At 37.1% G+C, this 245,000-nt stretch overlaps 4 protein-coding genes and 1 non-coding gene across 5 annotated transcripts in view; 3 read left to right on the top strand and 2 right to left on the bottom strand.

Annotated features, from left to right (window-relative positions):
* Positions 1-44,505: 44,505 nt before the first annotated feature.
* On the top strand, positions 44,506-188,372 carry LOC139729288 (rap guanine nucleotide exchange factor 4-like). The gene is made up of 25 exons (XM_071640215.1): positions 44,506-44,621; positions 65,662-65,804; positions 82,073-82,161; positions 96,157-96,303; positions 121,747-121,834; positions 135,487-135,560; positions 142,160-142,225; positions 159,270-159,504; positions 160,127-160,310; positions 165,011-165,037; positions 171,601-171,746; positions 173,511-173,734; positions 174,676-174,794; positions 175,768-175,929; positions 177,523-177,676; positions 178,887-179,033; positions 179,512-179,581; positions 180,209-180,355; positions 181,104-181,201; positions 181,812-181,937; positions 182,504-182,682; positions 183,714-183,804; positions 185,785-185,988; positions 186,680-186,789; positions 188,254-188,372. Exons 1-25 carry the CDS (start codon positions 44,506-44,508, stop codon positions 188,324-188,326), a joined length of 3,219 nt encoding a protein of 1,072 aa, XP_071496316.1. The 3' UTR covers positions 188,327-188,372.
* A 7,008-nt stretch (positions 188,373-195,380) lies between these two features.
* On the top strand, positions 195,381-209,366 carry LOC139729286 (angiotensin-converting enzyme-like). Its single transcript, XM_071640214.1, has 12 exons — positions 195,381-195,638; positions 198,395-198,556; positions 199,054-199,147; positions 200,346-200,489; positions 201,243-201,428; positions 202,225-202,322; positions 203,310-203,482; positions 204,124-204,350; positions 205,268-205,412; positions 205,836-205,934; positions 207,811-207,933; positions 209,174-209,366. Exons 1-12 carry the CDS (start codon positions 195,381-195,383, stop codon positions 209,364-209,366), a joined length of 1,902 nt encoding a protein of 633 aa, XP_071496315.1.
* On the bottom strand, positions 206,456-206,527 carry Trnag-ucc (transfer RNA glycine (anticodon UCC)). The gene has a single exon. It is a non-coding gene; the product is annotated as a tRNA-Gly (tRNA).
* Positions 209,367-215,337: 5,971 nt separating the features above from the next.
* LOC139729285 (angiotensin-converting enzyme-like) lies at positions 215,338-238,067 on the bottom strand. Its single transcript, XM_071640213.1, has 13 exons — positions 237,825-238,067; positions 225,305-225,466; positions 224,846-224,939; positions 224,016-224,159; positions 222,053-222,238; positions 220,655-220,752; positions 219,632-219,804; positions 218,866-219,092; positions 218,301-218,445; positions 217,741-217,839; positions 217,003-217,125; positions 216,020-216,212; positions 215,338-215,379 (listed from the first exon to the last, which is right to left on the bottom strand). The coding sequence occupies exons 1-13, from the start codon at positions 238,065-238,067 to the stop codon at positions 215,338-215,340; spliced, it is 1,929 nt and encodes a 642-aa protein (XP_071496314.1).
* Positions 238,068-243,967: 5,900 nt separating this feature from the next.
* LOC139729284 (allatostatin-A receptor-like) overlaps positions 243,968-245,000 on the top strand; it is a 1,245-nt gene continuing 212 nt past the window's right edge. Inside the window, exon 1 of the mRNA XM_071640212.1 lies at positions 243,968-245,000. This exon is cut by the window's right edge and continues 212 nt beyond it. Coding sequence (XP_071496313.1) covers positions 243,968-245,000 — 1,033 coding nt within the window.

Raw genomic sequence — 245,000 nt, 5'->3', positions numbered from 1 at the left:
ACCTCTACTTTATATTCTCTTGCAATATACAATGTTATAGTCATAATGGTAACTGGTCAATATAAATATCACGCTTCAGGTTGTACAAATAATTGTTACCATTGTTACCATCGTTGACAAGATGAATGTAATAGCAACAAAAGCATGAACTCTATGGTCGGCATTATCATCAATACTTTGGGTCCATGTAAGAGATTGTAAAGGTTGGAAAGTCACACATACTGCTTCTCTTTCATTACTGTTAGAAAATCAGAGATAATTATGACAGAAGTGAGGTAAGCTATCAACCAATTTCCTCTAAAACTGGATAGTTGACCAAAAAAAAAAAATAAAACTAGAAATGTCGCTATGGCGACTGGTATGCCTCCGCCATAATGCATGATTCTCCTAATGGGTCTATAGTACATGTGGACAATGTGTGATTACATTTTCACAAAATTGGCAAAATATCAAAATGACATGTTTGTCACAAATGTATTGAATGTTTACCTTCCTTGACCTAAACGTGTATGTTTAATTGGATGAATTGGAGGAGAGCATGTATTTGGGGATTTAAGAACTTTAACTTGACTTTGACCCTCTCATAAGTTTATGCACCGAGTAATTTTCAAGGTATGGAGAAAAAGTGCAATTTCTGTATTGAACAGTAAATTGTTATCATTTTCATCTGGCCTTTGATTTATAAGAGAATCACTGTCAGGCAGAACATACATAAATATGTACTAAGTTTCAAGATAACTTGAGCCACTTCCGAGATATGGAGAAAGAAGTAAGTTCAGCACTTTCACTTTGACCTTTTGACCTTTGACCTTCTTGGCAAAAAAAAAAAATCCCAGATAATTTCTATTGGGTTATACCCCTGTACATGCATACATCAAGTTAAACAAAATAATCCTGCTGGCAAAGCATAAATATAAGGAAAATAGTAAAATTTTGAAGTATTGCCTTGACCTTTGACCCCTGACCTTTGACCCAATGAACCCTGAATTCCCTAGATAACCACTGCCAGTCAGTACATGCATATATACTATGTTTCATGAAGATACCTTGAACAATTTCCAAGATACAGAGAAAAAAGTAAAATTTCAACACTTTACTTGACCTTTGACCTTTGACCTTTTGACCTCATGACCCCAAACTTTCACCAGAGAATCTTAATTGGGTAATACATGTATACACTAAGTTTCAAGAAAATATCTTTAGGCATTGCATAGATATGGGGGAAATAGTGAAATTGTAATCATTTGACCTTGACCTTTTGACCTTTGACCTTGAGCATGTGCACCCAAAAGTTGATAGGCACAACTTCACCCCCTAATACACATACATGCCAAGTTTCATTAGGATACCTCAAAAGGTTTTGGTAGTTACCCTGTCCACAAAATTCATTACGGACGGACGGAAGGACGGACGGACGGACGGACGGACGGACGGAAGGACGGACGGACGGACGGACGGACGGACGGACAACCCGAAAACATAATGCCTCCGGCACCACTTCGTGGCGGAGGCATAAAAAATCAAACATTAAAGATGATACAGGCTGCATTCATTTCTCAAGGCCAAGGAATCTTTATGAGTAATTTGTTTTGTGTGTGTGTGCTTTCCATAGACTACCAATATTGTACAGGTGTGTCATTTATCTGATACATTGTGTAACACACCTGCCACACAGTATGATGTTTCTGCGTTTTTTTGTTTTTGTTTGTCTTATTCTGACAATTGTTTGTTATACATTGCATGAAGATGAGTGGTACATATAACTGTATGAGCATGCCCCCTTTGACAAGGGGCCTATAGATGCAGACAAGTATGAACACTTGAATTCAATGACTTCTCTCATGTTACACTGTAGTACATGTACAGTTGTAGATTCACCCATGTCAACCTGCATGAAGACCAGTCTTTGACAGACTGTTAATTGAAATGATAATGCTCCATTACAAAAGAGCATTTAAAATGGAAGTTTGTGGCTTCATGATTCTTGGCAGGCTTCTCTTTGTTTGTTTTCTGGACATGATGATCAGCATTCATCCAATTTCCCCTCTCTCACACACCAACACACACACATAAGGCGCACCTGGTAAACTAGGGACGGCGAGCGACGCGGTGCGACGCTTCTGCAAATTTCTTTCAATTTCCGACGTCAAAGGACACCCAGCGACGGTTAGCGACGGCATACAACCAGTAGTTTAGACTGCGTGTCGGCGGGCGCCGCCGAGCGTCGCAAAGCGTCGGCTAACTCCCAAGTATACTTGTAAAAGACGAGCCCTCACAAATGGACCGTTGCATGTACGAAAAGGAGCTTACCTGGTGGCCGTCTCGCTGCGTCCGCAAAATAAGCTCCTTGCCTCTACCCTCCCGATGCGTCCCGATGCGTCTCGAGGCGTCCCTCGTTGAATGGCGACTTTTGTTTCGTAATGAATAGAAAGCTTATACTACTAGTGCTAAGCGGAGAAGCCATCGGCAATCCAGGATTTAGGGCCACGCACTATTTTGACATGAAAATTACACTTACTGATACATGTGCAAATGTATTTTAGGTTACAGAAATGAATTGTGACATGATTCAACTCCTCAGCAATGCAACTGCGAACCAAATTCGGCAATTAGTATTAAGGAAGAAATGCCATGAATATACTATTGCTTGATGCTTAAAAAAAATCGCGAGTTTACCGTTTAATTCGCGCTACTCGCGCGCTCGCTACTCATCAATGATCCGAATCCCCGATACGCGTGCGTGTGTACGTAGTGCAGCGTCCGAGTATACTTGGGCACACAATCTGCGCCCTGGGCTTGAGATGAAATTTTATGAAGCATAGCTGTGACTTGTGAGAGCTAAAACATCAAATGCAAGTCCCCGCACCGTACGTAAATTTTCATTTAAACGCAAGGAAGTTCATTGCTAAAAGGAAGCGTGATTCCGTAGGCAAATATCGAACGCAACCTTCACTAATCAAATGGAATAGAATGTGCTACATATTACTAGCAGACAAAGCGAAGCCATCGGCAATAGGAGGGTTTGGGGCCAAGCACTGTTTTGACCTGAAAATTACACTTAACTGATTTTCTAGGTTACAGAAATTAATTCTGACATGATTCAGCTCCTCAGCAGTGCAGTATCGAACCCGAATTCGGCATTAAGTATGAAGGTAGAATTGCTGCCCGATGCTTACAAAAATCGCGAATTTACCATTTCGCGCTACTCGTTCGCTACAACTCCCGATATCGATCCGAAAATCCCCGATACGCATAAAGTATTATGTGTTATAGCGTGTGGTATAGTGCACATAATCTAAGCACCGAGCCTGGGAAAATTCAGTAGTTGCGAGAGGTAAAGCATCAACAAATGCAAGTTCCCGCCCGAGAGCGAGCCGTACGCAAATTTGCATTTTATTGCAAGCAAGTTCATTGCTATTTATAAGCGGACGCACGATTTCGTAGGGAAAATATCGAAGGCAACCTTGACTAATCCAATGCCAATTTGCGTTTGTTTCTAATTCAACGCAAAGTTTCAGGCAAAACTGTATTACTTTATTCGCAGTTGCAAGTCAAATCTCTCACAGGGCCAGCGAGCCCTGTCAGTCCTAACAACTTTTTAGGCACGACGGACATCCACTCGTTGGTATCTATTCCAGAATGCGTTCGGAATACAATGTACTTAGTACCTTTTATCTCAGTGGCATGCACTCGAGAATGCGCGCATTCTATACCCATTCCGGCCGTCGCCTGGCCTAGAAATAAGCCGGGCATTCCGGAATGAAACTGAGAATGCATCAACAATGAGGGTGACTTTGTCTAATCTCTCTATTGTCTGTTAAAACCTAACGGTAACACTACCAACAGGATTAATTTGCCAGGGTTCACAGCCTTTGTCTTCTAGAATGCATTCGATCAGCCCCACGCTTTCACCAATGAGGTGCATTTTGTATACGTACGTACATGCCGCTACTAGCTCACCATTTTGCTTCCTTCGCGAGCTCTCAACGATCGAACATGTGGCTCTGGCTGGCCTGGTACAAATTGCGAAGGTACCAAGGTAGTCTTTATCCAGGCATGCTAGATTTCGAATTTTCTATCAAAGGACATTTAATTCAGTTTTCGCCTAGAAGGGATAAATCAATCCTTTTGCATGGCTACATGACCATTTGTGATATCAGGGAGGTGAGGTCTGTTCGCTATATGCTTTTTTTTTAGGCGAAAAGAAAGACAAAACAGTATCATATGACGTTTACAGGAACTCAAAAGGGGCTTTTACTCAAGACTAGTGCTAGAGACATGTCCCTGGCTCACTCCCACTCCCAGGCCAGACTGTCTAATTGATATCTACACGTGGTTTACAACACGGGTGGGGTGTGAAGGAATGCATACGCGCATTCCTTTGCTGGCAGGCAACACTAACTTATTGATTGATCCACTCTGCTTTCATGGAAATTTTCACAAGCTTGGCCTGGCTGGGGCATAGGTATCATTCCCATTTATTCTGCCAGCACATGTTCCTTGTTTTGTTTTAGTTTTAGTTTAGTTTTGTTTTTGTTTTTGTATTGTACCGAACTTCTTCTTTGTCGGGTGGGCTGGGGAGAGGAAAGATCAAAGTGAGCTGAGAGGGAATGAGACAGGGAGAGGGGAATCAAAAGGAGGAATCGTCCGCTAAGCATGTTGTCTCCTATACTTTTGCACAGTTCCATTATTATTGTCATCAAACGCCGATCATGTGAAATTAACCGGATTTTGATCAAATAGAATTGAACTGATACGAATAATAATATGAAAATCAGTGCTGTTGCTACAATACAAACGCATTCTACGTCACTACGAATGATTACAAGTTACTGATCTTATACTGCAGGACCTATAATGTATTACAAAGCGTTTTTAAAGCGACAGGGCTGTGTATGAAATTACAGACCAGCGTGGCTAAGAGCTACCCTCACAACCATGAAGCACACGGGCAAATTACAGATAGGAAAATTATTCGACATGTATTCTAGCATGTTCCGGAGCTGCATGTTATTGCTATTTACTTTCGAACGTAAAAGCAAACATGTGACATTTATTTTATCATCGTACGGAGTTGAATATTATCGTTATTCATTTCTGAACGTTAAAGCAAACATTCGACATTTGTTTTAGCATCTTCCGGAGCCGAATGTTATTGCTATTTACTTTCGAACATAAAAGCAAACATCAAACATCTTAATATCATCGTACGGAGTTGAATATTATCGTTATTAATTTCCGAAAGTTAAAGGAAACATTCCACATTTATTTTAGCATCTTCCGGGGCCGAATGTTATTGCTATTTACTTTCGAACATAAAAGCAAACATCCGGCATTTATTTTACCATCGTAAGGAGTTGAATATCATTATTATTCATTTCCCAACGTCAAAGCAAACGTGCGATATTTATTTTAGCATCTTACACAGCCGAATGATATCCTTATTCATTTCCCAATGCAAAATCAAATACTCGACATTAATTTTAGCACCGTACGGAGCTGAATCTTACCGTTCTTCTTTTCCTAAAGTATAAGAAAACATCTGACATTTATTTTAGTATCATACAAAGTCGAATATTACCGTTATTCATTTCCGCACGTTAAAGGAAACATTCGACATTTATTTTAGCATCTGCCGGGGCCGAATGTTATTGCTATTTACTTTCGAACATAAAAGCAAACATCCGGCATCTACTTTAGCCGAATGTTATCTTCATTCATTTCCGAACGCAAAATCAAATATCTGACATAAATTTTAGCACCTTACGAAGCTAAATCTTACTGTATTCATTTCCAAAAGTATAAGCAAACACCCGACATTAATTTTAGTATCATACAAAGCCGGATATTATACCGTTATTCATTTCTCGAAAATAAAAACAAATATCCGACATTTATTTTAGCATACGGAGTCGACTGTTAGCGCTGTTCATTTCCAAAAGTATAAAGGCAAACATCCGACTTTTCTTGGTGGCCCGATCGGTCCACCAAAATCTTCATAAAAATATATGAAATTTTGGTGCCCGACGTGCGTTTTTTGATGGCCCCGGGCCACCGCTAGTGTCGAGACCTGACGGTATACCTGGTAGGTACCTCTTAGCAACGGGGTTGGCGTCTCAATCTGGCAAGAAAAAATACGAATGTATCGAACTGCGGTACGAAACGCAACTTTAGGCGACGAGTATTATGTCGTAAAAAACAAACTAACCAACATACAGAAAAATCGAACAAAAACAAAATCTCTGTGTTAGAAATCCGTTTCCAGAGACACTTTTACTCATTTTTTTTTTTTTTATTTCACACTGAAACTGAAATACAACGTGTATAATATGGCGCGACTTTTCTTTCTCACAACGCAACAGGGCGGCGTGTCGTTCTTTTGAAGGTCAAAGACAATCGTAGAGGTGCACGAGGCCGCTATCATTCTTCGTGAATGAATGGTTTCAGTAATGCGTCTGCATTCTCGGACGCATTCCGGACGCCTTGAATAGAGGATTTTATAATCCCCATTCTCGGAATACGACGGAATGCCTCTATTCAGAAGGCTGAGGGGAGTAACAATAGGGCATTCTCAGTGCAGGCAGAATGCGTGGACCGGGAATGAAGTAGAGAATGCCTGCATGCCGGACGCATTCTGGATTACCAGCGACTGGATGTCCGTCGCCACAGCATATAGGCCTACAATTCATCACATTTTATTTTGCTTTCTGCAGAATGTGCGTCATCATGCGTCCCGAGGCGTCCCTCTCTGAATGGCGACTGCTGTTTTTTAATGAATAGAAAACGCTAAACTGTACTGGCAAACAAAGAAGAGAAGATTAATCATTATCTTATAATGTCTTAATGAAGTGTAAAGTTACTCTAAATACTACGGATTTGGAAGTAAAACGTGATTCGTTTTCTTCTCTTAAATGCGTTCTTTGAGACCTTCAGCAAATTGTGATAGTCCCTTACGTGCTACTAAGTAGGTTATAGCTCGTTATTCCGAAGGTTCGTTATTCCCGAATTTCATTTTCGGACTAACGAATCTCCGGAATAACGCCACAAAATGTTCGGATTAACGAACCTCTATAAGGTATAGGGAATTTGCGTGTTTCGGATCAACGAACCTTCGGAATAACGAACCTTCAGAATAGCGAACCTTCTGAATTTTGAATTGATTTGATTTGATTTATTTCATTCTCATTTTCATTTTCATTTTTTTCTTTCATTCCACAAAACATAACACAAGGTAAATCTCAAATTCAATCATAAGCATATATACATTGCAAAATATAACGATCAATGGTAATCAACAAACTTACAAAGATATGCACACATACTGGAATTACAAAGTTATGTTTGAAGGATTAAAAAAATGAGAACTGGGGGGTCCACTAAAAAGCATTGCTTGTAGATTGTGGACCACTCTAAAAAAATCTTCAAAAATACTTATTATGATTACAAGTATATACATGTACATAATACATAATACAGAAAAAAAAGACAAAATGAAACAAAGAACAGAGACACAACAACATGACATGACTAAACTGAGGGGGATACGATTGAAAGGAATATGGCAAAAAAAAAACAAATTTAAGGGAAGAAGGAAAACAAAGAGATAAAGAGAATGCCTATACACGCTGGACAGAGACACGGAAAAGGGGATTGTGGAAGTATTTCGGACAGCTGGTGACTGCACACAGCTGTGGAAAAGTTAAGGATATAAACTGCCGAATTTCTTTACTTTATAATGCCATTCTTTACTTTATAATGAATAACGAACTGCACCCACTAAGAACAGTTGTATTTAGTGGCAAGTATAGATACGAGGCCGATTGTAGTCATCATCATGAAGCATACTAACGTAGTATTTAATCTTCCAGCGCGCGTTGGTGCGTTGTTTGTAATTCTTGGTAAAACCACATTGTTTTCAAAGAGAGAACATTATCTTGCTGATATAGATCTGCTCTACATAGCTGTCACATTCATGACAGCAGTTTTAAATTCTGTATAAACCTATGTCATTAAACTTTTCGTCTAAATTTCGTCTTTATATACCCACTGATTAAATACGAAAAGATTTTAAAAAGTGGTGTTCATCAAAGAAGGGGGTCTGGACATTCACATGTTGGCATCAGTGACTGTTCATTCATCACGATTTATTTTTCTCTGTCCATTCACGAATCAACAGTATCATCATTCATCTAGTATTAAGACAAAAAGGTAATGTATATAGATAGGGAACATAACTGCATCACCAATAAAATGTTATTATCGATGTGTATCACAATATACCTTGGTACCTGCTCACACTCGTGTTCATTCATTTGTTTTTGTTTTCATAAAATTCATTCTTTCCTATCTTGGTGGTACCTTATAAGCAGCCGTTGAGTTTGCAATTCCCTCGTCGATTGAACGTCGACGGACTCTTCGATGATTTTCAGCGTCGATTATAACTTACCTGAACACCCACAGACACGCACGACAGCTTTCAAAGTCCCTTGACGGTATAAACTTGGAGAGGTGCTCACATGGACTGTTATCTCGGTGTCGTATAACATGCCGAAACACACAAATTCCCTATGCCTAGAGGTTCGTTAATCCGAAAATGAAAAAGGGTCTGTTAATCCGAACATTTTGTGGCGTTATTCCACATTACAAAAAGTCTACACACGTCGGCGGACAAACTCTTAATGAGGTATGATGTCATATTTTCATTAACATACAACCAATTGAAACCCGTTGCTGGTAGTGTATAATGAATATTCATTAATTGATCACGCGTTGACCTCATTTGCATACAAACACAGGTCAAAGATATTAGCCAATCACGAGCTAGCGCTGGACGGCTGGCTAGCGTGGTCGCGCTCCGCGAAATACCAGCATGCGATGCGCGCAGCTAGCTGTATTATGCATGCACTGAGGGGATAGCTAGCTAGCTATACTAGTAATATAGCTAATGACAAGTAATGTGACTAGATGTAGTTGTATACGTAATATTACGTATGCATGCAACACAAGAAAGTGTTAGAACTTATTTCATATTTGGACTTCATCGAGTAGGGCTCTAGACCTCTATTCTACAAGTACGAGACTACTTCATTCTGGAACCAATGAATGAACACCCAACCCAAAGACCAAGGAGAAGATGTGCTTCATATTGCATCGGACATTTCAAAAAACTTCAAGAACTTCCAGAATTAGGCCTACCGCGGAGACCCAGGAGAAAACAACTGCAGTGCCAGTGGAACAAAAAGTCAGCATTTGATGTCGAGGTAGGCCTAACGTTAAACTCTACTAAACATCATTCTAATATTTTGAAGCATGTTTAAGTATTGTCTCATGTAACTGTTAGCGCCGATGTAGAATATAACGAATCAAACTAGTGTAATTTATAGAGGGGATTAAACTAGTAAAAGTCAAAACTATTTATGCATTCATCAAACAGTCACTAGTAAAAACAGTCAGTAACACTAACAGTAAGGTATACTGTAAGGTATACACTTACACTTACTGTAAGGTAACACTTACTGTAAGGTATACACTCTAGTCTGTAGTGTACTAGCTATAGTAACTAGTAGTACGTAGTAACAACACCAACCGTAACCCGGTCCACCAGGGTCAGTGAGCGGTAATTAACACGAATGAGCCTTTTTCTTGCGTATTCAGCGGCAGTTAAATAACGTCCCTCAATTGTTCTAGCCAAGTTACAGTCTCGGGAGCAGGCCTCAGGCTTAGGGTGTAAATTAGGTCCCCCAACATGGACCATGTTGTCAGGAAGGCGGGTGATATGAGCGCCCATCTGGGGGGCGTTTCATCAACAAGTTCGTCGGAGGTTTTCACCGACAAATTTGCTATCAGCCAATCAGACGCAAGGATTTCAGTAGCTTTCAACAGTTGTCAGTGTATATCACTGACAAAAAGTTTACCGTTTCATGAAACGCATCACGTCCTCGACCACGTAATCGTAACACCATGATTACTTCCTGTCTCCCCCCCCCCCCCCCTCCCCCGACCCGGGGGAAAAAATGGAAAAAATTGGATTAATTTTTTTTTTTCATCATTTCATTTTCATTTTCATCGACTGTAAATCTGACGTTAGTGTTTAATAACTGTCAACCATATTAAAGCACTGAAGCACAGCAGTATTTAATAAAAGTCCCAGTAAAAAAATAATATCGAACACTTTAGAGACAGTAGTGCGTGGGTAGCTTTTTTCTTATTTCCGTGAGTATTATACTATACTTATAGCACAAGGTGATAGCTTATTAAGTATATTGTCTAGATTGTTCATCTCATTCTAGAAAATCGTTTTCATCATTTCATTTGATAACTTATCATAGAAACTCTAGTTCTTACAATTAATTATTGATGCTCTGTTTATTTTTACATGAAAGATTCTGGAGGAAGATGATCACACTCACAGGGTTTTAGTTCACTATACCGGATGGGGGGATCAGTGGGATCAGTGGCTGGAAAAGGTAAGATGTATTTTCCAAAATTTAAACTATGGTCAATGGAAAGCCAAATGCCTGTTGACTCCTGCTGATGTGCATGGATGCTGCATATATCTCATTTTATTGTGCTACTTATTCATCTTCACATGTACTTGAATAGATTTTCAAACATTTTTTTCATTTTCTCAAACCTAAGCTCAAATAAAGATAAAAAATACTCCAGAGCACAGTCTGGAGAGGACATCATTTGCCAAACACAAATCAGTTCAACTAACAGGAACGTACAATAGATACTGCAATGTTGTCTTCCCAGAGCTGATCACTTCTTCATAATTATATACAATACCAGCATAGAAAAGAATTCCTATGTCAGAAATGCTGTCCATCTCTTGGAAAATGAAGGCACTGTGAATGTGTTGTACAAAGTCCCTAAAAAAGTCCTATGCTCCAAAAGCTCTTGGGAAGTTAAATTCCACTGTCAATTGTAGAATTTAGTTTAGCTGACTTGCGTTTGACAAATGATGTCACCTTAAAGAGTGTGATCTGGAGGGTTGTTTATATTTATATTTTTGTTTTTAGGGGGAAGCTTAGATTTGAGGAAATGATATGATTGACAAAAATGTTAGAAAATTTGTCATACATTGTATACAATGTGAAGATGAACAAGTAACGCAATAAAATGAGATGTATGCGGTATTGCACGTCACCAGGAATCAACATGTATAATTGGTAGAGATGCTTGTTCTTAATTGTGTAACATAATTCAAATAATCTATCAGGAATCTTCAGTCACGTGTCTTTTCGTGCTTACTTGAATGCCCTATGGTGTATGGAATCTAAATAATGTTTTTACTCTGTAGATTGCTCTAATGTGAAACTGAATGCCCATTATGAATTTTTTTGTTGTTGCCCTATATCGAAATTGAATGACTCTCTATACTCTTCCATGCACTAATACGAAATTGAACAGGAAAACGTATATTCCTAATCATGTAACCCATGTTTAACATTAAACTGCCGAAGGGATAAAGCCATTTAGTGGGGTGGCTTAGTGACAAATATACTGACAATCGTGACACGCCGGACAAAAGTGTCATATTTTCCTCAGACATTTGTATATATATGAGGATCAAAATTAGGGGGTGCTCCAAGAAATCCGCTAACAGAAAAAATGAGAAAATGCCCTTAATTTGTACATAACAATAATGTCTGAATTCAAAGACTATACACAGGGCATTCGCCAGGTTTCTGTACAATGCAATGTAATGTACATGGTTGCTAGTCTTAAAATTCAGACCCATAATACGACATATTATGTGCATGTTTACAGTAATACACCATTTTTACTGGTTTTCCTATGGTAACAGGTGGTTAGTCTGTGTTGCAGACCTGAGGGAGGTGTGTTGGAATAGTCCAGTTTTCTTAAGCACCTTTTCATTAAATAATTTGATATAATTTCTGGTAAAGGATTTTTTTTAGTACTGTCTACCTCCTGTTGAGAAATGGCAAAGAGTGACATGTGACTCTGGCTCAGATACTTTAAATCTTGGGCAATGACTTAGCCAGGTGTAGGACTATGTCACAGCTCATTTTTTCTCCCAGAACTACTAGTTTACCAGTAGAAGAGCTGCATATTCCATTGAGAACTTAAGGTTTTGGGTATTGCCCTACATATTTCCTAACAAATTTAACCCGTTTCCTCCAAGATTGTGTGAATTCCATAGGTTTAGCGCAGGGATTACCTGATTCCCGTTAGCAATTTTTATTGTCCGCACTTCCCCTCTCTATATGTTTCTTATTTCTTTATGGGGGTTATTCAAATGTTTAAAAAGGTTAAAAGTTTGTTTTCATAGATGAAGTTGAATTTAGACAATTTGAATATTTTTAAAAATATATTGATATTTGTAATTTCACTCAAAAAGACTTAAAGCGGTTTGAATATTTTTGGTCTGATAGCTATGTATATTAAAAAGTTATTAAAATATGTTATTAAAAAGTAAAAGCAATGTTAGATTGGTTCACATTATCCAAAGAGGGTGGGATGTAGTTGGCTAGTGAACAAAGTCTATGGGAGAGTTTAAAAAGTTGATAGAAATAAAACAAAATTGGCATAGAGCAGAATCTAAATCACAATATAATATGACAAAATTCCCGACCCCAAAGGCGGTTGATTCTATGATGCTTTATGTCAAAATACATTCCACCCAAAATACATGTGATTGATAGGAGGAAAAAGTATAGTATATTAAAAACAATATAGTTCAACTAACCCCATTAGTCCAGCAGCATAATGAAATTATTGTTAAGTTTTATCGCCTTGTCAATTGAAGATGATGTTACATAATGACAATTATCAAAGTCAGCTAGATCTACTAGTATATCAAGAAACCAAAAAGAAGGGGTAGGGTGGGGTGGGGAGAGAAGAATGAAGTAAGTTATTAGTATCTGTAGTTTTGGTTTTCAGTATATTCATTTTAATTTCCTTAATTTCCGTTAGGTCATCATGGATTGGAGCATTTCTGTACTAGTAATCTGCCAGGAACAAACACAAGAAAAACTTAAAGGTCCTATATATACACTTTTGGGAGAGTGACTTGAAAAAAATGTTCAGGATATCACATTTTATGCATAATATGTGTAGGTCTGGGGGCATTTCATGAAGCATTTTGTCCGACAAGTTGTCGGACAAATTTGCTCTCTGCCAATCAGATGCAAGGATTTCTGTAGTTTGTAACAGTTTGTCAGAAAAATATCTGACCAAACTGCTTCATGAAATGCCCCCCCCCCCCTGTTGTATCACAAGACATCCTACCATATACAGTTTTTGCAATCAAAGCAAACATATAAAGAGATATCAGTATTTTTCTCATTAAAGCATAAATGCGGACGGTTTAGTCTGGAAACATGTTATCATAGAAATATTGTTCACATTTTGTGTTATTAACAATACTTAACATTGATTATACAGATTCATTTTTACAGAGGTTCTTTCTATCCGTAACTCACACTTAAGAATAATTTTCAAGCACTAATTTTGGGTTTTTGCCTTTAATTATCCACAAAAAGGAGGACTCAATGCATAAAAGGTGTATGCTTTATTTTTGGAAAATGTTGAGGAGATCGGGAAAATTATATATATTGATGTAGATTTTGGACCTGAAGGAGCAGTTGAAGCATTTTTAAGAAACAATGCCTTGTGGCATCGTTCTTATCATCAAAAATTAATAATTACAAACTCAAATGAAAATTGGAGGGGGGGGGGGAGAAAAGACGAACATATTGACATGAGACAGCTTGGTAAAGATTAAAAATAGACAATGCAGCCTCTTTTCTCAGTTCATACTTATCCAGAGTGTGTGCTTTCTTTCCAGTACCGGTATTATTATTTAGATAGGTTAGGGGAATCCCTTTGAATTGTGTGATACATCATTTTAAAGCTTACAGTCTGCTCTTTCAGAATCTGTCCTTAAAGGACAAGTCAACCTTCATGCACACATGGATTCAGTGAATACAACAATATCAGTAGGACACATCACAGAAAGCTTGGAAAAAATCGTACAATCCGTTCAAAAGTTATGATTTTTTAAGGTATCTGCACAGTCGCGGCTGGATGAAAAGACTACCACAGTGTATGATGTCACATGCGCACATTCTAAGGAAAATAAAATGAGAATTTCACAAAACCCTACTTTTTGAATGAAGTTCACATAGTTTCTTTGACTTGCTACTGACGTATGTCATGGGTAATATTATTCCCCCTGCCTTCTGAAAGAGAAGTCGAGTATCCTTTTGTAAGCGAAAATAATTTATGTTGAATTTTTTTTATTCATTCTTTATATCGTTGTACACATGTGACATTACAAGGTATAGTAGTCTTCTCATCCAGCCTCGACTGCATGAGCAGAAACTTCAAAAATTCATAACTTTAGAACGGATTGTCCAATTTTCCTCAAACTCTCACTGATGTGTTCTATTATTGTTGCTGCATTCACTCAACCCACATGCTATAAAGGTGACAAATCTTTGGCGACTTTTTTGTTGATCAATTATACCAACCCTGATGGAAATCTCTTCAAATTCATAAGTTCTGAAGTCTCCTTTAAGTGTAACCAAAATCTATATATGTAGTTGCCATGGCAACATACCACTTAACACTAATGAAAAGTATTTCAAACCTCTATACATCCCGTCGATCAGTTGTACCTATTCAAATGGAATCTCTTCCAAACTGGAAAATAGCCTCCTGTAACTAACTTCAATTAAAAACCCTAGTTTTGGGTTGCCATGGCAACGCACAAATCAACAATTATATTTGACCCCTGGTTTATACTCTTGGTACCTTCTATACAACGTTCATATCAAATTTTGTGAAAATTGAATCTTCCTACCTGGAGAAATAAACAAAAACATGATTTTTAGGAAAAGTTCATCGACCTTTGACCTTTGACCTTTGGAAAATTCACTCCAAATTCGATCAAAATATTTTACTTGTTCTCAATATTCTTCCTGCCAAGTTTTATCCAGATTGGATATTCCTGACCTGAGAAATATCCAAAAAACCTATTTCACAAATAAAGGTCATTGACCTTTGACCTCTGACCTCCTTCCCAGCATCAATTTTCTTGGAGCACCCTATTTTTTGAGAAGGTACATCATGAAGTACCTTTGGTGAAAAAATCATGCTTTTGTCCGCCGTGTCACGATAATTTCACTAAGCCACCCCACTAATTGTTATAATTCAGTTATACATTGTACATGATTCCTTTCTACCTACTTATCCTTCGTGTGTATACTTACCACTTCTCTAATAAATGATGGGTGCTTAGTATTATCATCTTTGATTTACAGAGAGATTGTATGAACTTGACTTTTAATTTCAGGCGGATCTCATCACCAAAGAAGATTTTTCAGGCAGCTGCGGAACAGCAAGTGATGTCAAGACTGCGCTCAGGCTTGCCATAAAGGAAAAACTTACAATCAGCATAAACCAGAATCCGGAGTGCGTGGCACGTGTCCCTGTAGATCCACTGGTGTTCGAGGAAGTATTTGCACTTTGTAAAAATACTCAAGACCGTAACCTAATGAATGAGCTGAATGCCATCCTCGGACCCGACTGGAACGTAAGAATAACCAATATGGCAGGGGATTTCGCATACGTGAAAGAAAAGGGCCTTTACCTAAAGCTCAGGAAAATGAGACCAATTACCGAATTTGTGGAACGTAGTGGTACCCTGCAAGAACATCACCTGGAGAGAGGGCACTATCTGATGTTGAGGTTCATAAGGTCGTATGGAACTCGAGAAGAGTGGAAACAACAGAAATGAAGTCAAGACACAACAACGTTTTGTTTCAGGGTTGTTTAAGAGTTTTACAGTTTCTTAGTTTCAAAGTTATTGAGACATTTTACACTCACACGTCATTTCCATATTTTTTATGCAGTTTGATTCATTCATGAACTATGGCATACTTTTTTTTAAATGTAGATTTGGCTTTTGTTACTGAAGTTACAAAGTTACATATGCATAAGGGTCCACAACAGGTTTCAAACATTGTGTTTTCTTCTATATGTCAACATTATTCTATGAATATTTCTTCAACTCCTCGTCTACTGAATGCAATAAAATCGTATCTAATCAGACCTAAAGGACTTTTTTCTCGAATAAAGCAGTCACGACGTGGAGGGAAGCAGCGAGCTCTGTTCAGTAAGTGGCTTAAAAAGACAAAGACATGGCAGCTTAAAATTTTGCAGTCAGAATGTCCGCAAAAAAGTCTGCTTGATACCATAAAGAAACTGAAAAGAAAAAATGAGAAGTTGACAGACATAAAACAGAAGCTTGAAAAAGCTTTGAAAAAGAATGAACGCCTTGAATTGATCAGGAAAAAGTACAAGAAACGTGCTCTGCATCTCTCTATGTTACTGAGAAATAGACAATCAGGCAAGCGATCAGCATGGATGAGAAAAGAACATTACTCAAGGAGACATGCCAGGAGACTCTCAATGCATCTCAAAGAAGAGTGTCGGGCCAGGTTGCAATTTCTTGATTCGTGGGGAGTTCGTGTCATACATATCACTGTAACAGACACAAACAGTGGAGAACTGAAGGATATTTCTCTGATTGAAGATACAGAAGAGTTGTGTAGCATGACAGGATGTAATGAAGAGGACATTTTACAAAGGGTAAATCTCGCCGTGCTAGTAAAGGATGCTCATGGCATCTCAGATGAGTCTTGGAATGCACTTGCGTGTATCAGCAATATCCCGAATCTCAAAAAAGTAAAAAGCCACATGACAATCACTGAATGCGAAATGGATATCCCTTTGTCCAAAACCAAGTCGTCTAACCCAGGAGTTCAAAGAGATATAAAGGTACTTTTGAAAAAAGAAATTGAATGTCTTGTAGACAAGGGCATACTTGGAAAAGGTAAGCAGAACGTAGATGTGAAGATAACTGGAGATGGCACAGTGGTAGGCCATTGGCATTACGTGAATGTCACATGTACAATTCTAAACGATGAAGCCAATGCAACTTCCGCAAGTGTACATCATCCCATAGCGATACTTTGCGATGAAGAGAAATACAGTCAGTTGAAAGAACACTTGGTGGATATAGTGCAGGATGTAGCTTCCTTCACAAGTGTTGTCATTGACGAGTTGGAGTACACTATTCGATATCATTTATCAGGAGATTACAAGTTTCTTCTAACCATCTGTGGAATGGGAGCGGCCAATTCCAAATATCCGTGTATCTACTGCCTGATTGATAGTCAACATTTGCATGTTACAGCTCCAAAACAGCCCAGGAGAATCGGTGAAAAGGGATATTCCTGTGTACGAGATCCTATATTCAAGTCGATCGGAACGGAGAACGTAGTTTTTGATACGTTGCACATGTATCTTAGAATCACAGACAGGTTACTGAAGAAGATTATTCAGATGATCAACGAGCTTGACTTGCAAGAAATTGGATCAGTGAGTAGGTGTTATGCTCCTGAAAAAATGAAAAGATGCGCTAAGATGGAAGACATCTTGAAGAAAGCAGGTGTGCGTGGTGCTCCTCTGGCTTATGACAAAGATGCCAAAATGGTCAAATGCCGGGATCTGAGAGGACCAGAAAAACAAAAAGTTGAGAAAGTCTTGGATGACATAGAAAAGCTTGTTGACTCTCATGCACACGGACATGTAGTGGTAAATGCATGGCGCAGGTTTAGGGTTCTGTATGACGATGTTCGATCATTCAAGAAGGCTGAGGCCATGTCTCCTGACAGGCCTGCCAAATTGACAAAGTTGAGAAATGACTTGGTTGAGTGGTATGACAACCTGGTAGATGCTTGCACTTCGAAGATAGCAACCCCCTACATGCATCTCTTTGTAGTACATGCCGCTGATATCATAGAAAGGCTAGGTTCTATCCACATATTCAATGCTCAGGGACTAGAAAAATTAAATGACATGACAACAACGGAGTACTTTAGAGGTACTAATCATCGAAGAGGAGTTGAGTCACTAGTCCAGATCATGCGAAGGAGCAATAGACGCCTCTACCGTGCACACAAAGGCATAAAACTTCCACGAAAATCCTACAAGTGTGGAAAGTGTGGCAAATATGCTGGCCATAATAGTGCTACTTGTCAAATGTAGAATTATGTCACAATGAATCATAAATGGTTCATGCACATCCAGTCACCCAGACCATACAGAAGCAATGAAAAATTAATATGGATCTTTATGTTCATCGTTTTGTATAATAGTACAGAGATGTTGTTGATGTTCAAGATAGTATGCATGTCCAAAAAAAAAAAAAAGGAGAAAAACGCAGGTGTTTAAACTTTGGGGTACTCTGCCCTACTTTGGGTAAAGGAAGCAATTGACAAAACTGACAGTTATTGTAAAAAAAAAAAGATAAATGTTTCTGTCATTCTTTATTGACGCCAATGTAATGTCATGATGTCTTGCCCAGCACATCACTTGGTAGGATGAGTGTCCATGCACAAGAATTGACTACTAAGAGCGCACTAGATAGAGTATGAAAATATCACTAACTCAGATTGGATGGTATGTCATTTGCTTCCAATTGCCAAAGTAGAGCAGTACTGTTCTGATGGAAGTCAACTTTTTGAAACTTAAAAATTACCCTTTGAAGAACATTGCATAATTGTGTATCTTTCCTGAGAATATAAGGGTATAAAGTTCTATTTTCAAATGTCACCGTTTCATGTTTAATAATGTTACTATGATGGATGTACATGGCAAACTTTTTATGCTTCCGCCAGAAGAGGTCCGAGAAGTTTTCGGGTTGTCCGTCCGTCCGTGGATCAATCAAAATGCTACCAATTGTATATGATTTAAAGAATACAATGCCATCTAAAAAGCCCGTAAAAGAATCGTTGATGTAATATGCATTAGCTTCTATGATCGCAGGTCTCAATTACTGGTATGTCTTGAACATTATGTGCACTTCATTGAGCCGTAAGTCTTTACGCAATAATCATGATAATGACAACGGCTTGCAACTATGCAAACTACTAGTATTTCTTCAACTTTATTTTGAAATAATTTTTAAAATGTTTATATTTGATTTTTTTCAAACATATCTCACGTTTATAGAGTACAGCTTTGGGTCAAATTCTACTTTTTATAAGGTGTTCTGAATTTTTGCAAATGATAGTGCAGTATCATTGTTAGGACCTATTGTATTCCTTCACAGTACATGCTAAAGTGCTGTGTCGTGCACACTTAAAAAAGTGTTCATAATCATATCCATGTATATCAGTTAAACGACTTAGAAGCAATGAACACATGGCCCAGTTGTTCTGAAATAGAAATGAGTTTTGGATATGGATTCCTAAATGGTAGTTCTGAATACATGCACTCTGATACAATGATGATACAAACAGGTAATACATTGTACTATATTAGCAACTGAAATTTTCATGATGTTCCTTGTTATCGTTGCAGATTATGAAATTTATATAAGGTTATTTTTTTTTTTTGGGAATGTGGTGAATTATAATGTAATTCATTTTAAATCTTTCCAAACCTCCGTGAAATGTATAAATTGACTCTCTCATAATCGACATATCCTAAAGATAAAGTCATCAAAAATATAATTGTATTGGCTGGAATAGTTTAGCTTATGAGTCATGCAGCCTGCTTCACCCGAAAGCTCATCAGCACTGACCAGTATTTTTGCATTCAAAAGAGAAGACGATACAACCCTTCGTGCCGTCTTCTTCCCTCATAAATGAAAGAAGCAAAACAAAACAAACAAATGGTCAGTCACTGATGAGCCTTATGGTGAAACATCCTGTACGTCTCATTAGCTAAACCATTCAAGCCAATGCAATTATACACACAGCTCCCCTAGTTCAGCGCTTTTCCAAACTTCAGTGTATTATGTACATACATTACACTATATTCGTATAAGCAAAAATATACCCCTGTTTTTTTGTTACAAGTTTTACGCGCAAAGGTACAATCCTGCCATGAAATTAATCCGTACATTGTTGACACAATGACTTGTTATTCAATTTCACACGCGCTGGATTCTTTTCTAAACCGTCACATAGTTTTGCAGATATCTACTACCTTGTAGGACTAAATATTTAATTGATAAAGACAATAGATGATTTGTACCAATTCTGTCTCTTGTTAGAGCATTTGTACCAGTTCTGTATCTTGTTAGAGAATTTGCACGTATTGTAATTTTGCAGATGACTAAAAAAAAAAAAGACTGAATAAAAGCAAATGGCTGTTGGTCTACCTTCATATATACACTGTTTTGTGTTTATGTCCAAAAGGTTTTGTCAGTGTATGACATGTGTATACAGCATGTGCTTGTGTCGATTTTGCTGGGTAGAGGTGTGCCTGTGTGTGTGTGTGTGTGTGTGTGTGTGTGTGTGTGTGCGTGTGTGTGTGTGTGTGTGTGTAAGAGAGAGAGAGAGAGAGTGGGGGGGGGGGTGGCGGGGGATCGAACTCAACGGAATCAAAAAGTAATTACGACAGTGCAGAGCGCAGTGACATACAAGTACATTATGCAATTCAGCCACACAACGACATTGAAAAGTGATTAATAGTTCGAAGTTTATTCATAGCCGTACACAAAAATCTAATCCGAATGATTAAGTGTCAATTCTGTAATGATCAAATTGATATTTTTTTTTATATTACTGATGTAATACTTTTCTAGCCGTGCGAGCTGTCTTTAATATTCAATGGGCATATATACCGTATTTTGATTTTGTCATACTCTACTAGTACGAGTAGTAGTACGAGTAGTAGTAGTAGTAGTAGGAGGAGGAGGAGGAGGAGGAGTCGTAGTAGTAGTAGTAGTAGTAGTACGTCCAAAAAAAAGTGTATGGAAGGGATTATAGAAGGCAGGAGATGCAGAGCACGCCAGTGCAGTGTGTGGTGTAAATGAGTGGACAGGAAAGAGTGTCGATGTAGTAAGGCGGCCATGAACAGTACAGAGTGTGGAGGTCACAAAGTACACTGTATCCGATCGCGATGCAGCGAGATCATTATTTTTGAATCTGAGGTTCATTTACATGAAGCCAATCACAGCGATCCAGTGGCGTGAGTAGTGATGAATATTAATGAAATGATCACGCGGTGACCGATTGCCCGAAAACCTATTAGCCAATCAGAATGCGGTATCCTAAAGTGCGGCACGCGTTAAATACAGTGTATCAGAGGCAGATTCCGTCAGCAGCTAAGGAATATGAATATTGCAGAGGTACCTATGGGAAAGTTTTTCCAATTGGCTAGATATTTTACATGAATATTCATTAGAATATGATTATTCATTTTAAGGAGTTACTTTTTGGTTGTGCGACAGGAATAGTGGTTCTTTTACGTCTCGAAGTAGGTCATTCTGATGGGACCTCTCCCTGCCTGTTCGCGCGCACCGCGCCGTTCATATAACGCGCGAAAATGTGTGTCCTTATGCGGAGTACTGAATCCTAAGGTGAAAAACAGCTAATTTTCAACTCAAAAGGTACCTATGTAAAATGTGTACAGAAATGTAAAATTTCTGCATCTACTCCTTGTGTACGACCTACATTTCCATTTTGATGAGTTACTTTTACTTCCCGAGATATTACTGCGCAGCTTTGGGCTCATGAACTAGACTTTGCGTGTATTAGCCCTATACCTGTCTATGCACTCAGATGAGTGCTTTTTCAAAACGCGCTCTGCGTATGGAAGATGTCACTTTAGAAATTGTAATGAAAGGTTCGTTATTTCGAAGGTTCGTTAATTCGAAAATTAAATAGGGTTCGCTATTCCAAAGGCTCCTTTATCCGAAAATGAAATAGGGTTCGTTATTCGGAAGGATCGTTAATCCGAAATTAAATACGGTTCGTTATTCCGGAGGTTCGTTCATCCGAAATGAAAGAGGGTCCAGAACGAACCTTTGGAATAACGAGCCTTATTTTATTTTCGGATTAACGAACCTTCGGAATAACGAGCCTTTTTTTTCATTTTTGGAATAACGAACCTTCGGACTATTTAAAGATCCTTCGGAATGACGAACCTTCGGAATAATGAACTGTAACCCTGCCTTACGGGGGACGGGGAATGCTTTCATCTTCTCAAGAGACCTCTTTGTGTGAGAGAATGCAAAACTTTCTAAGGATGTTTTCAATTATTGTTTACTAGAAAACATAGACATGTGTTGTTTTCAGGCTTTTTCATTTTTCAATTTATTGGATTTTAAACATCATTTTCCGAAGTACGTGAATCCATTTTCTTTTCCTCTGTCATGACTGAAATCAGAAAGTCTGCGATAACAATAATTATCGCTAAATGCCACGCTGTGTTTGGACGTGCCAGTGTGCGAAACACATGGTTTTACTTTCAAGTTCAAAGGAAGGCTCTATGTGCTTCTGGCTTCTTTGAGGTTTGTATACTGCAAGTTCGGATCCATGGATCGAATGCGCCGTAGTAGCTGTGCTTAATAACGGTAAACAGTTTACGTTCGATACGAAAAAATATTTTTGAATCCAGTGATTAGCAAATCCCTTTTTATATTTCAGTGAAGATTTGAAATGCCTGATTTAATACGCTATACAGACAACTGTTCGATATTTCTGCTATGGGCCAAAAAGAAAGGCTATAGAACCATGGTGTGTAGCGTAGAATCATGAGATCACAAGCTAGTTCTTCCATCGATTTAACTTCCAGGCTATTTACACGTTGTTTACAACCAGAATTCCAGTGCGCGCATTCTTTCGTCTGGCCAGCACCTGGGGTCTGGTGCATGCTTCTTTGGAAATTTCCCACAACGGGGGCCGGGGGGGGGGGGGGGGGGGGGTGGTGTCGACCGCATACAATCCGTTCGTGTTTTTCCCCTTATTTTTTCCCCTTTGCTGGTAATGAACATTTAGTTTTAACTTAACGAAGGTGAGGTGTATGTATTTTTTCCATCATTCATGGGAAGAGAAGAAGAGTGAAAGAGGGAGAAATGAAATCAGACGGAGGACACGTAGCTCAACAAGCTGTCTTTTACACCAGCATCAGTAATTATCATTACCATCACTCAGATCATTTGGCCCTTTTCGTATCAAAATTAAGGAACACGACCACCATCATCACTCGAGATAACACATAAGCAAACTAATCACAAAGTACCAACAACCTCTCAGACAACAACACAAACACTATACAAAATATCACACAGCACACCGAAGAGGCTGGGAGCGAACTTCCTTCGAAATACTACACTACAGCAAATTGGAGAAATCGCCGTTACGAAAATGCATGTGCAGTAACCAGAGAGACACCTGAAAGAATTTTTACATACTGGTACTTCGAAACAAAGGGAACGAATAAAGTGACATTAAACGAAAGAAATCGTACCAAACGAGGTATGAGAAACAGCGGAAATAAAACAATGAGTAAAGGCCCTCGCCGAAGTTTGCAGCACCGAACACCACGCGAAAATCATACAAAGTCAGCACGTGGCAACTCGCTATGACGAGATCTTTGAGACAGACATATTTTGTTCTTTGTAATCTTTATCAGTAGGCAATAAACAATACAAAACAGAAAATGAATTCGTTGGGACCGGAGAAATTAGTTTGTTATATCGGGTATTATTTTGTTACATCAGGATCTCCAATGCCTACATCGAGTTTCCACGGTACACTGGAATCAAAGTTCGAACGCTTTTTCACATGCACAAAATACATGCAAGAACAATTATCGCAGGAGCAAATGTGTCATCATCCAGTTCATTCTCAAAATTGTTGTTTTTGTTTTTTCAGTCACAAATTATCTTAAATTGTTGTGAAAATTGTCCCGAAACGGGAGAGTGCCATAGAACTTCTTTAGAGTTCTGTGGAGAGTGCCCGTCACCTTCTTCTGAGGGAATTGCTAGTAAGCCCGACCAGACGCAGTGCAATTCTATGCAGCGACAGGGCTGGGTAGTTAGTGAATGAGTTGCCTCCTAATCCGTCTTTTGTTCGCACGAGGCGTGGCGTGGACATTCTGTTTTGAAATCGACAAGCCTTAATTGTCTTTGATCAAAGTTACTCTGTACAATGTACTTGAAAGTCTGTGGTGTAGGGGTCATTGAGACACCTTCCTTGCAAGACACAGTGCGATGCGTGAAAAAAAAAAAGAAGCTTAGTGCTTGTTCATTAATTTTCTCTGCCACCACGCCAATGTGCTGAATACGCATTGTATCACGATGTGCATCATCTTGTTGATGAACCCTATGAATTTGTTTAATCAAATCGTTGCTGACCGTAAAAGAGAGGAGGAGATTATAAGTCACGAACTGCCAGCCGCATGACAGAAATGTACCAAGCAAGCAAACAAGCAAGCACCAGTGAATGCCGTTTACAAACGCAAAAACTTGAACTGTTGATAGCAAAATCGACTGAAATCGTGTTTAGACTAAGTAAGAAGCTAAAGGGCCTACTCGTACATTAATATTGCAGAGATCAGTTACATGATTTCTAACAGAAAGAAAACTCGCCTTTTAAAATGCAAGGTAAATCTCGCTCCACATCACAATAAGGCAGCGAGTAAGTTCAGATTGTCTTTATTCACTTACTGTTGTCAAATCACTACCCTGATTCAATTTTGGCTAGTCCGCAAAAAAATTGACTAAACAAACATTACGACATATTAGTATGCCTTAGTTAGTATCGTCCAGCTTGTGTACCAGCAGCACGATTATAAAGATTCTCGAGTACTACGTGTTTATGTACTGAGCTACTGTACGCGATGTATACATGTTTGCGGATTTACAGATCAGCAGTTGCGATCTTAACAAATTTAATTTGTGAGGGAGACAAAGTGAAGAAACTCGCATCTGAACCTTCACCCCTCTGAATAATATCTTTCTTTCAATGCAAACTTTTTTTTGGGTATATTCAGTTATTGTTTACTATAAAACATAGTCATGTGTTATTTTTCAGGCTTTTTAATGTTATTTATTGGATTCTAAACATCTTAACTATTCGAGTTTCTTTTCCCCTGACTGATATCTGAAAGTCTGCCATAACGATGTTCGCTAAACAGTTTACGTTCCATACGAAGAAATCATGTCTTTTAAACGAGGAAAAACAAAAACAAAAACAAGACAAAAAACAAAAACGAACGAATGTTGACAGCCAAATAACTTCACAGTTCGTAGGTGAAGTTCCTTCAAACTTTCCAAAGTAATACGTAGTTGTGAGCGTGAAATTGCCAGGATTTTGCTGTCTAACCGGTTAGTGGCTGCATCACATACTCGTAGTGAATTTGTGAATATTTGTGAATATTTCTGTGAGTAATCAATCCCTTCCTATACAATTTTTTAGTTCAGTAAACATTTGAAATACTCAAGTAAGTACACGATAATAAACTGTTCGATATTTCTACTAATGGTCAAAAGAAAGGCTATAATTAGAATCATGATCTTTGCGATGACAACTCATGAGCTATAGTTCTTCGATCGATATTTCCAGGCTATTTACACGCGGTTTATTCCCCAGTGCGCGCATTCTTTCGTCTGGCACCTTGGGTCTGGCACCTGGTTTTGTGGAAATTTTCCACAAGAGGGGAGAGGGGTGGGGTGTCAAGTTTCTCGTAATGCCAGAGAGTGCATACACAATCCCTTTGCTTCAGTTACTGTTGTTTTTTTCCCTTTGCTGGTAATGAACGTCTAGATTTAACTTTACGAAGGTTGCTAGCACGTGGTTCTTTTTGTTGTGAGGTGTATGTATTTTTTTTTTCATCATTCATGGGCCGGAAGGGAAAGAAGTATGTTCAGCAAGCTGTCTTTTACACTCGCATTAGTAATAACTTATCATCACCATCACTCAGATCACTCAGCCTTTTTCTATAAACATTCAGAAACATGACCAACATCATCATCAATCAAAGATTACTGTAGTATTCCTCCCGTCTATATTTCTTTTCTGAATTATCCTCCACTGCTCGCTTTAATGATTAACAAAAGATCGTAACTGTTCGTTACTTTGAAAGTTTGCAATTTCCGAAGTCTCGTTATTCGAAAAAAAAAATAAAAGCAACAACAAAATTGTGTTGCTGTTTTGAAGATTCGTCAATTCAAAAACGAAGGAAGGTTTGGTTTTCTAAATGCTGCTAATCCGAAAACAAAACAAATTTTTGACCACGTTATTCGTTTTCAGATTAACGAACCGTATTTCCCATTTTCAGATTAACGAACCTTCGGAATGTCACAAAATGTTCGGATTAACAAACCCTAGTACACTTTCAGATTACTATAGTAACAAACATGGAATTTGCGTTTTTCGGATACTGAAGAACGAACCATCGGAATATAAGTACACCTAGTATCATCATACCTGACTCTTTTTGGAATAATAACCACCACGCAAAGAAATTAACAATGTCAAACTGAGAAACTGATTTCATGCCTCAAAATTTTCCCTGATGCCGTCTATATATTTCTTTTCTGAATTACCCTTCCCCCTCCACTGCTCGACTGAAAAACAAACAAACAAAACAAAACATAAAGTTACAGTTCGTTACTTAAAGTTCGTTACGAAGGCTAAGATTCGGAGGAACGAACCAATGGAATAAGTACATGACTCTATCCAGAATACAAACATCACGCAAAAAAAATTAACGATATCAAACTGAGAATTTCACTTACTTGTATTTCTTGCCTCAAGAATTTCACTCCCTTCTATATTCATTTTCTGAATTACCCCCCCCCCCATCCCCTAATCGACAGAAAAAAAAAAACAAAAACATAAGTTACAGTCATTCCGAAGGCTCGTAAATCCCAAATTGACGAAGGGGGAAAAGAAAGTTTCGTTTTTTGAAGAATCGTCGACTCGAAAACGAAACGGGGGTCGATATTCTCAACGTTGTTAAACTCAAAAGATAAATGAATAAATAAACAAATAGGTATAGATAGATAGATAAATAAATAAATAAATACATTTTCGTGCCGGATTAAGAGTTTTCAGACTAAGGCACCTTCGGAATAATCCCACACACTGTTAGTTAGTTAAAAGTTGATGCCTATTCAGGTGGTCACAACTTACGTTTGAAATGAGAAAGTGCATGGGAGCATTTGCAGACATTTAAAACATCCGACATTAACGTTTTAGCACTATAAAGAGCCGAAAGTTACCGTTATTCATTTTCGATTGTAAGAGCAATCATGCAACATTTACTAGTATTTTAGCACCTTACGGAGACGAATGTTACCGTTAATCATTTTCAAATGTAAAAGCAAACTACCGACATTCATTTTAGCATCTTAGGGAGCTGAATGTTATCCTTATTCATTTCCGAACATGAAAGCAAACATCCGCTATCTATTTTAGCATCTTACTGAGCCGATTGATACCGTTAATCATTTCCAAATGTAAAAGCAACAATCTCTTATTATTTTAGCATCGTACGGAGCAGAATATTACTGGTATTCATTTCCAAATTTAAAAGCAAACATCCGACATTTATTTCATTATCATACGGAGCCGAATGCTGCTGTCCACTTCCGAAAGTGAAATGAATCATCTGACAATATTATTTTAGCATCGTACGGAGCCGAATAGTAGGGCCTACTGTTGTTAATTTTCAACGTCAATGCAGATATCAGACATTTACTTTCCCATCAAACGCAGCTGAATGTTACTGTTATTCATTTCGAAATGTAAAAGCAAATATCCAACATTTATTTTAGCATCGTATGGAGCAGAATGTTACTTCTATTCACTTCCGAACGTAAAATCAATCATCTGACATTTATATCAGCATCTTCCGGAGCCGAATGTCATTAATATTTACTTTCGAAAGTAAAAGCAAACATCCGACATTCATTTGATCATAGTACGGAATTGAATATTATTGTTATTCATTTCCGAACGTCAAAGGGATCATTCGACATTTATTTTAGCATCTTCCGGAGCTGAATGTTATTGATATTTACTTTCGAACATTAAAGCAAACATCCGGCATTTATTTCACCATCACACGGAGATGAATATTATTGGTATTCATTTCCAAACGTCAAAGGGATCATTCAACATTTACTTTAGCATCTTACAGAGCTAAATGTTATCGCTAATTTACTTTCGAACGTTAAAGTAAACATCCGGCATTTATAGCATCTTCCGGAGCTGAATGTTATTGCTATTTACTTTCAAACATAAAAGCAAACATCAGACAGTTATTTTATCATCGTATACGGAGTTGAATATGATTGTTATTCATTTCCGAACGTCAAAGCAAACATCAAACATCAATTTTAATGAATCAATGTTACTGTTATACATTTCGAAATTTAAAAAGCAGACATCCGACAATATTTTAGCATCGTATGGAGCAGAATATTACTGCTATTCGCTTCCGAACGTAAAAGCAATCATGTGATAGTTATTTTAGCATCTTCTGGAGCCGAATGTTGCTATTTACTTTCGAAAGTAAAAGCAAACATGCGGCGTTTATTTTATCATCGTACGGAGTTGAATATTATTGTTAATCATTTCCGAAAGTCAAAGCAAACATTCGACATTTATTTCAGCATCTTCCGGAGCCAAATGTTATCCTTATGCATTTCCGATCGCAAAATCAAATATCTGACATCAATTTTAGCACCGTATGGAGCTGAATCTTACCGTTATTCATTTCCAAAAGTATAAACAAACATCCGACGTTTTAGTATCATACGAATATTACCATTATTCATTTCCAAAATTAAAATGAAACATCTGACATTAATTTTAGCATCTTGAGGAGCCGATTGTTGCCGCTGTTCATTTCCAAAAGTAACGACAAACATCTGACTTTTTCCTACGGGAGAAATAGGACGACTTCGTAATACACTGTATTTAGTTCTTGAGTCACTTGACAGATAAAAAAAGATCTAACCTCATGCATGCAAAATTTTACATGTATGGAGCTGCCTAATTAAGGCATACATTCGCGTATGAGTGTAGACCTACATGTGTTTTCATAAACCCTCTTCGATCGCTACTTTCAAAGTGTTCCCCGTTCAGTGAGATCACACCCCATAATATACGTTTTCTTTTCACCATCTTATAGCCAAACGAAACGCAAATCAACTCATAACCAATGTTGAGACAAAGGAAAGCGTCGGGACACGTCGTTCATCGTCGGGCTATCACAAGCATCATTTGTAATCAGGAGAGGTGCGTCTGGACACGTCGCTCGCTATTCAATTTAAGCACTGGCCGTGACCATTCAGAAATCTCGCTATATCTCAAGCGCCATGTCCCGAAACGTCGGCACTATCAAAACGAACGCTTGCGTGAGCGGAGGTCACGCAACATAGAAATAATCAACAGCTTCTTTTGAGGGTGTCGGCAAGTGTCAGCAAGCGTCGGCAAGCGTCGCGGTATCATCAAAATGATGGCGCGTAGTGCTTTGACCGACGCTTAGCGACGGAGTAAAAACATACTGCGACGCACTTCATTGTTCTCGCAATATGTCCCCGTCGCTGAGTGTCGCTCTCCGTCGCTCGCAGTCCCTAGTTTACCAGGTGCGCCTAAGTGTACTGTGCACTGTACACACCTTCTCAAAGATTACAATCTTACACAAGAATGCTAACACTAATTTTTTGTCTAAAATTTTTTTAATACTAGCGGCAATACTGCATTGTCTCTGATAGCATACCCCCAATATAACGTTGAGAGAGAGAAAAGAAAAATGAGCAAAATCAAACTGACTGAATGATACAGTGCAGTCTGATCTCTTTACTTGACTGTTTCATCCAACAAGTGGGCTGAATCTCTGCATTTTTAGCATAATTTGCATAGTGCGTACTGTAGAATACCGCTCACATACAACTTTGTCCCACATGCAGAAACAAATTACTGTAGTGTCAGCTTTCTTCATCCTGTGTTTAATAGGTAGCCACATGGTGTGTTATCATTTGTGTTTTTTTCTCCCTTTAATTTTCTGGACTACCACAATACTTTAATATGACTGCTAACCGCCAACCTGCACACATGTTGTCTCCATTGCTCAAGCCATCAGACCAAGATGCATCACGAAGTACCCTGGATGCTATACAGGTACACGTATATATGGTATGCCACTTTTTCATCCTCCAAAAAGCATCCACTCTATTCCATCTTTTTAATGACTCTACCTTATTCTGGATGTATAATGTCTACACAAACTCAGACTCATGTTTTTAAAGCAGGATGATTGATTTCCAAGGCACTACTGTATTTCACTTGAAAACGACTTTTTCTTTGTGAAGTATTGTTCTCCTCAATGTCGGCTGTGAGATGGCAAAACAACACTCTCACATGAAACTTCTTTTAGTAAATCAAGTTTAAAGTTTTGCAAACGTACAACTCTTTTTCTGTGTTTGTTTAATACTTCATATCTAACCCTGAAGGGACCAATAGTATCAATGATCCTGAATGCAAATTGATTTTCTAGACCCCTTATTTCTACAATAATTTGCATTTATCAAAACATACATTGTTTTACCGCATCAACCAAACCAAGCTATTGCTACAGCAAAACAACGTAAGTCTTGATCAATGGTGCACGTACAGGTTATACAATGCCATTTTGCGCGTGGTTCTGTTGGCCATGCATGGTGCGCAGCCTATCACTCACTACGTAAACGATGGCAACAAAATACATTGCATGCACAAGAGTAGATACATTGTTTTGCCAAGTTCATGACGGATGAGTGTTGAGAAGGGGGCCAGCGTATCGCCGCTAATGTTATTTTGCCAACAAAATTATAACAATTCCCACTGCGAGGTGAAATACTGACATCAACAATATACATTGTACAAATGAGTGAGCCGATGATGTTATAAAGTGACAATTTCCCATTGATCATTTACCAAATAAAAATAAAAATAACATTCTTTTATCATAAAAGTGCAAAAATAATGTAATTCCTGGTTGAATAGCTTCAAGATACAGTAATGATCAGTTATGTCTATAGCAATTTTAGACGGGGATGGGGGGGGGGGGGGTGGGATTGCATTTGAACCAAATTTATACTACAGTCACCCATGAACATGCTACTCACAGCCCTATTAATAAATACAATGTAAGCTCTATCAGTTCTAGTTCCGGTAAGAAGATTTTCACAGATTTCTTAATATGGGGAACTTGGGCCCCCCTGGTGCCCATTTTAAGAAAAAAGTTACTGTAGATCCTATCCAAGATTAGTAAAAATCTGTCACAAGGTTTTTAAGATAAAGCTGAAAATGTAAAAAGTTATGCTCGCACACGGGATGATAATGATCGCAAGTTCAATTGAGCCTTTCGCTCAGGTGAGCCAAAAATGTTTTAAACTAACCTAGAGCTGCAAGAATAGAATAGTACAATCACTTTGAACATTGTTTCCAAACTGCAGACAGTACCCCCTTTCTTTGCAAACACTATGTTTCAGCATTGGAGTATCCAGTATACACAAATGAACATCTTCAGTTCAAAATGAAAAGAAGGAAAAAAAAACAACAACCGAATGATACTTGGTCTAGAGGAGACAAATACATCACTAATAAGAAAATTAAAACAAAAAACCAAGAAAAAAAAATGCATAAACAAGAAAAACACTGCACTGATGTGATTGTACAATAAAGCATATCGGGTAAGTTTTACAAAGAAATCAAATACATTCTTCTTCGTTTTCTTTATTTATGATGGTAGCTGTGAAATGTGCCTGGGATGCACTTTGTTGACTATCTTGTATAATTATACCACTTTCCTGCAGCCTGCTACATTGTATGTCAGAGTCACAAAAATTGTTATTTTGTATCACATTAGCCACGGCACTGTACTATCACCGCAGGTTTTGAGGAGATGACTATACTGCTGATATGATTTTTAAAGCTCCCAAGGCTTCCTATTATGGCAATGAAAGCACATGGTACTGCAGTGTGTCTAAAGCTATAAATACATGACCTCAACTGCACTCAGGAAGACTCACATTTTATGTACACTGTACCTGCACTAATATAATGACAATGATCTTGTGGTTTTTTTCATGCATTATGCACCTTTAGTGAATTGTGCAGGTTGATTAATACACGGGTACAAGCAATATTTGATACCAGTAGTCTGATTTAAATTCTTATCATTCACAGATGTACGTACATTTCATGATAGTCCAACTAAAACAGGACATTTGTACATGGGATAGGAACTAAAAATTTGCCAGGCTGTTTTATCTTTTTCAATTATGTTTACTACATGTGTACCTTTTCTCTGTATCCTTAATGTTGGTGTACCACAAAATGGGTGGAGATACATTGTTACATATGTATTTGCGGTGCTTTCAATGCAAGAATATTTTGCTGCACATAAGTGATCTTAATACACCAATAAATGAATGCTGATCACATGCAATAATATAAGAAAAGATCAGTGAACCCCTTTGTTATTATGGATCTTGTGTCTTCTCATGTAAATTGGAAACCAAATTTTGTTCATTATAAAAAAAAAATACTTGTCTATTTCTAAAATAAGTCAATTTTTTTCCCCTTATAAAAGGACAAGTTCACTTCAACTTATACAAATGTACTGCATGTGGATTGAATGAATGCAGCTGCTTAGTACAGCACAATCAGTGAAGTTTGAGAGAAATCAACCAATCTGTTCAGAAGTTATGAAATGTTAAAGTTTCAGTGACACCACTGCTGGATAAGAAGACTACAATAGTTTGTGACATCACTGCATGACAGCAATAATTATAGAGAATATATAACAGAGAAGTCCACAAAATTTCACTGTCTTTTTCTTTTAATGAAAAGTAAACATTTCACAGCATGTAACTCACACATGTAAAGGGTAATATTCCCCCCCCCCCCTGCTTTCTGAAAGCGGCCTGGGCCCTGTTTTATGAAGAGTTAAAATTGATTATATAGTTGATTTCAACTACAAGTCTATGGCAGCCTGTGTAGCAAGGAAATTTAAAATTGATTTTATCTTTTGATAAAACGGGGCCCAGCAGTACAATTATCAAGAGCTCTTTCATTTTGCTAGAAATATAAAAATACAGTGTATGGTGAATTCGGTTTATACTTACAGTACACGTAAGTATAAATTTTCTTTTTGTCGTTGTCCTCGAGCGATGTGACGTGCAATGTGTTGATAGTGTGGGACATCACCTTAACTAGTTCCCTAAAGAGAATCTGAAATTGCCATCTTTTTACCCACAAGGTTCCTATAGGTAATTAGTTACTGGTATGTGCCCTTCTCTGTCAAGTGTCACACAACAACATGTTTTGCAAAGCTCTAATGACTCCCACACACGCAACTTATCCCAAAGGTCCTGCTTTATCAGGGTAACAAGGTATTTCACGTTTGTTTTTGATTGTTGGTAATTAATATACAACATGTACATTGCTACAGAGAATATCCACATTCTAGATCATGTAAATGTACACATTCACAGCAAATATCACTAACTAAATACACAACTGCAGCTCCGCAAAAGAAATCCTGCTATAGAATGAAACCAAAGCATAAAAACATGTAGGCCAGATAAACCCATGCCAGTTTTACAACCTGTCAAATTACCTACATAAGAATACAGTGTATCAGTACTTCACGTCAGCTATGCTTGATACTCTACCTAGGCTGCAGAATAAAACCTATTTAGCCTTTTAATAACATTCTCTGTGACTAAGCACCATATACATCATTTGTACGTCATTTGGACAATATTGCAGGAAACCTCCGAGTTTCCTCTTACTAATACCAAACAAACAAAAACACTGAATATGTATAGTACAAAGTCGCTTCATCATCTATTCTAAGCCCTGTAAACCTGCAAGTTTCTATTCACAGCACACCAACAGATTTACATGATAAAACATTAAATCATGAGTTTTGAAAAATAGCTGTTGTTCAACTTTGAAGCAAATGAGATATTTTATCTACTGTACATTGTATAGTGTGTTCATAATGATTAACAAAAATTATTGTGTTGAGTGCATGTATGAGCATGGTCTTCTTTCAAAATGTATCAACGTGGAGAATGTGTGATGCAGTCTTGACAAGCAGCAAGCTACAGTGAACATGAATCATCAAGTAAAATCAGTTGGGACAATGATGATATAAATCTTCAATACATACATTGTAGGTAGAGTTCTTAGAGCTTCTATAATACTATCATGTATGGCAGTGAATAGTTTGCACTACTGTTCAAGGTATGGAAGCTTACAAAAGAAATAAAATATCAGTATGTATGTGTGTAGAAGTTTGTGTTGAATCCTTCTTTCCCCCTCAAGTAGTACTTTGTACTCAAATACAATGTGTACATATAGTATGCATCCATGTGCAGAGTTGCATGCAGGATGTACGTGATTAGTATAAATGCAAATTTTCATACATCTCCAGCATTATTCAAATAATTCATGTACTTACAATGTAATTTACCAGAGAACACAGGAGCTGAAGATAATCTGCCCCTTCTACATGTATCCACACAAGTAGCCCTCCATGTTTTGACTAGTTATTTAAGTAAGGCAGTCCTCAGCGTAATACTGTAAAACGAGGAATTTTCGCGTGCATTTTAATTTCGCGAATTTCGCGAGTGCCAAGATTCGCGAAATGAAAATGCACGCGAAAGTTCTTGTCTACACTATATGCATTGAATGCCAGTGGCAGTTCGCGAAAATTTCATGCCGCAAAAAGGCCGTCGGCTATAATTCGCGAAAAATTCATGCCGCGAATATATCATGTTTTACAGTAACACTGTGTTCTGCTCATTGTGCATATATACAATCATTGTATAAGCTCACTAGTGAGATTTTGTTTTCTTTTTTTTTGTCCATCTCAGATCCATCTTGTGAAAGGTGGGTTGTATGGTTGAGAAACCTCAGTACAACCAAGCTGAACATAAAAACTTTCATACCAACATTCTCCAAATCATGTTGTATGCGCTGTGCATATTAGTTCCGTGATACACATACTAGTACATGGTACAATTCCTAAACAATGTCTCTGTCATTGGCTGACTGACATTTTTTGCACTCTCTCAACATTGGAATAATGCTCCAACATAAGCAGCTACACCACTGTCCTATTGACATAGAAGAGTGAGCAATTATGTACAATACAACAATTTTCTTTGATGAAATCAAATCTCCTCTGCCGAAAAAACTGCACAGCTGACTCCATACAGGGTATTAGTAATAACATGAATGCGCGTGTGCGTGGTTTGTACGCAACATACAACTTGTACCGCAACAAGAACGTCAGCTCGAAAAGGACCATGCCGATTTGATGTCTAATGCATGGTATTTTTAGGTTTTTAAAAAAATCATCTCAATACATTTTTTAATCAGTTTTCATATTTGTTGTATATAAGCTTAAAACAATTTATCTAAAAATAATGAAACCGCATAATAATAAATTATCACATTTTATGACAAATCATGTACGACCATTTTGAAACACTTAAATTGGTTTTCTAAGGCACTACCTCCTACCAATGAGTTGGGCATCGCCTACAGTATGTCGCACCATTTTGCAGGCTCTTGCACGATCGCTTGCAGGAATTTTTTTTTTTTTTAAATTGTGTATGGAGACAGTGGTGGATTTCCTTGCGTAAGAACTGGTGAAAGATTTTATTGTTTACTATTCTTAATTATCAGTATAGTAAAAATCCTCAGGATTGCCTCCCTTTAAAGAGACTGTACAGGGGTCGCACTTAACTTTTTTTTTAACTAGCCAGGCGGACTACTTAGAATCAATTTTGACACTGAAGCAATATTTTGGCTAGCCAGACGGACTAGTTACTTCAGAATTTTATGATTTTTAGCTAGTCCGACATGATTTTGGGTGGCCAATGGCCAGCGGACCACCGCCAATTTCGAACCCTGCTGTACAGTACTGGTTAAGGTGAGGATTTAGGTTTAATTTTTTTTTTTTTTTTTGCGAGATGAGAAAAATATGAAAAATGAAAGAGCATGTAATTTCAAGAAGGATTCAACATTTGATGATAATTGGCCTTGAAATGGTTGAGTATATCCAAAAAAGCGATCATAAAAAAATTGATATGCCACGACTTTTATCAAGATCTCTTTGTTTTACCTTGTTTTTGTATAGATATCTCAGCCATTTCAAAACTGATTTTCATCAAATAAACTTTTGATTCCCCTTAGAATTGTAAGCTTTTTAACATTTCATAGAGTGGTTTCTAAATCTCGCAAAATGTTACAAATTGAATTCTCACCTCGATCAGTACTGTACAGTCCCTTTAAGGACCAAATGTAGGAATAACTCAATGCAACAGCAACACTCTAATGGCAAACGTTTTGCTTTTGTGAGTTATGCACTAGGATACAGCACACGGTTGCAGATGCACTACTGGTAGGGTTGTGCAGTACTCATCTCTACAGCGCACATACAGTACAAATGTAGTACGTATTAATAATGGACATTCAAGAGTGGTAAATTGTTCAAGCAGTGGGATGGTCAAGAAGAGGTTAATTCAAATTGTAAAGATCAATTAGTAGACTATTCTCTATGATTTGGGTGTGTTTTATTTGTTATTTCGCCAGATCAAATGCAAGCTTTGTGTTCATTAATAGAGGATAGATACAACCACATCAAATAGTGGATTAAAAATGACAAACACATGTGAACTAAAAACTTGACATACTTGAATGGTTAGCATTTAATAGACTACATTGTACAGTGTTTAATGGACTGAAGAGGGGTTGATCTACAGCTGCATGGAGTCACTACTCAGGCTAAGTGTTTCCTGGTTGTCTAGTATTTCCCTTTGAGAAACACAACTAGAATGTATTACAATGTATTATGAATCTACCTCAACCGCAGTCTAATTGTACAAGCCAAATACTCTATACTTAAAGACAATAAGGTCAAACTATGAAAGCCAGGGTGCACCAGGTGGGTTGGGGAGGATGGCCCGAGGGCCCAAGTCATTTAGTTGGCTCTTTCCAGACCCAGGCTGCCCAACCTGGTGTACCCAAATAACTCTCCATTGTATGTTCTGATTTGGAATACTGGTAATGTAATATTATATTGATAAGTTTGTGACTGAAAGCCGAATAAATAAATAAATAAATAAATAAATGAATAAATAAAGATAATAATTAACAATAATAATAATAATAATAACAACAATAATAATAATAATAATAATGATAATGATAATAATAATAATAATCATAAAGCCATGAACCAATGTCATGAAGGTGACATAAAGTGATAATACACCATAATGACATGATGCAGAGTCACCATATCAACACTGCTTCCTAATCCTACATGAATGCAAAAAGCTGAGAACACATCCTTATTTGATGAGGTGAAAATATTTGGCAGCCCTTACATGTATGTGCAGTGACAAAACAAAGCAACTAAAATTAAAATCAAAACCTTTCTCCTTCCTCAAAATATATGGAATCCATTTGTTAGATGACCTCAGACTACAGGCTGAATGGATGAGTCTGCAAATATTCAGAATATTACTTTTCTATTGTAGTCTATCAATTTTCCTGTATAAAGCTGTTTTCATAATGGTGTTACAAGGAGATAATATACACGTATGCCGACGAGAGATATAATTCAATTTGTTTCTGTGGTGTTACACTGGACTGTACGAGGATGAGGTTTGAAGCAAAATCACCATCAAAGATACTGAGGTCTTTTAAAGTCACACAAGAAATAAACTATGAACAAAGTATAGTACAATGTACTAGTACTACAGCTTCTGTCTCCTTTGACTACTTTTTGTGGAAGCATCATCAACATGAAAAAGGTCTTCAGGAAATGCTGTCGACAAAAATTTCATTTCATCTTCATTTCACTTTTCACTTGTTGAAAATGACACATGACATTCAATATTTTTGCCACTTATCCTTGTAATGCCCCTGGAACTTGAAGACTTCTCGAATTTGTGCAGCTTCACCGTTGACTCCAGCTAGAGTCGTAGCTGAGCATGCAGCCACATGCTGCAGCACTTTCTGCTGTCCTTACAGTTTTAATGGCCACCATACACTGTCAGTCAATTTTTCCATGAACAGCCTGAAGAGAGGTTAGAGTCTCAGTGGAGTTAGTTTATAAATCCTTTATCTTTCTTAGAGCTGCTGCAGCTAGACATGTGCAGCGATGAGTGTGTCAAGTGTATACATGTATTAAAAGTGGTTTGTAGTTTGAGTAGTGTGCAGTGCTAGTGGAAGGGTTTATATACATGTACATACACCACGCATGATATGCAAGTCTACTCTGCACAAGCTTTGTAGTGATAGGATCAATTGATAATACACTGCACATTCAATGCGTCACAAAGGTGAAACTGAGCAATCCATCTCGCCTCACAGCATGCACTTCAGAATTTCTTAAATCTATCTTTTTAGCCTGGTCTACACCCACTTTCATTTTGGGAGGAAACTGACATAGACCAGGTTTGCCTGGAAAGTTTCTGATAATTAAAGCCAAAATGCCTGTATCGGGTGAAGCAGAAATCTACACTGTATATTAACAATATTATGCACCAGATCTACAAGTAGAAGCCAAACCAGATGCCACACAAAAGTATCAATAAGTACCTACAAGGCTACATACTATCATAGAGAGACCCCTTGTAGCACAGCTCTACAAAATATCAAAAATTTCTATATTCTACACCAAATTTTATGTCTTGCTCACATGAAATCAATTTCTTGGACTTTATCAAATGTGAAATTACAATCCATAGCGAGCTACTACCCAACGTCCATGTCGCAAAATCTATGTTTTACTTAGACTGCAAAACCGTGTTCATTGCTGCATCAATTCAAGTTGCTTTGTAGTGAGTGCAGCATGTGTATTACCTTTGGTCTCCTGCTATGTCAGCAATCGTTTGTGTTTGTGTGCTGCTTGAGTGTACCGCCACACGAAAGACAGTGTGACTTTTTTAAGTGCAGCAATTACACTGTATAATTCTGGTAACTTCTCCCTTTACTACAGTTGTAGGCGGATAATCATGTGGAGACTATGTTACTGTAGAACGAGGAATGTTAGTGTGCATTTTAATTTCGCAAATTTCGCGAGAGCCAAGTTTCACGAAACAAAAATGCATGCTAAAGATCTTGTCTACACTATATGCATTGAATGTTAGAGGCAACTCACAAAAATTTCATGATGCAAATAAGGCTGCCGGCTCCCAATTGTGAAAAATTTCATGCCGCGTACAATGTAAATATTGTGTTATAGTATTCATCGTTAATTGCTTTCCTCAACTCTGCCAACTTTGCCGCGCCACCCAAAATCAATTCCAGACAGACATTTAGTATCATTATTATACATGTAAACATTAGATTGGATAGACCATTAGACTACATAGAAGAAGTATAAAGCTTATAATGTACGTACAGCTTTTTGACTACAATATCAACACCCCAAGGACAAGGTTCAACGTCTCGTGCCAACGTTCGACCACGCGCAAAAGCGTATCGGTTTCTAAATATAGCAGGCGGTCAAATTTTGGACCTTATTGTAGTCGAATTATGGGCCATTTGCGTTAGTGACAGTTTGAGTTGGACTTGAATATCAAAGCAAGCCGCCCATGATTTCCAACCATAACGGCGTCCAAAATTCGACTGCCTGCTAAAACCTTGCGTGTGGTCAAAATTTGGCACGGGAGGTCTAACCTTACACTTTTGTTTGAATTGTTTGTAAAACTTCATGCCACTTGCCATGCCAATCACATCGTCATTGGAAAAGCCTCATAACAAAGAGTCATAGCCTGTCTATAATGAACAGGTCTAGTCTCTGTCGTCTACAGTACACACCTGGATCAGTTCGGGAAACCCACTCACAAGGGGGGCCCCTCCTTATAAGTAACCCGTCCCCCTTATAAGTAACCCCGTCCCCCTTATAAGTAACCCCCGGGGCACCCCTTATAAGGAGTCTCCACGCTTTTTTGCAATGCAACGCGAAAATGAAAGGACTGCGGCAATTCGCTTGATTATGTCCATAAAGCTTCACAAGTTTCCTAGTTACTCACGAAATTTGAGCAAAATCGGTTCGAGGCATCATATCTAAAATCATGGATTTAAATGCGATGTCAAACGACCCATGCGAATGCTGAAATGCGAGCGATTACTGGCGTGAGTGTCGCCAGGCGCGGCGGCGCGGCAATGCTTGAGTGCAGACGTGGCGACTGAGTACCGTACTCAGTCGACACGTCTGCACTCAAGCATTGCCGCGCCGCCGCGCCTGGCGACACTCACGCCAGTAATCGCTCGCATTTCAGCATTCGCATGGGTCGTTTGACATCGCATTTAAATCCATGATTTTAGATATGATGCCTCGAACCGATTTTGCTCAAATTTCGTGAGTAACTAGGAAACTTGTGAAGCTTTATGGACATAATCAAGCGAATTGCCGCAGTCCTTTCATTTTCGCGTTGCATTGCAAAAAAGCATGGAGACTCCTTATAAGGGGTGCCCCGGGGGTTACTTATAAGGGGGACGGGGTTACTTATAAGGGGGACGGGTTACTTATAAGGATGGGCCCCCCTTGTGAGTGGGTTTCCCGAACTGGGATTGGAATCAGCATACAGTATTCTAAAACTAAAACTAAAAGACATTTAGCACAACAACATTTGGGTAACATCAAGTCAATATCTTGCTCTTAGTTTCAGACGATTGAAATGTTTACCAGTGTTTACTATTATTGTCACCGGCGCACGAAATAGATTCTTGAGATCTACTACTTTTACATAGACTTCATTCGTCGCACTCTCGACCTCTGCACTGTACTGTACACTCCCACTTGCACAGACCGTATTTACTATACGGGGTAACATACTACGCTACGGGACTGATCGTCCAGACCAGACGGCGTATTCCAGCTTTCGGCTGAACTAGAATTGAATTCACTCACCATTTTACGGCTCTTGCTGACAAGTGATACTTCTAGAAACCATTCTACCAGCAGGAGCGTTCATATGATGAAAACTAGCTGCATTTTGGATAGACGCGAAATATTTTTAGGGAAACCACCCACTTCAGGTTGTCGCCTCACCTCTGCTCGTAAACTCGTAGTCTCACAATTACAACACATGAATGCTGTGCTAGCTGCTCTGCTGGGCTACCGCGCTGGGAGACATACAGTGGTGGTATACAGTACATGGTACGTAAATACCACTACGTATCTTATGGGGAGAGAGATGGAGAGAGCGCGCACTCGTAGGTTTGATCCACAGCAAAGAAATGGTCATACTACTGTAGTCTACTTCTCGGGCTTTTGAAAAGCAATCTCACTTTTGTAATTATATATACATTTTTATGTACTCGATAGGTAAGATTATTTGTGTGGTGTCATACTAATGAAAATTTTGATGCAGAAATTATTCTAGTTATCAATTATTGTAAAAAGAAATATTTCAGTAGTGTCTAGAGATACAATCGCACGAAGGGGCAACAGATGGCGACATTCAAGTAATTGCGATAGCTTTCATTGACTACATTGTTGCACGTCCACTACCAGAAAATAGGAAGCGCAGGTTTGTGCTGGCAGGGGCCGATAAACTCACATTTCGTTTTCTTCTGTGCTAAAGCAGACCAAAATGTTATATTCAAATTATGAGAAGAGTGAACTATAAAAGTGAAATGGTTTGATGTTAATTTTTGGCGACACAGCATTTGCTCTAGCGACAATGTATTGTTCCTGTCCTATTTTCTCCAAGGCATCAGGATTATTAGGGTTTAATGTTTGTAGGAAGGTTTTATGTTGGCTATCACAGCGTGCAGATATTTCATGGAAGCAACTGCCGCAGGAGTAAATGTCATGAAACCTAATTTTTACCTTGTTATACAGGAATTTAAGTGTGCAGTCATTATATATGCGCCTAAATTTCTTAACCTGAGGGTTAGGAAGATGCGATGTTTCATACAAGTCGCTGATATTCTGGACATTCGTTTTATATATTCATCTATTTTAATTAGTTATTTTGTCTTTCCACTCACCAGAGACTTTTCTTGTTTGTCAAACTAAAAAAGAAACAAAATAAAAATGAAGTTAATACGATACTTACCAACATATCTCATTAAATATATACGTACTAGACTGAGTCAGATGAATTAAAATGATATGCAATTTATATCCGTACTCGAAAAAGAAACGGGGATATCAAAAAACACCAAAGAAAGGGATGGATACCATGTTTGTATTTTCCTGTAATATCTGTCGTAGAGCTAACAGAGTATAATTTTACACGTCCATAACACACAATTTCTAATTGGATAAAACATTTTGCAAGCACAAATCTCTCTAGTTACGACAAAATCCTGATTCCTGTTTGTGACTGAAGTCTCCTAGATATTATGGTATAACTCCTCACTGCAGGAAATCTTCTTCAATATCCCAATATCAATTTCGAGCGGATTAGCCCTGAAGCAATAACTCATGATGAACTACAAGATAACCATCTACGTATCTACGCGTTTATAATGTGCATCAATATTCATTGTGTTTTTTTCCATTACATTCTTTGTATAATCTGAATCCGTGGAATGGAAATGAACGATGGTAAGTAAACGGTTCTCTTTGATGTTCCTGCTTCGACTGATAATTACTACCCCATCTGTCTGTGCATATGAAGATAAGCGTTTCCATTCAGGGCAGTAAATGGCTATTATGGGAATTCTGATCGAAGAGCGTATACAAGATGTTTCATTAAGGAACTCTTGATGGTGTGGTATTCCTGTTATTTATTTGTTTGTCTATTTATTCACTTGGTTATTTATCTATGTATTTGTTTATCATTATAGTTTCCTTAGTGCCAGTATCTGTATACGGGGTTTCTTCAACAGAAAGTCACTTTATGATCTCCCTCTCTCTTTTTAAAGATATATTTTAGCCAGCTTGTTGGCTTTTTGGCAAGGACAATGTTACTGTATAGCTCGTCTCTATCCTCGATCAGTGCCAATATCTTCACTTTTTAAGTTCAACTCTATTTTCATATTTCCACTTTCTGAATGAAATTTAAAAATGATTGACAATAATACAAGTAAGAATACAATATATAGGCCTATACAACCATGTCTTTTGATTGAATATAAAAAAACACATACTAAACACAAATGTACATGGTCATATCGTGACTAATAACGAAGGTGCCACAAGGAAATAACAGAAATATGATGGGGCCTACACAAAAGCTGTAACGCTTGTAAAACTGTATGGATTCCCAAATTCATAGGCGTGGAATTATACGGAGAACGGATATGTTTATCTTGACCAACTAAAAATTTTACCAGTACAAAAGTCTATATTGCTCAAACTAGACTGTACGGATCTCGCCATGTTTGAAAAAGAATGCTGTATCTAATATATCGTTACCATTAAATAACTTAATGCTGCGAATGAATACAAAAGACTTTAACCTGTGAGATTGTTACAAGTCACACCCCGCTAGCTTTTTAATTTGTCGGTATTCCCCGTGAGAGTGCGTTGAGTTCAATTTGGCCTTGAGATATAGGCCCTATATGATAATTGCTGTCTGCTGCAGTGATATTAATCCAAGCTGCAACGATCATACATATCGAAGCGATATAATATGGAATTTTGATACGGTGACACTATATCACATCATCTGATTGGTTTTATTTGTCATTTTTCTGTGACCTTTTCTGTGACCAAAGTGTGAAAACCATAAAACCTCGCAAATATGTCTGATTTTTGTTAAAATTTCGATTTTCCCCTATTATTTTGAACATGAAGTGGTCCACCCTATGCCCTTCAATTTCTAGCGCCTGTAAGAGAAGACAATAATTATTATATACACGCATACCATCTAATATATGTTTTCATATTATCATGCTAAGATGATTATAGAATTCTCATGGTTAGGCGGCGGTCGGTAACCTATACAGCCAAATGTGAAATATGAAACACAAAGTAGAAATGAAGAAGAATGGATTGCGAGGGTAAAACTGAGAGGAAAGAGAAAATCGCCTATAAAATAAGGTGAAAAAGGAAAGGAGTATGTGAGTAAAATGTGAGAAAGATAGTAAGAAAATAATGGAAACGGGGAAATAAACTCTAGATTATTTTTTACGATTTTTATAAAAAGAGAAATAACAACAGAACAGAAAAGCTGAAATGAAAGGGAAAAGGAAAAAGAATAATGGATAATCATCGGTCCAATGCAAACACATGCTTGACGCGCTCTATCCAGCGGCGAACCTTTACGTACCTCCCCCCACTGGTTCAATTCATCATTTTCAAGATTCTCTTCTCCCCTCCATCTCCGGTGTGAAACCCATGAAGGAGAAACGGTTGCACGAGGTTATGCATGCATGTACGAATGGGTGTACGCGCTCTTGCCGAAAAGCAAGAGAGCTATTGGGCAGACAGCAGCCTGATGCGCTACGCTGCAATACAACCTGCCGAGCGGGAATCAAGTTTCATCATTAAATGGGCGGACAGACGATCGAAACGAGCGATCCTCCGCGCTTTGCTGTAGGTGGCATATCATCCATAAGGTGTTTTCTAGCAGCGAATTATTGCTGGATTTTCGTTTCAGCACGAATGTCAGTGAGAAGTGGTGAAAGTGTTGGATATTTAGTTCGCAATTTTTAAGTTTCACTCATTCTTTGGAGTTGGGCAATGGCGAGTCAGCCTCACCAGGCCCAGTCCTTATCACCGGCGGGATGCAGACGGGCTGCTTCACCGCACCGCCCGCTCAAGATGTCCTCGGATTGGGCTCTTAGGCTGGACAAAAAGTAAGTTTTTTTCCACAAGAACTCATAAATCATTGATCACAATTTCTTTGGGACAGCTCTATCAGTACACAAGGCATTTTTGACCCAGACTCCCAGTTGTTTCCCAAGTTTGAGATGTTTCAACTATTTTCCCCATCCTTTCCCACATCCCTCACACAGCACAGCCACATCTCTATTTCTGGCATCTCACAATATCTTCCATCTCACAATCTCTTCCTCTCTCTGTCCTCATCACTTCCTCCTTTTCTTCCTCACTTCACTTCACTTTGTCTACTCCTCAGTCTAATCACCCCTCTCTCTTCTTCCCTTACCTCTTTCTATACCAAATACTCTCCATCCCCTTTACTTCTGAGGCCATTGTCCTCATCAAGCATTTATTTGCTATACCTATGGTCTCCTGTACCTGGTTCTGTTATTATTTACAGTTGTTTAATTTGTCTTTTGATTGGCAGTTATATGTGATTCTTAAGTTTACTTACACATGAAACAACAATTGATAAATGTGTTCATCTTCATTTTGTATTATCAGGGAGTAATAAAGTATACCGGTACTTGAATTGATCATTTACCTGTTTCAGCTGTATTCGATTAGTTTGTTCAATTGACTTTGTGTTACATTTGAAGAGTTTGTTCGCAAAAACCGATAAGTCCATTTTTGTAGATTTTGAAGTACGGTCTCTGTCATAAGTACAAAATAAAACCTTTTAAATGATATATTGGTCACTATGTATAAAGGTACATTTTTGAAGTTATGGTCAAAAGAAGCGAAAAAGTTCTTATTATTCTCTTTATTTTTCTTGACCTTTAATCGCAAATATCTCCATTTGGCAAATATGGACTTATCGTTTTTTTTTTAACAAACTCTTCATTTATGTATGAAAAGAAATGCAGAAATAAAATCAGTTTATCAAAACCTTGTTTTCTTTATTCCACCCCTCTGTCTAATCCCCCTCTTTCTCCTTCCAGCATCTCCTTCTGCCATTCTCCATCACCTTACCATTCTTATCCCATACCTCTGTCTAATCCCCCCCATTCTCCTTCCCTCATCTTTTCTTACCATTCTACATCACCTTGTCTATCCCACTCATCTGTCTAATCCCCATCTTTCTTCCTCTATTATCTCTTGCTATCATTCTCCACCTTCTTACCTTCTTTATCCCATTTTTCTGTCTAATCCCCACTTTTATCCTTCTCTCATCACCTCCTACCATTTTCCATCACCTTACCTTTCCTACCCCGCTCCTCTGTCTAATCCCCCTCTCTCCTTCCAATCTTTCTCCAATTCTCCGTCATCTTATTTTTCTATCCTACTCCTCTGTCTAATCCCCCTTTCCTTCCCTCGTCTCCTCATACCATTCTCCATCACCTAACCTTCTCTCTAATCCACTCCTCTTCCTAATTCCCCTCTCCTTCTGTCATCTCCTCCTTTCATTCTCCATCATCTTTATACCTTCTCTACCCCTCTTCTCTCTCTAGTCTCCCTCTCCCCTTCTCTTATCTCTTCCCACCATTCTCCATCACCATTATTTCTGAGGCCAATACCCTCATTAATCGTTTGCTTATGATGGTGGTCTCCTATATTTCTGTCATATTTAGAGTTATTTACTTTGTATTTTAAATGGCAGGTGCCCTATCCCTTCTATCTAGTTCCCCTCTCTCCTTTCCTTGCTTCTCCCCCTTTTTTCTATCATCTCACATTCTCCGTCACCCACTATTCACTAGTCCCTCTCTCTCCTTCTCTCTTCTCTTTCTGCAATCCTCCATCACCTTACCTTCCTTATCCCACTCCTCTGTCTAATCTCCTTCTTTCCTTCCCTCATCTCCTACCTCTTTCCATCACCTAACCTTCTTTATCCACCCCTCTGTCTAATCCCCTCCCTCCTTCCCTCATCTCCTACCTCTTTTCATCACTACCTTCTTTATCTGACTCCTCTGTCTAATTTCCCTCCCTTTCTTTAATCATCTCTTCCAACATTTAGCATCACCTCCTCTGTACCATCCCATTCCTCTGTCTAATCTCCCTCTTTCCTTCCCTCATTTCTTGCCATTCTCCATCACCTTACCTTCTTTACCCTTCTCCTCTGTCTAATCCCCTCTCTCCTTCCCTTATCTCCTGCCACTTTCCATCACCTTACCTTCTTTATCCCACTCCTCTGTCTAATCCCCTCCCTCTCTTTCCTTCATCCCTTCACCCATTTGGCATCTCCTCTTCTATACCCCACTCCTCTGCCTAACCTTTCTCCTTTTCTCTTCTCCTACAAATCTCTATCACCTAACCTCCTTTACCTTTCTCCTCTGTCTAATCCCCCTCTTTCCTTCCATCATATTATCCTCCTACCATTCTCCATCACCTTACCATCTCTATGTCCCACTCCTGTCTAACCCCCCTCTTTCCTTCCCTCATACCCTCCTCTATACCATTCTCCATCACCTTACCTTCTTTACCCTTCTCCTCTGTCTAATCTCCTACTTTCCTTGCCTTATCTTGTACCATTCTCAGTCACCTTACCTTCTCTACCCCACTCTTCCTTCTAATTTCCCTTCTCTCTCCTCTCATCTCTTTGCTACCATTCTCCATCACATTATCTTCTCCACTCCTCCATCTGTCTAATCCCATTCCCCTTACCCTTCTCACTTCTACCTCCTGTTCTATCCATACCCTCTCCATTCTTCTTTCTTATTCCTTTCTTCCATTTAACCTTACTCCATTGATGTCCCTTTATGAAATATAAACGTAAATGTATCTCTCACTTTCCTAATGTTGTTGCATTCATTGTAAAGTCATGTTAACTTGTCAATATGACCACAGGTGTATCTGCAAATCTAACCACAACAACAACAACAACAACAAACAACTTTCAAAACAATGAGAAATTCAATTTTTTGACTACTCCTGTTGTCAATGGGTGTTCGTCACATGTACATATCTCTCTCTATGCGCTCAATGTCTTATAAAAAAACAAAGTGCCCATCAACCATGTTTTGTTGGGTGAAGTTACCATCTACTGTAGATTTTCCCTCTATGAGTTTTACTTTTCTTTAGTAGGCCTACACAGAAATAGATTCTGTCTTATTTCAAGCAGATGAATTGATGTTATAGTTGGATGAAACATTTTGTTGATTTACAAATCAATTGAAATTGTACTCTGTGTTAGGAAAACAAAATGTGATGCAGAGATTGTGCATGGGTAACAAAAAAGGGCCCTTTGGGTGTATCGTAACTTTGTAAAAAAGATACCCAGTATGGTTCATACTGTGAAACAGTCTTCATTCGAGTATAGTTAGTTCAGAGATAATTCAGTGCAGTTCAGGTTATTTTGTTTTAGCACAGAACCTGCTTCAGACAGTGGCTGTTCTTCAGCTGGTCCATGCCCGATAAAAATGCATGTACATCATTATACGTTATACAATAACAGAAATAACAATACAAATAACCTCCCCCCCAAAAAAATACATTCATTATCTAGACTGCAGATATCAGTTACATTTTTCATGTTACATCATTTTCAAAGACAGGAAGAGAGCATTGACATCAATAGTTTGTGATGGAAATAAACTGGCTTTAATAGTATACTACGTTTTTAGTTATTATACCTGCTTCTTCAGCTTTTCTTTCTTTTCCTTCAGTAAAGTCTTTTATGTACCCTCTGGTCCATCTTATGATATGTAATTAATTGATACTTGCCATAAAACAATCTTATTTGTTTAGACCTCATAACATTTCTCATTTCCTCTGGTATTCCAACATGACATTTCCATTAATGATCAGGAAGTAAAGTAGTCAACTGTGTTAAACTTTTCATTTTTTTGTGTATCTTCACTCAGGATATATGAAAATGAATAGAATGATATGAAATGAAATATTGTCCACAGCTGTGTCAGTGACTTTGTGCCAACAAAACAGTAGCAGAATTGTTTTAAATAGCTTTAACAATCACTGTTTGATAGATTTTACTGCACCTAGTGTGATGGTTATCAAACAGTCTGACACTGAATTATCTGACACCTGAATCTGTGATACCAGAATACTATTTCATTCTTCACAGATACTCAATACAGCTGCCAGCAAATTCTGCCAACAAATGATCATGAGCATATGGAGCAACGGCCTAACTTGATGTAGAATGGGTATACTCAGATCTCCCAGTATGGATAGGATGTCTCGCTTTGGAGTTAATTGCGTTGTGATTTCATTAGTGAGCATACTGGCTGCACCAATGATGACCCAGTCTTTCCATGTAATCACTTTTTAATGAATTCTCCAAGGAGACAAAATCTGTATGAGTGAAATAGTTTTCTCCCACCCCCCTCGATTTTTTGCTGTAGACGTGAATGACTCATATCTGGTAAATGATAGCACAGAGAAGATATTTTGGACGAGTTTAACAAACCATAGGCCTACATGACTAGACAGTGTACCACCACTGACATACATGCATGACCTATTTTACTAATAATGAGAAGACATTCAATTCTCCAATTTAAGACATACGTTTACGGAGTATAATCTAGTATCAAGTATACCACAGAATATAAACATTGTCCTTCAGTCAATCTTTTAAGTGCCATGGTGCAACCCAAACTTTGGAATACCATAGTCTAAATTGTCAATTCTCCCTATCGCATATATGGCTCTCTGAGTCTGAACGTGTGTGGCACTCCAATTTTTTTCACCTTTAATTCTTGGGATATAAACTTCTGGTTAGGGAACGTGCGATGTGTAATATCTACACTTTTATGCACATTGAACGCTGAAGTACTAACAAGTATTCATAGATCATATCAAAATCTGTCTTATAATCTTGTGAATAAGAGTTTATCTAATCTGTAACTCTACATTTGATAAATGGGATTCTTCTGCAAAGCAGCCCAATGCTGGGCCGATGATTCGAAATGATGAAATTATGGAAAATATCTATGGATGAAGGATGTGATGTGGGTGAAGTTCCCAACAGACAAAGTTTAGTCGCAACACAGACATTCTTTGAAATTGGTTATGAGGTCGATCCATGTTTGCTTGTGCATGACGACTTCTGTGCGTTTTGAATGTACGATCAAAGATCCTACACTCTTATTTCTGCGGCGTCAAAAATAACTCGGAAAGTGTGAATGTATGTGACTCGGAAATGGTGCCAGCTGGGAGTCAACTCTTTCCGAGTGAAAGCTACTCAGACTTCCGAGTCAAATGATTTCACTCGGATTCCGAGTCACTTTCCGAGTCATTTCTGTGGCGTCAAATTAACTTGGAAACTGTCAAATTTGACTCGGAAATGGGGTCAGTGAGGTGCAATCTATTCCAGCAAAACGTCACGGATTTCCGAATCAAAAGATCACAATTTCACTCTGGTACGGTGTTGTTTCCCGCATTGTAAGTAACCCATTTTGGTGTAGTGATAACTCGATTTGGTGTGCACTTTTCTAGAGGAATGCGGAATGGAGGAATACATAGGAGTTTTCATCGGTGAGTACCCACCTCATTCACAACACTCATATAAATAATTGCCTGAAATATGGTCTAAACAGTCAGTTTTATTTAGGGTAAAATGCCGGAACTTTCGACACGGACACATTGACTGGTAATGGCATAGCCGTAGGTGGCCGTACGGTAGCTCGAATTAGCAATCAAGATCGTATGTGTATTTTATGCATGTACAGTGGAGGTGTAGCTAGGTAGGTTCACATCTATTGTAGATTGGTTCTAACGTATAGCATATAGCCCAGGGCTACGTACAAAAGGTACGAGCTACCGTACGGCCGCCTACAGCTACGCCATTACCAGTCAATGTGTCGATCCGTGTTGAAAGTTCAATTTGCCCTAATAAAACTGACTGTTTAGACCATGTTTCAGGCAATTATTTATATGAGTGTTGTGAATGAGGTGGGTACTCACCGATGAAAACTCCTATGTATTCCTCCATTCCGCATTCCTCTAGAAAAGTGCACACAAAATTGTCCATCTTGAAGACAAAAAGTTGCAAGACATCTCGCGGCCGCGGTGGATCGTCGAGAAATGACGCCTTTTTTTTTCGCGGGGGTACTACGTCACATAGGACACATGACATGTTTTGTCCAATTGTAGCGCGCGTATGTCATGTACACCGCACTGGGTATTTCTGATGTGACTCTGCGCAGGTGTAAAAAGTCCGATAACCAAAATGATAACTCGGATTTGAGTCAGAAGTACACGGTTGGTGTTAAATTTACACGGATCGGAGTGAAAATTTTTTGACTCTGATTCAGAGTTGAAATTTTGACTCGGCAGAAATAAGAGTGTACACTATGTCCAGGTTCTTTGGTATGATTTTCGCAAAACCGGAAGTATACGTCCGAAAAGCGATCGATCAGATATCGGTATCACGAGGTGATATCGCTTGATATCAGCTATATGCGACAGAGAGAATTACAGAGTGACTCAGCTACTAACTGCCAGCACCATATGATACAAAATGGATCACAGAAATGAAATTCAAAGGGAATTCATTAAGTCTATTTCTCTTTTTCTCCATATGTATTATCCAAGGGTATTGCCAGCTTCAATTGGTCTCAAGACATTATAGGAATATCAGCAGTGAAATAAATGCAGACAAGGCCATGTTCTTTGTCGATATCTCCCTCAGGGAATGTGAAATTCATTCTTCTCTAAATGAGGCAGATAGGTATTGGTTTTCCTAGCTTATGTACAAAATCTTACTTGATATCTTTTTGCGGATATCCTAGACAGTGGACTATTTAGTCCCATTAATGTATGCATAAGTAAATAGAAACCTAACACTGCTAGACAACAGAACAGGGTCTTTAATGAGTCTGCAGGGGCAATGTAAACATGAATGTGTTACTGTGCTACTAGGCAGGCAGAAAGATTACATAATGTACTGGAGCTGTTAATAATTGCCAGGGAACATGGATGACATTGCTATGCACTGAAATTTTTCAATTAATGCTTTGTGACTACAGGATTGCAATAGAATTGGTATCTATCTTCATTGGCCAAATTTCTTACTAGATTTAAAAGAAGTATCTAATCATATTTGTATCACACTTGTGACCAATAACAGTATCAAATATATACCAATAAGGAGTCAATCTTATGAAACAAATGGTTGGAATGTACACTGGCAGTTTTCAAAGAGATAGCAAAGCAAGCTGTTTGTCTTGGAAATGACAGATAAAAACTAAAGCGAGAAAAAAAAATATGCTGATGTCAAAGCTGAAGGAGAAAATATTGGATAGTGTAAATTTGCTAAATCAAATGTAAACTGTCTCACGTTCAAATCAGTAATTCAATAAATATTTGTGTTTGTGTGTGTGTGTATGTGTGTGTGTGTGTGTGTGTGAAAAATCTTGCAATGTTGATATGTGACCATGTGTCACAAAACCAACATGAAGCTTTGCAAGACCTGATTCTTATGTGAAGCCTCAAAGTAGGTGAAATTGATCAACCTAGTCAATATGATGTATTTTTATATTTTCTGAAAGAGCAGTTCTGTATAATGCTTAAGTTCAGAATCTCAAAACAAAGGGGGAAATGTCTTCTACTTTTTTTTTGCAACTCTTCCAGAACACTTTGCTTTATATGCCAGTAGGCTTTCTTGGATTTACAAATTTGGAGCATTTTCAAAAAAATACTGTACATGCTTTTTACTTTCAACTCAAATGATAATTGAGATAATGATGCTTATGCATTGAAAGATGGTGTTAGGCATGAACAGAATGCATCCAATGAATGTACAAAATAAATTGTTGCTTGATTTGATAATCTCTTCATAGTGATTGCTATAAGTTTTATATTCTGTTATTTGTCCTGTTTATTGCACAGAGCACCACTTGAAAGGCCTCTTTTCTCAGTAAACACTTTTCCAGGGGTGTACACTATTTCCAATAACTTGATAGATGAAGACAGTCAATTTGTAGTGCATTATATGCCATTTTAAAGTATAGAGTCTGCTCTTTCAGAATCTGTCCTTTTAACCAAAAATTCATGTGTGATGAGTTTTTGCTGGTTTTGAGATGCAGGGTCACGTAAATACAAGGGGAATATGGAGCCAAGGGTCATGAGCAGATTACATACATTATAGATTTAAAAAAAACCAACCATACATCAAGCATAACTTTAAAAATGAAAAATAAAACAGAATGCTTATGATGTCAGAGCTGCAACTGGGCATGTTTGATCTATCCATCTACTATTTTGATGATATTGAATTCAGTTCATTCCTTCAACATTGATTATTAATTAATTGTGGGGGTGCTGTGGCTTAGCGGATACAACTCCCGACTCCCATTTGGAGGACCAGATTTTGATTCCCGCCCAGTGCTTACATCCTTGGACAAGATGTTTTTACCCACAAAGTCCCTCTCAACCCAGGTATATAAATGGGTATCTGGCAATGCTAGGGTAATAATAATGGCAGGGCCCTCTGGTAGAGCAGTGGCAACACTGAAGAGGCTACCGTTGGATAAATAGGACGTTGTTGTTGTTGTTGTTGTCTGGTAGAGCAGTACTTAGTAACACTGAAGAGGTTACCCTGGATAAATAAGATGTTATGCTGTTGTTGTTATTATTATCATCATTATTGTTATTATCAGTATTATTGTAGTCATCAAATGCAAACTTGAAAACATGTACATGGAGTATAAAGAAAATATTAACAGAAGTGATATGATGGTGGGAATATCTCAAGTGTGTAATCTCAGGGATACAGTGAGTGATGAGCACTCTCAGGATACCAACCTGTGTACTTGTAATTAATATTCAAAGTTCATGTGTTCCTGTTACAACCCTGACAATTAGATTTCTGCTAACATAAGCTGGTAGACTATAGAAGTACCGGTACATGTAGGTAATTTAGACCTTTCCCCAGAATAATAAAACTGAAAATTTCTTTCTAATGGAACGGGAAATAATGTTAGATTTCCAGTAAATTTTTGAGACCCCCCATAATTGTGTTATAATTGTAATTGTATGTGATATTCCTCTGTACTGTAAGGGAGCCTATTCTTGATCAACATGGGGTTAGTTTCTTATTTCTTTTGTAAAACTCTGAGGTGTGGGTAAGATTTCATACATGCTGTTGGGAGAGATTATTCTTCGACCATGCAAAATGATAATGTAAAAGGAATTACTGTAAAAGTGGAAATTTTTCGCAGTGTTGAAATTTTCGTGCATTTCGCGCAACCCGAAACTAGCGCGAAAATAAAAGCAAGCGAACATTTTTGCTTGCCATATGTTCCAGTAGTCGATGTCTTGATTCCGCGGAATTAAAAACACGTGAAACTCTTCTCAGCTCGCCCAGCGCGAAAAATTAGTCATGCGAAAATATCCACTTTTACAGTATACGACCTTTAAGGTTTGTCTGGCCAGCATAATATCTATGTATTCAGTGGGAGCGTTCCCTCCAGAAGTCATTCTTCTTTAGAATTTATCTACCATAAAAAGTCTGTGGCAACCAAGTTATGACAAGGAGCAATGACCATGAAAGTAATCTCTGACCGACCCCAGTATTCACAGCAGAGGGGATGCCACATGGTTATTGAGACTTACAAATTTCAGTTAAGTTTTCACGATTAGATGGATTCTGTTTAGAAAAGATTGTTCTGGCTGTCAATCTTTGTTTTACAACCAGATTTATGAATGAGATGTGAAAAAGTATGGTTATCAGAAGTTTCTTTGTGGTTTCTATCAACATTGTTAGCTCTTTCAGTCAGATATGCATATAATGATGACCAATATATTTACTTGCATAAATGAATCAAGATTATCATCATTATGGTGGTAATAAACAATTAGTACGGTACAACATTTACCTATTGTCACAAGTGGAAAAGTACGTCGTCATTTATCTTTTTTTCCTAACAATTGTCATTTCAATATTACAATTCTTTTAATGTGTGTATTTGCATAGAGGAAACATTCATGACTGGCTCAGTAAGCCACTGGTATTTACCACACATAGTGCACTTGCAAGTTTGTGTACATCTTCAAATACCAAGTTTTTTTAAGAGCAGAAGAGCCATAAAGTATGATTTACTGGTGAGTGCCAAAGAATGTCTACCAGCAACAATGTTACTTTTTCATGAGGAAATATAGGAAAGATAACATGAAAAGTTACAAATTGGATATTGTACCCAAAAGCTGCTTCCACATGCTATTTTATTGCCCATGAGACACCTGTAAAAAGAGCTTCTGTTTTCCCTTGGAAATGAAATCTCGACAGTGGACTGGTATCCCCTGGTTGTAACTCTAATGGCACAGGCTGCCGTGCCTCATGGATGTCATGAATAAACTTTCATTATGCACCATTAGGCAGAAGAACTATGCCCTAAGACATGCAGAGAGAAAATGATGAGAGATGAACATGGGAGGATCTTTAGCTGATTGAAATGACACATCGGGACAGTGAGATGATTTTTCTGCTCCGGAGACATGCAGATCGAATCTCAAGTCAACACAAGGCTTATCCAGACAAGCCCTGTAGTGTGTCAGATTCTGATTGAATTTGCCTACAACCACTTTTGTAAAATGGAATCATGAGTACACAGATCTCTTGGTGACAAATCAGTACTGGAGGATAGATGAACAAACACATATCACCTGTAAGGCACTTTGTGTAAATATTCTCTTATGGATCTATGTAGAATACAACCGGGGATTGGAGCAGAAAATGAAGAAAAGCAATTCAACCACAAAGCTTCAACAAAAGAAGATCATTTCAACAACTTAGTTTCTTTCATCCAATCGATAGCAATCTGGAATATATGATATTTTGATGCTTCATGTCCTAAAGCAGGAACTGTAAGAGAAAGTGACATCTTTTATGCAATCATAGGCACTGTTATGGACTAGCAGTGATTGTTGTTGTTATTCACAGTAATGTCACTGCTGAGAATGAAAACAAAAACAAGAACAGTAACAAGAACAACAAAAAACAACAACATGAACAATGTCAATGACAAAAACAACAGGAAAAAAGATACATGCTATAATAAGCTGTCCTTATTGCTGCTACAAGCTAATATGGCTCCCCTGTAGTTTACTGTAATTTGCTGTCTTTATTGTTGTACGAAAAGATTCTGCCTTACTCGCCTTTTGCTACAGGTACAGTCATTATCATTTATTTGTAATGCAAATGATCCTTATGTAGTGGCAGAGCTACACACCAACCATTAACACACTTTGCCTCATTCCTTGAGTAGCTGGACAACCATCAGAGTCTCTAAGTCTTCATAAAGACTGGAAGGTCAAGCCCTAATAATCCCTTAGCAAACATGAAGCTGATTTATGCTGTCATGGTAACCAGCCAAGGGTACTCCACAATGATAAACACATGTAGCATTCCCTTTGCACATTGGAGAACAAGTGTTTGTTCTCTCTATAGAACTGTGTCAAAGATGTCAGCATTCAACAGAAGATGTAACACAGAGTGTTGGTTTGGAACAGGAACAGCAAGATAAGCTCTTGATATTGATTGCTGCACAAACAATGGTTTTAAACTTTTTATTAGCCATTATGAAGGATTTATGGGATTGTTCTCAAATTGTGCACATTTTCTTTAATACATGTGTTCTGCTAAATCAATATGGGGTTATATGTATATTTTACAATACATTTTACAATAAAATACTTTTGTGAGAGAAGATGAAAAAATGTCAAATTTCCATTGTTTCAGAGACAGTTATGGGTATTTTGTTTCTCCCCCCTCCCCCAAAAAAGAAGCTTTCATTGTGCGGAAGAGATATTCAAGATGAAATTAGATTAAAACATCCACAATTTTCTTTGCTTGAAATAATACATTTTAAGGAAAAATGGCCTGATTTTGGACACCAAATTGTGACTTGACCTTGAAGCATACAGGAAGAACTTGGTGTGTGCTGCACTTATTTTTGATAAATACATTCACTGTAGGTTTCTTTATCTGTAAATAAATGTACTTTGCAGTAGATAAAAAAAACCCCACACACCTTGGTACTGAACATGCAAGTGCCTTGAATAGCTACAAATGGTTTCCCATGAATGTAATGCTCATTAGTCTTGGTGTCCAAATTGTTATGATTATTAGTATTACTGTGGATGCCGAATATTTTGCGAGATTTTTATTTTCGCGAATTTTGCGAGACGGGTGCTATTCGCAAAATTAAAGACACGCGAAAATATTGACTCTGATCCCGATGTGGATGTGACGTACGTGTGTACATTTCTCTGTTGAGTACTAAGACTCCACGATCGCAAATTCAACCACTCGCGAAATCGTTGGTAATTCCTGATTCACGAAAATTTAGACTTGCGAAATATATGGCGTATAGGCCTGCAGTATTATGATCATTGATATCTTTTTTTCTAGTAATAAGCATCATACCATGGGGTTAGATTAAGGCCTTGTATTTGAAAGAGAGGTATAAAAATGCTGTGGTTTGAAAAACTCTTTGATGATGACACATAAAAGGTAGCCCAAACAATGGCAGTGTTGCACTGCTGCTGGATTATGACATTAGTATATGGTTTGGTTTTTTTTTCATAGTAATGCACATTACAGCTGATTTTTATTTTTGACAAGCAATTCTACCTTTATCTGCATCTTTAAATTTTGCACCTAAAATAACTCATGGAGATGTATCTAAAACATGCAACATATTTGATCCAAAACACATTAGATTTTGACATTTTGCAGATACTGTTTCATGCATTACAGAGATATAGCTGACATCAGAGATTATCCTCAAAACTATGCTAAAGCAACATTTCCAGAAAGAAAATGAATATGCAAGACTGAATCCAAAACAAGAAAGAAACAAACTCTAATTTCAACATCTTTGTTGGATATGAAAGCCTCTAGTAAAAGGAAAAGATGCCCAGAGTAATAAATTCTCCCATTTTTGCCTTCCATTACATTTTCTATGAGCCACAGTGTTTACATCAGGTAGCCATTCTGCTATATCAAGCAGGCACAATGGTATTATTATGGAGGGATAAACTTTGAAAATTGGAGCAAATTCACCTCACTTCCCTTGTGGGTGTAAACCACATTGTTAGCGATGTTGATGCACTCGTTTTGTGACAGGCCTAATTTGATGAAGTGTGCAGCCATGCTCAGCTTCATCCTATTAGCCCTAAAATGGTGCATGGGTTATAAGTAGCCTGGGTATGGCTGACCAGTTTTTTTTTTTTTTTTTTTTTTTTCTGCACACCTGATGTTGTGGCATACCAAGCACTAAGGCCAGCCGCATTTGTGTTTTATCCCGATATCTCACTCTGTATAATATGACTACTTGCATTTGAGGGTATGAGCTGACTTGCTACCACACCAAAATGTAATGAGCTTTGATAGTCATATGGGTATTTTGTAAGATACAGCTGAAAAAAAAAATGAATGAGACAGTTAGGCCTATTAAACAAATTCAGAGTGTTTGACTGAATTTGTTCTGCATTGGGCGACAGTGCATCAAATATTGTAAATTAAAGAACTGTCTGATGTTGAAGTCAGTGCAGAAGTATGATGATATTAGTATTTACAGTTGAACATTAATCTCCAACATAACTTTCTCTGCTGCATTTGCAGTACATGCAGAGGCTAAAGACACCAATACTCAAATCTCCTTGTGTGCTGCTACTTTTTCAAAAGACTACATGTAATTGTATTTCCAAAATTGTATGTCTTTATTGTTATGTGAAATAGAAAAAAAAATAACAGGAATTAAATTACCAAAATCAATCTTACAATACTTAAGCTATAGATTTCAGAGTCAATATACCAGAAATGTCTATCTAAAATATCTTAAAAACAGCCAATCCCTTTTGCATGCAATTTTTTGAAAAATTGGTAAGAACACTTAGGTATTGAAGAAAACACTATTTGGAAACCTGTAAATTTTGAACTCAAGAGGGTCTTTATTTGTGTAGTTAAATTGACCGTTAAGATTTGAATAATTTTTGCGAACATCGCAAAAATTACAAATCTAAATACTAGTCTAGTTTTACAGACCTGTGTGATGCACTTAGTTGTACATGTAGTTCATGTAAGTGGTGTGTTATTATTTGCCATTGATAACAAAGTAAGAGAAGCTAGTGAATTCTTCTTTTCTGACAGCTTTAACATGCACATCTGTTGTTCTAAGTATAAGTATCATATTAAACCACAGGAGGATTAATGTATGCAGCTGTGCCTATAGTACACAGAATACGTTATGGTGAGCGTTTGGTGCATTATTTGAATTTTAACGGCTAACAACCTTCAAATATCACAGAAATGTTATAGATTTACAATAGTCTTGTCATTCTGGTGGAATATATCATGTTCTGAGCTATTTGGGAAGGAATGCAAAAGGGAAGGGCCATACATCTTTAAAGGACACCATATACTCATCATGAACATGCTGATCATCAGCTGCAAACATCAGTAAAGCATGTTTTGATCTCAATTTTTGGTTTGGAGATCACAGATCAGTGATACCATGAGGAGAGCAGGGAATAACATTAAATGTTGCTCCCACACTGCCCTTACATTACATGTTTCTCCGGCCTTAATGTCATAGTCAATTTCCAATTGGTTACCATGCATGTATGAAACAGGACATGGTCAGTATCGTACTGGCCTTGAATCCGTAAGCCCAGTATGTAGGAAACATGGTGATTTCACATCATGCAAGACACTTGCCAGATGACAGCTGGTGGGTGTGTAATGAAAGCCTTGAGAGAACATCTTGCTGCCATGGCAACAGTAAATGCAATGACTAGAGGCAAAGTTCAATGGAAATCGACTACAACACAGAATGACATGGAGAGTGCAGAGTGACTAGGCTCTCCTCTTAGCTGAACCTTTCCTCTGGCTAATGTCTCCAGTGGGTCATGTCTCACCCGACCCGTCGTGCACATTGCCTGTGGTTATTGTGGTTTCAAGATTTAGCAGGTTTTATCGTAATTCCTGGACAGGCATTGCCTTATTGTAGGTAATGAATCCCAAGGAAGGATTAAGCTTTGTGTGTGTGTGTAACATGTGTTAAGAAACACTAACTTCAAGAGAAGATTCAACCCTGTATTCTCGTTTGACACTAATTTCATTTTAAATAGGGATTGCCACTTTGTCTTTTTGCTTTTTGTTGTTGTTGTTGTTGTTTTTTTTGGGGGTTGCAGAGGCTCTATAAACAATCACTTACACAAAGGAAAGACTGTTTTACACGATTGACATTAGAGACATTGGCCCTTAACAAATAAAATGAAACAAAAGAAATGTTTTAATGAATATGTGCAAATGAAGAGAGGAGATGTGAGAGAGAGGGAGAGAGTGAGTGAGAGAGAGTGTAACAGACAACAGAGGCTTGCAGATTTGATAGACTGTTGAATATGTAATGCCTATTTCGTTTTCAATCATGAAATGTGAAGCGTGACCCAATTTCAATCTCTTCATCGGTAATGGTTCATGATATTGAATTAAATGCCTTGGTTTGCCCACCAATTGAAACTGGACAGTCTTGGGTGGAATTAGGCTCCTAGCTTACTATCTGACGTGGACAATTCAAGTCAATTAGGAATTCTTTAGAAACCTGAGCACACCGACATCACTTGATATGAGCAAGAATGTCAGGAGGAAGAAAAGACGGCAACAATCAACTTTAAATAGTGAGAGCTGGGAAGATATAAAGAAAAAAAGTGAAGTATACATTGGCTTGTCAATTTCCTGGATAGTTGGTGGCATACCTAATTTTCATCACTTACTGTCAGATAAATATCAGTTAAAAGATTTTTTTTTTCTCCAAAGGAGGGTGATTTATCAAGATGGATGTATAGAATGCATTTATAAGAGGAAAGAAGAGCAATACAGCAATGGAAACTTGAATGGATTAGTGTTTTGATCATCAGATTGCCATGATGTCTGAGGTGTTTCAAAGTGTGCGTTCAGTAGATATATACATTGCGCAAAATATTTTATCCATCCGATACATGTAATGTTACTTCAAGTGCAGAAATCTTTGTCCTGCACATTGGAGGTATGAAGGTGATAGCTAGAGATCTAGCTTGACATTTGAGTCTGCAAAGGGTTCAGCCTAGAGGAGCACAACAACTCCTGGCTATGCAACCATTAGCAGTTTACCAATCATTGCTTCCTCGTTATACTGCTGTATATGTGATCTCATTCAAATGTTCAGCATTATAGATGGAGATGGAGTTTGGATACTCTGGTAAAATTACAAAACAAAAAAGTAGCTATATTGAAGGATTTAGGAAAAATATCCTGTAGGGCTTCTAATATAGAAGGATACTTTGTCTTGATTTACTTTGTGTATCTTTCAGAAGCCAAGCTGTAGGTTGATATGATTTTATCTGACTTAGATGGGAGTTCCTAGGCAAAGTGTATTTCCATTTAATGTACTTCATCCAGCTGATATTTATAGAAATATTTTGAATCTTTTGATTCATCGAGTGGAAAAAAGAAAGAAGTCCTAGAAATGAGAAAGGAAATGGGAAATTCAAATTAATGGGTCATACCTAATCATGCATGGTGATTGAAATTCATGGATTGTTAAGACTTCATCAATCTTTCCATCTGATGGAATATTTTTCATCAGAGTCTTTACAATTGGCCATGAAGGTGTAGAGAATGATAACATTTATTGTACATTTCATCTGTCTTTGCAAAACAAATCTTTGCATATAACCATTGAAAAATCAACATTAATTCCATTGTTGATTTAAGTACATCATTGCTCATGATAGCATGATGGTCATCAGACTAATTTGGTCACCTACAATGACATTGTTCTTTTGTGTGCTAACTTAAGAAATTAACAAAAGACTATTTTGTTGCAGAATCAACATTGTATGTGTTTATTAGGCCTATAAATGTATTTTTGTCGATGCTAAATTTGTTTTATATGGAATGGGAATGTGTAATCACCCAGCTATAATGTCTGTGTGTGCAAAAATTCCATTGTGCCATTAATGCAGTATAAACACTTGCCCAACTTGGCATATGGTCAATGACAGATATTTCCTTGTAGATGATGCAGTTAGCTATGACAATAAGCCAACCTGATGCTAAATTTGGTTGTCCTTGACAAGTGGTCTTGAGGGTTTATGATACCAAGACTGGTCTAACTGATCATTGTCTGAATGAGATGTCAGGAATTCAGGTAAGGAGTAACATTGCACACCACAAACTACTGTATCTCTATTCTGTCACGACCTACACATCAATGGTGTCCAGACACCAGTCTTTACTTTATGACTTCAGTACAAGGTTGCCGATTCATTGGATTCTGCTGATCTCCAATAACATGGATAGGCTCCAGTGATTTAAGCTCCATGTTGATTCTTGAAGGTCCTTGGATATATCACATGAATTGGTTTTTTGTTCATAATTAAGGGCATAAGAATGTTGTACAACAGGAATGACTTTCCGAGAGAGCAAACTTACTATCTGTTTCAAGTTGAAGTAAGTGTTAAAATGTTCCCTGTCTGAAAGGAAAATTAGAAACAGATGCTTGTCTTTTAGCTCTCTGTATGTTTCCAGATAGTCTCCATCCCTTTGTTAATGTCTTGTTACAAACCCTTTACATCCAAAGAGGTGCTAGGCTGGCATAGTAACTCCTTGCTCCAACTCAGCTGGTTATGTCACAGAGTCGATAGAGTGGAATGTCCTTGTCTATGTGTTTATTGCAGACTGTAGCTTAAAATTTGCCGCAATCCCTCTGTTTATCATAAGCATGGAGTCTCAAAATGAACACAAAATGCTTTGCCAGAAAAATGAGAGACTGTTTCTTATCACACATCTCATCATTTTTTGTGATCAATATTGGCAGTTAGATTGCTTCATACACGAGCTTTCTGGATTGCAAATGACAATTATAGTTCCATTGTTAGTGCTATATAACTATTCTACATAAGACAGATAATAAAGAGAAAATTACTATCAATAATGATGCTGATTTTAACATATTCTATGTGTGATCTGATCTATAGATTGCCATTTTCATAATTGATACAGGTTTGGAAATAGGTCATATATATATGCCATAAATGTGCTATTTGGCTTGATAATGAAAAAAAGGACAAAAACAAACACAAAGAAATCCTTGAATCTACCATCCTTCCATTGATTTTGAAGTACATAAAGCCCCCGTTTCGCTATCATGATCTGGACCCCGATCTGTCCCAATCTAGCAGATCGGGAGAGAGCGGCAAAAGCGTACGGGGATCGGAAGAATCGTAGCAGCAGCGTTTGGAGGTCGGGGTTGGAGCGGGCATTTTTTCAGATTGGGAAGAAATTTTGAACCTGTTCAAAATTTCTTACCGATCTCCCTGATCAAAACTGACCTATTTTGAATCGTACAGCAAGCGGGGAGAGCGTAGTGACAGCGTAAACACCGCGGGATGAACGTAACAAGGTCTTTTTGAGCGTGGTAACATCGGCACAAGAACGGGAAGTAAACTCAGACTCCACCGTGGTCCCGCTGCTGCGCTGCTCTTCCCTGATCAAAAGACGATCTTCCCGCTTTAACGCCGCTCTCACTACGTTCTCTACTCTCGTAGAATCAAGGCTCGTTCCTACGATGCTCTCAGTACGCTTCATTCCCACTTTAGTTACACTGTTTCCGCTTTAGCTACACTGTTTCTGCTTTAGCTACGCTGTTAATTCCTACGCCTTCCCAGACTCAATTACGCACGTCTTCTGCTCTCGCTGCTCTAAAAGGGATGCAGCCGATACGCTGGAAAAAATCGCAGCCAAAATGTCTGCCAGAAGATCAAAGAGATCGAGAGGCAAAACTTTTGATGAGGAGGAGGACATTGTCGCTGCACCTGTCGACGCAGAATATGAAGAAGGAGCTCAAATTTTCGAAGAAGAAGAAAAGATGAAGAAAAAGAATAGAAGAAAGCAGCGGAGCAGCTACCCAAAAGGCGAAGAAAGAGAGACTGCATGTGATGCTAAAAGAGGAGGAAGAAGAGGACATAGTAGAATTTTGAAGAATATGAAATCATCTACAACTGGAGGAAAACGTACGGACTATAAAGGCAAGGACATCAAGAAAAAGCCTTGGAAAGATCAGCACGTCTTTGATTAACAATACATTGCTGTAAAGGTACCGTGAATTGAGGAGCCTCTTCGAGGTCCACAGTATATTTCTTTGATTGTGCATGCTAATAAGTTGACTGACTGAGGATCGGCAGTCAAATTGGGGTACATCGGGCACATCAGGCACTTTTCAGCTCTCTGGACGGGGTAACAGCGTGATAAGATTGCATAGATCGTTCAGAGCGTAAATACAGTGTGCATCGATCGGATAACATCGGCAACATCGCACTGACAGCGTAGCTACATCGTTCTAAAGCGTAACTGCAGCGGCAGAGATTGTAATGTCTCATTCCTGATCCTCATAGTAAGAGCGTAGCAAGCACGTGGTAGTTGTAACTGTAGCCGGTTCTCAGAGAGTTCTAACATCGTACTGTACGTGTCCGATCGACTCAGGTTTTACCTGATCCTTCCTGATCTGAGAAAATTGTCAAATCGTAGTGAGAACAGCATAGTGGAACAGGGGCTTATGCTGCATCAAACAGCATTCATATATCAAGTATATATACAGCCATAAACAAGCAATTTAATGCTTCTTATTATGAAACCATATTAACCCCATGAGGACGGACTGAATTTGCTACAACAGGCATTTCCCATAGGCACTTGGCCGAGTATACTCGGGACTAGTCCTCAACGGGTTAAGTGAAACTTAATATGGTTAATCAAAATTAATTGACGGAAACTGCAACATGCAAAATGTAATCTTTATTATTTATAAACAACCTTTGTCTCCAAGTTTTGTTGTGAAGCAGAATTGATAGAGGGATTTCACACTTGGAGAATTCATTTCATTCATGTTTAGAATGAAAAGCTGTCCGACATACAAGTTAGTCTTTTCAACCACTCATTGCAGATAATTCCTTCCATACAACACCTGAGTCACTATAACACTATGACCCGCAATTTGACATGCAATCTGCTCATGTGCTCTCTGGCAAAGGGGGCAAGATAAAGAGAGATAGATAGATGGGGAGAGATGAAACAAAGGTCTTAATCGAGCAGATAAAAACTTATGCTATTTTACCCTGTTATAAAATCAAATCTATTAATTAGCACAGTAATGACCTTTGCTCATTTTTCCTCTGTCTTCTTAAGACAAGCTGAAAGAAAGATAGCCATTTTTTTTTGTCATCAAGATAAACTGTAACATTTCATTCTGACTTGATGTTGCAATCTTTTCTGAATAATTTTCTGGAATATTCCAAATGACAATAATAACATCAAAATATTTATTTACATGTATAACCAGAGAAAACATCAAATAAAATCAAATAAAGTATTTAGAAGCTTAAACAAGGATCTGCCAAAACACAATTTGTTTACCTCACGTTCTCATAGACACATACATAACTCAATCTACATTTTTTGTGACCAATACCTAGGCCTACATAAAAGTGTAGTACAACTGTAAAAGTGGAAATTTTCGCGGTGTTGAAATTTTCGTGCATTTCGCGCAACCAGAAACTAGCGCAAAAATAAAAGCACGCTGATATTTTTGCTTGCCATATGTTCCAATAGTCGATGTCTTGATTTCGCGGAATTGAAAACACGTGAAACTCTTCTCAGCTCGCCCAGCGCGAAAAATTAGTCAAGCGAAATATCCACTTTTACAGTATATCAATTCATGAATGTACCAAAAAGCTATTATTCATAAAATTGTAGAAGTAATTCTTTCAATTTGATATCTTTTACTTTTTAAATCAAGTTATATATAAAACAGTAATTCCATGTTACACTTGTATCTTCATCCCATGTACCCTTTGATGAATTGTCTCATGATGTTTCAGTGTGTGTCATGATGTCTCATTATGTCTATCATAGGCGGAGTCAAGACTCTCATGTGGAATATTAAGTGGTACATTTTGTGATTGTGATCCCGAAGGGGTTAAAAGGTTCTACGAGGAAGGAATTATTGAAATCTTGCTCTCCAGGTTACTATGCGTGAATGTTTACACTCTCTGTTTACTCTCCAAAATCAGGCCGCTGGATCGGACACCAGAAGACGTGGACATCATCTATTCCCGGCTGAGCAATCTGAAAGTGTTCACCCGCCTCCCTCCTCTGCTCATTCAACAGATCTGTCGCTTCTCCCAATACGAGGATTTGGACCAGGAAGTCACACGTGAGTGACAATGCCTGATTTAAACCGTGGAGTGCTCAAGCAGTCTATTGTCTGTCCCACAGGCCTCTTACATACATTATCTTCTTCAGTCTCTTTTTAGTCTTCCTGTCTGGAATTTAGTCTGACATTATAAGAGGGTTCACCAATGTGAAAAATGCAGAGCTTAGTGGAGGTATACCTGTACCTCAGAGAATAGCTTGTCCTAATAGAGGTCGAATGTGTGAGTCAAACACATAATAAGTCCATCAGGTTGTGCCTATAGACCTAGTCAACTAATTGCTATATAGTATGACAGTGTTTTCTAATGATTAAAGGTACCCTCATATGCAGACTCTTACAGCATCATGCTGTTATGGCATTGGGGAGAACAAGTTTTATCTGCAGTGTGTCCATCTCTGGACATACAAATTTTGAGGAAAATGAACGCGGTAATACTTCATAATTTGAATAGTGGTGGTATTCAATCCAGTTATTGCACTGTGTACAGGTGTCTCGCTCCGTCCAGAAGGTCATCATGCACAAAGTTACTCCAGACACTGATTAGTTGATAGAGCTGTGTTTGTGAAACCCTTTAATGGATATAATGAAATTGCATCTGTTTGCCAATCTTCAGTAAGGTTCCACTGACATTATAATGACAGGATATTTCATAAGGTTGCTGATGTTGAGGGACGTGGACTGCTTAGTAAAGCATTTAAGGTCTCTGAGTCCATGTTTTGGGGGAATTTCCTTTTACATCAAAGCAAAGTCATACAAAACAATTCTTGCAGTCCTTGATGTCAGGCCTACAATGTTGTTCCAAAGAAAACATTTCAAAGTCTGTTATTCAGCAGCCAATTTATATACCGGTAAGATTTCTTGAGGGAGATTTGATCGAGTAACCAGCTTCCAAGAAAAGAAATGGAAAAAAAAAGTTGGACAGTCACTCAAATAGAAAACAACATTATGCTTTTATGTTGTAACTTTATGCTTTCTTTGTGATTACTGTGGCATATGGGGATTTTTCAATTGGTTTGTCAGTGGTTGTGTGTGTTTGAGCAAAACAACTGAAATTGGCAAGCCATCAGCTGAGTTGACCTTGCACTCATGAAACACGATTTAAAGGGATCGTATAGTTTTGGTTGAGCCCTAGCTTCAGGTTTCTAACACTTTTGGGTGAGATAATGAGAAACGTAGCTCTCATGAAGTATGAAACAGCATGTAATTCCAAGAGGAAATCAATAATAATAATGATAAAGGACATTTATATTATGCAGCTACTATAATAATATACTCTACTGCGCATAAAAAAATAAGTCCTGCAGAATCTCTGAGCTTAGTTTTTCAGGATGGTACAACTTAAAAACAAAGACCAGGGGTGGTATTCTGAAAATCTTCCTAAGTTTCTTCCTAAGTCAGAAACTTAGGAAGTGCCTAGGAAAGACAAAATTGGTATTCTGAAATTTCTTCCTAGGCACTTCTTAATGCAAATTAAGCCATCCTTATCCCCACCCACGTCCTTTCCTAAGCCAATACGAAATGCCGTATCATAAGGAACTAACCAATGTCTGCCAATGACAATCGCATATTACTGTGACGTAGGGTCAAATACACGAGTGCGCGGCATGTCCCCTTTCTCACGCTCATTTCGCGCATCAAAGTACGTATGTGCGCGCAATGACTGTCAAGCGCGCCTATCACGATGCTTGCAGTTTGCTATTCTTAACAACGTACTTAGGACAGGGGTGGAGCTTTCCTAAATATTTTCCTAAAATTCTTTCCTAAGTGCATTCTAGAATACCAACTTCTTCCTAAGTCAGAAATTTGCATATTCCCGCCCCCTTCCTAAGTTTCTTCCTAAGTCTACTTAGGAAGAAACTTAGGAAGATTTTCAGAATACCACTTAGGAAAAAATCCTGACTTAGGAAGAAATTCTTCCTAGGAAGGATTTCAGAATACCACCCCAGGTCAATAAATCACTCAAGATCAATGCTGAATGAAGAGCACAGAGGAGAGCTGCATCATGTGCTCGATCCATGATCCAATGTTTATTTGATAATTTTTAAATTAGTTTTGAAATGACTGAGATACCCAAAACAGAGCAATCCTAATAAAAGGTGGGACCCACCTTTTATTACGATCGCTTTGTTTTACTTTGTTTTTGGATATCTCAGCCATTCCAAAACTGATTTATTCATCAAATAAACTTTCAATTCCTCTTAGAATGGTATGCTCTAGCTGTACTATTTCACTAGTGTTTTCTTGATATCTCGCAAAAAGTTAAAAGCCCAATCCTCATCTCCACCAATACTATACCATCCCTTTAACATGTTCTTTGTATTTAAAATCTGTCTTTCAACTCATATGCATTGATTAGCAAAATACAGACAACTAAAACAAACTGTGTCCAAACTTTAATGCTAGAGTCACACACGGCCAAGTCACAAAACGGATTTGATCTGGGTAAAAATGAGCCGGATTAGTCCCGGAATGGAGGGCAATTTATGTTACAGTCACACACGGCCGGATTTCGAACCAGGTCCATAAGGAATTAAACCGTATCGTCACGGTTCGAGCCGTAGAGACCCGTATTGACCCATATCGAACCGTATAAAAATCTGCTTTAAAATCCTTAACTGAATCCTTTTCGACCCCTATCGACCCTTACCGGCCCAGATGTAAACCGTGTCATCATCCGTTGCATGAAGGCAATGCGGTATACGGCAAGGGTCCATATGGTTTTACGCTGCGGGTTGCAGCTAGTCGATGCGAGTCAATGCGGGTCAATTCGGATATCAATACGGAATTGAAATCTAGAAAATTTTGAACATGACCAAAAATTTTTCACCGCCGTATCGTAGTCCCCGGAATCCATCAGGAATTGACACGGGTTACGATGTATGTGGGTCAATGCGGGTCTCTACGGCTGGAACCGAGTCGATACGGTTTTAATTCCTTATGGACCCGGTACGAAATCCGGCCGTGTGTGACTCTAGCATTCAGACATCAGTTAAGATCAGCTAAGACTTCATGTGCAGTATTTTATTTTAGCAATTTCCTAAATCAGAAAAACATGCTTGTTGAGAATTATCAAGAGTTGATTAAAACTGAAATGGTTTGTGTTTACTGCAAGAAAAATGTTGAAAATGTTTTTCTAACTCTGCAAAAAAAAGTCAATGGTAGTTGGATGGATTGAGTACACTCAGTGCTACAGCATCGTCTACCAGAATTGCTCAGAACTGGGGGTGAAAATGTCTGTGTAGCACTATCATATCAGGTAAATTTTTTATTTAAAAACCAAGCCTAACTTTGTCACAATGTCAAGGCTGTACTCTGATATATTTTTATCACAGTCGACCAGCAGACCATGGAGGTCATGTACCTGTAAATGTCATAAATGGGTTCTCAGAATTTCTATTTACTGGGAATAGATATTGCTTTCAAAGCAGAAGATATCAGCCTCCATGAATGAGATAATCTTATCATCACAGTTGGCCGTCATCGTAGTGTATACAGTAAGGTGCATGGTCTGTGATACCCCTTTCTCCTTGGTCTTTATCTCATTATCTTTGCCTTCAGTCATTGAGGGAGACCTCTCCATCCAGCCATATATCACTGGTAACCGCTCTGATTTACAATGTTTGATTGCCTGACTGAGGTCAGCCACTCTAAATTCACACTGCCTTTAAATAAACCTTGATCCAGGGACTGCCATGTTAGCTTCAGCTTAGAGACGCTGTTTAACCCTGACATTGCCTCTGGCATATGGTGTCAGTGATAACTTATAACAGTAGCTTACAGGGGGTTAGTCACATTTGATCATTATAAATAGCCAGCGGGGCAGTAACTCTTCTTCTTGCCGGTAATCTGCTGCATTCAATCCTGAAGATTCTTACAAATATCAGCTTTTTTTTTTTTCATGTTTGACCACTTCACCAGGATTTCACCCTGCTCTTTGCAAGATAATTGAAGTGGGCTCTTTTATGTGTGAATGCTGTAGCTCTCCTATGGACACATGGGACTGATGGATTTAAATCTCCTCCAAAAGACTTCACAGCAAGGAGAAGGTGCCTTGCCAAAGGGCACTATACTACCAGGATGGGACTTGAACTTCATATTTGCAAGGAAGCTAGTGGTCTTAGCTATATGGTCTGAACCACTCAGCCATGACAACTCCATAGCAACTCAGTCTTCATGGTTTTTTTCTTAAATTTTGTATTTTCATAAATCCACAAAGTGTATTTCCCTCCCAGTCATGGTGCATATTGCCAAATTGTTTATTTTGTCTTTGCTTCTTTGTTTGTTTGTTTTAAACCAGTATCAGATGTTCTTGCAAGATTGTGTCATAAGGTATATTGTGAATTGCTTTAATTCTATCAATTCAATTCAATTCAATTCAATTTATTTTCCTACTTCTCAATGAAGGAATGTACATCAAATATAACAAAAACATAGTGAATCATAATATCCGGCTTGGATGTACAGTAAATTAAAGGGACTGTACAGTACTGGTTAAGGTGGGGATTCAGGTTTACAACATTAATAAGTGAGATAAGAAGAAACCTCTTGTGAAATATGAAAGAGCATGTAATTCTATGAGGAATTCAACATTTATTTGATGAAAATTGGTTTTAAAATGGCTGAGATATTAAAAAAAAACAATTATCATAAAGTGTGGGACCCACACTTTGTTACGATGGCTTTGTTGTACTTTGTTTTTGGACGTTACAGTCATTCCAAACCCAATTTTCATCAAATAAACTTTGAATTCCTCTTAAAATGGTATGCTCTGTACTATATCATAAGTGTTTTCTTGGTATCTCGCAAAAATTTAAAAGCCCAATTTTCATCTCCACCAATACTGTACTATCCCTTTAATGTAAGCATGTAAAACATATAGCGGTCAATCATCGTACGTTTGGTTCTATGTATAACACTAAAGAAATATGATGGAACCTACTTAAAAGCGAGCTTGTTAAGCGTAGGTCACAAATTCTGAACAGAGTGTAAAGATGAGGAGCACGGATGCAACATAGGCCTATAGGACCAAAATAAAGAGAAACAAAAATGAAAGGCAAAAATACCTGGGGCACTAACAGAATCTTCTCAATACATCAATAGTGATATACAGACAACCACATTCTGCAGATGTAAGAACAGTTGATTTAACAATGTTGACAATAGTGTAATAATATGATTTGAATAATGGTGAAAAGAGAACAGAAAGATCAGAAAGATATGATCAGAAAGATATGAGAAATCTATATGACACTAAATCATAATTGTTTTGTCTGCAAATGTTTAGGATGTAGAGGGTACTGTAAAACGAGGAATGTTCGCGTGCATTTTAATTTTGTAAATATCGCGAGCGCCAAAATTCGCGAAATTAAAATGCACGTGAAAGTTCTTGTGTATGTACACTATATGCATTGAATATACCAGTGGCAATTCGCGAATCTTTCATGCTGCTAAAAAGGCCGTCGGCTCCAATTTGCTAAAATTTTATGCCGTGAGTATATCATGTTTTACAGTACCCAGAATTCAAACACTGATTTCTCTCTGAATGTGTGTTAAGTATATATAATATATGCAACCAAGATTTTACAGTACACATGGTATGTAGTTGAAATATATGCTAATTGTACGTACGTTAGGCATTGGAAAGCAAATATTTATTTCACAGTCAGAGAGAAAAACAGTTATTCTGCATCAATTCCCTGCTGGTTCTTAGTTGAGGATGAATGATTGTCAGTTGTCATGGCAACCGTCTCACCTTTGGTGTAAAAACTAGTTGTGCCCAGAATTTACAGAGTGACATCCGATCCTTCCTCAATATTAGAGTGTTGCCTCATCCTCAAACATGAGACAGTCAGGAGCAAAGGATTTTAGCCTTTTAAATTGAGACCTGATATTTCCTTGGATACTTTTTGTAAAGAGATTACTGGCTGCTTTTGTCAATCTAAATGGAAAAAGAGCTTCCAAGGTGCAAAATAAGGAAATGTCTCACAGTATGTAACTGTATCCAGGATTTGTATATCCTAGGTAAATGTTGAGGTATCACCTGATTGTTGGACATGGCATGATGTGGAAGCCTTTCATGAAAAAAAAAGGTCATCACAATGTAAACTGGTTTTCTGAATCAGTGACATAAAATCAAGGATATCAAATAGATTTGGTATGTTTGTGCATAAATACATCTCTTTCTCTCATTGTCATATCTATCTGCCTATATATCTATCTGTGCATTTATCTATACATATATATTTATGTATTTATACATCTGTATGATATTCATACAGAGAGAAAAGGAAGGAATGACAGAAAGAGAGAAGATGCAGCAGTGAGAAAAAAAATCATTCAAACAGTTTTTCATAGCATCGTGTTTATGACATGCTGTGCTCAAATAAAGAAGTACGACACAGATCATCTGCCATCATAGACCTTGATATCAGTATTGAGCAAACAGACAGTCAGGAATGTATGAATTATCTTTACATTTCATGAGAATAAGAATGAATTAAAAGAAAAATGCACTAACTATTCTTACAGATCTTTCATTGATACCCAATAGTGCAGGGGGGTCAACCAGCAAATGATTATTGGAAATATTGCTGCTACTCTTTCTCGCACAAAGAGTGTATGTACTAATAGTTTCAATCATGCAGCAAAACACAAAGTGGGAGAAAATAACCAAGGGAGGCCATGATGTGATTAGGACAGTAGTGATAGTTGTCTACAATAGAAGTAAGGTATTTGAAGTCAATTTCATCCGTCATATTTTCTTCATGGAATGGACATGTTTTCCATTCTATAAGCTTACTCACTGTTGAAATTTACCATTAACCATTATGTTGACATTTTAAGTGACTAAAAATTCACCTGATAATGCATTTGAACCTATAATGCACTTTTAATGATCTGTTTTGTAGAAAATAACGGGCCATGATTGTTGTTAAGGTAGAACTTTGAGTTATTAATTTCATATTGGCTTTAGAAATGTTTTTTCTCTCTCACATTTTCAAATTTGTGCAGTCTCTTAAGAGTTTTTGATTTGTGCAGGAGGGCAGTATCAATATTTGTTGACCATGATATGATGTGTTTTAGGCTGTCTTGATTGGAGATAAGATGTAACAGTAAAACTATGAATTGAAGAGAGACGTTTCCTGCTATGTAAGGTGATTTCCCAGGAGCTAAAGGGAAAGCAGTCACCCAACTATGCTCTGCTGACCAATGCTGGCATAAAGACTTCCATGAAACAGGAAATTGTATTTTGTCAAGCCCCCCCCCCCCCTCCCCCCAAAGGACTGGCTGATGACTTGCCGTCCCAAATTACTTTTCCTGAAAGTTGGCAATACATTGAAAGCAGACATCTTTTCCCCATCCTCCACAAAATTAAGAAAGGTATGAAACCACCACCTGCCCCACCACAGATCATTGAGAGAGAAGGGGAAGGGACATAAAGAATGAAAGTGTTGACACCAAGTCCCCCAACCTCAGTCATTGCAGGCTTGATTCCTCCATTCCTCTTACCTTTTAAACACTGTGGCATCTTGTTTCTAAGTGAAAAAAGCTTCACCCATTGAGGACGGACTGATTTTGCTAAAACACATATTTTCCATAGACACCTGCCCGGGTATACTCCAGACTCGTCGTTAATGGGTTAATAGCTATCCAGCATTTTACCTCTATGAACCTTTAAGTCCCTTTAATAATATACAACTCAGCAAATTCTTGATGGAGCTGATAACTTGACTGATGTGTTTCTTCATATGAAAGTCAAATGTGATTTCCTTTCCAATGAAAAATGTATCTCTTTTAATGTAGCAATATAGGAAAGAAGATTATCTCTGTCGGTATGATAACATCGATCTTGTCAAATCAGTTATATGTTTGGAAGATAAAAATTTAAATCAGATACCAAAATGATGCATTGAAACTAGTGCTATAAGTATTAAGGGAAATGATGAATTGTTCTAAAGTGATATTTTTTTGATAGTTTTATTGAATCCTTCCCTCTTGTTACATAGTACTCCAAAATGGATTGGGTCCGTTACCATGGCAGTCATTTTTATTTGAAAGCTGATGACTTTATGCCAGGCTGCACACTAACCCATTTTTTTTTTCTACTGGTATGACCTGTTCCTGTCAGACCAGCAGATACCCAAGTTTGTACATTTTTCAATGGTCTGAACCTGAACCTGAAACTGGTTCTGTTCTTGTTTTCAACTGGCCCCAACAATGTCATTTTAATTGTTTTGATTTTATTTATTTATTTATTTTTTATTTGTTTTTTACCGGTCATGTTGGCAATTCCTGAAACATTACTGGCCCGACAGTGATTCTTTCTGGTCTGGAACTGTCAGACTGGCGGCAGTGTTACATGTTGCTTTATGGATAGTTGAAATTAACTCAGACATAGAAAAGTGGCTGGGAATACATACTGTGGAGTGGTAATGATTGATGAATAGTGATTGGTGTACTCATAACCAAGGTTTAATTAGTATGCTCAAGATCGAGAATTGACATTTCTTTAAAAGAGATTAAATTTTGTGATGTTTTTCTGTTCTTTTGACTGCTTCAGGGATTTTGGTTCCTAGAAAATAATGTAATTATGTCTGTAGCAAGTATATGTGCATCTGTGTTCAAATACGGTAGATTTCACCTTCAGACACTACTATAGACACCAATATACACAGATGAAAACATGTGCCATATTTAAGTACACAGGAAATGATTGTCTACATATATATCTAATGATTATAATCATTATGACATCTGGTGTAAACAACTGATTCATATGTACACAAGTATGTTCATATCATTCAATGTGAGATGACATAATATTCAGGCATAATGTGGAAGCTAGCACATTAGTTTGCAGGGCTAAGCAGAGAATTAGATGAGGGAATTGTGTAGAGAGAACATCAACACAGAGTATACATGGGCAAAGTGTGCTTCATGGACAGATGGAAAAGACATTACCTAAAATCACTTTCACCAGTGTGTAGAGAAAACTATGCCGGCTGACTTCAACCCACAGCTCTAATGTGCCCCATTTGCAGTGTCCATTTGGTGATCCTATTAATGGGCGTGTAACACATCCAGATCAAATTTGCAATTTGAGAGGTCCCTGCGTGGTGAGGCATCTTTGTGTATTGTATATCAAGACACAAAATCTCTGAGAATTGTAAGTCCTATACTGAAATGTCATTAGCGAGGTGTGGCAAAATGACTTGAAGAAACCGACCATTAGATGAATGGCACATCATGGTGGGAGGTGGGTGCCGTGCTATCCAGTTACTGCATGTCCGTAACATGATGCCATTTCAGTTTCACAGCACATCATCCAGTCCTAAGTGTTCATATCCCTGTCAGGTAGAGAAAGCAGACTGAAAAACACTTTTGATAATACTTCTTTTTGCTGTCATATTGCCCTGCCTCTCTTCCAAACTGCACTTTACTCTCATGTTTTGTTGGAGGTTGGGCAGAAGATGGCTTTCCAGTGCTGAGTGAGAGAGGAGTATCCCTTCCTTGTTCAAAGCTGAAATATTTCATCAATATCAAATACCAAGTTTAGTTTGTTTGATGCACAGAATTAAGCAGTAGCTAGTTGTCAAAGCTGTGCTGTCAAACATTTAAAGAATAGGTTCATCTTAGACAATGTTTACTAATTGCTCATTTTACTGACCATGTACGATAACGATGATAGCAAACACATATAGCCTGGAGATACTATATAATATGAAATATGGGTTTCTAATGGTGCATATCTGTCAAAAATGATATCCCATAATGAAGTTGACACCATAATCACTCAATGATATATCAAACTACTCCATCCTATACCTCATGCCAAATAATTCGTAGATTGTGTGTCATTAGATTTGGTGTAGTCATGTGAATGACCCTCAACACTGGTAATGAGCAAAAGTGTGCTACTACTCATCTGAGTGCATGGCAGAATTTGGGATATTTTGAGAGCAGGTGTCAAACACACACTACAGCACAGTCTGAGATACAATATTGAGTCTCTACCCACCCTATAGAATGTCACATGTGCATCTGCATGCACCCTGTATCAAATGTAAGAAAATATTCTTGCATTTACAGAGACATGTTTACCATGTGTCTCTATTTACGATTTCTACTGTTTCTAGTTTCTGCCTATTTGCATGTCAAAGGATTAATGGATGAACTTTTTGACAATATTGTTTATGCTTGTATCAACTCATTTGAAATGCTGGTATGGACTATGTTTCTGGACAGATAGTCTGTCAAAAGATGAGAACTGTGTATCAGCTTTCAATGAACAATAATAGTGATCATAAGAATTCTTGTAGAGCGCATAACACTGCTGCAGTATCATAAGCTTGAGTAAACTAAAAGAAGGTGAAAGGACTAGAAAAAAATAACACATAGGGGCTTCACCTGGTATGGTCATTCTCAATGAGAAAAATCATTCAAATGTGGTATAAGTGCTCAGAAGAATTCACCAGTTTCCAGTGCAGATGAATCTAGTTTCACAGGAATGAAGCACCAACAGAGAGAACTAGCTTCCAATGAAATTTTAGGCACACTACAGGGCGTTGGAGTAGATTTCTCTGTGTATTGCATGGTCAAATTCATCTTCACACAGGATGACTTCTTGAAGTACATATGTTAGAATCATCTCCTTAGCATAAGATGTCATATGACTGAGTGATTACACTGCTGTGTAGGAAGGGTCATCTGTTGCCTTGACAACCGCTCCTATCCCACTCCAAGATGCTGTCCGCTTCTGAGAGTGGTTGGCACCCATCAACACACCTGCTGGAAGCATCTGAAATTTCCACCATGGTTATTGCTGACCCACCCCAATGAGCGTTCCTTTCTTCCAAACCCCACGGGACTGGAGTAGGAGCTTACCTAGCTGCCGCTGCCATGGTAACAAGAAGGAGGGATCTTCCTGAGTATAATTACCATGGTAATCCATGCTTTAAGCATCCATGCTTTAAGCACAGCTCTGTGTTATTTTGGTGCTTGAAACTAAGCCCAGACTAGCTTGAAAATTGATCAGTTGAAGCTAAGAAGTTTCTGATGAGTAATGCTATACAGCAGAGTGTGAGGATTTGTTGGAAAGTCATATGAATATAAATTGCAGCATTCGTCATCATATGTGGGGATTAAGTTTTATTGTACAATAACCTGTATGTGTGATGTGTGAGTTGGTGGCTATTGGAATGGTTCCAGATTATATGTGCTTTTTGCCCCAGCTTGTGATCAACTCTTTTCACCCATTTTGTGCACTGCTTGCATGCATTAGTTATAAAAGCTGCTTGTAAACATGATAACATACTCAAGACAGAGTTGGCAGACAACCTGAATAACACCCTGAAAGAGCAAATGGGCTACAACTTCATCTGAAAGCATTCAAATTATAATTAAAGTGTTAACAGAAATTCTGTACTCTAAGCAGTCTGTCCAAATATCACTACTGTATATATATGCCATATATTTAGGGAGTCTAAATGTTTGCAAATCAGGACTTCTCAACGATTTCGTGAGTGGTTAAATTTGTGGTCATGGAGTACTGTACTGAATGGGGAAATGAAAGTGTGCATGTCACTTTCATATTGGGAATTAGCACCTGCCTTGCAAAATTCACAAAAATAGAAACCTCACAAAATATTCGGCATAAAATACAGTATATTAACAAAGTTTCTAAAGATAGGTAATTTGTTCATATCTACCTTAGAATATCATATCTCAGCTACCTCTCTGCCAGATACATTGATGTATCATACATATGTTTCATCTACATTCAGTTATATGTATACATCTTTTGCATTTGTGTTAAGAAACCAACTGTTCCAAGGAATACTGTGAAACTTCTAGTGTAGTGGCAATCTCATGGGTTGATAGATGATTTTTATCTGACCAGTGGAAGCAGCCATCACTCAAACCAGATTCTTGCAGAGCAATTTACCAAAAAAAAAAAAAAAAAAAAAAAAAAGAAGAGAGATGATAACCCCCTCCCATAACCCATGATAAGTACTGTCTGTGCATTGAAAGCTGACTGCTAGTCTTGTGCACAGACAAAGAGAATTATTCTAACAATATGTTTTGATTATGTATCTTTTTCTCTCCTAATCAATTTTTATCTACTAGTATTATATTCCATGATACACAACCAGCTGCACATTTTAAAGCCAGTAGAGGAGCTAAACAGTCATTGTGTGCAGGTTGTGTGAAAGATTGCTCCAAAAGTCATCTGTTAGGCAATGTCAAATCATCATGAACGTTCACATCCAGGATGAACTTCATTGAAAATTTCGTCAAGCAAAGCATACAACCTTTCATTCAAAATCATCAGTCTTCCTGCGTCAAGCAGTGAGAGTGTCTCTTAAGATGATGAGCTCAATCTATCTGTCACTCTCATATGAGTTCGATTATCTCTTTCTGGGACTTAACAAGGAGGATGAAGTGAAAGTGAAGCACCTTTGCTTAGCATCACAACTTCTTTATCAGCTACCTCAAGTAACCTCTCCTTGTAAGAGGTCTTAGTAAACAGAGAGCACTCTTCTTGATGATATCCTGTGCAGAAGAATACCTGACTTGCAGACTTCTTGGATGCTTCTTCATTTGTTATCAGGAAGCCTGGTTTAGATTTCAAGTTGCTGCACTCAGTGACAGATAGGGTGCATTTCCTGCATTCTGTGTCCTCGAGAAGGCTACAAAGGAGCATCTCAGGATGTTGCCCCCACAGTACAGTATCTCAAAACTGTTACCTTTGGAAACAGGCTGGTTCACTCATTCGTGCCCGGCATGAATCTAGCTGTCATTCAGAACTTTACATGGAATTGCAAGTCAAGCTTAAATTGAAAGTCTCTTGAACTTTATTTGGTTTGACTTCACTGGTTTTCTTTAAAGTTTGCATTGATTTATGATACTTTATTTTTTTAACCTCCTTTTGCTCTTAAAGAGGGGGATAGTGGTGATGCTGTATTTTGCTTTATCATGTCCTCTCTATGGCAGTAAAGATAAAAATATCACCAAATTCTGCTCTCTGCTCTGCTGGCAGAGGTTGTATTTCCCAATCTCCGGTTATCTGGAAACGAAATGCATAGATGGAAGAACTGGAGAAACATTTCTTTTTCTGAACCTTCCTGCCTCTTTTTATCTGTGGTAAATACGACTACAATTTTTTGTGCATGTGGATATAGAATTTGAATCAATAAAGCAACATTGCAATGGTTTTAAGGCTTCTACATATTCATATTACAAACCAGTGGTAGTATTATCCAATTTTGTAACCTGAGTACACATGCACAAAATATTTGAAATCCAACCATAGACTTGCCTTGCCTGTAAGTAAACCTTTGTCAAGAAACCCTCTTCTTTATAGTTGTTTCCCTACTTGACTGCCTGCTCAGCACAAAGTCACACCATATGCATCTCTATCAAGTAGACACTTTACAATTTCCTAAAAGTCTCGGCTAGAAAGATCGACAGAAGGTATGGAAAGAGAGGATAACTGTGTAGACTGGGATCCAGTTGTCTTTGTCCCTTGCTATCTCTGTCACCTTGAATGTGATGTATAAAAGGGCCTTGGCTGTCAGACATAGCCAGGAGCTAGTGTCAATGGTGCTGAGTACATTCATAGATTGTCTGACTTAAAGGACAGAATCTTTTGAAAGGAGGAAAGAGATCAAAGCAAACCATCCGCAGACTGAACAAGATAGGAGGCTGAGATATAGAGGGTCTGTAACAACATTATCGAGGCATGCATTTCCTATCCCTGAAAACATTCATTTCCTTCTTTTGATATATCAAATTATTACAGTGGGAGTTTTTTTTGGATATTATATATAATGAAGATTCCTGCAATAAACAGATTCTATGTGTTGGGATCTCTCTAGGGTGTAATAATGGTAGTGTACCATATTCAGTTTTATCAAATCAACCCCATAGAGTGAAATATGATACTTGTTCATGTAGAAGTAGAAAGTTATATAGAATTGGATGATTATTATGTATCAAACTGAATATCCTGTCCAAGTGCTTCGGTGATTTTCTTTTCAATAATATGATTTTACTTCCATACATGTATATTTTCCTTTTGAAATTATATGGTTAATCACATAGAAAATAATAGATTGTGCAAATCAGAAAGAGAGTCAAGAGTCACATAATATTATTATCTTTTTAATTTTCAACGCAAGTACACAGTGAATGATATAGAAAAACTGCAGACATACAGTCTTTTGTGGATGTAAGCCCAATGTACATATATGAATGTAACATTCAGCATTATAAACATTATCAATTCAGTCTATGTTTCACATTCCCAATCAAACCTTAAACCGCTGCACCCTATTCTCATTGCCACCTGCCACTGAGCACACTGCAGCATTACTATCTCTCTTTCCTTCAGCAGGTGAAATAGCTGGGGGATTCTCTATCCTCTTTTACTGGCACTCAATCAATTCAAGGCTCTGTATGTGCTCACAGTAACAATTTTGACTCCAGGGTAATTGAGCTTTAATGAAGTTTAAGAAGAAAAGTTTTAAGGGCAAGGCTGACAAAATGTTTGCCTGTGTCTCCTATTGATTTTTGAGTCTTCTGTCACCTCTCAGAGAGAGAAAGAGAGAGAACACAAAGTCAATGAGAAACATGTGAGGAAAGTTACACTTCTTCTTGAATGTGGCCAGACCAGTAACTCTTGCAGATACTCACCATAATACATATTCAGCAAATGCTCAGTGGAAAAAAAAAGGATCGACTTACCTTGGGCATTGTCAAGGAAACAAGGTTGATAGATACAGCATAGATATTAGGGAGAGAGAGAGAGAGAGAAATGGAAATATGAAGAGATACAGAAATTCATGGGGAAAAAGGGGGGAGATTTACATGTAGGAGATTTAAAGTAAGAAAACTATTCAGGAAAATGGAATTAAAATATTCATAATTGATATAAAATGTCTACATCTGCTGCTAGATTTTGGAAGAAAGTTTCCATTTTGAACAATATTGTTCTGCCTATTATCATATAATCATCAATATTCATAGTGCACAGTAGATGTATGGTAGACAAGATATATTGAATGTATATCTCTGTCAATCTATCTCTTAATTCATCTGCCCAGCTATATTTTTCTATCTGCACATAATAATAATAATAATAATAATACTTGTTTTGGATATAAACTCCAAATTTTATTGTCCAAGAATGGAAATTCTTTTTGCCCAATTTATCGTGGGCCTGGCAGCCACTGAGCAGCGCCAGATCGACGTTGCTCTAACCTTTTCAACTGTTGAACGGCAAACAAGGTAGCAGCAACTCCCATCTTTTAACGTCTTTTGGTATGACGCGGCCGGGGTTTGAACCCACGACCTCCCGATTGTGAGGGCAGCCGCTCTACTCAATGAGCCAACACATCGGTAATGAACAAGACTGCAATTATGCTTGGTGAATGAACAGAGTTACATCAATTTTGAGAAGAGAAAGAGAAACATGGAACAGAAGTCCTACCTTTGGTTGGATTAGAATTAGCTCACTAAGACCCCGTTTACAGTGAGTGAAAGGGCGGCTGAGCCCGGCCTTCATTTCACTGTAAACGTGCAAAAGGCCAAATGCGGTACTAAAATCGGCCGCGCATTTGGCCAAGCTCTGGCCTTTTCTCACTGTAAACGCAAACTGGGCCAAATGCGGTACCAAATCGCGACGGGCGCCCTCCCAATAATAGCGTTTGTTTACAAGCAGAGCACCACTACGACAAAATATTGAAAGGTTTGAATTAAGAGCCCGGGCCGAGCCCGGCACTGTAAACGGACAGAATTGTGGGGCTGAGTACCGCAATTGAGGCCTGGCTCGGCCGCGGCTTGGCCCGGGCTTGGCCCGGGCTTGGCCCTTCCCTGCACTGTAAACGGGGTCCAAGTAATATTTTCCTTTAAGTCGTAGTGGTATAATTATTTTTATGAAATTTGTACATGAAATTATTCCTTTTATGTCAATGTTTATTGTATATCTGTGCAATTTGACCTTTAGTCACCAGTCAGATTATGATAAAAGCACTTTTCAATTCAATTCAATTCAATTCAGTTCAATTCAATTCAATTCAGGTCGATTCAATTCAATTCAATTCAATTCAATTCAATTCAGTTCAATTCAGTTCAGTTCAATTCAATTCAATTCAATTCAATTCAATTCAATTCAATTCAATTCAATTCAATTCAATTCAATTCAATTCAATATTGAAAGTGAATGTCACATCTTTAATACACCATTTTCCTTTCTGTTACCCTGGCAGTATTTCGTCAGGGAGATCTTGGCATCAATTGGTATGCAGTCTTGAGTGGGTCACTTGAAGTCCAGGTGAGGGAGACATGTAATGACAAGGTGAGTTGTTTCCCCTGCTTTATTGTGTGACAGAATTGCATGAAAAGTGTTAATTAACAGCACCTTGCTGAGTCACTCTGCTCATCAAATGTAATTGCTTCATGAGAGTCTACATATTCCTTTTTGATGTTTTTTTGAGATGTTCCTGTGAATTGAAAAATTCAGAAATGCAAATTCTTCCTGAATAGAATTTTTTTTTCTGAAAAAAGAATCTAGGTCTTGTGAAATAACATTAGTTCTGCATTTTTATAGATGTTCTGGAATGTGTGTAATATTGATATATCAGTCAGGTTTAAATGCAACTATTAAAGCAATGGTACTGTTCCTGTTTGTGTGGCGTATCAGAATGTTATTTGGTAGTATGAATGGTGGCTAACCCATGTATTTGCTCCCTTTAAATGTTACCTAACTCCCATCTTTGCATTTTGTTGTCTGCTCATTTCTACTTATCTTCTTTTAGTTTCCTTTCTTTTATCTTGTGTTCACTGAAATAAAGAGATATATATGGAACTTGTCTCTCCTTTTGTTTTGTACAATGCAGCTTGTGTTTATGCAATTTTTTAACGCTCTGTTTGAATGATCATTCTACTACTAGAAGTACCGGTACTAGTACATTTTCTCCTGATTCTTTGTAGTGTTTTTTTTTCTTGTACACATGTACTTGTCATGATATGTATGCTGTTGTTATTATTGGAAATGATGGGAATCAAATGCACTGTAAACTTGAACCACTTTTCTGTAACCCAATTGAGTAAAAATTATTATTATGCAAAAATGGAAGACATCAAAATGTAATTTAGTTAGTGAGAATGAAACCTTATACATGATTGGTTACAGGTTGGTTTGTGGTGATATAGATTGCTTCTTGTTTGCCAGTGTCAAATTCAAGTAGTTTTTTTTATTGTGGCTTTGGACATAACATTTCTCTTAGCAATATGATACTTTAAAGAAAATCAAATTTGCCAATTCGTATCTATATAATGTCAAGTTTGGTTTCATCCAGAAAACAGGAACGTAATAAAGATTCTTCCTTGGTTTTCCTCATCTTCTGTACGTGATTTTAAAAGGAGGACAGGCCGTCATTCCTAGCTTGTTATTCATCACAAATATTGATATCTTGGCAGATATTTGAGAGTTGTCACGATTCATTGTATGACATCTGATTCTCAGTCAGTCGAGATTGTTGTTAGCCTTTGTGTTTTAATGTTGTTGCTTTTTTCTATAATTCCAACCTGTTTGGATCATCTAGTTTATACTTTTAAATTTTCTTTCCACCTTTGTATTATAAGACTACAAGTAATTAGTAGAGTCATCCATTTAAACAAAGGATTCTGTTTTTACTAAGTCATACGGGAACTCTGTAACACAGGACTTGACATATCTTTTCGTTATGCTGAATATGATTTACAGATGAAGGTTGTATAGAAGAGGTAGGAGACCTTTAACATTCACCGTGACGTTATCCCTCCCTAAATTGAGTAACCTGAGTTTTGTGGTGTGAGCGGTATTATCACCTCCCACTTCAGTAGCCAAATTGATGCTGGAGTTTCCTGTTCGGTAATCCAGGTTGGTGCACAAGGAACGAGAGTTATAAATCATCCTCTCAGACTGACAGCGTTACCATGGAAACCTGGTTGATGGAGAGCAGACAGAGAGGTTGTTTATGAGGAGGTTGTCATGGTTATGGATGCAGATAAGGGTATCAGAATGATGCCAAGAATTGTCTACTTAGAATGAAAGGGAGAAGGGCTTAAGTAGAGGCAAGAAAGTGGGCGACAATGGGAAGAAAAAAAAAAGGTTGAAGAAATAAAGTTGTCTGTGAATCGATACAGTGCAAGCTGGTCTGAAAACCACATCTTTCTCAATCAGGGGCTTTATCTTCTGTCTGCCATGCATTAGTATGATCAAGATAAATATCAGTATTGAGTTGGTGCAACTGTGAAATATTATCTTATCTGTTGTATTTGGCCATATTGTGTAAAGATACTGTAAAACGAGAAATGTTCGCGTGCATTTGAATTTCGTGAATTTTGCGAGCGCCAAGATTCGCGAAATTAAAATGCACGCGAAATTTCTTATCTACACTATATGCATTGAACGCAAGAGGCAATTCGCGAAAATTTCTTGCCACGAAAAAGGCCGTCGGCTCCAATTCGCGAAAATTTCGTGCCGCGAATATATCATGTTTTACAGTACCCTGCCAATGTCAGAGTACGGTGTTGTGCATATATGGGTCAGAATTTTGAACGATGTACAATTGAGCCAAAACAAGGCAAAATTTAAAAAGTAGGAAATTCTCCAAATCATTCATCTTACCTGAAAGAGTATAACTCAAGCTTTAATATGAACCCAATTATACTAGGATTTTCCCAGAGGAACAAGTTTTTATTCACCGCTGAAGTTTACCATGTCCAGAGCAGCGAACGTCCGTGAGGAATAGTACTGCACATACATTTGAATACCATTTAACATAGTTTCCAAAGATCTGATTCAGTTCAAAATCCTAACGAAATATCTTAAGGGATATGTGTACGTGATTGCAGAATATTAAGCTTGTACTCTTAACCTGTATGTAATGGTAGACAACTGATGATTTAACTAAATTCGTCATTTCTGTGGAAATATTGCTCTTCCGCTAAACACTTTCTTAACTTTACGCGCATTTTACAGAAACTCAATATTTTCACCTCTTATTTCACTATCCCATACTTTAATCCTCACTCCCAAATAATAATATACCTTTTTAAGATGTATCTCATCTGGGCAGTCTCTATAACCCAACAAACATAGCATAGTTTTCATCACGGAGGTTCGCATGTAGCTCACGGACGTTCGGAACAAACAAGATATTGAACAATGCAGCTCTCTTGAGTTGGAAACGCATTCTACTCACAACAGACAGCAATTTCATGTCGAGAACAAACTCCTCTGCAAAATCCTGAATAGATATGACCAATTCTCAATTATATAAGCTTGCTTATCTTCTCATACTGAGGAATCAAAGAAAACAAATTTTCCATCTCTCGTAAATGAACGTACAAACGTACGTGTAATCTCAGTGACGTAGTCCATCCTTGAGAACGAATATATTTATCAAAATGTCGTTATCATGAAGTAAATATTCAGGTCCTAAACTTGTTATATAAAGTCTACAATGCAAAATTTGCTTTTTATATAACGAACATGGTCACAGCTAAAATTATGACAAAGAATTAATATAGAAAAACAGAAGAAATGTGCTCCGTTATAGAAATACGAAGTTTAGCTGGGGAGGGCAAACGAATAAGTTAGGAAGAAATCCCTCTGTGTTTGCTTCTTGTGTTACACACTGTTACCGAGGAGAATTTGTGTTATCATATTAGTCAGAAATGATAATAGGTTCGATACTGCGAAGTTTCGTCATAACAAGACACAATAAGTCCATATAACTTGGATGGATGTTTGTGACTTCGATATTATACAATATGGTTTGTTATAACAAACCTTTTGTAGCGCGTCATTTCGGAGGCTCGTTATTCATACAGTTTGTCAATACGAAAATTGATAGAGTTCGTATGATTATGAAGCTTTTTTATTCGGTAAATGATAGGAATCTCCGAAGGTTAATCGAAGGGCTTATTAATTGGAACATGAAAAATTATGTTCGCTTATCCAAATGTGGAGAAACAAGTTAACAACTAAAATCCTCCAATTTCAAAACCTCATAATAACCGTTTTCACCTAAACGAATATCAGGCCCATTCCACTTTTAGAAGAACGGACCTAAAATAATGATCCTTAATATCTATTTTTCGAAGAACATTTCTAATAACAAACCTCCTGAATTAACTACAATTTTTTTTTTTTCATTTTGGAATAACAAACCTTTGGACATCGGAGTAACGAATCTTTGGAAGAGCGAACGTATCAAAGTGCAACCATAAACCTATTCTTAATCATTACTTTTTTTAACATGTGTTTTCAAAGTAAGCACAAAAGCACGAACAAATTGACGATCTCTCTATCTCTTAAATGTAAAATGAAAAAAAAAAATCTTGGAAAAAATTACAAATGAATATTGCTTTTCATTGATGAGTATAAAACAACACCATGTGATGATAAGCGGAGGATTTGTGTGTTTTCATCAGACAATAATTGTATACTGCATGATTTTTGTTCGCTTGTGACGGCATTTCGATGAATAAAAAACATAAACAAACAAAAACTTCTCCAGAGGAATTTGGTATAACGGGAGTGCTCTGGCATTCTTTTCTCTGTGTGTTGGAGCTCGATCCTCTCTCTGTTTCTCAGTCATTTTCATTCAACTGCTTCCACGTCCTTTTGAAACTTTTCCGTTTCTTATTCAACACATGCTCATTACAGACTTCTTCCGTCATTATCATGAATGTGATTGCGTAGCACTTTTTGGATTTGTTTTGGTTTGTTTTGTTTTGTTTTTGTTTTCTGTTTGGTCGCAGCATGTTCAGGCTATTGAAGGAATGAGAGAAAAATCGTCATGAAGAGAAAAATGAGAATGAATTAAGGCATTTAATATCATGACAATTACAGCGAACGTCCGTTATGGAGACCAAAACTGGATGTGTTCTGTTTGAGACGGCAACTACCATACTGAAAAGATAAACACTTAGAGCACCTGTGACTAAAAAGTGGCACTGATCTTCTTTCTCCTACTATGTAATCCATTGACTTATTCAACCAACGAACATCCGTGAAAAAAACGTTTTCCGTTTGTTATTACAGGTAAATTGAGTGCTGAACGCTATTCACTTTCGGGTATGAGCGGCTCGGTGATTTGGTAATATTTTCAACTAACATTAATCTTATGTGCAGTGATATATTTGTAATTGTCAGAAATTTCTTTCTCGGACAGAACGTCCGTGTGCGAAACTTTCAGAACCTGTAGCAGTACAAATTGTCTCCAGAACCTCATTAGAAAGAAATTTAAACGCACAGAAATTACAGATTACGCAAAATTCCATTTTCCTATAACTTTGTTTTAAGTGTTTAGCTGTTTTTGTATAATTAGAGGGAAAACAAGCGTAAAATTGTGAGTAAATTTTCAATTGTTTGTTCATCATGATCACATAACGCCTTAAAAATTCCGAAACTACTGCTCTAAACTCATTGTTTACTTTGTAAAACTTTATTTGTCGCTATTCGAGCCAAAAATTGTAAAGAATACAGGACACTTTCGGGACAAGTTATCCCTATTGGAGGGATTGCATACGTCACGGACGTTCTCTGGAATTATCACGGACGTTCGTTCTACTACTAGGGTCATGTTCCAGGACGGATAACTAATCGGCAGAGAGTACCTAGCCTTCCTAACTCTTTCAAAAATTTGAAAAGGTATTGTCAATGCAAATTATAAGAAATTTGACATCCTTACAACATATGTATTGCTCAGAGGGGGATCAGGAGGTGAATTTTCAGAGAAAATATTAATTATTTGCTTGGTTTTTGGTGAATTGCATGGTCCAAAAACTGCGGACGAACCTCAGTCCGCTCCAAAAATGGCATGCAGCTCCTCGGCTAGAGAGCCAAAGGTAAAATGCACCTTCGCCATCAAAGCAAGATGGTGTCTCACTCGAAAACGTTTTAATCATCACGGACGTTCTTTTTTTTCTTGGAGGTTCGTCTAAAAATACAATTATGGTTCTTATTTGACAAAGGATGGACAGAAACTCAAAACAAACATATTATCGTGTTGCTAGATCTTAGTTGATTACGACTCAAAACAATATCGCCAATAACGTTTCATGGGCTACGATCTTTATTAGAAAATAGCGGAAGCACGTCCGTGACGAAAACTGAGTATAATTTTGCATAAAAGAATATTACGTCCCATGTACAGCCAGCAGACGTACAATTTTTGCAGGATATGTTCATTAGGTGGAACACCAAATTTTCGTATACGTTACAGTTGGGACAACAAAGTAGAATTTGCAGCAGCGATAGAAATAAAAGCATCACGGACGTTCGTCTGTTTAGGACTTTGATATTTCAATTGTTCTCTGTAATTTTATACGAGCTAATAAAGTTCTTATAATTTTGTGGTATATACCCATGATATGTCAGATCCAGAACATGGTCAGTTATTAGATGCCACGTAAGATTAAAAATGCACACCATTAGTTTGAAAAACAAAAATTATTGTGAAAATAGCGTTTTTACCATATTTTTACGCTTTAAGTCCTTGTGAAATGAAAAATATCAGGCAAAAGTCAACCAAACCATATATTTCCTGAAAGGAAATTTACCAATCTTTGAGATGACATGAAAAAATCTGGTTTCTTAGATCATCCTGGTGTGTTCTAAGGGAAAGAATGTCATAAGGTACGAAAATTGGCAATTGTACATCGTTCAAAATTCTGACCCATATACATCTGCATACTTACCTCTAGAGCTAGGTAATCCTGTTTCCAAATTTCATGTTTGTTTGTTTGTGTGTTTGAAATGACTAAAGCTAGCCCAGGGCTTTAAAGATGTGAGCACAACGAAATATAGCCACAATATGATGACAATTGCATGAAGTATTTCTCCCATTTGCCCAAATTCGCATTTGTGCAAAGGCTAAGTACTTTTTAACAACCCAGAGCCTATTCACCTTGCTTGCACCAAGCAAGTGAGCACTTGGATTTGTAGCACCCTTCTAAAGAGAAAATGAGCGGTGTAAAGAAGTGGCTTTAGGTGGGTAAGAGGACTCCCAAAGTTGGAAAGGGACGATATCCACTGAATATTGCATTGATCCATCTTCCCCTCTTGGTCAACGCTAGAGAGCACATTTTAATACTGCATTGATTTATCACTTCCCCATGTAAATTGGACAACACATTTTTAGTTCGGCATCAATTTATCTTCCCCTGTGGTAGAGATAGATTACAGATTTTTACCCACAGCATTGATCCTCTCCTTTTGTGCCGCTCACGTTACAAATCATTGCACTGAGAGTGGTAAAGAAGAAAGTCATGTCTGTTTTCTACTGTCATTGCCAGCCAGTGAGAAGCCACAATCCACTCCGCCTTACCTCCAATTGACCTTCTTAAAGCTGGGTGAGCAGGTGTTTTGGAAGCACTTCACTTCTCTCAGATTAACTGATTGGCTTTCATCTTAAATTATAGAAAAAAAAGACATGTTCTTCAGTTCAGTTCTGAATTTTCCATGAAAATCATACATAATTTATGATACATTTGATGTTTAATTTACTGCTTTTTTAACTAGTGAGAGATAATAATAATCAAAGACTTGAAATCTGATCCCTAGAAAGAAACAACAACAACACAGTGTGCTGAAGGAAGATATAGGTCTCATTGTTTTTGTGAATGTGATTATTTTTTGCATAATGACACCATTTTCACACTTGAACATTTTCTATTTCATACAGATTTTCCATATTGAAAACTTCAGATCATCTGTGTAACTGTGCTTGTGCGTGGAAGCTACAACACATAGAATTGGTGAAAATTAAATCTACACATCTTTCCATAAGATCTGTCTTAACTTTTAACTGTTGAAAGTGGTAAAATCTGGGTTCCCAGATTCTGGAAGTGTACACTTCAGGGATTATTCATAAATGTGTATATCATATCAGTTTTGTAAGATTTGTAGCTGTCACTTTCGATCAGAAGTGTACCTTATGACTCAATATGTCAATGGCAATCTAAATTTTGCCAATTTGAGCATGTTTTGCCATCTTGCAAGTCTTCAGCATGGCATATCTCAGGAACAAAAGGTCGCACAAACTTGGAATGTGCTGCTCCAGAAAGCAGAGATTTTGCCCATTCATGTGATACGAAAATCAGTTCATTGGTTGAGTAGTCCTGACAGGCGAGAAGAGAAATGGAAAGAAGGAAATGCCTGCTCAGCAAGCTGTCTTTGACACTAGCATCAGTAATGATTCATTACTGTTGCTAATCAAATCATTTTGTCCTTTGCCTAACATTCAGAACATCATCATCATCATCATCACTTGAGCTATAAACACCTCAATAAACACAGCACCAACACTCCAGTTCACGGTTACGAGGCAAACACATTGCAGGGTGGAGGTAGTTCTCATACTAATTGGTAGCCGTACGTCCCAGCTCAACTGAGAAACAAAAAAAAAACAAAAAAACAAAAACAAAAACAGATATAGACCACTTCCAAAATAACAAACACTATACACTACCAAAATTTATGTTGGATGGCTGGGGAGCAGAGCCATGTTTACCCCCCCTCCAACTTCTGGTTTCATGTTACAAGTATTAATTTGCAGAGTAAATGTCAACTACATGTTGTTTGCCTCCCAATTAACTTCCATTCTAAGTTTGAGCCCATAGAAACACTACTAAAACTATAGGCAGAGTTTTAGTGAGATGAATCTAACTGTACTTTTGTTCTCTCACAGGAAGAAAAAAATGCCAAAAAATACACTCATGCATGCATAAACAACATGAGCAGATCTGTTATCATGTTACAAGCTCCTTGTTTCAGCCAAGTACTAGGTAGTGAAACTACAAATAGTTTTGTGTAGTGTCAACATGCATATACTCTAAAACCAGAAATATTAGCAAATTCCCATTCAATGCCTATCGTGCTTACAAGAACTTTTGCCTGAATTCTAATTTGGGGATCTTGGCTTACAGAATCTGGGAAAATTTCATGCACTCAAGAATTTCTGGTTTTACAGTTTCTTCAGGGCAGTTATTGACAGAGCTAGTTTTGCATATCAGTGAAGCAAATATCGTACTGCCATAATGTTGGCTGAGCCATTTTTTCTTGAACAATTATCGGCATAGTAAATGTCGGCATAGCAAATTTCTTGGAGTGTTTGTGGCATTTTTATGAGCAATTGTTGGTGGAGCATATTGGCTGGTGGAGCATGTATGCTATGGATCTGTGCTGCATAGCTGCAAATTGAATGTAAGCCACTGGCCGACTCTTAAAGGGAAGGTAAACCCAAAGAGCAATGTGGATTGAGTAAAACCAGCAACATTAGTAGAACACATCAGTGAAAGTTTGAGGAAAATCGGACAATCGATGCAAAAGTTATGAACTTTTAAAGTTTTGGTGTTGGAACCGCTGGATGAGGAGACTACTAGAGGTTATGACGTATGAGAGGACAACAATACAAAGAAAATATAAAGGAAATTCAACAAAAATTTATTTTTCTAGCATTATGAAAGAGCACTTGACTAACCGCTTTCAGGAAGCAGGGGGAATAATTGCTACCGTTAACATATGTCAGTATCAAGTTGACAGAATTTTTTAATTTTAATGAAAAATGGATTTTTGTAGAATTTTCTTTATAATTTTCCTTTGTATTGTTGTCCACTCATACATCATAACTTCTGGTAGTCTCCTCTTCCAGCGGTTCCAACACCAAAACTTTAAAAATTCATAACTTTTGCATCAATTGTCCGATTTTCTTCAAACTTTCACTGATGTGTTCTACTAATGTTGCTGCTTTCACTCAATCCACATTGCTCTTAGGGTTTATCTTCCCTTTAAACTCCCATGGCATTATTGGTGTCATATGAATTGGTCTCTTTGCACATTTCCAAACATTGTTGTTTTTCTCTGCTTTGTTGTGATGATATTTCCAGTGATGATATTTCCAGCTATGACCTTGCTATTGCCTTGTAGCACTCTATACATCCTCCATGTGCGGAGATTGCTTCCGGGGCTGTGGTTTGCGGCACGTACAGAACTGTTTGTGCTAATCATCTATCACTGGTATGTTGCCTGGAGCAAAATGGAGAGGGAATCATGGCCATCAGAATGCCAGGGTATTGAACCTGATTAGCACCTGGCTACAAGCAATTTAGACTGGAGTACTCTACCAACACCTGTAGGTATTGGTGGAATTAGATGCACATGGAACAGAATTAATTGTATTGGTTTGTTAATATTTATTCCATTCAAAATTCAAATATCTATGAGAGTAATGCCATGAGCATTCCAAAACAGAAATTCTCTATCATCACATTTCTGTGGAAGAAATTATGCAGAGAACTGTAATTCTGACTCCTTTGATATATATTACATGCAAACAAAAAGGAGATGGATATTGATTGAAACTCAGAGATGTATTTTATCTAACTGGAACTGTAATGTGAATCTCCCTATTAAATGAAAGTATGAGAACTTTGCGTGAATGCCCATATAGGGACGTAGAGGAAAATAACTCTGGTAATACCCTGGTGAGACCCTCTCCTGGCAGTCAGCAACCCATCCTATGTTAGATCTAATAACTCATAACATAATACACAGAGACTCCAACTCTCCCGTTTTCGACGGGAGATCTCCCGCCGAAAACCCATTTTTGCAAAATATCCCGTTCTCCCGCTTGAGATTTAATTTCTCCCGCCCTGGCTCTATGTCTCCTGTTGGAAAGGATATATTACTTATTGCTATCGTATGTGGAAAAAATAAGCCTTATAGATAGCACCAGAGAGCATGGTACCCTAGGAACTTCGCACTTCGCACACATCAACTTGGAGTCTCCAGTTTGCTAGGGGTTTCAGGCGGGAGAATCTCCAGATCAGAAGGTGCTTTGGGTTGGAGTCTCTGAATACAGTTGAACCTCTCTTTAGTATATCCGGCCTCCCTTTATCTGGATCTCTATTATACGGACGCAATCTTGCCGTGATTTTTTAAAAATAATTACGGGAGGAAAGGGGGATTCCCAACTCTTTGAGAACTCCTACACAAACACACATGAATTACATGTTACTTCCAACATGATTAACATACATTACATCAAATTTCCTTCCAAATTGCTTACCTTCAGACATTTTAACATCCCCAAACATCCCGAAATCATCGCAAGAACATGGACAGATTATGCGCTCGAGTCCTCTCATATCGCATTGCCACATATAGGTCCATACACAGCCGTCGATATGACTAGATAGACATGCATTGTTTCGGGTCATTGGCTCAGCAACGAATGGAATTGAACAATTTATAAAAGAAAATGATTTCATTCTTGCAAACACGAACCTCTATTATGGGGTCTGTTATTGAGTGTAACAATGAAAAGGTTGCAGTATACACATTACTACATGTGGTACTACAATGGGCTACATCAGTACATATGTATTAAGCATTGAGTCTCCCGTATCCGGCCAAATCCCTTATCCGGATGAGCCCCGGTCCCGACTTGTCCGGATACGAGAGGTTCAACTGTAGATTTACAACTCCACTGCAAAGCTAAATGCAGGGGGCAATGACCTAGCAAAGAAATGTTATTAGAAAAAACTTGACTTTTTTGATGTACCATTCACACTGAACCCCCCTCAAACTCAGAAGCCTTTATTTCTTTTTAAAAGGAATATGCATGTGTGAGAACCCCTCCCCCCCAATATTCAGGGTTTTTGGTAAGTACAGGGGTAGTGCCTATATGCACAATTTGTCACTGGTTTTGAGTGTATGCAGGTGGGCTGGAGAGCCATGATGGGAGTGATTGTCACATGACCAAAAAGAAGAGTAAAACTGGCATGCCAGGGAGCACGCATTTTGCGCTGTTAAAAAAATGTAATAAACTGCTGAGTTTAAAAAACTTCTCTTCTTAGGTATTCAAAATATTTTTGTCTTTGTTTTTGCTCTCATACCAGTTTATGCCTAGCAACTTCTGACAAAAAACTGGACTGTGAAAAAAAAAATGGTTTATTATACTTGCAGAATAACCATGGATGAAGCAGGGATTGATACAAATAGCAAAGAATTCTGTTTTAGTGTTTGTGTTTTGTTTTGTGTTTCCACTTTCATGAATTTTATATCACTGTTGTTGTTTTTTCTTAAATAATGGTAGATGCAGAAAATTCATAAATAATTAATTGATGACTCCCAGTGAAAATCTCCATATTTATCCTGAGAGAGCATGACTATGAGGACTATCAAAAGAAACATATGGCATGCTGATTAGTCCGTCAAATCTGTGCTAGAGGTTTCCCTAGCTTAAAGGGATTGTGTAGTATTGGTGGAGATGGGAATAGGGCTTTTAACTTTTTGTGAGATACCAAGAAACCACTTATGAAATAGTACAAAGCATATCATTTTAAGAGGAATTCAAAGTTTATTAGATGAAAATCAGTTTTGGAATTGCTGAGACATCCAAAACAAAGTAGAATAAAGCAATCCTAATAAAAGTTGGGTCCCGCTTTTTATTAGGAATGCTCTTTTTTGGATATCTCGTTGAATCTCTCTTGGAATTACATGCTCTTTCATATTTCATGAGAGGTTTCTCATTATCTCACCAAAAAATATTAGAAACCTGAAGTTAGGTCTCAACCAAAACTATAGCTCCCTTTAATTTCAAATTGACCCCTTAGTCTTCAAGAGGTAGTGGCTTTTCTCAATATACCCTCTAAGGAAGCAGTAAACTAATAATTCACACAGTTTTGCATAGGTGTAGACACACTGATTGTGTGACATAAAGTTGAAGACTAGGACAAGACAGGGATCACATGAAATTGGCCAAGAGGCACATACCAAGTTTGAACATGCCACACCTTCTCTTTCTCTAAAATGACTTCAGTCTTTGAGTGAAAAGAATAACAAATAATCATGTTTGATATTCATATGTACAAGTAGAGGAGCTAAAGTGAGGAGTAGCAGATATTCTAATAATGACATGATGCTATTTTCCTCTACCTCTGCTTTAATGTGAAACATAACATTATTCATAGAAAAATACTTCTGTACAGAGATAATGAAAATATGAGAAGATCTTACGTAGAGTGGTCCTGAAAATCAGTGTTACAAGAAAACCACCTTCAAAGCTTTCATTCCAGTGCAAAGTGCAAAGAGCTAGGATAAGGTGAAATAATTTCATTGTGACCAATGGCTGGTATGCTCTTAGAATAGCAACAATGTTCATCCAGGCATAGTGCCAGGTGTCTGTCAAACAACCAATCAATGACCGTGCTGCTGATGGTTCCAAATCAGAGCGAGCTTTTACCTCTGCATTTTATCGGTTTGTCAATCGCAGTCACAAACACACATACTATTCTCATGGGTATCGTCGAAGCAGCTGCCTGACCGTAATCACTGCAGGAACTAAAGTGTATTAGTTTTACAGAGCTTTACTCCAGCAGAATGTTGATTCCCTTACATTTTCTCTGCCTTCCCTGTGGATATTACAATGATTTCTTTATGAGTTCAGATAAATGGTTATTTCTCCTCATTTGAACAAGGGTATTGTATTTCTCTTCCTGGAATCAATTTGTTACATCATCGGTATCATCGACGCGATGCATCATTTGTCTTTATTTATATGGTGTTGCATTACAGGCTGTGTTGCAAACATCATTTTCCCTCTTAAAGAATGTTATTCAGTAATTAACTTTTTCTTGTCAATATAGTTGATTATGATTTGCCTGTTAATGTGATCAGAATGAAGTTATCAGGGTTTCATGTGGGTGGACATTTATCCAGGTATCATTTCCTGTTTAAGCATAATTTGGTTTCAGAAATTTGGAATTTAGAACAAGACCTACACATATTTTCTCTAATTACATTCTCCTGAGTAAATGCAAAATATCCAAAACTACACTACCATATATACACAATCATTTGATATGCAGGAGACAGATATATTTTGATGATGACCAATTTCAGCAATCTGATTTTAAATGCCATATTGTTTCTGACTTTTGTCTCCTTTGGTTTTGGCAGGTTACTTACATACATGTGTATAAAGTGACAATGCATATAAGTGCATTGTTTGTATGCATTGTGGTTGAATAATTGTCGTCAATTGATGCTATATTGCTTGGTGACAATGAGTATGGAAATACAAGAAGCTTTAACTGCTCTTATTATTATGTTCATCTGAGAGGAGGTAAGTGTCCTGCCTGTGGGTTTATCCTAACATTGTTAATGTGACTACAGTGTAATGCATTCGAGGTTGACTGTGAAATGGTTTTGTTTATGACTAGGAGGTCTAGTTGAGTCCGCAGTGTCTACATAACCTTTGCATTTTCATGTTTTGTCCTTTTCTGTGTTTAGGAAGCAGCGACCGTGTGCAAGCTTGGACCTGGGGCTATGTTTGGAGAATCGGTTCTGGATGACACTCCACATCAAGCCACCGTGGTTACCAAGGAGCCCTGTGAGTTGATACGCATTGAACAGCAGGATTTGCGGCATCTGTGGGAGGTGAGGCAACCATCATCTTGTCTCCTCTATGGCTGCTAACCAGGAAATATGATGTTTGATGGGCATTACCTCGGTTGCTAGGCAACTGTAGCATCTAAACTGCATAATTTGCAGCATCATTATTTTTTTGTCTTGAAATTCCTGTTTGTTTGATTGAACCTTTGTTGCTACAGAATGGCTGATGAAGGGCAGAATTGTTATTTTAAGGTAAGAATGGTTAGATAAATTATGGGAAGAAAGATAGCAGTGATAGATATGTGGCAGATAGAAAGAGAAAGATGATGAGAAAGAGATACATGAATAGAAAGAGAGAGAGACGGTATAGGGAAAAATGAAGGGTTAAAAAATAGAAACTGCAATACAAATTTGATTTTGAACATTTCATTTCCCTTGTAATGAAATGGGGTTATGATTGTGTGTAAGTCTCTTGTTTCACATATCCTGCCCATTCCACTTATTTGTGTGATCAAGAGATGACGTGCATAGAGTTTGACATTATTTATTTCATCCTGCTGTTCAAATTTGCAGGGAGGAACAATCCATGTGTAATATCTCCACAGTCATACACTTGTTTAGTCTGTATTAAATTACTTGTGAGGAGGCAGAAGTGAAAATCATTTACTGTCAAGAATTCAATTGTGACAATCCAATGCCTGAGTCTGACATTTTAGTTGACAGTTCTATGAGTGTCTCTTCTATCTACACTATAAATGTCATGTGTAAGTGTGTAGAAAATTGTAATCAGCCGATTTCTTTACTCTCATGGAATTTTTTCATCACTTGTCAAAATGGAGAAGTGGGAAACAGGATTTGCAGTTTAAGTAAATCTTACATTTTTGAGACTTAAAGTGTATGAACTCTGCTGACTGATATTCCTTTAAATCATTGGTGTGATAAGAATTCTGGGGTGTTAAAGTGGCCATGTGGATGGAGGATGGAGCAAGTAAAGGGATCGTATAGTTTAGGTTGAGACCTAACTTCAGGTTTCAAAGATTTTTTTTAGTGAGACAATGAGAAACCTCTTCTGAAATGTGAAAGAGCATGTAATTTCAAGAGGAATTCAACATTTATTTGATGAAAATTGGTTTTGAAATGGCCGAGATACCCCAAACAGAGTGATCCTGATAAAAGGTGTTATCCACTCATTAATGCGATCGCTTTGTTGTACTTTGTTTTTGGATGTCTGAGCCATTCTAAAATTGATTTTCTTCAAATAATCTTTGAATTTCAATTAGGTATTTTCTATTCTATTTCATAAGTGGTTTCTAAATGTCTTGCAGAAAGATAAAAGCCCAATTCTCATCTCCACCAATACTATACCATTCCTTTAATAATGGGCCCAGGTAAGACCCGTGCCTGAAGTGTTTGTTCCCTGAGCAAGACATTTCTCATCATTGCCTAGTCCTCTGGAAGGGCTTTAACCCATTGAGGACAGGCTGATTTTGCTACTAAACGCATATCCCATAATACCTGCCCAAGTATATACTCAGGTCTCATCCCCAATTGGTAATCCTGTAGGTGCTTGCTTTAATGCATTCAGTGCCTTTCTAGTAGTCACTTAAATCAATTAAACTCAAATAAAACTAAAATAAGATTCAAATCAGACATGGCCATTGAGGTCGTTCCTACAAGCTTACCTTTTCAGTGTCTTGCATGATGTCAGTCAAATAGAAATTGATTTCAAAAATTATCAAAAATATTTCATTGGTGCATATGCTTCAGGGAAAATATCTCTGTGCATAACCTGCCATGTTGAAAAAAATAGAACTTTCAGATGAATTGTAACATAAGACAAATAATACCACAATTTAATAGGATGCATGCATGTAATATGGGTAAATGATGTTACATATGCCACATCATTTCTTTGACAATAGAGCTTTTATTATTCATCAAAGCCATGGCAAAACACAATTGAATGTTCTATGTTGATGCAAGATGTTTGGATGGAAAATTATTAATGTATGATTTTTTGGCAACAGGTTTACTCTCCCATCTTTAAAGCCCTACGATTTTTGCAGGTGATGCCAACGCTGTTTGGTCTGTGTCTGTGTATAGAATTTCCTCTGAGTCATATCTTATTCAACAACAGACAGGTACAACCAAATTTCATTTTACCAAAAATAATTCAATATTCATCGAATTTTGAAATGTCGTTGACCCATTATGACCACCAAAGATGTCTGGTAAATCTCTAATTGCATTGTTGGCAGATCGTTGTCTTCCTGCATTGAGGCGAGTGAAGGGTCTACCTGGAAAATTGAACAGCAATAATGGATTGCAGCCAGTCAAATGGAAACAATTTATTTTGACTCAATTGGAATTGATCTCCACCCACTAGAACTGTGTACTCTCACTAATTTGATAAGGCCATGACGTCTAGCAGTGCCCACAAATTCGTCCTCAGCATGCCCATCTAACCCTTGTACAAGTCTGCAGAGAAAATCACTTCCCCTCACTTTTCTCTTCAGCAGTCATGTTGCATTCAAGATATCACTTATGATCCTGGCAGGATCATTAAAAGAATTTGAGAAATTCAAAGTTTTTAATGGGTGATGTCAAACAAAAGCTGTCATGGTATAAAGGTCTATTATTTTGGGAAAACTTTGATTGATTATCAGTTGCCTTTGTATGCATACTGAAACCATTTGAAGACAAGATGACATAATGATTTGAAATGTAGCTTCGGCTGAAACAGAATTCAAAGGGTGATTGCCAATATCAGTCTCACCACAAAGGAATCATGACTCATGCTGTTTTTTGTTTTTGATCATGACCTGGTAGGTGTTATTGTTATGCTACATATTCCTTTAATGAGCATATATGATGTGTGTGATTGTTATGGTACATATTCCTTTAATGAGCATATATGATGTGTGTGATTGTTATGGTACATATTCCTTTAATGAGCATATATGATGTGTGTGATTGTTATGGTACAAATTCCTTTAATGAGCATATTATGATGTGTGTGATTGTTATGCTACATATTCCCTTAATGAGCATATATGATGTAAATGGTTGAAGAAAGTGTTTGTCTGGGATTGAGCTGTGAATTTTTAACTTGTAAAATACCATGACAAGTTCGATCTCTCAGTAAGGTTTCTATTGTAACAGTATATAGAATAAGGAAATGGAATGCTGTGGTTTTTTTTTCTCATCCCCATCTAGTTTTGTTTTGCTTTGTTTTAGGTCACATGCATTTGTTTTATTCTGAATATAGTCTCAAACCCTTGTTCAAGGATGAATATCCCTCCAGAAATTTTCACCACATACGTCAAACTTGATTAATCCCCACTAATTCCAATTCAGGAGAGTTTTTACTTTCCTGCCTGCGTTCTCTTTTCTTTTGTCAGCCAAGACGAGTCTAATCTCACTCCAGGCATGAAGTAGTGAGGCTGTGATGGTGTACACAGATATTTGTTGAAGATTAAGAAGAGACGCCTTAGGAGTTTGATGAAAAATTCTATACCAAGAAGCCGGGTTTACACAGTATGTTCCTCTGAGAGGTTTTAAAAGTAGGTCACATGATTAACACTTAGCATACACAGACTATTTGAATTTAGAATATGTCTAGAGATGATTTTCTGCTTTGTTCACAAATTTTTGTAAGACTATAATATCCATTAATTTAAAATGTTTATTTTTTACTATGGTGTGTAGGGGTAGGGTGTTCCTCTCGTTGCTAGACAAGGATCAAACCATGTATTGTAAAATAGGTGGCGGTTTTTTTTTTTTTTTTTTTTTTTTGATGTAGCCTCTTCTGTCTAGTAATACCGGTTGTTAACATTATGTTAAAATATTATTTGTCTTCATGGACAAGATAGTGAATGACATGGTATGCTGTTTCATATTGACACTGCATGATTAATGCAGCACAGGTATAGTGAATGGAAATTATATTTGGATTCCAATTCAAATAACAATTTCTTAATTATGTGTGGATAAAAGAAATTGATAATTAGATTGCGATGTGGATTGGAATTCTAATGAAAAGAATAAAAAAACACTTGGAATCCTGCATTTGAAGAAAAAAAAAAACTTTTCCTCATCATTGTATGATAAAAAAATGAAAGACCTCTTAAATGAAAAGAGTGGTGTCATCTGCTGTGTGCGGTGCTTCATTGGATTATCAGAGCCAAATTAAATTCAGGGCTCCAAGTAAAATGCTCTCTGCGGGGCTAGACCACACTCTAGGCAGCAAAGACAAACAGATTTTGTGGTGTGCGCAGTTACCAATTTATTGACCAAACATTAATGAAAGTATATTGACCAAGAAACATTAGTGGAGGCAAAGAAGAGATCAGAGAGTGTGTGGGTGTGTGCTATGTGGGGAAACACGTTGTATTGTCTCAGTGTAATTGAGCATTGCTGAGCTGAACCCTCTTTTTGTGTAAGTGAAAATATTCATATGAGATGCAGTTGGGTCTAAGTATAGATAGTTTATTCATATTATTTGATCTGAAATTTTTACTGCAAAGCAAAAATTAATTATCTTCCATATGCCTATCCCCACAAGAGACAGGGGAGAGAGCAAAAGACAGAGGGAGAGAAATGACTACTGTAAAACATATTTTCGCAGCATGAAATTTATGCAAATCGGAGCCAACGGCCTTTTTCGCAGCATGAAATTTTCGCGAGTTGCCTCTAACATTCAATGCGTATTGTGTAGACAAGAACTTTCACATGTATTTTAATTTCACAAATCTTGGCTCTTGCAAAATTTGCAAAATTAAAATGCACGCAAACAATCCTCGTTTTACAGCAGTATCATTGATTTTTCCTAGTGTCATATACCTGCAATTTTTATAAATGTTTGTTTATTCATGACCTTGTCCTTGGATGCATTTTATGGGAACATCTGACTGTACATTTTAGTTCCTATCTTTTTTAGTTCAACACATACTGTATGTAACATTGTATTGAATAGATGTTGTATTAATTGTTTGATATATCCAAAGAGAAAAGGAATGTGAGACATTGCGTCTAGAGATAAGGAATGTATATTAACATTACATAGAGACCATGGCCAAAGCCTGTAAAAAGCTGACTTCATCTGCATACTGTAAGCGTAAGAAAAAACTCGGTCTTCAAATGTAATGTTTGACTTATTTAAACAAACTATATACAAATGAATACTATGAATATAGATACATAAATGTATGCATAGTTGTCATTTTGAGAGCAAATCTTGCATTTGTAACACAAGCAATAAATGAGCTTTAGGCAATGGTAAGGCTAACTGCAACATTATGAATGGCTCCCACAAAATTGTTACTGGCCCTTTAGTATTGAATGTGTATGAGTTTGCAGACTGCTTGGCTATGACCTCAGCCATTTAGTAGATGAGGGAAAAGAAATCTTTGCCCCTGGGAGCTAAGTCAGAGAGATTTGAGGGATTCTTCTCTGCTTAGCATCCCACACCCTCTCACTTTCATTTTTTATATATACCTCTCTCAATCTTTCTTGCTCATGGCTGCACCATGTGTGCGTGTGATATTTAAAACTCCAAATCAACATTATTGAACCCAGCATGTTGGAATGGCAGGATTCTCTTATAAAAGCTATTCATGAATGTTTATATTTTGTGTCGTTAGAAAGACTGTTCAGGTCAATGACTTTTGTCATTGAATGTACCATCTATTTTGCTTTTATATTTGCTTGGAGTAATTATATCATTCCTATTTTTCAAGATTTCAGTACCATCACCCAAGCAAACGAGTAAGAAGTTGGAATAAGTTATTTCAGTAATCAGTAAAATTTCATTATATTGCATTATCTTTTTGTCTTAGCGATTACCTGTCTATAGCAGCCACTTGCCGTATATGACCACTAAAAACAATTCCCTTGAAAAAAAAGGGATGTTAAAGAACCTCTCTATCATGTGCACTTTTTTTTTGTCTCCCTTGGGTGGCTACTATAGATAGGTTTGACCATATAAAATAAATCTAATGCTTGCTCTAATGAGCAGAATTAAGTCCATTGAAGGGCATTTTCCTGATAGGTTGTGTCATGGAAAGAGTTAGTGAACATTAAAACAATTTGAAATATTTGTGAGTCAAACTTCATTCTAGGGAAGATACTGGTGAATAAGTGTACAGTTCAGGAGATGTGATGTAGCCAGTGAAAGCTGTTAGCTTAAAAGATAAAAGATAATAACTGACTTCATCAAAAACAGAAAATTGATAAGCTGATGGATTATCTAAACAATGGAATCAGTCCTGGGTGCAATGCAATAAAATCCATTGAGATCAATACCCAAAGGCTCAGTCGGTTACTGTTGATTTTTGTCCAAACATACATGGCGGTCTGCTGATGATGTGTGGAAATGAACACACAGTGTCAACCCGTTTGATACTAAATTTTGAAATCCCTATAGACTTAATACACAGGCCACCAGGTTCCTGTATGGAATGGGTTAAGTTTTGGGGCATGTATAACTCCTATAACACCAGCCATCACTATGAAACGCTGATGAGAAAATTACGCAAAATTCTGTACATTGTATGTTGTTGTTTTTATTCCACATGTCATATGATATTACAGACCAAATTGTATCATGCTCGTCTAAACAATACCGTGATTAACATGAATGCAGATCTAATTTGTAGAGAGACTGTAGTTCGGTATCTCTTTTGTCTGATACTCTCTCCTTCTTTATCAAGAGGTGTGTACAAAAATGGCTGATCAACGGTGTGATCTAATTTTCAGAGAGCAACATCAAAAAGAATTTCTATTGCCCTATGGTGAAAAAAGAGTGACATTTCTCCTCAAATAATTATATAGAATCATCAAAAATACATAATTATGTAACTTTGTATGATTATAAGTCACTTTTTTAACATTTTATTGTCTCCAGTTCAGACAAGAAATAGTTGTCATATTATACGTGCCATCACTTGTAATTAAACGACACTCTCTGTTTGCAAGTTTCATATGCCAGAACCATTTCATCTAGCTGGAGCAATTCTAATAGATCACAGCCTTTTAGCCCAAATTGTATTGACAGAAAACAAGTCATTGTGCACTGGGTTGGAATCAACATGCATGATTTACGCGTGTCTATGGGGACAAGGGCTGCTTTAGCTAAATGCGCAATAAATCATCGATTGCAGTGCCGTCAAGCTTGGGTAAGCAATGTTGTGTGCATGGCCGTTCAAAAGATCTTGCTACAGACAATTTGGATACATGTAATCATATTCTTTCCTCAGCACTGCGTTAATGAGAATGACTTTGCTACCCATCAGGTTTATTTGGAAAGTTATATGATGAGGAAAATATGAAAAAAAGGAGAGAGAAAAGAGATGCAGGTGCAGAAACAAAATAAAGGAACAAAGAGCAAGAGAGATAGAGTAAGAGAGAGAGAGAGAGGAAATGTAAAGAGAAAAGGGAAGTTCATTTATAAGTCATTATCAGGGATTCTACTTCTCTATTATGAATTTCTTGTTGAAATATTAAACTTTTTATCATCAATTAAAATATTGACAGAATGTGTAGATTGGGCATTTTTTATTTCAACAACCAGCATATAGCGTATTAGAATCACTGTACTCACGAAGTGTACACCAGCTAATTGATACTTTGGCAGATGTATATTTAAGCAGGTATCAATAGTATTTTATTCTGAGTATAAAATCAAAATTTGTGTATTTACAGTATATTTTTTGATTACTGGAAACTGCTAGATTTTTAAAAATAATTGTAGGGTACATATTTGTGGTTTTATAACAAAACATGCACATTCTCTATGCCTTTATCCATATAAGGTAAGCCTATGTAGATTACTAACTTACTGTCATTAGGTGAAAGTAAGTTGCTTTATTTGACATTCTTTAGAGAATATCTTTCTTGATATGGTTGGAACTTCCATGTATTTTGAATTTTAGAAAATATAAGTGGCAGTAGTGAAGTTAAAAGGCTATTTTATTTTAGGTAAGAGAGTGAGAAGGAAAGAGAGAGAGAGAGAGAGAGAGGGAGAGAGAGAGAGAGGAAGGAGAGATGTAGAAAGTAATAGGGAGAGAGAGAGAATAGACAAAGAGAAAGAGAAAGAATAGTGTTAGGTGGTGTCAGCTGAAACAGAAGCCTGCTCATCCCAAATATGTCAGGGTGAGAATGGAGTTAATGACTCACAGTGAAAAGGAGAGTGGTAGATGGGATGTTTTCAGATATACTACATATATTCATAAAAACATATATTTCAGTCATTGTTCAGTGTAAAACCGTAATCACCATCACTCCGATCTATTTAGGGCATCGAGGAGGGATGTGTCCCACTGTATTTGTTGAAATCTCAATATTGACTGAGGCTCCACGGTGAAGGTTAATGTCACTTTCACCTCGCTCATAATGACAGTGCCAATTGGGATGTTTGTCATGTTGTCATGGGAACAACAACGACCCCTCCCCATCCACATGTGGACCTGGCCTTTAATTAGATGGGAATGATTCAACTGTTGCTGATTAAATTCTGAAAGTACCAATAAGTTAAGGTAATTTTCCACAAGGTCATGTAGCGATACCAGTTGCTCATATGTGAATGGTTGCAAGCAAACAGCTGTGTATTGATCTGTGTTCAGTCATAATCAGTCTTGATGAAACCATGATAATGATGCTAGTGTGATAGTTATGAATTGCTCTTCCCTGGCGTGTTGACCATGCACCCCATACATTCAATTGCCAGCTATCCATTTGGAAAATGTCACTGCAGGGCTTGTTACAGTGGAATAAGGATATAAATTTTTGTTACTTTAGTTAAAAGATGTTATAAAGTGTATACCCACGTAATAATGCCAGCTTCACCCCACTCCTCTCTGTAAAATTCTTGCAGACATTAAACAAAATATACCAGTATTCTATAGGCCTTGGATGAACTATGGAGTACCGCCTCCAATCACACAGCCTTCGTGTTTTCACTTTATTTCAATTACTTGGATTGTATAGCTGTAGATAGTAAGTCCTCAGTCAGTTTACCACTCTGATGTGCAGATGGGGGAGGGGATAGATTGGCATTTCAATTTAATATGTGGTTGTATATGAGCTGCAGATACACTGTACTAAGTCCTTAGTCAGTTTACCATTGTGCTGTGCAGATAGGGGATGGGATAGATCGGCATGTATGCTTAATGTTTGGAAAAATGAGGACTCTAGTTTCATTTTGTCTTTATGAAAATTCATTAGCATGATGCATCTCTGGTCATCTACACTGGTAGAAATGCCTTCTATTAAAGGTGTCTATTAAACTCCCAGTATCAGTTTACCAGTTAGTAGTATTTTAGCATGGGGCTGTTTCAAATAAAAAGTTATGTTTTTTATCTGATATGGGTGCTCCTAAAGACCCACACACTTGATAACATCCAGTCTTTTAAATGCAAACCACTTCTTTAACTTTTTGATGTAGTGTCCTCACTTTTATTTTCAATTTGAACATATTTGTTGACATTTGATTTGTATTGATCTGTAGCTTGTAGCTGCATAGGAGGCATTGTGCAAAAGAAAATGAAAAGAATAGACACAGTCTGACCTCAATTATCTGGCTTTCTCTTATCTTGACTTCTCTATCAACCGCAGTGGAGATGACAAAAAAGAAAAAGAAAAAAGAAAAAAAGTGATTTCAAACTCAATTGAAACTGCTACAAACCTCACATGATTTACTTGTAATATTCGGTACAAAAACATGTTTCAAATTTGCATTAAAAAGGTTCAATTTCGGAAAGAAAAAAGATGGACTATAATTTTTAGTATAGGTCTACATAGGCTGGCATATAGAATTCACCACTGTTTTTGTATACACTACGTACTGTAAAAGTGGTTTCTTTCGCGGTGGTTTTATTTTTGCGCTTTTCGCGCTTTGAGGTCGAACCGCGAATTTAACATCACACGAAAATGTTTTGAACTCGTCGCTTGTACAACGCTATCATTACCGACCGCGAATTTAAACACATGCGAAAAAGTCCGCACCGATGGAAACCGCGAAAGTTTCTGTACGCGAAAGAAACCACTTTTACAGTATTCAGCTACCATTGGGTCGGCATCTACATGTACATGTACATGAATATTGTTTCTCCCATTGTTTGCCGATCCGACATGGCTGGATAAGGGAGGTCGGACTTTAGTATTGTTTGAGTGACCAAGCTTTCTTCTTCAGTCATTTTTTTTTCATGGTGAAATCATTATTCTTGTATGTTCACTGCTTCATCATGAGAGAACATTATTTGTTTGTGCATGTTTACTATTAGTAAATCAAAAAAATCATCAGCTATATTTAGGCCATGTCATGCATATAAGACAATGAATAGCTTGCCATTTTAATTTTAAAAAAAAAAGAAAAAAAAAGAACATAAAAATGAATCATACAGAAAGACCAGTGTAGAGAAACCTAACACATCAACACACATACCATGGACAATCATCAATGTATCTCACCATTCATTTAAATTGGCTGGTAAATGGTTGGTTCCCATTCTTGGATGCATTGCGATTGATGGTAAAGGACTGTTTATACACAATTACGTATTCAATGTCAACATGACTAATTGGTATTCCTAAAAATGGATGAGAATTGAGAAAAGCCTGCCTGAAACGTCTTTCCTTTTCAGCTGCAGTCGTAAGCCAATCCTGGTGTGATGGATGACAGGCAAGCAGCCAGTGATGGGGGATCTAATGCCATTTGTGGCTCAGATTTAAGCATTTTCAGGCTCCCTGCTCTCATAGACCCACTCTGATAATTGAAATGTGCACTGCATGCTTTTTTTCACAAGAGACATCACTCTTTGTGCAGCAAGTGTGAAATTTATGCATTATTAAGTTTACTTGTTTAAGTATAAGAGCTCTACATCTATCATGTACCTTCCACTTTCACTTCAAAATCTGTCCCAGACACTAAATAAGTATTTTGCTATATCTTCTACTTCTCCTTTTTCTTCTCTTTCTTTTTTCTTCTTCTTCTGTAACTTCTTCTCCTTAGTATAGTATAACGTGTAGATTGTTAGTCCCTGTCACACTTCACAAAAATGTGCAGAGATACACATAGTTTGCTTCCTGATGTTAGAAACCTGATATTTGGTCACTGTTAGTAGTGGCATATGATGACATCCCAATATATGAGACATACTGTAAGAGACAGTAACTTCAGTGAAGAAATCCTTCTAGACCAATCTTCTGTTGTATTTTTTTTTTATTGTAATGTAGATTATGTATGATGTTTTAAGCAGGTTTAAAGGGACTGTACAGTACTGGTTGAGGTGGGGATTCACGTTTTGAACATTCCTAAGTGAGATAATGAGAACCTCTTATGAAATATAAAAGAGCATGTAATTTTAAGAAGGATTCAATGTTTATTTGATGAAAATTGGTTTTCAAATGGCTTAGATATCCAAAAAAGTGATAATAATAAAAGGCGACAGGCCATGCCTTTTATTAGGATCTCTTTGTTTCACCTTGTTTTTCGATATCTCAGCCATTTCAAAACCGATTTTCATCAAATAAACTTTTGATGCCCCTTAGAGTTGCATGCTCTTTGACATCTCATAGCGTGGTTTCTGAATATCTCGCAAAACGTTAAAAGCTAAATCCTCACCTCAAACAGAACTGTACACACCCTTTAAGGGAGGGTTTCAAGGTTCTTCCATGTTCATGCTAGATGGTTTGGCATGATTTTTATTCCATGTTCATGCTTTGTTTGCCCCATGTTTGTGCTTTGTCTCATGACAGTTTGTACTGACAAGGGAGGAGGGAGGTTAGACACGGCACAACCTCCTAAGGTTACCTCACATTCGTACTGCCTGTTTGCTCAGTATAAATGGATATTAGTTTACCCTGTCTCCTTCAGAGGCTGCAAGGTCATTGACTGAATGCTTAACAGCTCTCAAAGGGATGCCTGCTCCCTTCAGCGGTGTAAGCTATTGAATGGTAGAGCAAGTTGTTCCACAGGAATGGACTCAATGACTTTTTTAATGAAAGGAAACTGCAAGATAGTGCGAGACTTTAGGTTTAGATGAGGGGAAATGAGCCGATAGCATTAAGCAAAAAAACTTGGAATATAAAAAAGTGTAAAACCAGAAACATTTGCATATTGGAGCTGACAGCTTTTTTCATGGCATGAAACTTTCTCAAAAAAAAAAAATACAATTGTACAAGTACACATGCACTGAATCTTGTTGGCAAAACCTTTGGCATGCATTTTACTTTTGCAAATTGTGGATCCTCCCGAAATTGATGCCCGTGAAAATTTCTGGTTTTACAGTAGATCATTATTTGCTTTTCAAAATCAAATGAAAGGAGTGAAAGATTTTCAATATGAAATGGAAGATGCTTATCGGACAATTTTGAATATGATGGAATAAATGTTGAAGATATATCAACCCGTACTTTTTTTGTATCTTCAGTTTTGTCCTCACACCTTGCATTATATTTCATTTTAGCTGGGCAGATGGGCAGAATTTCTTTTCTGGACTTCAGTGAATACAAAATTCAAAGTTATATGCATGACTCAAATCTTAATAATTGTCTTCCTCATAGAAGGTGCTATCTGTTTAGAATCTCCATAACATTTGGAAGTGTTCTGCATTAAGCTGAATTATTAAATGTCTAAGGAAGCATCTCTCAACCATTATTGACTTGTATTCTTGGCAACCATTTGATTTCAAAGCATCAAACATCTCATTAGAGCTCTGTGATTCTGAATGCCTTGAACTTGACTGTAATACCTTTAGGATGTAAGCTTGTAGGCATAGTAACCCGTTTGAGTAGTTTGTAGTACTTAGTGTGTGGGGGTGGGGTGGGGGAGGGTATATTCCATCTCTTTATACTGTATACGCTATAATTTTCGCGTACATAAATTTTCGCGAATTGCCGCTGTCACACATTTTCCCAAGTGGTTAAATTCGCGATTGGGGGACCAGAGAAAATATGAAGTGGCAAAGAAAGTGTGAATTTTCAACTTACTAGCAAATAAGAATGATACTAGTTATCCCTACATGAAATAAACTTACCAAACTCTGCGAACTAGTAAGTTAGAATTCAACATTTTTGAAGTGGTTAAGTCCATCGCGCTAGATTTCTGACAAGTGGTCCCCTTGCGATAATGGATTGGCTCTCTACAGTATTCGTATGAAAGTAGACGTGGACGTGCGTAAACAAGCTTAGCCAGTATGGTCTGTTCGGTATGCCGTGACATGGTATACAAGTACTGAAATGTTCGTATCATCAAGGCAAGGGATTCATTTTGGAAGGTAATATTTTCGCGTGTTGTTGATTTCGTGAATAGCTCCCGACTCGCGAAATTCGCGAAAATAAAACCCCCGCGAAATATATAGCGTATACAGTAGTTTATTTGATTCAAACACTTTATGAATTTTCCAATCAAATAGCATTCACTGCCCAGTCAATTATGTCCTCATTTTTGGGTCATTCAGCTTGACGTTGCGTGTCCATAATTCCACGGTGTAAGCCCCCATTATTGGCAAGTGAGAAGATTTAGGTCATCTCAGCTCATGAAACACAGCCCCTCTCGCTGTTCAATACCATCTGTAATAAACAACCAAATGACTGTTCAGTCCTTGTAGTGTAAAGAATTTGACCTTGTGAGTTGCAAGTTTGACATATGAGCATCATTTTTTGTCAGGATGTTTGGTGTCAGACCAGGAGTCGAGGCCGATGGTGCCCTGATTTTTTCCCTTTGGAATCGATCACTTCTCCATCATCACTGTATTTCTTAAGGGAACTTCATTTGATTTGAATTAGGTTTCCATCCAAGCATTGCTGTTATTATTTTCAACATTCTAGCAATGCTCCTTTTTATAAAAATCATCATTGCTGAACTTGCCAAACTATGGACATCATTTAGAGGACAAAAGAGAATATTGTAATAGATCAGTGATATGAGTACAACATCAGTAAATTGGCTCTCATAAACATACTGGGCATATGGTGTATCTCTACCATTGTACTTTCTTTTATCACTTTTAAAAGAAAGCATGTTTGATGTTAAAGCAAATCAATATATTTCTCTGTCCCTGTTTAAAGTGTAAAGATGAGTGTGCATGTTTTGATGTTATTTGCACAGAAATGTACAAAAAATACAGACTTTTAGCTAGTTTCACAACATAAATTTCATAATTTGTGTTTCATCAGTCATGCTAGTTCACATCTGCTACATGTGTTTTTCTCCACATTATTAGTGTCAGTTTGCAGTTTTCTTCATTGACCAAGCTTTTATGTACCTTGAAAACGTGTTGTTGTTTTTTCCAGTGCTTGTTAAAGACATTTCCTATGATCCTTAATGGAGAGAGTGTAGGCTGATGAAAGACTCAATGTGGGTTACACCAGCTGTCACATCTTGATAATGATATCCACTAATGGTTTCTACCGTCATTAAGGTTATCTGATCTCTAGCGAGGGAAGATGTTTGTCTAGGGACAAATATCATTATTTGTGCTGTTTTCCCATTTTTGCATGGCCTTAATGTATGGCTTGACCATAGAAAACCGGCGTACACAACTTTTGAAGATCTAGCAAAGAGTATTTGCCGTAGGCAAGCGGTTACAGACGTCAAAAAGGGACAATTGTTATAGGAGATCCAGAGCAATTATAATTGACTGTTCCCGCCCACCGGCTCATGAATGTGTTTTCTTACTTCATAGTGTTATTGCTGTATATCTTACTTTCACAAACTATTTCATTTCTTTTTCTCCACATTTGGACTTAACAATGTTATTCCCGAAGAAAATGACATACACACCACTGACCATAAACATGCACAGGTTGCACAAACATCAATAAATGACACTTTTTAAATGCAGTAAAATGGCCAAGCCACATGAAAAGACACATTTATCATTTCTACCCTTGTAAATATTGTCAATATGAAAAGCCATTTGTGACTGTGACTGTATCAAATTTGAACATATTGCTGCATCAACTTATCAATGCTCGTAATCAGAAATCTTCCTCAACAGGAGTTCTGATTCAGTGAGAAACCATAATTCCCTCTAAGTGCTTTCCAAATATTCCCTCTTACTGCACACAATAGAGATGTAAGCTAAGGTTTCTTAATGCTACACACATAGAGATAAGCTACATTTGTGTTTTGGCTGGAGCCTTTTCCAACAAGTCTGGAGGAGAATTTTAGATTGCAGTGAACCATTTATGTTTTTATATGGAATACGGCACCTTCAAAGTGAATTCATGTGTAATTCCTTGCTTCCCAATCTTTTTTTTTCTTTTTTCATTCCAAATCTACCGGCTGGGAAACGTTCAGGAGCTTACTGTGGTCGTTCTGCCAGCCTGCACTTTTTTCTCATTTCAGCTGGCACTCGGGCTTGCCTATTCATGGGGGATCAATAGCTTAGTCAATATTTTACCACAGCACTCCTTGTCTCCCGATGAGTAGTGCTTGAGATTCCTCCTGGTAGCCTGTGTGGCTTTGCCAGGGGATATCTCACCTCATATTCTCTCACCTAATATTTGGGGTGGATGATATTGTGATAATGTATCTTAGCTTCAGTTGGCTATCTCGCACAATGCATGCCAAATAGCACTGGTAGATAAATGAAAGGGCATTGCCTTAGGACGTGAACACCTGTCTCATCGAATACCTTCCCCTCAAAATCTGTTTACTCTTTGTAGGATATGCCTAACTTCATATACACTGGTGTGTTGAATGTTCAATCCTCTACATGTTGCATGTTGAACCTTGGGTTTTTGATATCAGCTCCCCAAGATAAGGTGGAAAAAATGTGGCAAGAAGTCAAGTTGTGAGAATGTCTGATAGCAATAATAGATTGAAGTGCGATACCGGTGACATGCATTCTACCATGATGAGAGGGGCTATTGCTGCTTCATCAGTAACATGTCTTTGGAGACTGACAATGTTTGATGAGATGTGATGGGGAGGTAGAAATGGGGTTTTGATTGATTAGAATATTGACTGCCGAATTAGATGCTCCTAAGTCTCCTGCAACCTCCTATGCCTGACGACTTCCATACAGTAATCAATGCTTCATCCGGCCTTAAAGGGGCTATCAACCTACACTGGATCCTTCCCTGTTCTTCAACTGATTGTTGTTTTTTAAATTTCCACATGTGACATCATCTGAATCAGGCTAATAATGCACTGCCAATATGATTTCCAAGCTCATGTGCACCCAATACCCTCCTCCTACATTGTTCTGTGTCAAATACCAATGATTGTTGTCATGTCTTTATTATGATTACATGTATGTAGTATAAATGAAGAAAAGAAAGGGGGCTTTTGATAACACTATCAGACTTAAGCAGATAATTCTGTACTAATCATTTTGTAATACAGCTGGTGTACATATTTCACAGGGAATCATGCCTACATTGTTATCAACCTAAACTTTACCTGAGTGTCTGTAAAATACGAGGATGCTATTGCATATATTCATTGTATTTCTGTCACTGAAGAAAGTGAGATTTATGTTTATTTTAGCATGGTGAGATAAATTTGAACTTAACTTGAACTATTCAAATAAGTGATGGAAACATGTGGTAGACATTCACTTTGTAGTTGTAGAGTTTACTGACTTCTTTCATTACAATCCCGTAACTTCAGCTGTAAGAGAGACAAGTTATTCTGGAAATGGGAAAAAAGACACAAATATTTCGTATTAGACTCTTATTTCATGATATTTTGTGTTAGTTTTTATTGCAGCCATATTTAAAGAAAAATGCTATGGTGATGAATAGAAATACCAATATCTCTCACTACAGAAGACTTTAAGCCCAGCCCAAAGTGTCTGAGTGTGCATCTAGAGAACATTTGCAGAGAGAGGCAAAAACTTCACATCCTTGTTGGAAATTAATAATCAGCTGTCGATTTCACAAGAGTGCCGATTGTTGGCTCACAAACAAGCACATATCCTGGTCTGTCATGATTAATTATGGCTGCAGTACTCTACAGTTTCCTGTGTAGCCGGGACAAGACAGTAGCTAATATCATGGCCACATTTCATATCAAACCTTGATGATAGAACATAGTGGAAGCAGAATGTTGCTTGGAAATGTTTGGTTTGAAATGTAACCACTCAACTATTCATTATGTTTTGAGAGTCAATGTCACTGAAATCCATGATAGGAGTGAAGAAAACCTTAGTACGATTGTGCTCGAGAGCTGTACCTCATGCACTAAAAGTGTGCATAACCTTTTTGATCTTAATGATTCATAGAGTCAGGTGGATTAATGAAGGAAGCATGTTGCTTCATTAGTAATAAACAGTGAGTTCTCTATTCTTAGGAGTCTTTAAATTTGTGAGCTACCCAGACTTGTTTGATTAAAACCATTGAAGGAATTAGTGCTAGTTTGTTTGGAAATCCTGTAGTGAAAATATGTGACTATTATGAAATGTATGTACTAATTTTTTTAAAAATGTTTATGACTGCAAGGTTACATCAGTTGTATTAATATGAGCCTCCTGGTGCTGAATGCTTGTAATCCACTGCTTTCCAATATAACCCACTTTATGTGAGAACCAGGTATATCAAGTGTCAAAGTTGTGTGAAAATGATGATATCTTTAAATAGTGGGTTAATTCAGAAACTCTACTGGAATATTTAACCCTTACAATGCAAGCATAGTTTAAGATTTTGAAGAAATATCTTACTGGATGATGTAAATGAGCCACAGTTTAGACCCAAACACTAAACTCATTGACTTTAGTATACAAACATACCATACAGAGCCGCTGTGCTTCATATTACAAAGAACTTTTTTTTTTTTTTTAAAACAAGTGCCTTACACTGAGAAGGAGTGTACTCTTGTTTTCTGTGCGAGCAAAATCCTTTTAAGCCACAAAATCAGAGATACTTTCGGTTTTATGCAAAGTGCAATTTATTCCACACAGATGCAGACACTGCAGCGATCTAAGGAAGATTGCAACTTACCAGCTAAGAGGATTTTGTCAACTTCTGAACAAAAAGGACTAGCTGTGCTGTGTGTATGCTTGTAAAGTTCCTTAAATGGGTGCATAGGATGGATTGTAATGAATCAGGGCATATATTTTACATTGATCCCACAGTGTCCCTGTGTTTTTTGATTATTGTTTTCATCTTTTACTAAGTTTGTGGCTCACAAATTGTGGTAGCAGGGAAGATATTACTATTAGTAGGTAGGAGCTCTGTAGACTCATTCATTAGATCATTACAATTTAGAGGTGTAGTGTATTTCAGTGATCTTACCCTTTCAACTTTCAATATAACAGAACAAGAAGGTATGATGCATAGTTGTGTCGTGCTAGAATAGTTGCTATAAATGTATGTCGACAGCCAAACTGACACAGCTTTCCTGCTACTTGCTGGCCAGCGCTATTGTCCCCAAGTTACTTTGGTCACTTGACTGATGTGGGAAGCACATGACACATGCAATATCTCCACACATCTCCTGGCTGATTTTCTTCAGAGTCTTGCAATGAGTTTGAAATATGCATGTGGAAGACAGCATGCCCAAGACGGCATGCCCCACACGTTCCAATGATTTGTTTGTCGTGGGGTGATTCCTGCAGAAAAGGGTTGACATTTCTACCATAGCCAATCCATCAAGACCAGTCCTGTGTTTGACATCATGGATTGACTTTGGTTTACCAAGAGGTTAGGTGTATTAGCCACCCTTTTTCATATTTCCAAATGTGTTTGAAAGTTCAAATATTGGTAGACAATGTAATTTTATACAAATTGTCTGTCCTTCATTTTTAGACATTTCCCTCCACCCCTTCATAAAAACAAAATGACTTGGGAGAAAAAAAACCCCTTTTGTCATTTGATTGAAATTGCAAGCTTTCAGCACATTGTTTTGTGTCATTTTGTGTTTTTCTCAAATATAAGCATGGATATTGAGCTGTAATAGATTGCTGTAAATATCTTTTCTTCATTATATTTTTGTTGCTGAAATGCACAAATTATGCAGATATTGTACTTCTTAATCTGCTTTGTATGGACATTATTCTTTAAGGCTCATTTTCATTCAATTCATCAGTCTGTGAGACAAGCTATTGTAAAAGTGTTAATTTTGCGCAAGTTGGTTTTTCATGCTTGACTGAGTAAGATAAATTTTGTGTGTGGATAGTCATAACATTTGAACATGCATTTGAAACAGGTTACTGCTGCCACAGTGGCTAAGGGTTTTGGCAGCACATAATTCAGTAACTGGTCTGCATTACGACAACCAAAATATGGCCTCTTGCTTAAGATCAAAGATTTGGCGTACTGTTTCACACAAAACAAGCAAAAATTTTTTTGCAGTCTAATTTTCACACCAGCGTCATGTTGTGCGAAATGCATGAAAATTTCCGTCCCGTGAAAATTTCTGCCTTGGCAGTACTGTGCTTATAGACAGAAAATTTCAGAACCTCTTCCTCTATTAAAAGTGGCATCCAGCAAACTCAATGGTATGATGCAGAGTCATAGTGTTGCTGGCTGTTGGTAGTCATACAGATTATATGCTCATATAGACATAGACAGAGGCAAGTTTATGGTTGCCACCTGCCTCAATTAAACCTGCCTCACTCCAGAGGCAGGGTAGGAAATTGAGGTCAAATGTATCGAGCTGATATATTACCAGTGAAGTAAAATGGGAATTATCTTGTTTACGACTATCTTCAAGTATCCATTCTTCTGAATGTAAATTTGTTACATTTGTAGTTTGTTTTTTCTTTTTTCTTTACTTTGTGCCCCTCCATTCATTTTGTTTATGTTTGTCCATCTTCCCCTGATAAAATCTCTTAAGATCAATTGCCATTGGAGACATACAGACATTTCTATATCTTTCTCTCTTTCCTCTTCTACTCCCCTTCTTCTCTGTCTGGGGATCCTGGGTTTTACATGCTGACATTTGCCTCTATTTGCATGTAGTGATTAATGCATTGCAAATTACTTGATGCAAATGTACAACATATAATTATTAATTATAATTAGAAATAAATTATAAGAAAATCAATCTATCAATATACAAAAAATATGAAGTCAAGGTGCACATTTTTAATTTTATGCCTATTTTCCTGTGTTATTTGCTCATTTCATCTCATTGTGTGGTGACTGAACTGACACTGCTTAACAGAAGAAATCATAATTTAGCAATATTTCCTTTTATCAGTAATGCTCGTGTTTACCCTGAATAGCATTACTTAATAATAATGATAATGATAATGTTTATATAGTGTGCTGTATGCTTCTGTTTCAATGCACTTTGCAATGATAAAAAAAACTGCACATAAATGCTAAACACTTCATTAACTTAAGTGGCACGCTTGATGTGAATGGGAAGTTTGCTGAAAGAAATGAAAATGGCTTCAATGCCATATATTTTGTACATGGGATATGGCATGAAAGTGAAAGCCAGTTAAGCAAGAATATTGGAATAATGGCAAGTGCTTCATATGTTACAAAATTAACCCATTGAGGACAAACTGATTTTGTTATAACACACATTTCCCATAGACACCTGCCTGAGTATATTCGGGTCTAGTCTTCAAAGGGTTAAGAAGAACTGTAAAGTTGATGATATATGAATGATGAAAGAAATGAATGCTAATATGAAGTCCATTTGTTAGACAAGGATTCTGTGCTGAGTATATAAGACCATGATAAATTGACAGACAATGTGTAAATGCATGATTTGTTGAATTAGAGATGAAGTTCAAATGGTGCTTTATAAGCTCTTTAGAAATTAAACATTTGATATTTTTCTCTTCAAACTAAGTATGGCACAAAACAAAAATGAAAAGGGACTTATCTAGTATCAGTTTATCAGTCAGCTGTACTTTTAGGTTAGATTCAGCCATTATTTTTTCTCCTTTTTTTTTCAAAGTGCAAACATTGAGTGAAGACCTAAAATATCTCTCTGTTGCACTGGAAAGCAACAAATGCATGACATCTTTGCTGTGGCCCATTTAGCATGATTCAACAATGCCCTCTGCCAGGCTAAAGCGCTTTCCTCATTTTTGATCATTTCTCCACTTTCCGCCCGCCTTTTCAGAAATGGGTTCGGCAATCATGGATGATTTGTAAGCAAATCACTGTCGGTCCACAATAGGCTGGGAGAGCACACGGAAGAACCCTATCAAAACCTCTCCGGAATATGTTGTCATGACAACCAATCAGACCCACATTAACAAGATTTATGACAGAATGGAGAGCATTTATAAACATATATACATATGAATATATCAAAGGACATGTTTCCTTTATTCTCTTTTTATCGCAGTGGGCATTCATATAAAATGGTCAGACCTCTGTGTCATTGTACTCCTGTTGCTTGTCTTCAAGTTAACAAGGAGCAAAACGTACACAACTTTTATAGTTTCTTTAGGGTGGGGTGTAAGGAGCAGAGCTGCAAATTTTCCCATTGGGGATATTGCAGTTAAGAGTTTGTGCAAGACACAACCAGTTCTGTAAGCAATGGGTAAAGGTATTGTAATCCGCAGGGTTCTTTAATAAGTGTGATGTAAGAAGGCAATGTATATCCATGATTTGTCTTTTATACATTGGCATGTGACTGGTTTTATTATAAGTCAGGGAAACTGTATTTCCTCACTACAATAACGAGGGAAATTTCACAGCACTCTACATTGATAGTACTATATTAAGTGTGAATTCAGGATTGATATGCAGAGAATGGACTCAAATGCAGATTGTTGCCAAAAGAAAATGCTGGTAAACTTAAGCAAATATTCTGTTAGTCACATATTTTAAAACATTCCAATGTCAGTAAGTGAAATAAGAGACGAACTGGTTAAAGACTGTAATGTTCTATCTATGATTCCACTCACCTGATTTGTGCACAAACTTTTGTCAATCTAACAGTCTATTAAAAGCCCAATTTGTTATGATAACTTTTGAACTTAAGATGTATAGTGTTCAGTGTGATCCATTGTATGTCTTCAAAAAACAAATATCAAGTCGATTCCTTAAAGAAAAAATCTTGGTATGGTTTTTTTAAGATAACGTAGAATATGATCGAGTCTTTGTGATAAAGATAGATTACCAATCATCATAAAGATGGACCAAAGAGGACTGTGTTTGGTTCCTACATGTATGAGTTGTTACTGTTTATTTTATATCAAACCTAGTTTTTGATTTAACATCCAATATTCCACTGACTAATCGAATTCTATTCAAAACATTTTGGTAGTTGACTTTTAATTTCAAATAATTTCAACCCATCCTGCAGGCATATTTTAATGCCATAATCACTCATATTTACCTTTAACAACACACAGACTGGAGGTGTAAAATCCTATCAAGAACTACTTATCAGGACTCTCTTTCCAAATATTAAAGGCTTGGCATATTTTTTTCTTCTAAACCTGCAGTTCAACATGTTCGAATGCTGGCAGTGTTTCTTGTCATAGTAAAATGACTCAATTACTGCGAAGATTGGTTAACATAGAAAATGAGTTATTAGAATACATAATCGATATCATTTTTTTCCGCTTATAACACTTAGCGACATTAGAATTTAGGAAGTCTGTGTGTCAAAGATTGTTGGTGCTTTTGCTTGAGATGATAGAGAAGTGCATGTGTTCATTTAGAGGTTCCTTTAAAATTCTGATCCGTAAATTCGCTAAGAGGCATGGCGATGAATAGATAGCCACTTGATCTAACAGTGACAGGCAAGAAAAATGCTGGTCATAAAATGCCGACTTTGCTCTATAAGTCTCTTTTTTAAAGCACGCTTTCTATCTCTCTCTCTTCCAATCTCTCTCTCTCCTTCTTTCCCTCTTGGCAGTATGCATGCAGTGAGGCTCTAAGTCACTAAGGGGAATATTTTGGGAGTCTAAGCTTTCTTTCATCCCAAAGTCACGCATCAGGAGATGAAGTAGATTTTGTGACCGTCTGGCGACACAATGCGTTCATTTTTTTTTTTTTAGAATCTGGAAGTCAGGCGTGCATGCTGTTTAGGATTCCTGTATGCATACTTTATTTTTTCCCCCATTCTCTTTTCTGAAGTCAAGCATATTTCCATGGTTTGTGATAATTCTGTCAAATTCTGTCAGTTGCGTTTCATGGGTTCTTGACCTTCAGATTTGAGTTCTTTAAATGTCAAAATTTGGGTCAGGTTGGACTGATTAACAATAATGGTTCTAATAAGCAAGGCTCTGTAGTTGAACTGAAATAATAGTCCATGATAGTGATTTTGCATGTTAGTCAGGGGACTTACTTCATTTTGAGCAAAGGAGACTGCATTAAGAAGGAGACCAATACAGTGTAATGTTATACTTAAAGGGAAATGAAAGCTGAATATGTGTCTTGAGTGAATGCAGAAAAAGAAATGAAAATAGAAAATTTCTCCAGATTTCATTTTTTAAAATTGAAAAGTATACATTCTCTTGACTTGTTACAGGCATTTGTTAAGGATAATATTTTCCCCTGATTTCTGAAAGGGATAAATTAAGCACTCTTTCATTGTGCTACAAAAGTGAAAATACCTTGAATTTTATTCTCTGAATTTATATCGAGTCACCACAAAGTCTTCTCAACTAGTGATGCAACTACCAAAACTTCCAAAATTCATAATATTTCAACAGATTGTCTGATTTTTCTCAAACTTTGCTGTTGTGTTCTTCTAATATTGCTGCATTCCCTCAATCCGCTTGTATATTTGGGTTTCATTTCCCTTTAACCTGTTGAGGACGAGTCCCGAGTATACTCGGGCAAGTGTCTATGGGAACAGCGTGTTGTATCAAAATCAGCCCGTCCTCAATGGGTTAATGATAATCATTAAAGAGATGAGGGGAAAATAGCCTAATCCATGAGTGAAGTGCTTATACTTTGCCAGAAGGAAGAATGAGATACCGGTCTCTCTTGTGTGAATCATTTGCTCTGAGTTGACTCTGGCAATATGGTTTTGACTGTGGCAGGCCGGAAATGCAGAATGCTCTGTAGTTGAGAGGAAAATTGAAGTATTCATAATCTCTAAAAGGTCAGCAATTTACTAATGTCTTACTTTTGGATGTGTTTCAATTAACACTCTGCATGTTTATGCACTCACAACCACATGCAAAAATGCTTAGATTAGCTCAGTAGAATTTCACATTACAGGTAATATTGCTGCTCTAGATTCTAATTAAGATGGTGTGCAGTGATTTGTCATTATATCCTGCCTGTAACTATTAACGCAACAAACAGAGATTTGCTGGCCTTCCAAGTGATATCTACTACAACTAGATTGATAGATTCACAGTGGACACATTGCTGTTTTTTATTTGTATTTGATGGCCCATTCCTTTGCTGTGAAAGAATAGATCTTCCACCTGTAATCTCCTTTTACCCTCCTGTAATCCACAGAAGTATAACTGAAAAGTTTCTTTCAGTTTTGTAACATTTTGCTGAAATTTTATCAAATAGTGGCATTTGGTATTTTTATTCTATTCCCACCCTGAGATTATATATGCTTGATGGAATTGAGAAGTGAAATATTCTAATCTTACAAGTCACCTGTATTGAAGTTTGTAAATACAGTGATGCTATTTTCTTTCTCCTTTATTCCCTCCTTCGATTCAGGAAATCATGTAAATATCTATGGCCTCCTTGTGTACAGATTAGCTTTTTAAGGTTAAGAGATTCCATATTATATGTGACTCTGTAGCAATAGGATGATAAGAATAAAATGAAACAAAAGATTAAAAAAAATCAAGCAATGTGAAGATAACCATATTTTCTAATTGACCCTTTGCAGCCTGCAACACAAGAGAATTGACCACTTTGCTGACCAGTAGCCAGTGCCGTGGTCAATAACTCTTTCGCTTTCATTGTGACATTTGGCCCAATGTGTGTTGTACTGTGCTCAAGACAAGCTGCGTACAGCTCAGAACATGTGACTACCAGGCATTGCTATCTATGTAAAACTAGGCCAGGCAAACAAATTGGGCATTGATTGTGAATCTGTTATTCTGATAAAAGCGGCTATGACCCAAATATAAGGAAGGATTTTCGTGCCCAGTAGACAACGCAATCTTGTGCAATTCAATCTTCATCAAATCACATATTCGGCAGTGAACGTGCTACTTGGATTTAAAAAGAGTGCAGTTACATTTGCTCTCTGTAAAGATGATATTTAGAGCGTTTCTGTAGCAACAGGAAATAATATCTTTGTTCTGGATATCCATTCAGGGAATATGAATATCACCCCCATTAATAGTTCTGGTTCAATGATGACAAAGTAAAATCTGCATTTGTATGTTTGCTCACATTTGTAAGATATCGGATGCATGGCAATGAATGATGGCTGTATCTCTCACTTTGTTTCATTTCTTTGTTGCAGTTATGATATCGTTGGGCAGTTTCAAGTATTACGCTTAATGGTGCTTGAACCATTAGCCTTCTAAGACAGCATGCATGTCTGAAGCATGTGTTCATTTGGTGTCAGACCTGATTGGTTATAGAAAAAGATAATAATTAAGCTTCTTTTGTACTTTGTGTTTTTTTCTCCAGAAAAATCGTGCTGGCATGGAGATGTTATTATCACATCGACCAATCACAGTACCTCCATCTCACCCTAAGACGTCACATCTACATCCAGGTATTATCTCTATAAGTAGCATTCTTTTCATCCAATTTCCAGCCTCATCACTGGTAATTACTCCCTGTCAGTTTGATATTGGCTCTTATGATACTCCTTTCATCGTAAGTCTTCCCCAATATACACCTCTTTTCAGCTCAGTTTTATTTTTGTCATGCAACTTGTTCAGCATAGCTACATGTAGAGTAAGTTGAAGCATGATCATGTAATACTTAACAAAGAACCAAAGTCATAGGCTGGCAGTAAGTATTATGTTTCATATAAAATCTGAAAAGTATTTTGATTGTTAAGTAGTCTTTTTCTGCATTTTATTTTGCTTTTGAGTTAAAAATTTGACTCAACTCTGTTTCAGTAAAGGTAGGCAACTTTTGTTTAGATGTCTGTAAATCAATGTCATACTAGAATAGCCTGAATGAGAGACAAAGATAGTGTGAAGAAAATGTACATAATATTGAGCTGCTGTGGTTCAGTGGATAAGGCATTGGATTCTCAATATCAAGGACCCTGGTTCAAGTCCAGTGGCAGCAGCAGTTGTGACCTTAGGCAAGGCTCTTAGTCCTTATTGCCTGATCCTTAACCCATTGAAAACTTGTCCCAAGCATACTTGGACAGGTGTCTATGGGAAATGCTTGATATAGCAAAATCAGCTCATCCTCAAAGGGTTAATTTGGATGGGACACACAGAGGTCTGTCTCCTGATAGCTTGCTTAGAGAGCCTTCAATTATTACTTCTTGAGTAGCCATGTCAAAAAATCCAAAACACATAAGAAATGACAAAACATATACTAAAAATAAGATGTTGAATGTATAAATTGCGGGTAACAAAATCTAAGCAGGTTTACAGTTCATTGATATTAACAAAGACATGTTCTTTAAAGCCAATTTGTTTGTGTAAAAGGACAGTAAGAAGTTATCTTGTTATCTGAAGGTGTTCTGAACTAAGAGAATATCTTTAGTGTATACTCCATGAAGCATGTTCTGAATGTCAGCCAAGAGAACTCCCACTAAGAAGTGTGATTTGATAATTAATGGAAGAGTGTCCCCTGATGAGATGATGTTAATAACAGGCATCTAAGGTACCCCCCCCCCACCAGACTTCAAAAGGGACTCCCAGCAGAATACATGATATGGATAAATCCACCCTACTGTGAGGAATGCAGGGTAATTGATGTTTTCTGAAGACGTTACCCAACAGGGAGGAGTATACGGGGTAATTGGTGGTGTAGGTTAGGTTGGATACAGACTTGTTCAGGTCAGATTAATGGACTGTTCTGTTTCTTCATTTTTTTTGTGTATCTTAAATTTGCCATGCTGTTGGCTGCAAGCAAAGATAATCCTACCTTGTTGTATGCTGAGATTTGATGAGAAAGAGAGTTGGTATTAGATGCAGATAGAAAATTGCAATTCATTGAAGGTCTGTGAATGGAACATGAAATTTCAGATCAAAATTAATGACACGCTAAACAGCATTGGAGAGAGGCTAAGTCTTCAGTGGCTGAAAAAGAGCCGACAGGACCTTATTACTTGTCACCAACAGTGAGGAATATCGGGAAGGGGAGGCAGACTGTTACATGCTGGGCAAAATGTCATCTCTATGGGTGAATAATCACCGTAAGATTGTTATTAAGATGGCAAGTAGGCCCTTACAGTATGAAAATTTCAGTTGACTTATTTACGATGCAGAAGTAACTCATGGGAAAGAGTTGACTTTTACACATACAAAGTTCAGGAGAAAATTTGCAGATAATTCCCACATTATCACACTCTATCCATGAGGGAAAATAGATGAATTGGTCACTTTTGTCACCTTCTATAGTCATGCATTTTGCAGACTCTAACTTAAATAATATGAAATGTCACAAATACAGACAGAAATTTACAAATGAACAAGATACAAGCATACAGCATGGAGGTAACTTTATATCTGGTTTTCAACATATAATTATGGTCATATATATATATCAATATATATATATATATATATTTTTTTTTTTTTTTTTTTTTTAAAATGTACAGAAGTATGCCAAATGGCAAGATTATTAACTCGTTGAGGACGAGTCCCGAGAATACTCTGGCAGGTGTCTATGGGAAATGTGTGTTATGGCAAAATCAGTCCATCCTCAATGGGTTAAGTGTTTAATGACTACAGATTGAAATCTGAGGAAGATCATTAATCATGGGTCTCCTCTGTACTTTCATTTTTTTAATGCCCTTCCATTGTGAAATTGAAACTTTCAAGAAATATGGTTTTTTTATTGGTATTGAAACAAAGAAAATGCCTGAGAAGTCCCTCCACTGATGAGCTGTTAAAATGATAGTATTCTATCACTTATTTTAATAATCTTTATTGGTCCATTGAGTTTTCAACCACAATCAAGGAACTAATCATCCACTGTCATGTTCATTAAGCAACTTAAGATGTAGTTTACCATAGGAAACTCCAATTACAGACTTTTTTTCCTATAGCAGTCAAACAAGTAAGCCTGAGAATTTTGTGGATTGATGATCCAAATAATGAAATCATTCAAATGTAAGATACAATAGTACTGACATCAGGAGGCAAAGATAGGACTGTATGAATGTGCACCACCAAATGTGAACATGGTGTTCTGTTCAGAGACAAGTGAACATGACTATGATACATTGAGGGTTAGCTCACTGAATATTTAGTTGTGTATACTTAGGACATTGTCTATGAGAAATGTCTGAAGTTGGATATATGTGACCCGCTACAACAAAATGATCCTAAAGTCGGGCGAGGTCAATTATTTGAAAATTGCATGATATAATCCCCTAATCTTTCTGCTTTAAATTGATATATAACACATTTTATAAAAATAATCGGCTGCGGAGATATCGATGTTTAAAAGAGAGCGTGTCGAGATGTCTGGAAAATCACTGTTTCGAGAAAAGCGTCCTAAAAGTCTTCCTTTCGACGCAATCGCGATCAAGGGACACGCAAGTCAGTTCTCACCTCTGGACAATAGAAGGTAAGCCCTAGCAACCCCCGAAGAGTTCATTCAAGCACATCAGCGTCGGTGGTCTCCTCACCAACCAATCAGTAACCAGGATGTGAGAAGCGGCTGAGCGTAGCGCACCCCGCCCGCACGCACCAGTCGACTGGGCAGTGTGCGAGCTTCACGCTTCGGTTAGCAGCAAGCAGCAAACTGACCAATGAGATCACTCTGGTCGTTGTTAGGGGCGGAACCTATCTGTGGCGCTCAATCCAAATTTTCGAACCAGTATCTGCTTCGTTGAAACGCCAAAAAACATGGCTCAGAAAAATGCTATTTTTTGGTCTTTCCTTTGATCATTTTGCTTCAAAATTTCGACAGATGATAGAAGACATGTTAGACTCCAATAATATATCAAAATCAGAAAATCGTAAGTTTTGACCAATTTTAATGCTCTGACTTCAAACTCGATTTTCACGGCTTCGACCGTGCGCGACTTTAGGACCTTTTTGTTGTAGCGGGTCACATATTGTAAAAGGTTAATTTTTTGGCGAGAAATTTTTGTGTTTTTTTTCATGACATGAAACTAATGCAAAATGAAAGTATGTGCATTTTTGTGAGTGTCGTTTGTAAAACTCTTACATTTATATTCCTTGGAATTAAAGACACAAACAGTCCATCTTACCTGTACCTCTTACCTTTTACATTTGGGGGAACATTGAAAAATACTCTCAAGAAAATATCTGCTCTTTAACAGTAATGGTATTATCTGCAAAGATTGAATTCTTCCTGGAGTGGAAGTGGTCACTGAACCTATCTGTCATAATGATATCAGCCATCATGCGTAATGCAATACTGTCAACTTCCCTAATAACCGCTTCCAATGAGTCTTGATTTGAGTGATGTTAATTGAATTTCCCAGATCGTATGCACAACCACTGGAATGAATTGATGTCTTGAGAGATGCAGGTAGCACCCTTTAATAAAAGAGCTGTTTCCCATCAGCGTAGACTTTATACAGGACTTAGACAGAATTATTGGTGATTAGTCTTTCTGCAGGCTGGCTAATAACAGTGTCATCTAATTGCTTATTGGATGTCATATGATATCCTCCTGTCTGTAATAGAGAAAGTGAGAAAGTGTGCTGAGAGATGAACAAATGTCTCCAATTTAGCCCATTGCATACATGAACCTGGTCAGTCTTATGTTAGGTCTTTAGGAATTTCAGAATATGATTCGGCACGCCGTACACCGGGGTACCGTTGTAACCCGGGGTACCGCGTTGTATTGCGCCATCTCATGCCCATTATTTATAATGCGTATCCGAATTCAGATGCGCCGATTCCAAATTCGGATACAGCAAAGTCGTCGCAATGAACTAGCACCATAGGTGTTTTTATGCCTCTGCCACGAAGTGGTGCCGGAGGCATTATGTTTTCGGGTTGTCCGTCCTTCCGTCCGTAATGAATTTTGTGGACAGCGTAACTAAAAAACTTTTTGAGGTATCCTAATGAAACTTGGCATGTATGTGTATTAGGGGGTGAAGTTGTGCCTATCAACTTTTGGGTGCACATGCTCAAGGTCAAAGGTCAAAAGGTCAAGGTCAAATACATAAAATTTCACTATTTCCACCATATCTATGCAATGCCTGAAGATATTTTCTTGAAACTTAGTATATGGGTCAGAATTTTGAACGATGTACAATTGAGCCAAAACAAGGCAAAATTTAAAAAGTAGGAAATTCTCCAAATTATTCATCTTACCTGAAAGAGTATAACTCAAGCTTTAATATGAACCCAATTATACTAGGATTTTCCCAGAGGAACAAGTTTTTATTCACCGCTGAAGTTTACCATGTCCAGAGCAGCGAACGTCCGTGAGGAATAGTACAGCACATACACTTGAATACCATTTAACATAGTTTGCAAAGATCTGATTCGGTTCAAAATCCTAACAAAATATCTTAAGGGACATGTGTACGTGCTTGCAGAATATTAAGCTTGTACTCTTAACCTGTACGTAATGGTAGACAACTGATGATTTAACTAAATTCGTCGTTTCTGTTGAAATATTGCTCTTCCGCTAAACACTTTCTCCACTTTACGCGCATTTTACAGAAACTCAATATTTTGACCTCTTATTTCACTATCCCATACTTCAATCCCCACTCCCAAATAATAACATACCTTTTTAAGATGTATCTGATCTATACAGTCTCTATAACCCAACGAACATAGCATAGTTTTCATCACGGAGGTTCGCATGTAGCTCACGGACGTTCGGAACAAACAAGATGCAGCTCTCTTGAGTTGGAAACGCATTCTACTCACAACAAACAGCAATTTCATGTCGAGAACAAACTCCTCTGCAAAATCCTGAACAGATATTACCAATTCTTTATTATATAAGCTTGTTTATCTTCTCATACTGAGGAATCAAAGGAAACAATTTTTTCCATCTCTCGTAAATGAACGTACAAACGTACATGTAATCTCAGTGACGTAGTCCATCCTTGAGAACGAATATATATCAAAATTTCGTTATCATGAAGTAAAGATTCAGGTCCTAAATTTGTTATCTAAAGTCTACAATGCAAAATTTGCCTATAACGAACATGGTCACAGCTAAAATTATGACAAATAATTAACAGAGAAAGACAACAGGAATGTGCTGCGTTATAGAAATACGAAGTTTAGCTGGGGAGGGCAAACGAATACGTTGGGAAGAAATCCCTCTATGTTTGCTCCTTGTGTTACATACAGTTACCGAGGAGAATTTGTATTATTATATTAGTCAGAAATGATAATAGGTTCGATACTGCGAAGTTTCGTCATAACAAGACACAATAAGTCCATATTACTTGGACGGATGTTTGTGACTTCGATATTATACAATATGGTTTGTTATAACAAACATTTTGTAGCGCGTCATTTCGGAGGCTCGTTATTCATACAGTTTGTCAATACGAAAATTGATAGAGTTCGTATAATTATGAAGCTTTTTTATTCGGTAAATGATAGGAATCTCCGAAGGTTAATCGAAAGGTTTATTAATGGGAACATGAAAAATCATGTTCGCTTATCCAAATGTGGAGGAACAAGTTAACAACTAAAATCCTCCAAATTTAAAAACCTCATAATAACCGTTTTCACCTAAACGAATATCAGGCCCTTTCCACTTTTAGAAGAACGGACCTAAAATAATGATCCTTAATATTTATTTTTCGGACTAACAAACCTTTGGACATCGGAGTAACGAATCTTAGGAAGAGCGAACGTATCAAAGTGCAACCTTAAACCTATTCTTAATCATTACTTTTTTTAACATGTGTTTTCAAAGTAAGCACAAAAGCACAAACAAATTGACGATCTCTCTGTCTCTTAAATGTAAAATGAAAAAAAAAATCTTGGAAAGAATTACAAATGAACATTGCTTTTCATTGATGAGTATAAAACAACACCATGTGATGATAAGCGGAGGATTTGTTTGTTTTCATCAGACAATAATTGTAAACTGCATTATTTTTGTTCGCTTGTGACGGTATTTCGATGAATAAAAAAACATAAACAAACAAACAAAAACTTCTCCAGAGGAATTTGGTACAACGGGAGTGCACTGGCAATTCTTTTCTCTGTGTGTTGGAGCTCGATCCCTTCTCTGTTTCTCAGTCATTTTTATTCAACTGCTTCCACATCCTTTTGAAACTTTTCCATTTTTTATTCAACACATGCCCATTACAGACTTCTTCCGTCATTATCCTGCATGTGATTACGTAGCACTTTTTGGATTTGTTTTGGTTTGTTTTGTTTTGTTTCTGTTTTCTGTTTGGTCGCAGCATGTCCAGGCTATTGAGGGAATGAGAGAAAAATCGTCATGAAGAGAAAAATAAGAATGAATTAAGGCATTTGATATCATGACAATTACAGCGAACGTCCGTTATGGAGGCCAAAACTGGATGTGTTCTGTTTGAGACGGCAGCTACCATACTCAAAAGATAAACACTTGGCGCACCTGTCACTAAAAAGTGGCACTGATCCTCTTTCTCCTACTATGTAATCCATTGACTTATTCTACCAACGAACATCCGTGACTAAAACGTTTTCCTGTTGTTATTACAAGTAAATTGAGTGCTGAACATTGTTCACTTTTGGGTATGAGCGGCTCGGTGATTTGGTAATATTTTCAACTAACATTAACTTTATGTGCAGTGATATATTTGTAATTATCAGCAATTTCCTTTCTCGGACAGAACGTCCGTGAGCAAAACTTTCAGAACCTGTAACAGTACAAATTGTCTCCAGGTCCTCATTAGAAAGAAATTTAAATGCACAGAAATTACAGATTACGCAAAATTCCATTTTCCTATAACTTTGTTTTCAGTGTTAAGCTGTTTTTGTATAATTAGGGGGAAAACAAGAGTAAAATTGTGAGTAAATTTTCAACTGTTTCTTCATCATGATCACATAACGCCTTAAAAATTCTGAAACTACTGCCCTAAACTCATTGTTTACTTTGTAAAACTTTATTTGTGGCTATTGGAGCTAAAAGTTTTAAAGAATACAGGACACTTTCGGGACAAGTTATCCCTATCGAAGGGATTGCATACGTCACGGACGTTCGCTGGAATTGTCACGGACGTTCGTTCTACTGATAGGGTCATGTTCCCGGACGGATAACTAATCGGCAGAGAGTACCTAGCCTTCCTAACTCTTTCAAAAATTTGAAAAGGTATTGTCAATGCAAATTATAAGAAATTTGATATCCTTACAACATATGTATTGCTCAGAGGGGGATCAGGAGGTGAATTTTCAGAGAAAATATTAATTATTTGTTTGGTTTTCGGTGAATTGCATGGTCCAAAAACTGCGGACAAGCCTCAGTCCGCTCCAAAAATAACATACAGCTCCTCGGCTAGAGAGCCAAAGGTAAAATGCACCTTCGTCATCAAAGCAAGATGGTGTCCCACTCGAAAACGTTTTAATCATCACGGACGTTCTTTTTTTCTCGGAGGTTCGTCTAAAAATATAATTTCGGTTCCTATTTGACAAAGGATGGACAGAAACTCAAAACAAACATATTATCGTGTGGCTAGATCTTAGTTGATTACGACTCAGAACAATATCACCAATAGCGTTTAATGGGATACGATCTATAGTAGAAAACAGCGGAAGCACGTCCGTGACGAAAACTGAGTATAATTTTGCATAAAAGAATATTACGTCCCATGTACAGCCAGCAGACGTACAATTTTTGCAGGATATGTTCATTAGGTGGAACACCAAATTTTCGTATACATTACAGTTGGGACAACAAAGTAGAATTTGCAGCAGCGATAGAAATAAAAGCACCACGGACGTTCGTCTGTTTAGGACTTTGATATTTCAATTGTTCTCTGTGATTACATACGTGCTCATAAAGTTCTTATAATTTTGTGGTTCATACTCATGATATGTCAGATCCAGAACATGGTCAGATATTAGATGCCACGTACGCTTAAAAATGCTCATCATTAGTTTGAAAAACAAAAATTATTGTGAAAATAGCGTTTTTACCGTATTTCTACGCTTTAAGTCCTTGTGAAATGAAAAATATCAGGCAAAAGTTAACCAAACCATATATTTCCTGAAAGGAAATTTACCAATCTTTGAGATGACATGAAAAAATCTGGTTTCTTAGATCATCCTGGCGTGTTCTAAGGGAAAGAATGTCATAAGGTGCGAAAATTGGCAATTGTACATCGTTCAAAATTCTCACCCATATACATGTAGTACCCAATTACGATTCTCTGGTGAAAGTTTGGGGTCATGAGGTCAAAGGTCAAAGGTCAAAAGGTCAAGTAAAAATATTAAAACTTCACTTTTTTCTCCGTATCTTGGAAATTGTTCAAGGTATCTTCATGGAACACAGTATATATACATGTACTGACTGACAGTGATTATCTAGAGAATTTAGGGTTCATGGGTCAAAGGTCAAAAGATCAAAGATCAAGGGAAAGTGCTGAACTAACTTTTTCCTCCATATCTCAGAAGTGGCTCAAGTTATCCTGAAACTTACTACATATTTATGCATGTTGTGCCTGACAGTGATTATCCTATGAATTTTAGGGTCAAAGGCCAGATGAAAATGGTAACAATGAACTTTTCAATACAGATATTGCACTTTTTCTTTATACCTTGAAAATTACTCAATGCATAAACTTATGAATGGGTCAAAGTCAAGTTAAAGTCCTTAAATCCCCAAATACGTGCTCTCCTATTCATCCAATTAAACCTAGGTCAAGGAAGGTGAACATTCAACACATTTGTGACAAACTTGTCATTTAAATATTTTGCCAATTTTGTGAAAATGTAATCACACATTGTCTACATGTACTATAGACCTATTAGGAGAATCAAGCATTATGACGGAGGCATACCAGTCGCCTTAGCGACATTTCTAGTTCGAAGTAATTTCTAGCACCACACCGTTTTGTAAACGTCATCTACCATAACTTTTATTTTCAGAAAAAAAAAAATCACCGAAAGCCCAGAAAATTCACCCCAAAATCAACTGTATTTCTTCAAAATTTGATCATGGGGGCTGCCATCTTTATAATCTTCTACGCGTGTGCAAATGGTCGATAATAAGAGATGAAATGCGAAAGAAAAAGGTTCAAATTAAATAATTGGAATTTATTTCTTAGATTAATAAAATATGTACGTGGATTTCTAATGTTATCATTAAAAATATTTCATTGAAATGATTTTCTTATTTCATTTTGTATTCATTAATTTACGGGGTAGTAGACTGGCAACTTCGTCTGCAATTGATTATTACACGTACACTGCGCTACGTAATTATAAGCACGAATGCTAGCATTACGCCAGCGCAACGGCCATAGTCATGGCGTCTGCGTGCAGTGATGGCCGTGCTAGCAGCGGATACAAGGACCAGTGTTCTGGCATTGCTGTTACTGAAACTCTTGAGAAAATTGTGTCTTGCCATATGATTTATGTGAGATCATATTTGATATTAATATTTGATATTCATAATTTTATTATTCATAATTTGATATATTTATTTCAATTGAAGAGCTGTGTTTAAGCATACATTCTTGTTCATCCTGTTACTGAAACGTTACTGTGAAAGAAGTTTTTGAGAAAAATTTTGTCATGCCAAATTTGTGAGATCATAATTGAAAGTGAAGAAATTTAGCCCACAATAACATTGCTTCGATTCAAATTCAATAAGAGCATTGTGTTTCTTTCTTGTATGTAAGATGTTTTATGCTCTCTTAATAAAAACACACTTGATCATTCATTCACTCAATGCAAGAACATTAATGAATGAAATTGACACTGTCTTGGATAATAAACAAAATTTACTTTCCACTCACATTCAAATTCAACATAATTTAAAATCAGTACTAACAATGATATGTACAATAATATCAAACAGTTAAGATTATAACAGAGCAGAAAATAATTATCAGTTGCATGCATTAATTGTTGCATAATCACAAATAAGAAAACATTTTTGTACATAATGATACTAAAAAATATTTTGACACATTTTTTGGTAAGCCAGGGTACAGCGCTGAAAAAAAAATAATTAATTCAACAAAATGGCGAATTTTCATTTGGTACCCCAGGGTACCAAATATTGCATCATATGATGGGGAATGACCCTTAATTCTCATTCTCCCTCTGTAGTGACACCTGTCACCAGAAGAGAATCAATTTTCTCATTCATTATTATCTTCAGGTTTATTATTTTAATGTGTTTAATGTCATAATTTTGTTATTGCTCTAATTACCAAGGAATCTAGAAACAAAATGCTTATGAAAAAAAAAGAATCTTTAATTGGCCCTGTTGATAATGTATAAAGAAAACGGAAACTCATGAAATGCTCACTGTAGGTAAGTCATGATTCCAATGCACAATAAGCTACTGAGTAGGAGATACTCCAAGATTTTTCATTACATATGGGTTTGGATCTAGAAAGTTGTCTTGGCTGTTTACACAGTGCCAATCATTATACAAAGTCTCTTAGCTGTAAGAGAGATTTAGATTGACTACCTGTACTGTTTTGGTGACATTCTCTGCAAACAGCATTATTACTCGATTGTTTTGTATATAATATCTTAAGCCCCTTTTACACTTGTGTTTCTTAACCCCATACTTTCTCTGACTCAGGACTATTGTGAATCCCTTACCAATTTTTTTCAGCTTTTTACACTCGCCAATAAATCCCGTACTAAGCTCTTGTCCTGGGCCAAAGAGAAAACTAACCATTTTACACTCGTATTTCCTGGTCCCAGACTTTCCAAACCACATGAATATTCATGATTACGCTGTGCACTGTACAAGTACACGCACACACCGGCAGCTTTTTATTACCTCGTTTCTGATTGGTCAGTGGGGGTTGGACTTCGTCTCCGTCGCTTAGCCCTGGATTATTTCTTCGTTCTGTTTACACTCACTTGCTTGGCACCGCAATTTCGGGGTTAGCACCGCAATTGCGGTGCTAACCCTGCTTTTTTGCAGGGCCAGATAGTACGGGATTATCAGTGGGGCTAGCCCACTTTGGCAAAAACTAGTGTAAACAGAAAGTAGGCTAAGGAAAGTCTGGTACCAACGGTGGGGCTAAGGGGGGGGGGGGCTTTAGCCCCACCGTTGGTATGGGACTAAGCAAAAATTTGCAAGTGTAAAAAGCCCTCTAGTGACAGAGAACACCTGTGGTTTTCACTAGCTCAAAAACAAAAGTTCTTGTCTCTCATTCAATTTCATCATTAGATGATTTGTAAATCTTTGAAATCTACATGTTGATTTTATCTGATGATTTCACTCAAATTTTGTTTGCCATGTATGCTGTATTTGTTACAAATTAAATTGTATGTTGTATGAATGAAAAAAAAAAGCCATACATGACTTGAATGTAGACTAAAGTTAGCTTACATTTGGTTGTGCATATTTGTTATTAGCATTAAAGCATTATACTGAGAGAGAGAGAGAGAGAGAGAGAGAGAGAGAGAGAGGGCAAAAAAGAAAGTCTGATCAATACAAATATGGATGATTTTGATATAGACATCTGTAACACCAAGAAAATAGAAATGAAAAGATCAACGAATAATTGCGTTTAGATAATGAAGTAGTCACACTAGAGAAGTATATTGATCGAAACACTGGACAAGTGAATGCGTTACAGATGAGATAGGTATAAAGATATATAGAGAGGGGTGACTGAATTACCGTGACATGAAATGATATACAGATATTATTCTTAATGACAAAACTTGTTAGGTTGTAATGTAAATAGCCGACGCAGGTGCAGTTATGTGATTGTATAAATGGAAATCAAACACAAAATAATGAGTATGAGTCTAGAGTTACACTTAGAGGCACTTATCCCAAGTCCAGTTGTCACTTCCCTGTCAATGTACAGGTGGGTGGTGTACTCTTCTCACAAAGTCAAGGCCGTTAGTGTTTGTAGTTGCTTTAAAATGATATAGTCAACTTGAACAGAAATATGATATGTCCTCAGTAATAGTGTAGGTACTGGATGCTTTATGTACACCCAAAGGAGATAATCCTTTTGAAAGTCTGCTGCTCTTTCCACTTATTTGAAATGGTCTATTACCATTTCAGAGTGCATAATGAGTTTTTTTTTTAATGTAAAATAACATGCCAGGAATAACAGCAGCAAAGGAAGATAAACCACATTAAGGTAGCTCAATGGGTCATTGTTATCACTGCCTGATGCTTGGAATATAGGTCAGCATCAACCATAATATAATGATTTGATATATTTATTTGGTTTTGATCATGTATCATTTGCAAATGCGGTGATATAGTTGCACTATGTTTAGCATACCTTAATGCCTGATTATGATATTAATGATATAGATGAAAGAATGGTTACATAACATGATCTTTTTTTACTTCATTTTTCTTTCAAGATTGTTCTTTTTCCATAGAAGTGACATATTATGACATAAGCAATTCATATGTACATACGAGAACATACGGGATGAGACTAATTTTACTATGAAATGTGTTCATATTGTTGCATTTCTATTTTCATAAACAAATGCAATAAAAAAACTGCTGCAAATATGCTCCTACGTTACAACACACTTACAGGTAGGGGTGTTGTTTTGCAAGTTTTTTTGCCATATGCTACTACAGGTACATTACTACACACTTATAGGTAGGGGTGTTGTTTGGCAAGATTTGCTGCCATTATTTGTGAATTTAGTTTGCAACAAGTCACATGTAGCAATTTTCCAGAAGTGAAGACATTTGATACATCAACAATGACTTTAGCTCCTCCCAAATTTCAATATAATGCCCATGCCCATGCCCACTATCACTATCAGCTTAATTAACCTCTTCACGCACTCATAGTGATGAATTCAGAAACTAGTGGTTAATCTGTCGTCTCTCTTATCTGAATATTATATCATCAGGACCCTTCCACACTTTGCTGTGCACCATCTGTTTCTCATCCCAAAAGTAAAACCAGAATGATGCAAACAGGTGCCACCGGGCACCATCATCAATCATCGTCATGGCAACCGTTAATTAAAACAAATCAAAGCTGCTAGGGATAAATTGTGTCTCTCTTTCCATCCGTCAAATGAAATGGGTTTCCATCACCTCTTCATCATCCCTCTGTAATTGTTTCTTTTCTGCTCCTTGTCATGTGATCCATCTTAGAAAGAAGCCCCTCCCCTGGCAACCAGATGGGCTCTCGGCGACAGCTCAAGCAATCAAGATCCCCTAGCCCTCAGGTGAGTGGGTGTAAGCTGTTGGGAGACATCTCCTTAGAAAATATGAGACAGGGATAACATTCCAACGATGTAATGAAGCAGATTGATTTTCTCTTTCCTTTCATCCAAAAATTATTTTCCTCGTAATGTGCACTTTATTTTCATTCTTTGTCGTACACGCTTGTTTGTTCGCGCATTAGCTCTTTCTGTGCCAGGGAATTTAGACAGTGTATACAACATTATGGGATTTTCCATGTCAATTGGAACCAAGAGGGATAAAGTCTCTACCCTTATAGTTTACACTTATAAGTTTAATGTGGCATTGATTTTTGTGTTGATCAGCCCAAATGATTATCTGGTTTTGTGTTGCAATGGTTAAAATCACACCACTCTTTTGGTCATTCCATCTAATACAGCAATTCATAATATAAATTATATAGTAAGACATTTTTCATCCCAAAACATATGGGATTCTTCTCCCTAGTCAACCCTCAATCAAAATACCAAGATACCCCACGATTAATCTGGCTTGAAGTATGCTTCCATATTGCCAACCAGGAATTTATGAGTAGGTCTTCCTAGGGGTCCTATGGATGCTTGTGATTCAGTCCAATTAAGCTGTTGAATGCCATTCACACTCATTATTCTCACAAAGTTGTAAAACTCAAGAAAGTTCACAAATAAAAACACACAAATGTGGGTGAACACTGTTGAGTTTGTGTCCACATTTCAAAAACTCCTCTTCTCCTTCACCCCCACCCAAAAAAAAACCCCCCAAACCCACACACAACAATAGCAGTCTGAAAGGTCATGTATTTCAGTGCAAGTGTAAATGACTCCAGTGTAGGGGACTATTGATTAACATAGAGGTCATAGATGCAGTAAAATGTGTGAAGCTTTGACACATTCCTTCTAAAATAATAAACCTTCAGCTCTCATGATTTAATTTGGCAAAACAGAGAAATGGTACTCAATTCAAGTTAAATTCTTTCTCCCGGCTGTCCATAATAGGGTGTAGAGTGTTTCAGACCATATGCTTCAATAGTAGACTCAAAACTCTCTTTCTTCCATGTTTCAATCAAAGGCTATGTTTCTTCACGCTGAAATGACAATGAACTTCTGTGAGGAAAACAGTGAGTGCAACGTAACTCATTGTTAGTTTTACAGGGAAAGCAGACACCGAAGAACACCTAATATACTTAAGGCATGATGAATTGTAACCAAAGACAGAACACTTCTTGACTTGCGAATTGTGACTGTAGGACAAACACTGACCAAGACTTGCCAGTTTCCATGGCAACAGTTGTGAAGGAAACTTGCATTAGCATTGATCAGGGGAAATCCATACGACCCAGTCGCGGCTCTGCAAGCCTAGAAAGAAAGCTTTTTGTTGCGGTATTGTGTGTCCTTAACATGCAGATTTTCAAAGAGTTAGTGAATTTGACTTCAAATACAAAAATTCACACGGAACTAAATTGTCCGTAAATTGTTTTCCGGTAGATTTTTATTTAGTTTGCCATATGAATTTAGATATCCCAGTTGCTATGGGATTTTACCATCTGTAGCCCTGTGCTGATATAACATTGTACAAAGTCCGTTCAAAGGCTGGCCTGATTGTAAATGAAAACTCAAATATCAGGTATTATTAATACCAATGAGAGTGAAAAAAAAAAGAGAAATAGGAAGAAAGAGAGAGAAGGAGAGTTGGTGAAAGAGAGTATAAAAGTGAGAAAATGAGAGAGGGAGGGAGGGAGGGAGAGGGTGAGGGGGAGGGGATGGAGATGGAATAAGAGGGAGAGTAGGCGAGATTATAGTGTGTTTGTTGCTATAAAAGACAAAAAGTGCTGTAGTGGCTTGAGCTGTTTGTTTTAAAGTCAAAAGCCCATTTTCAAGGAAAGATGGTTGAGGCAAAGAAAAAGGGAATGATGAAACTAAAGAATATCAAGAAAAGAGACAGAAAATCATGACATAGCCAGCATGGGTAAGATACGAGTATATAGTCCTCAAGTACCGTGCAAGCGACAGGCAAATAACAGCCTAAAGGAGATCATGGGGATTCCATATGCTTGCAATTATGAGTGCAAGCTGGTAACGCTGTTTAGACCCAGTCTTCTCATACAGCCTCTTTGGTGATGCATTTCACTAATTTGTCGCTTGGTATGGTGTACAGATTTCTCATGTTACCCTAGAAATGATGAAGAGTTGTTTTCTCAAAGTATTAGGTGCACTTTTTCCAAACTATAATATGCAGGTCTCCCCATGCTTGAATGCATGGTCATTTATTATGCCATTTTTTTTTTCTATCTGTGAATGTCAAACTGAATAAAAACTGATTAGCAACTGTGTTTTTATTATTTCATGCTCCTGTATACTTGCAGGCTCTGAAAAGATTTTTTTTTTCAAATGTATTCCAGTCTAAGTTTGTTTGTTTTTGGGGTTGAACAATAATCTCCTTGCAAAGCAATTTGTTTTTTTGGAAATCTTCAAAGAAGAAAAGCCTGTTTGGAGTAAAATTTGACCAAAGGCACTAATTAGACCAGCCTGCTTCATAGAGCTTTTGTTTGATCAAGACTGCAACCTTAGAACCACACGTATCATTTTTTTGCCACTTGTTAACTTACACCTGACTCTCAGCTTTCTTGCTTGTTAATTGTCACAGGAATGCCAAAGCCAAGTGGAATCTGTAATAATATCAGCATATTTCTCCGTTTCTTTCTTTTTGCTCACAATCTCACAAAATGTAGTAAAGTAATAACTTAGGTAACAGGTTATCTTGATGCTTACTAGGGTTGTATTCAAAACATTTTACCTTCCTCATGACACTTTTTTTTTTTTTTAAAGAGGTCTCGAACGGATTCATATCTTTTAGATTATCTCATTCATTCTTTGGCACGAATCAATTTTTATCAATAGTCAAATTCTTTCAAGAACACGTCTTTCAAGGGGATTAAAGACATTGAAGAGATTTGTAAGATGATTCACCATTTTCAGTGAACTTGATGATCATCACTTTGCTTAGTCATTTACCCTTAGCCCGTTGAGGACGGTTTGATTTTGCTACAACACGCAATTCCCATAGACACCTGCCCGAGTATACTCGGGACTCGTCCTCAACGGGTTAACAGCAAAGAAAACAGTTAGCATGTATTGAAGATGTTTTAAAGACCATATAGCCAAATGTCATTGAGAAATAAAAACATGACATAGGGAAGATGCTAGCTTGTGATGGTCTGCATTCGTGTAATCAGTGCCCACTACCCACACACAGCATGAAAAAATCAATTCATATTCAATTATACTTGGTAAGCAAGTTCCACTGTATCCATTTCAGGTGGCTTTATCAGTAGCACCACTAAAGAGTAGCATATGAGTGAAAACTATCCCATGATGCATTTCTCATCTAAAGTCATACCCTGCTGTGGACAATTAAGGGCTCGAGTAGGATGTATGGCAGGCCACTGATTGCAACCAATCTCATCACTCTTTGATTGGTATTTGGGGGCAGTTAAATATTCCACTTCAGATACCCTAATGAAAGTGCTGACTACCGGTAGGGAAATGCATGATATTAAAAGATACTGCAATCATGCCAAGCTGGATTTTATTATATTCTACAAAACTTAAATTAAACAATACTGCATATTGGCTGTCTATATATTCCATGTCATACGATTTCATGTTTTTCTGAGCAAAAATTCCCCAAAGTAGTGAATATTAATAATAATAATAATAAACTGGCACTTATATAGCACATATTCAATTAAAAACTGCTCTATGGCTTAACATACAGCTCTCCAATATCGTTACATTACAATGAAAGTATGTCTTTCAGTTTCTCTTGAAAGATTCAGGTTACCACAACATTTAAATTACATGAAAATAAGGATATTAGAAAACTAGAAATTTAGTGCCTAAGACCCCTATTTTTTTTTCTGTGTGTATTGTGAACTAGGCCGTCATTGATATTTCCGTGTAGGCCTAAGTATGACTAACTCTGAGTTATAAAGGTATTTCAAAAGGAAACTGACAGAAATTTAGCATATTCACATCACCACTAAATAAATTTGAAATGTTCATGTTACGTACACTAGACAGTTTGCACAGCAATCTGTTTTGTCTATGAATTTTTATGTGGATTTCATGAGGATGAAGGCATTATATTTTCCTTATCCACATGAGACTAGTGCACTAATGCACTTAAAAATGAAGACAACTTCTTGATATTATTCTAATAGTCTAGGCAGGAACTTTGCTGTCAAAAAGTTCATAATATAGCAGTGTCTTACAATGTTGCAGGTGATTGATATGAAGTTGGGATAAGCCGGTGTAATATATTCTTTTCCTTGGTTTGTATCATATGTAAGTATGATTAAAGAATATGACATGAGCTCTCATTCTACACAATTCTGCAAGTTTGGTGCGTAGGCAGTTTCGCTATCTTTTTTTATCATATTCCAAAATTGTGCAAGGTCATAAACCCTCTGACAGTGTTTGAAATATGTAAGTACTCAGGTCATACTGGTGCTGGGGAAAAGAAGGTGTTCACCAATAGCTTCCAATCATCGTGCCAACCTATATCCACCAATATAGAGTCTGCTGGCACATCCATATGAAAGTATACAGGAGGCAGTGATGGTGATATATTCATAATGATGGACTCAGCCCCATCCAAAGCTTTCTGAACATTGCTGTAAATTGTGTTGAATCATGAGTCAATGTGGGAGTGAGTGAGTAATGATTGGCGAGGAGACATCGCGTCGTTCGATGGCCTCAGGCCTCGGCCAGGGCAGGAGGAGAAGACTAATGGTATGACTCAAAGGGAACTAACGGCTCCCAGTCAGGGCTCCAGCTAACTTAATGGTTCTTATCATGGTGCTATTTTCCAAACATGATGTCATATCACCCTCTAGCAGGTATTTTGTGCAATAAAATACTGTTTTTAAGATGTATACATGCTTAAGGAGGAACATTGAACCAGCATATGCAAAGTATGAGTGTATTAATAATTCACATAAATGCAATTACATGCATGTGTGCTGATATCATCACCAGCCTCAACACAAAGATGAAGTGAATATGATTTTTACACCAATGATGTCACCATCTCTAACACACACATAATATTTCATTCTTGAATGATTCTAAGCGAATGGGCAAAATAAATGTCACACTGATTGATATATTTGACCATCAAATAATATTACCAGTCAAGAGATATTTGGGGAAAGCTTTTGTTTGTCAGTCAGATCATCTTCTGCTTATTGTGCAAACAAATGAAATATTGATAAAACAAATCCCTTTTCATATGCAACGTTGTTATCTAAGATGAATTAGGTACGTTTAGTTCATGCTGCAATTATGACATTTTGTCCTGTCTATTGTGTACCTTGTTTCCGCTTTATATGAATTAAGTACATGACAGATAGATTATGTCAAAATAGTCTTTACCCATCTGAAAATCAATCAGTTTGTACATACAGGTTTTATGAAAGTATCTGGAGTTAAGTTGATTAAGAGGTAACTCAACATGATGTAAGCATAGATGCCATGGCCAGCAATACATCTTCTCACATTCCTCACTGTTTGAAGTGAACAGAGATTCATGAAAGGATGTGTTTGCACAGACAGACAACTGTACACACAGACAAAGAAGGAAAGCCTGTTTGGAGTAAAATTTGACCGAAGGCACTAATTAGACCAGCCTGCTTCATGTAGAGCTTTGTTTGATCAAGACTGCAACCTCGGAACCACACATATCATTTTCTTGCCACTTGTTAACTTACACCTGACTCTCAGCTCTCCTGTTTGATCATTGTCACAGAAATACCAGATCCAAGTGGAATCTGTAATGATATCAGTATGTTTTTCCATTTCTTTCTTTTTGCTCACAATCTCACAAAATGTAGTAAAGTAATAACTTAAGGTAACAGGTTATACTTGATGCTCACTAGGATGGGATTTAAAGTGGGAAATAAAAGAAATCTGCATTGTGCCGCAGAACACTGTCATGATTTCTTTAACTTAAGTAAAGTAACTTGCAAAGAGTGTTTGAAATATATATGACTCTTTATGTAAAAGGAAATAATGCTTCAATGATAGATACACAGATTAGTTCCTTTTTATTTACCATTGAAAGTAAATGAGTCAGTAAGTGTGAGATCTCACAGAAATTGTCCTTTACTTATGTTTTAAAATGCCATGTGAAATCAATCTCAATTTTTTTTTTTTTTTCGTGGAGCTTGATATAAAATGAGGCTGTAAAGATTAAAAACCAGACAGCATGAAAATAACCTTTGTCTATTCTATGCGCAGATAGGTCTGGTTTTTAACCATCAGCAAACAAGAATATAATTCTATCTTGTAAGTGTATTAGCCAATTTTCAGTGATTCTTTGCACTATTATTATGTATAAACACTCCAAAATCCATTTCATAGTGGTAATTTATAATACATCAGTTTTGGATTTCTTTGAAGTCATAGAAAGCATGGACTTTCCAAATGAAATGTATACTGTGCTATATTCTGAGATTTGTATATCTATTAAAAGACAATATCTGTTACGATCTTTATAATCTCACTTTTTAATCTTACTTTACTTTCTTCCATTTTCTCTCATTTAGAGGTCTTCTCCAGTCAGAACACATGATGGTCCAGACCCCATCCACCCAGCCCTCCCCATTGTCAAGGTAAGAAAAGATCTGTAAAATGACTTGGAGTGTTAGTCCTGGCAGTAGTGGCAATATAAGATGATGCATGATGAGGAAATTCTCCCTCTAGCATATAACTGTAAAAATTCAAATGGCAGTGGCACTGTTTACTTTCTGTAACAATGTGTTGACTACCTCATGCCAGTGCACAACATGATCTCTTTGATCATACTGTAACTTTAACACTACTGTAATTTTGAAGATTTTCTCAGCAGTTATAATGTGTTGGGGAAAAGAAATATCAAGGTATCAGATTTGAAAATGTGTTACTGTTGTGAAATGATGATGTTTTATCATGATAAAAAGGGAAATATTAGATGCAATTTCTGCATACATGCTCTGTTGGTGCCTGTTGCACAGTAACTCTGCATTGTGGAAGTGCACAAGTGAACACTGAAAGTGTGACTCCCCTTGATGTCTCCATGTTGCAAGTGCATGGGTATGTAAAATCACCTCATTAATTTGCATGTAGCGTACAGCCGGCGTACTGACTCAAACGTTTGTGATGAAATGTTAACATTTATATGTGATAAGGAGAATTGGTCATGGTGATATATGGGGTGTACATTTGATTATGCTGATCTATAGGTTTTCCCATCCATTTTCGCACTTTTGTCATTCAATTTCAAAGATTTATTGTTCAATTTTGTTCCGAGAAGCAGGTGGAACGCAAATCCTAACTTCAATTTCGTCAATTGTCATTGCTATTCGTTTTTCGTCAAACATTTTCGAAGACATAGCATTCAGAATCGTGAATTGTCATTCAAATTCGTCCCTCCCCCTTACGGATCGCAGAATATGAAGATCAAATTCGTCTTTGTTCACACAATTTCATGAATTTTTCATTCAAATTAGTCAGATGTTGTCGATTTTTTATTATACCCCCGCCAAACGAAGTTTGAAGGGGGTATATAGGAATCAGCGGACGGTCGGTTGGGCGGTCGGTCGGGCGGTCGGGCGGTCGGGCGGTCGGTCGGGCGGTCGGTCCGTTGCAAATTTTGCGTCGCGAACTACTTCCTCAGTTTTCAACCGATTCCCATAAAACTTGGCACAGATGTGTGCCTTGGGTTGTAGATGTGCAAGACGTATTTTTTGACAGTACCCAAAAGTACGTTGCCATGGTAACGGCATATTATGGGCAAAAATGGGTACAAATCTTGCGTCGCGAACTACTTCCTCAGTTTTCAACCGATTCCCATAAAACTTGGCACAGATGTGTGCCGTGGGTTGTAGATGTGCAAGACGTATTTTTTGACAGTACCCAAAAGTACGTTGCCATGGTAACGGCATAATATGGGCAAAAATGGGTACAAATCTTGCGTCGCGAACTCCTCCCACAGTTTTTGATCAATTTTTATGAAATTAGGTACAGATGTTCATCTGAATATGTTAATGTGCAAGACACATATTTCCGCAGTGGCAAAAAGTGCGTTGCCATGGTAACGGCATGTTATTGGTAAAATATAGGGCAAAATGCTTCATGGCAAAACTGCTTCATCAGTGTTCTTCCAATTCTCATGGAATTCATATTGAATGTTTGTCTTAGGATATAGGTCAGCATGACACATTTCTTGACAGTGACAAAAAGTATGTTGCCATGGTAACAGCTCACATATTATGAGCCAAAATGATGGAAAATTTTGTGTGGCAAACTACTTCCTCAGTTTTTGCCCAATTTCCATGAAACTTGGTACAGATGTGTGCCTTTGGTTGTAGATGTGCAAGACGCATTTTTCGACAGTACCCGAAAGTACGTTGCCATGGTAACGGCATATTAATGGCAGAAGATCAAGGAAAGATCTTGCGGATTTAACTACTTCCTCAGTTTTTTGACCAAAGCTTATGAAATGTTGTTTTGACCAAAGCTTGTGAAATGTTGTTTGGTGGGGGTATAACCAGTCGCTGTAGCGACATTTCTAGTTTTGATGGTGAACCAACTTTAAGCCGACATATTTTTAGTTTCTCTCGTAAACTGTATCGTTACACATTATTCCCTTAGCATTTGCTTTAACAATACAGAAAAAACAAGACTGCCAACAAAAATGATTGAAAGATAAATGACAGTCAAAAGTCATAACCCAGGACAGTATGTCAGGTCACATTTTTAACTTTAACTTGTAATGTTCAGGTTTTCGCATGAAGCAAAGTTTAAATTTTTGTACCCTGGAAAGCAGCAAACATAATTGTTTTATCCATTTTTTGACATTAAACAGGCGACAATTCTACACTTAAATTTTGTCTTAAATCATGTTTGCCTAGAAATTGTCTGTCATTGTTTTCGTTTGCGAGACGTACGGTATACGTATGTTTGTATCAGTGTGTACTCGGATTGCTTGTGTGTGTGTCTGTATCTGTGGTTCTGTGTGTGTGTGGGGGGGGGGCACTTGTGTGTATGTTAACTCCTGAATGTAAAATGCGAACGGTTAAAAAAAAAACCCAAAACAATACATGAATGACTGGAAAATCACACCGGGTAGAGATATGAGACGAATATGAATGAAAATTTAACGAAAATTATTGACAAAAGACGAAATCGATCCTGCTGTTTTGAGTGCTGCGAGTGAGACTGACGAATTTGATCTGTAAATGACGAAAATGCATGCCAAATGACTAAATTGAATGGACTTTATTTGAAAATGAACGACGAAAGACAAATTTGAAAGTAAGATTGGCCTACTCCCGACATTCTGCGACGAAATTGAAGTAAAAACTTGTGAAATTGAATGAAAAAAGTTTGAAAATGAATGGGAAAACCTATATTTTGCCAATGTTGCCATGTTTAGCATTTGTGTTGCATCTCATATAATACATTCAGCTTCTATTATTATCATTATATATCATGTCATTATCATTATCATCAGATATAATCTTTGTTATCATCACCCCACTAATTTTGTCTCCATGTCAATGGAAAGTTCCACTTCTTACTGTATTCTCTATCTAAAGTACATCATAAAAGAGTTAAAACATAAGATGAAGGTAAATTGAGTGTAAGAAGAGGACAGTAGTTGTTATCATCCATTATCATAGGACATTAAATACGCTACAAACATGTTCCCAACATCCAGCCCATTTCCATTTTCTGCCACGTGTGATCCTTTTTTTCCACCTCTCTGTTTGGAAGAAGAGACTAGTAATTCTACTGGAGACAAAGTTTGTTAACCTGGTCAGTGATCCTAGTTGACAGTAAGGCACATGGATATAGATCCCCAAGGCATCAACACACATCCCATGCATACCAATCAGGAATCAGAATCACCTGCTGAGATGGCAGCTCATGTATACGATGCAATCCCAAGATATCTCAAGAGAAAATGGTCGGAGATTGTGGATTTTGTGCCTGATTACCTCCTCCATGTACCCATTGTTAACAAAATAGATTGCTCCTCATCTGATCTCTCCACGGATGCCATAGCAACCCTCATCTCTCATCACCTTTATCACACTTACATCCACAAGGGTTCATTGACCTCCTTCAGATTTTGATGATAGGAGGTCTCTATTCAGGCACCCTGTTCCAGCTTGACAATGATAATATGCTGTGACAAAGACTGTGTCTCGCAAAGATGTGAATTTGCCTGAGGAATTTATGTGATTCTACCACTCGCAATCCCAGAGAAGAGGAAAAATATGAACCTTGCCAAACTGATTGTGCCTTTGGGGTTCACATGGATCTCAAAGAGAATGGGGTGAACAGGTGATCAAAAAATTTTACCACTTAATCAAAATTCTATACAAGTCTGTCATCCTCCATTAGCATATGTAATTCATGTGTGGGATACCAAGTGTTGGGTATTGCTCACTGCTTTTCCCCTCATATTTTGGAAGGGCTTCTCATAGTGAGATAAACACATGAGATATTTTATATTTCTTTGAATCCCCAAGTATCCTTTTAAAAAACAGCAAATCTGATGAATGCAGACCCTACTCATGTATCCCCAATTGCCCTGAATAGATCTATTAAGGTTGCAGAAGCCACTGTGCACTTCTATGTTGGTATTGGAATGGAATCAACAATGTTTGCAGTAGTGGAAGTAAGTAGTGGAAGAATCAAATCTGTTTTTTCAAGCATTGTAAGTTGCTCTGACAGCATTTTACTCAAGAGAAAATTGGAGTTTGGAAAAGTATATCAAGGAGACAGTCTCAAACAATGAGAAAAACACATGAACAAACAAATGAAGGTCTTATCAATGATGATAGAAAAAGTCTCATTGCTCATTAAATGCATGTTTTCAGAAACAAAATTACACCTTCAGCCTTACATGGCACTAGGGGGCATCTTGTAAGGTTGATAGTCTAGAAAGGTAGTGATCTCATTCTGGTAGGCATCCTTGGATAGCGTCCTTCTCACATCTTTCCAACACTTTCACTGCATCCCGTCGTCATGGTAACATGAGGAAGATATCCTGTGGAAACCAGCCAAGATTGCTGTCTGGATGGTAATATTCCTGAAGGATTTTCTTTCGAATACTTCAGGCACAAATCCATCCAGGATGACTGCTTTCATGTCATTATGAATATTACATTAGATTGTTACCAAGGTATCTGTAATCTTGTATTAACCATTGTATTTGTGGTTGATCATTTTACTCCAAAAAAAAAAAAGAAGTCATATTTTCACATTTCTTGAATTCATCAGTCTTGAATTCATATCATGTGTAACACTTGTGCTATGTATCTCTTGTTTTTTTTGGTATATTATATGTGTTGTGTTTATATGTGTATTTTGTGTATGAGTGCGTAAGCAGGGGCGGATCCAGAAATTCCGTAAAAGGGGTGGGGGGGGGGTGCCTTTACAAAATTAGGAGGGGGGGGGAGGCGGCACACGTGCCCCCATTTCTTCTTTTTATTTCCTATGTTTTAACAAAGAAATAAAGGGGTGGGGGGTGTGCTTCCACTGGATCTGCCACTGATACGTGTGTGGGTGTTTTTTGATTAACTCTGTGTGTGCGGCGATGTAAGCCCCAGTGTGCCACATTATTCTGAAACCGTAATGCATGAGTGCTTTTTGAAACATTCTGTTACTTTTTGTAGAAGCATTATGCTAGAAATGCTGGAGAGCAGTGTTATAGAGAAAATTTGCAGGCTTTGCTGTGATATGTGAGGAATGACACTTTCAGTTACTATGGCATATGGGGATGTAACTATTGATTTGTGCGCAGTTTTGCTTTTGAGCAAAATATGCGAAGTTGACAAGCCATTCCTGAGTTTGGCTTACAAAAGTAGCACACAAAGTCTTAAAGGAATGGCACAGTTTTGGTTGAGATGGGGATTCAGGTTTCCAACATTTTTTGATGTTAATTTTTTGAGATAATTAGAAATCTCTCACGAAATATGAAAGAGCATACTATTCCAAGAGGAATTCAAAGTTTATTTGATGAAACTTGATTTTGAAATGGCTGAGATATCCAAAGTAAAGCAATCCTATTAAAAGGTGGGACCCACCTTTTATTAGGATTGTTTTGTTTAATTGTTTTTTTCTGATTTTGAAATCCTCTTAGAATTGTATGCTTTGTAATATTTCATAGAGGGGTTTTTAAATATCTCTCAAAAAGTTAAAGCTGAATCCTCACCTCAACCAATATTATACCATCCCTTTAAACAGAGAATCAGTCACTTTCATGATTACTGTTTTCCACTGGAAAAAAAAAATGCATGCATTAGGAACCGTAACAAATCAAAAGGGCACAATTGAAGCGTAAGTCGTGACTCTGAATTAGAAAGCAAATTCTTATCTTTCTTTTCTTTTGAACAATCAGTTCGAAGATATTTGGACTTGCCTTTTCTTACTTCACTGAAATTGTCATGCTTGATCTATGGCTGTGGTTAACACATGACTAACATTTGCCAGAAAAGGTTCTCAGCCCAGGAGGAGAAAAATAAATTCCTTTAAAATGCTTCCACATTGCAAAGTTCAACAAGTTTAATGAGCCAGAAACTATTGATATTCAAGTCAGTGGAGAAATTTTGTCATTGATATTCAGCACAGTCTTCCAAATAGCTGAAAAGGCATCGCATATTCATTGCTTGACATCTGTTTATGGCTACAAGAGCTTATGTGAATTCAAATTTTGGTCTTAAAATGAGTTTGCTTATAGATGGTAGGAATGCTCCTTACTGTTAAATAGAATGGTAACTTTGTCATACATAAATGAAATTCTCTCATCATTGTCTGATTACCTGATTCCATGAAAGCAGATGATTCATATCAGCAAGAGAGCTGTTCACATGACTCTTAATTCTCAAGATTTAAGCCTGATTTTGAGTCATGATACTCAAGTGAGATCTATATCTATATAGATCTGTATCTATTTCTATATCTATATCTATATCTATATCTATATCTATATCTATATCTATATTTAATTTATATCTTATATACATCTCACTTCAGAGCCTGATTCAGAAGAAGATGTAAAATCACCATCAATAGAACATAAAAACTGATGACTTTTATGTTTATTTTACTTGCATTTTGAGTTTGATTTAGATAATGGTAGAATATATATATTTCCATTCATTGTATTCTACTTATAAATAACTATGTAAGGTGCTTGGAGCCTGTGTATCAGGATGCCAAGTATGGGATATGTTGTTCAGCTATGCTGAGGACATTGAAATGAAATAGTGTGATAACAGATCTAACAACATATTAGAGTACTCTTAAGTTGTTTATGCATGGTCTGTACACGGCATCTCAGATTTGCACAATAATATGATCATGACGAATGTGGTTCTGTACTGTCTTCAGTTTTTACATGAGGTATGTCACAACAAATTTCTGTCCCAGCTTTTGCTGCAAAGTTAGAGTTCACTGGGAAATATGTCACCTGTCTTTGGCTACAAAACAACAACAACAAACAAACCAAGACCAATGTAAACACTGCAAACAGCCATACTGTGGAAATACCATGTTACATATCATCTTACCTGATCATTACATTGTACCCAGGTAATGTGCAACAATCTCATTTCCTGAGTGACAGGTCATGGTATAATATGCCTCGATGTGTCTCACACATGGCTTCTTTCTGAGAGTCAACACATGTATGTAACCAACCAGGGTGGTGGGAAGGCAAAAGGTACTTTTAACCAAGTGACGTATCCTTCATAGGGAGACATAATGATTGAAAGCGGGATTCATTTTTTTCACTTTACATCAAGGACAGATTTAAAACCAGCTCACACTAAAATGGGCATCTATCTTTCACTATCACACTATTTTTTTTCTGGGTCTCAATGCCTCACTCACATACTGGTCATCAGTTCTGGCAACTTAAAACTGTTTTATTCCAGGGGGAAGGGATAATACAGGTGGCCCTTAAAGATGCAGCTTAAAAGGATGATACACAATTTTGTTCAACTGATATCAGTTTTGATCTTATTTATTCATTGTATTTGTTCATTGGTCATTCACACTAATACAAGGTATGCAAAAGTCACAATCATGTGAAAATTATTTTGAATGCTTAAAGAATCCCTTAACACTGTTTAAAAACATGACAGAAATTCAAAAGAGATCCTAGTCATATTCTCACTTGTGTGTTTTAGTTCTTATAGTTCTAATAGTTCTTACTTTCTTAACTCCACTGTTTAGACAAGTGCTCACAAGACATGCCTAATTCTTATACACTTTTTCATGTGTCCCTAGTAAGGGCACTATATCGTTTGGAGGTCAAAGAAAAAAAAACCCAACATGCCTACGGATGCATTAATCCTTCCTGCTATAAAACTTGCACTTGCATGGAAATCAGTTCACACATATGAGACATTAATGAATTTCTCTCAGCTATTTTTCAGCTCTCTGCTGTCCGGGGTATTAATATTTCATAACGGCATTTCCATCCAGCCGTGAGGGGCTTCCGAGCCAAGTAATATGCCGATATTAATAATGCAGGCTGGGATATTGTGATCACGTTCAGGCTTGACAAGACAGCAGACCTCACAGCCTGTGAGGGACATCTAATGTGAGGTCAATGTTAGCCGTGGATTTATAGCCTTACTCCTTAGCTGTCTCATTAAATCAGGTGTACTGTACTACAACCAACAATCCACTGAACAAACCCATTTGTTTGAATACTGGGCTGCCAACAATCACTTGTCAAAATCAGGCAGATTCCAGAGAGCTTTCAGAGATATTGTGTGTGCTACATGTGTCATGATATGTGTTAATAATTCCCAAGTGAGAGAGGTTTCTATTCTCTTCTTTGGACATAAAGAACTAGTTTGATTTTTCAAGAAAACTCCTGCAGATTCAGGTCTGTGAATGATATTCTTGATATTCTTACAAAAAACAGGAATGTCTTTCTGAGAAAGAAGTGTGCTTTTTAAGAATTCAATATCAGTATCATCTTTTATAACAGGAAAGTCGATTCAAGGTTTAGTTTTTAATGTAATTTTTTTGTTGGGTGTAACAACAGGTGATGATAGTAAGTTGTGTTCTTGTTGTTTTTATGAATGGTTGTGATGTGATGCTTTAAGCATCACACAGTAGATAAGATATTCCTGAGCTCCGAGCAGACCCGTTTCATTTAGACATGACAGCATGCACATGGTGTAGACTAAGGTTGCCATGGTTACTAACTCATGGCCAAACTATCCTCAAACAGAACCCTCAAATTGATGGTCAACATTCGGTAGTATTATGGATTGATGTCAAGTAAACCTGGATTAATGCATCAAAACTTATCAGTTTAAAACAAGTCAAAGACACTTCAGTGATTTGATTTGATTTTGTTTTTTATTTAATTCAGTTCAGTCAAGCTTTTCACACTTCTATCAGAACATCACAATGTCCCATCACATTGTCATATTCAATTAGATTTATGCATTTCTCTCTCACATCTCTGCCTGTGTGCATATTAATTTTCAATATTCATGTTTTCGTGATTTTGTTGGATGGAGGTCAATGAGAACTGAAATGCAGTAGACACTGAATTAGATATGAGGCTTTTAGATTCATTGTCATCTGTGCATTGTCGTTCATTGTCATTTGTGCGACAAAATGACTATGTACTGAGAACTCCTGTTTATATGTCCTTGACTTGTGAATATGTTTGATGCTGAAACTGAAACTGAAAAGAATTTAACCCTCTAATGACAATAAACTCAGAGTGCCACTGACATTGGAGTTCAGCCTGATTTAATTCATCATACCAGCTTGCAGAGTTTGGATCTCCCTCATTCAAAACACAAATCGTGAAGATTGCTATACATGCGTTACTTTAATGTGCACTAAATAATGGAATTCTGTAGTGTGGTAGATAATCCTGTAGACTCCTAAGCAGGAATTTCTTAGTTTTAAACCCATGTAGTGTGTACATCCATGGACATAGTATGTCTTCCCCTCTATGAACCTCTAGACCCAATTGCCAAACAGGTTCCGGAAGATACAGCAATAATAGTAAGAATACAGACCTCAGGGAGAATAGCTCTAACACTATGGAGGCTACACTTGGTGAATTACTAGACTTTAAATTCAATTCCCTTCTATTCAACCCATTTCATTTCATTTCATTTCATTTCAATTCAATTATCATTGAATTATCATCATTAAACCTAAAGACACTATACATTGAAATCATTCTATCACCATTTTTTTTTCATAGCCAAATGGTCCAGATTGTAAAGTTTTGCTTCGTTTAAATCAGTTGCTTAGTTTAATGCATCCATCTATTCTCATGATTACACTTAACTGCTGACATAAGTGTTAATGTAATATACTGTGTAGAGTCTGCACAGCCATCTGAAAAGAGATAAAGTTATCCAACATTTTCTTTCACGTAGCTGTAATCTGTGGTCAATATTCTGTTTTTGTGGATGTCAAGTATGTCACATCCATCTGCCATAATGATTAGAAAACCCAGTTTATGAATATATTGTACGTGATAATTCAAATGTAAATTTTAGTACAGCATTATATGTATATCACAGGGATGTGACTGTTCAGAGTTTAATCTGATTTCAGGTTTTTTTTTTACTCTGCTCAAAACCCACCTTTCAGACTTGTTGCAGTTCCACTGCATTGAAATGTTCTCAGTTTTTAATACACTTTAGACTTAATTTTTTATGAGTTTCAGATTTCTTCCAAAAAATCACCTTCTTCTGCAAGTAATCTCATACCCCTCATACCATCAAGTGTACTAACCACATTAGAGGTAATCTACATCCCTTATTATCAATACTTAACAATGGGAAATCTGTTAATAGTGAAGTCAAAACATGTTATATGTGTTATATTAGTTGAGTTATGGTGAGTCCTACACAAAGTCTTTTTTTTTCTTTTTTTTTTTAGGTATGCTTGGCATGTTTCATTAGGATTTTTCATCGGATACTACATAGGATATTACATAGGAAAAAACATCGGATTTTGCAGTGATATTTCGATGCTTTTCATGGAAAGTCATGAAAATATCTATACTTTCATATGGAACATCGAAAGCGGTCTAATAAAGAATGAGTCACACATGGTAGCAATTTTAAGAACATCTCAGTTTTGTATTTTATTCAAATAAGCAAGACTTCGAGTATTTTCCCTCCTGATGGATGGATGGGCTCTGTCTGTTTCATTTCTTTCTCTATGTGATTGTGATTGGTGGGTTGCTTAAAACCTTTCAGCTATTCAGCCAGACTCTAGCTGTAAATGCTAATGACAAGAATTTAGATGAAGCAGTTACGTCGCAGGCTAAATCTAGGTACTCTTTCCTCTTTCATAGATGTAAATCAGAAGATAACTGATAAAGATATTACATTTTATTTCTTCTTTTTTTTATACGCACAGGCACACTGCATGACTGAATCATTTTCAGAAATGATAATGCCTTTGAGCTGTATTCCTGACCTCTTAAGATTGCACATCAAGACCCTAATGAGGCTCACAGCTCAGGGGTATATATCCGTTTTCAGGGCAGATGCTGAGCGCCTCTGGGTCTAATGAGCCCTATGTCGCCATTCCTAGACTGTTGAGCTTTGGTCTGGAAGCGTGCAATGTGCAGAGAATACCTGATTTGAAAGGGGCTAGGCAATGATATGATCTATCCCCAGGGTATACCAACTCCAAATGGAAAAAAAAAATCTCAAGACTTCCTAGGATTATATCACACCATATGGAAGAGTGCTTAAAGGAATGGAGTCTCAGAGTAGAAAGCTCTTTGTAATTACAAATAACCATCTCCCATAAATTTTTCACAAGATAGTCAACACATAGTGTGATCTATAAAGAGCAGTATCTTGCTTATCGGTGGCATAATACAGTACAGGCATATTTTGTCACAGATTGTCCCATGTGATATTCTCAGTGAAACTACATGTATGAATTTTCACTGTCAGATAAATGGAATGTTCTTCATTTCTTTATCAGTACTGTGTAGTTTTCCTTCTTTTCCCTATTACTTACTTCACTTTTTCATCTTATTTTGGAAGGATGGTCTTTTCTTGTGCTTCTTGTCCTGTTTGTATAATATTTGTTCCTATTACAGCTGTTTCTTTAGTCATTGCATACAGGTGTTCATGATTGCTTATTTTAGCAAGGAGGAAGATATGACTGTTTATTTGTCATGTGTTTGGAAACATATCCTTGCTAAATAAGTTGTTAGATTGATAACATTTGAAAAGATCAGAAAATCAGATTTGTCTATTTTTGCTAACATCTCTGCTGGCATCATAGGTGGTACAGAATCATTGTTTTGTTTTTTTTAATTCCAACACCCCTCTTGTTCTGTTCTGACTTTTTATTGCACTCAAGACACCGCCAAACTCAACCTGGTGGTGGAGTAGCTTCCCATGCAGAACACCATCTCAGAGTAAAAGTAAAAGATATACCAGGAACCAAGAATGTCAAAGTACATTGGCTGCATTTGAGGTCCACCAGACTTCCCCACCAATAATGGTGCTCCGTCATGCCCCCCTCCCCAGCAGTCATGGGATCATCTGTATGTTGACCATGTGCTAACTGCCATTGAGTACTGATTTCAAGACATTGGGAAGCTGGGATTACATTATTTTGTTTGATTTAATGGTTTTGATCTGCAGCCAATCATCTAAAATGTAAAAATGTAAGTTTTAAGCAAGTTGTTCCCCACTCCACCAGGGGGCCGGGCCAACATCCTTGTCTAGATCACAGCCACAAGATTATTTACACTAAAAGTTCACTGGGTAAGATGTTTGTGTAGTCTCAACATCTGGAATGAGTGACCATTATTATGTATTGTGGCACCCTTTAGAAGTGAAAAATACCAAAGTTTTAATGAATTACAGAAAAGGATGTTTTGACTGCTGACTGAAAGTGGAAAAAAGAGCCTGGAAACTGGATAGCAAATCACACTTGAGAGGAAGTCTTCCATGAACAAGATCCTTGGTAACTGACTAATGTGATGTTTTGATGAAACAAACATTGTTGTTAGTGACAAAAGTCATTCATATCCACCATTCAGATAAATCATGAATGACTGCTGAAATCAAATCTTTAATCCATAAAACATAGCTTGCCTTCCAGCAGAACTACTTATGTCGATGGCGCCATCTCAGAAATAAAGTTTATCGATCTTTTAAAAGGGCGAGATCTGCTTACTAGAGCACTCGAGTGAAGGACCTCAAAGTTGATAACTCTGTGATGAAGTATGAGATCAAAACATATGCCAACAATCATACATGCACAACACCCATTTTGGTTTTTGGGACTAATGCTGGAAATCCCTATCCGTTCAAAGTCAAAGCTAATTGCATAAACAATCGTTTTATATATTTGTAGCAGGTAATCACCTGCCTGCTTTCCTTCCACCTCTATCTCCTCTCACTGTGAATCAAATTGGCAACTCCATGTGATGAAGGCCAGTATTGATGACCGTGGCTAGTCTTATTCTTCATATTTGTTTTGTGCTTGTAAATATCTATAAATAAACTGTATTATAATGTAAATAACGCAGTCTGCAAGAATCTTCAGATTTTTGAAGGAGGCAGACTTTACCAGAAGAAGAAGAAGAAGAAGTACATTGAAAAAGTCTTTATTATACTCCTGCATCAAAGTTGGCAATTTTTCTTTACTCTCTAAACCTTTTCAGTTCATGATTTATTGGTGCCTGTCTGATTTTTCCCTCTAAATTTTTGCTTATCTATTTTTCTGATTTTTCTGTATTCATAAAAAGCAATATTTATCAGTGTGATAACACTCTGTATCCTATTTGCTTAATTCAATTCTAGAATCTCTCAGTAATATGTATATATACCTATGATGTCAAACCTATTGTTTACAGTTTCATACAAAGTTAATGCTGTTTCATTGATAACCATCATACCTTGTCATGAGTACTGTAATCTTTTAGTTCATTTTAATAGTGCAATTGTGCTATCTAAATATTGTTTTGATGCTAAGGAATGACTTATGTAGGCCTAACTAATGTAGAGTCAAACCGTCGGTTGCCATTCTTATGAATTTGATAGAGACCTTTTCGTCTTTTTCTCTATCTGGCAGTGAAGGGACAACCATTTTAGGTCCTCTGGAAGGACAATTCTCTTAATGCAACCCTGCCTAAAAAATGCCATATTCCCGTCAGTGTTTTTCTCATCAGAAGCATTTTGAAGTTAAAAACATAAGTGATAGTGATGGCCATGTAAATCACCTAAAATTCACACACGTTAGAGGTGTCCAATCCATAGTGCATACTGATGACACTGTATAAGGTTGTCTGATGTGAGACAGTGTGTGCAAGGTATTAGTCTGAATTCTGAATTCACGGCAGAAGTAGGGTTCCTCCCTCTACCTTTCCAGCACCCTCCCATGGTACTCTGCAACAGAAACAAGGAGCTGGGTAAAGAGAGATAAATGATGGCAGATTCCCCAGTCCTGAGATATGCGCATGACATTCTAACTGGCTGTGTAATCTTATTACTAATCCCATTATAGTCAGCCATAATCTAATGAAGATGGCAGGCTACTGGGGTGTAGCAGATAGAGTGAAGTATTTGCCCCTAGGCGGCAGGCTATAACTTCTTTGCCTTTAAGGTGGCAAATAATCTGTGGCCATACTCCTTATTCGGGTGTGATGTTAAAATGTCTGGAGTGTAGAGTTCAAGTCTGTACAACAGTATTTTTGAACATCAAAATGGTTTTGCTGTCATGATGTCTGATTGTTGGTGTAGTTAGTCTCAAAGTGAAAGATGATGTGATAGGAAGGACTTGATATAACCTAGCAACAAACTTTACAGAGGAAAGATGATTGTACTCAGGGATATTGCATTTAAGAGAAGTGATTCCCTACATGTATGTGATATTCATTCTGAATTGTATTTGTGGTGAAACAAATATATATCATATGGAATATAAAAACTTTTTAAAGCATGAATTTTGGTATTCATCCTTTTACCTAGAAATATAGAGTTCTATATCATAACAGATAAACATGTGAGAACCAGAAACTGAAAGTGTTGTGTACAGTATGGTGAGTTAAAACCTTTTCTTTATGGCTATGATCATCAATCAATACTAAAGTTTTGATTTTTTTTTTGTCTGATAAGAAACATGCAATGTAATGTTCCTAATGTCAATGAGGTTGTAGAATGCTGGCCAAGAAAGTGAAGTTATAAAGACGACTCCCATTATAACATAGTCTGGCAGTTTTCTTTCGTAACATATAGATTTTGTTAAGCTGAACAATAAAGTACATAAAGTTATGTAGATGATAATTTAGGACCTGAGTTTTTACCTTTTTGTAATGAAAATTTCAGTGCATCTGTGTTTGTTGTAACACGAGTGCACTATATCTGGATATCTTTATATCATTGTGAAATTGTCAGTTTATGTATTTTCTTCGTCTGTGTATATCCCTTGAGAGTACAGTCATAGTCACATCTGCACTAAGTGATGGCAAGAATCAGCCTCATTCAATACATTTATCTTCTGTTTAGTCTGCATTTATATGTATGTGCAAATAAGCACATCACTGACTTATAAGGATTATAAAGCTCAATGTTTTTTACTTTAATGGTTGACATGCATCAAAGATTATGAACTCAGCACTGATTCACCCTGGATAATCTGTCAGTATTTGCAATGATGCAAGAGGCGATCCCAATGGAGTGACACATCTATATTTCAAGAATGGCATTTTGCTGTTGGGGCGACAAACCCTCGTATCTAACAAATGCCAAATGTTAAGGAGAAACGTGGCAGCCAAAACACTACAGCAAATGGGGTTGCCTTTCTTTTGACATACCATGATGGCTTTTTTTTAATTATTATTATCATTTTTTTTTTTTTTGGGGGGGGATATTAAAACAGCTAGAATTTGGACAGGACATCACTTAACTGATTACAAATCAAACAATTAAATTAAAAAAAAAATGATTTTCACCAAAATTTGAGATACAAGGTATTGTCAGCCCAGCAACGATTTTCTCTCCCTGGCAAAAATATCAAATCTCAGGAATGCTCCTGAAACATCTAGCCATTATCAAGATTCTAATCTTCTCTATTCAACATTATGCGTGTTTGCCTACCAGACAGACTCATTGTAATCAGACAAATTTGGAAATATATAAAAATGTCTTGTCCAATCCTCAGATTTCATTAGACTTTGAGAGAAGCTTCCCCATAAGATTCCAAGGCCCCAGCTCCTGAGTGAATATCAAATTTTGCGAATGGCAAATTGTCTGTCTTGTAATCTTCTCAGCAAATGTAATCTGTACTAGGATGATCAATAATGCACATCTTCAGTAGATGTGAAGTGCCTGGTCAGGAAATAACTTTTAGGAGTTAGGACAAACAAGTCTTACATTTCTCAATTTTCAATATTTGCATTGTCTCTTGTATAACCATTTACACACACACACACACACACATATACATGTTAACTTATTTGAATGGGAGTTACGAAGATGCCTATTGTTACTTATATATAGCATTTACTACCATTTTTTTCCACCAAAAAAGAAAAGAAAAGAAAAGAACAGCTTTTCAACTCATAGAATACTGCAATGCTGTTTTCTCGTGTCGTTCCATTTATTCAATAGATCCATAGCAGAAGGGGCAAATTCAACCAACACCACTTACCATGATAGACAGGTAGTACACTAAAGGAAGAAAGTGGTGTTTTTTTTTTCATTTATCTTGCCTTGCAAAATGCTAGTTTAATAGCAATATGTTCAATGAAGTGATATCCAATAAGTTGAATTTCTACCAGCCACACAAAAGTTTATCTTGATGTATCAATGTGTATTGTAATGGTATGAAATTTGGTATTTTTATCATTTTGTAGTTGTTTTCAGATTAATATCTTATCACATACCCTTAGTTGTGAACACCCCCCCCCCCATAAATTCCTGATTTTTTTTATCTTTCAAAAAGGGGGTATATTTCAAGGGCTCAATTCAGGGAAAAAATTCCCCCAATTCATTGGAATAGGGGTATTTCATTTATTTTTATTTTCTTTAATAGTTTTGAATCTTTCCTGAACAATCACCCACAAAAAGGGTTAGTTTCAAACGCCCCCCCCCAAAAAAAAAAAAAAAAAATCTGAAATAGGGTTTGTGCGGCTTCTTAGTGTTTGCCCTCATTCTCCTGAATGTGCCTACTGTGAATGTTTTGCTGCAGAGTATGCACGGCTGGCATTTTTTTTTTTTTTCACAGGACATTTCACACTCGTGCTGCACACACATCATGCCGCTTGCACATACGCTAGCAGTTTTCCCTCCCAAAAGCCCATGATGGGAGGTAGGGGGGGAGTGCCTTCTTGATGGTTACTCTTTTCAGCTCATGATAGGAGTCAAAATCCTAACCCATTTCCATCCTTAAAGGGGTATCTTCTGAGTGGTGGAGGCCATGAGTGAACCTGTCAGAGGATGTTCAAACCATCGATATTCATGAATCTATTTATATGACATTATCATAATGCCATATACAAAAAAGAAAAATGTTATTCCCTGCATTCTACAAAGATCCTTGTAGCTCATGTCGGTTATATGTAAATTGATAAGACTTTCTGTAATTGTGCAAATTCTGAGTGAAAATATTCATTTCTGTCTGTCCCAGATCCCTACAGACAAACTCTCCCATGCTGGGTCAATCTTCCGCACACTCCTTCTCGCCAAATCCCCACATCTTATCAAGGACAGGAAGTACAACCTCCGAACCTACAGGAAGTGCATGGTGGGCTCTGAGATGGTTGATTGGCTGATGCAGCAAGGTCAGATGATGTTGGTGAGGTCACGCCCCCAAGCAATCGGCATGTGGCAGGCATTACTTGAAGAAGGCGTCATCACAGAAGGTAGATAATATTCAGCTCTTGTTTACTTTTAATACTATTATTATGGGCACTGCTACTTATTGAAATATAGAAACAAATGAGAACATATACGATAACACTTTATTGGTTTCATATTCTTATCTATATTTGCACTTTATGCAACAGGACACATATGCATTGACAGAGACTCCAACCCCAAGCACCTTCTGAACTGGAGATTCTCCCGCCTGAAACACCTAGCAAACGGGAGACTCCAACTTGATTTGCGTGAACATCATGAGCGTGAAGTTCCTTGTGACCAGGGTTGTGCTATCTAAGGCTTTCTTTTTGACATACAGTGGCAATAAGTAAGAAATCATTTGAGCAGGAGACACAGAGCCAGGGCGGGAGAAGTTGAATCTCAACCGGGAGAACGGGAGATTTTGCAAAAATGAGCTTTCGGCGGGAGATCTCCTGTCGAAAGCGGGAGAGTTGGAGTCTCTGCATTGATATCCACCAACTTGTCTTTGGAGAAGAGGCACTTTGATGATATACGTGTACATGCATCTTTATGGTATCAATTTGGAGTTGGCTCTTGTAATCTAGACTACTTGTTCAAAATATACAACCAATCATTTATCGTTGTCACAATTTCCTTCCGCAGTGTGCAGAGAGCATCCTTTCCAAGATGCCCAGCATCACTACCGGTTTCGGGAGGATGACCTGGGCATCACCAGCACACCAACATCCTCCCAGAAGAAGGCTGCTGAGGAGGAACTGCCAGAGATCATTGCGATGCTGGCCAAGGCCGCCCCAGATGCCATGATGAGACTCATTCTCCGCAAGCCGTGAGTATCCCATCATTCCTTTTACTTCCCTTGTGGTTGCTGCAGACCCTCAGTAATTGTTTCCCTGTGTTACCCGCTGTTTTGTATCGTTGTTTCTTCATTTGCTGTAAAAGTATTCATTGATGCAAAATTGTATAATATTTCTTTTGTATATTGTATACAGTATCAAATGTGTGTTGGATGATGCTAGTTTTATGGCAAAAAGCTTCTCTTTTTATAATTGATTTACAGATGTTAAAGTTGTCAGCTGGTTTTTTGACAGGGAAATTCATCTACTAAATCATAACTTTGCTCACCTAAATTGTCATCATTAGTAATATTCTTTCAGATTGAAATATTCAATGTTCTAATTCTTTGATGTTAATTCCAAAATATGTTTTTAAGTTATGCGATATTTTGGTTTCACTGGGATTTCAAGGTTTTGAATGAGCTCTTGATTTTCATGAGGGTTAGGAAATATAAACAAAAGTTAGATTGAAAGAAACCATAAATCCATAAAAACAAAATAGCACTTACTTCATTGCTCATTTTTTTCAGTGAACATGTAACATCTAGAAAAGCAAACATCACAGCAGAAATGCAGTTTATCAAAGAGTTTCAAAACTTAACACATACCAAAGAAAGTAGCTGATGTAGAAAGTGTATGTTTCAGTGAAAATCAATTTTTTCCACATTTTGATGCTTTTTTATTGAGAGAAAATTAGACAGAAGGGAAGAAATATTTGATGATCTCTGTCACAATCACAAGCTTAAAAATGTACTAAAAGCTGGAGTGCAGCATGTTGTATATTATATGAGGAGTTTCATTGTGTCTTGCTGCTTCTTGTTCTTTGTCCACTTCTTGATTATCTCCTTATCCCTTCATGTTTCATGGATTTCCAGATTTAAAGTCCCTTGATATCTCAGACAAACTCAAACTTGAAAATTTCATCAAATTTAGCAGCTGGCAAAGGTTCTCACATGTGTACATTGTATCTGTAGCTGATTAGCAGTGTGTACCTTTAAGTTCAATCTCCTTTCCTCATTGTAAGGTGGGAGAGGTGGTTTGGGTCTTTGAGTGATCTAGTGATTCTTTCCTTAAGACATGTGAACAGACAAAGCTTTAAGAAATTCAAAACATTTTGAGATGGATTTTTTTTTGGTGATGTTCTAAGCAAGCAAAGTTTAAGTGATAACAGGTAACTAATAGTTGAAGGTATAAGTCTTTGACCATTACTTGTGACTAAATGATGCATTATTTGTAATATCAGTGGTGTTAGTGCCTTTTTTTCAATAAACATTGCTATGCAGGAAGTTTACTGTAAAAAATGTAAATTCATTTATGTACAATTAATGACACTTTAACTATTGTCATGTTCAGTATTTTAGAGACTGTATTTCATGCAATTTCCCAAACATTCCTACTTGCAATATTTTTATAATGACGTGTCTTAAGCTAGTGATGCTCAAGATAAAACATGGTTTATGCTTAATTTCCATCACAGAAGAAGCTAACAGCTTTGCTCATGTTAGAGAATATTTTTATTTCTGTTTATAGTGTGAGAACATTAGAAGAGGTTGTTAGAAACTAAGTTGATAAAGATAGCTATTTCCTATCAAGAAAAATGACAAGTGACATGAAAAGATTAAGAATTCTTTGGAAGATGATGTCAGCTGCTTAACTGGCCTGAGGGTACCAATCTGGTAATGATGAAAACATTACTTTATCAATGTGCATAATGGATAAAAATCAATACAACCCCTCATGTGTAGTCAGACTAATGGGCAACAACTCATGACCTCGATGTACAAAACCATGCTTAGCATGTTTACTTAATCGTTGGCACACATTGCTTATCATAAGACTTAAACATGGTAATGGGTTAGCAAAAATGCTGCTCTCTTTGGCATTCATGTGTTTTTTTCTCCATTACGAGGAAATGTACCTTCCGTAGAATATAAAATACAACAAATATTCCTAAAGGAATTTTGTTTTTATAAGTGATTCAGAGGTCTGAGGCCACCAATCTGAGCTATCCACTCTCTGATTTAAAAGAAAAGAAAATAGTCATCTTTTTATAGATGTAAAGGAAAAGTTATGTTAATTATGCAGGCTGGAGTCATAATGTTAATAAATCTGATTGGCTAAGAGACTGTTTTAACATAATTGTCCCGAGTATTAATTGTAATAGTGGTAGCAGTAAAGTGCTAGTAGTTCTGATGACATTTATTATTGGTATTATTTTTCATATCATAAGTACTTCTGTTTTGAGTAGAATGGTTTAAATGCAGTACACTTTTGCAAGGTTAAAGTATGATTCCACTTCATCCATGTAGAAAACAAAGTAGTTGGCAAAAGAATATCCATGGGTGTCAAATATTCTTAAGGATGGCTTTCTTATGTTTGTGCTTGTATGTGAGAGTATGTGTGTGTTCTTGTGTGGTAATGGCTGCTTGTATATCCTGTCTTCTGACAAGATGACGTTAAGGACTGGATGCTAAGTAGACTTTAGCCTAGGCTGTGAATGCTAGATTGCACCAGATGAAAAATTAATGTTGCCTCCTAATTTGAAAGCCTGTTAACATTATGTTGTTCAAGTTTTTGCTGAAAGCTCTGGTTGCAGTCATTACTAGAAACCATCCAAAGATTCAGAGAATCGTGGGAATGTTGTACAGCAAATAGGATTTCAGAGCGTGTTAAACAGGAGAGCCTATTGCCTGCTGCCAGGTGCATACAACCTTGTTCAAGACATTCTACCTGTGGTGTGTGATATTCTTTGACAGTCTTAACCCTTTAACACCTACCTGCCAATGGCTTCCTGTTCATAAAAAAGCACTAAGTGTGTGTGTGTGTGTGTGTGTGTGTGTGTGTGTGTGTGTGAGAGAGAGTGTGTGTGTGTGCATATTTTGTGGATGTATTTAGATGTGAGTTTGGTAGCCTGATTAACATCAGCCATGTATTATGCCCTGTACACTGCAAACTAAAACTATCTCAGGCAACCAAGTCTATGCTGGTACTATAACAGAGTTCAGGGATAATGAAATGAAACACAAATATATTTGTTAATTGAGAGAATGCAGCAGTATCAATAGAACACATTAATGAAAGTTTGAGGAAATTGGACAATCCATGTGGGTGCAGCCATTGCTGGATGAAAAGACTATTACAGCTTGTGACGTCACGTATGTACAAAGATATAAAGAAAATGTGAAGGGAATTCCGCAAAATTTTTATTTTTTTTAATGAAAAGTACACATTCCCTTGGCTTGTTACTGACATACACAAAGGGAAATATTCCCCCTGCTTTTAAAAAAGGTAAATAGAGTGCTCTTTCATGGTGCTAGAAAAGGGAAAATATATTTTTTGTATATTTTTAAAAGTATTTTTGTGATATTGTTAATATAAATTATGATGTGACAAAAGTGTTGTAGTTTTCTCATCCAGCAATGGCTGCACAGTCCTAAACTCTAAAATTCATAGCTTTTGAATGGATTGGTAATCTTCACTCATGGGATGAATTTTACTACTTCCTTGAGGACAAGACATTGGCATTGTTAGAAGCCTCAAGATAAAAGAGAGAAACAATCTGTTTGGACACATTTCAGCTGTTAAACAAAGAAAATCAAAGTTTCAATTAGGCTAATTTGGAATACAAGTCAGCATTAGATTTCATATGAATATGATATTGTCAGGATAGTGTATTATATAGTGTTTGAAAGACTCATTTCTTCAGCATAGGTTGTTCAACATTATAAAAAGAAGATTTACAGATTCTATTTAAGGAGTCTATTTTTTTTAGAATTAAGCCCTCTTGCACTGTAAAGATTTCTGTCCCTTTTCTTCTTCAAAAACTCTACTTTTCCTCAAATGTACAATTTGTCTTCAAAATTGGCAACTACAGCATCCGTTCTTCCCTTCAATGTTTAATGGTCATCGTCAAGTTTTGCGCAGTTCTCATGTTTGTCATCAAAAACCTGACCCTCAGTACCCATATCAGCTGCTTAATTGAAGTCAGCTTTGTATTTGTAGCATCCTGTTGGCGTCGCCGCGATGTTTGTCTGTGAAATTCTTTCTTGTACATGTCCCTACAGACCACACATGACACCACTCTGATCCCTTCACTTGTTGATTTAAGAATCCAACCCTTACATATCTTTGAAATCACAACGTATAGTGTGTCAGTATAATAGCTTAGTATGCATCAAGAGTATTTAATGTAGACAGTAAGGTGCATTCATATCTTATTAAACATTTAAAGCCTTGAACTGTTGAGTGTTATATTGCTGATATGATATTCAAACAAGTTTAGTTCATCATTATTGTCATTGTTTCTGTAGTATCCTAGCAACCGCTGTCAAACTCCATCATGTCTTTTTCTGTGAATGTATTTTTCTCCTGTCGATTGCTTTGAGTAGTCATGTTAAAGAAACCAATAGATTTATTATTAAAGCAACAACTGACACAATTATGACAAAAAGATTCAAATTTTCATTAACTTATTAGATATTTCTTCTTTTTATATGTAATGAAAAGTGTGACAAAAATATAATTTATTTATGATTTTCTCTATATTGCGTGAATTAATTATTTCTAAGCAAGTATGTTTGGAGAATGTTAAGCATGGCTTACATCTCATATAATACAGTATATATATTGTCTCATTTGTGATACAAAATATATCCCCCAAATGTTTTCACTCTTTACACCTAATACATTATAGCACTCCTATGCGAGCATGGGGTTTTGAGTAAGTACTTGTTGAGTAACCATGGTAGCATTCTTGTTTGGCTGAAATCTACCTTTTCCATCTGCTGTCTTGTTCAGTGAAAACAATCAATGACTGGGTAGTCAAACTGGAAGCTTATTCCTTCAGACATTTTGCCAATTACTTCATTAAAAAGATGTATAACAATCCTATATGTCTATTCACAATCACCTTTTCTATTTCAGAAAGAAGATAGAGAAACAATTTTAGGGCATGTGGCTTATGCTCTTGCATAATTCCATTCACGAATTTCCTGTTTTTGTCATCAGTAACTAATCAAAATTCTTGTTTACAAGATATTTAGATGTAATTGTCTTCTGCTCATTCAGATTGTTGTAACAGTTGCCTTTTTTTAAACTGTTGTAAGAAAAAGTTTGCATACAAAATATTTTCTTTTTGTTTTGATGAACATTGAGAAAGAAACTAAGGTGACATCATTTTGGTTGATTTGCACTAGTCCCTTTTAATGCGTACTGCAGTTTTACCAAAGCATGAATACCAGGGCATGACTCATTAACCAGCTCTGCTCTGTTTCCACAAAAGATTATTCAATCATTATTATCGCCAATGTCCAATCACAATGTCACATACTTTTATATCATATGCTCCCTCAAATGTTGTTGAAGTATTTATTACCCTCCTTACCTGATAGAACCAAAATCTACCTTCAGGAATTAATGAATATCAGCTCATGAAAAAGACACATATGTAAATCCCAGATTTGTGAGGAAATCTTTGTAGACAATTTAGAAGAGCACTGAAAATGCTTTTGAATAATTATCCCAGTTTCAATAGGTCTGAGCTTTTAAAGTATTCTTTCATAGTCTGTTGGTGCCCCATGAAGTCACAAAGTAGAATATGAGCATAGATTAGAAATTACATCTGATTGCCAATTACCCTTCGATGTAAATAAGCACTGATTATTCAGTATTTAAATAGTAGTAGCTATAAATATCATGGGCATACATACTCCGGTTGAATATTCTGTAATTTCCGTCAATGTTTGTTAATCAGTTGCAATAAAAACAACTTGATGCAAGAATTGATTAATTCAAATAGATTAGAAATATCCCAATGTTTCATGAGGTACTGAAGAATTGAGTTATTTTCAATTGAAACTGATGGTTTTTGAAAGCTAATTAACCTTTTTATTTACAACATGATGACAAATACACTGCATGAGCACGACAGATTTTATCAATCAGTTCAGAACTTGAAATCATTTGCGACATATGATTGCATCATTGTGAATCATAAATGGCACATATTTATAAAAATAGTACATTAAGGATAGACAAATTAACATTTGTGTCTTATGATTGTGCCCTATCGGAAACTGTAAAATCAATCAATAAAATTGATGGCAAATTTCAATTTTAATTGACTTTCATTTATTTGATTGAATATTCCAAGAAAATAATTATTTCATTTTCAGTTGTTCTAGAATTCTGGTTAGATATTGGGGAAAGGACTATGAATAAGAGAGATTAATCTGAAACCATTGAAAATATAATCTAACTTCTAGCTCTTCCATTCAGAACTATGTGGATGTTTCACTTCAGCAATTGAAACTTTGTTAATTTTCCCAGCAGCTTATTGATTGATATAAATAAATACTGCCCACTATCATGACAATGTTGATGGTGATGTGGCATAATAGTTATAAGATTTATGCTCATCATAAATCATTTTGTGTTTAAATCCACCCTGCCCTTTATCCTAGCACTGAGAAAAATCAGCCATGTCCCCATTTTACAGTTGATGTTTCCATTTTCCCTTGTTTCTCTGAGGGAGAGAGAATGGTCTTGATTATGTCCATTTCATGTGTCCAAAAATCTAGTACCCCCATAGGGAGCACTTCACTGAACAAGATTTGAAAGCTGTCCACACAGAATGTGATTAAGCTCTGAGATTCAAAGTATAATGTCAAATTGAGAAATATAGATAATCATTCTAAATGATTTGGTGCATTGATGCCACAGTCACATCACATCCTGTATGGACAGCCCTCAAGTATCAGGCTTTTTGTGTCCTCTGGTCACTGCAAGCTGGTCTAGGTCTTGCTCTTTCCTGCAACCAGCCTTTCTCTATCAAGGCAAAGAGTCTGCTACATTGTGCCTCGGTGTGCATAGTCTCACCTGCTCCTTAGTGTCTCTAGAGCATGAACATTACTATCTCATCACATGTTCTCTGCCCTTTGCTTCATGCATGATACGTAGAGATATTGCTCTAAATGTATTTATGTTTGAATGTGAACAATTTCCTTACACTGGGGAATAAATCATATCAATATTAAAATGTTTATGATGGCATGATACTTTTTAATGGAGTACACCACACATGTTATGTGCACACACAGGTACTGACTAAGTTGTTCATTTTTTTTTTTTCTGGAATGTTTTGTCTCATGGCCTGGAAATTTGCCTGAATGTGTTAATTCTCCCAGAATGGATAAAGGAGCATTGTGCATGTATGAAATCAAAGCCCACTGTAGACTCGAGCAGACTTATTACAAGGGAGAGAATAGTACCACTACGACATACTATGATCTGATGTAATGTACAATAAATGGAGCCATTGAAAAGACAGTGTTTGTAATATGTAAGCTCCTCTGGGGAGGAGAATCAACCTAGAAATTTGTTCGGTATGAATTGAGCATAAATTTTAGACTCTCATTTTACAACACACATTGTAGAGTGTGTGATGTGACCTTTGACCTTTAATAAGATAACAAGTTGCAAGCTGTGTTTCATTTTGGTTGGTCTACCGGTATGAAGGGTCAGGCCAGCCCGCATCATTAACCGACGCACCTCGGCCAGTGTCCAATAACACACCTCATTGGACATTTCACAATTACCAAGCCCATCTGCTTCTTGAAACCCATCTGTGGCTATCAGAAGGTGAAAAAGGGAAAAGAAAATACAAAAACAAAAACAAGAAAACCTTCCTTTTCCCAGTATTCTCTGGGCTGCTAGAAGAGGCATCTGTGAAATCATCCAGTCTCCTTATTCCATTAAACTGTTCAAAACTTCCCCAGAAAAAAAAATATGTGAAAACAATTTCCACTGGACTGATGCAAGAGGCCAGCTATCATATATTAGTCAGTCATTCCTCTGAAACAAATGTTATATCATACAAATTACACATAAGATGTAATGTTTGCAAGATTATGTAACTGTCAAAATCTGGAATGACAGTCATATTACAGTCATCTTCTTCGTTATAATCATCTTCAGGTAGATGTATGTTGAAATGATCTACACGACACTTGATCTTTTGACATGCATGTCTCATTGACTGATAAAGTACACAAAATTACAAGATGATTCTGTCATACAAGTCAATCAGAATATAAGTTATTTTTACTCTCTAACCACAATGCTGCCCTTATACATCAATGGCCAAAAATGTCTTTATTGCAAGGTTTCGAAATGAATATATATCCAAACAGAGTATCTTGAAGGTACTGTTCCTTAAACTGACTGTATTGGAATACTTTCCCGTTTATTTATATTAGTATTGACTGGTGATAGCAATTTGTATTGAGTAATTCTGAATATTTCTCTGAGCTGTTTTTTTTTTTTTGGAGAATTATATTACCTTACCCAGGGATTTTTCCCTCGGGTTGTGTCTCATAGAATATCTCACCTTTCCTTTTTTTAAAATTAAATACACTCAGCAAAAAAAGAAAGTAAACACTTTTTCAAGTTTATATTTCTCATAGAATATTGGCTGAAAGCTAATTTATTATATACCATATTAAAGGTAATTTAATTGGCAATCAACTTGGTAGGTCAACAAAAAGGGAAACTTCACACATGAGTGAACACCTTTGTTTTTTTTCTTCCAGGGCACAAAAGTAAAAATTGCAAAACTGAACAAGTTGTCATTCATGCATATGTGCTCTCCCATAGAACATTAATAACAAACAACAAATTTCACACAAAACAAAACATGAATTAAGTTGCAAAAATAAATCTTTGATCTCTATATCTTTAAAGCCCAAATGATCAATGAAAGCTAAAAATAATGGAGGAAAATAAAGAATCTTATGTCAAATCTAAATTCAAATGAAATAAGAGAAGTGATTATTAACTAAAATGGTAGAAATTTTGGGCTTTTTTTCAAATTAGGAAATTGTAAATATTGTTTGGTTCTTGAATTTGTCTCATGAATTCTTAAAACACTAGATTAAAAGAAATAAATAAAGACATTTTGCTCATTTAATTATCTGTATGCTTATTATTCCCTGTCATTTGAACTTTGACTTGACAAAAAATTCTTATTTCCCCCTTTAGTTTCCCACTTTTGCTTTTCTTAGAGGTCATAAAGAGATAAAGAGAAAGAAAACTTGTTTTTGCTATTTTATTCATGTCTCTCATTGTGTTAAACGGGTCTTTTGTTGTCAATGTTATCGTGAAGGGCATTTGCAAATGAAAGAGAACATGTCAATTTTTGCAATTTTTAATTTTGTGCTTTGGAGGACAAAAACAAATGTGCCCACTCATGCGTAAAGTGTTCTTTTCAATCAACCTATGGGCTTAGTAGCCAATTAAATTACCTTTAATATGGTATATAATACATTGATTTTCATCAAAATCTTCTATGAAAATTATAAACTCAAACAAGTGTTTACTTTCTTTTTTTGCTGAGTGTATTTGAGCAAGCAATCCCCCCCCCAAGAAAAAAGACAACAGCAAAAACAAACATGTTAATTTACACCCAATCTTCAAATGGTATGATTGAATAAAGTTGCTAATAATTTGATTAGTGGTGTCCTATCTATAGCAGCCTCCCGCTCAAAGTCCATTCAAGAAATCCTCTGCTGAAATACTGCATATTTTCATCTCTAAGAGAAAATTACAAAATGAAAATGAAATGGTTTGCTAAGTTGATTTATAAAGCAACAGTGATCAATGTCATCTTCATATCTTCATCACAAGGAGAAAAAAATGCATCAATTATATGATATCAAATCTGAAACACATTTATGATATGATTATTACCAAATTATGACTACTTGAATTTCTCATTAATTGTGCAATTAGAAAAGATATTAGTTTATTGGTAGATGCCATTATTTCTCAATTATTTTGTTTCATTTCTGAAATTAGCATTGATTTAATTTTTGTGTCTTATATTTTCCATTAATAACAAAAAAACAAAGTGTTTAAAAGCAAAATTTAAACTTGCAGCATTTTGTACACTGTTCTCACTCATGTTACTTGACTTAGATGGCTATAATATTATTTTTTCAATCTTTTATCATCTAGTAGCATTTCTTTGTTTCAAAGCCCATGCTCTTACAATCTGTTAAATCAGTTCATCATTCACCTGCTCCTTCATCTAGCTTCAAATCACATGATCTCTTTACAAATCTGTTTCTGTGGTTTCTGTTACGCATCTGTTCTGAAACAAATCACATCTTTTCAGTGTGATTTTCTTTGAAAACTTGTATAGTGGCAGTACACGTAATTGACATGCTATCAAAGTTCACATTGTGCAGTTGAATAAATAATAGTTGACTCACAGGTACGTAAGCCTTGTCCTTCTAACAACCTGTCTCTTTCTTTTCTTTCAACATTAGTACGAACCCAAGAGGTTTATCATATTGTGTGTCATTAACAAATAGATGTTTTTGTATCTGTTGATGGTAAAAAAACAGACAAGTGATATAACATGTGACATACAAGTATATACTCTGCAATTGGTTGCATTCATGTGATCTCAAAAGCAACATGTATGCAAACAATTCATCTTGTTGCATTTCCATTGTAACTTGCCTTGAAGTTTGCAAGGACATATAGAATTTAAGGGTTATCTTGATGGTATATTTCTTTGTCACTCAAAAAAAAAAAATCAGGCTCTGATGAAATACCCCACAAAAGAATGACTTTCTGGAAGTGATATTCCAGCAAGGAAATGTTATCGCTGTTGAAATGCAGAGGAATTGGCCACTAACTTGATTGCTCAAATATTTGATGACTAGAATATATGTTATCAAATTTTGTGAAAAAGGTGATATTGAATGGATATAAACTGATCTGGTTCAGTTTGATAGAAAGGAATGCTGCATAAAATTACTCATGAATACTTTAGATAAAATGTGTAAAGATCCTCTCATGTACCTCGCAGGGTGGCAGCTCTTGTGATGTTCTAGCTTTAACCCGTTGAGGACGGTTTGATGTTGCTACAACACAAATTGTCCATAGACACCTGCCTGATTATACTCGGGACTTCGTCCTCAATGGGTTGATATGAATTGGTTGTGCAGGAATGAAATCGAGCAGCAAACAGAGTGTACACGTTTTCACTTTTTTTTTCTCAATATTTATACTGTTTTGCACTGTTTTTTTTCTGTCAGAGATTTGTGAGTAAGCCAGACAAAGATGTCTGCCGTGTGTGTCAGGCACTTTGTAATAGTTAGTAATTTTATAACATGTGTACGAGAGTGGGCTATAATTTGAAGACTTATCTACACTGAGACATTCTGTTACTTGATTTATATGTTTTGTTTTTCCCTTCATGTCATCTCTTTCTATCAGTCCTCAGGAGAGGAGTGTTGATGACCTTGAGATAATCTATGAAGAGCTCCTCCACATCAAAGCCCTAGCTCATCTGTCCACTATGGTCAAGAGACAACTGACCAGCGTCCTGGTCTTTGAGTGCCATGAGAAGGCAGGGACAGTTTGTAAGTTTCTTATTCCACCTGTCGCCAAAATGCTCATGAAAATAACTGAAAGATTCTGTCAAATTTCATGTCAGTCAGCACTGCCTGTTCTCATATTTTCTGAAATGATACCTACATGTCATTTTTGGTACCAAATCTCAAAATTTCCGTAGTGGTCATATCAAGTTGTCTTTGGTTTTGACGTAGTAAAGTTAAAAAAATATATATTATTAAACTCATTTGCTATAACATGTGACAAACAACTCAAAATAAAATAGAATGCAAGAAACCATGAGAAAAATTCGTAATTTAGCAGCGAGGGGTAAATTAGTAAGAGAAATTGGTAAATGAGTTGTAATAATACAATTGATAATACAATAATTTGAAATGAATGCATTTGTTTGAGACAGACCGCCTGATCATCAAAATGCAATTTATGACTGTGCATGATAGATGAACTTGATATCATTAGGGGCTGCATGGCATGTACTGTGTTGAATGTGAAATGTAATGATATGCTTAAATGGACGTGGAAAAGGGGATTCCTTGGAAAGGTTAATGTGAGTATCATATCACCTTTTAAGAGCATATAGACCCAGGGCATGCTTAAGGGACTTCAAGATTATTCCACTTCACAGGGCAAGGGAGAATTGCAGCTTATTGTTGGTAGAACATAGCTGTCTGGAAAGAGAACTTGGTCATCTCTTCTTATATCAATCTTGTCTGTTGGTTGAGATGAATGTGTGGACAGGTAACATGTGATTCAGAGGGAATGAACTGTACATAAATCACATAACTTTGGTACAGCTCAGAGGACTTGATCAAAAGAGCTCACCTACTTGTTGTGTACAATCATCAACTTGATCTGATTCCTTGATGAGCTGCTTAGTGTTCAAACAAGGCTGAATTTTATTTTTAAAAGTGTACATTTTGTTTCGTTAAGTGATATATAGACACAGGAAATATGGATATGCCTCTGTTTTTGACGTTCCTTTAAATCTGGGTTTGTTTATTTGTGATATGCCTCAGGTATTATTTACCCCTTTTTGTCTGTAAAAACACCCTAAATATTTGTCAACTGCTGTCATATTATGATAGGCATTTAGTGTAATGAATATGAGAAGGCACACTACAAATAAGGCATGAGCATCTGAAATGCTCTCCTGTACTACTCATTGTATAGATGTTTGAAATGTGATACCTTTAGCTATGGAATGTATTCAAATGAATTTAAAGGATTTTCTTTTTTTTTAAGCAGGGCTCCACACTAACTTTTATTTTTGGTGGCCCAAAGGTAAACGTCCGACCTTTTTTGGTGGCCCGATCAGGCCACCAAATTCTTCATTTCTGAAATTTTGGTGGCCCGACGTGCGTTTTTGGTGGCCTCGGGCCTCCGGGCCACCGTTAGTGTCGAGCCCTGTTTTAAGTAATTAGAAAGATATCATTTCATACAGCAAATTCAAATTCTGATATGTCATTACTGTATCATCAGTCTTCTTCCCCCTTTTTGTAATGCCTGTAAGTAGATGTAACTGCCACTTTAGAATTTAGATGGATTGATTTGCAGAGTTGATATCAATCAAAACTTTATTGCTAATTTTGTATCAAGCAAAACTATTATCAGTTGGTACTACAGCATACAAAATTATCCTGGGCGTTGTTCAATTATGTTCCTCATATAGGAATGCCTTCTAGGATGTGTTCATCCTTTCTACGCTATCTCCTCCAGACAACTAATGATAATCTTACGCTTCTGCTGCCCATGTTCTCGCCTCCCATGTACAGTATTCCACCAAGGAGACGAGGGGCGTTCATGGTATATCATCTTAAAGGGATCAGTCAATGTGGTAAAGTATGGCAAAGGAGTTGTCTGTACTCTACATGAGGGAGATGACTTTGGAAAGCTGGCACTCGTCAACGATGCGCCTCGGGCTGCTTCCATTGTGCTGAGAGAAGACAACTGTCATTTCCTGCGAGTCGACAAATATGACTTCAACAGAATACTCAGGGTGGGTAGCTGTCACCGTGGTTTGTCTTCTCATTACTATTAATGCTTTTATACTTTGAGCAGATCTCTGGCACAACTTGATTGATTTCTATGACATTCTTTTAGGATATGAGTAGACATAAGTTATGATTTATCAAACATCCAAAAGGCTTTTGTCTGTTTGCCAATTTATTTGACTGCCAAAGAAGTGGTCAAGATTGAGCTATGTTCGAATGAATCCTGAGAGATTGATTTGTCTAGTTATTTTGTTTTTGCTGATAGTAATTCTATTTATACTCTACCTGGAACAAAGGTCTGTGGAGACATATTTCAGTAGTTATGTTGCCAAAATAAAGTCAGACCCTGTGTAGGGGAGTTCATATGGTCAGCGTATCATAAGATGTTCATATCTTCTCCTGATGCCGGATTGCATTTTGAACCTGAACTGCTCACATGATGTTAAAGCATGTACACTCAGGAAAATTTGCTATATGGATAAATTCCAGCTATTGCTGCAATCCTGATGTTGATATGTTATTTCAGTTATGTATTATTTTTGTACTATTTACGTACTGTTTACAATATGCTTTTATCATAACAGAAAACAAATATTTTAATCAACATAGATATATTTTGGACAGACATGCACACTGTTTACCAAGGAATCCGCATCTACGAGCTATGCTTTTTATTGGGTCACTCTTTTTTATCTTTTTATTTACCTCTTAAGGTAATTTCTGCAAAGTATACATTGTTTGAGTCATACCATAATACATTCATTTGCATATACATTAAGTAGGACCCTGCTATTCTTGGTAGTGTATATACTTTGCTGCATGTTTTTATCATTTTATAGAGTGGATTCTATGTATCTTGCAAAAAGTTAAAAGCTAAATTCTCACCTCAACCAATACTATACCATCCCTTTAAATGTTGATGTGTCTTTACCTGTGTCTGTTACAGGATGTGGAAGCCAACACAGTCAGATTAAAGGAACATGGACAAGACAGCCTAATATTGGAGAAGATTCCAACAAACACACAGCACAGCAATAGCAACAAACACCATCATACCAGCTACAGGTATACACCTAATAGTGATGATACGAAAATGTAAGGATTGTCTGTTTGCAAGGATTACATGTGAGTCAGAGATGATACCTAAAAATGGACATGAAGCATTGCTAGGGGGTCCTTCAACTCATTTTTGCCATTCTAGCATGTTTGGAAGATATTTACAGAAATTTGCCGTCCTGGGAGTACATCCATCTAATATCCAAAATTCTTTAATTTGGAATATGGCAATTATACTTTGCTTCCTTATTTAAGTCCATTCTGGCTTTTTTTTCTATCCACATCTACTTTGTATATATCCAAATGGTTCCTAAAGATAATCACCCCATAAAGCATCATTACCCATGGAAAAAGTGGATCTCTCCTGGAGGACTATTACTCCCTTGGGAGATATCAGTCATTGTGCTGATGATAATGACTGCTAGGGGACTGGGAAGGGTTCATCTTTAGTTGTAATAATTACAAACTCAAACTGGTAACAAAATAGCCTTAGTGCCAGACCTTTATAACAACTAGGAAACTACTATAATTGGGCATTATGATATTTAATCAATGTTGGCTACTTGAGTTTGTACAATTTGTACTACTTAGTGAAAGCAGTGGTAATTCAATGGAAGATATATATGAAAGTGTTGGTAATTTTCAATTTGATTGAATCTATATTCTTATTTGAATCCTAAGTAATTGTTAATTGGATTTTATTTCTAAATTAGATTAAATTAAATTATAAATTAGATTAGATTTTTGATTAAATTAGATTTCTAATTAGAATTAATTTAATGGGTGATTTATCTGAATGGAAGCTTCAGCTTAATTGACATCCGTGGAAAGTGGCAATTTGCTCCTCATGACAAGTCTTTAGCTATTTTGAACTTTTAGAAATACTGTCATATGTTATGTAGTCTAATATCTAGACAGCTCAAAGTTATGAATACAACTTTTTTTTTCTTCAAAATAATGTGTAATATTGCTGGTATTTCAGATATTCTGTCATGGCTGGTGTACCAGAGAAAATGCTGGAGCATTTACTTGAGACTAGGATCGACAGTAAGTATGACCCAACGGACACATTCCTGGAAGACTTTCTCCTGACACACATCGTCTTCATGCCTAGCGACAAGCTTTGTCCAGCACTCCTCACCCAATATCCTTTTCAAGCCAGTCACATCAGGGAACAACCTTAAACTTTGGCACAAAGACATTCAATGCCAAGGTGCACAGTTTTCCCTTTGTGTACTCTGGCATTTAACCCATTGAGGATGAGTCCCGAGTATAGTCGGGCAAGGTCTATGGGAAATGCATGTTGTAGCAAAATCAGTCCATCCTCAATGGGTTAAAGTTAGGTAGTGTGAATGTGGTAGGTTAGTATATATATATGCTAAAATATTTTGCGGGGCTCTTATTCATTTTCACATATGTCCCTAGTCGGGTGCTATTTTCAAATTTCAAAACGCGCTGAAATATCAATTCTGATCCCGACATATAATGTAACACGCACATGTACCATGTACATTTTTCCGTCCATTGCTATACTCCTTGATGGCAAATCTAACCAATCATGATATTGTTTCAAAGTTAGACTAAATGAATATGTGCTGTGTACAGTGTGTGAAAACATACAGTTGTGAAAGAGATGTCAGGACTGAACAATGCCTTGATGTAATGTCATAAACTTATGGCCACACCACTTACTTAGATTCTCATTCGAACTCTATCTAGACTGACTTACTGGAAGTCAAATGGGAATGATAACATTTTGATAATTGCAGAATATTGCTATTGCTTTTGTGTGACAATCTTTTATCTATGGAAGTAATAGTGGATAAAGTAATCAGCATTCTTCATAATATTTCTTTTCCATTTGTCTTCTGGATTTGGGTGTTTAGCATTGCTATATACTGAAAGCTGTTTGGCATTGTTTCTGTATCAATCAGTAGAAATGTCAGTCAGTAAGACTGCATATTTTTGTGCAAGTTCATAACACAAGGCATATGTTCTCAGTTTGTGCAATTGGAGGGAAGGCAAACTGTAGAATTAAAATTGATTCTCAGAGGAGTTCCAAACAAATTATATATTCAGGAAAGAGATTGCATTGGAGCTTCATGACATGATCAATAGTATCATTTCTTAATGATTTTTTCACTTGTAATCATTAGCTTCTTTACTATTTACCATTCTTGTCAGAATATGTATAAAATTGTAAATGAAAATACATTGATGTGTAGTGAGTCATGTAAATTAATTTTAAAAAGGTCCAAATATAGTTAAGAGGTTTTAATATTTCACCTACAGGGACCTAGCATGGCAGGTCCATGTAAAGTCTGTTAAGATTTCACAATCTTGTTAAGAATGAGGTAACTGTATCATTTAACCTACTGAATATTTGTAGCGTAGGTTATATCACACACTCTCAATAAATATAAGGCAAAGTATACTCCAGTCTGGCCCCATGCCTATTATGTTCCAATCACTGTGATTTGAACCTATCCCCTCGTGTACCTGTAACATTTCCTATATTTCCTATGTTTCATAATAAGGAAATACTTGTTATCACTGTCATTATTCTTTGGTAGTTAATTTCAGAGCATATTTAGCAAAGAAATTAGGCATTGTTGTGGATTTGCGGAACATACCTTATTTGGACTGTCATCTCAAATTGTCATGGAAAAAGTGTATACAGACAAGTTGAAATTGATATCTGAAAACATCGCTATGAGTTCCTTGACTCAAGTTGCACTTATCACTCTGAGCGGACCTCGAGGGGGCCAGAGCAGGAGACAATAGATTACATTGTTAACAACAAGAGGCGAGTGGTCCAACTGGTCTGTCTCTGGCATGTGGTGGCTGGTGTAGCCTTCAAACAAGACCCTACCATCATGCAGTTTCTAGAGGTGTGTGGTAGTTTGATTTCATGTGAATTAATTAAATAGCTGCTGTTTCATGATCACATAAGTACCAATTTGAAATTTAGAAAATTTGTCATAATTTCAAGGAATCGGCCTAAAATGTTTTGCAATTAGAATTAGAAGCTGTGTCGCAAAATATATATGATATATATATGTTTTTTAACATAAAGTAGGTGATTTTATATTCTTTTTCGTTACATGACAGAATAGTTGATTTGCAGGAGAGAAGAGGAGGAAAAGGGGATGAAATAAAATTTGTGCTACATTGATTGTAAGAAGAACATTATAATTGGAGGGAATGAATATGCTCCAAGTTAACATAGACTCCAATGATATTTTATATTCCCTCCATTTTCTTCCTCATTTTACTTCTTCCTCTTTTCTGTCTCCTGTCTGTCCACACACATGGTGAAGTACAAATTCTGTGTGTTGGGTATTCTATAGACCGATTCGGGTTCGTTGAGAGCAGCAGACATTTCATGGCACTGGGCGCAGCCATAGTGGGTGTCTGAGCCGACCCCCCCTTCTCTCCCCCACCCCGGGCAACATGTTTATCACGCACTTGTAACAAAGGTTCGCACACTAAGCAAGCATTCGCGCACTCAGTACGAGACGCCCATTGGCTAAAGCAGTTTTTCATTCTGCTAATGTAGGGAGAGGGGTGGGGAATGGGAAGGGGGGTTGGCTAAGACACCCACTATGGCTGCGCCCATGCCAAAAATACACATAGCGCGTCACAGAATCACTCTATAAGCATGACAGTCATGGAAGATCTCTTATTACATTTTATGTGAGGGCAGAATTGACTTTCACACATGCCTTTCCTTTTCCATGCTAGACAAGTGTTTTGGAAACTCAAGCTATTCTCTCACTTCATGGCTATATAGAAATTCATTCCAATCATCAGTGTTGTACAGTGAGGAATATTTAGAGGGTAAAATTCTCTTAGGCATGAATATGCAACAGTAACTATCACTTTGTAACTATTTTCTAATTCTAAGTTATCCTATGCAAATTAATTGGGATTTCTTTCATTTCTTTTGTTCAATATTGTCTTGAAGTAACTCGTATTCACCACAGAACTTTATTACTGATTTTGCTGTTGACAAAACAGAAGAAAGGTAAAGTGTAAGAAATGCAGCAAACCATAAGTATGATTATGACATTTGTTAATTCATTTATTTTGTCTTTGTAGACTCTGTTCTCAGCAGTATGTGATGATTGCCCAGCATATCCCAGTCTGCAAGATCCACTTGCCAGTCTAGAACAGGTTCTAAAAGCTGTGAAGGAGACTAGCAGGAAAGAGAAGGAATCACATCACACATGGCAGGTTAAAACCCAGGTAAGGAGTCTGATGAGGTCTATCTTCATTTCAAAAATGCAATTTGTAAGAGCTGAAAGAAAGATAAAGCTACCTAAGAATTAACATCAAATTTCTGAATATGACATTCATTACACTTTCTATGTCTTACATTGTTCCCACTTTTATCATCCAAGTTTTATTTTTATTTCTATAGTACTGTGGTAAAAATGTCATGTTACCTTTTTTCTTCTTATTGAAAGTTGAGTAGACTGATATTCAAGGAGCTCCACATGTATAACACTAAAGCCTACTTTGAGATGTTTTGCTGGACATCATGATTTCATTTTATTTGTGTAATGCCTTTTCCCCAACTACCTGATTGAAAAAAAAAAACACATCTTGAAGCTGCATATCAGATTGCCTATAAAAGCAAGATCCTATGGTTTTGACACAGATCATGTGTAATAATGTGTAATTGAAAGTGATTGGAAATGACCTTTTACCCCTTTTAACTAAGGTGTTGAGTGAAGCCAGACAGCATATGGAGGATGAGCTTCATCGCACACCAATCAGGTCTAAGGATGAGAGTAAGTCAATCTCCTTATCTTTTTCTTCTTCTTTTTAGATATTTGGTTACAGCTTGTTAACTAGGTGCATGACAATGCTTCCAAGTCCAGATTTAGGACTTTCAGATTTTATGGAACACAACTACCATCATCACATTTTCTTCAGTTATTATTTCGTTATTAATTCATTATTTCTCATTGTTTGAAGCTGCAAGGAAAGCAAGTTTCCAGGGCCTTGCCAATCTTAATTTGTTGAGGACGAGTCCCGAGCATACTCGGGCAAGTGTCTATGTGAAATGCGTGTTGTAGCAACGGGTTAACCAATCGTATAGTATTGTCTGTGTCACATTGTTACTAGCACAATGCTATACAGTCATGGCAATAATGCTCAAATCTAGGAATATCACTCCTCTTTCATCAATTTAATTTGTTATACACAAGGTTTCAATAAAATTAGACAGAAGAGGAAGCTGTGATGTCCTTTGTCCTTTGTTTTTGATTGATGTGTAAACATTCTTGCTTTGAAGACTCATTAATATTACCTAAAACACTCTCCAACAGTTCTTGATTCATCATATCTTGCCATACGCTGGGGCTCAAAGAGTACTGAAGTCTACTGATTTGTGGCCATTCTTTATAATTCTCTAGCAATCTTCAAGGTGTACTGTGCAGACCACACCTACACAACACTCCGTGTTTCTATGGATACCTCAGTAACGACAATTATCCAGACTGTGTCAGAAAAGATGTGCCTTGGTAATGACCTCGTCTTGTGTGAGGTCAAGTCTTCTGGAGGTATGATCTTTGTAGCCAAAGTTATGTGGACTTTATCTTGTGCAGTTCTTTAAAGACTACAACTTCTGTGTGGGGTTTATATTGAATTTATAATCACAGCATTATTCTTCACCTGTTATATTTAGGCTGCTAACAATTGATTTGATTTTTTTCTTATACTTCATTCACTTTTCTCTTTTTCATGTAAGTGCATGATTTAATGGCTTCTGTTTGTTTTTGCGAGAATGGAAGGGGAGATAAAATACTTTCAAACAATAGATATTTTTCTTTATATCTTTTATTTAGTGTTTTCCAGTTTTCTGTACTTTCAGCTCTCAAGTGACATTTGAGGTATTTAAGTAATTAATTAAAATCAGCTTTAAAGTTAAAATGCAGTCAAGAACGTGGTAGATTTGATGCTTAGACAAAATAAGTCAATTTTAACTGTATGGCGACATGCTTTCAAAAACCTCCCAAGTGTTGTATGTACAGATATGAAGTAGTTAAATAGGATGCCAAACTTAAGATTTTCGATCAAATAAAAATTTGTTGGTTTTTTTCCTCAGCCAAACTATACTATGAGGGGACCTTACCATTATGCTGTATGTTTCTAAATGTAAACTTGCCCATGCATAATTGATGATTTCATTGGTGCTACATTTATCCTTCTCAAACCATTTTGACATCACATATGATACATACATTACTCCATTTTAATTTCTTTTTCATGATGTCCCTTGTAAATCTTGTTTCTGCTTGGTGTTTGTAGAGCGGCTGTCTTTCCACCAGAAAGATGTGTGTATAGCCACCAGTCTCAGCTGTAACGGCAGAGTCTTCATAGTGCCCAGAGACCACCTTGATGCCCTGGTAAGTACTGCCTACCCCACAGGGTCTTCAACCGTGCACTACCCAGGGGCAGATCCAGGAATTCCGTGAAGGGGAGGCGCCTTTGCAAAATTAAAGGGGGGGGGGGCGCATGCACTCCTCATTTTTTCTTTTTATTTCTTTTGTTTTAACCAAAAATAGGGAGGGGGTGCACACCTGGTGCACCCCCATCTGGATCTGCCACTGCTGCTACCCACACTCCATTTGATTTGCACTGACATAATTTTCATTTTCCTTTTGGGCTGAAACACATTCTTGCTGAGAATAACTTTGCTGTTGGTGTATGACTTGACACATAAATAACCAAATCAATGAATGAATGAAAGAATGAAAAGATAGATAAATAAGGAAATATTCATGTGATTATATCAATTATATTTATGATAATTACTTGATATATATGGCTAACATAGTTTCTGAGGTAGGAGTAGAGAGAGAAAGAGAGACTGAGGTTAAACAGTACATTTGTCAAGAATATCAGTGTAGATAATGGGTAATGAAGTGGTGGTGGTGGGGGAGGGGGCAGTTGTATTTTTATATATGTGCTTTTTAAGAAAATCTAAAACTATAACACTTTCCTCCATATCTACAGACTCCACTCCCTGAACAGGAAGGACCGAGCGAGGGCTCTGCTGCCTTTCTTGAAGCAACAAGTTCCCGTGAGCTGGCCTATCAAATGACAATGCATGACTGGCAACTCTTTCTCTGCACCCATGAGGTATTTTTCCTTTAATTCTTCTCAATGACTGGTCTGTGTATTGACAGTACAGGAGTTAAAGTCATATAGCGATTGAATAGATTATTCCAATGTATTTCCTGAGCTGTAGAAAAGGGAATGGCAACCGTGATTGTTGATAACACAAGGTTTCTTAAAATAAATTAATGTTCAAACTGTGACACTCTTTGGGCTGCTAGTGGTTTCATATGCCTCTACAGAGAAAAACTATATAGCTAAAAAGTGAGATCATTTTCATATTTTACCAGATTGTCTTGTCAAAGAAAGGCATGTTGAGTGAAGATGCCTGAACCAAATTGTACTTAGGATGTGAAATCTGGTGAAAAAAAGAGAATCTTGTAATGATTACGCACGTTTGTTGTAATTTACACATTTTGTCTTCTGTGCATATCAACCCACTGTTACTTTCTATTAATGCGGCCTACTTCCTGTAAAACAGACTGACCTTTTTGTGATATAATCAATTTGAAGCTTGTGATTCAATCACTAAAATTAATGAATACCTCTGTAGTGGAAGTTATAAAGTTTTTTTTTCTTTATCTTTTCAGTGTGAGTTCATCTACCACACTTTTGGGAGGCAGAAGTTTGGCCGCATCACTGCTAACCTTGATGTCTTCCTACGCCGCTTTAATGAAGTTCAGTCCTGGGTTGTGACAGAGCTCTGTTTGACATCAAACATCAGTAAACGAGTTCATCTCCTCAAGAAGTTTATCAAAATTGCTGCACAGTAAGTTTTCACCTGCAGGTGTATCCTTTGGCTTGCACCCGTTCCTTTCACATCTGCAAATACGAATGCTAATGTGAACCTACTTACATTTCACTGAAAGATATTGAATACAAAATTAATACATATTAATGGATTAGTCGTGACTGCAATATCTACATTTTTTTCTACACAGATCAAAGAGCTACATATGTAAAATTTGTCTGGTAGTTATGAGACTTTTGTAGTTGCATATTGTTTTGTGGCTCTCATTAAAGATTGCTGATAGTTTGCAAGTACTTATTTTTCTTCTTAACATTTATCATATTTGTTTGTTGATACAATTTTCATTCAAATCAAATAACAAATTTTATTAGCAAGGAGTAATTTCTGTTTATAAATCTTCCCTTTTCAGGTTTGAACATGATTTTTCTTCTTTATTTTGAGAAACCAAATTAGCATCATATTTGGGTATGTCTCCATTAAACTATCATTTCCACTGTAAGTTATTATCATGTGTACATTATGCAGAGCTCGATGCTAATTTTTCTCTGGTATATATGCCATTCTGTCCACTAAAATCTTTGAATTTGAAATTTTGGTGGCCCGAAAAAGGAATGCAACGTCTCGAACCTAAAGAGGCATAAGATTTCGTTCTGAATTTTAGCTGCCCTATGGGGCCACTAAAAGGCAACCTTTTTGTTATTATGCTGGCCCTTGGCCACCTCCACTAATATCAACCCCTTCATTATATTTTCCATATGTTTTTTTTTTATACCTTCATGTCTGCAGGCAAGATAAGTTAACCTGTTGAGGATTGAGGATGAGTAACGAGTATACTCGGGCAGGTGTTTATGGGAAATGCGTGTTGTAGCAAAATCACTCCGTCCTCAACAGGTTAAGTTATATTCCCTATAAGATTAAGAAAATGTCATTGACTTTTTACAAGCCCCTCATGATTCCAGTGGTTAAATCTGATTAAACATGGCATGATGAATATTGTGGTTAAATCAGAACCGATTGTTGATATTTCCACGTTTTGTTTTATCTTGAAGTTGCAAGGAGTATCAGAACATGAATTCTTTCTACGCCATTCTCATGGGTCTTAGTCACATGAGTGTCAGTCGACTGGCCCAGACATGGGAGGTGAGAAGTCTTCTGCTCATGTTTTTCTCTCTTTTTGAATTTTTGTTGTTTGTATTTGGGACTTAATTTTTTCTCTCTTCTGACTTTGTTTTGTAAAATAATCACTTGAATTTCAATAACCATCATTATTTCGCTGAAACTATGCTAATTATTAGGTCTATCTTTTCTTTATTATTTTTTTCATGAATTTAAACTTTTTATGGACTAAGTAAATATCACTTTTTTTCCTTCCAGTTGTTTCATATCTCATATGTGAAAGTATATTGATTTCTCTTGTGTGAAATGCTGCATGTCAGTATTTTCCCTCTTTCATTTGGGAATTCACAACCAAAGCAACTTTATTTCTTCTTTCAGTTTTTCCAACTAACTCATCAAATATGTAATTCACCATTTGAAAAAAGTAAAAGTTTGTTTAGGCAAAATCCTATGTTGTGCAACCCAGAAGCACAGGAATGTGAACCCAGTTGAATTTTGCATTGTCCTGTGAAATTTGTAAGTGTGATAAATAAAAGGTCAAATGGATGGATGTAATGTTTTGGAATAGAGGGCGCTATTGGCATTTTTCAACAGTGCTAGGATTGACTTAGATACAAACATTTCAGGTTTTTTCCAGATTGCTGTATGCACACAAATCTGTAATCTGGAGGTTGTAAAGTTTTGCTGCTCTTTGTAGGTCTATCATGATTCTTTCATTTTATTGACTCGTTCATCTTGGAAATTTTAGACAACCTTTAAACATCCAAATATGGGAATTACATCTCTCTTGCTTATTAAGTGCACATATGAAATCAATAACAATTTGATTTCACAATCAAAATTGTGACATTGTGACATTGACATGATAGATATGAATTAATCTTTATTAGATCCCAGAAAAAAAATCGAAGGAGATTGATAAGAACTGTTTGTTTTGGGTTGAGGAACCTTGTCACAGAAATTTGGATTCTGCAGTCTGTATACTGTGATGGCACTGTAAACTTTTGGAAGGTGCAGTCTGTGTGTAATTTCGATTTACCAAGTGTGCAAGGCTATATCAGTTGTTTATTTTGGCATTTTCAGTACTGAAAATTGTAGGTAAAGTGCAAAAGGTTGTTGAAATATCAAGCTATCTTAAATACCAATTTCAGTAAAGAGGGCTTGTGGAATGCTGATATCATCTGACAGAGCTTTCACATGATTTAAAACGTAAAATTATTAAGTAATTAGTCAATAATTATTTTAAGTATGTCTTTGAAGCTTCCAAACTAATTTGAAGCAGGCATAGCTGCATAGCAGACATTGTAATCTGGAGCAGAAAAATGAAGTTAATCACTTTCATGTGAGATTGCCATTAAGATGGAGACACCCCTCACAGAGTCACATGTGTTTCCATCATTTAGACTGACACTTTTACCCTCGTCATACATCAGACTTGTAGGCTGACTTAGCGTGCTGTATTAGTCTTCTATGGAATTCTGTGTCCCAGTGTTGAAATGATGTTTATACATTTCCTGTAATGTTGATAAGGTGACAAAATGTTTATACACATTGTCAGACTGCACACTGAAACTACACATATTAATATGTATTTGTGTGTAAGTTCTGCCTTTGTCACTCTGCAGAGGGCTTAAGCAACACTAGTTCCAATTTGATATTATTATTATCATTTTTTGAAATATCCAGAAAATAGTATGAAAGAATGAAACAGCATTTCATTAGTATTCTGTTTTAGCTTTTTTCTTAAAGCTACAGAGGGCAGCATTTCTGTATGCGGCAGTTATAGATATAGGAGGCCGAGTGATTTTTCCTCTTAATTCAATGATAGTTTATTTTCAACCAAAAATAGGTAATACATACTACAAACTATACATTTGTCATTTTGTCTTTTCATGTGTCTTTCAATCTTCCTCAAGAAAAAGTTCTTAAAAGTTAGTGTGTTAAAGCTGGTAGTCTGATATCAGTTTGATTTTCATTCACCTTTTTCGTTTCTATTGATGTCAGAAACTACCCAACAAACTCAAGAGGGCGTTCTCTGACTTTGAGGCTCTGATGGATCCCTCCAGGAATCACAGAGTCTATCGCCTAGCCCTGTCCAAGATGCGTCCTCCAATCATTCCCTTCATGCCTCTGCTCATCAAAGACATGCTCTTCACCCACGAGGGAAACAAGACTTACTTTGAGGGGCTTGTCAACTTTGAGAAAATGGTACTAAATGGATGAGAAATCAAATTAATACTTACACTGATAATTGATATGTGTAGTACAGATTGGTTTGTACTGATGAGTGAAAATGGAGCATAAAAGAGGGAAAATTGATTAACTGCATGCATTTAGAGCATTTCATTCCTTTTTAGGGCCCTTTACTCTACAATGCATCACAGATCCCATCAGTTCTTATAGTGAGTAAGCAAAAATCATAATCCAAAGTGTACTTTGAATAATATTGTTACTTTTGTCTGTCACACAATTATTTGTAGTAAGAATTATTTGATAGCAGGCTTTTTTCTTTTTGGTCAGATTGAAGATAAGTTGAAGTTTGTAATACAAATCTTGAAAATATTTGGGAATTGAGTAGATGTAAGAAACATGCTATTTCCCTTTTTTCAAATGGGAATGTTTTGCATTTGAACAATGCAAAATGTCGTACTTGTGTCTAAGAAATGGAAACATTTCCCTATTTAGTATTTAGTCTGTTCATTGTGGGTTATTTGATAGAGATTTTAGCAACTGCAATACAATTCTTTTTAGCCTAGTTTCTTTATATTTGAATTCATATGTTGTATAATCCTATATATAATCTATTTAATTAACTCCAAGAATCATTTAACACACTCCTTTCTGTAATGTCCATGTGCTACAAATTGATTGGTGTCCTGTTTAATGTCCCTTGTAACAGCACCTTGTGGCATCTATCATGAGAGTGGTCAAGTATTGCCGCAGCGAGAACTTCAAACTGGAGCCCCCACCTCCGGTCAAGAATGTGAAGGAGATTGTCAACTATGTCAGGTGAACTCCTCTGACAAAGACTAGCTGGCATTCCCATGTCATTGTGTAGTGTTGTACTGAAAAACCAGAAATGTACACATGTTTAATATGTGCATTTAAACTATGCAAATTTTGTGAGAGCCAACATTTGCAAAATTAAAATGCATGCGAAAGTTCTTGTCTACACTATATGTGACCGTGCATCACAAAACCAACAAAAAGTTGCATGCCCCGATTTCATGTGAAGACTCAAAAATACTAGGTAAAATGGGTTAACCCGCTCAATCTTGAGTTTTTCATATTTTCTGAAAGAGCAATTCTTCTTCTTCATCATTCTAAAAATTGGGATCATAGAATGAATGGGAAACAATTTTCCCTTCCAGCACTTTTTCTAGAACACTTTTTAGGAGAATAGTGTCATTAGGTACATGTCTTAGAGGCCCCTTTTCATTACTTATAAACCCTATACACACACTTCACTTTCAACTCTAGTAACTTCTGAAAGAATAAAGCTACTGCTTTGGAAGTTGGGAGTAGTCATAGATAGAATGTTTTAACAGAGCATGCTTAATCTAATAGTCTCTTCATTGTTGTTGCTCTGGAGTTTTACATCCTTTTTTTTTTTTTTTTTGCCCATTCATTGCACAGAGCACAGCTTGGTAAGATAAGGTGCTTGAATAGACCCTTTTAACTGTAGAGCCTCTTTTCTCTGTACACTCTTTTCCAGAGTGTGTTGTATTCCCATTATTTTGATTTAGGTGAGGGATGTCCATTTGTATCGAGTTATACATCATTTTAAAACTTAGAGTCTTCTCTTTCAGAATCTACTCTTAACTAAAATTCTGTGTCTGGCAACATTATGTTGGTTTTGTGGTGCAGGGTCACGTAATACATTGAATGCCAGTGGCATTTTTCTTTTCATGTTGCGAAATAGGCTGTCGGCTCCAATTCGCGAAAAATTTCATTCCACAAAAATATCTTGCATTACAGTATCTCTGTCCTTTCTTTTGTGAAAGATCATGAGATTGAGATATGTCTGGATTGTTTTCTGAAAGGGAGAAAAATCTAGTTAGTACAGGGAGCTCTGGGACACACACAAACACTGGGGATAGTTAAATGGAAATGTAAACATTCAACTTTATTTTTTCATTTCCATTAAATATTTTTTCATTTCCATGGAATTGAAATTTAAACAATGTTGATTTGTCATGTGAAAATCTCAAGTAATCTGGACATTAAGATATCTTTTAAATGTTTCCTTTGTTCTTTCTTTGGAGAGGGATTCATGTTGCTCACCTTTCATGAGAGAAGTATAAATATACAAATATTGCATACAGTTTCCAATTTTATACCTTTTTTCACAAAGAATTTGCTCAGCAAATTACATCTGTAGGCCTATACATGCCACAATGTGCACAATGCTTCTTTCTGTCTCCCATAATATTAGCGTGACATATTTTTCTTTGTTATTTTCAAACTTGTCAGGAACTTACAAGTGATTGACAACACCAAGAGATTGATGCAGTTATCCTACCAGCTGGAGCCTCCAAAGATGTGACCATCTCCAACCAACAAAGTCTCAAGTATTATCAACTCTTCATCACCATGGCTTCCATCTTCACAGATCCAATATTTCCACAAGATCTTCTCTCTAATCACTGTGTACTGTTATTTCACTTACATAGTTTGGTCCTCTATAGCCAGCTGTATGCTCAAATCCTCTTCAACATTCCATGATTCAATGGTAATTTTGTCCTAGTTCCTAAATTCTTTAATCTCCAACAAGCTGCATTTGACCATGCAACCACAATTTTAAGATAACTCTTTCTTTAGGAGCATCTTATGTATGCCCTCAGTTGGGCCATCTTTTCCCCATCATTTTTCACGTAATGCAATATGAATATGTTTTATCAAGGCAGTGCCTGTGTAAGGGTACTTGAAGTGGTTTGAAACAGTTATGTGCCGATCGAGTGTGGTTGGAATAATGGTGAAATTCTATGAAAGTATTTAGTGGAGACTTATTGCTTTTACAATGTCTTGACATCCACCCACTGTGCTCAGATGATACTCATTTAACACTGAATAATTGAAATGATATATCCACATGCAGTATGATATTGCATATTTGAATTCAATTAAATATCAAATTCTACTAATGGCTTCATGCTATAGTTACAGCCCTGAAGTATGTGTTACATTCTGTGACCAATCTGCTCTTTGTGCTCTTTGTGCTACACGACCTCAGTATTGTGAGTTGACCTCAATGTTGCCACTAGATACCTTCTTTGGAATACCCTTTATACCCTCCTGGTGTTGTAGGCTAGAGGTCAGAAGTGAAGATCTTTTTCATACAGTATTTGTAAGAGTATGATAGATGGAGGGCTCCTAATATACAAAGGACATCAAAATCAGTAAGTAATAGAAGTCTGTTGTTTTGGTAATATGAAAGAGTAAAGTATTTGGATGCATATCACTGTCTTAAAGGATCAATATGTAAGTACCTTTTGATAGATGCATTGATTCATTCACAAGATACATATCCTGTGCATTATTTGGTTTTTAAATGGCAATGATTTTACAACCAGGATTGTGATATACAAGTTGTGTCAAAGATATGGTACTTGATTTGAAAACTTTTTGTTATCAGAATTTCATGGGGATATTTAATGTTAGATTTTATTTAAGACAACAACATTCATAAAATGACTATACTATGCAGTTTTTGACACTGCATGAGAAAAGAGCCTGAATATGTAACATCTTCTTTGAACTATGCAAACTAATTCTCTTTTATACACTTTAGTCAAGGCATGTGTAGTATACTCACAGGAATGTTGAAAATTACAAAGGATTAAGTGTATACTCCATTGTGATCAAACCCAAAGTATGTCTTTGTTTCAGATATTTCTTTTTAATCTAAGCCTGCATATAAAGATGATTTGGTGAGTACTATTTAAAAGGGCAGGTCCCTTAGTAGACTTTTATCAGGTTTAGTTTTCATAGACCCTATGACATGGACTTGGCTCATATGATGTAGAAGAGTAGAAGACAAGAAAAAGAACTAGAATGATATCTATTGTTCCAAAGGTTTTGTTATTCTGCATTATGTCAAGGGTTCGTTAGTCCAAAAATGAAATAAGGTTTTCCAAATGTTTGTTAATCCAGAGATAAAATATTGTGCATTATTATGATGGTTTGTTACTCCAAGTATGAAATAAGAGTCATTATTTTGAAGGTTTGATATTGTGAAATTGAAATCAGTTTGATTAATCAAAAAATGCATATAAATGAACCTTTGGAATTACAAACCTTATGTTTTTGGATTAACAAACCTTTGGGATAATGAACCCTTTCATTTTCAAACTGTCAAACATTTATAAACAGCAAACCTTATTTAATTTTTGAATTGATAAATCTTTGGGATAGCAAGCCCTATTTCGTTTTCACATTAATGAACTTTTGGAATAACGAACCTTTATTTCATTTTTGGTTTTATTAACCTTTGGAATTCTGCACCTCTCTGTCTCAGGAACAAAGAAAACCCTGTCAATTGTCTCTGATTCTTCCTTCTGCTTCCTTCTTCAACTCCAGCCATTACCACATAATTATGTCACTTCCAGACATAAGTCAGATATGTTAGCTTCTTCTGAATGCCAGGGCATTCTAACTAGCATAAGAAGTATACATCATGTTGTTCTCACACACATGATTCTATTTAGTATTGAATTCAGTGATAAAAATGGCATAATAATTGATCTTCTCATCAAGGTTTGTGAAACACAAGTCATGACTACAGGTTAGAAGTTTGAATTTGGGATGTTTCATAGAGAAATCTGAATTATTATTTCCTTGTTTGAATTTTTTTTTTTGTTCAGATAGCATGCAACAAACCTTGTAAATTGGTAGCTAACCTTTTAAATCAGTACCTGGGAAGCAGATACTGATTTGATATCTTGAAACATTTTCCAGTTATTGTGAAATTCTCCAATGATGGCAACCATAGAGTATAGGAATGTGTCAATGGAGCCTTTCAGTGTGACATAATATACTCATACCAAGCTGTGACATTTTGAAATGTATTTGTTTCCCGAAATGCATCCTTTCTCGGTGACGACCTAAAAAAACTGCCTTCAAAGAATCTTGATGTTGATGTCTGTGGACGGAAAGACAGACTCACCTGGTGCAATATTTGTCATTTCATATCTTTTATGAATGTATTCAGAACTGTACATAGATGTAACATATAAAGGGAGAGATTATGTCAAATACACAAACTGTAGATATGAACAGAATATGATGTGGTATAAGATATTCCTTCTTTCCATTTATTGTCATATGTTATCTGATACATCTTTACACCTACGGAAACAGAAAAAGTTATGTGGTTCTTTGATGTGGATTGTACTTTAGTATTCCAACTATTTTGTACGTGAAAGTGTTGTGTATTAATGATTAGATCGGAGAGTGCCTTCAATTGTCAATCATGCATATTACAGAGAGTTAATCCCTCAATCATGATGATGGTTTTAAATTCATGTCTTGAAACTGACTCACCCACAGATTGTATGCTTGTTTAAAGCAGTCAATGTTTGCTTGGCCTTTCACAAAGTCCAAGAATTTTCTATATCCACAGCTAGTTGCATCAGGACAACATTCATCAAAACACATGTTCATCAGCTTTCTTCTGGTGAAGCAACAAATGACAGAACATTCCCTTGATTTAGATTTCATTGCGTCATTGCTTGCATGTTCTATTTTAGTGGCCTTTGAGTTTATCTTTACCCCGAGAGTTTTGATTTCTAAACAACCCTTCTTACCCCCCCCCCTCCTTTAACTAAAAACCTTTATTTTTTAAGTCATGTTGGAATCTGTTATATGATAGACCTATTAAATCAGATTTAAACAAATTCACAATTTGACAGTTTCAAACTTGGCCAGCTGGGTATAGACATACAAAGTTTGAGGAATTGTTCGGATGAGTGTCGAGCATATCTGTTTTCTTTTATGCATGTGTTCCTCTGGATATAGATACTTTTTATGATGAATTATTTTGTTTTCATGTTTGTGTGTAATATTGATATTGAATTCAAGTATAATGGTATGCTTGATATGTGAAAAGACATCCCATGCTGAAGCTTATTTTAGGTTAAACCACACATTGCTTTGCCGGTGAAGGAAAATACCTCCACGCTGGCTGACACCAACTGCTCAAAGAATATCTGGTACTCTGATCTCTCAATCTCAAGGATCAAGCAAGGCCATCCATAATTTTTATGAAATGCATCGATTAACCATACAGTATGTCAGATCAAGATAATACATCTTTATCCCTACACTGCCTGTTACAAGTGAGTCAAGTGACATATTCAACTTGCTTTCATCACTGCTAAAAAGAAGATATCAGTATGTGTCCACCATCTTTCAGTGCATTGCCTGCTAACAAACTTCTTCTGAGGCCAGCCACTGTTCCCTCTGAGCATAATACACATCCAAACTAACAGCTCTCAAGAGATCAACTCTTTATTGGCAAACAAAATATGAAACATGGACAAGTTATCCATCAAAGAGGAGAAAAAAAATGTCTTGTTTCTTTTTCTTCATACATGAATCACTGGCATTCAGTTCATTCAGTGATTTGAACATTGAACAAAGTTCTAATGAAAGGTTACATCGCTGCTTTTTTAACTGCAGGATGTTCCATATGTAGCCTCTGCGGGGTTTTTTTTTGCAGTCTACCAACTAAATAGGATATCCCATATCTAGCCCAATATGGGTCAAGTAGCAGAAGACCGTTAGTCTCACAGACTCTATTGCAGAGTTAATGGCCTTCTTGTGATCAGCTAAAGATGTATCATATTGACCACTGTTTAATGCAAGTTTGGTCTGTCAGATTTTGAGCCTTTAAAATCTTTCACTGTTAAGTAGGCAGAACATAGCATTGGTTTATACCTTTTTTTCATTAGACTGCTTATGAATAATCACTTCATGCCTTTCAGATGGTATTTGAGTCATCTTCCAAGTCAAATTTGTGTTCGGTTGTGTATTTGTTATGGAAATTTTGTTGAAATTATGTATGTCATTAACAGAAATTTTCTTGTATTTAGATATTGAGCATGCTGTACAGTGAATATCAAACACTTTATATTTGTTTTACAGTACAAGGAACAAATTAAGTCACAAATATGAATGTACTTTCAAACTGTGTGGTCAGTGTTCCAACAAAGAGTTGATATGAATTGATAGATTCCCTACTGATTCAATTCTTTCTATTCAATTCAATTCAATTTAAATTCCACAAATCTGATAAGCCCAGTTACATCAAAGCATAGAGGCATGTGAAAATGTACAAAGCAGAGGCTATGAGTAAAATGATGATATGTAGAAAGGTTAATCCCAAGGATTCAGACAAGGCTTTTTCAATCATCTGACTGACTGTTTTGCTTTTTCCCTGCTTTTTTTTTTGGGGGGGGGGGAGGGGGAGGGGGAGGGGGAGGGGGAGGGGAGGGGGAGGGTATGTAATGGATGGTATAAAAACAATTCTTTACATTTTGATTGTCTTTGTATTTATCATCATTCTTTCTGTATTCATCCTCTATTGGCTGTTCTGAAAGTCTGAAGTTGATACACTGGATCGGATTTAGGGGGAGGGGCACTTTCTCTAAGGCTCATCTTTTTGTTGATGTAGAAAAAAATCAATCTTGTTCCTGTTGCAACCAATGTAGTATCCTCTTCATGGCCACTGCGGCCAGTTTGCACTTTTGCATGAAGTGACAACAAAAAAAGTCACGAGAACACGGTTCAGTAATCACAAAACACCCATACCAATCTCACGACACTTCTTTTTTCTTTTCTTTTTTAGATGAGAGAAGATCTGGGCACCGTTTCTTGAAAGTTGTCAGCCCTGACAAGTTGTCAGTCTCTGACAATCACCATATTAATAGTCATGGACTAGAGCTTCTCAGCCGGTCAAAACCAAGGGTGTTGCTAAAATTGTTAGGGCTCTCATGAATTGGTGCCCCGATTATGGTATATCCTTCACCATGCATCATGTGATAATATTTTGATTTTACATAATAAAGGTAATCATGACTGGAACACGAGAGTTGGACATTGACCATGATTGATTGTAAGTTCAGCGCTCAGATGCTTCTAGCAAGTAATGTATTTTGTAGACATCTAACTTCTTTCGGTTAATTTGTTAAACTTCCACTCCAATGTTATATGTTGGACATTCAGTATCCCTATTACCTTTTCCAAATATGGCCGAGTTATTTAAGTTTGATGACAGAATAATGGTAAACACAGAGTGTAAACATTGAAGAACATGCAAATGCTTTAATCTGTGACAATTTTTGTATGTTTTGCCGTGAAGTCTTCGACAATGAATGTGTAAGAAAGTTTGTTGACTCGAAGCAGTACTGCCTCTTGAACGTTGTCTTGCAATAAAGAAACATCGGATATCATTTGTATGAGCTCGCCTTCTGGTGTGATGTCATCTTTTAATGTATGACTTCTCGTCCACTGCTCTCCGTGTCACATAAAATTCGTTTCACACCAGTCTCGTCTACGAGAACACGAGTTTGACTAACTGCGCCACACATTGCTCGATCAACCCAATCGACACTCTTAGCTGTTTGTAAGGTACCTTAACTCCTTGAATATGAAGACTTAAAATTGGACATGACTACAAAGATCTCAGATAGAACATGACAAATAATTTGTGGAATCGCGATGCCTTGTACACTATATTGATTATTGGACCTGTCTGCACATAACTTACTATCCAGAACTTGCCTTTAGAAACAAAGGATGGAAATTCATACACAAAGTGGAAGAAAAAGAAGGAAAAACATTTATGAAGAAGTTAAAAACAATAATAAACTACAATGTAAGACTAATAACTAAAACTTAATTCAGGAATATTTCCTCCAGTAAATACATGTACAAGTTTCCGTTTTTGGCATGCGCACGTATGAACAAACTCATTTCATGTGAAGTATACTGTCCACTTCAAGGGGTCGCGTTGGCTCTTTAAATACCAAAAAAGAAGATGAAAACCTAATCACCCCCATGGGAAAAATGATTTAAAATAAGACAAAAAACATGACTTTCCAAAAGATCCGACCGAGATTCTTCCCTTCGAAGGGGGAGGGTGGAAGGTACATGTACCATTGACCCTTCACTACCCTTGACCCACTCTTCCCTACCACCCTCCCTCAAACCCCCCCCCCCCCAAAAAAAAAAAAAAAAAAAAAAAAAAAAAAAAAAAAAAAAAAAAAAAAAAAACACGTCCAAAGAATGAAAAGTCCGCTGCCCCTGGAGTTGATATTATTTTAACAACCCTGACGAACTGTCAAAGTCATTAGATTTCCGGCGGCATGGCGGCGTGACGGCCAGCAAGCTTCCCGTTGTCGTGTGCAGCCGTGCGTACTGGATTATTTCAAATCTTCCCATCCCATCACTTCTTCAACATTCCTTTACTGTAACTTCATAGTTTGACCATGTAAGGTCAGTGAGAGCCAGCTTTAATAGCCCAAGGCTGTGCCACCGGTGAAGCAGCTGTGAATCAGAAGCGGGGCCATTATCAAGTTTGAGTGTTTGCCAAGTCAGTCATGGATTCATATACCCTCCGCACCCTTTTTCTATTTGCGTCTGTCGTGCTGATCGTTGACCACGCCCTGTCCGCCGACACCGTGCCCGACTCGCGACGACACCTGGATAAGCGGTCATCGTCAGACAGGAAGACTCTGAATGACGCGCGAAGTTTTCTTGCAGACTACAATGAGCAGGCGGTGAAAGTGTTTTTCAACCAAGTGGAGGCCACCTTCACGTACCTGCTGAATCTCACAGATGAGAATCAAGCAAGGAATGTAAGTCCGATTCCTATTTTTGCGCGGCGTCACTTCAACCTCTCATTTATCATCAGTATATCTTTTTATAGTTAATTTCGATTACTGTAATGATGGCGATGATGTTGATGATAGACTTAATAGCAATAATGATAACGATAATGCGTTAATTGAGTGTGTGGCTTTGTGCGGTGAGGTGTTTATGTGTGACGAATTTGCGATGTCAACATGTGGGAATCCCGAGAAGGAATGCGTGAATTCTTTCTTGGTAGTTTCAAGAAGAGCGAAACAAGCCAAACTTCTAAGAGACGACGGTAACTAACAATAGTTATTTTCACAAATGAGTGTAATGATAATGATAGCACTAACATTCATGTTGATGATAAAGCTTGTACTCATAAAGCCTTATTCATAACCAAGTTCTCCTCTGTGCGGTGTAAGCACTGTTCTTACCGGCCTTGCCATTATCATTACCCTTATTTCCAGAAACTCATTTATACACTGGGTTGCAGGAGGAGTCATTGGTGCCTTGTCTGAAAGCCAGGGGCACAGGGCAGGATTCAAGCTCCTGACCTCCAGGGGTCAGGTTCATAAAAGTCTTCTGAGAGACATTTCGCCAATAAGACACACCTATGAGAGACTTGATGAAATGGATTTTACTTCTTTTTGAAAGTCTCTCATAGCTAAATGATGAAAGCCTTTGGCCATTCTGATATTTATATAAAGACTTTCATGTGATGACTCCATGAGACAGACCTCAGGTGCAAGACCAGGCCTCGGACTATCACTTTGACCTCTGTGTTTCCACAGAATGCCTCATGACAGATCATAAAACAGATAGCCCTTCGAAGGAGATTGCAGAGAAGAAGAAGTGCAAAAGAAAAAAAAAAGAAGAAGAGAAGAACAAGTTGAATAACAGCTGACCGCATATTATCAATTACGAATATTTTGTCATCTCGTTATAATTACATATCACACGATGCTTTATAAAGTGAGTTGTCGCCGTATCATAATCTAATTTTATTGGGTTTAAATAGCGTACGTCAACAATCAAGATAATCATATCCTCACAATAAATCCCTATGAGCAAAAGAAATAAAACACATTCTGATTAGATTTGGAAGTGGACGATGATTGGGATCAGGCTGAATGTAGAACATAATGTGACAATGTTTAATTTATAACTCATTATTTTTTTTTCACGTTAAGACATTTTGAACATTTTATAATAGAAAACACATAATGCGTGTGACGTTGCCAAGCATTTGCAAAAGACGTTATTTACAGTTCATTAGAATATAAAAAAAAGAATATATATATATATATATATATATATATATATATATATATATTTACATACATATATTACCACACAAACTATTGCGCATTTGTACACTTGTACACCGTGATAATACAAAATTCGCTCATGTTTCTTTGAGTAGTTGAAAATGACATATTTCACAGGGGCGGATCCAGGAATTCTGTAAAGGGGGGGGGGGGGGGGGCGTGACTAATATTTCTGGTGCCACTTCCGGGTTTCATTTCATTGCTTTTTTTTTTTCTTTTTTTAACGAAGGGGGGCGTGCGCCGGTTGCGCCCCCTCTGGATCCGCCACTGTTTCATTAAAGGATGATAACTTACTGATGACAGACAGTCGAAGGGAAATGGAAGAACTATACAGGTCAAGCACGAGCTTTTGAAGCTACATAGCAACTCTGCATGTCAAATGCATTACAAACCAGTTGACCAGAACAGTGTCAAAATAAAGTACGGGTGAGAGGATAACTTCCTTGAAATTGAACCTCTTCCTTCGAGGAAGCCACTACTGTACCTGGGATCAGATATAATGACATCTGGTAAATCAAACACAAGTGAAGCGGAGCATGAATTCCTAGTCTGCTTGATAGCGAGTTAATAACGGTATGTCCAGCTGTCCAGCTGCGTCCCTGAGAACAAATCATAACGACGAAAATATGACAGGCTTATCGTATGATTATCAACATAAATTTACTCCGCAGCGTGTGTCGCTGCACATCCGGATGGATGGCTTTGAAACGAAAGACATTTACAATAACATTATTTCTGCGGTGTATAAACATAAGGAGGTTATGCACTTTTATAATTCAGTAATTTCTTTATATAAAACCTGCAATATACACTTCCTTCAACCTTAGCACACAGTGTCCACACTCTATAGAGGAGATGATAAAATTTATTTCTTATTATATTCTTATTACATATTAAACATCTTCATGGTTTTCTTTAATACATTGTACAGAACCTTCCCAAACATGTTCTGTCATTGTAGACTAAACTTTATGAACATTACCTTCGGATGAATTTGTAACCTGGTTTTTAGCAACCTGTCTTCAGGGAACTAGGGGAAAAAATGTAAAGTTTTTACATTCTATAATGCACATGTACTCTATTATACATACATTATACATATCATACACATTCTATCATATACAAATAATATATGTCAAATCTTCACAATAATATCCAGTCTTAAAGTTAGTGGCAGTCTTTGACGACATAGAAACAATGTTGCCTTTTGTTCTATGCCGAAAATATTACAGTCGTGTTCGAAGCATAACAATGATGGGATGTGGTATTACCCTGTATGGGAATGTACATTTAGTAGTCAATGTCGTTTTTAAAAGATATCCTTGCAACTTATTATTATCTTTTTATTTTACTCAAGTGCGATGCATCTGATCATCAACATTTTCATATTCATAAGACTTATCACCATTGCATATCACCATTTCTTGCAGTCCGAGGAGAGCTTAAAGGCTGCAAGTTTTGATAAGAAGTCGGCTGCGGCAGCTCGAGAGTTCGATGGCGCTCTATCTACATTTCCTGATGACGTCACACGTCAGCTGACCTTCATTAGTCAGATTGGTATCTCTGCCCTCGACAACCAAACAGTCGCCGAGGTAAACTTCTCAACTGCACGGGAAGCGCAGGGATACCTTAACCGCACGAACAGCTATACTGCTTAGTGGTACAATTGCAACTATCCCCATATACTTTCCGTTAAAGATTAATCACATTCACAAGCTCATAAGTTCAAGTAAAATAGACTCGATTCGCACAATGGCTTTATCACAGTATCTGATAAGAATCTTAACGTTTTTCTTAAATTTAAGATCGTTTAGTTATCGCAGTGCCACCTATAGAAGAGCACGTATAGTAAGAAAGTTTTGAATCGAACGTGCAAGACTTCATGCAGTTCTGTCTATCTCACCATTTTCTTTCCTTATGAAATGTTCCTTTTTAAGACTTTCAATTATTTGGGCAGCATTATAATTTCATTATCATGATTACAATGTTCATGGTTTGTCTCTGTATGGATTTGCTAGCATTGTCCTGTGTTTATTCATGTTTATGTTTGTGTAAAGTGTGTATGCATATGCGGTAATTTCGTATGTAGTTTAACCGCCTGACCTCGGAGATGAGCGAGACGTACAGCACAGCCACGGTGTGCCGGCCCGAGCAGCCCTGGAATTGCGTCACTCTCGACCCAGGTGGGTGTCTTCAGATCTGTACACTAAGGGATGTCATTGGTGATCTATCACTTGGTCTACTCTCACTTCGTCCAATGGCAATTTAGTCTAAAACCAGTTCGTCTAATGGCCATTTAGTCCAATTGCCACTTAGCCTCATCAGCAGTTGGCCTACTTCAAGATGGGTTATGCCCATTTCGTCTAGCTAATGCTCACAGTTTATTAGACCAAATGGGGAAAAAATCCCAGTGAGACAAAATTGCGATTAGACCATCTGGTTATTAGACGAAACGATTATTAGCCAAACTGATGGGTATTACAATGTACTAGTGGTCCAAGTGAGGATTAGACCAAATGGCATTAGACGAAATTGATAGTAGACCAAATGAGTTTAGCCCTAGTGGTGTAAAACGAACTGGGAAGTAGACCATCTGATAGTAGACCAAGTGGCAATAAATCTATCAGTTGCCAATATTGTTCTCTCTTGTCTAGATAGGGTTTGGGCCATGTTTCGCTAATTTGGGAACTATAGTTATCAAGTCAAACAATGAAACCACTGTTGGGACAGATTCAGATCAGGGGTCCGTTTCATATAGTACTTGTCATCAGTGACAAGTTGTCATAGATGTGACAAGCTACTGAAATCCTTGCATCTGATTGGCTGAGAGCAAATTTGTCATAGAAATGTGGCAGTTGTCACTGATGACAAGTTTTATGAAACAGGCCCCAGATGTAATTCGGAATGATATATGGCAGGGTGGGAGCAGGATAATGTTCCAGAATGGCTCAGTGAAACAATTCTTAACTTCTGAGGACTTATTGATCCCAAAATTGTCCTTTATGATCTGTTTAACTGAACTTAAACCATAGGATTGATGTTAGAGCTTGGTAAAACAGGCCCTGGTCTGCAGCAGCACTCCCCCTAGAGAGGAATTCTTTATTGTAATAACATTCATAAATTAAACGCTCTCTCCCTCTACATGACCATAGTAGTATCCATTAATCCCCTACACACACTTCTATCTATGAATACATCGTATACTACATTGTTGATCATCACTGTATATCGTTCCTAAAACCCTCATTAAGACGAAAATACTGTACGTGATCATAGAAATGAAAATGAACATAAAGTTTGACGGTAATATACTCTAGAGTCTATCGGGCATAATGCAATTTCCTCTCAACTTACAACATGTCTCTCTTTTTCATTCTGCAGATCTATCAGAAATTATGGCATCTTCAACGGACTGGGACGAGCTGGTGTGGGCGTGGAAAGGGTTCCGCGATGCGGTGGGTGTGCCAAACAAACCTTTGTACGCAAAGTACGTCGACATTGCTAATCAAGGGGCACGGGAAAATGGTAGGAAGGTTTATAACCTATATTCGTAAGCCACTATAAATTTCTTAGTGTCTTTATAGGTAAACTATGCAACTACTTCGATCAGTCTTTAATAGTAACGGTTGAGGTTGTTATAATCTATAAAAAATAAATTAGTTGTAATACGTAAGTACACGTGTGATTTTTTTTTTCATTTAAAACAAGAAAAGGAAATTCGCGCAACAAGGAACTAGCGCGAAATCAAAGGCATGCGAATATTTTGTTGCTTGCCATAAGTCCGTTGAGTAGTTAATGTCTTGATTCTGCGCAATCAAAAACAAGCGAAACTCCTCTCAGCGCCTAAAATTACTCACACGAAAACATTCTGTTTTACAAGAGTATGCTTAACCTTTAGAGAAGAATTCTTCACGAGCATAGTGAAATTGATGAAGTTTGATAAATTATAGATTCTTCTGAGGAGTTTAAAGAGGAACGTCAAATTCCACTCTTTTACCCACAGAACATACGGTGGAACACATTCCATTCTTTATTGCTGTAAGCTACATTTACATAGATTTTTCACTTTTATATACCAAATGTAAAAAAAAGAAAGAAATGAAACAAACTAAGAAGTCTATGTCATACCAGCATATAAACAAAGACCAGGGATAGAAGGACAGATATATTAAGTACTACCATCACAAACACTATCATCATCATCACAAGTACAAAAAAGCAAATATCTTGGTCATGGATGAGGAAAGAGACGATTTTTTTTAATTGGGCCACCTGCAGGATACGAGGACATGGGTCACTCCTGGAGGTCTGAATACGGAGACGATGTGAAAGAGAAGGTCCAGGAGATCTACGAGGCTATCTTACCTCTCTACAAACAGCTCCATGCTTACGTCAGACGCAAACTCCATAATGTGTATGGCGACAGGATTGATGTCAAGGGTTATCTACCGGCCCATGTCTTCGGTGAGAGCATGTTATGAATATTGTATTTCGAGAAGAGACGCGACGGTTCCTTTGTTTTGAAAACAAAAAAGTTATTATGCTTTTGATTTTATTTCGTCAATCGTTTGCGGAAAAAAACGATCAGCGCATCCCTAATTCAATGTATGTTAGTTCAGAAACAGAAATGGGAAGAATACTTTACCGTAAATGTGTGAAAAGTAAGCAAATGAAATGTTTATTTTACTGAATCTTAATTCTGACAAAGTAACGAAACCTAAAGTACAGTGTGCATTCTTGATGTTTTAATAAGCACAAGCAGTGTTTTGATAAACCCTAAACTTTTATGCATACAAACATACAGAAGCACAAATAGCTCACCAATGCAAACATACAAACACACACACACACACACACACACATGCATACACACTCGCGGGATCGGAAAAATTTCAGAAAATAAAAGAGAGCTAGATAGATTTACAAAAAAAATATAGGTAGATAGGTAACAGACAAGGAAAAAAAAGAGAGGGAAAAAGAAAAAAAAAGAATAGAGAAAGACATTCATATGTCTCTATAGGTAATGTTTTATTAACATTCAGTGCTCACACAATACAATTAATGATGTAACGAGTTGTTTTATTTTACGGCACTGGCTGTATTGCATCACCCAATCTTAGTTCCTTTTCTGTCAAAAAAATCAACCAAATTAAAAACAAACAAACAAACAAACAAAACAAAACAAAAAAGGTCCGGCAACATTAAACATGCATGACATTGAAGACATTAGCAACGAGTTCCATTTTCCTTTCAACTTTAGGTGAGATGTGGGGACGATTCTGGGACAACATTTATAACCTGGTGGTGCCTTACCCAGACAGACCAAATATTGACGTCACAGACACCATGAATCAACAGGTGAAGTATCTAATCAATGAAGTAATGTACCTCGAAGACGTGCGTGCCCCATCGACAAACAAAATATCTCAACTTCATCACGAATATCTTAAGACAGTTCAGTTTTCGGTGAGGGAGGAAATTGAAAAGCAAACATGCATGAAGACATGCACACACAGAAACATGTATACAAGCATCTCTTTATCTGTCTACCTATCTATCTATCTATCTATCTATCTATCTATCCATCCATCTGTCCATATACAGTCTATCTACTTATACATGTATAACTACCGGTGTTTAGATTTCTACACATATGCATACGCGAATATTTGAGATCTTTACTGGGCCCCATTTCATAAAAAGTTGATATGATAGCAACTCTTGCTGGGATGGCAATTGTCATGTTAACGACAAGAATCCAGCTTCCTAATTGGCTGTTGCTATTGGAAGTTGGCATTCCAGCAAGAGTTGCTATCCTAACATCTTTTATGGAAGGGGGCCCCTGGTCTATAGTGGCGTCTTGAATGTAAAATTGTTCGCAGCAATGTGTAAGTGAAACAGTCCCTGGACCTGCTTGGTGTTAACGTTAGCGTACTGATCTGGGGAAACATATCTGTGTATTTATTCTAACACTCCTTTTCACTTGTTATATTACCTATACTAGCGTCAACTATAAGAAGATGTCCACAGACAAAATTTGCCGCTACATTTTAATAACACAAGTCTTTTCCAACATACTATAAAATGATGATGGTGATAATAATAAGAATGATAACGATAATGATAGTAATAATAATAATAGTAATAACAATAATAATAATGATAACAATAATGATGATGATAATAATAATAATAATAATAATAATAATAATAATAATAATAATAATAATAATAATGTATGACTAATTTGGCGCGAAATCCACTCTGCAGAGTGCTCAAGGCGCATAAATACTATCATTACCTCGGTCATTGGATCATAACACCGATCTGTTTGTATCCTCTCAGGGTTACAACGCCACCACACTGTTTGAGATGGCCAACGAGTTCTACGTTTCCATGGGACTGCTTCCTGTCAGGGATGAATTCTGGGAAAACTCCATGTTTGTCAAACCTGATGACGGTCGTGACGTGGTATGCCATCCCTCGGCCTGGGATCTCTTCGACAACAATGACGTCAGGTGATTAAAACTCTCAGGTCTAATCAAATTGCCCCAAAGAATATAGACCGCGGGTTTTTGTTTGTTTGTTTGTTTGCTTGTTGTTGTTGTTGTTTTGTTGTTGTTGTTGTTGTTTTTGTTTTTGTTTTTGTTTTGTTTTGTTTTGTTTTGTTTTTTGGGGGGGGGGAAGGGCATCGTTCCCCGTCATGATGTCAAGAAGAAATGCATACCATGGAATGTGTAAAACTTTTTAAACATGAGTACATACATCTACATATATTTTAGTCATGTATTATATAGACATTAAATACTCGATATGTACTGTATATACTTATATACAGTGTAAATATTTATCGAGTATTAATGGCTATATTCACCTATTCATCGTAGCATTTGGAAACTTCCCCAAGCTTGAAACTAACTTGACCAATTCGTTCTATACTCAGGTTGAGATCAATCTCTCGTTTTTTTTTATAGTGTATTACATTGGGCTCATACATTTTTGTTTGATTGAATGCAGTGACACGTGAGGTTAAATCTGAATTCACGACATGAATATTTCAACTTCTCGTAGACAACAGGTGAAGTGACAAATCCCCTGAAAACGAATGAAATGATAGGCAACTATCTGATGTTCCAGTCTGTATACTCTCATTCACTAGGATCAGTATCTGCACGGAGATTACGATGAGATATTTTCTGATCGCCCACCACGAGCTCGGTCACATCCAGTACTTCATGCAGTACGAGGACCAGCCTGTGGCCTTTCGAGACGGAGCCAATGGGGCCTTCCACGAGGCCATTGGGGAGGTTATGTCCCTCTCCGTAGCCACGCCCAAACACCTGCAGGAAGTTGGACTCTTTGAGGGACTAGAAGAGGGGGATTTCGGTATACTTTCTTAGAAGTATAGAAACAGCAGCTTATATATATATATATATATATATATATATATATATATATATATATAAATAAATGAATATATATATATATATATATATATATATATGTATATATAAAATGTTGAGAATTCATGTATTGGCTCCACGAAGAAACGAAGAAATAAACTGGTGATGCAATTTTTTTTTTTGCCAATAAAGAATGACTTTATTCGACTCGAATTTTCAGCGGCCTCCGCCTTCTTCAGGAGTCTTGACTAACAACGATTGTCAAGACTCCTGAAGAAGGTGGAGGCATTACCACGTTATTTCTTCATTATATATGTATATATATATATATATATATATATATATATATATATACATATCTATACATATACATATACATATGAGTAAATAGATAAATATTCAGATATATATGTCTCTCTCTCCATATATATATCTGCATGTATAGGCCTATTCATATTGAAATAAACTTGCTGACTGCTAGAGAAAGAGGGAAAGAGAAAGGGGAGTATAAGAGAAGGAAAAAGCGAGGAAAGAAAGAAAATAAAAGAGAGAAAAAAGGACAACCTATTATCATTATGTGAAGAGCTCAAACTTTAGTGGTAATGGAAACACTTATTATTATATCTCATAGTAACCAATAATTGTGCTTCTTTACAAAAAAGACGTTACCAGAAAATTGAGCTATTTGTGAGTATCACTGGTTGTTGGTACCTTTTAAGTAAGCGTGTCAACACTTTTAAAGGAATGAGTATTCAATCGTAACTAGTAAAATAATTAAGCAACAATCTCTCCTTGCGTAATCTCTTTCCTGTACAGTATATAAGAAAAGTTGGAAACACTTTGGAGTTGAGAGGTTGACTTAATTGACGTCTGTATTTTTCCGCGTTGTTGTTGTTGTAGAAACCGACATCAACTTTTTACTGAAGACGAGTCTGACTACGATAGCGACATTGCCGTTCAGCCTGGGCTTGTCGAGGTGGAGATGGGATCTTATGAGCGGTGTCTATGATGTCAATAACTCCATGGCAAGATGGTGGCAGCTCAAGTAAAATTTGATTTTTGCATTTTTCATTTTTTTGTCCCAATATTTTCTTTTGTTTTCACTGTAAATAAACGCACTTATTCATTACACTCATCATAAGGATAATAGATAATACGGATAACATTATGGTGCACGTAATAGCAATGGTTGTTACATTGTAACAAACTTCACATTTGAATCTTGTATTCAGCCTGCGACCCTTGTCAAGATTTTACCAGCAGTATAGCCTCGTAATATTTGTTATTTACTATTGTTTGGACTCTCTGTTGAAGCAGACCATACAATAAACAGATAAACAGAATCTCCTACTAAAGTAGAAAAGACAATTTCCTATCATTATCATCATTATTACACGTATTATCATAACTAAGTTTGTTACGATAATCATACGTCACGGCACGGTCGTTTTCTTGTCTCTCCATACAGGCGAGATTTGGTTGGCGTAGAACCTCCAGTGCCGCGGTCAGAGAATGACTTCGACCCAGGAGCTATGGACCACTTCATTACTCATTATCCTTTTATTGGGTACGAACACTGTCTTTAGGAATATTCACGCACACATACAGTCAGATGCACAGATATGTTATATAATTACAGACGAATATACATATGCATATTACATAAGACAGGCAGACAGATATAGGTACCAGTATAAACAGGCAGGCAGGATACGTATATAAATATTTCAAGTTAGATTGTATTGCTGAGCTGCATTGAAGGAAAACAATTCTAACACACCAGATTTGATATCATCCGTCAGATGATGCGTAGCGAAGTTGCACTTACAGATTAGTTCTACAGAAAAGAATCTAATTTGCTGTAAAAATTTCAAGATGACTCCACAGAAATTATCAAAGATGGAAGGAACCAAACATGGCAAAGACAATGACGTGTGGCTTAGTTTTCAATATATATATATATATATATATATATATATATATATATATGAGATATGAGAAAGGGAGGAGAAATCGGTGCGTAGCTTTGACATCGTTATTCCTCTTACTGTTCCTCCTTTTTGGAAAAAGCGCAAGAGTTGAAAAATTGGTCTCCGCCGGGAATCGAACCCGGGTCTTTGGCATGGAACGCCAACGCCTTAACCGCTCGGCCACGGAGACGTCATAGCGATTCAGGCAGACCTAAGCTCGAATACCCAACGGACCAACCCTTCAACTCTTTAGCATATACGTTCCTTTTTGGGGCAGAGAGTTATGAATAACGACCAGCCGCGTGCCTCAGCTGGATCTGCAATGAGATTCACGTAGCGGTGAATTGGGATAATGTTTTTGTGAAAGAGATCACCGCTACAACAGCTTTTTGGCTTCTCCTGAATAATTTTGCATATGTGAGATATGAGAAAGGGAGGATAAATCGGTGCGTAGCTTTGACATCGTTATTCCTCTTACTGTTCCTCCTTTTTGGAAAAAGCGCAAGAGTTGAAAAATTGGTCTACGCCGGGAATCGAACCCGGGTCTTTGGCATGGAACGCCAACGCCTTAACCGCTCGGCCACGGAGACGTCATAGCGATTCAGGCAGACCTAAGCTCGAATACCCAACGGACCAACCCTTCAACTCTTTAGCATATACGTTCCTTTTTGGGGCAGAGAGTTATGGATAACGACCAGCCGCGTGCCTCAGCTGGATCTGCAATGAGATCACGTAAGCGGTGGCTTGTACATATATATATGTACATATATACATACATATATATATATATATATATATATATATATATATATATATATATATATATATATGTATAAGCCAGTTCACAGTTAGCTCATGTGCACATTGGTACAGATGTCCTTTCTTTTTTCTCTAATTGGTTAGGCACTTCACTCATTTTCAAAGCAGGATGATGCATAAGCATGCTCATAAATTGTGAGCATGCTTATGGAATTCAAGTTCAAACAAAGAATGAACTTGCGCAGAGCAGGTTGACAAGAGGGGTCTGTCAGTGGACACTTCGGCAGGCATTCATTTTACTGTTTTGTGTTGAATGCATAAACAAAGCCTTTCTACCAACATTACTAAATACCAGGCTTGCTGTCAGGTGGATGTGCTAGTAAGCACTATTTACAAGGGTACATAAATAATCATTACATCAAGGATGCTTATCTCAGTGAATTCAAAGGCAAACATGCCTGATTGTGCAAATGACCTTTTTCTGCTCATGCGCAAAGTGGAACTGTAAACTGGCTTATTATACATTGCATTGTAGTGTGTGTGTCTGTGTGTGTGTGTGTTTTACGTGTGTGCACATTCTATGTGCATGTGTCTATGTGACTCTGTTAGTGTGTCTATGCTTTTGTGTTCGACTCATATTGAAAATGTGATGTAATTCTGCTTGCCTAGATCATGGAGGTACAAAGCAAGTCTTTTCTACCTCCATGCCTATAGATACTACATCCGAACGATCCTCCAGTTCCAGTTCTACAAAGCTATGTGTGATGCAGCAAACCACGAAGGACCATTGCACAGATGTGACTTCTATCAGTCTCGTGAGGCGGGCACTCTCTTGGGGTGAGTCGATTTCAATCATTTTAAAAAGACTATCATTGATTAGGGAAGTGATGAAGTGTTTTAAAGATTAGCTAATTTTCGCAGAATAGTCCTCAAATAGTTGATTATGCAAATGAGTGTTGATAAATATGTTTCACCACGTCATAATTTTCTGCTACGAAAGTGTAAAACATAATGTTATTCCTGCCCAAATAACTTTAATATAATCATCAGTCTGATACATCAAGATTTGAGACTGGGATATAATTGCGGTTGAATCAAAGAAAATAAAAACAAAAAAAACCCCCCCAAAAAAACAAACAAAGCAAAAACAAAACAAAAACAGGAAATATTGATTTTCATGACTCTGTCTACATAGAAAGATGTGTCGACATCAACTTTATTATTTGTACATATTCACATTGCATGTTCAAGAACTGCTCTGTAAAAATTATTGAAATACATGTATAAAAAATGTAAAGTTTCCTTTAATTTTCATCCAATTTTTATCAAATTTTCAGGTTGTGATGGATACAACTTTTGTTATTTCTTTTCAGACTAACTTCTTTTAAAATTGCATTACACACCAGGGATCTCTCAGTGTCAGTTGCAGAGAGTGGAAATAGTTGTGAAATGATGTACACTGCTGGGAAATATACAGTAGGAACCAGTACAACTGTCGGTCAATTTGTCTTCGGTAGATTGTCTCCAAAAGGCTGAAAATGCAAATGCAAATGTTACCGCAGGCAACGATTTGGAGAAAATTTGAGCCTCAATGTCATCTCTTCACGATGATTCTCTTTCAAATTCTGCAAATCTCAAAAGTCACACATCTGTTGATGTTTATTCATTATCGTTCGAATAGTCCCAAATGTTTCCCCCCATTTCCTGGCGGTTTACCTTTTCCTGGCACTTGTGAACTAAGAGTCAAGGAATAGGTTTTGCTAACACAAAAAGAGAAATTCCTCAGTCTTACTTTAGGTCCCTATGACAAATATAATTCTACAATACTGTAGACCAAAATGAGGATGAATTTGAAATAATACAGACGTAGAATGCCGGCCTGAATGCTAAACACGACTGTAATTTTTTTAATGTATTCTTAAAGGCGGAATGATATCGACCTGAAGGTTTATTTCTTATAATACAAGGATACAGGGGACTTTAATATAGCAATGGTAAAGGCAGGCCATAGATAATAGATTACCTGAAGAAAATTTTCTGTCCGTGCGCTTTATTTTGTCTGTCCACCCTCACGCAGAGACATGATGTCAATGGGAAGAAGTCGCCCATGGCAGGAGGCCATGGAGGTCATTACGGGACAGAGGGAGATGTCAGCTGACGCCATTTTGGAATACTTTCAGCCCCTCATGGAATGGCTGGAACGGACCAATGCTGAGAATGGCGAACAGATCGGCTGGGACTCCCACTCTGGTAAGCAGGCAGAGGTGTAGAGGTCATGGTAAAGGGTCTGTTAATGGGCATTTCGTTACTAGTAATATTTGGGATGAAGTATGTGAACCTGTTCGTTCCTTGCGTGTGTTTGTGTGCTGGGGGGAGGGGTGCCTGGTTTTTACTGTCCTACATGCCTAACGGTGCAGTCTATTTTGTAATTCTCGTTATAACAGTATAAAGGAAGCTCTTAAAGGACAAGTTCACCTTCATAAACATAAGGATTGAGAGAATGCAACAATAATAGTAGAACACATCAGTGAAAGTTTGAGGAAAATTGGACAATCGATGCAAAAGTTATGAATTTTTAAAATTTTTGTGTTGGAACCGCTGGATGAGGAGACTACTACAGCTTGTGAGTCATATGCGTACAACAGTATAAAGAAAATGTAAAAGAAAATTCCACATATTTTCACTTTTTTCGCATAATAAAAAAAGCACTTGACTTGCCTCTTTCTAAAGGCGGGGGGAATAATATTACCCATAACATTTGTCGGTAACGAGACAGGGGAATGTGTACGAAATTCTCTTTATATTTTCCTTATATTGTTGTACGCATGTGACATCTAAGTTATACATACACTGCAGTAGTCTTACTCATCCAGCGGTTACTGCACAAAAACTTCAAAAATTCATAACTTTTGAACGGATTGTCTGATTTTCCTCAAACTTTCACTGATGTGTTCTACTAATATTGCTACATTCTCTCAATCCTTATGTTTATGAAGGTGAACTTGTCCTTTAATCTTAGTACCTTTCATTTAAAGGGGATGGCTAGTAGCTGATTAGTGGGAATCAGTGCGTTCAGTGGGAATGCTGGGGGATGATTGTTCCAATCCTTGTGGGATTCATTTAAGAGTACATATATCTATTGTCATGTGAAAATTATTTGCTTCAGAATGGTCTCATATTCAAGTAATGTGCAGTTTAATGTTTCCAGGTTAGCATGCCTGTACAGTGACGGGGCGATCATAAAAGGATGGTACAGTATTGGTGGAGATGAGAATGGGGCTTTTAACATTTTGCGAGATACCAAGAAAACACTTATGAAATAGTACAGAGCATACCATTTTAAGAGGAATTCTTTGATGAAAAATTGGACTGACTGAAACATCTAACAACAAGGTAAAACAAAGTGATCGTAATAAAATGTGGGTCCCACACTTTATTAGAATCGCTCTGTTTTGGATATCTCAGCCATTTCAAAACCAATTTTCGTCAAATAAACGTTGAATTCCACATGGAATTACATGCTCTTTCATATTTCATAAGAGGTTTCTCATTATCTCACCAAAAAATGTTAGAAACCTGAAATTAGGTCTCAACCAAAATTATACAATCCCTTTAAGACTAACTTTTTTCTTCTCTCCTAGAAATTCCTATATACGGATATAGCAGAATGAGTAACCTTGGGTGTAACCATAATCCATGCCTTTTTTTTTTCATCGGAATCGTTTATCGTCTCTTTAATAGTACAGTCTCCTCTTTATACCTCGATGAGCCAAGCGTTGCGTGCCTCGCGTGGGTTAGTTTTGATCCTTCAACTCCACTTCCTTTGTCTTTTTCTCCTGTCCACTTCAATTTCTTCCTGTTATTCCTTCCACCCTTATCTCCACCTTGTTTTTAATAGGGCTACCACGTGTTTGTATCTGTCCTTCACTCTCTTTCCTTTAATAGTCAAATAACATAATTTTGTTAGTTCAGCAATTTCTTATTGCTATTGAAGAAATTACCTAATACAACCTCTGCTTTTTAGCAGTCCCTTTAATTTCCAATGATATTGATTAGGTATTTGTCATAAAGTTCACAACGCGCATCTAATTCAGTTTACAATATTTTCCTCTTACAATCATGACAAAACGAATCTTGTACTGATTTTGTGTAATAACGTTGAATAATGTGTATTCAAATATATTATTGCTATAATTGCATTTTTGTTGGAAATGAAATAAAATGAAATAATGAAAGAATGAATGACTATTTTTTTATGAATTGCTTAAAATCTAGAAAAAGATTGAGTTAAACGTGATAAGTTTCACTCAAACAGTACAGAAAAAAAAGAGAGAAAGTTTAAATCCGTGGAGTTTGGCAGCAGTTGGTGAAACTGCAATTGGGTTGCAATCACGTGAGGTAGATTAGACAGTGCGATAGTATTATCATCTTTCAACTTTCTTTTGATTTGTACATAATTCGACATGAAATAATTCTTTTTGTCTATGACTCAGCTACTTATTTTCTTCCCTATACAATGTCATTACTGAATCGTTATGTGCAATTCTAGTATAATTCAGAGAAGGAAATTTAGTGAAGATGTGTGAGACTGTGATACTTGTCAGGTCATTCAAGCTGCACTAGCTGGTCTTTCATGGGGTCGTTTGAAGTGTGACGAGACCACTGCACCGGGTTATGCACCCTGCTCTTTTCAATGAATGAATGAAGCGTGATCTTTTACGTGATTGAGCTGTAACTCTCACACACGGGACCATCCGAGGGATCGAAAGAGTATTTTTGCCTCTTACGAGAGTGGACGACATTACACACAACATTGCACAGATAGACTCTGGAATCGAACCCGGGTCCTTTGGATCTGGAGGCACACCTGATACCAAGAAATCACCGTCCTGTGTTGGTGTTAGGAAGTTGAGGATCTCTTTTCTTCCTTTTTTCATGTCATTGAAACGGACAAAACATTTCAGGAAAATAAAGACAGTTTGTCTGGTAAAATCCTCTCATACTTACAAATCTGATTGTATCTCAAAAAATCAGCTCGCTATATCGAGTAAGTTGTGCCTTAGATACGAGCTACTGTACCCCTTCCCCTCCCCCCCCCCCCGTTAAAATGTTCTTAAAACATGGAATTCTTGTCATTTCTTTGCTTATTGAAATAATCTTTCAATTCTCATCAAGATACAGTGACGGCCTATTAGATAACGATTTATACCAACAAACTGAGGACTTGAAAAAATACTCTAAATTAGTACGCGCGAGTGAGCCAAAATGTATTATTTCCGCGTCATCATCATGTTTTCTTCTTATCTCTTTTTGTTTTGATACATTTTGGCGAGCGAGCCGAAAAATTTTGTATTTCAGCTTACAAAACATGGAATTCTTGTCATTTTTGGCTTATCAAATCTTACAATAACTAATAAAGATATAGTGACCCCCCCCGTATGTTCGAAACCGTTGGCGAACTCTTTTGATCCAATCGGCGGTCACTTCAGGACGAAAGAAATTGCAGCCGCTGCTCCGTGTAACATTTTGCCTTCTAACGATGGCATGTGTGAAAACAATATACAGTGTCATTTTGTCCGCTTCATCATCACATGTTGTTCTCATCTTCTTCTTTTTTATATGAATTTTGGCGAGCGAGCGCAGCGAGCGAGCCGAAAATTGTTGTATTCAGCTTACAAAACATGGAATTCTTGTGTGAACACAATAAACATTGTCATTTTGTCCACGTCATCATCATGTTTTGTTTTTATCTTGTTTGATTTGGTTTTGTGCCCCTCCCCCCCCATCCTCTTCCCCCCCCCCCCCCCCGCCACACACACACACACACACTCGTCCGGGCGAGTTTTTTTTTCCTTCTTTTTTTCTTCTTCTTCTTCGGGTTTTGTTTTGGTTTTTTTTTACGTTTTTGGCGCCCCCAAGGAGTGGCGCCCGGGGCACGTGCCCTTCCTTGCCCCCCCCCCCCCCCAGATACGCCACTGGAATGTTCATCATCTCCAAGCAACGACAGTAGACATACAGTTATATTGTTTTGGCATGCATTCTTGGACATTCACGCTTTATCTCCGTATCTATTACGTTCCTCCACTGAGCAAAGTAAATCTTAAAAAAAAGACTTCAGCATTTAAAAAGTCATCTTCGCTAATTCGGCTCATTATGATTCTGTTTTTGTGCTGTTAACAGGATGTTCCAAGCTTGGATGTACCGGTATAGTTGGACAACTCTTCATTGCGGCTTGGATTGCTATTTGGAGATATTGACCAGTGTAGACAGTGCCTCGTAGATAGATGAGAAACTTTAAGCTAAAAAAAGGGGGGGGGTGTGAAAGAGAAGATTCAATTCCTCAAACCACTGTAGACACGGTAGAGTAAGTTCTCACTGCTTAAACTTACGTATAACAGTTAAAAACATTTCTTAGACTTATGAACTTTTGTGCCACGTTTAGCAAGATGAAGTCAATTCTTCTACCTAGCATTTTTAAAACATTTACGTTTGAAACAGAATTAACTTTAAACAAGATAATGCTGACTCCTGTGAAACACGAAGAAACCAAAAACCAAGACTCAGGATGAAGCCCATTGAGTGATTTTTTGTTTATTTGTTGTTGTTGTTCGAAGCATTTTGCATAGAGTTGAATCATCACAGAACATTAAGCACTGGGCCTTGGAAGTCAAATAGTCACGAAATATAAATTCGAATGATTGTCTCTTGCATGATTGAATAAAATGAACAAAATATCATAAAATCAAATATGTCCCGTTGGTTATTTGAGTGCTGGCGTCCATAGTGTGGATTTAATTGATATGGAATGATGCTACTATCATGTTAAGTTACTACAAGATGAACCAAAAAACATAATCTAAACCAGAGAGTTCCAAGTTATTTCTCAGTTTTATTAATATGATCCAGACAACAATTTGCATTATATCATTGTTACAGTTCCAACAAACTTACAACAGTTTCTTGTGTTATACATAGTGCGCACACAAATTATACACAACACAACACACACACACACACACACACGTATATATATATATATATATATATATATATATATATATATAATATATATGTATATATATATCTGTTTGTGAGTACGTAACTGTACTCGCTGAGTGTGTTTTTTACAATGTAAGATGTATTTACATGTTTTTCTGGATTGTCCTTTGTCTTTGCCTTCTGCCTCCTGTTCAATTCAGGAGACAACCTATGCCTTTCATGTTACATTGTTTATTGATATAATAAAGAATGCTGAACACAATATATATAATGTTGGATCCTATTTATGTACATTTTAAACACCAGCTGATAAGGCACATGAGCACAGGAACACACAATGATAACTACCAATAGGTCCCTCTGATGTTTTCTGCCCTGAACTAACAATATCATTGTCTAATGTGCGCTCTTTAATCACTCAAGTGAAGATAACGACAATATGAAAATAAACGAAATGTGCTAACGAGATCAAAGACCATTCCGATGCAGACAAAACATCTCAATGAACAACCCTCATTCAAGTTCGCAGGGGAAAAATAGGATTACTCTGTGTTTTCTTTGAGGAGCAGCTTTCCGAATCCAGCCTACCGATAGATATAGCAACAGACAACAAACCATTTAACAAGCGTTATTTTTGCAATCGATATGAAGCTTAATTCAAACTCACAGAAATTACACTTAAATGATTTGATAAATTCATTGGTAAGCATATTTTCATATACCTATGTTTAATGCATCTGATGATGGCTTTATTGTAAATCACCCTCAAACCATTTTTACTTTTGCCCTTCCAGAATGATTTACATTATGCACCCCACTCTGGGTATGATGATAGAGAATAATACATTGAAACAAGATATGAACAAAATGTTACTTTAGCATAACGCTCATTACACCATTATGACAAAAATGATTGCAATTTCATATTTTCGATGACTCAACAAGACGCCATGTAACGGGTGTATCTCTCCTCCTTCAGGACACAATGGTCTGATTTATAGATGACTGCATGCAAATAATTGTTATTCACAGTCACATTTAGCATTATCAGTTCTGCAAATTATATAGTTCTACGTTCTGTTATAATACTCTCTATATTTGCAATAAACAGGTACAAGGCTATACGGAAATTGAAAAAAAAAAAACACTTTGAGATAAGAGTATTGTAAGTCTTTAAACTTAGCATAATTCAAATCTTCATAATCATATTGGTCTATCATGTTGGTTTGCTGTGTCGGCTAGTCAGTGAAGGGAAGAACTCATGACGTCATCCTCATCATCAACCTATCCTCGGAACAACCAAATGAGGGCGCAAATCATATGAGTGTAAAACAAGTTAGCAGGAGCAGCTGCGGATGAGCCTGCGGGTATACAAAGGAAATGACATATTATGTTTGAATGATATGTCGTCCAATCATGCAGTCGTCTTGTTATTAGAAGCATGCAATAAGTCTCAGAAAATATGCAAAACGCATATACATCAATGTCTCCCCCATCTTTTAGAAAGGATGATATGATTACTATACTCGTCATCGTGATGTATAAATTAGCTTATAATTGATTTACAAATTAACTTATAATTGATGTACATGGAAGGCATTCTTCAAAACTCTGAATCAATCATTAGACACCAGTATTATTCTTCTGTCTCTGTGCAGACTGTATTAATATATTTTTAATGCACAAAAATGCAATGGAAAACGAAGAAAAACAAATGTGCATTGTAATGTACGAACACTGATTTTTTTTGGAAGTATTTATTTTATCTTTTTTTCTTAAAATTTTAGAAAGAAGTTTCTCGCTCGAAAACACACACGCAGACATACACACATACACACTTTAGTTTATTTTGTGATAACACTGACTCACAAGATTAGGATACCGACATGTCTTGAGCAGAAATATATGTATAAAACGAGACTACGAGAATAAAGTAACAGTAACCTGAACTTTGAGGCCAGCCGATCACCTCCCCATTCTCAGCATTAGTCCGTTCCAGCCATTCCATGAGGGGCTGAAAGTATTCCAAAATGGCGTCAGCTGACATCTCCCTCTGCCCAGTGATGACTTCCATTGCGTCAGGCCAGGGTTTGCTTTTCCCCAACCTTAGCATGCTCCTTAGGTGTAACACACAACATCAGGTTAGACTCCTTGAAGCTGCGACATTGCATAATATAGTTTAATAACTAGGATAATTAGGGAGGATTTGAGCTGATTGAAATTGTAAATTGAACCATGAGATCAGAGCATTCTCTACCGGGAATCCCCTACATCAAAAACCAATATCCTTCATTGAATTATATGGTTAGCAGGGGCGGATCCAGGAATTCCGTAAAGGGGGGGAGGGGGGCGCAAAATATTTCTGTTTCATTTCATTTTTTTCTTTTTATCTCTTTTGTTTTAACTGGTTAAGTATATTTAGAGGAACGCATACATTCCATGTGAATTATCTGTGGTAGCCATTAGCACAGGGTTATCAAGTAACACAGAACTAGCTAACCATTTGCTGAGACCATCACTCTATTGTTGGCACTGACACCTACAACCAAAGCGCTGCAAAGCCAAGCCGAGAGCGTCAATGGTCAATGCAAGGGTCTTTGAGCTTTGCGATTATTACCAGCCAGGGTTCCACACCAGCTCTTGTCCGCTTGCCCGGGGCATGTGAAGTCTTATGTCGGGCAAGTAAAAATCAAACTATTATGAAATTTACTTGCCCCATCTGGCTGGCAAAATTTCTAAAATGGGAAAAGGTGAAAATAAATCTTTCAAGTAATATAAATGTTGAAAGTCTACTGCTTTCGATTGAGCTTGAATGAATTTAGACATGATTTTCAAGCATTACTCGTGATTTTCAATCACCACTTGTGACGTTTTTATTGTGTTCGATACCAAAACGACTTGACTTACGCCAGCTTTTCTCCAGCCTCCCTGGATCGATAGAAATCACACGTATGCAGGGGACCAGTGTGGTTTGCTGCTTCACACAGTGATTTGTAGAACTGGAACTGGATGATTGTGCGGATGTAGTATCTGTAGACAAAAAGGAATGTGATTAGAACAAATGATTCCTCTATCTTTGCTCTCCTCTGAAGTATCGGCCATGATGTACAGACCGGCATCTGTCAAAGCTATACGCCGCAGTTCCACGACGACTACAGCCTCACAAAGCTCTGGAAGTTTCACCTTTTCTCAAGGGAAGTATCAATGTGTTTGATTTTGGTAAATGTATTAATAATCAAACATTTGGGGATACAACGAGGGGAAACATTTGCAAACAAAATGCCGTTTTTTTTCTCTCAAATAAGTATCAATAAGTATTCATGGACATTTTCTGCGATCCATGCTCAGCTATCTAATACACAAGTAATACATTGGGTACACAATAATCAATATAATGTCACACATTTCCACATTTCGACGCAAGACAATTCTGACATGACAAAAGCATGGCAATGGTAAACACACTTGTCTCATTCGAAGATGACATTCGATAAAAAAAAACTCTGTAAACTAATACAAAATGGAGGGTGGAAATTCCTTATGTTATTCAATGGCAAGACGAGGATTAATGAAAACGGGATAAAACATTCTACACAAAATGATGAAAAGTAACGTTTATAAAACACATGAATATGAAAGAATTACCCAATGAAAGGATAGTCGATAATGAAATGGAACATCGCTCCAGGGTCAAAATCGTCATCTGTTCTGGGAACAGGTGCATCCACGCCAACAACGTCACGCCTGTCAGATACAATAAGGCTATCAGTTAAAAAGTTAATTGTAACCTTTGATTATTCCTTGTTTCTCGTCATAACAAATGTGTCGACCCTTGTACTAGCCTAATGAACGTTCCCAACCAGTTTTGTTCTGATTGACAGTTGATGGATACAGCCCAAATTATATTAATCAATATTCTTACATGATCCGTCATGACTGTATATACCGACAAAAAAGTAGCGATTTACTTCGTTGTTTCAAGCCATCATTGCAATCTGAAATGAGAAAAGTACCTCAAATACGCATCGACATTAGTGTAAGGATAACACTGCCACACATCAGGCGACAATACGATTTGCAGGAATTCACTGTAATACCCATGAGACATTGAATTGAAATACAGAAAGCAGGACTGAACAGCAAACACCAAACATGGTGATCTTGAGAAGATATTGATAATAATGATGACATGTGACGAAACTGACTTGATTTGCCACCATCTGGCCATGGAGTTGTTGACGTCATAATCTCCTCGCATTAGGTCCCATCTCCAGGTCGACAGCCCGAGGCTGAAAGGCAGCGTTCCGATCGTATCAAGGCTCATCCGCAGCAAGAAGTTGATATCAGTTTCTAACAGAATGTAGTATGATATAATACAATGTACATTACATGCATGATTTATTTTACAAGCAGTCTCATAAGATGGTTTTCACCTGTGTCTTATCGTTTCTTCCTAATCATCTTCATTTCTTTACTTATAGGTGTCCATTCTTTAGGTAACATAACTGTTTGAGGCTGAAATATTCTTCGTACTTTATCCATGTAATTGCAGCGTGCATAAAATTATGTTCATTCAAATGAGGGCGTAATTATCAGAAAAATGCAAAAGAAGAAAATAAGAACAATTATTTGAAAAAAACCCCAACATTAAATGCACGAATTCAGTATAAACAATGTCCTAAAATCGCACGCAACAATAAGATAAGAGTCTAATCTTCACTCATGATAGATAATCAGTGCTGTTTCTATGGTTTATAAAGCAGAATTTACCGTAATCCCCCTCTTCCAATCCCTCGAAGAGTCCAACTTCCCGCAGGTGTTTGGGCGTGGCTACGGAAAGGGACATAACTTCCCCGATGGCCTCGTGGAAGGCCCCATTGGCTCCGTCTCTAAAAGCTATTGGCAGGTCTTTGTATTGCAGGTAATATTGAATATGACCCATTTCGTGGTGTGCTACCAGGAAATCCTCCATTCTGATGAGCGTGCACATGGCAATACTGAACAATAGAAAAATAAAACAACAAACACAACTAAAACAACAAACTATCAATCAAGATGGTATAATGAATAGTTCTGACCTTCGTGTTTCTAAGTAATATCCTGTATGCATTTTGTCCAGTCCGTCGCGTGCATCCAGGAACATACCTTTTATCTTTTTGCCTTTTTCCTGACAATAAATGATGAAATTATGGAGATGTATCTCAGATGCTGTCAATAGTATTTCATTAGTATTTCATTTCCATCTACACAATTTCAGACTCGACTTCACATTTGCCGGTGGTGTACTTTGCTAAGCAAAATTTTCTAAATTGTCAAATGCAGTCTAGACTACGGCAGAATATTAATATGCAAATATCCCACTTCTATGAATGCTTAAATCATTTTTCATTTGCGTTGAGGCAGAGAGAGTATTATAATGAACATGAATGGAAAGAAAGAGACACGTTTGACACACTGATTTAAAAGGTGATCAACTTTATTGTGTCAAGATGCGAAACAGACTCTTCTACCAGTCAGGGATTGAAATTCATCTTACCGAAAATCGTCGCCAGTGTAAAAGTCCCAAGCAGACGCGTGACACACCACATCACGGCCATCGTCTGGTTTGCTAAGCATAGAATTCTCCCAGAATGCATCATTCACGGGAATTAATCCTAGCGACGTGAAGAACTCGTCAGACATTTGGAATATTCGAGTGACGTTGTAGCCCTAATTGAAAAAAAAAATGAAACCAATACGTGGAGTAACCCTTTGGAGAATAGGATGTACAACGCAACAATCTGGACGAAGGGGTTAAACAATTCAACCGTGAATAACGCGCATGCTCTGTACTCAAAACGGATGAAGGACTGCTCCGTAAATAATGACAAGCTGTGGCCAATTTTGACTTCAATATCTTACACAGTCATAGTAATATCGGTATGACTACGTTTGCACTCTATGATGAGACACCTGTGATTAAGTATGTACCATACATGACCCTTTAGTACAAGGCGAATTAACGTGCCTCGCATATATTTCTCCTTTCTTTTTTTTCTTCAACTGTAGGGTTTTGTCAAGGATTTGAGACTGAAAATGTTCATAAACAAAGCCCCTGAGATGAAGAAAGATAACTAAAATGCCCCCGTCAGCTCATACCTGACCTCAAAGTTTGGGAAAGAGATTCGGCTTTACTTATCATTGTCAATGTGACATTTTGTTTGTATCATTTCTTGTCAGAAGTGGTATACGATGCCAAAGACCGAATTCTTACTGTGTTGAGCTATAGTCCATGTTGCTGCACGATTCTGTGCCAACAAGCGGCAAAGGGTGTCCTAGTTTGTTTCATCGGTCATTGTGTTTTTAAATAAAGTCCACGAGTGCGAATCCGTGCAGGGTCGACTGAGCAAAGTGTATGCTTTTGAACTTTGAAATGTTGCTCAAGTTCAGACATCTGTTTTCATCTTCCTGCGTTCCTAGACATTGCCATGGTGTAATGACCCTGATATATGTCACGCAACCCCTTCTACCTACAAAAACATAATGAATATTGACTTGCAGGCCCTGACGTATATCTCACCTGTTCTACCATAGCCGCAGTGATGTCAATACTAGGTCTATCCGGATAGGGCACCACCAGAGGGTAGATATTTCCCCAGAAGCGACCCCAAATATCGCCTAGGACATTTGGGAAGATAAAAATGACATCATCTATTCTGCATTTCTGTAGTCATAAGAGTGTTGAAACATTACCGTTGATGAAACTTGTACAGGATGTGTAGACTTCTCAGGGAAAGGACAATTTGTATGACGTGCAAGTTTGTTTTCTTACCGGTTGTTGGTATAACCTTAATAGTGTATCTCTAGGTCCTTGTGACATACTTTTACCTTGGCATGACCTCATCAAGGAAGTGGGATCTCTTTCCCCGGGCTTATCTTGATGCACATATCTAAAGAGGATATTACGCCTCAGTACATATCGTTCCTTGTTCCAGATGGGATTTTGTCGTTACTCTTTCCTGTTCTCCTATCCCTTTTCCATGTCCTTCATTTTCATGTAGGCCTACTATCTAGGATATTATGAGTCTCGATAAAGTGCAAAATAGGAATCATTACAATGATAAAAGTCGTCACTTTCCCTCCTTGGCACCAAAGCTAGAGGTGGTTAGAGGGAATCAAGAAAAGATTTTTTTTTATTGAATTTTATAATGATCATTATTGTGTGGCAGAGCAAAATTTAAACCGAAGATCGTCAACCTTGTGATTTCATATGTGTTGACCGAACATTTAGCACGATATCCTGCGTGATAAAACAATTCACTTCTGGTATACATACCTTTATTGGCTTAAATTGCAGAGCCACATCATCTTTAAGTTTAATTAAATCCATGGAATGAAAATAAACGAACTATATTATATGAGTATGATTCCTCTTAAATTGTTCAAGGTTTTCAAGAAACAGGAATATTGATCTCACACAAGCAGCTCGGAAGAGGCGATGATGCCAAAAACTACCGCACACGTCTTCTATTTTCTTATATGCATACAAAGGGCACAATGAATAAGCGAACCTTTTTTCCCTATAAAGTTATCATTGCTTAGTCGGTACAACGTTGTCAAAAAAACACACACACACTTCAATGTATTTCTTTTGATTTCATTACACGTTTATTTAATACAAAACTTGATCTTAATTAATAGGCACATTATACCCGTTTACTGTTACTAGTATTTAATTTTAGTGCACCTTCAAACTTTTATGTCACAGGCAAAGTTTTCAACAAGCGAGGAAGCAATCTTATCATTGTTTGATTGATAGTGTTTTCTCGTGTCTTTGTTTCTTGTATCTGGAAAGTATATACAAGCGATTATACGATCACTTCACATTAGTTTTGTTTTGGACATTAGTGAATGAATATACATTAATAAATGAATGTACATGTATAAATGCACGAGTGCATGAATGTCCATACCTTACCTAAGACATTAGCAGGAAGGTAACCAGTGACATCGATATTGTCTCCATAGACTTCATGCAGTCTGCGTCTGACGTAAGCATGGAGCTGTTGGTAAAGTGGTAGGATGGCCTCGTAAAGTTCCTGGACCTTATCTTCGATATCCTCACCATACTGCGCTCTCCAGTAGTGACCCTGATCTTTGTATCCTGTACATACATAACACGTCATAAAGATCGCCAAATCGCTATAAGCAACACTGGGTTTTTGAACAAGACGCCTGGCAGATACACATGTTCACAGACAATACGGCAAGGTGACGAAAGATCATCCCCGCACAGTAGAAACTACCTTGAACGCACATCTTGCTCCGTCTTTCTTGCCTATATGAGTCATTTTAGTACAGTGCACTCTCAGTAATAACAAATACCTCGGGACAGGCGGTTTTCTTTCGTTATATCGAGATTTCGTTATAACTGAGCAGCAACGTATAATATAAGTCATACAGAGGATATTTGTTTTTTTGTATGACCAGAATTTTTACTTCCTTATAATGAAATCTTGTTATAATTATGTTCGCTACAACGGGAGTGCGCTGAAGAATAAAAAAATAACACCACCGCACGACTAGGGATATTACAGTATTTCGTTGTCACGAGGCAACGTTACTATACAATACATTGAATTACATTGCCCACGTCTAGTCACATATCCAGTACTCTAGATCTTTCAAGACTGGAATTATTTGTTGCCATCCACGACGATAGTTACAAGAAAGTATAAACTTTATATGATTAATTTCACCATATCACATCTTAAATGGCTTGATAAAACAAGCTCTATGTCATCAAGGTCATGCAAAGAAACATTGGCCAATATACGACAAGTTACTATTGCAACAGATACTTTACCATGATAAGATTATCAAAAAACTTCCTTTGGTGATTCAGTCATTTACCAAAGTTTGTAACCATGCAAAATGATATAATCGTAACATTGTTTTAAATCTGTTTGTGTGCCTTTACAATTTGAGCTCTTCACAACACATAGTTTACAATTTACGGAAAATTAACAATTAGATTATTGGATAAATGTACAGTTCTGATATATACAGATACTCACAATACCTTTGAATTTTGATACCGTCAAATTTGATAGTAATTGAAGACTGAAAGTGTTACTCTTCCTGCTCTGAGCTCAATTCAAAAACAGATAGAGCACATTTAGTAAAAGAGGTATCAATATCAATGACAGTTACGAAAAAGATGCAGAAACAGATACGTTACCATGGACATGTGGTCATTTGCGAGATTGTTGTTCCAAAAGCGTACAATAAAGCCTTTTGGAAGATGGTCAGTTTTGGTCGTGTTGGCCATCCATGTAGTTTAAACCAATCTAATCAAATATATTGGCGTTTTTGTTCTTTGCATGTCTAACTGAAATCAAGTGAAGAAAAAAGGTAGGAAATATATACAAATTTTTGCGTGAACTCCTTATCAATGCAGCGAAAAGACAGAGTATATAATGAGTTTGTCTTTATTCTTACTTTAAAAAGGCAATTGGTGTTGTTGTACAGGATCAGATGCCATTCTTGGGTGAAGTTCAGTTTCAAATAGTCAGATATACATTGATGTAAACCTGTTTTTATACCATGCTGTGTCCTATCGGTAACGTATCTGTCATAGAGTTATATAGAGAAATATATGCCCAACTTCGTGCCATTGTTACATTGTAAATGCGTTCCTTTGGGAATTTACCGTGTTTTGTTTCTTATCCAGCAAGTGTTGTTGTTTATATAAAGACAAGTTTTGAACGAATATTTCGTGCTTGATTTTTGGGTTTTACTCTGACTGAAATTGAACACTTTATGTGAGAATGGCCCTGGCAACAATTATTTTGATTCTAGGCTGGTTGCAGCAATCGAAAATGACTCCCTGGATGTCACATAATTTGAACACGTGAACGTGATGGTGAATGTCTGCATACCGTTTGCTCTTGCTCCCTCGTTGATAATCTCGACATATCTTTCGTAGAGAGGCTTATTAGCCACGCCCACTACGTCGCGGAATCCCTTCCACGCCCACACCAGTTCGTCCCAGTCAGTTGAGGTGGACATGATTACTTCCAACCCTATGAAGAAAGCCCGGCAAACACTAATTGCAGTATACCATCTAATAGCCGCTAAGCAGATGGTGAAAAGAAAACGTCCCATCTCTATTCATTTTTCATTTATTCATTCATTCTTTCATTCATTCATTCATTCATACATTTTATTTTCATCTCCAAACAATATACTCGCATATTACAAACGAAATAAAAGTATATTCCACACAACATAATAACATACATAAACACAGCTTGTCTTATAACATTATATTATAGAAGATAACAAGCATGGATAAAGCAGTTGAGTACTCAACCTTTATGTACTACAAGACTAGTGATGTTTAGAGTGAATAAAATATTTTCACAAGTACTTCATATTCTGACCTCTTCTTTTCCACGTCTTCCCATAAAAGCTGATTTTACTTAAACCAACTTGAATACCTCAAGTTCCAATAGTGCTTGATACACGCAACGCGTTATCATTGCATACTGGGTATCTTGTACGCACATCTATATTCCAAAGATCGGTTGCTGTAATAATGTTGATCACCTCTACGTCCTACCCCAAAGTTTCATCCGACTTTGTTGTCTGAATCACAATGGATATTACCCAAAATTGTAATCATGTTCCTTCTTGTCGAGTTCAAACTCAACGTTTGTTTCACAACCATGTTACATTGCTGTTAAACTCATTACATGGAGTATTTTACCTGGAGCCTTCCGGAGACATTCCGAGGGTTTGTTAGGCCGACATATCTCTGACGAGCTGTAAATCTTACTCATTTCCGCCAATATCTTGTGAAACTAATAAAGAAAGATAAAATAAAACTCCGTTCACGAGGTCTTTTGCTAGTTATGTTGTATCATTGGCTTGATGTCAGGCTAAAGTATTTCCTTTTTTTTCCTTGATGATAAGCATGGTCTTCTATATTCAAGCAAATATTTCGTAATGGCATGGTATTGGAACAAGTTCACGCGGTTGACTGCAGGTTCATCCGTATTTATTGCAATTCTGAATTTCATGCAACCTCCATGAGGTGCAATCTTCAATGATATAATGATTATATAATACATAATTATATATATATGTATATATATATATATCACTTCCATATTACTTCTTTGCTCCCACTTATGACTTCTAGATGTAGCTTTTATTTCTTTCTTACTTCGTCGACGGTGCGGTTGTCGAGGGCAGCAGTGCCGATGTCGCCGATAAAAGTTAGCTGACGCTTGACGTCATCGGGGAAAGTATCCATGACGCTGGCGAACTCTCTGGCCCGTTGCCCCGATCTCTTGTCAAACAGTGACGTCACCAGGCTTACACGAGTCTAATACAGGAAGCCAGAGGACCGATGGGAGACTAATACATAACATGTCAAAGTTCAAGTCGCTTCCTAATTCTCATGATATCCCACAGTTTCATACAGAACAAACAACTCTAACTCTAGCATAAATGGACAGGGTTTGGGAAGAAAATGCTTAAGTGACAAATTTGCGGAAGGCAGGTTCGTTGATCAGCTGTGGTTTTTTATTATATGACAATAAAAGTTCTTATTTGTTATATGCTTTACAAGAAATCGTGCTCCTTGACAATCAATGATGAATAGAAAATAAGCAAATTGAGTTTTTATGGCATTCGCGGCAAACCCTTACAATGGTTTGAGAGTTATCTTCCGAATCGATCACAAGTAACATGTTACAAGGAAACAGTCAGTAGTCATAATACTTCAAAGTGTGGTGTACCGTGAACCACAAGGATGAGTTCTTTAGCCAACGCTCTTCTTATACGACCTACCAAACTTAACTTCATTGATGATTCAAATATATTTCATACATTCAATTTTGGACAGAGGGAAGTTGACAAGGGATCATCAATCTGCATTAAGGAAAAATTCAAGAGTGCATAGTGCAATTCTAATAAAGTAACAATTAATTTGAAAAAGAGAAATTATATGATTATAAAAAGTAAAAAATGGGAAGTTATTGTGAATGGAACAATGAAACTATCAGATGATGTCATTAGTAGAGTGAATGAGGCATCTTTTGTTGGAATATGCATTGATAGTCATCATTCTGACTTAGAAGAGTCACATACAAGCTGGAAATAAATGTGTAAGAAGGAGGGTTGGTATTCTTTTTAATTTACAACACTGTGTCCCCCAACATACACTTATTCTCCTGTACAAATATTTTATCCAGTCCAACATTACATACTGATGGAACTGAAGTGTGGGGGAGTACAAGCAAATCTTATTTAAACTGCCTTCGTCTTAGTCAGAAGATGGCCATGCGAGCTATCACCTTCAGTCCACTCAAAACACATTTTGATCCCCTGTTCCAAAAACTGAGAGTAAAGGACATGGCATTGTTTGAATCACATAAACTTTCCATCTGTACATTTATATTTGATTTGTCAAAGGGGAATATGCCACATGATCTAGTAGAATATTGTCAAAGTATTCAATATTCCTATTCAACGAGGGGCAAAAAGAAGGCTTGTTTATCTACCAAAATGTGAAACTATGGGTGGTCAACTCTCACTTTCATTTCTAGGAGTTAAATTGTGGAACGCTTTGCCAAAAACTGTAAGGATAATCAATACCAGGAATTTCCGAAGCAATTTAGCAAAACACATCAAATCTGTATTGACAATGCCATGGTAGTACAAATCAATAACGTTATAACAACATTTTCAATTCATTTGTTCATTATGTATTACGTGTTAAAGGACCAACTCCCACTAGCACCTGTGCTATCACTTGGTTCTTTCAGCAAACTCATTGTGTACTATATATTACCATTGTATATATATTGTATGTTTAATGAAGCTCTTTTTTTGATAAATAGTTTGAATCATTCATTATATATTCGATATGTTTTTATAATGATAATAACAATAATGTCTTATTTACCCAGGGTAGCCTCTTCAGTGTTACCACTGCTCTGCCAGAGGGCCCTGCCATTATTATTACCCTAGCGTTGCCAGGTTTTTTTTATTCTAGATTTTTATTCTAGATTTATTAGACAGTTATGTACGCTATGTATTAATGCTAATGTTGACACAACTGTGTCTCCCTATCAGTAGATAGATTTGATTTCCAGCGTGATGACAAAGGGTTAGCGTATACAAAACACATGATCTGAAATCTTACTCTTTGTTTGATGTTTGATTTTATTTGAGTTTATTTGAGTTTGGTTCTAGGAACAGTACCCCCTGGAAAACCACCCTCCGGATAACTACCACCCGGATAATTACCCCCCAGGACAATTCCCCCCTAGGGCAACTACCCCCCGGACAACTACCCTCCAAGGGCAATTACCCTCCAGGGTAATTACCCCCTAGGACAACTACCCCCCGGACAACTACCCTCCTAGGGCAATCACCCCCCAGGGCAATTCCCCCTTAGGAAAACTACCCCCTGGATAACTACCCCTCGGATAACTACCCCTGGATAACTACCCCCTCGGATAACTACCCCCTGGATAACTACCCCCCGGAAAACTACCCCCTGGGTAACTACCCCCCGGAGAACTACCCCCTGGATAACTACCCCCCGGAGAACTACCCCCTGGGTAACTACCCCCCGGAGAACTACCCCCTGGGTAACTACCCCCAGGATAACTACCCCCCGGATAACTACGCCCGGATAACTACCCCCCGGATAACTACCCCCGGATAATTACCCCTCGGATAATTACCCCCCGGATAATTACCCCCGGATAATTACCCTCCGGATAACTACCCCCCGATAATTACCACCAGGATAATTATCCCCAGGTTAATTACCCCCTCCTCCGATAACTAGACCCCAGATAACTTCCACCCGATAACTACACCCTCCGATAACTTCCCGAGGATGATTACCCCGGATAAGCAAGCCTACAACTCCCCCTCCCCTATAACTATCTAGACGAAAATTACCCCCAGGACAGTGCACCACGCCAATTACCCCCTGGGTAACTACCTCCCGGGTCATTGCCCCCCCCCCCCCCCCATCTTACCTTTAATAAAAAGAATATCATTACTACAGGAAACGAAGTTCTTTGTATTATTTGCCAGGAATCACGGAGATGCCATACTGATACATCATTTTATGAAAACAACATCTTAAAGATTTACGATTTGTATCGTTTGCACTTAGGACAATTTATGTAAAAGCTTAATTTCTCCCTCTGTATTATGACTCTATGTTCATAAAAAACGAAGCTGTCCCTTCATATCCTACCCGGTAATCCAGTAAATGTCAATGCCTTTAACCAAACTATTTTCGCTAAATCTGTATTTTCTTTTACTGTTCCGAAATTTCGGATTTCTCTTGATAGTATAGTATAAAAGAAGTTTTAAGTTTGAATGCCTTTACCATTGAACTAAAGACATTTTGAAGAAATGTTACACTTCAGAATGAGTTAAACTTTTTGCAATATTTTTTTAACCACAATTGTCTATCGTTTACCACAACTCCATGTAACACTTCTTTATTTTGAGGAGCTTATATCTCATGCCTCACGTGCCCTGGTTTTGACCCATCATCTTCCTCTTCCCTCTCGCTTTTCTCTGTCCACCGTGAAGGTAGTCTATTCCTGTCATTCATAACTCACCTTTCCTCTTTCTCTCATTACAAGGGATTTATCTCGTGTGTGTTCATGTGCAGTGCACTCCCGTTAAAACGAAATGATCAGGACCGGCAGTTTTTTTTTTCGTTTTAACGAAATTTCGTTATAACCGAACAAATATAATATGCAATGTATAACGAAAAGAAGGAAACCACGCATAAAAAAATTCTGTCTGTTGAATCCTCATCATACGCTGGAAAGCTATGTGAAATGGGAGAATACCTTTTTAATTTCGTTTAAATATTACATTTTAAAAAGAGCATAAAGTTGTTTGTGTTGTCACACATGTGTAGAAAATGACGGTGTACGATTTGGTTACAGTTCGCTATTCCAATGGTTCTTTTCTTACTAAAGTACGTTACTCCGAAGGCTCCTTATTCCGAAGTTTCGCCATTCCCGGGATTCCGATGGTTTGTTTATGTGAAGGTTCGCATTTCCGCAGAATCATTATTCCGAAAGTTCATAATTTAGATCAAAATAATGTATTGTTCATTTTCCGAAGGTTCGTTGATCTGAAAATGAAATGAGGTTCGTCATTCTGAAGGTTTATAAATCAAAAAAAGAAAAAGGTTCACTAGTCAGAAAATCCGTTGTTCCGAAGGCTTTTTCATCAGAAAATGAAATAAGGTTCGTTATTCCGAAGAAATTTTGTTAATGAAAAAAAAAATGAGAAAGGTTAGTTATTTCGAAGATTTATTTATCTTAAGACGATTATAAAGATTGCAATTCTTAAGTTTTGTTAGTGTACTCTCCTTTTTCCACCATGGATTAACGATACTTTTTGTAATGTTCCGATTAACGAACGTTTTGAATTCCTATCATTTTCGGACTAACGAACCGTATAAGAATAAGAATAAGGACCATATTTTATTATCGAATTAACGAACCTTTGGAATAACGCCAAAAGGTGCTTAATAACAAACCCTCTTTCATTTCCGAACTAACGGACATTTAGTTGTATCAGAATCTGTGTGTTTTGTATTAAAGGACTTCGGAACAATGAAACAAACCTTATCTGAATTCAAATTATTTTATTACAACAACGCAAGTTCCCCTCGGAAACTGTGCGTGATACACGGAGTGAACATTCAATGATGCGTTCGCTCATGCAGAGACGCTTTAATAATGCTTGTTCCGCTACGCATTTTCGAATGCGATCCGCATTTCGTTATAACGGAGCGCATTTCTTTTGTTTTTCTTTGTCAGTGGCGCTCAGAAAAGACTTCGTGATAACGAAAATTTTGTTATAACCGTCTTCGTTATAAGCGAATTTTGTACCATAGACTTTAATGGCGATAATTTTGGGACCAGAAGTTTTGCTTCGTTATAACGAAATTTCGTTATAACCGTGTTCGTTGTAACGGGAGTGCACTGTATCTTTATATGTGTACTTCGTCTCTGTCTTAATTTGCTTTCTTTGCATTGTTTCATCAATTTTGTAACTATTTTACTGTTATACCGTTAACGCTCATTTCAGAATTGCCCTACTGCATTATTGGGCATATTAACAACTAGTATATCAAGGATGTGGGAAGAGATTGTCACCTCCTTGGTATGATCACTGCAGAACATTACCTCCCTTGACAATTACTCCTTATTAAAATTAGGCTCCAAACAATCACCCCTCTTACAATAACTCTCCCCCAGAAAATTACGTCTCTCATTGTTATTTTCGAACACGTTAGCTATTTGAATTGAAAAAAACCAACATTTTTTCATATCGTCTGCTTTTGGTCGAGACCTAACTTCAGGTTTTAAACATCTTTTGGGTGAGATAATTAGAAACCCCTTACGAAATATTAAAGAGCATGTTATTCCAAGAAGGATTCAATTTTTTGAGAAAAAAAATACTCTTGAAATGGCCGGGATAAAACAGAGCAGCCCTATAATGTAAAAAGGATTCTGTCAACTACCACTCTCCCTAGATCTATTCAAAAAGAGGGTGCAGGACAAAAGACTTCGTTAACAACTAGGGGTGTTTTGTAAAAAAAAAAAAAAGAAATACCGTTAAACTCGTAATATTATACTCTTTCTAATGAGACTAACTTATATTTGAACTGGATTTCCTCTTAAAGTGTCGAGAACATTTAATTTGAAAACTAGCACAATTCTACTTGTATGTAAAACAAGCTGTAATTTTACTCTCATGACAGATTAGGGCACCTTTTGATAAAAGTTGCCAGTTATGACATCTTGTTAGTATCTAATAATTTCAATAAAACCATGGGTTCTGCTTGATTGATAAGCTCGAGTCACTGACTTGTTACCATGGACCTGCTTTGATCGACCTACAACGATTGGTAATTGTGTGGAACTGACAGCTTGTCAGGACTGATAACTTTCATAAAACCGTGCCCGGATCCTATCATAAATTATGGCTTTATATCTGAACTGAACTTGAACTTTATTTCCGAGTCAATATATAATATACAAAATATATGTGAATATGAGCAAATTGTACAAAAAGTGAGTTTAAAAACAATGGAAACGACAACAAAACAAAGCGAGATTATGATAAAGACAAAAGAATTAAAAAACACATCGGGAAAACAGATATCACAGGTACATAGAGAACAGAAACTCATTAACATTATGTGTTTGGTTGACCGGAAAATGGTATGCGCGTAGAAAGCCAGAATAGGCTTGTTATGTTGCACATACTCCGCGTTATAATCATTTGAAAATTACTTTAAAAAAAATCAAATTAATCATAACAAAAAAGAGAAAAACATTAAACACCATCATACAAATAGAAGAAAGACCAATACATCCATACATAATAATCCAATCAATACTTACTAATTAATAACTTCTTGTACTGCCTTTTGAACATATTATTAAACTGTGTATTGAATTTGCTCAATTCTAACGTATTCCATAAAACGGGACCAGTATGACGTAACGAATATTTAGATTTATCGGTTAAAAAACGCCATCGATGAAGATGATTTGACGATCTTGTATAATAATTATGTACATCAGAGTTCACAGAAAACATATTTTGTAAATAAGGTGAAAGAGTTTTAGCATGGAAACGTTGCATAAAGGAACATATTTGAATTTTATTCAAATCTTGCAATTTAAGAGTGTGTAATGATTTAAAAAGTTTAGATGTTGAAGCTCTATAATCTGATTTTGTACAAATTCGAATTGCTTTCTTTTGTAGTATAAAAAGTCTTTGAGTATGGCAAGAATACGTGTTTCCCCAAATAGAATTGCAATAAGATAAAACAGATAAAATATAGGCATTATAAAGAGCGAACAAAATGTAACTTGGTAAATCATATTTCATTCGATTCAAAATTCCAATAAAACGAGAAATTTTTGTACAAAGTCAATATGATCGCTCCAACTCAACTTACTGTTTAATACAACACCTAAAAAATTTACAGATTCATAAAATTTCAAACGTATATCACCAATTTTTAAAATCATATCATCAGTATTATACTGCACACCTCCGCGTTTAAAAAGTACACATTGTGTTTTACTTATATTCAAAGTGAGCATATTGCACTTAAACCAATTATGTACTTGATAAAGATTTTTGTTTAAAAGTTCAATCAACACATTGATATCATTATGAGAGGCAAGAAGTGAGGTGTCGTCTGCATATAAAATAAAATGAGATTCATGGCATAATTCATGGCAGAATTGACAATATCGTTTATATAAATCAAAAACAGTAAAGGTCCAAGAATGGATCCCTGAGGCACACCCGTATTGATATTTCTAAAAGACGAATGAAAAGAATCATAAACAGTGAATTGTTTCCGCCCACATAAATAAGATCTAAACCACTTAAGACAGACACCACGAACACCATAATATTGCAATTTTTGAAGTAAAATTTCATGAGAAAGACAGTCAAATGCTTTAGAAAGATCCATGAATATTGCCAAAACTTCTTTACCATCATTCATTTCTTGAATTATTCTGTCTTGTATTTCTATAACTGCCATGTCTGTAGACAGATTTTGCCGGAATCCATACTGACTATCGTATAATAAATCATACTGAAGCAAGAAATCATAAAAACGAGTAAAAGCTATTTTTTCTAATATTTTTGAAAAACAAGGCAAAATAGATATTGGACGGTAATTTGTGAATATTCTGGGATCATCTTTTTTCGAAGAGTCTCTCGCTAATGTTAAGGGAATATGAATTGCAGTGAAATCAACTCTCCTTTTCTTATGTTTATCGTCTATCATGTGTTATAACGGTAGAAAATAAATGACAAGCCAAAAGAGTGATGACAGTGTAAGAGAAAGGTGCATCTTCTGATATGGTGTTATGAACTTATGGAAAATATACGACGGGTGGTAACTTTCGGGGGGGGGGGGAGGGAGGGTTGTCCAGTAGGTAAGTATCAGGAGGGGGCGGGGGGGGGGGGGTCGGGGTATTGTTAATGGGGGGGGGGGGTAGTAATCCGGGTGGTAGTTATCCTGGGGGTGGTTATCCGAGGAGTAATTATCCGGGTGGTAGTTATCCTGGGGGTAGTTATCCGGGGGGTACTTATCCGGGGGGTAGTTATCCGGGGGGTAGTTATCCGGGGGGTAGTTCTCCGGGGGGTAGTTACCCAGGGGGTAGTTCTCCGGGGGGTAGTTATCCAGGGGGTAGTTATCCGGGGGGTAGTTATCCAGGGGGTAGTTATCCGGGTGGTAGTTATCTGAGGGGTAGTTATCCGGGGGGTAGTCATCCAGGGGGTAGTTACCCAGGGGGTAGTTATCCGGGGGGTAGATGTCCTAGGGGTAATTGCCCTTGGGGGTAGTTGCCCTAGGAGGGTAGATGACCGGGTGGTAGTTTTCCTAGGGGGTAATGGCCCTGGAGGGTGATTGCCCTAGGAGGGTAGTTGTCCGGGGGGTAGTTGCCCTAAGGGGGAATAGACCTGGGGGGTAATTATCCGGGTGGTAGTTATCCGGAGGGTAGTTGCCCAGGGGGTAAGTGCCCGGATACGAGAGAACGTAACTTATATATATATATATATATATATATATATATATATATATATATATACATATATATACATATATATAGTGAGTGTGAAAGGTGTGTCTTCAGCTGCTAAACCTCTGGGCCGTTCAAAAGCTACGTCTATACCGCCTCTTCTTTATCTCGTTTGACATAATTATATAGTGTATACCAAGTTCATGCTGTAATCAACAACAGTTTATTTCGGCACACAAATTTTCCCGCGATTCTCTCTTGTTCAAGTGTTCAAATGTTACAAAATAAACTGTTAGTGATTACAACATGAACTTGGTTTCTGTTTTATTTTTGATATTTTTACGCGAACACGTGGACAACTTACTCAATATATTATACTGTAATGGTCGAGAGAAAGAGAGAGGTGTGATTGAGATAGATAGATAGATAGATAGAGAGAAAGAGTGTGCCTGTGTACGTGTGTGTGTGTGTGAGTGTGTGTGTGTGTGTGTGTGTGTGTGTGTGTGTGTGTGTGAGTGTGTGTGTGTGTGTGTGTGTGTGTGTGTGTGTGTGTGTGTGTGAGTTAGAAATATAGAGATGGTGACAGAACAGAAAATTCTTCCTGCCTTCCTGCATATTCGAAGTGCATTCTAAAAATTCTGACGCTATTCTGAGTGCGTTCCAAACATTCGGGCCCATTCTTCTGGCCAGCCCGAATATCTTAAGCATGCTTAAAACATTCGAGGAGCATTCGAAGTGGAGAAATATCGATTTTTATTCGAAGGGATGATATATTGTAACTGGACTCTGACTGCATTCTAAATATTCCTACGGCATTCTAAATATTCTGACGACATTCTAACATTATTTGAAACAATCTGATCTCATTTGAGGGAGAATCGGAACGGTGTTGCACCTCAAATTCTGCCAAAATATCTCGAATGCTCAAATGCTCATATGATTACCCCAGTTAAATACCGGTTAGTGAAAAGGTTAGAGTAAAGATTACGATTAGGGTTAGCTTTAGGGTTAGAGTTTGGGTTAGGGTTAGGATTAGGTTCGGGATTAGGAGTAGGGTTAGGGTCACGGGAAAGGTCTGGGGTAATTGCCCAAGGGGTAACTAGCCTATCCAGACACTCTCTGTCAAGAAGGTCTTGCTGGAGGACAGTAATCTGTAGCATAGCAATATTTTTTCACACAGTGCATATTATTGACAACTATTCACTTTCGTTACCTCAGCAACTATTGTAATGTATCGCTACTGTTAGTTTTTTATTATTGTTGTTTTCTCTGTACGATAGTATGCATTGTTTCTTTCACTTAAGAAAGTGAGATTTATGCTTGCATATTGTGGAAAAAACGAATAAATTTGAACTTGAACTTGAATATGGTCGGGTTGAGACTGGTGAAAATCACCATTTTATACGCTATTGGAGACCATTCCGGCGGCATTCTTGACACGCACGGGACATTCGTGTTGCATTGTAAGTACATTCTAAGTGCATTCTAAATTTTCGGGCTACATTCTGTTTGAACCCGTGAACATTCAAAGTATATTTGGTAAAAAGCCATTCCTATATGGAACGTGCTGACAGCATTCGAAATGAGTTTGTACAGCATGCTGGACGCTTTCCGACCATCAGACTTCAAGCAGCAATCGAACCGCGCTCGTGCGGCATTCGAAGTGCTTATTAAAGATTCTGACCCCATTCTAAAGGCCGTGTCACACCAGCCTTGCGTGCGACTTGCAAAGAACAATTTTGACTACCCGGAGGTCCCCGTAGGTGATCCGCACATGACAGTACCTAGCATGTATCTCAAAAGTAGTCGCCCGGAGGTGCGCACGCATATTTTTTTACCCGCAACCGTGTTTAGGCCCTGTCACACCTTTCCGGGCAAGCTACTCGGGCTTGTTACGTGTAGGGATTTTCTAGCATACCGGACATTCCTGATGGCGGAAAAGGATTTGTGCGAGTCAGCGCATGTGTCTTACTTGCTGGACGCGTTATACTTGCGAGTATACTGTGTGACCTTTGTACCAGTCGCGTGGAGGCTGACAACTCAGTGAAGGAATTCCTCTAATGGAATGGCTGAAATCTCACATAATTTCATTATCTTGGCTGCATACGGGACTGCGAAGTACTTGCGTGGGAATTGCCTGGGAAGTACTGCCGCTAAGGGTCTCCTACTGGCGTTCTGGGTGGACCTCTACGGGCATTCCCGCGACTCACCCGGAAAAAGTCTTGGTCATGCTCAAAACTTGGCTGCGGTTAAATCGGACTTGCGTGAGCACCTCCGGGCAACTACGCGCTAGATACTGTCAGGTGCGGACCAACTGCGGAGAGCTTCGGGGAGTAAATTTGTTTCCCCGCAAGTCAAGCCGCAGAAGTTCCCCCGTACGGTATGACAAGGCATGAATGAAAATTGCAAACATTCTTGTTCGCCTGATGAAAATCTTTTACGTGCTGGAAACTACCTCCTCGCCACAAGCCCACGTAGCTTGCCCGGAATGGTGTGACACGGCCTTTACAGTATTCTGAATACAGCGTTCCAAGTACATTCGAGCAGCATTCGAGAGCTAACTCATTCGGAATGTGCAAGAATGATTCGAGAAGGATTCGAAGTCCATTCCAAGCATTTGAACAACACGCCCTACCAAACTGTTCGAATTTGATATTTTCTCCCGAATGTGGCACGAATTTGGAAGATATCTAATTCCGGCTGGTTCTGCTTGATTCGTGCTGATTCCGAATAAATGTGACGGGGGTATAAGAAATAATCTTCGAACACTGTCATCCCATGAAACAATTTCTGTCAGAGCTCTTGGACAGACTGCCATCACGGACTACTCTCTTTAAAAAATGAATTAACCTCATGGCTTTACATACTGTGCCATGGCTATCTGACATCGCACAACATAGCAGAGAGGACAACTGTTCCACACATTTCAGATGTATCAAATTGCAATACATCTCATTGTAGAAAGTTTGTAGCCTACTTCCAGGCGCTTTGACCTACTTGTATTACATATTGATATTCTTGGTTTGGTTTCTTTTGCAATTATTACAACTATGAATCAATTCTTGGTGACATTCGTTACTGTCAAATCGTTACAACCCAAAACATATTTTGCTCGTTTGATTGATAGAAAATGTACTAACGTGAAGTTTTTGGGATGATGTTTCTGCGTTAGCTAATAGAATGTTACTGTAAAAGACTTTACTGCTTCGCGAATCATGTAAAACTGTGAAATATAAGAAGCTTCTTACATTTCATCTAATTTGAATGAATGTTTTTTTCTTCATAGTACTCGATCTGTTGGATTTGAATAGAATGGCATTTCCTAGTTGGTTTAAAGGTCACAACCGTCATCTGCCACGCACCCGCAGAGTGCCCCAAGAGAGACAGACTCAAAAGTGATTTGATGACGATTCAATTCACAGTAACACACGTCATAATGTTCGGTCCGTTTATCACAGCCATTTGGCATTCATCCAGCTCAAGAGATTCTGATGACCTCTTACAAGTTCACTGTACGAAAACAAAATTACCCTTGCAAAGAATGCATTCATTTCATTTCTGAGTGATAGATAATTCAACGCAATCAGATGCATTGTGGTAAAGGTTGGCTATCAAGACAGAAGTCATTCACCTGCTGCGTTTAAACATTGATTTGAAAACAACGACGGGTTTACAAGGGATACTAATATATGAAACCTTCCATAATTCCTATCAAAGCTATGTGTGTCTAGTGGAATATTCCAACAGAAAGATAAACAGACAGAAAGAGAGAGAGAGAGAGAGAGAGAGAGAGAGAGAACACAAGGAAGGAAATGATTAGAGAGAGATACTCAAGTACAATTCAATGTCAGTGCTTATTCAGTTTTTTTTTTACCTTGTAAACGGAACCATACTGACCATAATGATCCATAACAAAGATAAAAACCCCCAAACATTTGTCTTTACAGGAAAGTAAAACATCATCCACCTATTTTGATATAATGAGAGTCAAGAAATGAAGCAATCCTGAAGCACATCTTATGTTTCACTTGTATTATGAGAGACTTTAGAGATTAATACGTTGTAGATTTAATTGGTCTGTTTAATCACGGTTCGTTACCGTATCAAGCAAGGAACGTCACTTACGTTAATTTCAGCATTTTCATCAGTCAAATTTCTGTCGTAATTCCAGCTCGCTTCTATCTGCCTTGAAAATACAGCCCCTGCCTCAGCGTTGTATTCCTCCAAGAAATCTATCGCATCCTGCAGCGTGTTGCCTTCCCGAGCAACCCGTCCCCCGGTTCCCCCTCCCTGGTCGCCATGAGGGGCGATGGCTTGGACATTTGCAGCCAATGTAAGTATCGCGAGGAGGCACAGAGTTAGCGCCATAGTTGTTTTATGCCTGAGAGCAAGGTGAGGCAATGCCAAGATACTTTCACTGCACAGAGGAAATATCGGCTTCGACTGAAGGCAGGCAGTTCCGATTATCGGCTCGCACTCAAGTACATTCACCCACAAACATCAACACACATACACTAATGGATCCTGTGTATGGATCATACACACCGACTCTATACATGAATGCACATACAGAAATAAAGCTTGCGATTAAAAGGATATAATGCGGTATTATGCCGAGACGAACCTGGTCGTGATTTTCGGTTCATCACGCTAGGCCTTTAAAAAAAAAAAATCAAAATATAGGCTTGAAAACTGGTTCAAGTAATATTTCAAATAAAGAAGAGTTAATAACACAGGAAACAGGATATTGCAACTTTCGATCTTTTATTATTCAGTTCGGTGCAATTCGAGTAAAAAATATGAACGATTGCGATAATTCAACTCTGGCAAGAAATACTTAAAGGGGATGGCTAGTAACTGATCTGTGGGAATCACTGGGAATTGTTCCATCCTTGTGGAATTCATTGAAGAGTAGGCCTACATCTTATATCTATCGTTCTGTGAAAATCATTTGCTTCAGAATGGTCTCATTTTCAAGTAATGTGCAGTTTGATGTTTCCAGGTTATCATGCCTGTATAGACGGGGCATTAAACTGCACGTTACTTGAACATGAGACCGTTCTGGAGCAAATAATTTTCACACAACAAGAGATACATAATGTACTCTTAAATGAATCTCACAAGAATTTGAACAATCATCAACCAGCATTCTCACTAATTCCCACTGATCAGTTACTAGCCATCCCCTTTAAAGAGATGGTACTGTATTGGTGGAGATGAGAATTGGGCTTTCAAATTTTTGCGAGATACCAAGAAAACACTTATGAAATAGTACAGAGCATATCATTTTAAGAGGAATTCAAAGTTGATTTGTGGAAAATCGGGCTTGGAATGACTGAAACATCCAAAAACAAAGTAAAATAAAGCGATCGTAATAAAATGTGGGTCCCACTCTTTATTAGAATCGCTCTGTTTTGAATATCTCAGCCATTTCAAAACCAATTTTCATCAAATAAACATTGCATTCCTCATGGAATTACATGCTCTTTCATATTTCATAAGAGGTTTCTTATTATCTCACCAAAAAATGTTAGAAACCTGAAATTAGGTCTCAACCAAAACTATATGATCCCTTTAAAGTTACAGCTTTGAAAATGAATGAATCATCACACGGCTTCAGCTGTTCAGTATTTAAAATGTGCTCTGTCCCATAGCTGCTCTTAATTGAAAGCTACATGGAAAGACATTGGGAGAAATACTAGCATGTATCAGATGCCGTGTCTACACAAAAACTGAATGATTCGTCTTTTGCGTTGCTTCTTTCTTTTTCAACAAGGAACATTTTGAACATCATTTCTGCATAAGGTCTGATTTTTTATACCAGTTTCATTGAAAATACGAAGTCAAATGAAAAAAAAAAAGACAAACGAGCAATATTCCCGTCAATTTTCAAAACAAAGACAAATTTTCTAAACGTCTAAATGCAATCTTTACAGATAATCTCACACGATAGGATAATGCTCTGTGCTATAGACTAAAGAAAGCGAAAAGGCGTATAAACGCATACACCTGCGCATGACCTTTGAGTCATTTTCGGGTTCAAGGTTCCTGCTGATCTGGATATCTCTTTTTCAGGTGTCACTTCCGGTCCCCATGAACTAGGTCTATACTTTGCCAATAATGTGTGAGTAGATTGGCAAATGATTCCTTACAAAAGGCAGGGGTTCGCAATATAAATGAAACCTTGTTGATTAACTAACGTTATTGTTGTTTTAAAGAAAAAGAAAGAGAGAGATGCTAGTAACGGATAAAGTCGAAAATCATCCTAACCTGAGGCTAGACTTGTTTTTCTTTTGCTTTAGAGCACATAAAACACATAAACAACACAGCACTTACCATAAGAAAGCAAACGAAAACCTGACGTTCGTGTTGGTTCTATAATGCACACCCAAGACGATTTGAATAGACAAACTTTCAAAGCTAAAGTCAAAGTAGGTGGAAACATAATAAATTCCATTGAATCCTTCATGATATTGTTGATGATATTGATTTTTCAAGACAAATCTGATAGGGGGAGAGCGGGAAGAAAAGGCATCTGCGAGACATTCATGATTAATGATTTTCCCCACACTGCCGCTAGAGGGCGGATATGAATTTTATATTCTGCATCATGCAGAAGACATTAGAAAAAGGGACAGAGAGAGAGAGAGAGAGAGAGAGAGAGGGGGGGGGGGTAGAGTGAGAGGGAAAGGTGGTAGAGAGTGAGAGAGGGAGGGAGAGATGAGTGGGAGAGTGAGAAATAGAATGGGGAGGGGAAAAAAGAGAGAATGTAAGATAAAAACCTTACTTAATCGCAGGCACGGTGTGAGAAGTAAACAAATCAGTGAGCGTCATTTCCAGACCAATAGCCTAAAGGTCTTTGGAGGCTACTAATGGATGAGCTGTATTGCAGTACAGTGGTACCGATTATTTTACAAAGAAGAAAATATTGAAGGGCGTTTTCGCATTTTGAATTGAAAGCGACAGACCCTGGCTGTATTGAAAGGTATATGCATTGTGAGCGCATCACCGGAAAATATTTCGTAGAGAGAGAGAGAAAAAAAAAAAAACCACCACCCTTTCAAGAGCAAAATAATTGATTGAAAGCAAAAAACTCTAAAAAGAAGAATTCAAAAAGCAGTAAGAAATGTTGGATATTGAGTCTAATGTAGCTATTCACTATGCCATTTATAACTCCTTTAAGCACTAGGCGTCTGACAGAACAGTGCAGAAAGTCAGTTTAACTCAACACGTAAGTCTCTGATTTTATTGAATATGTGAATACTTCACTTTCTTTTGAAAAATAAAGATAAAGATGAATTTGGCGCTTGACCGTCGTGTCTACGCCAGGTTGCTTTGTTAGGAGAGTGAAAGGGAGAGATGGAAAATTTGGGAAAAGAAAAAAATCGAAACTTTAAGGCTTCGATTCAATGTTGCTCACACTTGCCTGAATTTATGAGTCATGAAACTGCCTCCTAACTATATAGATTTTCTTTCTTATAGGAACAGAGACTCATACACCCATTATTGTCCATGCAGGTAGTTACACATGCAGTCATACAGACACACACGTGCACGCAGAAATCGATGTGCCCATTCTTAACTTCTTTTTCTTCGTTGATGTTGATAAACTTTTTTTTTTCAAATACGTTGTATAAATGGTGCACGCACGGCTGTGGGGGAACCAGAATATACGTTCTTAGATTCCCAAAAAGGTTTATAATCAGATTAGAAACAACTCGTCAGTCAGTGGTGTTTTGATGACATTCTGTAGGTGACAAGACATTTTCTATCTTGAAGCGAATAACCGTCAGCACCAACCCCTGTTCAGCTCTCCGGGTAAGATAAAACCATATTTGTTTATACTTAATCTGCATTATGTCGAGTATACATCTTCATTCATTGAAATTATCACTGGTGACACCCTGTCACTAAGGACGAAATTCTTACAGTATATTCTTCACTTCAGGCAGGGATGTGATGTGTGACAGATAGCTCGCTTTATTCCATGGGTAAAAACAGTTAAATTGGTGATAACGAGGTCTATTGTCTGACAGACAACACTTGAAAAAAAAAAAAAAAAACCCAAAACTCACAAAAACCAAAAAACACGGAAGTCAACACCACCAGGCATAGAATCAGATGCACACAACGCCTTAGGCTGTTGGTCTCATTAGGTCTGTTAATCGCCGGGATTAAGCCTGTTTAACATAATGTCTGTGATTCAAGTTAAGTGAAGAACATTGTTTTGTAAGAATCCCATACATAATTATGTGACAAAAGAAAGCCCAAAGGACAAACAAGTTCTGTGTGTTTCTTTCTTTACTTTAAAAAACACAAACCAAATTCAAATGCAAAACTGGAGAGAATTTAAGATTGTTGATGAAGAGAGTATTAAATGAACCAAGCAATCAAGTGTCACTATATTAGAGATATTATGTAACAGAAATAATGTATTAATTTATGTAAAACTAATGTCTTTACTACCTTTCAATTTATTTTTGCTTTCAAAAGCAAACTTGAGATTTGATTTAATTGCCTGGGAGTTGTTATTCTTTCCATGTTTAACGTTATGTGATTCCTTTATTTGTAAATTTCTCAAAACTGAATAATTCTCATAGAAATATAAAACCATCCACTGCACTGGTTGCTCAGATGATAATAGATGGAAAGAAGATACTACAGACTGCTCGAAGTTTTCATCCAAAAGTGATGAATTTGAAAAGTGAAAAGGTATCTTCACTATCATTACCGTTAAAGGGACATTCCAGACGATTTTCATAATTTCACATCATGTAGTACATAAATCAACAACTCCATGTACAGATTTGTGGAATTTATTGTGGTTCTTTAGAAGAGAAACAATACTTTGAAAAACCTTAAACAAATTACACTGAACAAGGATGATGACATAGGAGGTTCACATATTTCAGAAATGTAGCAGTGTAGTTCCATTACAATACCGCTTGCTTGCGAGTTCACTATGTGCATAATCTATGCATGCCTTCTTGTTTTGTTATGTTTCCTCGAGCCCCAACTCATGCATTCTTATGGTGACTCTGCCATGTCATCATCCTTATTCATTGCAATTTGTTCTAAATTTTGAAAATATTCTTATTCTTCATCCAATTTATCACAAATTCTGAAACTCTGACCTCAGTATAACTAATTCGTAGTTGTTCAAATGAAAAAATCTGAAAATCATCCGGAGGTCTCCTTTAAAACTACGTAATACTTTTGTTTTTGTTGACTGAAAAAAAAATCAACAAATCAACTCATCTCATCGAATGTCATCGACGTGTTATTTATTACACACCATGGTAATAATTTCTTATAGCTGTTGATGGTGTAGTCTATACATGGAGTTTAAAAGAAGTGAGCATGGCAATGGGTATTGTAGGTCGATTGAACAATACTATGTAGATCGATTGAACAATACTTTATGTATGGTTTTGAAGTTACTAAAACAATGATATTTTCACATCTACCAACGATGTGATGATCTAAATAACCTTTTCAATGTTATTGCTTAAACTGTTCTTACATGTGAGCATCTGATATCGAATATTTTTCTTCTTTCTCTCTCTTTCACGTGTGATGCAGAAAAGATGCGCATTTTGATGGATACAAAATAATCAAGAAGGAAAATATTTGAATCATACGAATTTTAATAAATAAACACAGTCTGAAATTAATGGAAAGGAACTTGATGTGTTTTGCTGTTAAAACCCTGGACAATCGACAATGAATTTTCGGTGGTGGAAAATTAACACATGATCTTTGTATTAATCTGATTTACATCAGGATCCTGCTTTGAATAAGATTTCATTACCTATTCCCATAAAAGGTTGAAAAGGGATTCATTTTGCTGTTGCATTTTATCTGTGTGACTATTCGAAGGAATTGATACGAATTACCTCAACTCACCTCAATACTAATATCGTACTCCTCTATACTTTAAACTTCGCTGAGACAAGGGGGCTTGCATAGCAACACATACACTCAAACGATCGGAACCGGCTACTCTCTATTCATTTATCATATAGCGACAAACGGTGAAGAAAAGCACAACCTGTCAAGTATGAAACTCTTATCTACTTTTTTTTTCTTTGATCCTTCCCATGTAGAATCTGGGGCTGCTTTATGCGGAATCGGCTGTTAGCCATATTGAGGCAATATAGTTTGAGAGACTGATAGTTTGAATCACAGAGAGAGCGAGCGAGGCAACAAATCAAGAAATGGTAAAAAATCTGCGATTTATTGATTTAGGAGGATTATTCTTTGTAGTCATGTCAACACAATTGCTGAAGGGCAGTCTTCAACATGTCGGCAATGTTACTGGCTACAAAACTGCTGCAAATATCAATGAGACATTTTCAAGTCTGTCTATTCGCTTGGAAGAAGTGGAAGATGTGACACTGGTGGGGGAAAGGCTCAAATCTCAGCTGTCATTGACCACTGGAAGTCAGAGTCGAACAGATGTCCGTACTCATTCCGTTTTGAACGAGACCATATCGATCGAATTAGATAATGACTTTAAAGAGAAGCAGATAGTGTGGGCGTGGTATCCGTTACAGTGGTCATGGTGGGTCATCTTACAAACCCTGGCTGCTCTGTTAGGAACAGCTGGGAACCTCTTGGTAACGGTCGTTTTGTTTCAACGCCGATCATCAAATCGATCCACCGATGTTTTGGTCGGTGCGTTGGCTGGAGCTGACCTGATCACATCTGCTCTCACGTTCCCTATTGCAATTGAGAGGAGTATTCCAAATACTTGGGTGGGGCTGGTCTACTGCAAGGTCTTTGATTCAGAATTCTTCAAACTAGTTGGAGCGATCGCTTCTTCCTACACACTCATGGTTATCTCGGTGGAGCGCTACATCGCCGTCTCAAACCCACTCCACTTCCGGCAAATCTTCAGTCCAGCTCGTTTACGACTGTTCATCGTGGCCGTGTGGATTGCATCCTTTCTTTCCATGGCAATCGCCCCTATACATCTGTATGGTATACGCAATGATAGATGCGCCTTTTTTGTGCACTCATCCCATGCCACTATGTACGTAGGAATATACTTCTTCATCATCAGGATGGTTGTTCCCTCTGTAGTCATGGCGATCACTCAGGCAATGACGGCAGTACGTCTACATCGTCATCAGGTTCATTTTCCTGCCACAAGTGGTGATCAAGGGATAAATCTCAATAAACCCTCTTTTCACGTTGTTGCTCGCAATCGTGTCATTAACCTCATGTTCCTCGTTATTTCGATCTACATCATCTGCTGGAGTCCCAGTCAGATTGGTTTTCTTCTGTTCAGCCTGGGTT

Source organism: Diadema antillarum, unplaced genomic scaffold (genome assembly GCF_040938485.1).
Source record: "Diadema antillarum isolate AM-2024a unplaced genomic scaffold, OU_Dant_1.0 seq00000233_RagTag, whole genome shotgun sequence".
NCBI lineage: Eukaryota > Metazoa > Echinodermata > Echinoidea > Diadematoida > Diadematidae > Diadema > Diadema antillarum.
This window is presented reverse-complemented; position numbering and strand designations above follow the sequence as displayed.

Bases quoted from the DNA above. Each gene is read 5' to 3' on its own strand.
- LOC139729286 (XM_071640214.1), top strand. From the start codon at position 195,381: ATGGATTCATATACCCTCCGCACCCTTTTTCTATTTGCGTCTGTCGTG. The intron at 201,429-202,224 runs GTGAGAGCATGT...TTTCAACTTTAG, and splicing joins TCTACCGGCCCATGTCTTCG to GTGAGATGTGGGGACGATTC. The intron at 203,483-204,123 runs GTGATTAAAACT...CTCATTCACTAG, and splicing joins TTCGACAACAATGACGTCAG to GATCAGTATCTGCACGGAGA.
- LOC139729285 (XM_071640213.1), bottom strand. From the start codon at position 238,067: ATGGCGCTAACTCTGTGCCTCCTCGCGATACTTACATTGGCTGCAAAT. The intron at 220,753-222,052 runs GTAAGGTATGGA...CAAATGTCCTAG, and splicing joins CCTTCCTGCTAATGTCTTAG to GCGATATTTGGGGTCGCTTC. The intron at 219,805-220,654 runs GTGAGATATACG...TTTTTCAATTAG, and splicing joins CTGCGGCTATGGTAGAACAG to GGCTACAACGTCACTCGAAT.
- LOC139729288 (XM_071640215.1), top strand. From the start codon at position 44,506: ATGGCGAGTCAGCCTCACCAGGCCCAGTCCTTATCACCGGCGGGATGC. The intron at 44,622-65,661 runs GTAAGTTTTTTT...CTCCAAAATCAG, and splicing joins GCTCTTAGGCTGGACAAAAA to GCCGCTGGATCGGACACCAG. The intron at 185,989-186,679 runs GTACTAAATGGA...CCCTTGTAACAG, and splicing joins TTGTCAACTTTGAGAAAATG to CACCTTGTGGCATCTATCAT.